General features: G+C 42.1%; 1 protein-coding gene, 2 long non-coding RNA genes and 1 pseudogene across 14 annotated transcripts in view, besides 1 other annotated feature; 2 read left to right on the top strand and 2 right to left on the bottom strand.

Moving 5' to 3' along the window:
* Gm46887 overlaps positions 1-5,587 on the top strand; it is an 8,145-nt gene extending 2,558 nt beyond the window's left edge. Inside the window, exons 2-3 of the long non-coding RNA XR_001784537.1 lie at positions 4,327-4,334; positions 5,512-5,587. This is a non-coding gene — a long non-coding RNA (predicted gene, 46887). The remainder of the gene's footprint in view (positions 1-4,326; positions 4,335-5,511) is intronic.
* A 99,771-nt stretch (positions 5,588-105,358) lies between these two features.
* On the bottom strand, positions 105,359-105,477 carry Gm24884 (annotated as a pseudogene).
* Positions 105,478-131,481: 26,004 nt separating this feature from the next.
* Positions 131,482-286,068, top strand: Frem1 (Fras1 related extracellular matrix protein 1). 12 transcript variants are annotated; one of them, XM_006538013.4, is made up of 38 exons: positions 131,598-132,087; positions 161,092-161,310; positions 162,886-163,396; positions 167,518-167,612; positions 169,873-170,174; positions 171,930-172,126; positions 178,114-178,437; positions 179,596-179,704; positions 182,153-182,284; positions 183,696-184,040; positions 185,040-185,182; positions 189,757-189,953; positions 191,096-191,186; positions 192,414-192,581; positions 194,725-194,933; positions 197,380-197,473; positions 200,414-200,666; positions 211,716-211,910; positions 213,168-213,353; positions 214,487-214,683; positions 217,821-218,025; positions 220,717-220,861; positions 224,546-224,687; positions 227,643-227,838; positions 233,480-233,744; positions 243,261-243,672; positions 247,815-248,016; positions 248,983-249,127; positions 259,097-259,226; positions 261,689-261,761; positions 267,208-267,357; positions 269,148-269,368; positions 269,974-270,021; positions 270,291-270,455; positions 270,656-270,784; positions 271,341-271,456; positions 280,409-280,494; positions 283,390-286,068. In XM_006538013.4, exons 3-38 carry the CDS (start codon positions 163,145-163,147, stop codon positions 283,587-283,589), a joined length of 6,519 nt encoding a protein of 2,172 aa, XP_006538076.1. In that variant the 5' UTR covers positions 131,598-132,087; positions 161,092-161,310; positions 162,886-163,144; the 3' UTR covers positions 283,590-286,068. The 12 variants fall into 12 exon arrangements, 8 of the variants coding, with proteins under 8 accessions (XP_006538076.1, XP_011248357.1, NP_001185740.1 ...); XM_011250055.3 differs by lacking the exon at positions 161,092-161,310 and adding an exon at positions 144,865-145,195; XR_390326.4 differs by lacking the exon at positions 161,092-161,310 and having other exon boundaries at positions 131,482-132,087; positions 243,208-243,672.
* Positions 246,719-260,307, bottom strand: Gm33260. Its single transcript, XR_390683.3, has 3 exons — positions 259,752-260,307; positions 251,902-252,004; positions 246,719-246,922 (listed from the first exon to the last, which is right to left on the bottom strand). It is a non-coding gene; the product is annotated as a predicted gene, 33260 (long non-coding RNA).
* Positions 265,717-268,615: an enhancer, noted in NCBI's record as "VISTA enhancer mm56". NCBI's record gives its function as "enhancer in: forebrain[4/5]" and the evidence as "EXISTENCE:transgenic organism evidence [ECO:0001131][PMID:17130149]".
* Positions 286,069-288,358: the final 2,290 nt, after the last annotated feature.

Below are 288,358 nucleotides of genomic sequence, written 5' to 3'. Positions count from 1 at the left end.
AAAGACCTCTCTGTGCCTCCCCCAGGGGCATCTTTACCTGCTCATTGATTCTTAATTGCCGGGCACTTCTGTCAGGCCTTGGTGAGTCTTCAACTTTTTTGGGGGGAGGGGGTGTCCTAATTTATCCTCGAAAAGCCCTCCGGGTCAAGTATCATTTAATACAAATTATTAGGGCAAATGGTCTTCTATGGCCAGTGCTGCCACCACCTGGGGTCTGCCATTATTTCCTTCCTTCGGTGTTTGAGTCCCCTGACTTCTGCTTCACACTCTCTCCTCAGCCCTTTGGAGAAGCTTCACGGAGCCCTGTAGGCTCAGGTAGACCTCTCCCACATGCAATTTCCCACCCGAACCCTCTCATAACCATGACTCTATGCTGTGTGCCATGTGGGCACCGTCCACCATGCCCCTGTGTATTATTGTCCTCACCCTGCCTTCTCCTTATCCTCTGCCCTTTCTTTCAGGCCGGGTGCAGTGTTGCAGGCTCCTCAGTAGGTGGCAACCTTCACAAACAGAAATCAGGCAATTTCTCAGCTGCCAGAATAGTTACCTCAGCTGCTCTTGCTCCCTAATTAGAGACACTTGCTTCCTCTGAGCTGCAGAAGCTGCTCCCAGTGTTATTGTTCTGGGAGGGGGCGGGGGCAATCTGAGTTGTTTGAGTGACCCCACTTTCTGTCATCTCATGCTTAGACCAGAAAATGGGGACTCATGCTCTTCACTGTTCGCTCTCAAGAACACGGAAGCACCTTCTCTCTCATGAAGTATTCCAGCTTTGGTACAGAATTTTTGTTTTGAAGGGGTGATAATGATCTTTATCATCAAAGTAATGGAAAGGAGAAAATATTTTTTGAAACACAAGGCTACACCATTAGATGTAAACAAAGGCATGAAAAAAAGAACAACCCACACACATTATTGGTGATTCTGTCTCCAGTTAACAAGAAGAGAGAGTTGAAATGGGAAAATCAGAGATTTTTGGTACTTGGGAATTTGCTGGAGCAATCAAAGGCATTATGGTTTAGGCCACTCTGAGGTCTCACTATCAGGTCTCTCTGAGTCTACACTATCAGGCCACTCTGAGATCACACCATCAGCTCAATATGAGGTCACTCCTACAGTCCACTCTGAGATCACACTTACAGTCCACCTGAGATCACACCTACAGGCCACACCTTCATGCTACCCTTTAGCTCTATATCTTCACCATCTGTTGACAGGCACTGAAGGAGTCTGGGTAGGCAAGTGGGTGTGCTTCCTTTCCTCACTGTGCCCTCCAGAACGTTGGGTCACTGGTATCAATTTTACCTCCAGGGATGAGTTTCCTGGGTCATCTGATGCCTAGGCCACTTTCCCTTCAGACAGTCTTCAGCAAGAGATCTGATCAGTGGAAAGGAACGAGACTGGCTTTCAGCCAAGGAAACGTCCACTTCTAAGCGTACACTGTGGTCTTCAAAGAACACTGTGGGAAGGCTTGTTCTCGTTTTAACAATGTTTTGATGACCTCAAGCAAGAAAGTTCCTTTCTTAGTCTTATTTCAGAGCCCTTGGCAATGGAGTGATAGCTATTCTGGGGCCACTCTGTGGATCCTTGGCTCTATGTGTTTTTGGCATTCCTGTGTTGTGCATGCACTGTTTAGCATGTGCGTATCGAATTACCTGGGTGTCATTCCAGGCAGGTTTAGTCTATCCTCTCATTTGTTCTTTGAATCAAAGGCAATTTATTCCTGAGAATACTTGTGTCCGATCTGAGAAGGGGTGATCCCAGTGGTCTCTGAATACCTAGTATATGCAGTGATGAATCTTTGGTTTCTGTTGAACTTACAGCATCAGACCTCAGGACTAGAAACCTAGTTTCTTCTTGTTAAGATAAAACTGATTGACCAATAGGAAGTAGTGTAACTGGACTTCTAGGGCACTGAAATGACTCTGTAATGTATATATCATTGCCAGTTGTAACTGATGTAGCGCCCTGGGTCAGAATTACCCTTCTGGGGAGACTGTGAGGGATTGCAGAGGGAAGATCTTTGCGCTTTCTTCTCAATTTCCTGTGGGAAGCCATTATAACCATTAAAACTGATGTGGAAAAAATAAGACTTAAAATTTTTTTTATATATTATGTATATATGTGTGGTTGTGTGTGTGTGAGTACAGTGCCCAGAGAAGCCAGAAGGGAGTGTTGGACAGCTGTTAACAACACATGTGGGTGCCAGGAACCAAATTCTGGTCCTCTGCATGAGGTACGTGGTTTCAACTCTGAGCCATCACTAGCCCAAATCTTTTTTTTTTTTTAAGTTAAGCAATAACCAAAATAAAAAGAAAGGAAAAGGAACAGCACATAGTCTAAAACAAAAGCCAGAAGATGTGTGTGTGTGTGTGTGTGTGTGTTTAAATCTGTCTTAAGAACATCCACACATATACTACTGTATGTGTGTGCTTTAATGATTAAAATAGTCCACATTAGTATTCTGAGAGGACCTTTTTCTTTCCGGCCCCTTGGTCCTGGCAAGTTGAGATTTATGATATGCTGAGAGGGCTCTCTACACTGGAATTTCCTTTTTTTTTTTTTTAAAAAAGATTTATTTATTTATTTATTTATTATATGTAAGTATACTGTAGCTATCTTCAGACACTCCAGAGGGGACATCAGATTTTGTTACAGATTGTTGTGAGCCACCATGTAGTTGCTGGGATTTGAACTCGGGACCTTCGGAAGAGCAGTTGGCGCTCTTAACCACTGATCTATCTCGCCAGCCCCCTACACTGGAATTTCTGGGGGCTGATGAACATATTTGTTGAGAAGGAACCATAAATATATTTCTATAGAAAACAACAAGGACAAGCCTTACAACACTATACAACTTTTATTAGTTTTAATACTGCCAAAGGAATGGCATCCTCTGTCACCTCTGTTTCATCTCTGCCTATCCTCATTGAGCTGCTCTGACACTGCCTACGTGATGAGGGATGGCAGTTTGTGTCCTAACCTTTACTGTCATTTGTGAACTCTCTTCTCATGTGTGTATTCTTGCCCAGAGTTCTCTAGCAAGTTAGACTCATTTGTACTTTAGGATTGCTTACATATCAAAACAATACAGACAGACAGACAGACAGACAGACAGACAAACACACCCTCAGTCAAAAAGGAATATAGAACTGACAGAAGATTCAGAGGTTAAGAACGAACACACACACACACACACACACACACACACACACTTTGTTCTTACATAGAACTCAAGTTTGGTTCCCAGCACAAATATTAGGTGCTTTACAATTACCTGCAACTCCAGCTCTGAGGCATCTGATGAACTCTTATGGCCTCCACAGGAACTACACACATGCGTACACACACACACACACACACACACACACACACACACACACACACACACAGTGTTCATAATTGAAAACAAAACAGTTGGTTAAATGAATACCTGTTGTGCTGGCTGGTCTTAAGTCAACTTGACACAAACTAGCACTATCTGAAAGGTGGGAACTTTAATTGAGAAAATGATTGCATATGATCCAGCAGTCAGGCATTTTCTTAATTAGTGATTGATTTGAGAATGCCCAGTCTATTGTGGGTGGTGCCATCCCTAGGCTGGTGTTCCTGGGTTCTATAAAAAAGTCATGGAAAGCAAGTTAGTAAGCAGCTCTCCTCCATGGCCTCTGCGTCAGCTCCTGCCTCTAGAAACAACCTGCTCGATTTGAATTCCTGTCTTGACTTTTGTCAATGATGAACAGTACTGTGGAAGTGCAAGCCCAATAAACCCTTTCCTCCTTAACTTACTTTTTGGTCATGGTGTTTCACTGCAGCAATAGAAACCCTAACAAAGACACCTAGTATTTACTAGATAATGAGAATATAGATAATTTACTATAGGCAGAAGGAATGGTTGAAAACTGTTATATTTATAAATGTTTTAATCTTGATGTTAATTTTTCCCTTTTCACCTCTAATTTTACTAATTTGGCTGTTCTCTGGTTTGTTTGCCTAAGAGCTTGATATGTATGTATATATAGGTATGTATGTATGTATGTGTGTATGTAATGTGTATATATCTATATCTACCCAGTCTATATCTATAGCTATCATGTCTTTGCTTCATTGAGTCTCTGTGTTACACATTGAGTCTCTGTTTCACTTATTGCTGCCCTGACCTTTATTAGTCTTTGTTATCTATTCCTTGAGGGTTTGAGTTGTTCTTGCTTTTCTAAGAGCTTGGGGTACGTCATTAGGTTATTCATTTGAGCTCTTTTAGAATATATTTTTTAATGAAAACATTTGTATTTATGAATTTCTCTTGGATCTTTATCTGCTGCACCCCAGAGGTCCAGGTAAGTTGTGCTTTTACTTTCATTTGATGATAGAAATTATTCCTGATTTCTTTAATGACTCATTGGCCATTCAAAAGATCATTGTTCAGCATCAGAATAGTACTGTAGTTTCTATGGTATCTCTGGCTATTGATTCTTACTTTTACTGTATTGTGATCTGATAAGATATAATAAATTACTTTTATCCTTTGATATATTGTTAAGAGTTACTTTGTGACCTAGAATGTGACCTATTTTAGAGAAAAAATTATGGGATGCAAAAAGAATATGCATTCCATATTTATTACATGGGATATTTTGTAGATATTTGTTAAGTGCATTTCATCTAGGCTATGGATTAACTCTGAAGTTTTTTTGTTGATGTTTCAGCTTGGATGATAATGGAATTGAGGTCACTTACTATTTATTATAACGATCTGACCTCTTATGACCATTAGTGTCCATTATATAAAATTAGAAACTCCAAGCTTACTGCATATATATTACAGTTATTATATATTTTTGAGGAATTTTTTCTTTTATCAACACATAATGGTTCTAATTATCTCTTTTGAGTGATTTTGGGTTGAAGTCTGTTTTAGCAGATATCAGAATAGTTACTCTAATTTGTCCTTGGGTTCCATTTGCTGGATAAATTGATTTCTGTATTTTTAAACTTTCAATCTGTGTCTTCGCCAGAAAAGCACATTTCTTGAATTCCATTTTCTTTGATCTGGTCTGCTGGGGACTAATATAAAGGCTCAATCTAAAGTAATGTCTGCCTGCCACTATCAGTACCATTTAGCAGTCATTTCCTAATGCTAACAATTTCTTTTTCTACTTGCTTAATGCCACAGTTAAGACTATTTAGCATATAATTCTGGGATGACTCCTTTGGGTGTCTGTGAAGGTTTTCGGTCTTAGCATCAATGCTAGCACCAAAGTAATTTCTATTTTTCCTGATATGAAGAGATAACATCTTAGGTGGGGGCCATTTTTCCACTAGCATGGATAACTTTGGAGCTGAACAGTTCGCAAGGATCCCTGCCCCTCATATGGTCAGAGCTTTGAGCATCGTGTGCCACATCAATTGGGAACTTCTGTTCCTCTGATATAAAAATTACCACAGGACTTTTGCAGTCACAGAAAAATCATTTCGATAGTCATCTCTAACAAATATATTCACATTTTTCTTCAGTCTATGCTGCTATAGCCCAGAAGATGAAGATCTTGGAATTCCAAATAGGACCTCTTTAAAGTCTAAAAAACCCTACACCCACCCAGATCATCTGTAAGTAGAGTTAAATTTAGTTTAGAGAAATCAGAAGAATAGAATTTAGTTGAAGTCAGAATTAGATTAAATTTGAATTGATTCACGTATTAAATCAGAAAGGGATTGAACTGAGTGGAGAAGAATCTGAGAATGAACTATGCAGAGGTTGAATTTTATAAAGACCGAGTTTTGCAGAGGATGTATTGAGTAGCTTGGTAGAGATTTGGCTTTACAAGGAACAGAGTCACCCGACACACATTAAACATTTCAGAGCCTTTATTAATTGCTCCAAAAGTCTTTTCAGCATGCCTATTTGGGTCATCTCTTGGCACTTTCTATATAGAAAGGGTGGAATGCTCATCTATGGGTATCCTTCTTGGTTATCCCTTTTCGCCTTTCAGTCCTTCCTTCTTCCATTCATTTTAAAACCACAAAGGAGTCAGCTTCCCCTTCTTGCTTAGAACAGAAGAGTGTTTAACTCTTCTTTGACAGTTGGGTTATTTTTTTCTTTTTCTTTCTCTGTTGTAATAAAATACGCAGATAAAATACAGGCTTACTTTGGTTCATAGTTCAAGAGCAGTCCACATGGCAGGGAAATCAAGGTAGCAGGCTCTCGAAGCAATTGGTTGTACTGCATGGACAGTCAGATCAGGAAACAGGGATAAAGGCATGGTCAACTAGCTTTCCACCATTTTATATCACCTAAGATCCTCTGCCCAGAGAATGGCACCACCCACAGGATGGTTAGTCTCAGATCAGTGAGCATAATCAAGATAGTCCATCACAGGCAAGCCCACAGATAGTTCTATAGCCTGCCAAGTTGACAATGAACACTCTCCAGGTCACAGACATTCTAACTCAGTGTTCAACATAAACCCCAGAAGCTCAGCAAGTGTGTTCTAGAAATGACTTTATCCTAGAAAGGCATGGGAAAATTGCTAAGACCATATGCCTTTCCCGATTGACTTACCTTAGTGGGACTAATGACTTACGAAATGCTTCTCTTTCTTCTCTTTGCTTGCCAGGTCACCAGGACTGTTGGCATGTGATGACATGAAGAATAAAGAGGAAAACTCATTGTTCACTCATTTTCCATTGCCAAGATATATTAATATGCCAAGACAATTGCCCATAGGCAATTTCATCTTCTGCAGTTGAGCTACTTGACGTCAACTGATATTTAATATTAAGTATTCAATGAAAAAATTCTATAAATAAATGTCATGATTAATTAATTTATTAATTAATTTATGGTGGTACTAGAGGTTGAGCCCAAGGCCTGTGCTAATACTTGTAAATTTTAAATAGCCTGCTGTCCTGTGGACTGTGTTGATGTCCTGGATCCCCTTTGCTTGGGACATGGGTTATCCCTTTATCTTGATTATATGCTGCTGTACTGTGCTTCAGTTGCATGCAGTGTATGCACAGTGGGTGGGGGCAGTACTTTCTATGGGACAATGGTATTTTGTGTGGTTCAGGCATGTGCTGAGAACATTGAACCATAAACCCCAAAGATAAGGGAGACTGTTGTAATTGAAAATCAGCATGCACTCTTGCAAAGTCTTATAACTCTTGATGCTATTTGATCAAAGTGGCAGTGACAGTTTACTTTAATAGAAGTGTGTCAAATCGACCTTGATGAGAACATACTGCTGTGTGAAACATGGCGGGTTAAAATCCCTACAAACAGACTTTAAAAATTATCAATTTATTTGGTGAACCTTCAAGTAGCCACAATGGCATTGGGTCTAATTTTCAAAGACAAATACGATGACAGACACTTGATTTGTATTAAGTACTGGGTGTAAAAGATGCAGAAGTCGTGGCCTTTTCCTTCAAGGAAGCTGAGGACCTTATTAGTGGAATTAATCTAAATGAAAACAGAAACATTTGTGCTACAAGAGTCTATTTGAGGACTGAATCGCGGGATAAAGCTCCACATTGCCAGCTTTGGGGAAGGCAGCTATGTTATGATTTGTTACACTTAAATGTGTAGAAGCAGCCTGAACTTCAACTGTGCTTGAGAAAGAAGTGTTGGATACAGCAGAGGAAGACAGGAGAAGGGTTTGGAAGGCTGAGAGTTATGGAAGTGGGTTGAATGGGGAGAGGACTAGCAAGATAAGATTCCATGTTAGAAGAGCTCCCTCTTTCTTCCTCCCTCAAGGCTGGCCCTGAACATGTAATCTTCCTCCCCAGTCCCTCTGATTGGGGGTGGTTATGGGCATGCATCACCCTATCTGTGCTGAGGAGTGATTCTTGATGCATTTGCTTTAGTGAGTTACAGTGTATTAGACTCGAGTTCTAGGGTTGAAAGACTAGTCTCCTCTTCCTAGATATGTTTATCCGCAGAGAACAGAGGATGGAATTATCTATGAATACATTTCAACTTATTGTAGAGTGACCATTTGCTCCCATGTGTTTGTCATTCTTTCTCAGCAGAAACAGAGTGGGGAGATGTTGTAGATGGATCTGCAGTATCCTCCAAAGTGCCATTTGTTGGATCTGTACTGCTATTCAGAGGCAATGGGGCCGTTAAGGTGTAGGGTTTAGTAGATGAAGTGAGCCATTGAGTTGCTATCTTGAAGGGGACATTGGACCCCTCCCCCCCCCAGTCTCTTTCTGTTTCCTGTCTTTGCTTCTTGGCTGCCATGCCTCCTGACATAGTATATTGTGTCACCACAGGACCACATCACACACAGCAACTTCTGAAACTGAGCCACAGTAAACTCTCCGCCTTTAAACTTGATTAAGTATTTTGTCACAGAGACCAAAAGCTCCCTAATGCAGGGAAAGTTCATACATTTTCGATGATACTGCTATAAAGGGAAAAAGTAAGTACTTGAGACTATTGTATTTTGTATAATAAAGATTAAAATTAAACTTGCTATTAATGCTGACATCATTTGTTTCTGCTGAGTTGCTAGTCTTTTATGAAACAAGGCTCATCTGGTGTATTTTGTCTTTAGGAAGAGACTTCTTATGTTCATCATCCATAGTGCTGTATTACTTAAGGCGTTTTAGGAGGAACAGAATTAGCGTGGTCGACTGTAGAAGTTGCAGGGAAGGTGCTGATGGCATCAGAGGCCACCGTCAATGTGAGGAAGGAAGCCTCTCGCGTGTATTGCTGTAGCAGAAGGACTGAATATGGTTCAGAAAACCCTGATGAATGAGAGGCAGCAGATGCTCAGGATACAGGCATGCCCGAGTTTGGCACCCCTGCCCCATCTCTTTCCATTCTTCTTTCCAGATCCTCCCTCATTTTGCAAAATCCTCAGTTCTCTCCGCAGTAAAACCCACTCCTGGTCTAATATTAGAGACACCGCCCTCTTCCCCATCTGCCTTTCACTTTTCTTCCTCGCCGTTATCTATTAGGCTTTCTTCTGGGCTGGAAATAGTTCCAGGATGTAGATGGTGGGTAAAGTAGAAAACAACCCTCTCCCCAAACCAGATTACTTCCGCTGACACTGACTTGAAAGCTACGGAAGGGAATACAAATTAGATTCTGTAAACTGGTGTTTAGAATTATTATAAGTTATTTTTATGTGTTTGATTCATACTATCTGTAGTGTGTTAAGAGACTTTAAATATATATATAGTCAAATAACAACTATGAAATGATCCGTTATTTAGAATTCACTGGGGGAGAGAAGGGTGGTGTGGAGTTGCCATAGGTGGATGGTGATGTGGCCGGGTGACAAAGAGGGATAGTCTGGTAGCTTTGTCATGTCTATACAAGTGGTCTTTTATTTTTAAAGGATTAGAGTGATCCTACAACTTAGTTTCAGTCTTTTACTAGAGACTTAGAAGGATAGGAGGCTGCATGCAGTCAGAGGAGCCAGGCTGCAGGAAGGATGTCTGGATTGTTTTGACCTTCAGAGCCTCTCAGCACTTTGTGCACACAGCATCCTGTGTCCTTCTAACAAATGAAAATGCATCCTTAAGGATCAGTGCTCTGAATATGGAAATACGGAGCTGATGCCATGTCGTGGTGGTATACGGGCTGGTGACTGAATACATACTTAGAATACTACAGGCCTTGTACTTACAGGTCAAAAAACAACCTTGGATGGATGGTGTCTGTGTGTGTTTCCTATGGAACAGGAAACTGGCCTTGGTTTCGACTCAGGACAATGTCCAGGTCCCCAAGCTGTCACCTGTACTTACGGTTTAGACTCATTAGAAGGGCTTCAAGTCCTGGGGCTGACCCTTGTGCCCACTTATCTCCACTACTGTTGAGCACTGTGATGGTTTTCTGATAGCCCACGTCATCTGTCTGACCCATGTGGTGACTCCCTCCTGCAGCCCAGATCCACTCCTAGAGCTGAATGGTCTAGAGTAGCCTGCGTCCCCTTTCTACCGCTCAGAGTGTGATCCCACGGCTTTGATATAGTTAGAGTAGAAAGCCTGAGGTTGGGCAAGTGTGCAGAGGTCTAGGCTGCACAAGTGTAGAGCTCAGGCTTACCAAAGACAAAGAAAAGTGGTGGTCAGCATTGACTGTGAGCTCACATGAGGAAAATGTCTAGCGAGATCTCTACGGCCTGGATGTGATAGGCCAGCTGCTCTCGCGTAAGCGGTCTAATGTGGGCGTTTCCATTGGTTGGTAACATCGGGACACATTCAGGTTTCGCCGCTGGCCTTGCTGCCTAACTATCATTTGCCTGTGACTACCTAGGACCCATTCACTCACCAAGTATCTCAACGATGTTAGAGGCAGAGCAGAAGAGTTCTGGGCTAAGCAGGGGACTGTGTGGGATCATGGCTCACAACATGGCCTGGGGAGAGTAAGTGGGGCCAAGGAAACTTCCGAAAGCAGTTCTGAGGTGAGTCTTGAAGTCAGGCTAGAAAGTCAGGCTAGGATGTAACAATTTCACAGGTGGGACAACACCTTTTGAGAAGTTTCCTTTCAACTGCAACTACATTAAAAAAAAAAAACAACAACAAAAAACAGCTGTAGAGATTTAATAGTATCTAGATTTTTTTTTTTCCCTAAACAGTTTAGACTTTAGAAGGTGCCTGGTTCATAAATGTCAAGTATTTTTTAGAACCTGCCTTAAATTTAGCTTTTTTTTTTTTAAACTATTGTATTTGGCTTAGCAGAGGCATTGCTTTGGTTGTCACCTGCCTATAGCATGGGTGGTGGTTTGAATGAAAATGGCCCCCATAGACTCACAGGGAGTGGCATTATTGGAGGTGTGGTCTTGTTGGAGGAAGTGTGTCACTAAGAGTGGGCTTTAAGGTTTCTTTCTTCCGGCTGCCTGCCAAGCCGGATGTAGAACTCTCAGCTATTTTAGACCATGGCTGCCTGGATGCTGCCATGCTTCCTGCCATGACAATAAAGAACTAAACCTCTGAAACTGCAAGCCAGCCCCAATTAAATGTTTTCTTTATAAGAGTTGCCTTGGTCATGGTGTCTCTTCATAGTAGTAGAAACCCTAAGACAGCATGTCATTTTATATCTCTTGGTTTTCACACACACACACACACACACACACACACACACACACACACCCCTGGAATTTATCAGTTATCATTTAGCCTGTTTCTGTTCTTTGGGTAACTGACCACACTCTCTTGACAAGACTCTTGAAAACCTAAAAATTTCACACATGTCTCTTACTTCTAATAAGACTACAAGTTTTTTGTTTGTTTGTTTTAGGCCTTGAAACCATTTTGTTCAATTGTGTCTAAAAATTATAGAGAAAAAGAATACGGTTTCTTTTATTTTTGAGTCAGAGAACAAAAACTTCACATCTTCCATGGTGGCCATGTGGTATACATCAAGTGCCCAGTTTACAAACTCTAATATAGAACATATTTGAAAAGACTCCCAGCTAATCCACACTGAGAATATTTATGCACTTTTGGGGGGTTTTGGCATGGGAGTTCCTTTTCCGGAACAGGTGGTGAAGCTAAATTTGTTTGGTGTGCTCGACACACTTGGAGCCCCACATTGGAGCCGGCAGTGGCTGTAATGAGCAGTTCTTCTTTGTGTTTACTGGGGGGAAGGGGAGGGGTTGGGACTTTCTCTGTGGTACTGAGTTTCTGTTTCTGCTCCCAGGCAGGCTGGAAACAGTCCCTGGCCAGCATCCTTCCATAGGGACAAAAAGCTGGAGTTGATGTGGTCTGGAGTCTACGGCTCAGCTGTGTTGTAGCCCTAGCCCCAGCTCCATCACTGGGTTAGAGTTGATTCCAGAATCCACTCAGGTCTGCAGAAATAGAAGCAATGCTTACAACCAGTTCATGTGTATTGAAAGGGTGTCCTCACAGTTTTGGGGTCTTACTAAGTGACAGAGAAGGGGTGGTTAAAGCATGTGGCAAAATGTAGCTTGAAAGCCTCGAGAACATGTGGTGAGCTTGCCTGTTTAACTTGAAAACATCTCAAGGATAAAGCCAAATGATACCGATTTTTTTTTCTTTTAATTATGCGTGCGTATACTGTAGAGAGCATTGTGTCAATGTGTCTTGTTGGCTTTGGCATGGCCGTGTCAAGGCCCCCAGTGCCTCAGTCCCATGGGAGTGACAAAGCCTTCCTGTGGTCCAAGTGTGAATGTTGATAGTGTGAGCAGAAAATGTCTACGTGCAACTTGCATTTACAGCCCCAAGACTGCACACCTATAGAGACTGCTTCTACTGAGAGTACCTAAACTTGCCTCATTGTCCGTCTGTAGGTGATATCCTGCCTCCTTGTCCACTTGTATGTAATAGCCCATGTCTTTGTTCAGCGGTACACAACAGCCTGGGCTTCCAGGATGTTATTGCTTTTCTCTATAAACCTCTCTGAGTCTGTGTGTCTGCTTTTTTTTTTTTTTCCCAGTCTGTCCTTTTTTTTTTTTTTTTCACTTCCTTAGCACCTGTAGTCAAGGTTTGCAAGAATTTGGCAATATATGTGTGTGCACATATGTATGTGCATGCACACAGAGGTCAGAGAAGAACACTGAGTGCCCTGCTATACTGAACCCTCTGCCTCCTTTACCTGAGTCAGATTTCTCACTGGATCTGAAGCTAGGTCAGCAAACCACAACAATTTTCTTGTCTACAGGCCCATCTGTACTATGGGTAGAGGTGTAGGCCTGTGTGGGCATGTCTAGCTTTTGATATGAGTGCTTGGGATTTGAACTTGGGCCCTCTGGGTTGCGAAGCAAACACACCTACCCACTGAGCTCTCACTCTTGCCCTCAGTTTTTGGTTGCTTCGCTGAAAGTAAGTGAATCTCCCTCAAGACGCTTTGTGCTGGAAAGTGAGGTATTCTTGCTGAGAGGAAGCAGCACTTGCTCAACTCCCCGAGGCTCCCAGGCCTTCCCAAAGCCTTTGATGAGCCAGGCGAGGAGTGTCCACAGTTCATAAGTTCGATGCCGGCCAGGGTCACTGGTTTTCGGTTATCACCACAGTTACTTATGGTTCTTGTTCCCACAGTGAATCTGAATCCAGCCCGCAGTAGTAGCTGTCAGGATTGCTTTCCTGCTGCCCAGTTCTGTGCGATGACCCCTGACCTTCCAGATGCTTTCTAGTGTTTCCATCCAGGATGAGGGGACCCAGGCTTTCAACATAATACAGCACAGGCTTCTTCTGCCTTAGAGTTAAAAATCAACGTACAAATCGTGCCTCTCCTGGTGACAGCCTAGCCTCTTTGTGTTATATTTTCTCTTTGAGGGTTGTAGACAATGGGAATGTCAGGAAGAGACTAGCCAGGGTTCACAGAGACTTGGCCTAAAAGAGCATACATTTTTATTTTCTTTTATCAGCAAAGAGAGCTGGATAATGAGTCAATTATGCTTTCGATTCAGCTGTCGTAAAAAAGGTCAGCTCCCAGTGGTTTCAATGGGATGGTTTCATTCTCCACTAGGAGACAGAGTGTACACTCAGGTGAGTGTGTCAACTTCACCTCATTTGGTTTACATTCTCTTAGCTTAATCCTGTAACTACTGTTTCATGGTCCAATCTGACTGCTCCAGCTTCTACAGGCAAGTTCACATCCCAGCTAGCGCCAGGTGAAGAAGGGAGGCCCGGACTGAACGGCTCCTGTGGATTGAATGCTGACCCCCTGCCCCAATCCCAATGTTGAGCCCTTCATATAGATGTGTGCTAATATGAAAGCAAGGGATAGTGGATCACACAGGGTCAAGACAGCACCAACTGACTTCCTTGTAAATGTGAGAAGGGCCAAGGAGGGCCCAAGAGGGTCTCTCATCTCAGATTGGCATGCAAACTGCTGGCCTTCAAGACGACCACTGAACTTCTGGATGACAATTATGACCCTGCTCTTCCGAAATGTTTCCCATTCCACATTTAGTGAAACGACTTAAGGAGAGATGGTGAGCCTCCCTGAAAAATTCAAACAGAAAGTACCAAACCAGGTTCTGTTGCTCACATCTTTAATCTCAGCACCCAGGAGGTGGAAGCAGGAGAATTGCTGTGAACCTGAAGCCAGCCTTGGCTAAAGAGTGTGTTGTGTTCTAAGCAGCATACAACAGTGTGAGATCTTGTCTCAAAAAAAAAAATATCAAACCAGATAAACAACAACCAGAGGGGAACACAAGGAGTAAAAGGTTTTAGTTACTTTAGCTGTGTCTGTTTGGAGGTTGGCAGGGAGCCCAATTGGTAGAGAATTTGGAAAGAGCCCTGGGTTCATCCCCAGCACCTTTTAAACTGGGGGTGCGCAACCTATAGTCCTACCAGGGAGGTTGAGGCAGGAGGGTCAAAAGTATAAGGTTATGCTCAACTACTAGTGTAAGATTATACTCAACTACTAGTGTAAGATTATACTCAACTACTAGTGTAAGATTATACTCAACTACTAGTTTGAAGCTGGGCTGAGCAGCATGGTATTCAGTTTTAATTTCTGCCCACGAGTGTGTGTGTGTGCGCGCATGTGTATGTGTGTGTGTGTGTGTGTGTGTGTGTGTTAATGTGGAATGATATAAGTGCTTTTCTTACTGTAGGTTATGGTCAAAAGAAGTTTGAAAGCTCATGGTCCAGAGTAAGTATCTCAATGTTATCACTTCAAATATGTTCGTCTGTGGTTTGCTTATGTTTGTCCTTGATTTGATAAAGGCTGTGATGATGAGGAGGCTGGGTTTTGTGATCTGCATTTCCCTTTATAAGATGGATTGGTTATCCCATCTCAGGTTGGATGGTGCAATTAGTTCTGCTCACAGGTAACTGCTGAACATGAATAGTAGGCCTGACACTGTGCAAGGTGATGTAGGGCCATGCTACTCTCCAGAGAACTTAGTGATAGGCTCTTGAGTATAAGCTAAAGGACACTTAAGTCCTACTACAGAGATACTTGCACATATGTGTTTACTGCAGGATTTTCATAATAGCTAGGAGATGCAACACTCCCATGAACAGAAAAGGGAAATATGGTGCATATACACAATAGAATTTTATTTAGCTGTAAAATGAATGAAATGAGGACATTTTCAGGAAAATGGAAATAAATATCTTAAGCAAAGTATTTTAGACTGATAAAGATAAATACCATGTTTTTATCACATATATAGATCCTAGATTTTAATTTTTACTTATTTGTTTACATAGGTATATGTATGGGAAACCATGATAGAGTAAGACAAGGTCTCAAGAATGTGTTGGAGGAGGGAAAATAAAGGAAAAAAGAAGACAGTCCATGAGTGTAACATGGAAACTGAAGGGTGGCTCATGAGAGGATAGTGGGTACCATGAGAAGGAGGCAGGTATGGAGGAAGAGATTCACCAAAAACAAGGAGTGTATGACAATCACATGGTGAAACTCATTACTTTGTATACTAATTTAAGAAGAAAACGAACGCAAAATTGTCAAGTAAACTAGTGCCGAGAGTCACATTTAACAGAGTCAGTTTGACTCCATTGGCTGACCATTCCGAAGACCAACTTTGATTCAATCATCACAAATTGATTTTCAAATTTTGATATACAAGCAGACAGGTAACAATCTTCTGTCCTGTTTTATTCTGTGGGAGGATTCTGATATGTGGCAGAGGAGAATCATTATGGGGTCAGAAACGATGTCGTTACTTGGTTTCTTTTCTAATATCAACTTTTAAAAACTGAGCAATGGTGTGTGCAGTACACATCTGCAATCTCAGCAATTGGTAGATACAGGAAGATCAAGGAGTTCTAGGCTAGTCTTTGCTGCAGAATTCAAGGCCAGACAGGACTGCATGAGACCTGGTCTCCAGGAAAGGAAAAAAAGAGAATGAGAGTTGGGGTGTATCGTTCAGTGATGGCGTTTCCTAACGGTAAGGCCCTAGGTTCAACCCCTAGCTCTGCAAACAAACAAATAAGAGTGAGACTTAGGACTCCATTGTGAAATGTTTGCCAAGTTGTTACCACTGGTATCACCACTTTACATTTCTGAAGAGTTTTAGACTCAGCTTGCAGTGTCTGGGCTAACATGAAGAACTTCACACTCCAACAAAGGACAAAGACAAGTACCTTGACCTGGCTGTGAATGTAGGCAGTTCATCCATATCATCCTCTGTTCCTGTCACTGGGACAAGATCCAAGGAAGACTAGCATGCACTTGAAAGATCTCTCTCTCTCTCTCTCTCTCTTTGTCTCTCTCTCTCTCTGTATGTGAGTGTGTGTATGTGTTCATGTGAGTGTGTGTATACTATTTATTTATTTAGGCAAACTTTTCAAGGACAGGACATTCAGCAACCATTTAAGTGTTTCCTGGTAACATGCTCACACAGCTCACTCTAATCGCCTGGCATCTCTGTTTTAACTCTGACAATAATTTTATTGTCCAGTTCCTGTTTTATACACAAGGCAGCTGCTATCCAAAGCCAGTGCTTAACTTGTCCAGATTCATCAAAGCCATTTCCAAGGTTGGATCCAGGCCACAGGAGGGCAAAGTCTCAGTATTTAAACTTTATCCCACTCAGCATTCCTGTGTGTCCCCTCTGTGGTCTGCTGGGAGGCTCTGTGACATTTGTGTATAGGCTAGGCAATCATTTTTCAGAATTCCAATGTCAAAAGAGACTTTCTATCATGAGACCGTTGGTGTAACGACTGAATTATTCTGAACTGATTCAGACGGCCAGCTGCCTCCAGGTTCATTCTATTAAAATTAGCTTTGCATATTTCTACCCTATCCTCAGGAAGACTCATATTTTAATCTCTTCAAAATTCCGGGGGAAAAAAAAACCCAGATCGTTTTCTTGCCAGTAAGAATCTTTTAGTTTAGTCAAAGCAAGTTGTGATTTCTGGGGCTCCTGCCTCATTAGCTCCTCCAGATGGTGCGTGTAAACATGGCAGGAGCTGCAAATTGTGTGAAGGCCGGAATATAAATTAAGAAATAAGTATTCATTACAATTTGTATGACAAATGGAAAGGCCATACAGCGAAACAGTGCACTGCTTGATTGATTTCACCCCATTACCCCTGGAATTCTCTAGAGACTATTTTCAGAAATGGACCTTCCTCCCGTTTTGAGAAGGTCGGTTATCAGGGCATTGTTTAAGGATTCTGTTGGGCAGCCTCGATGGCTGGGCTCATCTCTCCTACATCAACTCTGGCCTTGATGATCTGTGGGCTGAGCTCGGGTCTTCAAGAAGTATGAGATGCAAACAGAAAAACAGTATTTTAAGATTTGGGGTTTAGAGGCTGGAGAGATGGCTTTGTGGTTAAGAACATTGACTGTCCTTCCAGAGGTCCTGGGTTCGATTCCCAGAACCTACATGGCTGTTCAACTATAGTCTATAACTCCTGCTCCAGAGGATCTCATTCATGTCTTCTTCTGGCCTCCAAGGGCACCAGGCATGCAGGTAGTACACATAAAGGCAAGCCACTCTTACACGTACAAATGTTGGGGTGGGGGGGAGTTATTTGAGAGGAAATAAGAGATTGGTTAGAAGCATTACCACACCCCGCAAGGGAAACTGCATTTCCTTCTACCTGCTGGAAGGATAGCTGATGGTGGCTCTCTGCCCAGACCCTGAAGACATCTTGCCCAAGGTCACATACCTGAGCAGCTGCATCCATTGCAGGAGGATGAAGTTACATTCCTTTATTCTACCCTCCATGTTCTTCCCACTCAGGGCAGCTGGGAATGGCCATCCCAGCTCCAGAGCACCTCATGGGACTGACTGAGGCCCTTTTTGTAACCTAATTGCTGTTCAACTTTTTGCTCAGGTATTTATCCATTATTTTTGTGACGTCGGGGATTGAGCCCAGAGTTTCTCATACATGCTAGACAACCACTCTAGCACTGATCCCTCTTCCCAAACTTTAACAATAGTTGAGCTCTCAATATAAGAAACAACAACATAAAGAGGAAGAGAAGGCACTTATCCCTACCCCACCCCCAATCTAAAGATCTAAGCAAGCTTTGCTGGATTGAGTGTCAGAATTTTAGACATATTATTTATCTTTTCTGCTCTTTACTTTTCTCACCTATTGGCTCTCTTCCTAAAGGCATCCTTTAATGCAATGTCCATACCTTTTTCTGACAAGAGAGGCCACAGGTTTCATCAGTGTCTTAAAGGTGTTTATAGATACTTTTTCCAATAAAGATGGTTGGGTGTGAAATGATCTATGAGAGATAGTTACTGGCAACCACACTAGTGAAGTCGGTTAAGAGTATAAGACTTTAATAATGGCCCAACCAAGAGCAGATGCATGCCTTCAAAATGTCTCTTGGTCCTGAAGCTCAGGAGCGCAGCATTTTTTAAAGACAAAGGCCACAATCACATCAGTGTTAGGAATAGAGTAACCTTTCAGCATCTGTCATTTTACAAAGCTTAGCAGTATTTTCCAGACACAGCACGTTTGTTTGTTTACACTTCCTCCAGTTATCTTAGTTTTGTGCTTCAGCCTGCACAAACATTAATTATTTTGGTTAATATATCTGTACCATGGTGAGGGTCACGGATAGTCACCAAACCATTGCAAAGGTGGATATAAGTAAGTATTACAGGGTGGAAGTCTGAGAGCCATCTAGGCAGAAAAAAAAATGGAGTCTGGACAAGATGTGGTTATCTTAGTCACTTCAGTTGTTGAGGTGCACACCTGTAATTCTAGCACTTGACAAGCTGAGGCAGGAGGACCATCAGTTCAAAGCTAGCCTAGACTTTGTAGATAGGTCCAGGCTAGTCAGGACTTCATAAGGTGACTCCCATATCAAAAAGGAAGGTGCTATACTTACAGCAGTTATGCATATTTATGGGTACACAGAGACATTCAATCCATGTATCAGTAAATAATATCTGATCTATGTATATCCTTCAAACATTTATTATTTCTTGATGTTAGAGACATTGGAAAACCTCCTTCCTAACTATTTTGCTTTCCTTTGCTATTGTTTTGTTAAGTCTAAATCTCATGTAGCCCAGCCCAGCCTCAAACTTGACATATAGCTGAGGCCATCCTTGAACTCCCGATCTTCCTGATTGTACTACCCTGGTGCTAAGATTCCAGGGGTTCATGACTCTTGTGTGTTTTTTTGGGAGGAATGTGAACAAACACTTATTAACCCCATATAGGGAAGGGCAAAGTAACAGTTTTACAAGAGTCTAATGGCACATTAATGAATATGTTGGATTTATTTACAGAGGACGAATGACTCAAAGGTAGCTGCATGGTCCACATGCCTACCTCAGCATGATGTGCTCATGGAAACAGCATCTCTAGAGCTCCCTGTCTTGTGAAGCTGGGACTGAAAGAAAGATGAAATTTCAAGACCTGTAAGTCATATAAAGTACTCAGAAATTGCTGGTTGTTTGTGAGCCTAGAGGCTGCCTGGGGCTGAGAAAAAAAGAAAAACAAACCTGGGTATGCCCCGTAGTTAAAACATTCCTGGGAACATCTTGACCATAAGATAAAGAGGAATGTGAAGACATAACAGGGCTATCTAAACTGAGTCAACAACTCACAGAACTCTGACACCCTGCACGTACATGTAATTTTTCTGCTGATGTTTAAATAAGCCAATAGTGTGTCACTATGCTGAATTCTATACCCCTAAGCCCCTTACCCCATAAAAACCCCTAGCTTTCGAGCCTCGTGGCTGACATCTGTTATCTCCTGTGTGGGATGCATGTCGGTCAGGTGCTCCTTTATTAAATGACCTCATGTAATTACATCAAGATGGTCCTTCGTGATTTTTTGGGAGCACGCCGAATCAGGAATTGAGTGGGGGTTTCCCCCTAGGTTCTATCAGGACCTTTCTGTTTTCTGAGACCTGTAAGTTTCCTTTACTTCCTGAGTCTTAGGAGCCCCCTTCTCTCTACAGAAAGGAATGGTTTAATGAGAAGGAAATAGTTATGCACCAGCCATTATGCATAGCTTCTATTGGCTCTTTTGCAATATTCAGTTAATTGCTGTCAATCATAACTATCCCATGGTTTGATAGAATATTAGAAGTTCCTTGCTTTATCCAATGTTAACTCCTGTACTGCTTAGCCATCCTATTTCTTCATTTCTTCATTTTTCCCAGACTGTGCAATACATTGGTGAGACTCACTCTTTAGCTTCTACATAGAAGCAAGAATAGCTCTTTCTGTGACTGATAATTTCATGTGAAAACACAATGTCCTGCCGTCTCATCCACATCATTGCTAATGATTGAATTTCATCCTTTTTTATGGCTGAAAAATATTTCACTGTGTGTAGATGCCTAGGTTGATTTTTATATCTTGAGCACTGTAAATAGTGTTATGATAAATATGTGAGTGTAGCTGTCTCTCTGACATATCTCTGACATATAGAACATATGTCCTTGGGTCACATGGTAGTCCAACTTCTCCAGTTTGGAAGAGACTACCATGTTTCTATAATGGCCGAGTTATATTACATTTCTTTGAACAATTAGTGATGTTGAATATATTTTTCATGTGCTTTCTTGACAGTTGTGTATCTTCCTTTGAGAAATGCCTATTCAGGTTATTTGCTTATTTAAACATCAATTATTTTTCCTTGTGTCTTTGGATATTTATTCTTTGTCAGATCAAGTTTACATTTTTTTCTTGTCTGTAGGTTGTTTCTTCACTGTATCAACAATTGCTTTTTCTTTTTCACAGTGCTTGGGATTGAGTCCAGGGCTTTGCACAGATTAGGCAAATGGTTATCATGAAACTATAACCATTTTGTTTTCTTGAGACAGGGGCTTTCTACATAGGTCAAGCTGGCCCCAAATTCATGGTCTTCTCAAGTGGAAACTTCTAGTTTCTTTGGAAAGTTAGTTATATCAAATGAGGCACACAGGTGAAAGGATATCTTGCTAAAGCAGACATATGAAAGGATACTTTCCTGAAGCAGACACAGGTGAGAGGATGTTTTGATATAGCAAATACATGAAAAGACCCCAGATGAAGGAGTATAAATATGACCCCACAGATAGTGAGAGACGAGCACTGAGCATTGGTTTGGTTTGCTCTGCTTCACTACTCTTCAATAAAGACACACATATATTGGTTCACCTTGCATACTGTTGTTGAGTTCAGCTTGTGGTAATGCAGCCATTGAGAGAAATTTGCCCAAGAACTGCTCGTAAGGTTCCTGAGGCAGCTTGCCTCTTCTGAGGCCTCACTGCCAGTTCGTGCCTGGTGTATGTCTGCCTAGAGGTCTGGTTCTGCAGCTGCTGAGTTGTATTTGGTGTTTGCTACAGGACTGCCAAAAAAGATGGAGCTTACCTGTAGTGGCTATTCCTGGTTGTCAACTTGACAATATTTGGAATGAACTACAATTCGGAATTGGAAGGCTCACCAGTGACCCTTATCTGGAGGCTTGGAGATCCTTATCTGGATCTTGGTTTGAAGATCTTGAGCCATAGTGGCTATGGATTCCAGAAGATTGAATCTCCGAGTTAAGGAACACACCTTTAATCTGGGCTATGCCTTTCATCTGGGATTAAAGGTGTGGTGGAACACACCTTTAATCTGGGCTACACCTTTTGCTGGAGACAATATAAGGACATTGGAAGAAGGGAGTCTAGCTCTTGCTCTTGCTCCTGCTCCTTCGCCTGCTTGCTGTGTGAGACTGAGTAACTGCTAGATCCTTGGACTTCCATTCACAGCTGCGACTGAACAATTGTTGGGAATTGGTCTGCCAACTGTAAGTCATCAATAAATTCCTTTACTATCTAGAGACTATCCATAAGTTCTGTGACTCTAGAGAACCCTGACTAATACAGAAGTTGGTACCAGGAGTGGTTCTAGAGTAACAGAAGTACAAGGATGAATCTTTTAAAATACTGGAATTGGCTTGTTGATCCACCAGCACTTTCAACTATTGAAACCTCTCCAGACTCTCTCCCTCCTGGGAGCTCAGAGAATTTTGAAGACCCATGGTTGAAACTATATTCCGAACTTAAAGAAGCTAATGACCTTGATTTTCTTAATGAATTAGGTGATTCAGTGCACAAAGCTTTCTACAAGATGGGGAAAAAATCGGAAAATGATTTTACTGGCTGGCTGCTCTTAGTATCTGTGGAAAAAATGATGAATGAAAGGAAGGAGTTGTGTGATAAAATCGAAAGTCTCCAGACACAAGTAAAGGATCTAAAAGTTGCTAAGTGTGTCCTTGAGGAGAATCTTCTCTCTTGTAGCAATAGAGCTCAAGTTGCAGAAAATCAAACAGAAACTCTCATTGTAAGGTTGGCTGAACTACAGCGAAAATTCAAGTCTCAGCCTCAGAGTGTGTCGACAGTTAAAGTAAGGGCTCTAATTGGCAAAGAATGGGATCCTACAACATGGGACGGGGATGTGTGGGAAGACCATGTTGAAGCTGAGAATTTTGAATCCTCAGATTCTCAAGGGTTTGCCCCACCTGAGGAAGTAGTACCCTCAGCCCCACCTCTTGAAATAATGCCTTCCCCACATGAGGAAATTAATTTTGCAGAGTCTGATAAACCAGCAATGACTTTCACTACTGATGTTTCTCAAGGCCCACCAATAGTTTCTTCTAGACCTGTAACCAGACTCAAAGCAAAACAGGCTCCTAGAGGGGAGGTGGAAAGTGTAGTCCATGAGGAAATTCGCTACACTACTAAGGAGCTTAATGAGTTTGCTAATTTATTCAAGCAGAAACCTGGTGAATATGTGTGGGAATGGATTTTAAGGGTGTGGGATAAGGGTGGAAGGAACATAAAACTAGAGCAGGCTGAGTTTATTGACATGGGTCCTCTGAGTAGAGATTCTAGGTTTAATACGGAAGCTCGCATAGTTAAAAAAGGTGTCAAAAGTTTGTTTGAATGGTTGGCTGAGGTGTTTATCAAAAGATGGCCTACTGGAAATGACTTGGAGATGCCTGATATTCCGTGGCTTAGTGTTGATGAAGGGATTTTAAGACTTAGGGAAATTGCAATGCTAGAGTGGATATATTGTGTAAAGCATAATTGTCCACAATGGGAAGGTCCAGAAGATATGCCCTTCACCAGCTCTATAAGACGCAAATTGGTGAGAGGGGCACCAGCACATTTGAAGGGTTTTGTTCTTTCCCTTTTCCTTGTGCCAGATCTTAGCATTGGAGATGCTTCTGCTCAATTAGATGAATTAAATTCACTGGGTTTAGTTGGATTCCGAGGTAACAAGGGCCAGGTGGCAGCATTGAATCACCGGAGACAAGGTGATTCTAGTTATTATAATGGACAGCGTAGACAAAAGAATGTTTATAATAACATACCCAGTAATGGTCAGCACAGGAGAGGTGAAATTTATAATGGCATGACTCGGTTGGACCTTTGGTACTGGCTAACCAATCATGGTGTTTCCAGGAATGAAATACATAGGAAGCCTACTGCATATTTGTTTGATCTGTATAAGCAGAAAAATTCTCAAACAAATGAAAGAAAGGCTACATTAGATCGTGGTAAACAGCCAAATGAAAGAAAGGCTACATTAGATCGTGGTAAACAGCAATCTCGGCCAGTGAATCAATTTCCAGACTTGAGACAGTTTGCAGATCCAGAACCCCTTGAATGAAGGGGTGGCCAGGTTCCGCTGAGGAAGGATCTTGATAAGACACTCAAAGGTTTTGCTGTTACCCTTTCTCCAGTTCTTCCCCAGAGGGACCTACGGCCTTTTACAAGGGTAACTGTACACTGGGGAAAAGGAAATAATCAGACTTTTCGGGGTCTGCTGGATACTGGTTCTGAGTTGACACTGATCCCAGGGGATCCCAAGAAACATTGTGGCCCTCCAGTTAAAGTAGGGGCTTATGGAGGGCAGGTGATTAATGGAGTTTTGACTGATGTCCGACTCACAGTAGGTCCAGTAGGTCCCCGGACACATCCTGTGGTGATTTCCCCAGTTCCAGAATGTATAATTGGGATAGATATACTCAGAAATTGGCAGAATTCTCATATTGGTTCCCTGAACTGTAGAGTGAGGGCTATTATGGTTGGAAAGGCCAAATGGAAGCCTTTAGAGTTGCCTTTGCCAAAGAAAATAGTGAATCAAAAACAGTATCGTATTCCTGGAGGCATTGCAGAAATTACTGCCACTATCAAGGACTTGAAAGACGCAGGGGTGGTGGTTCCCACCACATCTCCGTTTAACTCTCCTATCTGGCCAGTGCAGAAAACAGATGGATCATGGAGAATGACAGTTGATTATCGAAAACTAAATCAGGTAGTAACTCCAATTGCAGCTGCTGTACCAGATGTAGTTTCGTTACTTGAGCAAATTAACACATCTCCTGGCACCTGGTATGCAGCTATTGACCTGGCAAATGCCTTCTTCTCAGTACCTGTCCATAAGGACCACCAGAAGCAATTTGCTTTCAGTTGGCAAGGCCAACAGTATACCTTCACAGTTTTGCCTCAAGGATATATTAACTCTCCTGCCCTGTGTCATAATTTAGTTAGAAGGGATCTTGATCGTTTGGATCTTCCACAAAATATCACATTGGTGCACTATATTGATGACATTATGCTGATTGGACCAAGTGAGCAGGAAGTAGCAACCACTTTGGACTCATTGGTAACACATATGCGTATCAGAGGATGGGAAATAAATCCAACCAAAATTCAAGGACCATCTACCTCAGTGAAATTCTTAGGAGTCCAGTGGTGTGGGGCATGCAGAGATATTCCTTCTAAGGTGAAAGATAAGTTATTGCACCTGGCCCCTCCTACAACCAAGAAAGAAGCACAACGTTTAGTGGGTCTATTTGGATTCTGGAGACAACACATCCCTCACTTGGGTGTGTTACTTAGGCCTATTTACCAAGTGACTCGGAAAGCTGCTAGCTTTGTGTGGGGCCTGGAACAGGAGAAGGCCCTTCAACAGGTCCAGGCTGCTGTGCAGGCTGCTCTACCACTTGGACCATATGACCCAGCAGATCCGATGGTACTTGAGGTGTCTGTGGCTGATAGAGATGCTGTTTGGAGCCTCTGGCAGGCCCCTGTAGGTGAATCACAGAAAAGGCCTTTGGGATTTTGGAGCAAAGCTCTACCATCATCTGCAGACAACTATTCTCCCTTTGAAAAACAGCTCTTGGCCTGCTATTGGGCCTTAGTGGAAACTGAACGTCTGACAATAGGACACCAAGTCACTATGCGACCTGAACTACCCATCATGAGCTGGGTACTATCAGACCCTGCAAGTCATAAAGTGGGACGTGCACAGCAGCAGTCTATTATCAAATGGAAGTGGTATATACGTGATCGGGCCAGAGCAGGTCCTGAAGGCACAAGCAAGTTACATGAAGAAGTTGCTCAAATGCCTATGGTTTCTACTCCTGTTACAATGCCATCTGCTGCCAAGCATGCACCTATAGCCTCATGGGGTGTTCCCTATGATCAACTGACCGAAGAGGAGAAGACTAGAGCCTGGTTTACTGATGGCTCTGCACGTTATGCAGGCACCACCCAGAAGTGGACAGCTGCAGCATTACAACCCCTTTCTGGGACAACCTTGAAAGACACAGGTGAAGGGAAATCTTCACAGTGGGCAGAACTTTGGGCAGTACACATGGTATTACAGTTTGTTTGCAAGAAGAAATGGCCAGATGTACGATTATACACTGACTCATGGGCTGTAGCCAATGGATTGGCTGGATGGTCAGGGACTTGGAAAGATCACAATTGGAAAATTGGTGAGAAAGACATCTGGGGAAGAAGTATGTGGATAGATCTCTCCAAATGGGCAAAGGATGTGAAGATATTTGTGTCCCATGTAAATGCTCACCAAAAGGTGACTTCAGCCGAGGAGGAGTTCAATAATCAAGTGGATAAGATGACCCGTTCTGTGGACAGTCAGCCTCTCTCCCCAGCCATCCCTGTCATTGCTCAATGGGCACATGAACAAAGTGGCCATGGTGGTCGAGATGGAGGTTATGCTTGGGCTCAGCAACACGGGCTTCCACTCACCAAAGCTGACCTGGCTACAGCTGCTGCTGATTGCCAGATCTGCCAACAGCAGAAACCAACACTGAGCCCCAGATATGGCACCATTCCTCGAGGTGACCAGCCAGCAACCTGGTGGCAGGTTGACTACATTGGACCACTTCCTTCGTGGAAAGGACAGCGTTTTGTTCTTACTGGAGTAGATACTTATTCTGGTTATGGATTTGCCTTTCCTGCACGTAATGCCTCTGCTAAAACCACCATTCACGGACTGACAGAATGCCTCATCTATCGTCATGGTATTCCACACAGTATTGCTTCTGACCAAGGAACTCATTTCACAGCCAGAGAAGTACGACAGTGGGCCCACGATCATGGAATTCACTGGTCTTACCACATTCCCCATCATCCTGAAGCAGCTGGGCTGATAGAAAGATGGAATGGCCTTTTGAAGATGCAGTTACAGCGCCAATTAGGTGGTAACAGCTTGGAAGGCTGGGGCAGAGTTCTTCAGAAGGCAGTATATGCTTTGAATCAGCGCTCGATATATGGTACAGTTTCACCCATAGCCAGGATTCATGGGTCCAGGAATCAAGGGGTGGAAAACGGAATAGTTCCACTTACTATCACTCCTAGTGACCCTCTAGGAAAATTTTTGCTTCCTGTCCCCATAACTCTAGGTTCTGCTGGCCTAGAAGTTTTGGCTCCAGAGAGGGGAGTGCTCCTACCAGGAGCTACAACAAACATTTCATTGAACTGGAAGCTCAGACTTCCCCCTGGTCATTTTGGGCTTCTAATGCCCTTAAACCAACAGGCTAAAAAAGGAATAACAGTGTTAGGAGGGGTGATAGATCCAGATTACCATGGGGAAATTGGATTACCTCTTCACAATGGTGGTAAGCAAGATTATGTCTGGAGTGCAGGAGATCCCTTAGGGCGTCTCTTAGTACTACCATGTCCTGTGATTAAAGTCAATGGGAAACTACAACAGCCTAATCCAAGCAGGATGACAAAGGACGCAGACCCATCAGGAATGAAGGTATGGGTCAATCCTCCAGGAAAAGAGCCAAGACCTGCTGAGGTGCTGGCTGAAGGTGAAGGAAATACAGAATGGGTAGTAGAGGAAGGTAGTTATAAATACCAATTAAGGCCACGTAACCAGTTGCAGAAACGAGGATTATAAAGTAATATGAATGCCCATTGTAAATTTACTAATGCGTTTGCGATTGTACGAGGGATAGTTATATCATGTTAGGCGTATTTACAACCTTGTTATTGTTTCATGTGAACATGAGATATTATTTGTGTCAAGTTGACAAGGGGTGGATTGTAGTGGCTATTCCTGGTTGTCAACTTGACAATATTTGGAATGAACTACAATTCGGAATTGGAAGGCTCACCAGTGACCCTTATCTGGAGGCTTGGAGATCCTTATCTGGATCTTGGTTTGAAGATCTTGAGCCATAGTGGCTATGGATTCCAGAAGATTGAATCTCCGAGTTAAGGAACACACCTTTAATCTGGGCTATGCCTTTCATCTGGGATTAAAGGTGTGGTGGAACACACCTTTAATCTGGGCTACACCTTTTGCTGGAGACAATATAAGGACATTGGAAGAAGGGAGTCTAGCTCTTGCTCTTGCTCCTGCTCCTTCGCCTGCTTGCTGTGTGAGACTGAGTAACTGCTAGATCCTTGGACTTCCATTCACAGCTGCGACTGAACAATTGTTGGGAATTGGTCTGCCAACTGTAAGTCATCAATAAATTCCTTTACTATCTAGAGACTATCCATAAGTTCTGTGACTCTAGAGAACCCTGACTAATACATTACCCAAAAGAACTATTGCTGAACAGGTCCACTTCCCCCATATCCTAATAACTTTCCTCTTCCACAACCTCTGCTGGGTGGTGGGCTAGAGGAGAGGGTGAACCCTTATTAAAATTAGGTTGTAAGAAATTTATATCTACAGTCCTCCTGCCTCTACTCCTGCATTCTGGCATTTCAGGCACATGCAGCCAAGCTCCAGTGCTTCTTTTGAGTGTGATGGAATTTAGCTTGCCAGTTGTCTGTTTTCTGTCCTGCTCTGTTGGAGTCACAGCCCAAATGCTTTTCTCCAGAGTAGTGTTCTAAAGTATTCCTTTTGTTTTCTTCTGGAAGTTTTCGTATCTTGTATTTAAGCTTTTACTCTACTTCTAGTTTTGTTGTTGTTGTTGTTTGTTTATTACTTAGATATCGTGGTAATTCTTGCAATAAATTTAATGAACACCAGTTACTGAACGCGTTCCTAGTGTGTGCTTTTCCCGCCTTTGTCAAGATGAGTGACTATAAACACACCCCCTGATTTCCCAGTTCTCTAGCATCCTCCATGGGCCTGGGCAATGTCTTAGTGCCTCTGATCTGTCATTTGGGCTAATGTGGTTTTATAGTGTGTTCTGAAATCAGTTATTATAATGCTTCTAGCTTTGTTCTTTTTTTCCCTCAGGGTTGCCCAGGCTACTCAGGGTCCTCTGTGGTTCCACACAAGTTTTAGGAATATTTTTCCTTTTTGTATTTCTGTATATATTGTCATTGGATTTTGGTAGAAATTGCACTGACTCTCTAGATCTTTTTGAGTAGGACAGCCAAGAAAACTGGTGAGTGTTAAAAATATTCTTTTGTGGCTAAACATCTTGAAGATGTAGTTAGGTCATTCTTGCTTTAAAGGAAGGAAGATGTAGGGAGGGTTTCTAAGTCTTGACATCATGTGCCTTGGAAAGATTGTATTTTCAAAAGACCAAATTTTGTCATACCCCATTAACAACCTCGGTTGTTGTTGGTTTTTTTCATTGTTGTTGTTTTTTTGCTTGTTTTGTTTGATTTTGAGAGTATCACAGACCAAGATTCCCTCAGAGGAAGCTCTGCCCACCACTGTTTGGGAGGAATAAGGGGACCACCAACTTTGTGGGTATCCACAGACCTCAGAAATATACATGAGAAGGTTTTATAGGAATAACAAGCTTGCTTGGAGAGATGTCTCAGAGGTTAAGAGCACTGACTGCTCTTCCAGAGGTCCTGGGTTCAATTCTCAGCAACCATATCTCACGACCATCTGTAATGGGATTTGATACCCTCTACTGGTGTGTCTGAAGATAGTCACTGTATACTCATATACATAAAATAAATAAAATCTAAAAAAAGAAAAAGAAAAAAACAAGCTCAAGTGCTGCCCGTACCTGGGGCTACTCACTGCCGACCCTACCTGCCCTTGGAGGTTGGAGGTAAGGTGGTGCGGAGTCCAGGAGCAGGTGAGCACACTGTAGCAAGCTCATCTAAACACTGCTGCAAGTTCCCTTGGTCCCAAGAAAGCATCTCTTCTAAACAGCAGTTCCCGATTGGCTTACATTGTCTGCGCCAGCAATCCTTGGTCTCTCAGGAAGTCTTCAATTAGGTCCTCCTGCTGGAGATGCTTTTGCAGCTGCGTGACACCCAGCATTTACACAGAGGTGACCCCGCCACTCCTGCTACCCTCAAGATTTCTTGGAGCTGCCAACTCTTGTGGGTTAGCCTACCCGGAGTCTTTGGAGGTTCTTTATTTTCTCTTGCTGCAATAAATCTCGCTCTTTGTGTCTCTTGCTGAACTCTTTCTTCTTCACCCAGAACCCACTGGGCCTCCTGCCTGAGGCCAATGTGAATATTTCATCAGTGTTAAACTGGGTAGCCATGAAGATCAACAGCTCTTCCAATTTTAATTGTAGATGTCATTTGCTCCTGTGGTTAAACTTATTTCAGTTATATAATTGTTTTGACTTTTGGTGGGGTAGCTATTGTGAATGTGATTGTTTCCAGAATTCCCTTTTCAGCAACTTATTGGGGCAATTGCTAAGTAATTTGGCCCAATTTGGTATTACACAACTTTCCATCTATGCTTCCATCTAGGATCCCAGCTTTAGGCCTTAGGTTTGTGTCTTTAGTCCACATTGAGTTAACTTTTGTATACAATGTCAGACAAGGGGTTACTGTACTTCTTTTGTATGTGGTTATCAGGTTTCCCAAATACTATCTGCTGAAATAGGCTCTTCTTTCTGTACTGAGTAGTCCTGGCTCCTTGTCAAAGATCATGTAAATATACACATGTGGATTCATTCCCGAGCCTATTTTAGTTCATACAGGGTTTTGTTGTCTGAGTATATATAATCTTTAAGAATTGTTTTACTTTATTTAGTGTATGTGCGATATGTTGCTTATATTTGTGTGGTACATTTGCATGTCTGTACATATGTGTGTGGAGGCCACTTTATATATTGGACCTAGAGCTTGCCAATATGTCTAATCTAGTCAGCCAGATTGCTCCAGGGATCTCTTGTCTCTGCTTCCTGTGTTTTACATGTAGGCCACTATGCCCTCCTACTATTGATGTGGGTACTGGAGGTCCAAACTCCAGCTTTCACGATGTATGCAGGCACCTTTACCCACTAAGCCATCTCCCAAGACATTTTAATTCTTTTCTCTTATGTAATATGCCATTAATGAATTGGGATAGTGAGTAGGAAACTTCTCACTCCTTCACTTCTAATTTAGGTGGCTTTTAATTGCCCAATTATTCCAACCTAGACTTCCTTTACTGAATACACATGGCAAGAATAGATGCCAGCCTTTTCTCTGATCTTAGAGTAAGACCTTTCAGTCTTCCATCCTTGAGTGTGATAATTACTGGGATGTTTAAAAAATGGTCTTTAAAATATTGAGGTACTTTAAAAAATTATTAGAGTTTTGAGTGATTCTCTATCATGAAAACACATTAAATATCATCAATACTTTTCTGCATTGAGATGATCTTGTCATTTTGTCCTCGTGTTTAAGTATCTCATTGATTAATTCTTTTATATTGAACCTTCTTGCTATCAGTTGCTTTTCTATATCTCTGAGAAAATACCAAGACCAAAAGGACTTACTGAAGAGAGCTTATTTGGCTTATGGCTACAGGAGAGTCTATACTTGTGGGGAGGGACGGCAGCAGGCACGTTCAACCACGAACGTGAACACTGACACCTGGGACCACAGCTTGAGATTCTTGAGCTTATAAGGACATTTCTTATTCAGACCACAGCACCTTCCTATGACTCAGTCTCGTTCTGTGGTGTAGCAAATTCCTTTGCAGTACTAGAGACAGAACCCAGGGTCTTATTCGTGATCTACCACTGAGCTACTATCTCCAGATATTCTTAGGATATGAGATAGGACCTTGGTCAGTTACGCAGCCTTGCCACTTAAACTTGTGATCCTCCTGCCTCAACATTCCAAGTCCTCGGTTAAAGACTTGGACCTTGCTAATTATCTTGATATGTAGGTAAGGCTGACCTTGAACTCCTTATGTATCTGTTTCCACACATCAAGTACAGGTAGGTACCACCTGACTGTAATCCTTTTTACGGACTTTTAAATTCTCCATGCTGTCTGTCTGTCTATCTATCTATCTATCTATCTATCTATCTATCTATCCATCCATCCATCCATCCATCCACCCACCCACCCACCCACCCACCCACCTACCTACCTACCTACCTACCTACCTACCTACCTACCTACCTACCTATTTTTTGAGACAGGGTCTTTTTACATTGCCCTGGCTGTACTGGAACTTACTATGTAGACAAGGCTGGTCTCAAACTTACAGAGATTGGCCTGCCTCTGCCTCCTAAGTGCTGGGATTAACGGCTTGCCCACCATGCCCAGTCCACTGAGCTAATTTTTTGTTGAGGTTTTTGTAATTGCTTACGGGGGATAATTGGTCTATTGTTTGCTTCTCTAGTGGTGTTTTGTGTGTGTGTGTGTGTGTGTGTGTGTGTGCTGGGAAAATTCTGGTCAGACAAAATGAGCTTGATAATTTTTTAATATTTTTAATTTTTAAAAAGCTCATCATTAAAAAAATGTTTAGTAAAATTCTCCAGTGAAACTATCTGGTCTTGGTATTTTTTCTACCTTATTACTGTGGGGTGTGTGTGTGTGTGTGTGTGTGTGTGTGTGTGTGCGCGCGCACAAGACAGTGCACATACTTTAGCATATGCGTGGAGGTCAGTGTACAACTTTTGGGAGTTGGTAATGTCTTTCTATCTTGAGATCTGGGGCTCTAACTCAGATGGTCATATGTGCATAGTAGGCAGGTTATCCACAGTAGGCAGGTTATTCACCGAGTTGTCTCCCTGGCCCCATCATAGTTTTCCTTTGTCTAGATGTTTTTTTTTCCTGTGCCAATTTTTATTTGTCTAGATGTTTTTTATTATTTATTTAATTGCTAACTAATGATTGACTTGTTCAGATGTTCTAGGTCTTCATCCTTCTGTGTTGATGGTCATGTTTCTAGGAATTTTATCCATTTCTTTTGCCCTGTCTAGCTTATTGACATATAACTTTAGAATCTCTGTTCAATTCTCATTAATAATATTCTCATTTATAAACATCATTTTCCCTGATTCACTTATTTCTCTGCCTCTTCTTTTTTTAGTGCATTGAACAGCTTTGTGATAGTTATTTAAAGTCCTATAGCAGGTAGCTCAGAGATTTGCCTTTACCAAGAGTTGCCTTGGTCATGGTGTCTATTCACAGCAGAAAAACCCTAACTATGACAATGTTAAAGAAAACGTTTCCAGCCAGTCAACTGTGGTGCATGCAGCCCAGCACTCGGGAGGCTGAGGCAGGCAGAGCTCTTGAGTTTGAGGCTAGCCTGTTTTACAGAGTGAGTTCCGGGGCTACACAGAGAACCCTGACTTTTTTTTTTTTTTTTTTTTTTTTTTTAATCCAAACCAAAAGAAAAAAAAAGCCTTTCCTACCAATAGATATCCTACTATGGATGTTGTCTGCCTTTGCCACCACTTTCCCTGAATGCTGTCTACTTCAAGGAATTTGTTAGTTAAAACCAGTCTTCATCTTTTGTGAGCCTCCCCTAATGATTATATTTGTTTTTCTAGCCATGTTTTGTGAGAATGAAATATTATAAAAATTATCTCTGTCATTCTAAGAGACTGGAACATTTGCTGGATCTCGCAGCTAGAGTGAGTTGTACACCTTGCCTTGAGGTCACTTAAGACACACGACTGTGGTGCCCTGTTGTTCATTTAAGCTGCTTTGAGAAAACGGTGCAATAGATACAGATTCAGCCTCACACAAAGACAGATGGAAGATGGAAGACACAGGAAGCATGAAATAGAGAATTCAAATCTGAACCTGCTCTTGATTAAATAACTCTGGGGGAAGTGCTTTTCTTTCTTTCTTTCTTTAGTGTGACACTGATGCAGTATTAGCAACACAAAATTTATCACTAAGGCTTAGAATTGGAACATTTTGGTGTCCCACGTGAAGAACATGTGAGGGGCATGAGAGACCATGTAAGGAACCTCTGAAGCCTTAGTGTTTGGAGCAGCCCGTGTGAGGAATGGAAACCTGAACTCGTTGAGCATATAGGGACCATCCCTTGTTGGAGATATATCCCTTATTAAGGATGTGAATTTTGGACATCTCAGTGGCCAAAAGCAACAGGAACTTGGGAATTTTGCAAAAGCTCCCATCTTGTCTGCCTATAGTGGTGGAGAGGTCTCAGGAAAGGGAGACTTGGGCAACTCAGGTTAGCTGAACCTGTAAGTCCATCTCAGGAGCTGGGGAATCTATGGCCTGAGAGCTCCTCTTGATGCTAACCTTTATGTCTTTGTTTTTCTCCATCAAATCCAGTGATTCTACTTCAACCTCTATCATAAGGAAAGAACATCATTTTCTCCAAAGCATGTCTGGGCAATGCTTGCCTTTCCACTTTGTCTCTTCTGTCTGCTTTCACTGTGGGAAATTCTCTGTCTCCTGCATCTCATGTGCACACACAACAGCTATGAATGGTACTTAAAGAAGCTGGAACCAAGACATTATTAAAACATAAGTGTTCATCTCTCGGCACACCATACATGTATATAATTCTTGGAGGGCCTCCTTGTTCCTGGTCCTATCTTTATCTGACAATTCAGTAGCCCTACCACCTGCTACTATAGCAACAAGAAGGCCTCCACTAGCTCCTCCTCAGACTGTCTGGCTGGTTCATCCATAGCTAAAAAGGCTGCTTTCACCTTAAAAATATTCTGGCTTTATAATACCTTTAGATACAAAAGATGGACATGTTGCATGTTGATGGCTCACATTAGAGGCCTTTAAAGGGAAGTTTCATTACCTGAGTCTTCAGCTAAGAAAACTAAAGCTTAATTATCTGCCAGCTCTCAGTTGGTTATTAAGCAAACCAAATGGACCCTCCCAACAGGCTCACAGCCTCTGCCACAAGGGCTTTAAGTAAGAAAGTAAATAAATAAAAAGCACCCCTTATCTAACTCACTCCAGGTTTTTGTTTTGTTTTGTTTTCTTCTATTAACAGATAAAAGCCTACTAAGACCTCTGTGGGCTTTGTTAATTATCTATAGTAAGCTTTATTATCTTTATAATAAAGGGATTGCCGCTACTTTCTTTCACTGACTTATGAAAAGACAAATTCTGACTAGGCCTCTAAAAGTTTCACCTGTAAAAAGCAGACCTTGCCTTTTCTCAGAGCCAACAGACTTCCTACTGGGTAGGTAAACTCACAAATGACGTTCTGTTGTTAATGACTTAAAAATTAATTTTTGCTAATCCTCTGATCATAAGAAAAAAAGACTTGCTTTTTCAGTGACTACTCTCAGTCAAACACCTAGGTGTCATGATGTTAAGGAAAAAACATTTTAAAAAGGTTAAATGGTAAGATGGAAAGATTTTTATAAAGGATTTATGTATGAAGGTTAAAATAGATAGATATGTTCAGATGAAAAAAAAAGGTAAAAGTGTTTATACAAGTTGTAATGAATGTTTAAGCAATTGAAAATTTTTAGATAGAAAGGAAAATAATAAAGGCTTTAAAAGCTCTATGCCATTTGAGAGGGTTATAAGGTGAAAGACGATACTTAATGATCATATGATATTAATACCATATGATATTAAGACCTCGAAGTTGGAAGTTGAGCACAGTGATATTAAAATTCTATTTACATCAGCCGGGTTCTCACAAGTTACTAATCCTGGTCACAGCTCTTATCATTGGCTGCTAAAGCTTAACATAAATAAAGTTATCATAATCACAGGCTTAATACATTTAAATTTCCTTTGGCTGTTTTAAATTTGTTCATGTGTATGCCAATAATTTTTCTTGCTTGACTTTTTCTGTGGCTCAAACACATGAGTCTGCTGGAGCTGTTTGCAGTCACTTAATGGCTTCTTTCTCTACAGCAGTGATTCCCAGCCTTCTTAATGCTGTGGCCCTTTAGTACAGTTCCTCAGGTTGTGGTGACCTCCAAACCATAAAATTATTTTGTTGCTACTTTATAACTGTAATTTTGCTATTTTTATGAATTATAACGTAATATCTGATATGCAGGATATCTGAATGTGTCCCCAAGGAAGTTGAGACCCATAGATTGAGAACCACTACTCTACATGAGAACTTCAATACAGATTAAAATCGACAATGATCCTGTTGATGTATCTAAAACATCATTTCATATACTTCCAAGAATAAGCCATAGTTGAATGAAATTATTTATTACTAAAAACCAAATATATAAGCAAAAAGGGGAATAAAGGATTAATTTATACTTTATTTTAGTTTTTAAGATTTATTTATTTTATTTATTGAGTACACTGTATCTGTCTTCAGACACACCAGAAGAGGGCATCGGATTCCATTACAGTTGATTGTGAGCTGCCATGTGGTTGCTAGGAGTTGAACTCAGGACCTCTGGAAGAGTAGTCATTTCGCTAGTCTCTAACTTATACTTTAAATCTTAAAAATTATTTCCCCAAATTTTACCCTGACACCTACAGAAACACACCAGATGAAAGAGGACATTTAACCCAAACTCGTGGTTTTGTATAAATTCTCTCGAAGGCCTGGTGACTCGGTCATGTTCTTTCATATCTTGGAGCCCAGGCTCTGCATCTGTGTTTTCTCCCACAGGCTTTGTCTGGATTCCAACAGGATTTGTGAAGCCACACCGTGAACTGGCACCAGAAGGTGTCAACCTGGTAACCAAAGAGGGCACTTTCCTGAATTTCAACAACATGGAAACAGCATGCCACTTCTAACCTCACTCCATTCGCCAGCCTTGCCATTACACTGTGGTCTTTGTCTCCTGACTTTAATTCTTTGATAAACAAGTTCTTGCCTGTTAACCAGACTCATCTATGGCGTAGAGGATCTGCTTCCGAACAACTTAATTATGCCCTGGCACGTAAGTACAAAAAGATTGATGGAGACGATTATTGCAGCTACCATAGCTGCCCTGGTTGTCACTGTCACTGCAGCAATGGCCTTGACTATCCAAACTACAACAACTGTAAATTCCTATTTTCAAAATGCACACCACACAATGGTGTTTAATAATGAATGGGCCAACACTTCTAATTGGTCTTCGGATTAAATCTTAAAATGTGGCCTTTTATAGAATTAGGGATTCTGTTTGTCTGCCTCCCCATCACAGTCCTATTGTGCCTTTGCCAACACTTGAAAGGAACCATCCAGAACGAGCTGATACTGACTCAGGCTACCCCTACAGTCCACCATGCCTTGAGCAGCTCTTCAACAGTGAGCACGTCTGTTGGCAATCAGGCACATCCATGGACAGCTAGAAGTGACTTCACAACAATTAAGCATCTTTACAGTCAGCTCTCCAGGGTCCCAGCAACAAAACACGCCACCCCTAGCGGCCCAAGAAGCAACAGGGTTGCTCTTATGTCTGTCCCTTTGCACTCGTGCCATGGCCCCTGTTTCATGTCCCTTTGCGCATGCACCACGGGCCCAATAAAACCTCAGTCTCCCTGCCCTCTCTCTCTTCTTTCCTCTCTTTCCCAGAGGCTGACTCGATTTTTTCTTCCCACTAAACCTCCCACGCGAGACCTGCTGTATGATGTGATTTTGTTGGGATCCGCAGCATAGTTCTAGCAACATGTTTTTCCTTTAATAAAACAAACAAACAAAAAAAAACCAAAAAACCAGGGAGGAACTGTGGCAATGAATCATTACGAAAATATCTCTGACATTCTAAGAGATTGGGACTTTTGCTGTACTTCTAATGTTAATACCACTTGAAGTCACATAGGACTTAGGGTTATTACCCTACGCTGTATCCAGTCTGTTTGTTTAACCCACCATAAAGAGGACTATGTAATAACTGTCCTTATTTGCCTTGAAGTTCCCATGTAAATCAACTTTTATGACCTCAGATAATGCATAACTGTAATATTAAGTCATGTGCTCATCCATGTCTGTGACCCAGAACAATATGTGCGTCATGTGATAAAAGCAAGAAATACAGAGGTTGAAAGCAGTCTCCTAAAATAAATGTTCACCCATTGAAAATAGCAACTTTTGAATATTGACTGATAAAAAATGATGCTTGTAATACTGTTAACTGGGTCAGTTGGGATAAGGTGTTGCTAATCCCTTGTAAGACTCTCTCTGTTAAGAAGTTCTGTGTGACGAATCCCATTCCTTCCTCATCGGATACTTTCTAGGTTGTTCAATAAGCACAAGTGAAGCCCTTTGTTAGGGAGTCTGTGAGGCGTCTACCTCACAGGAACAGATTCATAAGACAGCCATCAAACAGGCACATATTCAGACACAAGTATCAGATACACAGAATAAAAGACAGTGGAGCATGAATGCAAACACACACACACATACACACAGAGGAATATATGTACATAGACATACAAACAAACAAAAGAGAAGTACAAAATATTTTCTCTTTATTTTCATGAGAATCCCCCTTAGCTGCTTTGAACAACTCCACTGCTGTGGAAAGTGTTGAAGTTCTTCAATGACTGACTTTGCCTATGGCCCCCTCCCATGAACTCAGCCCAGTTTCTCAGGGTATGGGGCCAGGCTCCACAATGTGCCTGTGGGCCATTGATAATAATGTCTCCACAGCATGGCCAACAAGGCGCTTCCTCTTATGTTCCCATGTTGTGCTGTTGACATTCTGTGCATGTGTTTATGGTTCACACACAGGCTTGCCTTCCAGCTGGAAAGACTCTCCTTTCATCTCCGATGTTGCTTAAAGGAAATGCTCGACTTATCTCCAAGAATGGGAGGGTGGGTGGGAGGGAGGAGTTTGTTTGCTCACATCTTCAAACACACTGTGTTTTGGGGATGCCGGCGGGACTGTTTTAATTTGCTCCTCACAAAGGCAGACTCCTGTTGCTTTTCCTGAGATCCGGAGGGAAGAGTGTTTGTCTTTAATGTCAGGCAGGGATATAGTGCAGCTGTGTTTATGGTGGGAGGCACCTGTAATTTATCCTCTAACACAACGGTTTAGAAAGATTAGCAGTGTCCCCGATCCCCCACCCCCACCCCAGTCCAGATCTGTACAGGTTCTCTTTTCCCCCTTTGCTTTAAAGGTTCAACTCCTCCAAACTATTGAAGCATCAGGAAAGTGGTTGGAAAAAATAGTATATTTACCTGGAATCCCTACAAATGCTACGTCAGAATGTGAACATATACTAAATTCAACATAAAAAGCTTGGATAAATAAGGAAACCTGAAGCTACCCTGTTGTCTAAATGCTGGCTGGCAGGGCAGGCGAGTCGTAGGTTTGTGGGATCTGGTCATGGCCTGCATATTCCTGCCCCCTTATTCTTTCATTCTCTTGGTGTTTTTCTACAGTGAATCATGCTAAAGATATTATCATGGAAAGAAAAAAAAGGCTTCTAAGGACATTAGGGTATGAGGTTAGTTAAAACCACTTGGGCTTGGGGTTGAAGTAGGAGCATAGTGTGTGGACTGGCATGGACACTCTTTCTCTTCTCTGGAGTTTAGAAATGCTGAGACAGCCGGATGGAAGAACCATTTCCTGGCATGGTGGAAGTCCTGAGTTTAATTCCAAATGCTTAGAAAACAAAGATGAAAAAGCAAAACATCACCACCACCACCGCCGCCACCACACATACCTAACTAAGCACAAGAACAAACAACAGTAACTACAAAACTAAGTTTTACTATTAAAACTAAATAAGTAGTTTTTCTTTATTTCATGGAATCTAATGGAATGCTAAGGGTTTTCTTATAATTACCAGCAGATGGATCCCTTCTCTGTCTCTTAAGAGGAAACGTCGCTTGCCGGTCCGCGGCTATGAGAAATCAGGGCCCTTTGTTATCAGTAGGAACCTTTCTCTAAAAGTTAAGTTTACATCAAAAAGTTTTCTAGCATCTTAAAAAAAAAAGTCAAGGCGTAGCACCATCTATCCATTAATGCAAAGGAGATTTGTTATGTTCTTACTGTGTGGGGACCTTGTATAAAAAAGCTGAAGACGGCAGTAAGAGCTACGTGGATACAAATATATTTAATAGAAATTTAGTGTTTTCATGGGCACACGGATGGAACTGACGACAGACATCGAGGACTGCACCACATTCCTTCATGAGATCTGGATTTTGTGTGCCTGTGAGATTTCTTCTGTAGCTCTGGAGACTTTCTAGGAAAAGCAAAAGAATCTGTTCTTACTCATTTACTTTTTCAGGCTTTTACTCACATATGCTAATTATGATAATAATGGGTTTCACTGTAGCATTTTATACATGCATGTAACTGAGTTTTCTCATATTTACCTCTGTTACCCTCTTGTCCCCTTCTGGCCCCCACTGGTTCCCTTTCTCTTCCTCCTCCTCTTCCTCCTCTTCTTCCTCTTCCTCCTTCTCTTCTTCTTCTGGACATTTCATTTATTTACATTTCAAATGTTTTTTAATCCCCTTTCTCTTCTAAGCTAGGCTCCTCTCTATTTTCCCTCCCTCCCCTCTCTTCCCCTCCCCTCCCCTCTCCTCCCCTCCCTCCCTCCCTCCCTCCCTTCCTTCCTTCCTTCCTTCCTTCCTTCCTTTGTGCCATGTTTTATTAGTTTTCTTATAAGGTCTTGGGTGAGGGAGTATTTACAGGACTGCTTCCCCCAGGTGACCCAGTACCTGCCTGAGGATGATATTGTGAGTCCTTCCTTCCTCCTTCCCATGGCAACATGTTGACAAGCCCCATCTTGTGCAGTAAGCCAGTAAGCACGTGCCAGTAAGCAAATCCACTGTGAGGTCAAGACTAAAGGGCATTGCTGTGCTTTAAAGAGAGACAGCGGTCCTCCTCACTCCATCCTTTCCTCCAGTCTTTCTGCCTCCTCCTCCTCCACGATGCTCTCTGAGGCTCAGCAGATATGATACTGGTATCCTGCTTATGGCTGAGTATGCAGTAGTTCATTATTGTCGCCCCTTGGACTGTGAGTCTCTGCAGTTGGCATTACCTATTGTTAAAGGGAACCTCTCTGAGCCATGTCAGCAACAATCTATGCACATAAATATCAGGAGGCAATCTGATAGACCCACTATGTCCATTTAGTGAGGCTCCGGCATTAGCATCCTCATGATGGACTCTGACTTCTCCAGCCACTGACTTGTGATCAGGTTTATAGTACTCCCGTCTAGACCTCAGATCCAACCAGAAAGTGATTGGTTACATCAGTGAGTACTTCTTGCCTGGCTGGTTGGTAGTTTAGCATGTACGGTTCACAGCTTTAAGATGTTTGATGGCAGTTCTTCCCAGCAACATGCATGGCACACTCATGCAGTATGCAAGCTAGTCAACAAGGGAGAGTTTCCTCCCCATTCCTGCTTGCTCCTCCTGCTTCTGACCACAGCAATGCAAATCTCTTCTCCAAGCTCTTCTAAGTTTTGAGTAGTGGTCAGATTGAGAATTTCTCTATTCATTGATTGGGAAATTGACAGATCCACTGTCAGATCTCTGTGAACAATAGTTGATCATTTACATTTCTCTAGCTTTCTAGGTTCCAGTTGTGAGCCTAGCCTTTAATGGCTGAGCCATCTCTCCAGCCCACTTTCTAGGTTCTGTAAGTTCTGTCTGTCTGTATTCTAAACTTATTACAAAGTACATTTGCTAGTGATAAAATAATATTCTCCCCTTATCATTTTTTTCTAGGACAGTAACTCCAAGATTTCTCACAGAAAAGCACAGGATTCTCTAAGTTATTGTTGGTATTGGTTAATGCGTGGATTTCAGGGAGTGTTTCCTTGGACTATCCCTCTACTTCATGTTGAAGTACTTTGTCACACTATTTGGAGGGCTGTGCACATTGCTTGCTTTAAAATAACCTCCAGGGGCAAGGCTGGAGAAATGGCTTGGTGGCTAAGAGCATGGACTGCTCTTGTACAGGATCTGAGTTTGGCTCCCAGCATCCATGTTGCACTGTTCACAGTCATCTCTCCTCCATGCTCCAGGGGCAATCGAAAGCCTGCAGCTTCCTCAGGCATCAGCATTCTTGTGTTCCTATCCATCCATCCATACACAGATGCAGATGCACATGCAGATGCACACACACACAAACACACACAAATAAAAAATATAAAGAAAAAATTTTTTAGTATTCTAAAGGTAGAGAATGTGTATTTAATGGAAAAAATTTAGGATAAATTTTGTTTCTTATTTTATTATTAGAATGTGAGTAATTTTCTTTTTTTTTTTTTTTTTAAGATTTATTTATTTATTATATGTAAGTACACTGTAGCTGTCTTCAGACACTCCAGAAGAGGGCGTCAGATCTCGTTACGGATGGTTGTGAGCCACCATGTGGTTGCTGGGATTTGAACTCCTGACCTTCGGGAGAGCAGTCGGGTGCTCTTACCCACTGAGCCATCTCACCAGCCCTAATTTTCTTTTTTTATCCTTTCAATTTGTTGTTCTTATTGTGTGTGCATATGGTGTGTGTGCGTGTGTGCGTGTCATGAGTGAGCATGACAGAGCATGTGTGGAGGTCAGAAAGACAGCTTTCAGGAGGCATGACCCTCTTTCCACTGTGGGATATTGGGACTGAACTCATGTTGTTAGGTTTCCACCTACTGAGCCTTCTTGTTGGTCCAGAGCTTCATACCTTCTAATGATTTTCAGTGTGAGACTTAAACATTTTCAGATTAGATTAAAGTGAACCACATGGTTATTGGCTCAGTAAAGCATCCAAAAATTGCAAAGTCAGTTCCATTTATGACTCTTTGGAACATCTTAAAATAATAAAAAGTGATTAAAAAGTGAACGAGGCCACAGAGTGACGTGTTGACACTTAACAGATGGGGAACAGCTACCAGAAGGAGAAACTCGAGGGTCAACTGGAGCACATCTGCTCTCCCTACTGGGAGCGCCACTCAAGGAAGACAGTCTTCCCTTTATCTTCTGCCACATAGATAGTACAGGAAAGTCTAGTTCCTAGGGGTATCTGTGCAGAAAAGGAAAAGGGTGCCTTAAGAAAACACCACAAGCCTATAGCCAGAGAGCAATTTCTCACAGTTCTAGCGTCTGGAAAGCTTGAGATCTGGAAAGTGTTGGTAGATTGTGTGTATGGTGAGGCCCATTTCCTGGCTTTTTGGTTTTTGGCTGGTGCCTTCTGGTTATATATATATATATATATATATATATATATATATATATATACACATATATATATATATATATATATACATATATATATATATATATATATATATATATATATATATATATATATATATATATATATATATATATATGTCAGAAGGACTAGGGAGTGGCTGGGGTTTAATTCTAAAGACTGCAATACCTCTCAGAAGCTCTACTTTTCTTTTTTTTTAAAAATATTTTATTAGGTGTTTTCCTCATTTACATTTCCAATGTTATCCGAAAAGTCCCCCATACCCTCCCCCCCAACTCCCCTCCCCACCCACTCCCACTTTTTGGCCCTGGCGTTCCCCTGTACTGGGACATATAAAGTTTGCAAGTCCAATGGGCCTCTCTTTCCAGTGATGGCCGACTAGGCCATCTTTTGATACATATGCAGCTAGAGTCAAGAGCTCAGGGGTACTGGTTAGTTCATAATGTTGTTCCACCTATAGGGTTGCAGATCCCTTTAGCTCCTTGGGTACTTTTTCTAGCTCCTCCATTGGGAGCCCTGTGATCCATCCATTAGCTGACTGTGAGCATTCACTTCTGTGTTTGCTAGGCCCCGGCATAGTCTCACAAGAGAGAGCTCTATCTGGGTCCTTTCAGCAAAATCTTGCTAGTGTATGCAATGGTGTTAGCGCTTGGAAGCTGATTATGGTATGGATCCCCGGATATGGCAGTCTCTAGATGGTCTATCCTTTTGTCACAGCTCCAAACTTTGTCTCTGTAACTCCTTCCATGGGTGTTTTGTTCCCAATTCTAAGAAGGGGCAAAGTGTCCACACTTTGGTCTTCATTCTTCTTGAGTTTCATGTGTTTAGCAAATTGTATCTTATATCTTGGGTATCCTAAGTTTATGGGCTTATCAGTGAGCACATACTGTGTGAGTTCCTTTGTAATTGGGTTACCTCACTCAGGATGATGCCCTCTAGGTCCATCCATTTGCCTAGGAATTTCATAAATTCATTCTTTTTAATAGCTGAGTAGTACTCCATTGTGTAGATGTACCACATTATCTGTATCCATTCCTCTGTTGAGGGGCATCAGGGTTCTTTCCAGCTTCTGGCTATTATAAATAACACTGCTATGAACATAGTGGAGCATGTGTCCTTCTTACCAGTTGGGGCATCTTCTGGATATATGCCCAGGAGAGGTATTGCTGGATCCTCCGGTAGTACTATGTCCAATTTTCTGAGGAGTCGCCAGACTGATTTCCAGAGTGGTTGTACAAGCCTGCAATCCCACCAACAATGGAGGAGTGTTCCTCTTTCTCCACATCCTCGCCAGCATCTGCTGTCACCTGAATTTTTGATCTTAGCCATTCTGACTGGTGTGAGGTGGAATCTCAGGGTTGTTTTGATTTGCATTTCCCTGATGTTTAAGGATGTTGAACATTTTTTCAGGTGTTTCTCAGCCATTCGGTATTCCTCAGGTGAGAATTCTTTGTTCAGCTCTGAGCCCCATTTTTTAATGGGGTTATTTGATTTTCTGGAGCCCACCTTCTTGAGTTCTTTATATATATTGGATATTAGTCCCCTATATGATTAGGATAGGTAAAGATCCTTCCCCAATCTGTTGGTGGTCTTTTTGTCTTGTTGACGGTGTCTTTTGCCTTGCAGAAGCTTTGCAACTTTATGAGGTCCCATTTATCAATTCTCAATCTTACTGCACAAGCCATTGCTGTTCTATTCAGGAACTTTTCCCCTGTACCCATATCTTCAAGGTTTTCCCTACTTTCTCCTCTATAAGTTTCAGTGTCACTGGTTTTATGTGGAGTTCCTTAATCCACTTAGATTTGACCTTCATACAAGGAGATAGAAATGGATCAATTCGCATTCTTCTACATGATAACCACCAGTTGTGCCAGCACCATTTGTTGAAAATGCTGTCTTTTTTTCCACTGGATGGTTTTAGCTGCCTTGTCAAAGATCAAATGACCATAGGTGTGTGGGTTCATCTCTGGGTCTTCAATTCTGTTCCATTGGTCTACTTGTCTGTCGCTATACCAGAACTATGCAGTTTTTATCACAATTGCTCTGTAGTACAGCTTTAGGTCAGGCATGATGATTCCACCAGAGGTTCTTTTATCTTTGAGAAGAGTTATTCCAGATGAATTTGCAGATTGCTCTTTCTAATTCGTTGAAGAATTGAGTTGGAATTTTGATGGGGATTGCATTGAATCTGTAGATTGCTTTTGGCAAGATAGCCATTTTTACAATGTTGATCCTGCCAATCCATGAGCATGGGAGATCTTTCCATCTTCTGAGATCTTCTTTAATTTCTTTCTTCAGAGACTTGAAGTTCTTATCATATAGATCTTTCACTTCCTTAGTTAGAGTCACACCAAGGTATTTTATATTATTTGTGACTATTGAGAAGGGTGTTGTTTCCCTAATTTCTTTCTCAGCCTGTTTATCCTTTGTGTACAGAAAGGCCATTGACTTGTTTGAGTTAATTTTTTTTTTCCATTTTTTATTAGGTATTTAACTCATTTACATTTCCAATGCTATACCAAAAGTCCCCCATATCCACCCACCCCCACTCCCCTGCCCACCCACTCCCCCTTTTTGGCCCTGGTGTTCCCCTGTACTGGGGCATATAAAGTTTGCAAGTCCAATGAGCCTCTCTTTCCAGTGATGGCCGACTAGGCCATCTTTTGATATATATGCAGCTAGAGTCAAGAGCTCCGGGGTACTGGTTAGTTCATAATGTTGTTCCACCTATAGGGTTGCAGATCCCTTTAGCTCCTTGGGTACTTTCTCTAGCTCCTCCATTGGGAGCCCTATGATCCATCCATTAGCTGACTGTGAGCATCCACTTCTGTGTTTGCTAGGCCCCGGCATAGTCTCACAAGAGACAGCTACATCTGGGTCCTTTCAATAAAATCTTGCTAGTGTATGCAATGGTGTCAGCGTTTGGATGCTGATTATGGGGTGGATCCCTGGATATGGCAGTCTCTACATGGTCCATCCTTTTATCTCAGCTCCAAACTTTGTCTCTGTAACTCCTTCCATGGGTGTTTTGTTCCCAAATCTAAGGAGGGGCATAGTGTCCACACTTCAGTCTTCATTCTTCTTGAGTTTCATGTGTTTAGCAAATTGTATCTTATATCTTGGTTATCCTAGGTTTGGGGCTAATATCCACTTATCAGTGAATACATATTGTGTGAGTTTCTTTGTGAATGTGTTACCTCACTCAGGATGATGCCCTCCAGGTCCATCCATTTGGCTAGGAATTTCATAAATTCATTCTTTTTAATAGCTGAGTAGTACTCCATTATGTAGATGTACCACATTTTCTGTATCCATTCCTCTGTTGAGGGGCATCTAGGTTCTTTCCAGCTTCTGGCTATTATAAATAAGGCTGCTATGAACATAGTGGAGCATGTGTCCTTCTTACCAGTTGGGGCATCTTCTGGATATATGCCCAGGAGAGGTATTGCTGGATCCTCCGGTAGTACTATGTCCAGTTTTCTGAGGAACCGCCAGACTGATTTCCAGAGTGGTTGTACAAGCCTGCACTCCCACCAACAATGGAGGAGTGTTCCTCGTTCTCCACATCCACGCCAGCATCTGCTGTCACCCGAATTTTTGATCTTAGCCATTCTGACTGGTGTGAGGTGGAATCTCAGGGTTGTTTTGATTTGCATTTCCCTGATGATTAAGGATGTTGAACATTTTTTCAAGTGCTTCTCTGCCATTCGGTATTCCTCAGGTGAGAATTCTTTGTTCAGTTCTGAGCCCCATTTTTTAATGGGGTTATTAGATTTTCTGAAGTCCACCTTCTTGAGTTCTTTATATATGTTGGATATTAGTCCCCTATCTGATTTAGGATAGGTAAAGATCCTTTCCCAATCCGTTGGTGGTCTTTTTGTCTTATTGACAGTGTCTTTTGCCTTGCAGAAACTTTGGAGTTTCATTAGGTCCCATTTGTCAATTCTCGATCTTACAGCACAAGCCATTGCTGTTCTGTTCAGGAATTTTTCCCCTGTGCCCATATCTTCAAGGCTTTTCCCCACTTTCTCCTCTATAAGTTTCAGTGTCTCTGGTTTTATGTGAAGTTCCTTGATCCACTTAGATTTGACCTTAGTACAAGGAGATAAGTATGGATCGATTTGCATTCTTCTACACGATAACAACCAGTTGTGCCAGCACCAATTGTTGAAAATGCTGTCTTTCTTCCACTGGATGGTTTTAGCTCCCTTGTCGAAGATCAAGTGACCATAGGTGTGTGGGTTCATTTCTGGGTCTTCAATTCTATTCCATTGGTCTACTTGTCTGTCTCTATACCAGTACCATGCAGTTTTTATCACAATTGCTCTGTAGTAAAGCTTTAGGTCTGGCATGGTGATTCCGCCAGAAGTTCTTTTATCCTTGAGAAGACTTTTTGCTATCCTAGGTTTTTTTGTTATTCCAGACAAATTTGCAAATTGCTCCTTCCAATTCGTTGAAGAATTGAGTTGGAATTTTGATGGGGATTGCATTGAATCTGTAGATTGCTTTTGGCAAGATAGCCATTTTTACAATGTTGATCCTGCCAATCCATGAGCATGGGAGATCTTTCCATCTTCTGAGATCTTCCTTAATTTCTTTCTTCAGAGATTTGAAGTTTTTATCATACAGATCTTTCATTTCCTTAGTTAGAGTCACGCCAAGATATTTTATATTATTTGTGAATATTGAGAAGGGTGTTGTTTCCCTAATTTCTTTCTCAGTCCATTTATCATTTGCGTGAGTTAATTTTATATCCAGCTACTTCATTGAAGCTGTTTATCAGGCTTAGGAGTTCTCTCGGGAAATTTTAGGGTCACTTATATATACTATCATATCATCTGCAAAAAGTGATATTTTGACTTCTTCCTTTCCAATTTGTATCCCCTTGATCTCCTTTTGTTGTCGAATTGCTCTGGCTAGGACTTCAAGTACAACGTTGAATAGGTAGGGAGAAAGTGGGCAGCCTTGTCTAGTCCCTAATTTTAGTGCGATTGCTTCCAGCTTCTCACCATTTACTTTGATGTTGGCTACTGGTTTGCTGTAGATTGCTTTTATCATGTTTAGTTATGGGCCTTGAATTCCTGATCCTTCCAAGACTTTTATCATGAATGGGTGTTAGATTTTGTCAAATGCTTTCTCAGCATCTAATGAGATGATCATGTGGTTTTTGTTTTTGAGTTTGTTTATATTCCTGATTACGTTGATGGATTTCCGTATATTGAACCATCCCTGCATCCCTGGGATGAAACCTACTTGGTCAGGATGGATGATTGTTTTGATGTGTTCTTGGATTCGGTTAGCAAGAACTTTATTGAGGATTTTTGCATCAATATTCATAAGGGATATTGGTCTGAAGTTCTCTATCTTTGTGGGGTCTTTTTGTGGTTTAGGTATCAGAGTAATTGTGGCTTCATAGAATGAGTTGGGTAGAGTACCTTCTGTTTCTATTTTGTGGAATAGTTAGTGAAGAACTGGGATTAGATCTTCTTTGAAGGTCTGATAGAACTCTGCATTAAACCCATCTGGTCCTGGGCTTTTTTTGGTTGGGAGACTATTAATGACTGCTTCTATTTCTTTAGGGGATATCGGGTTGTTTAGATCATTAACCTGATCTTGATATAACTTTGGTACCTGGTATCTGTCTAGAAACTTGTCCATTTCATCCAGGTTCTCCAGTTTTGTTGAGTATAGCCTTTTGTAGAAGGATCTGGTGGTGTTTTGGATTTCTTCAGGATCTGTTGTTATGTCTCCCTTTTCATTTCTGATTTTGTTAATTAGAATGCTTTCCCTGTGCCCTTTAGTGAGTCTGGCTAAGGGTTTATCTATCTTGTTGATTTTCTCAAAGAACCAGCTCCTCGATTGGTTGATTCTTTAAATAGTTCTTCTTGTTTCCACTTGGTTGATTTCGCCCCTGAGTTTGATTATTTCCTGCCTTCTACTCCTCTTGGGTGAATTTGCTTCCTTTAGTTCTAGAGCTTCTAGGTGTGTTGTCAAGCTGCTAATGTGTGCTCTCTCTAGTTTCTTTTTGGAGGCACTCAGAGGTATGAGTTTTCCTCTTAGAAATGCTTTCATTGTGTCCCATAAGTTTGGGTATGTTGTGGCTTCATTTTCATTAAACTCCAAAAAGTCCTTAATTTCTTTCTTCATTCCTTCCTTGACCAAGGTATCATTGTCCATTTCATCCAGGTTCTCCAGTTTTGTTGAGTATAGCCTTTTGTAGAAGGATCTGATGGTGTTTTGGATTTCTTCAGGATCTGTTGTTATGTCTCCCTTTTCATTTCTTGTTCAGTTGTTCAGTTTCCACGTGAATGTTGGCTTTCTATTATTTATTTTGTTATTGAACATCAGCCTTAGTCCATGGTGATCTGATAGGATGCATGGGACAATTTCAATATTTTTGTATATGTTGAGGCTTGTTTTGTGACCAATTATGTGGTCAGTTTTGGAGAAGGTACCATGAGGTGCTGAGAAGAAGGTATATCCTTTTGTTTTAGGATAAAATGTTCTGTAGATATCTGTCAGATCCATTTGTTTCATCACTTCTGTTAGTTTCGCTGTGTCCCTGTTTAGTTTCTGTTTCAATGATCTGTCCATAGGTGAAAGTGGTGTGTTGAAGTCTCCCACTATTATTGTGTGAGGTGCAATGTGTGCTTTGAGCTTTACTAAAGTTTCTTTAATGAACGTGGCTGCCCTTGTATTTGGAGCATAGATATTCAGAATTGATAGTTCCTCTTGGAGGATTTTACCTTTGATGGGTATGAAGTGCCCCTCCTTGTCTTTTTTTGATGACTTTGGGTTGGAAGTCGATTTTATTAGATATTAGAATGGCTACTCCAGCTTGTTTCTTCATACCATTTACTTGGAAAATTGTTTTCCAGCCTTTCATTCTGAGGTAGTGTCTATCTTTTTCTCTGAGATGAGTTTCCTGTAAGCAGCAAAATGTTGGTTCCTGTTTGTGTAGCCAGTTTGTTAGTCTATGTCTTTTTATTGGGGAGTTGAGCCAATTGATATTCAAAGATATTAAGGAAAGGTAATTGTTGCTTCCTGTTATTTTTGTTGTTAAAGTTGGCCTTTTGTTCTTGTGGCTGTCTTCTTTTAGGTTTGTTGAGGGATTACCTTCTTGCTTTTTCTAGGATGTGGTTTCTGTCCTTGTATTGGGTTTTTTCTGTTATTATCCTTTGAAGGGCTGGATTCGTGGAAAGATAATGTGTGAATTTGGTTTTGTCGTGGAATACTTTGGTTTCTCCATCTATGGTAATTAAGAGTTTGGCTGGGTATAGTAGCCTGGGCTGGAATTTGTGTTCTCTTAGTGTCTGTATAACATCTGTCCAGGATCTTCTGGCTTTCATAGTCTCTGGTGAAAAATCTGGTGTAATTCTGATAGGCCTGCCTTTATATGTTACTTGACCTTTTTCCCTTACTGCTTTTATTTATTTATTTATTTTTCCATTTTTTATTAGGTATTTAGCTCATTTACATTTCCAATGCTATACCAAAAGTCCCCCATACCCACCCACCCTCCCTCCCCTACCCACCCACTCCCCCTTTTTGGCCCTGGCGTTCCCCTGTACTGGGGCATATAAAGTTTGCGTGTCCAATGGGCCTCTCTTTCCAGTGATGGCCGACTAGGCCATCTTTTGATACATATGCAGCTAGAGTCAAGAGCTCAGGGGTACTGGTTAGTTCATAATGTTGTTCCACCTATAGGGTTGCAGATCCCTTTAGCTCCTTGGGTATTTTTTCTAGCTCCTCCATTGGGAGCCCTGTGATCCATCCATTAGCTGACTGTGAGCATCCACTTCTGTGTTTGCTAGGCCCCGGCATAGTCTCACAAGAGACAGCTACATCTGGGTCCTTTCGATAAAATTTTGCTAGTATATGCAATGGTGTCAGCGTTTGGATGCTGATTATGGGGTGGATCCCTGGATATGGCAGTCTCTACATGGTCCATCCTTTCATCTCAGCTCCAAACTTTGTCTCTGTAACTCCTTCCATGGGTGTTTTGTTCCCAATTCTAAGGAGGGGCATAGTGTCCACACTTCAGTCTTCATTCTTCTTGAGTTTCATGTGTTTAGCAAATTGTATCTTATATCTTGGGTATCCTAGGTTTGGGGCTAATATCCACTTATCAGTGAGTACATATTTTGTGAGTTCCTTTGTGAATGTGTTACCTCACTCAGGATGATGCCCTCCAGGTCCATCCATTTGCCTAGGAATTTCATAAATTCATTCTACCACATTTTCTGTATCCATTCCTCTGTTGAGGGGCATCTGGGTTCTTTCCAGCTTCTGGCTATTATAAATAAGGCTTCTATGAACATAGTGGAGCATGTTTCCTTCTTACCAGTTGGGGCATCTTCTGTATGTATGCCCAGGAGAGGTATTGCTGGATCCTCCGGTAGTACTATGTCCAATTTTCTGAGGAACCGCCAGACTGATTTCCAGACTGCAATCCCACCAACAATGGAGGAGTGTTCCTCTTTCTCCACATCCATGCCAGCATCTGCTGTCACCTGAATTTTTGATCTTAGCCATTCTGACTGGTGTGAGGTGGAATCTCAGGGCTGTTTTGATTTGCATTTCCCTGATGATTAAGGATGTTGAACATTTTTTCAGGTGCTTCTCTGCCATTCGGTATTCCTCAGGTGAGAATTCTTTGTTCAGCTCTGAGCCCCATTTTTTAATGGGGTTATTTGATTTTCTGAAGTCCACCTTCTTGAGTTCTTTATATATGTTGGATATTAGTCCCCTATCTGATTTAGGATAGGTAAAGATCCTTTCCCAATCTGTTGGTGGTCTTTTTGTCTTATTGACGGTGTCTTTTGCCTTGCAGAAACTTTGGAGTTTCATTAGGTCCCATTTGTCAATTCTGGATCTTACAGCACAAGCCATTGCTGTTCTGTTCAGGAATTTTTCCCCTGTGCCCATATCTTCAAGGCTTTTCTCCACTTTCTCCTCTATAAGTTTCAGTGTCTCTGGTTTTATGTGAAGTTCCTTGATCCACTTAGATTTGACCTTAGTACAAGGAGATAAGTATGGATCGATTCGCATTCTTCTACACGATAACAACCAGTTGTGCCAGCACCAATTGTTGAAAATGCTGTCTTTCTTCCACTGGATGGTTTTAGCTCCCTTGTCGAAGATCAAGTGACCATAGGTGTGTGGGTTCATTTCTGGGTCTTCAATTCTATTCCATTGGTCTACTTGTCTGTCTCAATACCAGTACCATGCAGTTTTTATCACAATTGCTCTGTAGTAAAGCTTTAGGTCAGGCATGGTGATTCCACCAGAAGTTCTTTTATCCTTGAGAAGACTTTTTGCTATCCTAGGTTTTTTGTTATTCCAGATGAATTTGCAAATTGCTCCTTCTAATTTGTTGAAGAATTGAGTTGGAACCCTTACTGCTTTTAATAGTCTATCTTTATTTAGTGCATTTGTTGTTCTGATTATTTTGTGTCGGGAGGAATTTCTTTTCTGGTCCAGTCAATTTGGAGTTCTGTAGGCTTCTTGTATGTTCATGGGCATCTCTTTCTTTAGGTTTGGGAAGTTTTCTTCTATAATTTTGTTGAAGATAATTGTCGGCCCTTTGAGTTGAAAATCTTCATTCTCATCTACTCCTATAGGTTTGGTCTTCTCATTGTGTTCTGGATTTCCTGGATGTTTTGAGTTAGGATCTTTTTGCATTTTGTATTTTCTTTGATTGTTGTGCTGATGTTCTCTATTGAATCTTCTGCACCTGAGATTCCCTCTTCCATCTCTTGTATTCTGTTGCTGATGCTCACATCTATGGTTCCAGATTTCTTTCCTAGGGGTTCTATCTCCAGCATTGCCTCACTTTGGGTTTTCTTTATTGTGTCTATGTCCCTTTTTAGGTCTTGGATGGTTTTATTCAATTCCATCACCTGTTTGGTTGTGTTTTCCTGCAATTCTTTAAGGGATTTTTGTGATTCCTCTTTAATGTCTTCTACCTGTTTAGCAGTGTTCTCCTGTATTTCTTTAAGTGAGTTATTAAAGTCCTTCTTGATGTCCTCTACCATCATCATGAGATATGCTTTTAAATCCGGGTCTAGCTTGTCGGATGTGTTGGGGTGCCCTGGACTGGGTGAAGTGGGAGTGCTGCGTTCTGGTGATGGTGAGTGGTCTTGGTTTCTGTTAGTACGATTCTTATGTTTACCTTTTGCCATCTGGTAATCTCTGGAGTTAGTTGTTATAGTTGTCTCTGTTTAGAGATTGTTCCTCTGGTGATTCTTTTACCCTCTATCAGCAGACCTGGGAGACTAGCTCCCTCCTCTGAGTTTCAGTGGTCAGAGCACTCTCTGCAGGCAAGCTCTCCTCTTACATGGAAGGTGCACAGATATCTGGTGTTCGGACCTTCCTTCTGGCTGAAGATGAAGGCCCAAAACAGGACCTTTTCCAGAAGATGTGTTGCTTTGGCCTGCCACAGAAGCTGTTAGCTTCTGTGTGCACACTCTCACCTGTGCAGACTACTTTTCGGCTGAGTCCTGGAACGAAGATGGCTCCCGCCATTCCTGAGGCAAAAGCCTCCTGTGCCGGGTGGACAACTGTCCTCTGGCCGGGAAGGTGGTTGGATGTCTGGAGCCTGAAAAAGGGGCTGCTTCAGAAGCTCTGTGGCTCCTGCCTGTCCCAGAAGCTGTCAGCTTCTGTGTGCATACTGTCACCTGTGCAGACTACTTTTTGGCGGAGTCCCGGAACCCAAAGCTCTACTTTTCAATACCAGGATATTAATGACTAAACTTCAAGGGTTGGAGTAATACAAATGGTCAGACCAGAGCAAAGATTGACTAAATAGTGGGAAGATTCAATGCTGGGAATTAAAGCCAAATAGATGTTGGGATTGGATTGATTGTTTTTATGATGCTGTGACTTCAATGCTTTGAAAGATACAGTTTGATGGAGGAGTGGTTTATTTTGCCTTCCTGTTTCTGAAGGTTTCAGTCTGTCATGGTGGAGAAGGCATGGTGGGGTTCATGTCAGAGCAAGTCTATGGCACAGATCCCTCCCTCACATATTAGGAAGCAGAGTGTTCACAACAGGAACAGGGGCTGGGTATAGCCTTCAAATGCCCATCCTTAATGACATACTTCTGCCAGCTATGCCTTACTTTCAAAGACTCCACATCCTCCCAAGGACAGCACTCCTATCTGGGGACATTTCTGTGAGATATTTCTGTATCAAATTCTAACAAGGAAAGTTCTATTGAATGTTGGTGTTGGAGAATCCTGGGGGCCTTTGGCAATGTATCTTGAGAATGTTTGTTATGTTTTTTACCTTGTTCCAGTAGCTACACTTCTAAGAAAATATCATCAGAGGCCGACAGGATGGCTCAGTTGTAAGGGCACTTGTTAACGAGAGACTGCAAGCCTGACACCTGACTTGAATTCTCAGAACCATGTAAAGGTGGAAGAACAGAACCAACTCAACAAAGCCATATGCACAGAACAACAGCAATAAAGATAAAAATAAACATAAATATGTATAAGACTTAACATATAAATACTGTCATATCACTAAAAAGTTATAGGTATTGTGATTGATCATTCAACAGCAAAGGATGAATAGAATAAATAGTGTATGGCCTTACAATATAACATTATAATAAAAAAATCATTGGTTTTGAAGAAAACATTGTTTCATATTCAATGAAAATGTGCCAGCCGTGTTCAATCTTCTGTATTGTAATGTTTCATAACTTGGTTTTAAAATTTGTAAACGTCTGTCTATGAATATTCATCTACAAAATTGTTGTGGCTGCATAATTTCCTCTTAGAGGGATACATTACAGATTATTTCTGTTGCAATTTGGAGTGCTTCAGTCATGGAAAGCAGTGGTAATTTTCCATTTACTTAAAGTTTTGCTCCATGATTGAGGAGCTTTATTACTGGATCTTTGGAAAAATTAATGGAAACTTAAGTCTAAAAAAAGTGCTAATGATTTTGATATTTTAATTTTTATTTCATAAAACCTATAGTAAACCCAGATGCCCTTCAACAGAACACTACTGACAGGCTGTACAACAGAATACTACTCAGAAATAAGGAAGGAACTAATGATTCACAAGATGAATGAATCATAGATGCATTCTCCTAATTGAAAACAAGCCAGTTCCCAAAGGCCACATATTGTGTGGTTCCATTCCCATGATATTCTGAAAATAGCAATACTGTAAAGAGGAAAAATGAAAGTGCTATGAGAAGCCACTGGGTGAGAGCTGTCTCAAGTCGGGCAGCAGGGAAGAAGTGTCACAGTTACTGACAAGCTGCTCTGTAGCATAACAGATTGTGATTGATTCATAATTGTGCATCTGTCAAATCCACAGGCTTGCATACCCCTATGGGTGTAGCTTTTTACATGTATGTTTGTAACAAAACACCCAGAATGCAATGAGAACCCAACATAGAAGGCTGTCTTGAATCTGAAATATCCACCATGGCTTCATGTTTTGAATATTTGGCCCACAGATGTTGTTGATATTTTCAGAAACTACATAACTCGTATATGGTGGGATCTAGCTGAGGAAATTGGGTTGCTAGGAGCAGGCTTTGAAGGTTAAATCTGGGACCCTGTTTCTGGACCTTCTCTCTACTTTCTGGTGCACTGTGCTGTGGGGAACCTCACACTCCTTCTGCCATGAACTCTACAGGGCTTTTCCCTCCATGATGGACTGAGACCCTTTGAAACCATGAGCCAAAATAAATCTCGTAAGTTTGGTTAGCAATTCCACCAGAGTAGTGTAAAATTAATCAATACAGACGAGGACCAGTAACCGTTCAGTTCTATTAAAGAGTAAGAACACCAATAGCACAGGAAAGATCTGTATTGGTTATTTAACAGGATTCTTTGTTTGTTTGTTTGTTTGCTTTTTTTTTTGTTTTTGTTTTTTTTTTGAGACAGGGTTTCTCTGTATAGCTCTGGCTGACCTGGAACTCACTTTGTAGACCAGGCTGGCCTCAAACTCAGAAATCTGCCTGCCTCTGCCTCTCAAGTGCTGGGATTAAAGGCGTGTGCCACCACTGCCCGGCTGGATTCTTTTTTTTAAAAAAAATTTTTATCAGTAAGTATATTTAAAAATTTTCAAAATACAAAAACTCTATGAAGTTAAACATTAAGAAAATGCTAATTTCAAGCAATTATCAATAATATTTCCATGATATTTGTAGAACATGATTTTAATATTCTCAACTGTTAATATTCAACAAACAGAATAATTATTTTAATATATATTTCATTGTTATGTCTCCCTTTTCATTTCTGATTTTATTAATTTGGATACTATCTCTGTGTAGTCTGGCTAAAGGTTTAGCTATTTTGTTGATTTTCTTAAAGAACCAGCTCCTGGTTTTGCTGATTCTTTGTATAGTTCTCTTTGTTTCTACTTGGTTGATTTCAGCTCTGATTTTGTTTATTATTTGATTATTTCCTGTGTCTACTCCTCTAAAGTGTATTTGCCTCTTTTGTTCTAGAGCTTTCAGGTGTGCTGTCAAGCTGCTAGTGTAAGCTTTCTTCAGTTTCTTTTTCGAGGCACTTAGAACTATAAGTTTTCCTCTTACCATTGCTTTCATTGTGTCCCATAAGTTTGGTATGATGTAGTTTCATTTTCATTAAATTCTAAAAAGCTTTTAATTTCTTTCTTCCTTGACCACGTTATTATTGAGTAGAGCATTGTTCAGCTTCTATGTGTATGTGTGCTTTGTATTGTTTTTGTTGGTATTTAAGACCAGCCTAAGTGATCTGATAGGGTGCATGGGATTATTTCAATCTTCTTATATCTGTTGAGGCCTGTTTTGTGACCAATTATATGGTCAGTTTTGGAGAAGGTACTGTGAGGTGCTGAGAAGAAGGTATGTTCTTTTGCTTTAGAATGAAATGTTCTATAAATATCTGTTAAATCCATTTGTTTCATAACTTCTGTTAGTTTCACTGTGTTCCTGTTTAGTTTCTGTTTCCAGGATCTGTCCATTGATGAGAGTGTGGTGTTGAAGTCTCCCACTATGATTGTGTGTGGTACAATGTGTGCTTTGAGCTTTAGTAAAGTTTCTTTTATGAATGTGGGTGCCCTTGCATTTGGAGCATAGATGTTCAGAATTAAGAGTTCATCTTGTTAGATTTTTCCTTTGATGAGTATGAAGTGTCCTTCCTTATCTTTTTGATGACTTTTGGTTGAAAGTTGATTTTATTTGATATTAGAATGTCTATTCCAGCTTGTTTCTTGAGACCATTTGCTTGGAAAATTGTTTTCCAACCTTTTACTCTGAGGTAGTGTCTGTCTTTGTCACTGAGATGTGTTTCCTGTATGCAGCAAAATGCTGGGTCCTGGTTACATATCCAGTCTGTTAGTCTATGTCTTTTTTGGGGGGAACTGAGTCCAAGAGATATTAAGGAAAAGTGATTGCTAATTCCTGTTATTTTTGATGTTATTTTTATGTTTGTATGGCTAGCTTATTTTGGGTTTGTGGAAAGATTACTTTTTGCTTTTTCTAGGGTGTAGTTTCCCTCCTTGTGTTGGTGTTTTCCATCTATTATTCTTTGCAGGGCTGTATTTATGGAAAGATATTGTATAAATTTGGTTTTGTCATGAAATATCTTGGTTTCTTCATCTATGGTAATTGAGAGTTTTGCTGGATATAGTAGCCTGGATTGGCATCTGTGTTCTCTTAGGGTCTGTATGACATCTTCCCAGGATCTTCTAGCTTTCATAGTCTCTGGTGAGAAATCTGGTGTAATTCTGATAGGCCTGCCTTTAAGTGTTACTTGACCTTTTTCCCTTACTGCTTTTAATATTCTTTTTTTAAATACTTTTTATTAGGTATTTTCCTCATTTACTACTTTTAATATTCTTTGTTTTTTGCATTTAGTGTTTTGATTATTATGTGACAGGAGGAATTTCTTTTCTGGTCCAGTCTATTTGAAGTTCTGTAGGCTTCTTGTATGTTCATGGCATCTCTTTCTTTAGGTTAGAAAAGTTTTCTTCTATACTTTTGTTGAAGATATTTACTGGCCCTATTAGTTGGGAATCTTCATTCTCTTCTATACCTATTATCCTTAGGCTTGGTCTTCTCATTGTGTCCTGAATTTCCTGGATGTTTTGGGTTAGGAACATTTTGCTTTTTGCATTTTCTTTGACTGTTGTCAGTGTTTTCTAGGGTATCTTCTGCACCTGAGATTCTCTCTTCTAACTCTTTATTCTGTTGGTGATACTTGCATCTATGACTCCTGGTCTCTTTTCTAGGTTTTCTAACTCCAGGTTTATCTCCCTTTGTGATTTCTTTATTGTTTCTATTTCCAGTTTTAGTTTTGTGGATGGTTTTGTTCATTTCCTTCCTCTGTTTGATTGTGTTTTTCTGTAATTTTTAAGGGATTTTTGTGTTCCCTCATTAATGGCTTCTAGCTGTTTACCTATGTTCTCCAGTATTTCTTTAATGTGGTTATTTATGTCCTTCTTAAAGTTCTCTATCACCACCATGAGAAGTGGTTTTAGATCCAAATCTTGCTTTTCCCGTGTGATAATGTACCCAGGGCTTGCTATGGTGGGAGAATTGGGTTCTGATGATGCCAAGTAACCTTGGTTTCTGTTGCTTATGTTCTTACACTTGCCTCTTGCCCTCTGATTATCTTTAGTGCTACTTGCCCTCACTATATCTGACTGGAGCCTGTCCTTCTTGTGACCCTGCTTGTGACAGAACTCCTCAGAGTTCAGCTGTCTATGTGATCCTGTGATTCTGTGATCCTGTGATCCTGTGATCCTGAGATCCTGGGTGGGTCAGAACTCCTGGGAGTGAAGCTGCCTCTGGGACCCTGAGATCCCGGTGTGACCAAGTTCCTGTGATTCTGAGACCCTGTGCTCCTGTGGTTCTGGGTGTGTTAGAGCACCTGGTAGTGGAGCTTCTTCTGGGTGTTATCATTTAACAGGATTCTTAACAGTGCTGTGAGGTTAATAACAAAAGAACGGGGGATGAATAGTACACTTCAGTTAGTAAGTTCACTTCTTACTTATGGGTTAGAAATTCTTCTTACTGATGGGTTAGAAATTCTGTGTTTATTTCGTGTGGATATTAGCATTGAATAAGTATAAAATCCAGATAACAAAAATCATTTTTTTGAAAAAAAAAACTATTATTTTCATGCCAGCCATGTTTTTGATTATCTAAAAAAGAAGAATGGAATTTATAAGATGAAAATTGAGGCATCAATTTAAAATTTAACACATACACACACAGAGACAGGGGAAAGAGAGAGAGAGAGAACACAGGATAAGTAGGGGTTAATTTATCTGCCTACATTTCTCACCTCTGTTCAATGAGACAATCTAGCAACAATGAGCTCAGACAGCACATATTTGTCATCTAAATACCATTCCTTTTCCTGGGATGGGAATCAGAGTTCACTGGAGAAGTGATTTATTCCAGAGTTAGGAAATTACAGGATGAGCCTGGAGCATCTTGTCTCAGAACATAAACAAATTCAGGGAGGGAGAAAGGAGGCAGGAGGATGGAAGGGAGGAAGAGAAGGACACAGGAAGGAGGGAGATATAGGAACATTTTTTTTTTTTGAATTGCTGTGATAAGAATACTCCGACAAAAGCAGCCTATGGCAGAAGAGCATTATCCTGCTGCCCAGGGCAGCATGGCAGGGGAGCCTGGTTGCAGAGCCGAAGCTCAGATTGCCTTCTCACTCAGAATGTAGAGAATGATGAACACCCATCCCATTTACACAGTCTAGGGAACAGTGCCTAAGTCTTCCCATCTCCCTTAGTGCAATCAAGATAATCTCCAACAGGCTGCCTGCAGGCTCTTCTCTCAGGTGATTCTGTCAAGTGGATGACACTAACCTGTCATTGAGATAAGGGTCTGTGAATCCACACTGCTGTAAATAAAGAATTAAGGAAATAAACATAGGGAAGAAGGGACTCTTCAAAAGATAAAAATAACCCAATAAAGAAGAAACAAAGGTATCTAGAAAAGTCATTATTAGCGTACCATAGCAATGAGGGCTTCAAGCAAGTTCTACTAATGGATGCTTAAAGTTGGTGGGTTAAAGTTTGGGTATATCTCTGTGAAGTCCTCATCAGAGGATCACAGAGGGAAGAGAAGTAACTTTGTCATAGGAAAACCCAAACAGAGAGTACATTAGAGAAATTGAAGTTAACATCTGTAGTAAAGAAGGGGACATAGTGTTCCTCCTAGTGAGACTGTCTTGAATCTCATATTGCCATCACTGCCCAAAATATATAAAAGCCCATGTCCTGTAATGATGAGACATCAAGTAAATTCAAGTTAATGGACATTCTACAAATAAGACTCTTTATCAATGTCAGGGTCATTGGTGACAAATACTGAGGAATTGTCACAGAGATGTGAAAATTATCAAACAAGGAGTCCTGGGTTGGATTTTTGAATAGAAATAGGCTGTGAGTGGATGCACTGTTTAATTAATAGCAACATGCTAATATGAATTCGTTAGTTTTTCTTTTAATAATTCTACTGCACAAAATATTAATTAGCGCAGCTGGGTGGAGGGCTGTGGAAGGCAGCTGTTCCCCACCTCTCTGGGGACGTTCATGTTTTAGACCTACTCACAATTCAGAATAGCACACCAGTCAGCTACACAGCTCCACAGCAAACTGCCTGCACTCAACTCAAGTCTTGTTTATTTAGAAGTTATATAACTTTAAAAGTATAATAGGAGAGATGGCTCAGTGGTTAAGGACACTGAGTGCTCTTCCAGAGGACCCAGGTTCAAATCCCAGCACCCACATGGCAGCTCGCAACTGTTTGTAACTCCAAAATCTGACTGACACCCTCACACAGATATACATGCAAGCAAAGTACCAATGCACATAAAATAAAAGTAAATGATTTTTTAAAAAGGCATGATGACCTTCTGGTATCTTAAGTCCCACTCTACAAACTCTAAAGCAGGGTCACGGTGATATGAACCCCAAACTATGCAGAGCTGGAATGAGGATAAAATGGAATAATTTATATGAAGTCTAGAGAATAAAGCCTAAGGATGGTAAGCCTTCGGTGATTATTAGTTCATAAATGACTATCTACATTTTATAACAAAAATGTCATTCTACAATCTTCTTTGTAACTGTCTCTTCCACTTCTACATTGTGAATGTAATTTTTGGTAGCAAATGTATGTGCCATGTCACTTAGGAACATATGATATTTTGTTCTTTGGTATAACATAGATTATAGGAAGGTGGACACTTGCTGTAGCTGAGACTCCCTGTACTGAGAACAAAGTTAATACAAGGTAGGTGCTCAATAAACACTTACAGATGAAGGGAGAAGGAACATAATTGAAGTTACCTCCAATTTCTCACTACTGATATTTTTAGAAAAAAAAAAATGACTTTTAGGAAGTTTTGGAATTTGCATGAACAGTCATAAAGCCTGGCCATCCTTCAAAAACTGAAGCATAATTTCCATATAATATAGACATACTTTGCATCTAAGTACAACCATTTCTCATAAAAGAAAAATGTACCGTAGCTAAAGCAAAGGTGCATGGTTACATTTAAAATAATAACTTTAAAATGTCTCTCTCATGAAATTGTTTTCAAAGAGTGTTTACCACGAAGGTTTCTTTTAACAAAAATTGCTCAAATTATCTTGAAGTCCAGTGACACACATGTTTTGATTACACATACGAAATTCATTTAGTCAAAGAGACTCTGGGTAGGAAAACTGCAATTTCATAAGGAAAAAGGATCCCCATTACTGTAATGAGAGAGTAGTTCCCTAACGTTTAATCACATGCACGTTTAGCAAAGAGCACTGTATATTCTGTATACCAGCAACATCTGGTGGCTTTCTGGCTATGTCGCAGCAGCTTCTGTCTACTTTCAAAATACCGATCTGTACAGCTGCTTTCGAGACTTGGCGAGGTTAGAAGAATCTCGAATTGACTTGAAAGCTCCTCTTACTAGATTCCTGGAGGTAGGGTGGGAAATAGTAAGGAATGGAAAGCCAATACTGAATAGAAGCTGAGGCTGGGAGAGCCATTCATATACATGGGGTTATACAGGGGTTGAAGGAGGCTACAACACAGGCCCACAGAAACTCCTGACTAAAGTGCCGCTGCATGGAGGAATTGAGCAGCCCACAGTATTTCCACACAGCTGGCACGTCTAGACTCCTACTAAGACTGGCTTCTTCCACTGAGACTTTGAGTTTTAAGCAGAGTTTTTAAGTTTTAGATTGTGTGTTTGTTTTAAATCATTGAACTGAAATGTCAACTATATAGATGAAGACTATTTATTTATTTATTTATTTATTTTGAAGACTTTTTTTTTCTTTAAAATAGTTTTATTTCACTCCTTGTTTCTATCTGGTACCACCACCTGCTTGACACAACCAAGAAACATTGAGCAATACATGAGGTCGCTGCAAGAGGGAAAGCAGAACCTTCCTGACCCGTGGTTTCCCAGGGGTGTGGGAGGTGGGTGAACGGCAAGCTAGCTCCGTCTGAGAAGCCCCTGCCTTGTTTTTCTTTGTACAAACACTGTCACTTTTGCTCTTGGCCTCCTTGCATTCTCTTTTCAATTTAGACAGACATATCCCTGTAGTCTGCCCACTTAGCACCAGCTCTCATATCCCAACACTGAGGTGGGATCCTGGCTCCATTGGCAGTGACAGTTCACAAGATGTCCCAGGAGCTTCTCATGTGTCAACTACCCAAGAAATTGGCTTTAGGTCAGGCATTCACCCTGGACAGTGATGACAGCAAGTGAGTAGTGGGGCACTTGTTGTTCTGTTTCCTGGGGAGATGTGAAGGAACTTCTGTTCCTCGCAGATAGAGTGTGCTGAGAGACAGGAGATGGCTTCATCCAAGTATTGATGCAAGTGATGCATCAGTGGCTTTTCTTGTTGCTTCCATGACTTCTAGAACGTTGAAAAAGGTCTTCAATAGTATGTTCTTCCCAAATGTACCCTATAGCTGTGAGCTTGCTATAGGTCTCTTTCATCGCACATTTGTAGAGACTCTTCTGTGAAGTATCCAGCAAAGCCCACTCTTCCTGAGTGAAGGTCACATGCATGTCATCATAGGTCACTACATCCATGTCTGGAGTTCTGAGCTTGCCAAGATCCCTTCACATCACCAGCAGAGGCACTCAAACATATCACACAGAAACACAAAGGTTGGGTGACTTCAAGACTTTTTTTTTTAAAGGCAGAGTTTCTTGTATCTCAGGCTGATTTTGAATCTTGAAGTCACTGTTTAGCCAGGTATGACCTTGAACTTCTGAACTCTGTCTTTCTGTTTCCTATTTCCAAATGCTGGAATTGCTGGTTTTATGTTGTGCTGAAAGCCAGGACTTTATCTTTGTATGTGCTACATAAGAACTCAGCTTACTGAGCTACATCCCAGCCAGAGATGCCCAGCTTCTTAAGTTTTCCATTTACAACTCTTTTTGTGTGAAAAACATGTATGCAACTCTTGATATATATGTATATGTACGTGTATATATATATATATGTATGTAAAATGTATATATCATAAAACATATATGTGTGTGTATTTTATCCAGCTGTATTTTATCCTTTAACCCAAGCACTTAGGAGGCAGAAGTAAGTGGATCTCTATGAGTTTAAGGCCAACCTGGTCTATATACCAAGTTCTAGGCCAACCAGGGCTACACAGTGCGATTCTATCTCAATGAACAGACAAACAAACAAAACCAAAAAACACCCCTCAGACAACTTTATTTTTAAAAAAGCCTTTAACACATATACTTTTATTTATTAAAGTTGAAATCAGATTTGCATACTAAGAAGGTGGTGGGCTTGCTCATTTCTTTCATAGAGAATTAAGTTGTAGCTGAGTATTTATTTGATGTTATAGATCAGATAACATGCTCCACTTTTCTTGGCAATGATCAGTGTTCTCATGTTGTTACTGTCACTGCTGAGAATGCCACCTTATAAAGTATCAACGTAGAATGACAAACCTTTGTTTACAGCCGTTTCAGGAATTGTTGGAAATTCTGTCCTAATTCCCAGCCCAAACTCATTTAACAGTTTTTATTGCCGTTTTATCCATGTGCTTGCCACAGTGCATGTGTGGCATTGAGGTCATGGATAACTGCTGGGAGCTAGCTGATGCTCTCACTCTGCCATGTGGGTCCAGGCATTGAACTTGGCTTGTGAGGCCTGGGAGAGTTAGGGCCTTATCTGTAGAGCCAGCACTGTCTCAGCTCCACTTAATAATTTTTCTTTAAGTGAAACTCGAGTAATTCAGAAAGTAATCTTTTAAAATTGGCATCCCAGTTATAAAAATTATAAATTAAGTTTACTTTATTGTTTCTAAGTTTAACTTACACATATTGGTTTACTTATAAATTCAGCACAATGGCCTTTGATGTTCAGTTACTTAAAACGTAACAAATTCCCTCAAATAACTTTAAAGTTTTCTTCATTTGTGCTGATGTTACAGCCCATAAATTCATCTTAGGTTGAAAATATGGTCATTTGAAAATGCATAACCTACTGAACATTGCAGCTTAGCTGACTCTACAGTAAATGAAGAGACAATGCTTACATTGGTCTATCTTGGGAATACCAGAAGAATATTTTCCTATACATTGCCAGCTTAGGAAGCAACATTTAAAATTTAAAGTCTGGTTTCTACTTAGTGCACATCACTTTCTCAACATTATCACTGTAAAGTTGGAAAACCGGAAGTCAAATGACTTGAATTATTTGTTATATTTGTTTATTCTCTGCTCTCTGTCTCTCTGTCTCTCTGTCTCTGTCTGTCTGTCTGTCTGTCTGTCTGTCTGTCTGTCTGTCTGTCTGTTCTGTGTTGGGGACTGCATTGCAGCGGTTAGAGGTTAGAGTTCATGAAACAGGCAATAATTACTGCTGTGAACTCAGAACTGTAGTGGATATATTCAGAAGCCACTGGTGCCTGTCTTTTCCAACTCCTGGGTCTTACAATCTTCTGCCCTCTTTTTCAAGCCCAAGCCTTTGGGGAGGGGATGTGGCATAGCTGCTCCACTTATGGACGAGCACCCTACAGGTGCTTACTCTCTGTACTTTGATCAGTTATGAAGTTCTTCCTTAACCACAATCTACTGTTCAAAGAAACCTCTGTGATGGGGTCTGAGAGCTGCATCAGTCTATAGAGTTATGGATTTAGAGGACTCTGATCCTATGTCCATTTAGCAGATTTGGCAGAACAATAATAGTAGGTTTACCCCTGGCCACTACGAGACCCACAGCTATGGGTTCCTTGCTACCTTTGCAGTAGTAGGCATGCCTCTCCCCTCCCCCAGCCCCTGTGGACAGACCCACAAATCATTTGTGCCACTCTTGTAACCATGGGTGTGTCTCACCAGATGTCATTGTCGTTCACAGGGTTCACAGCTGGGCAGGTTAGTTGATTACTTTTCTCTGTGGCCATCCTGCATAGATGCTATGCTGAGAGCAGGCCAGGAGAGAAGAAGCTTGCCAGTATCAACTTGATTTTCTAATATCCTTTACCATAGTGTGTGTCTTCAGTGATAGGCCTGTATCCTCAAGTTCTGGTGAGAAACCAAGAGCAATGACGACAGCCAGTATTGTTTTGGGTTCTCCAGGACACCCCTGACCAACAACTTGTAGGTTGTTTTGTTCTTACTGGTCTAATTTTAATGTGGGCATACACATATGTATAATGTATTTATTTGTATACATAAAAAATATATAATATATAATGTGTGTGTATGTGTTTAGTGTATACAGATTAAAATTAGACCAGCCACAGAGCATTTGAATATGTGCAACAGGGGAAAGTGCTTCAGGAAGGGTAGGGCCAGTAGCAAAGGAACAGAGGGTAATGGGACGTGAATATGGTCAATAACTAATGATACACTTATTTGAAAGTATCAGTGAAACTCATTATTTTATATATTAATTAAAATGAATAAACAAAGAAAAAAGAGAGTATGTCATATGAAATACAGGATGACACAAAGAACATGTCACCCCTTTCATAGTTGACCTTCCCAATATAGAGCTAAGAGTAATAGTGAGTCTGTTGTTGGCCAAGTTAACATTTTTTCAGACCTTTGTACAAAAGGACCTGCCCTGGTGGCTACTCCACTCCCATCTTCCTCAAGATCTTGGTTAGTAGTGAAGTCTTTTAAATGTAAGAATTGCATAAGTTTACCTGTGTGCATGCAGATCTTTCAAATACGCTGATAGCAAACATCTCAATGAACCTGCAATTTAAAAAGAGGATGTATGTGAAGTGTGTGCGCACATACACACACACACATACATGCAGGTATCCACAGAGGCCAGAAGATGCCATTACAGTTGCGAGCTATACAATGCAGGTGCTGGGACCTGACCTCAGTCCTCTACAGGAGAGGAAAGTGCTCTCAACCACTGAATCATCTCTTCAGCTCTTGACCTTCAGCTGTAGACAGTTGAGTTTCACTTTGTTAGTACATTTTGTAGATTAACCTAAAGCTGTTGAGGTCATACATAAGAAATATATAATATATATTTATATATTATTGCTTATATTATTATATATTTATAATATTTATATATAAGTATATAAATATTATATGTTTATATATTATTTATATATAAATTGCTGACCCAATCAGCAATTTAAAAACAAACATACAAAAAACCAGCACTTTCAGTACTCTGTGGAGGATGACCTCAAATACAAGAACCTACTCTGCTTCTAGTCTGCCACATCCAGCAGGGAGCCTTTACTCTTGTTTGTGTTTTGCTGTTCTCCTTGAGACAAGGTCTTACTGTGTATCCTAGACTGACCTGGAATTTACTATGTATTCTAGGTTGGCCTCAAATTGCAATCCTCCTGCTTCAGCCTCTCAAGAACTGAGGTTACAACCATGGCTACCCTTGCATGAAACTGCTTGTATAACAGATTAAAATAGATGCATTTAGCTCATATTGATTCTAAGGAAAAAGCTATAAATATCAATGTAAGAGTCTGGACAGACTGGTAAAACAAAAGGAGTTTCACTTCCCAGATCTGTTGTCATTAAAAGACTATATATTTTTTTCAAATTTACTTAAAGTGTTATTTTATTTACTTATTTACTTATTTGTTTGTTTGTTTTGTGTGTATGGGTGCACACATGCCACAGTATGTGTGTAGAGGCGAGAAGACTTTCAGGAGTCACTTCTCTCTTTCTGTGATGTGGGTCCCAGGAATTAAATTATCATGCTTGGCAGCCAGCTCCTTTACTGGTGAGCAACATCCACATCCCATAAGCATACTTTTTAATACTGTAATAAGACAGTCGATTCTCTTAAGTCCTTGCCTTGCCCCTCCTCCAGGAATGAAGTGGGCGGTGGGAGAACACACAAGGACTTTTATTTGCTATACCGAAGAACAAGTAAAGAGAAGGCCAGCGGTGTCAAACAGGAAAGTAGCAAGGCTGAACTTTTGGTGACAGCTGGGTGCCAAACATGAGAAGTAACAAACATGAGAAGTACCAACAGAGAACAGTCTTCCAAAGCAGAAACCTATGGAGGGCAGGCCTCTGCAAGGCAAGAGTAAAAGGTTGGCCTGAGGTGGTAACAGGTCTCCCTCCTAGGTACCCATGGAGGAAGCCAGAAGGGATGGCAGCATTATTAGGGAGACCCTAAAAACAGCAGACATACTTCTGAATTGGGTTTTTTCCCCCCCCTCAGGCTCCAACACTCAGAGATGGGATGGTCTAGGCTGTGGGAGGGGTCTGCTCCATTCCTGGAATTTTCCCTCGTTGTGGCTTCAGGAGAGGAAGGGGAGTTAGGTCAGAGAATGGAATCATGAGAGAAAAGGGTCGGAGAGTCTTACATGGCGCACCTCCACAGTTGGTGTCCTGTGCCATATTCTTGACCACCTGTGCTTTATGCCCAGGGTGAACTTTCAAGGCTTACTTTGCAGTAGGCAAGTTTGTAGTATGTTTCTTTCTGAAACCTATATTTTCTATAAGATGATGAGTCTCCTGAGCTCAGTATCCCTCTCCTGGTGTGGGACCCTGGATGCAGGTATCCGTGTGACTCCTTTATGTTATGCCCATGGGTCTTGGAGAGCAAGCTGAGCTGAGGCTAACCTTGAAATAATTGTGCTGTGGGCAATGAGGGAAGCCTTCTGCCACAAAACCAAAATCCTAGGCCCACAAAACAAGAATAGCTGACTTATTGGACTTTTTAATTACAGAGAAAAGATATCTCTTAAAGGGAGGAAGACTAAATGTTATACTGAGCTGCTGAAGGAAGGTAGATAAACCTGCTTTTCAGAGATGTTTGGACACTGAGTATTGGCTTAGAGGCAGGAGTGGCATGCCGAGCTCTTCAGACTGCAGGGATCTGGTGCCAAGCAAAAGGTATCCATGTTCTCACAGCATCCCTCATGTCCCTATTGCAGAGGGCAACAAGTGTGCTCCGTGTCACCTGGCGATCCTGCAACCCCAGCTCATGTACTCCCGTGTGGATTAGCACACCTTCCTCTCACTCCATCTAAAGTCGCTCTCAATAACTTTGCAGAACCGTCATCAGTTGACACAGACCCTGCACCTCCATAAGAGAGCCCACACACTTTGCCTTTTAGAAATGCCATCTCTTGCCCTTTGACTCTTAACAGACCCACTACTATCCTGTAAATAAGAAACTCAGGCCAGAGGAGAGGTGTCCACCCGGAAGGGCTCTGCAGGAGCAGGTGGGGGAGCCATCTTGGGTCCCTGGTCCCTCAGAGACTAGACTGTGCAGGTGAGAGTGCTGGACTACAGAAGCTTCACAGCTTCTGAAACAGGCCCTGTTTCAGGCCTTCATCTTCAGCCAGGAGACAGGTCTGAATGCCAGATATCTGTGCACCTTCCCTGCAAGAGGAGAGCTTGCCTGCAGAGAGTACTCTGACCACTGGGACTCAGGAGAGAGCTAGACTCCCAGGTCTGCTGACAGAGACTAACAGAATCACAGGAGGAACAAGCTCCAACCAGAGACAACTATAACATCTAACTCCAGAGATTACCAGATGGCGAAAGGCAAATGTAAGAATCTTACTAACAGAAACCAAAACCACTCACCATCATCAGAACACAGCACTCCCACCTCAGCCAATCCTGGATACCCCAACACACCCGAAAAGCAAGACTCTGATTTAAAATCATATCTCATGATGCTGGTAGAGGACATCAAGAAGGGCTTTAATAACTCACTTAAAGAAATACAGGTGAACACTGCTAAAGAGGTAGAAGTCCTTAAAGAAATACAGGAAAACACAACCAAACAGTTAATGGAATTGAACAAAACCATCCAAGACCTAAAAGGGAAGTAGAAACAATAAAGAAAACCCAAAGTGAGGCAACGCTGAAGATAGAAACCCCAGGAAAGAAATCTGGAGCCACAGATTCGAGCATCAGCAACAGAATACAAGAGATGGAAGAGACTCTCAGGTGCGGAAGATCTGATAGAACATGGGCACAACAATCAAAGAAAATGCAAAATGCAAAAAGATCCTAACTCAAAACATCCAGGACATCCAGGACATCCAGGACACAATGAGAAGACGAAACCTATGGATAATAAGAGTAGATGAGAATGAAGATTTTCAACTTAAAGGGCCAGCAAATGTCTTCAACAAAATTATAGAAGAAAACTTCCCAAACATAAAGAAAGAGATGCCCATGAACATACAAGAAGCCTACAAAACTCCAAATAGACTGGACCAGAAAAGAAATTCCTCCTGACACATAATAATCAGAACAACAAATGCACTAAATAAAGATAAAATATTAAAAGCAGTAAGGGAAAAAGGTCAAGTAACATATAAAGGCAGGCCTATCAGAATTACACCAGATTTCTCACCAGAGACTATGAAAGCCAGAAAAGCCTGGACAGATGTTATACAGACCCTAAGAGAACACAAATGCCAGCCCAGGCTACTATACCCAGCCAAACTTTCAATTACCATAGATGGAGAAACCAAAGTATTCCATGACAAAACCAAATTCACACATTATCTTTCCACAAATCCAGCCCTTCAAAGGATAATAACAGAAAAAAACCAATACAAGGATGGAAACCACGTCCTAGAAAAAGCAAGAAAGTAATCCTTCAACAAACCTAAAAGAAGACAGCCGCAAGAACAGAATCCCAACTTTAACAACAAAAATAACAGGAAGCAACAATTACTTTTCTTTAATTTCTCTTAACATCAATGGACTCAATTCCCCAGTAAAAAGACATAGACTAATAGACTGGCTACACAAACAGGACCCAACATTTTGCTGCTTACAGGAAACCCACCTCAGGGAAAAAGACAGACACTATCTTAGAGTGAAAGGCTGGAAAACAATTTTCCAAGCAAATGGTCTGAAGAAACAAGCTGGAGTAGCCATTCTAATATCTAGTAAAATTGACTTCCAACCCAAAGTTATCAAAAAAGACAAGGAGGGGCACTTCATACTCATCAAAGGTAAAATCTTCCAAGAAGAACTCTCAATTCTGAATATCTATGCTCCAAATGCAAGGGCAGCCACATTCATTAAAGAAACTTTACTAAAGCTCAAAGCACACATTGCACTTCACACAATAATAGTGGGAGATTTCAACACCCCACTCTCACCATTGGACAGATCCTGGAAACAGAAACTAAACAGGAACACAGTGAAACTAACAGAAGTTATGAAACAAATGGACTTAATTGATATCGACAGAACATTTTATCCTAAAACAAAAGAATATACCTTCATCTCAGCACCATATGGTACTTCCTCCAAAATTGACCATATAATTGGTCACAAAACAGGCCTCAACAGATACAAAAATATTGAAATTATCCCATGCATCCTATCTGATCACCATGGACTAAGACTGATCTTCAATAACAACATAAATAATAGAAAGCCAACATTCGCCAACATTCACGTGGAAACTGAACAGCACTCTACTCAATGATTCCTTGGTCAAGGATGAAATAAAGAAAGAAACTAAAGACTTTTTAGAGTTTAATGAAAATGAAACCACAATATACCCAAACTTATGGGACAAAAGGAAGGTAGTCCTAAGAGGAAAACTCATAACCCTGAGTGCCTCCAAAAAGAATCTAGAGAGAGCACACATTAGCAGCCTGACAGCACACCTAGAAGCTCTAGAACTAAAGGAAGCAAATTCACCCAAGAGGAGTAGAAGGCAGGAAATAATCAAACTCAGGGCTGAAATCAACCAAGTGGAAACAAGAAGAACTATTCAAAGAATCAACCAAACCAGGAGCTGGTTCTTTGAGAAAATCAACAATATAGATAAACCCTTAGCCAGACTAACTAGTGGACACAGGGACAGTATCCTAATTAACCAAATCAAAAATGAAAAAGGAGACATACAAGAAAAGAACCTGAGGAAATCCAAAACATCATCAGATCCTTCTACAAAAGGCTATACTTAACAAAACTAGAAAACCTGGTTGAAATGGACAACTCCCTAGAATGATACCAGGTACTAAAGTTAAATCAGGATCAGATTAACGATCTAAACAGTCCAATTTCCCACAAAGAAATAGAAGCATTCGTTAATAGTCTCCCAACCAAAAAAATCCCAGTACCAGATGGCTTAGTGCAGACATCTATCAGACCTTCAAAGAAGACCTAATTCCAACTCTTCTCAAACTATTCCACAAAATAGACACAGAAGGTTTCTACCCAATTCATTCTATGAAGCCACAATTACTCTGATACCTAAACCACACAAAGATCCAACAAAGAAAGAGAACTTCAGAACAATTTTCCTTATGAATATCAATGCAAACCAGTAGCCAACATCAAACTAAATGGAGAGAAACTCGAAGCAATTCCACTAAAATCAGGGGCTAGACAAGGCTGTCCACTTTCTCCCTACCTATTCAATACAGTGCTTGAAGTCCTAGCCAGAGCAATTTGAAAACAAAAGGAGATCAAGGGGATACAAATTGGAAAGGAAGAAGTCAAAATTTCACTATTTGCAGATGATATGATAGTATATAAAAGTGACCCCAAAAATTCCACCAGAGAACTCCTAAACCTGATAAACAGCTTCAGTGCAGTAACTTGATATAAAATTAACTCATGCAAATGATAAATGGACTGAGAAAGAAATTAGGGAAACAACACCCTTCACAATAGTCACAAATAATACAAAATACCTTGGTGTGAATCTAACTAAGGAAGTGAAAGATCTGTATGATAAGAACTTCAAGTCTCTGAAGAAAGAAATTGAAGAAGATCTCAGAAGATGGAAAGATCTCCCATGCTCATAGATTGGCAGGTTTCATATAGTAAAAATAGCTATCCTGCTGAAAGCAATCTACAGATTCAATGCAATCCCCATCAAAATTCCAACTCAATTCTTCAACGAGAAAGGGCAATTTGCAAATTCATCTGGAAAAATAAAAAAACCTAGGATAAAAAAAACTATTCTCAACAATAAAAGAACCTCTGGTAGAATCACCATGCCTGACATTAAGCTGTACTACAGAGCAATTGTGATAGAAACTGCATGGTACTGGTACAATGACAGACAGGTAGATCAATGGAATAGAACTGAAGACCCAGAAATGAATCCACACAGCTATAGTCACTTGATCTTTGACAAGGGAGCTAAAACCATCCAGTGGAAAAAAGACAGCAAGTAATGGTGCTGTCACAACTGGTGGTTATCATATAGAAGAAGGAGAATTGATCCATTCTTATCTTCTTGTACAAAGCTCAAGTCTAAGTGGATCAAAGACCTCCACATAAGACCAGAGACACTGGAATTAATAGAAGAGAAAGTGGGGAAAATCCTCAAAGATATGAGCACAGGGGAAAAATTCCTAAACAGAACAGCAATGGCTTGTGCTGTAAGATCAAGAATTGACAAATGGGACCTCATAAAATTGCAAAGCTTCTGTAAGGCAAAAGACACCGTCAATATGACAAAAAGGCCACCAACAGATTGGGAAAGGATTTTTACCAATCCTAAATCTGATAGGGGACTAATATCCAATATATTCAAAGAGCTCAAGAAACTGGACTCCAGAAATTCAAATAACCCCAGAAGCTGGAAAGAACCCAGATGCCCCTCAACAGAGGAATGGATACAGAAAATGTGGTACATTTACACAATGGAGTACTACTCAGCTATTAAAAAGAATGAATTTATGACATTCCTAGCCAAATGGATGGACCTGGAGGGCATCATCCTGAGTGAGGTAACACAAGCACAAAGGAACTCACACAATATGTACTCACTGATAAGTGGATACTAGCCCAAAACTTAGGATACCCAAGATATAAGATACAATTTGCTAAACACATGAAACTCAAGAAGAATGAAGACTGAAATGTGGACACTATGCCCCTCATTAGAATTGGGAACAAAACACCCATGGAAGGAGTTACAGAGACAAAGTTTGGAGCTGTGATGAAAGGATGGACCATCTAGAGACTGCCATATCCAGGGATCCACCCCATAATCAGCTTCCAAACTCTGACACCATTGCATACACTAGCAAGATTTTGCTGAAAGAACCCAGATATAGCTGTCTCTTGTGAGACTATGCCAGAGCCTAGCAAACACAGAAGTGGATACTCACAGTCAGCTAGTGGATGGATCACAGGGCTCCCAACGGAGGAGCTAGAGAAAGTACCCAAGGAGCTAAAGGGATCTGCAACCCTATAGGTGGAACAACATTCTGAACTAACCAGTACCCCGGAGCTCTTGACTCTAGCTGCATATGTATCAAAAGATGGCCTAGTCGGCCATCACTGGAAAGAGAGGCCCATTGGACACGCAAACTTTATATGCCCCAGTACAAGGGAACGCCAGGGCCAAAAAATGGGAATGGGTGGGTAGGGAAGTGTGTGGGGGGGAGGGTATGGGGGACTTTTGGGATAGCATTGGAAATGTAGTTGAGGAAAATATGTAATAAAAAATGGGGTTCAGAGCTAAACAGAATTCTCAACTGAGAAATACCGAATAGCTGAGAAACGCCTGAAAAATTGTTCAGCATCCTTAATCATCAGGGAAATGCAAATCAAAACCCTGAGATTCCACCTCACACCAGTCAGAATGGCTAATATCAAAAATTCAGGTGACAACAAATGCTGGCGAGGATGTGGAGAGAGAGAAACACTCCTCCATTGCTGGTGGGATTGTAAGCTTGTACAACCACTTTGGAAGTCAGTCTGGAGGTTCCTCAGAAAATTGGACATAATACTACTGGAAGATCCAGCAATACCTCTCCTGTGCTTATAACCAGAAGAAGTTCCAACTAGTAATAAGAACACATGCTCCACTCTGTTCATAGCAGCCTTATTTATAATAGCCAGAATCTGGAAAGAACCCAGATGTCCCTCAACAGAAGAATGGATACAGAAAATGTGGTACATTTACACAATGGAGTACTACTCAGCTATTAAAAACAATGGATTTATGAAATTCTTGGATAAATGGATGGATCTGGAGGATATCATCCTTTGTGAAGTAACCCAATCACAAAAGAAGTCATTAGATATGCACTCACTGATAAGTGGATATTAGCCCAGAAACAAAGAACACCCAAGATACAATTTGCAAAACACAAGAAAATCAAGAAGAGGGAAGACCAATTGGTGGATACTTCATTCCTCCTTAGAAGAGGGAATAAAATACCCATGAAAGGAGTTACAGAGATAAAGTTTGGAACTAAGATGAAAGGATGAACTATCCAGAGACTACCCCACCCGGGGATCCATCCCATAATCAGCCACCAAACCCAGACACTATTGCATATACCAGAAAGATTTTGCTGAAGGGACCCTGTTATAGCTGTCTCGTATGAGGTTACGCCAGTGCCTGGCAAATACAGAAGTGGATGCTCACAGTCATCTATAAGATGGAACACAGGCCCCCAATGGAGAAGCTAGAGAAAGCACCCAAGGAGCTGAAGGGGTGTGCAACCCTATAGGTGGAACAACAATATGAACTAACGAGTACCCCCGGAGCTCGTATTTCTAGCTGTATATGTAGCAGAAGATGGCCTAGTTGACCATCACTGGGAAGAGATGCCCCTTGGTCTTGCAAATTTTATATGCTCCAGTACAGGGGAACGCCAGGTCCAAGAAGTGGGAGTGGGTGGGTGGGGGAGCAGGGCAGGAGGGAGGGTATAGGGAACTTTCAGGATAGCATTTGAAATGTATATAAAGAACATATCAAATAAAATAAATAAATAAACAAAGAAAGGAAGGAAGGAAGGAAGGAAGAAAGAAAGAAAGAAAGAAAGAAAGAGAGAAAGAAAGAAAGAAAGAAAGAAAGAAAGAAAGAAACAAAGAAAAGTAAGAAAGAGAGAACAAGAAAACTCAATCTATTTCACACTCAGAAAAGTACTATATACACATGGTCTCCTTTACAGTGATTTTTCCATCACTTTATAATAGAGAATAACTGAAATTCTCTGTCACATCCTGTTCCCATATAATATCAATGGAACAGTTCTGTTCCTTAAACCCACTTGTCCGCCTGAATCTCATCTCAAACCTAATCTTTTATATACATGTCTATCCAGCAGAATATTCCCATCCCTGGAGTTCCCAGGTCAAAAAGTTGACACCATTCTCAGATGTCTCTGCTGCCCTCACAGTTCATCAGCAAGGTCTGCTGAGTCTCCATCTTGAATTGCTGTTCCTCTTATTCTCCTCCCCCATCTTCGCTATCTCTTTCTTCATGTCATCAGTTTTCAATGTTGAGTGATTCAGCACCCTCCCAAATGTGCTCCCCATCTCTATCCCCTCCTCCTCCCTCCCCGAGGGGTTCCTAGGCTCCCCTGTGATTACATTCCTGTTTGAAAACTATCTTGAGTAAACCCATTGCTCTGAGGACAGAAGGAAGCCTTAGAAAAGCAGTCTCAAGTTGGACCTGCAGACAGCACAGCTGTCCCACTTCTTGAATGCATTTGGCTCGTCTTCAAGAGATAAACACATTTAGCATTATAACTGATTAGTGATCAAAAGCTGGTCCCTCGCATGAAAAAAGTTTATTTCAAAAATATCTTAAAGCAATCCAACAATCATGATGAGGTATCAAAACTAATTTACACTTGGCTAAACTGTGCCCTTTTCTTATGCCAGTGAAAGATGGTTACACCCGAACAGTCAATTAAGAGTTCAAAGCAGTTGGGAAGGTTCAATTGAATGGAAGGAGACTTTAAGCATCCCTGGAAAACTTTCCTAATTGCTTTTGTTCCCTCCCCCTCCCCCTTCCCATTTCCTCCCATTTTAAATGGTGAGTCCTCCATCTTGAGTATTGGTTCTTTAAATATGTTTAATAAACTTTGTGAAAGTCCTCTTTTTGCTATCTCTGTAAAAAAGTTTTCTTTTCCTTATAAATTAAAGCTAAACAGTTTTGATTCAAGTCTAAGTAAGGCAGGCATATGGATTCGATTTGGTTTCGAAATAAACATTGCTCCAAGGGCGTCTGCGGTAGTGGTAGCTGGGGGCGGTGCAGAAAAATCCATTTCAGAGCCTTCTAACATCAGAACAATTAGAAACATGCCCAAATCACTATAGCCCTGGGAGTACAGATGGCTTCGTTCTTGGAACAAACTTTCCACGCTATCAGATCCTTAAACGGTCCGGTTGGGACACTGGTGAAACCTCTTCCCTATTTTCCACCTAACCAGAATGGTGGCTCTTTGTGGTTGAGAGTGGAACAGACTAGGGAGCTGTCACACTCATAATCTAGATGGATTTTGCTACTGCCTTTAGGTCCATACTGACACAAATGCAGCTGGGCAGTAGGACCCTGGAAACCTTTACTGTGATGTTAAATTGCTGGGCTGTTAAATTGTTAGACCAGGATATCCCAGGCTTTCCCCAGGTACTAATGACTTAGTACTGCCTAATATTTAATTCAATTGCTAATTATGTAGCCCTCTTTAATGCTAGGGTATTTTATTTTATTTTATTTTTAATTTGGGAGTCTCACTATGAAGCCCAGGCTAGCCTAGAATTCACTATCTCCCTGCCAACAGCCTGTTGAGTACTGAGATCACAGGCACTTACCAAGGTAGCCAGTTTTGGAAGAGCACATTCCTACAGTTCTTATTATCATATAAATTATGAGAGATTACTAGTCCTCATGATTGTAATGTTAGCTAGTCAGGTTGGAAAATATTTTTAAGTACTTAACCATGTGGCACATTAGACAACTTTTTTTTGACTGAAAGAGGAGAACTAGTTCTCTCTGCTCTTGGTGTGGGCTCCGAGCCACATGAACCCAATGTTTATCATGTGTTGAGAGAAGCTTGGGCTAAAAGCCAAGGAAGATAAGTGGCTGAGGGTGGGAGAAGGCAAGGCTTCTAGACTACCCATGTCATTCTTTGAACTTGGTGTGGTCAACTGAAGACTGTCCTAAACTTCCTCCACACAGACCCCACTTCTTGATCAACAGTCTCCTGAGTTGTAATTGGGCACATGGACGTCATAAATGCCTAAAGGCCATTCTGCATCTCCCTTGGCAGAGTATGAGGTATTGCTCCTTCCTCCAGCAATGTTCTCCTGATGAGCCATCCAGACCTCTGCACAACAGATTTGTCTAACCAGCTCTACCTGGAGTGCCTCTGCCTCCGAATGCCCACAGCCTCTGCTCACTTCCAGGGGCCCCTCTTCACTTCTGTGCCCCTTCTGAGCACCCCACTTCCTTCCAGTGTTTTATTTTTTGGACCTGGCTGCAGCTGTAGTGTCTGCTGTTTCCTGCCCTTTCTTCTCCTTGAGTTAATGTGAGGCTGACCATAAGGATTTCCCTGTCTCGGAACCATCAGCTCTCATCAACAGTGAGCTACAGGCAAATCATCTTTTTATTCAGTTCCATCTGGTCTAAGTTTGAGATTCACCCAAGCGACCAAGTCTTAAATATTGAAAGTAAGTTCTAATAACTGAAGGTGATGAAGAGGTCACCGAGAGACCAGTTAGCAAGTGAGAATGGAGACTGGTCTAAAGAAGGCCACCTGTCCCAAGTAAAGCTAAGCTCTCTTAGAGAAACTGAACTGGGAAAAGTATGACCCAAACTTGAAAAGAGCTCGGAATTTGTTTATGCGTTGTCCTCCCCTAATCAGCCTATCTCTTAGTTCCTATTCCAGACTTGAATGACATTTATTCCTGTTTCCTAGAAGTCCTGTTCATTAATTCATTTAACAATAATGAGGTAATTACATATAACAATTGAATATCATTTAGTTTATATGTGACATAAGAAGAAATATATTTCATCTTTGTTTCAGGTTCCAGTCCTTGGCACAGAGCCTCTAAAACCCTTGGGATTTCTGGATTGGTAGGTATCTTTTGTTAATTTGATCAGACCCAAATTTATGCTAATGAGGTTCCCTGAGGTGGGGCTCCTCGATAGGCTCTGGATGGTTCTTTTTGAGAGAAAGCGGTCAGAGGATCAGAACTTTCAGTGACATCATCAGCCTCCCCTGAGAAGCAAGGTAGGCTGTGACCTGGGGATTAGGACCTATGAAATGCTTGAACTTCAGCTTTGGTGCACACAGGTGCTAGGAGGGAGACATGCTTAGAATGCCCATGGAACTTGGGCTCTCAGGCAGGCCTTGTACCTTGGCCTGTGCATCTTTCGTTTGTCTGTTCCTAAATTGTATTCTTTATGATATTTGTCAAATGGGACTAACATGTCTTTTGGAGTTCCATGGGCCATTATGGAACCTGAGCAGGGGTTTGTGGGAGCCTCTGATTTATAGCCAGTTGACTAGTGATGCTTTGAGATGAACAGTGACCTACAGTGGAGGTACACAGTGAAACCACCTTGCAGGAATGAAGTGACTGTGGTGGTTTGGATAGGAATGGGCCCCAATAGACTCACAGACTTGAATGCTGGTCATTTGGCAGTAGCACTGTAAGGAAGCGTGGTCTTGTTGGAGGCCTGGGGGTGGGCTTTGAGGTTTTAAATGTTCAAGCCAGACCCAGTGTCTTTCCTGTTGCCTGCCAATCCAGATGTAGAATGCTTGTCTCCTTCTCCATCACCATGTCTGCCTAGATGCTTCCATGCTTCCTGCCATGATGATAATGTACGAAACCTCTGACCCCGTGAGCCAGCCCTAGTTAAATGATTCCTTTGTAAGAGTTGCTGTGGAAAAAGGATCTCCTTCTGCCAGGGTTTGGAACAGAACCTGGAGGATCAGGGTTCAGTTGATGACACAGGTCAGTTGCCAGGCTACAGAGCAGGAGGGAAAAGGGGAAAGTGGGTTGGGGAAGGTGGATGAAGAAAATTTCCAGGCCTGTTCAGTATACTCATGTTCTCCCTCCCCCTCCCCCTCCCCCTCCCTCCCCCTCCTCCTCCCCTCCCCCTCCCTCTCCCTCTCCCTCTCCTTCCCCCTCTCCCTCCCCCACTTTACATTTGGACTAACATCCTCCATACTGAACCTGAGTAAAGAGAACTACCAACCCCACTTTTCTATATGTTTCTGAAGTTATTTTGCCTTTGAGGCAATCCGTGGAAGAGGAAAAGATTTCTGGAACTTAACCTTCTTATTTTATCTCAGTTCTAACCATGTTCTAAGTAGCCGTTGATACAGAAAAAGCAGATATTTTGTGCTCTCCTACCTATGTGGCTAGGACTTCTCCTCTGTCTTTTGTTCCATTTTCCAGCCCTATTGCTTATTTAGCCTTCATGGTAAAGGGAAATCAGTGTCAACCAGCTTCCATAAAGGAAAAACAATAGGGGGCACTGAACTCAGTATAACTGCAGTGTCGGGCATTCTGTTATGGGCTAAGAGGCTAAGTCTCCTGGTGGCGGAACATAAAGAATTTTTACCTTACTTCAAGTGGGGAAGAAATCTTGAGGGCTAGTGTATCTATGACCAAGAAAGGTGCATAGAATTTTCGGGAATAGAGTTACTACTTTTCTTAGTAAGATGCTGAGCTCAATCATACTGATCAAACCCTTCTTTCATCTTGAACGAAGACATGTCCCAGGACAGCCTTATTTGGTAATTTACTTAGGACAGTGTTTTCTTCTGAGCTGTTTCAGAATTCTGTTGTTTTCTATTTTTCTGGTATTTTCAGATAAGTAGAATTTTTTTTTTCATCCCTTGACATTCTTGTGATAAGAATTCTCTTCCTAAGACTGTGTTCCATTCTCTCTACAGCCTGGCCTGGCTTTTGTCTAAAAGTGACAGCCCACTGCAGCCTTTGCCAACTGAGAGAGAAGTGTGACTGATTTTATGCCCCTGGGAGGAAGCACAGTGAGAAACACTTGGATGCGATATCTTTCGTCTCTACATTTCTTTAAAACTATCAACGTCTCTGTTGGGGAACAGACACCATATACTTCCTGGACATGGAGACAGCCAGTGAATCGCATGACGTTCCAACAGAGAACACAAGCTCCCAGCAGTGATGGGAATGAGGAGGTGGGTGGAGGTCTGACCCCCAGCATTCCTGCTGCACACTAGTGAGCAAAGGCATCCTCCTCTTGAGTGAAGGTGAATGACACATTGCTTTGTGATGTGAAGGAGCAGGAACTCATCTTCATGGTGGACAGCAAAGGCCTAGTCTTCATGGTAAATATGACTGCCAGTCCAGGCTCTAATTTTGTGCATTGATTCCTCTCCTCTTCCTCCTCCTCCTCCTCCTCCTCCTCCTCCTCCTCCTCCTCCTCCTCCTCCTCCTTCCCCTCCCCCTCCCCCTCCCCCTCCCCCTCCCCCTCCTTCAGGAATACAAAGGCACCTTCGTACCTACCTCACAGGTTGGGATAGATGCTCATCTACCACCTGGTCTATAGAAAGGGCCAAGTGGGTCTCAAGTTCTCTTTTACTGCCAACTTTGGGTGTTGTATATGATATATATTTTTTTAAAGAAAATATCACCACCTCACAAATTTGGTGAAGACAACCATAAAATGATATGGGACTGTTTTAGAAACTACGAGACTAATTCTGGATACCTGCTCCTAAATACCCTCCAAGCTGCTTCTCGTTGAACTTGGTTATCCTGCCTTGAAAAAGATAGTATTAATGAGATGCTAGAAGTTCAGTATGTACTACAGGAAGGGAGAGGAGGGTGGATGTGGGCATGTACATAAAATGGCAGGTTTATTTTAAATTGACCCAAACAGGGTTCTTCTTAGAAAACCACAAATAACCAGACACTATACGAAAAGTCTATATATACCCACCTGCCTTCTTAAACACATTTTAAACACATATTTTAATTCATGTGTGTGTGTGTCTCAGAGGGTGGCATGTGCATGCCATGGCATACACGTGGAAGTCAGAGGACAACTTTCCGGAGTTGGTTTTCTCTTTTACAATGTGTCATATCTCTGGATACTTTCTATTGTGTGTGATCATTTTGTCACAATGTTGGTTAAAACTCAATTAACTGATGTCACAACTCCCTAAGGTGTAGTGGCTAATTGCATTTTGAAAAACAATACTGCTCTACATTTTCAAGTTTTCCCCAAGTGGATATAAAGATTCTAAGAGCATGCAAACACAGCCAGCATTACACACCCAGAAAGTACCCACGCGTAGATTCAATCTAGGGTGTGAATTCTTGCTCTCTATAACTGCCTTTCTTAGCACTTTTATACAAACTGTCTCAGAGTCCATGAAACTATTGGCCAGGCCAACCCTGAGACAATTAGAATAGCTACACTGGTGAGAAGCCCAAACTCTTGTGTGCCTCCCCTTTGTGGGTCCCTACAATAGAGTTCTTCCTGAGTGCTTGATATGCACAGAAAACTCTAGCATGAACTGGGAGGATGGCTCAGCAGTTAAGGGTACTTGCTGCTCTGCCAGAGGACCCAATTTTTGTCCCCAGCACCCACCTGGGATCACTTTAACATCGCTCCTGGCGACCTGATTTCCTCTTCTGGCTTCCATGAGTATACACACAGGTGGCATACATTACATACACACACATACACACAGACAAATAAAAATAAGAAAGACAAATCTTTACAGTAGGGAGAAACATTGCTTTTTTACTCATGTTTGAAAATACAATTTAATCTTTTCCTGAAAGAGGCACCAGTTCTTGCTTGAAATTACAGGGGAAGTACCTACTATAGTCAAGAGAACCCATTTGTTCTCTGACGGCTCATTTTGACATTCTGAATATGAATACCTTAAAGCAAGCCAGAAGGTACTCTATTCCACATTTGCTATGTGACATGTTTTTCTAATGATATGTTCTCTTCTGGAATTCGTTGAAACAATAAGCTTTGCAAATCTAATATAAAATATAGCTAGTATATTTATAAAACAAAACAACAAAAATAAATTTTTCTGAGAACAGTCTGGAAGGCGTATTATGTCTCCATGTAGAGTCAAATGGAGGCCCTGACCTTATCTGTGAGATCTCCCGCCAATGAGCTCTGAGAGTGTGACCAGCCCGGGCCCCCAGTGCCTCTCTGAGAGGGTCTCTCAGTTCACTCAGCTGTGTCCAGCTGTAGCTCAGCCTGGTTAAGCAAGGCTTCTTTCTGGACATTCAAATTTGAATCCTCCAACTCCACATTTCCTGAATGTACAGCTCATGGGAAACAGTTTAATTTGTTACACAAGAAAAGAAAGGGAGAGAGAGAGAGTGGAGAAGAAAAAAAGTAAAGAGATATTCCAGACCCTGATAAAGCACTACAGAAAATGGAACTCGGTTCCAGGTGGCAGCCAAGGCTCCCTAAGAACAGGGTGAAGACAGCCAACAGATACCCAGGCAGTATTTAACATGTGGAGGAGACTGGTGTGGGTCAGTGCTTACCCTGTCCCCATGGCGTGCACTTATTATGAAATTGTTTCTTTATGGCTTTTGGCTTCCCTGGAGCTAAGCTTCTGGTACTTGACCCATTGTCAGGGCAGCAGTGAAGTGGAGGTTGGCAGTGTTGGATGGGTTTGTCTCACTGGGATTCTTGAGGTTTGTAGACACCCATAGTTCCTCTGCTTGAGGCTGAGAAGAATGACCACTGGACATCGCGCCTCGCTCTGTAGGACAGCAGTTTAGAGTTCAGAGCAATGAGCAATAGTATTGTAATTACACCTGGCCTGTAGGGTCTGTGTGCATGTGCCCATGTGTGAGCATGAGTGTGAATATATGTTTTCATCCAACCACCTAGGAACCAAAGTGCATTATCCCTGTCACCAACGAGTATTCTAATAGTTCCTGACCCAGGTCCACATTCCTTGGAAAACTAACTGCTTCATTTCCTTTAGTCTTTCATTTTCTCTGGAATGGGTGGAGGGGGTGTCTGTAACCCCCCCCCCATACTATCCACCTAGCCCCAGGCACTTTTTAAAGGTTCTTGAACTAGCCATCAGCTTACAATTGCATTTTATATTAAGGAGTCAAGCATCTTTATTTTAAAGAAAGCATCTATTTTATCTGAAATAATTTCTACAGGGCACAGTGCTTAACAAGCATAGAAAGCCAATGCAGAAGTATGCTTTGGAAAGGGGAATAGAAATTCATTCTTGTGCCACGCTCACAGACAGTGTTGTGTTTATTCTACAGATATTTATAAAGTGCCCACAACTGTCAGATGCTGTCTTAGTGTTGCCATTGCTGTGTTGGGACACCATGACCAAAGCAACTTTGGGAGGAAAGGGTTTACTTATACTTTCCATCACTGTTTATCAGTGAAGGAAGTCAGGGCAGGAACTCAGACAGGGCAGGAACGGAGGCAGGAGCGGAGGAAGAGCCACGGAGGGGTGCTGCTTACTAGCTTGCTCTTTCTGGCTTGATCACCTTGCTTTCTTATAGAACCCAGGACCACCAACCAGGCACCACCAATGGTAGACAAAACCTCCTACATCAATCATGAATTAAGACAGTGCCCTGCAGCCTGATCTTAGGTAAAAGATTAAATATTGGCCCAATATTTGACAATATTTAACAGGATGTACAGTTCATCAACATTTTGATTTATTGTCACCAATGCTGAGAATATGGCTTCACACAACTATGATATAAATTGGAAAAAGTATGCATAAGGACATTTTAGAAATTACTGTAAATTCTGACCTAATTTCCCCAATTCATTTAACAATTTTTAAGAAAATGAACTCCGATCATCAACTCAAACAATTTAGTTTTACTCGTCTATTTTTCTTTTGTCTTTGAGACAGTGTCTCTCCCTGTAGCCCCGCTTGGTTTGGCACTTAATAGTCACTAAGTTGGCCTTGAACTTGTGCCATTTCTCCTGCCTCTGCTTCCTGAGTGCTAGGATTTCTGGAGTATGCTACCATGTCTGGTTCCCCAAGCCATTTTATAATTCCAACATTCAGTAAGATGCCACCAGTTCTGAGGCCCGAGTAGGATCCTCTGGACTGTGATAGAGTGGTTCTCTCTATAATGCCAGAACAAATACTGTACAATGTTCCTACAGCTCAGGAATGTTTGCACGTGGTCCCTGGGTGAGTGGCACTGCTTTGGAGGGCTGTAGAAGCTTTAGGAGGTGGGGCCTCACTAGAGTGCCATCTCTCTTCACCAGTCCATGTGTCTCACAAATATGTCTGTGTGCTTATGAGAGGCTGTAGAGACTGCGCAAAAGAAAGGGAGTGGGACTTGAGGTGGGACCTTTCGAGCACTCTGCTTCTCACTCCTTCCTGTCTTGTTCTCTGCTCCATGTCTGCCATGATGATGTCAGCTGACTCCTTTCATGACAGCCTAAACCCTCAAAACCCTTGAGCTCCAATAAGTTTTCCTTCTTTAAGTTGCTCTTGCAGGCATTTAGACACGTGATATAAAGTAACCAATAAAAGGTCAGATACCCCACTCCATCCCCCTTCCTGACCACACAGGGAGAGACTAGATGTGCTATGCGGTCCTGGGAAACAGGTACTAAGTATTTAGGTGTACGGAGGAAACCCAAAAGAAGCAGCAGAGCAAGAAAAATTCTAGATGAGGCAATTTGCTTCAGTTCTAAGCTGACCCCTAATGGAGGGATATCCATTTGGAGCTAGCTATCGTTGTCAGGTCCAAAAGAAACTCGATTTTCTCAATTTCCCAAAGGCAGAAGGGCCAAGTGGCTGTCTGTGGTGTTTGTTTGCACACGGAAATGCATGTTGGTCTCCAGGCTCCCTCAGTATCACAAGGGCCTGTTACTGGGTCAGAGTCCGTGCTAGCATCCCAGCCCTTCTCCCCTCTTCCCTCCCCCCACCCCCCACCCAAGCTCTTGGGCTCCCCTCTCACAGCTACTCCTCCTCCTTACAACCCTGCTACTTTTTATATGCGTGCTCTTGTTTCCTCTTCATCTCTGGTGCTTCCCACCCCATGTCTTTGCCCTGTTCCTGTTTCTCTCACCATCAGGTAATTCTCTGCCATGTTCAGCCTCCGGCTTTCTCCCTCTGCCCTGGACTCTTCCAGATGTCTCTGGCCGCTCCCTCTCCTATCTACAATTAAAACTTTCCCCGTGACCATGCCACGGCATGGTTATTTTGTCAGTTGATACAGTAGTGATCTTTGGACTAGGGGAACAAGTACAACTGTGCAGAGACAGTAAGCAGGCTTTGCAGTCGGGCTGGCCAGGTTTGACTTACCTTGTTAAGTACTCGTATAACTCAAAAAAGAAGAGGTGACAATGGTAGGACTGGTCTTACCTGGCCATGAAGTGAACTATGGTTTCCTGAAGACACGCCTGTCTTCCCAGAATAGATAATTTTATGACTACAACAAGAGATGAAGGAAGACTTCAAAGGTCGCATAAAGTTGTAAAAATCTGATTTTTTTGTCACTCCCAGCTTGTCCACAAATCAGTACCACCTCTCAGCAGCCTTTTTCCTGTGAGAAGTTTTTATGTGTTAGAGTGGAGGCAGGATGGCTGCCGCCCCTCTCCATTCATAATTTGTCAAACCTGAGACCTGCTGTTGCTGGTAGTCAGCATTCTGATTCCATCCAGGATTCAGCTTCCTTACAAACAGGAAACAATGTGGTCAGTTCATGGGATTAAAACCAGAGGTCCTTATTACTATGGATAGTCAGCATGTTGATGTCACGGCCCTGGGGGAGGACTTGGCCTTGCTCATCATTCCTTTGTCTGCATATGTATTTGAGGTTGCTGCAGATAGCATCGAGAGGGCGCCAACACCAGGGACCTCTACATTCACCCATCACATGGTCCCCTAATTATTGCCATATGTCCTTCTCACTTCCCCGTGATAGGGTCACACAGGCTCCATGATGGCCTGACCAGTCTGAGGTCGACATTTCCAGGACCGTCTTTGGAGGTGGTCTGGTGGCCTATGTCCCTGCTGACTTCCTCCACACTCAGGGCTATTTGGCTTCTTTCTGCTCTGAAAATGTTTTGAAAGGCTTGAAAGAGCAGTGAGCCAGGGCCTTTTGTTCTACTTTAGATTCCCCACACAGAATTCTTTTTGCAATTGAAGCAGAATTGGTTTCCTGGACCCCTTTGGACTTCCTGCCCAGGACTGTCTTTTCTCATTTATTACTCATCCGTTAATTAATATTCAAAACTATGTCTAGAGCACTCTAGAAAAGGAAGTTATGATTCCTGCCATCTCAGAGGGACAATCTTGTTGCAGATTGGAAAGGCAAAATGACACGAGGTCTGTACATCTTCATCTGATAGTGTGATAAGCTCTACCTAGGGTAGAGGAGTGATCCTGTGGGAAGGAAATTTTTTTGGTTTGGTTGTTTATTTCTTTGGTTTGATGTCTCTCTTTCTTTCTCACTCTCTCCCTCCCTTCCTCCTTCCCCTTCTCCCTCACTTTCTTCTTCTCCTTCTCCATCTCCTCCCCCCCCCACCCCCCCAGTGGTGAGCCACAAACTAAAGAAATGTCTCTAAGGGAGAAGGAGTTTCCTGGCTTGAAGTGTGAAGTGCCTTTTGAGTCTCTTACAAGGAACGAAGGAAGAAACAAAGGAGCTCAGGCTGGCATCTGGGTGGTGATAAGATGCTGGACAGCTTCTCTGTTATCTTGTTTTGTCCCAAAACCCGAGGCAGGGCTGTGCTGTGCATGAGTTGAGGGCATCTGTGCCGTTGTCTGCAGAGTCAGAGCTGGGGCCTGCTGCTTCCACGGACCCAGAACCTTGCAGGGCTCTTGCTTGCTCTCTGGGTAAGCCAAGGAATGTTGGGACTCCTGGCTTGGATGGAAGCAGTTCCATTCCCACACAAGTTATCCTTCCCACTAGTAGAAAACAGATCACCCAGCAAAACACAAACATTTGTTTCCATGATCTAAGTCAGGAATTTAGGTTTCTTTGCAGCAGACATGCATGCCAGTACACATTTATTATAGATCACCAAGCAACTGGGAGTTAGGCAAACTCCCTGGTAGGCAGGCAGACAGAGAGCGGGGCCATGACTAGGGAATAAAAGGGGCAAATTTCCAAGATGGCCAGCTTCTTCCTCATTCCCCTGACTTGAGACAAAAGTGGGGCAGTTTAAAACAAAAGCCTTATGGGCTGTTGTCTCCCACCATGCGCCCCCCTCCTCCCCCATGGATAGGCTCTACAAGTTCAAAGCCAGATCAGCACACGTTACAGAACAGTTGTGACAAACCAACTATCTAAGCTTTCTTCAAACTGTAGGGGAGGAAAGCTCTTCAGAGACTTAAAAAAAACCCACTCCTCAAAAGAAGACTGGATGTTTTGGACTTCCGGACTCCCCTCTCTGCTCAGCAGAGGCTGTTTTTCTGTTTTTCTGTGTGTCTGTGGCATGCGTGTGCTTTCTCACCCCCAACAAAGGCCTACCAACTATTGATTCTCTCTGCAGTGTTTGGGATTTCCCCCCCCCCCCCGCCTTTTCATTTTTTAGCTGTCAGAGAAAATGAGCCAGGTCAAGCCCCCTAGGTGTGCTATTATTTCCATTCTAGATTCTGTAACATTTAGTCATAAAACAGAAAGTGTGTGGTAGAGTGAAGGGGTGACTGTCTTAGGGTGCATAGATGTCTGCTGGCTAGTGTTGGTAAGCATGGCATACCTGGGAAACAGGACCCTCAATTGTGGAACTGGCCTGTGGCCTTATCTTTGGGGAGTTGCTGAGATTTACAGCTTTCTTGTATGCTTGTAAGCTCTCAAGAACTTTTTCTTTTAAACTATTATAAAAATTATCCTTGGATTTCAGTTAGAGTCCATTATGAAATTCTTTTATTGATGAAACTAAGAGCTACTAGAGGGGACCTTAACTTCCCCTTCATAATGGAAGTTCCATTCAGGCCATAAAATTCAACAGGTAAACAACATCATCTTCCAAAATGGAATCCAAGACCTCATCCATCAACATCCACAGGTCTGGCAAAGTCTCTAAATGTGCCAACCTTCCTTCATTTTGGCTTCCTTAGTTCTGCTTCTGGCAAAGTGTTCTTGCTGACCCAAATGTGCCAACACAGAATATGGCTTTTGTGCTCAAAAGCTCATCCTGAGAAATGGTTGCCACTACACTGGGATCCTGAACACCCAGTGTTGTCTCAAGCTGGCTAATAATGTCTTTCTATTGGCTTAAACCATGTCTGAGCATTCTTCTCTGGTGGAAACTCCCTAACAGAAAAATACAAAATTCTATTAAAGGGTCAGTTATTTTGCCTATCTCTTCAGCACACCTTAAGATGATCCAGCCTTTATGGGGGTGGTCCCTTCCCTAGCTGACAGTCTGCCCAACTAGAATGTTACCTAGGCCCAAGCTTCTATTCTCTTGGCCAGAAGGAGTGTTTTCCATTCTATCACAAGCAGCATCATGTGTCCATCATTGTAGCCAAGAGCGTCTCCAAGGTTATGTTCATGACATGATAAAGTTTGTCTTTAGACCACAAACCAAACCAACCGACCAACCAACCAAAACAAACAAAAAACCCAAACAAACAAAAACCATCACCACCACCACCACCACCAACAACAACAACAAAACAAAAACAAAATAAAAAAACCAAAATCCATCCTCCCTTAAGTTTCAGGGGTCTGGTCACAGGAACAATAGAAATAGTTCCTAAGTGATAAGGCTTTGTCCTTTTAATTTATTTTAATGGCCCTAACTGTTCTTTACTTTCATGTAACAATAAACATTTCTTTGAAGAGTTAGCTTTGGTTATCAAGAAGCTATCTGCTAATGCTGATAGTACCTTCTTTGAATCAAAGAATAATCTGGAGTCCTCTCAAAAGGTAATCAGGACTTTAACTTGTTACAATGCTGGGAGCTTTTGTTTGACTCTGTTGGGCATGACAAGACTGTCACTTCTCTCTGATCTCCAAGTTCAAAGATTCTTATAAAAGAAGAATGTGAAATTTATTCAACATATGTAAACACAACCAGAAATTACTCTCCTTAGGACTTGTTTTTGTAGGCTGGCACCTCTTTGTAAGAGATAAAAGGTGCTTCTTTAGGCTCCAAAGCTGGGTAAAGATCCTGTATTGGAGCCAAAATGACTGACATTTTTTCTCCATTTCCACTCCTCTAGGCTTGGAGACCGAGAAGGATATGTTGTGGATTTGGTAGCTCTTTCTTGTTCATTTTCAGTGGGATTCCCTGACAGTTTTCCTTCTTTCCTTGGCTACTCCACGTTTGTGGCTTGTTTCCCTTCCTAGGAGCCCTTCCACTCGGTCCTTCAATGGCAATGTCCTGGACTACATGGGTAGAAAAGGATGTGTAAACTTTGCCATGTTGATGGCTTCAATGGCTGAGTCATGGAGAGAGGAAAACCCAATACTATCCTTCAAGCTAGCATGGGGGAAGCACATATACCAGCTTCATCAAGAATGGCAAGGTTTGAGCAGGAAACTATTCTCCACCATGGATAAGGGAGATAAAGTCTTTTCTACTGGCCTTTCCTAGAAAGCTAGAGAAGGACTTTCTGCATGTGGCCCTCAATCCAGAGTTTAGACATTTATGCTCTGCTGATGAATGGGACACTCAGATTTTTCGAGATATCACTTCTTTGTTCTGTAGTGATCTGTTCCCTTAGTGCATAGAGTTAGATCTGTTCAGAGTCTTCTCAGCAACTCTGCATTGCTTTCCAGTTTGTCTTTAACAAGGCAAAAGGAAGAGTCTCATTCTAGAGACCCCTCAGAAGTGAAGACATCTAATGATCAGTATTGAGGGTCTGTGCTCCTTATGTGTCCTGAGCCTTTTAGTTGGCCCAGGAAAGCCAGTACCAGGAATCATGCTATTTGACATGTTTCTCAGTTCCACATCCAGAAAGATGGTCTGCAGGTTTGGGCAGAAGCCGCAGTCCCTTTAGCTGGCCACGCTGTTCTCCTGAACACATGGTCTACTTTTCTCTGGACTCCTTGCACTGTGACAGTTAAGCTTTGGTGTCAGCTTTAATTGGCTCTGAAATCAACTAAGAAAGATGCTTCTTCGTGGATTTGTGAGGGGATGTCTAGGAAGATGAGTGGGGCAGCAGCACCTTTTAGCAATAGCTCAGAAACAGACAGGTCTGAGGGAAAAGGCTCTGCTACTGCCTGTCACCTCTGCTTCTCACTGCTGTTCCTATTGTTGGAGCTGTCATCCTGTGACATCAGGGCTCAGCTTCCTCAGCCTTCAAGCCTGCCTTATCCCTTCTGCTGTGACTTAGTACCCATTGTCCAGCCCCCTTTTATTCTCCTCCTCACCCCTCCCAAGGCTCTAGAAACCACTATTCTACATTTGAATTGATTTAGCAGAGCTTTCATTCCTGAGAGAGAGAGCAGAAAGTATTTGCCTATTGGGGTCTGGATGCTTCCGTTTAACATGTTCTTTGGTTCTATTAGTTTCGCTGTAAATGACAGGATTTCATTCTCCTTTATGGCTAAATCAGTTCCCCCACCCCACCTATTTTTTTAAAAAGTTATTTATTAACGGTCAATTTGTTCAACTCCATATATCGTAGCTACTATGATAATTCTTACAAACTTCCCAATTTCTTCAAACACTTTCTTCAATTGTCAGCATTTCTAATACTTCTCACCTCTCCAACTTCTATGCACTTTCTTAAAAAGACAAATGTTTTCTTCCAAGTCAGTAAGTTTTAGAAGATGTAGGTATGGCTATTACAGCATCCTACGTTGGAAATGTAAGTAAATATTTTCAGGTTGTGAAAAGAACTAAAACAAAGTTGCTTTGTACAGATGGAGAAATGTCACGGATGCGTTGGATTCTTGCTGGAAGAGGATGGACATGCATATGCACATGCAAACATGCTTCCATACTGAGCGGGGAAGTGGGGATTTCTGGCAAGCCCACATTGTGTTTTCTGACTCACTTAGACAGTGCACAGACGCTGTTTTGTAATGAAAAGTATCCATCCAGACTCTATCAAGCTCAGTAAGGCCTGGGTGCCCAGATTCCTTTTATTAAATAAAACTGGGTAAGATGGAGAAGACAGTAGACACCTCTCTTTACAGTGTTTGGCTGGTGTGGTATTTATATATTATAAAGATGGATTCCCTTTTATTGAACAGCAAAACAGCTTGAAGAGTTGGAGGCCCTACAAACAATGAAACCCTGTATACTGTGATGGGGACCCTGAGCCCAGTTCACATCTACGATTGTTAGTGAAACATCTTTGGTATCATCTGATAATTTCCTTTCCAGCAATGACCTCAATGACTTTATCACATGTTGACATCAAATTATAGGTGTCAGCCGAATTGTGGTATTGCCTGCATCAGAAATGAAGTTTAAGGTTTGTGACTTGAAAACTGTATCTGTTGGACTCATAGTTAGTTCAGTCTGTTCAGGGATGAATAGATTGAGCAGGTGAAATTCATTTTTCCTCATATTTGTCAAGTAGTCAATTGCTAGTAATTTTAGGGAGAAATAATTTCATCTATACTGCAGGGACAACATTTGCTGCTTCACAATTTTGTCGAGACCTTATTTTTTAGTACAAAGCTACTAAAATATGTAGATGATGTTTGTCAGTGCTCATTCCACAGAGAGTAGTTATGGCTGTCATTAAGTGGGATGTCTTGGCTTGACTGAGCAGGTTTCTAAGCTGTATTACTAGACCTCTCTGTAAAGCCAGGATGTACCCACCACTATGGCACAAACAACATGAGGCAAGCAGAAGCAGGAGGTATGTTAAGGCAGAAGAGACAGTAGATTAAAGGAGAAATGAAAGTGGTGAAGTAGAATACTGGGCCAGAAAGGTTAAGCCCAAAGGGATGTAGGAATATAGGAGAAATCAGAGGGAGAAAGGGGTGGGGCATGTTAACCCAAAGAAATGTATTTGAGGAGCCATATGGAAGCCTAATACATCACAATTCAAGTTAAAGTTAGTTGACAGATAATAGAAAGCATTAGATGGAAGAAGGAAGATCAAGTGCTAAAGGATAAAACAGGCAGGGATTGGGGACAGGGGGATGGCAGAGAGGAGGGATAGTGGGTGGGTTGACCAGTGCTAAGGATCTATGGGAAAAGCTTTATCAGGACCCACAACTTAGTAAACTAATTTCAAAATACAAATAAAAAGAAAAGAGTTTCAATAGAATTACTCAGAATTGCTAGTGGGTAGTCATTGTCACTCCCAGGATACATGATTATCAAATGAAAATTGAAGTGCTATGCTAGGGTACCTCCCAGTGACTTTAGAGGCCCAGAGGTCTCCAGAATAACATAGGTTGTTGACATCACCCTTGGTTACCTACTATAACTCTGTGGTAAGATCCTACTGTTAAAAACATCACACACTTCGTCTACAGGACATAGAAAATGCAACCTCACACTGGCTAGAAAATGTCCTCCCTCCCTAATGGCTAGCCTCCAGTGTCCCAGGAAATGCTATGAGTCTGCTGAGGGGCAAGTTAAATGAAATAATCCAGATTCCAAAAGGAAAGAACTGTGTGTTTCTCTTGTGGATGAAAGCTTTCAAAAGTCAATTAGAATGTAGTGATCGACAGGTCTCCCATGCTCAGTGCAAGCTGCCCTGACCCCACATGTAGATATGGGCAGTGCTAGCTGGATTTAGCAAGTTATAAAAAGAAGAGCAAGCATGAAGTTGGTTGGGATGGGGCTTGTTAGAGGGGGCATAGGGAGAGAGGACATGGAATTCATATATGATTATATTTCATTGTCTACACATACAGAATTCTCAGATTTTTTTTTTTAAATCCATGATGTTATAACAAAGAACAAGAAAAAGTCAGAAACTTAGCAGGGCTTTGGGGAGTCCATAAAATTGTGTTTGCTCTTCCAGGGATTTTTCTGTGGGTGTTTTGAAAATATGTGGGCGCAGAGGGAAGTTCCTTAAAGAAAATACCCAAAACTAACAAAGCCCCCTATAACCTTGCTGCATACTTCTCCAGCCTCAAAGGGGATGAAACAACATTGGATCCTAGTATTTCTTTACATAAAGGGTGATTGCTGTATTAAGGACACCATTCAATGTACGTTACTGACCACAGCTTAAGCCCTGCTGGCTCCCAGCCTTCTGAGTTGGCAGTCCTGCCAAGGGATGACAGCGTGGTCATATCTGCAAGCCTGTTGTACTGGCTGCTGTTCAGCTATGGTTGATATCATTTAGCCTTGTGCTACAGTGGCCGGATGTGATTCTGGCTGGCAAGTCAGGTCCAGCTCGTTTGATTGACTCTGGTTGTATCTTCTGTATCTATCTGTTGTGTTGCTTTCTTTGTTTCTTCCCCTCAACTATAGTTCCCCAGCCTTCTCTTTTGAAAATTTACTTAGATGCCATACTTTGTCCTTCTAGCCTTCCTTCCCACTCATTATAGATGTGGTTATATCCTTATGTCTTAGCATTTGGGGACTCCAGCTGCACTGGAATTGGCAGAGAATAGTGAGGCCTGCAAGCTCTGCTTTGAGGCTCATCAGCAGGCAGGAGTCTGGGACGACTGTGTGGGCAGTTCTGTTTCCCTTGGCTGGTCATTCTCCCCAGGAAGAAATGTCTAGCGTCCCACATGGAAGTTCCCACTCCTGGTTCTGGTAAGTCAATTATCCTGTGTACATTTGTTTTCCTCTTCTAAATGTATTTATCTCTCATCTGCTGATAGGTTGTAAAAAGCTGAGATAAAATTTATATACTAGCAAATTAATCTTATAAAGTGCGATGCAGGTTTTTTTTTTCTACATTTACAGTGATGTATACACCACACTCCTGTTCAGTTTGATACTGTCTTTCATCACCCCATCATCAAGACTCCTGTGTGGGACCGTGAAAGGGAGCCTGTTTTTTGGTCCAGCAAGGCTTACTCCAGAGACCCAGTAGAAAACTCTACAAGGGACAGAACAGTGAGCCACATTCCCAGACATAGGCCCCTGACACCATGGAGCCCCCAACTCCATAATTCTGTGACTGTAAGTCACGCAGACAATGTCCCAAGCTCCTGGCATTCTGGCTAGACTCCACCCTCACAGTTACCTGACAGTAGCCAGGTATGCTCCTCTCCACAGTTACCTGGCAATAACAAGGTAGCCCAGCCCACTATAAAAGGAGCTGCTTGGCCCCTCCTAGGTGTCTTAAGCTCTTACCTCTCATTCTTATCTTTAGCCCTCCTTCTCTCTCTCCCTTCCCCCTTCTCTCCATGTGGCCATGGCCAACCTCTCCTTTCCTACCTTTTCTCTTTCTCTCTGCCTTTCTATAATAAAGCTCTAATAGGCCATCTCTGCTTATCAAGGTACACCTTACTTGAATGATGGAATAGGCTTTCCCCTAAAGAGCCTCCTCTAACCTCCTGCTGGAAGGCTTTCTTGTGCTTCAGCCATGGGCCAGAACAAAGAGTCTCGTCCACGTGGGAACCTCCCAATGTCCCCTCTCCCCCTGCCCTCTCCTCCCTTCAGCTCCGGGGCTGACAGAGCTGCCCCCAGGATCCCCACTTTGTTCTCAGCTCTTCTATAGTGTCCAGCAACGTTTGGGATACCTGAGGCTGGGAACCTGTTGTCTCTGGCCTCCATGAGGCCCAGAGACCTCAGACTGCTCCCTGTCCACCCCCCTCTGACTGGGGTCCGTGGCTTCCCACAGCCAGATGTCCATCCCGGGGGCGGCATGGAGAGCACGCACAGTCCTCTGCAACTGCCCCCCCCCCCAGAGCACCGGAGCTCTGGCGGGTTGCGGGTTCTCTCCCATCCCCTTTGTTACCCCACCCCCGCTGCCCCTGCACTCCTGGACTACAAGCATTCATTTTTCATATTCTTCCACCTGCATCTTGCTCCTAAAAACCATCTGTTTCGTCTCTTTATGAATTTGCCTGTCCTGGCTGTTTCCCTATAAGTGGATTCAGAAAACAGGACTGTCTTAGTTAGGGGTCCCTACTGCTCTGATAAAATACAACCAAAAGCAACTTGAGAAAGAATTTGTCAGCTTCCATCTCCAGGAAGCCAGGGCAAGGATCCTAGGCAGTAACCTGGAGGCATGCAGGAATGCACATGCCATGGAGGAGTGCTTCCTAATGGCTTGCTGATCAAGGCTTGCTCACCCACCTTCTCATACTAGGGCCACCTGTCCAGGGGTGGTACTGACAAGTGAGCTGGGCCATTCCAAATGAATCATCAAAGAAAAAAAGGTACCATAGGCTTGCCCATAGGCCAGTCTGGTGGGCAACTGATGTTCTTTCTTTCTGGATGACTCTAGCTTGAGTCAAGGTGACATAAACTGGCCAAAACAATGATCGCTGAGTGTTGCTTTTCTTTCAGTTCTCTTCAAAATCTGTTTGTGTTGTAGCATCTACTGGTATTTCATTTCCTTTCACGGCTGAGAGATGTTCTGTTACACAAACTTAAAATATGTATACATCCTTCAATTGAAGCTCATCTGCTGTCATCTTTCTATAGTTGTATTCCTTTATTTCCTTACGATTTGGGCAAGTAGGAAAGGGAAATGGCCATTCAATTGCTGTATTTAACACATAGTTTTAAAATTAATAATAGAAGTACATTGTATTTCTGCTTGACAAGTGAATACATACTTGAGCTTATACAATACAAAAAATTGACCTTGCCCTGTAACAGAGCACAATCCAAAACAATAAACAATGGCTTACACTGATATCATTTATTTAAATTGCATGTGTCTATCCAGTCTTTAATAACTGGAAATAGTACTTTAAACTATTTGATTTACCTTTTACTTATTAATTTGAAATAATAATCATATGCATTATTATTATTAGCAGAAATGAGAAAGAATTGTCTCTAAAATTCACCCCATCCAAGTGTTTCAGTCACTCGAGGTTGTGGGACTGTGGGTAAGCAGCTCACTTAGCCTCCAGCATATATCTAGGTGCTGTAATAAGAGTGGGTGCTAGATGGACCCAGCTTGGCCCATCTCATTGGAGTATCACCTGGGACGATTTTGAAGATGTCATATTTATTAAGTCCTTTCTAATTCACTAGGGACAAAATTGCAGTAAATACAAAATGTCATCTATACTCTCTTGACTATGACAAACTAGAAGTTTTTAATGGTCCTGTGAGTCCTTATGTACTTATATTTCTAATGCTTTCATAATTATAACCACTTAGCTAGGTACAATGTAACATTCTGCTTTATTTCACTTCTATTGTATCATAAACATTTAGTTTTATTGCTTTAAAAGCTTCATAATTACTATCTAGAGGCCAAGTTACATTTCATTGTGTGTACATACCATGATGTACTTAATAATCCTCTTAAGGTTGTTTTCAGCTATGTTGAGTAATTGTGATAATTGAATCAGGGCAATTAATACATATTTAGAGAAAATGTCCTTAATTATAAATCATAGAAATCATATGCTTTTATCTCAGACAAACCTAATTTTATTCTCAGTTGACCACTAGTTTTGTGGCCGTGGGTTAACTGCTTTAAATTTATTTACTAATTACAATACTTGATTGAGATCTCATTTACATATAAGATGCACAGATCTCAAAAGTACAACAATATGTTTTTATATGCTATATACCTCATGGGGAATTGCAGGCGGTATCCAGTCGAGCTGAGGTCTGAACCCTGATGGTCATAATTCACCTACATGACATGGTAGGCGTTCTGTCATGCTTCTGGAACTCCAGCCCCTGCCTAAGGTACCACCTCCCACAGCCCCCACAAGGAAAGCATGGTCAGTGGTCACGTAAGCAATGGCCCAAGCTTCTGACCTTCAGGCTAAACGCCTCCCAAGTTACCTAGCAATAGTGAAGACCATAAAAAGGGGTGCTCACCCCCCACCATGCTCTCTTACTCTATCTCTTACTCTTTTGTCCTCTCACTTCTCTCACTTCTCTCTCCTCTTCCCTTTCTCTTTGTCTTCTTCTTCCCTCTCCCTCTCCCCCTCCTTCCTTCCCTCCCTCTCCCTCTCCTTCCTTCCCTCTCCCTCTCCCCCTCCTTCCTCCCTCTCCTCCTCTTTCCTCCCTCTCCCCCTCTTCCTTCTCTCTTTCCCCTGCATTTCTATAATAAAGCTTTTAAACCATAGAGAGTCCCTGCTCCATCAAGGCCTGCTGTGCACTCTGGTCAGTGTTGGGAACTTCATCCCTTATTCCCTCTCTCCTGCAACCCTGGGGCTTTAGTAAGGTAGCTCAGGGGGGAAGTCCTGGGTCGGGGGCTGCCCCCCCCCTCCCCCGCCGCCGTGTGGGTCAGGCATGCTCACCTGGGCCGAGTGGAAAAGTGCCTGGCAGTCTCCCGGCCGGCATCTGCCTGCTCAGAGTACAGGAACTCTGGCCAGACGTGGCATATTTTTCCTCCCCCACTTTGCCCCAGGGCCCCCCTTTATTTTGTTTCCAACAATACCTGTATGGCCAAATACTCCCCTTCCAAGCACAATCAGCATTCCAAGCTCAAATCAGTGTGAACTAGTATTGTATTTTAAAATTGGTACAAATGGAATCATTCAGTAGATTCATTTTTGTCTGTCTTCTTTGGTTCAGTGAGATGCCCTTTAAACTTAGTGTATCAGTTTGGAAGCCTGTATGCTGTATGTCCGTGTAGCATTGTGCTGTACAATCTACTGCAATTGGCTTGCCCTTCCTACTGATAATGGGATCTGGTCAGTTTCTATTAGGGCTATAATGAGTATATTAGAGCTATATGAGGGCTGTTTTTGTACACGTCTTTTCTGTGGCTGAATATGTACTTCAGTTCTCTTGGTTGTGTATCTAGGAGTGGAATTGCTGTTTATAGAGTAAGTGCAACTGGAGAAGCGAACGAATGTGGAAAATCAACATTGTGAATGAAGTGGAAAATATGCCACTTATTGACTTGGATATTTTAATTGTTCTGAACTTTAGGTAGATAATGCATACCTTGCACATATGATGAATAACATGTATAAAGAGAAGGAACACAAAGGATATAAAGATCGTAGCATAGAAAGAGGGTAGGATCCGGGAGACAGAAACTCATTTACTGCACAGAAGCTGTGGTGGTGGAGATGAGAAGACAGCGATAGAATCTCGGAACGCACTACTGGGCAGACCTGTTCAGTTCTCTGTCATCTTTGAAAGGAAGTCCGAAAACGACCACAAGGGCCTCCTTTTTACCTTGTCTAGACTTGTGGTTCTGAACAGGATTTTAGATCTCACCCCTGAGATTTTGATTTAACTTTGTAAGGTGGGTCAGGGTATCTATTTTCTCTGATCTTTCCCATGGTGTTACCTGAGAGCCACCGCCCAGCAGAAGGGCTAGTTTACAGCTCGCCCCACAGATATCACCACCTGCCAGGGTTCCAAGGGGGTGAGTCTGCTGAGGGGCCTCTTGACCCTTCGCTGTGCTGATCATCCCATCAGCTGCACCTCAGACTCTGAGGATGTTGTGTTTTCTCAGCTCCTCTCTCCCCTTCCCGCTTGTCTCCTAAATCCTTGTCTGGTCGCTTAGTGAGGTGTCTACGCTGCCAAACTGTACCCGATTTCAGCACACGGAGTCAGGTCGTTTCAGCTGTCACCTTATTAGTCTTTTCTCCTTTGTTTTTACCCTTTTCATTTAAAATAAATACAAATGTGGCAAAATCCCCCAGCCTCTGGCAGCTGGTACCGGCGTTCTTGGCTGATCTTACCTTCAAGGTGTGGCTCATACTGGCAGACTGTTGAAAGTTGTGACTTAAGGATCATCTGGCTTTTCTTTGCCATCTCTTTCTCCAAATTTTATCTTCCCTATTAGCTATCAGTGTAAAATATGTAGACGGAGAGGGGAAGTTTGAAGAGGCGTATATAATGAATGACTCAAGATGGCAACAGTCATTTTCGTATGTGCGGTTCTCCCTTTACACAGCCCCATGTGCTTTCTCATCCCAGTCATCCCTACAAGAACAACCCTGGTTACCTTGCTTTTAACATCTGTTGCCTATATGTTAGAGGAGCATGGTCAAACCTATAGAAAAAAAATGGGCAAAAAGTAAAAGAAAAAAAAAAGGCCACTGGGCATATAGAATTGTTTGATTTTGTTTATTAGAAAAATGCAAATAAGTACTTAATAATGTCAATAAGCAATTCAAAAGCTTGGGAACATGCCTGCCCAGAGAGGCAGAGGAGTAACAAGCTGGCTCCACATTGCTAACGAAAGCATAAAGTGGCACACTGTACAGATGGAGTTGCAAGATGCCTAGACACACTACAGATGTGTTCATAGTTTAAGCAATAACCCACTGCAAGAAGTTTAAAGATTCATCTCAGCAGTGAGAAGACATGTGTGCACGAGGTTATTCATTGTGGCATTATTCACAAGAATGAAATATTGGAGATATTCAAACATCATAAGCCATGGAACATGGACTCACATCATTAATTCTCTCAATATGGAAAGTATCAAAATGAGTGATGTTCCGCTGAGTTTATTCTTCTGGAGAGTTTTGATTTTTGGTATCATGATAGAATTTTTATTTAGTTCTAAAAAATTTTTAAATCAACAAAGATGTGGGGAAGGCAAGGGCCAAGAGGGATAGTTTTGTTTGGAGTTGGGCTGCATATGGAGATATTGGTGTAGATATCAATACTAGTATACCACTACACACACTGTGTGTATACTTATTCATACTATATAAGCAGATACATAGACATACATGTACATTATATATATGGATACATCTTCATACAAATATGTGAATAGGTGCACCCACTGCTTTTTAAAAATAATTTATTTATTCACTTTACATCCCAATCACACCCTACCCTCTCTCCTCTCCTCCCAGTCCCGCCCTTACAAATCCCTTTCCCCATCTCCCCAGAGAAGAGAAAGTCCTCCTTAGGTACCATCCTACCCTGGGGCATCTAGTTGGAGCAGGACTAAGCACCTTCTCTCCCACCGAGGACCAACTATGCAGTCCAATTAGTGGAAGGGGACCCATGGTAGGCAACAGAGTAAGAGACAGCACCCCCTCCCAACTCCAATTGTTAGGGGACCCACACGAAGACCAAGCTGCGTATCTCCCACAAACATGCAGGGGCCCTAGGTCCAGCCCCTACATGCTTCCTGGTTGATGGTTCAGTCTCTGTCCCCATGGGCCCAGGTTCATTGACTCTGCAGGTCTCCCTGTGGTGTTCTTAACCCCTCTTTCTCACCCAATTCTCTCTTCCACTCTTCCACAAGACCCCCCCCCACCCCCGACCTCTGCCAGCTTTGGGGAAGATAAAGCCAATATGGTCCTGGAACATCTTCACTCAAAATAATGAGGTCACACTTATAGAGAATGGCAGCCAATATTAGGGCTCTCCAGATATAGAGGCTCAGGAGGATGGATGGAAACCTCTGAAGTGTGGAGCATACAGGAGTCATTTGTGGTGCCCATGTCAGTTTTCTATAGGAAACTATTTCAAAACAATCTCTATAGTTTTAAAATATAAATAACCTTACTCATAGTATTGCTGTTAAGACTAGAGGAAATAATCTTTTAAAAAGGTTTAGTACAGAGCTCTATATAGAAGGGATGATTTAATTGGTAGCCATCCATAACACTGATATTAATAGAAACATGTTAATAGTTGGTTAGTATGTCAGTTGATATCAACATAAATATATTAATATAAATATAGACATCAATTTTAATATCTGTCATATATAATATAGGTCTATGTTGATAATATCAATAGCATTGATATATTAAACCATAATATAAATATAGTAATATCTGTCACAAGCTATTTTTAAAAAACATACTATTTAATTTTTTTATTGTTTAAGAACTTCATACATGCATACAATATATTTTGATCAAATCCACCCTGTCTTAGTTAGGTTTGCTATAGCTGCAATGAGACACCATAACCCCGGTAACCTGGGGAGGGAAGAGTTTATTCAGCTTCCACATTACTGTTCATCGCTGAAGGAAGTCAGGACAGGACCTCACACGGGGAAGGAACCTGGAGGCATGGAAGATGCTGCTTCCTGGGTTGTTCCCTATGGTTTGCTCAGCCTGTTTTTTCATAGAACCCAAGACCAACAGCCTAGGGATGGCACCACCCACAGTGGTCTGGGCCTCCCCCTATCAATCACTAATTAAGAAAATGCTGTACAGATTTGCCTAAAACCTGATCTTATGGAAGGGTTTTCTTAATTGAGGTTCCGTTCTCTTAGATGATTTTAGCCTGTGTTAAGTTGACATAAAACTATCCCGCACAACCCTGTATCCTCCCTAGTTCTTCTATCCTTTACTAGCATTGCCCATGTGTGCATGAGTGTAGACCATCTACTGGAGCATGGAAAACCTCTTAGGGGCCACATCCCTGAAGAAAACTGACTGTCCCTACTCAACAACCGTTAGTTGCCAATAGCTCCTCAGGTAGGGGTGGGACTACACGAGGCCCTCCACATCCATGCTGTTAATTTGGCTGGCTTGGTATTGTATATGAAGTCACACCTGCTGTGAGTTTGTGTGAGCAAGGGCCATGTCATGCCTAGCACATACTGTTTTGCTATAATCTTCCACTACCTCAGTCTCTTATAATATTTCTGCTTCTTCTTCCACCATGATCCCTGAGGCCCAAGGGGAAGGAATAAGATATAGATGACCCATTTAAGGCATCTCTTACTCTCTGCACTTTGAAAGGTTGTCATAATCTCCATTAACCATCATCTACTATAAAATGAAGCTTTCTGATGAAAGTTGAAAGTGCACTAATCTATGGGGATTAAGATGAGAATGTGTGGGAGTAATTTATTACTAGGTCCATTTAGCAGAAGTATACTGTTTTTTCTCATCTAGGGCCTATGATTTAGCCAGCCTCAGTTTTTGGACTAGTAAATGGTACCACGTATGAGTTTTACCTTAGCAAGCAGAAGGTAGCTGGATTCCCCCATAACATTTGTCTCATCAAACCGCTTGAGATTTTATTTCTCGGTATTCATGGATGAGTAAGGGGTTGGTGACTTTTCTATCCCAGCAGTGTGCATAAAACTTCCTAGCATCATTAAAACTAGCCAGTAGATGAGGCTTCCAGTTGCTACCAGCTTGATTCCTCTATGTCCTATGACGCAAGTGTGTGCCTGTGCGCAACAAAAGGGTCTTGCCATTAAGTTTTTTAGAGTATCCAAGAGCAATGGCAACAGCCTATGTTTGAGGGCTTTAGGGGATCCCTAATGATAAGCCAACAACTCAAAAAGAGATAACGTATGCCTTGCATTGGGTTTTTAATTGAATATCCTACCAGTGTCTGGAAGAGGCATTGTTCTTGTATTGAAGGGTAACTCCATTTGAACTCCTTTTTCCTCCCACATGGCTGAGTTCTATGCCCCAAATCCTCATGGTACACAAGTTGCCTACTGACCTTCACATAACTGCCATGGTATGAATGCCCACACATCTACATATATGCAAACATAAATAAACATAATACCTTTATTTTTAGAAGTATGACAGTTTGTTATTTACGTATACATCACAATTTATTTTCCTTATTTTATCTGCTTATGTTATCTGTAATTTTGTTGTAATAAATGAATAATACTGTCATAGTAACACTATATGTAAAATTGTTTATACATTTTTTGCCCCCTTTTATATGGGTATAAGGCAGGGTCCTTGAATTGATGTGGATAGATCAGAGATACATATGATTTAAGAAGTCTGTAGTCTGTACTGGAGTCAAGCGTCTCCCCTGAGGGGTTCTGGTTTGTTCTTGTCTCTCAGGACAGGGTATGTCTGTTATCTTCCCACACCAACAGTGTGACTGTCACCCTACTCTTCTGAAGACTATGGTTTTCAGAGATTAAACAGTCCCTGAATAGAAAAACTTCATAAAATCCTAAAGCAAAGAAAAGCAGAATTTAAGTTAGGACAGTAAGCAGCAGCCAGCAAGCACCATCATGTAATGGGATCTTCCTAATGCCAGCCACAGCGACAAACTGTAACCCATCAAATGCTTGCTTCCTTTTCTTCTCCCATCCCCTCCACGAGCTCTTGTGTTTCTTCCCTTGAACTTGCCCGGTTGATGAATCACTGTTTTCTCAGGCAATCTCTTAAAAAAAACAAAACAAAATGAAAACCTTACCGTGGCTCAATTTATCTTTTAGGCGCACACGAAATTTGATATACTAAGTGCTTAAGAAATATAAGTTTAAATTTATCATTGCAACTAACAGTATTTCCCAAAGCAACAATTGTTTGATAAATAAAATGGTATGTGTCTGGTTACACATAGTGTCCCTTCATGTGAGTCAGGAGGGTATTGCCCATGTCGAGAAGGTCAGTTTCCTTGGAGGTTGTCCATTGCATGGGATGAGAATCCATGACCTCAGTGACAGCAGCTTCCTGAGGAACAGAAGGGAAGGTCTGCTTGCCACATGAATGCCTGCCGGATGCCTGACTTCTTTCCTACACGTGCCTGGAGGCTACCACAGAGCAGATCCTGCCTGTCAGAGTCAGAACTGAGACCGAAGGGGGTCATTGCTTAGATTCTGGAATAACAAGCGCATCGTTTCTGCTGTAAACCAGAACTTGGATGTTTGAAAAGATATGGCGGTTTCAAGTAAGTCAACTCTCCCTGGATTGGGCAAATGTCTAGTGCACCAAGCACGCAGGAGATCAGTAGTGCAGTTTACAGGCATTGTAATGGACAGTCATCTCCCCAACACTAGCTCCTCACTGTAAAGCTGGATCAGTCGTTGTAAAAGTTCTAGTGATGTAAAGTTTCAAAGACTAGCTATTGAAAAAAGTAAGTTTCTTTTGAAGGGGGAGGGGTATCTATTTATCTTTCCAGGAAGCAGTCACCATAAAATACTCTCTTGTCTTGATAGAGAGCAGATGCTACACTCCCCCAAAACACACTCCGGAAGCGTGAGCCTGTGGGGCAGACTCTGCCATAAACGTCTGCAGTGTTTATTCAGCCAAGATTTATGTTACAGTGAAATTAAGCCCGATTTTAAAGCACTCACCATTTAATCAGTATTTATGCATACCAGTAAATAACCCACAATTTCAAGTATGGAATGGAAGACTGTGTCATTTGCATGGATTCTGAGACAGAGATCAGGCATGGCTTAAAGGAAAAAAAAAATTCCAACCCTTGATAGTACCCTTAATTCTCAAGTTTTATTTTACAAACAGGGGAACATTCAACATGCATCGACACTGCTAACTTCTTTCTTGTTTCTTTCTCTCTTCTGTTATTTCTTTCCTTCCTTTTCTGTTCTTTTTAACTTTCTATTGGCTCTTTGTGAATTTCACATCATGCACCCCATCCCAATCACCTGCCCCTCCCCTCATATCCACCCTCCACCCATGCAGAGAAAAAAAAATCTTGTGGCATCTGAGGTGCATCACAGTGTGTTCCACAGGACACCCTTTTGACCATACTTTTTTCCTTGCAAATGTCCATTGCAGTGACTCTTTCGTTTGGCACTGGCCTCCGGCTTCTGCTACTCTCTCAATACTGGAACCTCACTGAGACTTCTCTCAGATATCCTGTTGTTGCCCTGTGTCATGGAGATCCTATAGTTTTGGATCTGTAGGACTGGCTTCTTCATGCACTCCATGATGGGGTAGATGTTGGGGTAGGCCAATTCAAAGCCCTGGATCTGGACTTGAGAAGTATCTGATCTGGTCAAACCACCTATTTTCCCTCTCTCACACCCTTGGTGGCTGACTAACCAGTAACCCTCCTTCTACCACAACCAGGGCCAGCTCTACCCTGCTGCCCAGGTGAGGTTCAGGGGCTGCTCTCCTGAGTGTTGTAGCTGGTGAGGGACATGCCAGTTGTCATGATCCTGGGTCCAGCTCTCCAGCTTGCTATAGATGGTGAAGGGGAAGGGAGCAGGGAAGGACAGTACCACTGCCCAGCAGGCAAGAGTCAAGGTCACTCTCCCCCACTTATGCCCTGGGGAGAATTGGCTCTCTATGGTCATATATTCAGGGCTGGCTCACCTGCAAGTCCCACAGTGTGCAGGCCCCTCCCCAGAGTACTACAGCTGGCTAGCATTAACATCAGCTCTCCCATCCTTATGTCCCCCAGAGATAGCTCTCTGATGATGCCAAGGTGAGGGCTGGGGCCAGTTCTGCATAGCCCTCAGCCGTCAACGTATCTTAGGGTAGCAGCCCAGACCAGGGACATCAGCCTGGCCTTTGGTGGTAACATATCCCTGCTGATGCAGGGCCATGAACCAGATGTGTCCCTTAGAGGTAGCACAGGCCAGGACTCCACCATGGTCTCAGGTGTTATTACCAGCTACTCACACCAGGCTGTTCTCATTACCTCTGAGTCTCTAGTTCTGCCTCTCTTCTATCTGCCCACATGCTTCTGTTTCTCTTCCATTTCTCTACCACTTATTTGCTTCTTTTAGTGGCACCCAGGGATTTTGAGTGTCTGGAGTCACCTCAAGAGTGGTCACAGGAGTGCTAGTGCACTATGGTGCCAAGCAGGGGTCTGTCCTTTCCAGGCCTGTGTAGCATCAGACTGGTTGTTACCTCAGGCTAGCTCCCTGTCCTTGTCTTATGGTGCCAGTCTGGTAGTCGTCTTGGACTTGTTCCACCTGAGTGGCCCTGTGCAAGGGTTGTCTTTTTCAGGCTTGCTCCTGACTGTGGGGCATGGTCCCAGATTTGGTCTCTAGCTTGCTCCCCATCCTGGAAGCCTGTCCATGTCTGTGCAGTGACAGACTGGTGCTGTGCCAGGCTAGCTCTCTTTCTGGGTTCCCTGAAAACAGAGTAGGGAACTGGTCGTCTCAGGATTGACTTTTTTTTCAGGGACTGTTAGACTGCTGATCATCCCAGTGTTCATAGGTCAGAACACTGAGCGTCATAACCTCTCTGGCACATACTGATGAACATGTGACAAAGCAGCTATCTGCATGCCTCTAGAGACAGTTCTTTTTTATCTTTGAGACAAGGTCTCACTCTGAAGTCCAGGCCATTCTGGAACTTAGTGAACGGCCCAGCTTGGTCTCAGTGTTGTACCAATCTCTCTCAGTTCCTTGAATATTGGGTTTATAAGCTTGGGGTGCTAGGCCCTGCTTGATGACGACCCTCTGCCACCCTGAAGACGTGATGTGGAGCATTAAGAACCCTTCTAGAAACCAGCTTCCCTGCACTCCACAACCATTCAGGAGTGGTTTATCGTGGTGCAGTCTGGGGACTGGCGTTATGTCCTAAGGATCTGGGTACCCCAGAGCCATATTGGTGATCATGGTGGCCAGGCCGAGTCAGGATAGAAAGGCAGGAAAAGTTTGGGGGCCATGAAAATGAAAAGGAGGGACTCATTCTGTTATGCCCCCCAACACAAGAGAGACAAGATTCTGACACAATTCGCAAATGCTTCAGGCCTTTCTCCTTTCCTGGCTGTAAACCTGCGGTTTTCTAGGAATCTTACCAGAAACCCACAGACAGGCCAAGAACACACACCAAACCCCTCTGCAACTCTAGTGGCTCCTGGCTATATGAGTATAACCCCCTCACTTATCAAAAGTGGGGTTTTCTTATCTATGACTTTAGAGTCACTGAAGTGCTATGTATGGCTAGTGCTGAGATCATTATGTGTGAGTCTTCTTTGAGCCTATCTACGGGGATGCCTATTCTCTGTGACTCTCCCTGGAGGAAGCCATGCCTTCACAGTCACTTGGGTATGCCTGAATTTTCCCGACTCCCCCTTGGACACTTCTTCATGGGTAAACTGTATTTTGTGGTGTGGTATCTCTCCTTCCATGTTTACCTGGGGTCTGATGGCCAGGCCAGTACTTTTACTCTCCCAGCCTTCTCACCAGACCCTGGGTATTTGGTTTTTCAGTCTTAGATGGTAAAATGCTTCCAGCATAACCATCTCTTAAGGTACTTTCAAACAGGTTTTCAAACTCCTAAAGATTGGCTAGCCTAGAGGCTGGAGTGCTGGGATTAAATGTATGTGCTAATCTTGACCAAAAAAAAAAAAAAAAATGCTGTCTTTTTTACACTGGATGCTTTTAGCTCCTTTGTCAAAGATCAAGTGACCATGTATGTCGGTTCATTTCTGGGTCTTCAATTCTATTCCATTGATCTACCTGTCTGTCACTGTTCCAGTACCATGCAGTTTTTATCACAATTGCTATGTAGTACAGCTTGAGGTCAAGGATGGTGATTCCACCAGAAGTTCTTTTATTGTTGAGAATAGTTTTTGATATCCTAGGTTTTCTGTTATTCCATATGAATTTTCAAATTGATCTTTCTAACTCTATGAACAATTGAGTTGGAATTTTGATGGGGGTTGCATTGAATCTGTAGGTTGCATTCCGCAAGATGGCCAGTTTTACTATATTACTTCTGTCAACCCATGAACATGGGAGATCTTTCCATCTTCTAAGGTCTTCTTCAATTTCTTTCTTCATAAGTTCTTGTCATAGAGATCTTTCACTTGTTTGGTTAGAGTCACACCAAGGTATTTTATATTGTTTGTGACTATTGTAAAGGGTGTCATTTTGCTAATTTCTTTCTCAGACTGTTTATCATTTGAGTAGAGGAAGGCTACTGATTTATTTGAGTTAATTATATATCTGTCCATTTTGCTGAAGTTGTTTATCAGCTGTAGGAGTTCCCTGATGGAGTTTTAGGGGCCACTATCATATCATCTGTAAATAGTGATATTTCGACTTCTTCCTTTCCAATTTGTATTACTTCGACCTCCTTTTGTTGTCTAATTGCTCTGGGTAGGACTTCAAGTACTATATTGAATAGTTAGGGAGAGAGTGGGCATTCTTGAGTTGACTAAAATCTAGTCCCTGATTTTAGTGGGATTGCTTCAAGTTTCTCCCCATTTAGTTTGATGTTGACTACTGGTTTGCTGTAGTTTGCTTTTTATCATGATTAGGTACAGGCCTTAAATTCCTGATCTTTCCAAGACTTTTATCATGGAGGAGTGCTGGATGATCATGAGGCTTTTTTTCTTTGAGTTTGTTTATATAATGGATTACGTTGATGGATTTCGGTATGTTGATTCATCCCTGCATCCCTGGTATGAAGCCTACTTGATCATGGTGGATGATCATTTGATGTGTTCTTGGATTCGGTTTTCAAGAATTTTATTGAATATTTTTACATGGATATTCATAAGGGAAATTGGTCTGAAGTCCTCTTTCTTTGTTGGGTCTTTGTGTGGTTTAGGTGTCAGAGTAATTGTGGCTTCATAGAATGAATTAGGTAGAGTACCTTCTGTTTCCATTTTGTAGAATAGTTTGAGGAGTATTGGTATTGAGTATTCTTTGAAGGTCTGATAGAACTCTGCACTAAACCCATCTGGTCCTGGGCTGTTTTTGGTTGGGAGACTATTAATGACTGCTTCTATTTCTTTAAGGGAAATGGAATTGTTTAGATCATTTATCTGATCCTTATGTAACTTTGGTACCTGGTATCTGTCTAGAAAATTGTTCATTTCATCCAGATTTTCCAGTTTTGTTGAGTTTATTTGTAGTAGGATCTGATGATTTTCTGGATTTCCTTGGTTTCTGTTGTTATGTCTTCTGTTTTCATTTCTGATTTTGTTAATTAGGATACTGTCTCTGTGATCTCTGGTTAGTCTGGCTAAAGGTTACCTATCTTGTTTATTTTCTCAAAGAACCAACTCATGATTTTGTTGATTCTTTGTATAGTTCTATTTGTTTCCACTTGGTTGTTTTCAGCTCTGAGTTTGATTATTTCCTCTGGTGTGTGGTTGATTTTTGTTTTAGAGCTTTCAGGTGTGATGTCAAGTAGCTAGTGTATGCTCTCTCCAGTTTCTTTTTGGAGGCACTCAGAGCTGATCCTTATGTAACTTTGGTACCTGGTATCTGTCTAGAAAATTGTTCATTTCATCCAGATTTTCCAGTTTTGTTGAGTTTATTTGTAGTAGGATCTGATGATTTTCTGGATTTCCTTGGTTTCTGTTGTTATGTCTTCTGTTTTCATTTCTGATTTTGTTAATTAGGATACTGTCTCTGTGATCTCTGGTTAGTCTGGCTAAAGGTTACCTATCTTGTTTATTTTCTCAAAGAACCAGCTCATGGTTTTGTTGATTCTTTGTATAGTTCTATTTGTTTCCACTTGGTTGTTTTCAGCTCTGAGTTTGATTATTTCCTCTGGTGTGTGGTTGATTTTTGTTTTAGAGCTTTCAGGTGTGATGTCAAGTAGCTAGTGTATGCTCTCTCCAGTTTCTTTTTGGAGGCACTCAGAGCTGATCCTTATGTAACTTTGGTACCTGGTATCTGTCTAGAAAATTGTTCATTTCATCCAGATTTTCCAGTTTTGTTGAGTTTATTTGTAGTAGGATCTGATGATTTTCTGGATTTCCTTGGTTTCTGTTGTTATGTCTTCTGTTTTCATTTCTGATTTTGTTAATTAGGATACTGTCTCTGTGATCTCTGGTTAGTCTGGCTAAAGGTTACCTATCTTGTTTATTTTCTCAAAGAACCAGCTCATGGTTTTGTTGATTCTTTGTATAGTTCTATTTGTTTCCACTTGGTTGTTTTCAGCTCTGAGTTTGATTATTTCCTCTGGTGTGTGGTTGATTTTTGTTTTAGAGCTTTCAGGTGTGATGTCAAGTAGCTAGTGTATGCTCTCTCCAGTTTCTTTTTGGAGGCACTCAGAGCTATGAGTTTTTTCTTAGTACGGATTTCACTGTGTCCCATAAGTTTAGGTATATTGTCGCTTCATTTTCATTAAACTCTAAAACGGCTTTAATTTCTTTCTTTATTTCTCCCTTGACTAAGTTATCATTGAGTAGAGTGTTGTTCAGCGTCTCCGTGTACGTGGAATTTCTATTGTTTATGTTGTTATTGAAGACCAGCCTTAGTCCATGGTGATCTGATAGGATGTATGGGATTATTTCAATCTTCCTGTATCTGTTGAGGCCTGTTTTGTGACTGATTATATGGCAAATTTTGGAGAAGGTAGCGTGAAGTACTGAGGAGAAGGTATACTCTTTTGTTTTAGGATAAAATGTTTTGTAGATATCTGTTAAATCCATTTGTTCCATAACTTCTGTTAGTTTCACTGTGTTCCTGTTTAGTATCTGTTTCCTGGATCTGTCCATTGATGAGAGTGTGGTGTTGAATTTTATCGAGTATTATTGTGTGTGGTGCAATGTGTGCTTTGTGCTTTAGTAAAGTTTCTTTTATGAATGTTGGTGCCCTTGCATTTGGAGCATAGATGTTCCGAATTGAGAGTTCTTCTTGGTAGATTTTTCCTTTGATGAGTATGAAGTGGTTTTCCTTATCTTTTTTGTTAACTTTACATTGAATGTCAATTTTATTTGATATTAGAATGGCTACTCCAGCTTGTTTCTTGGGACCATTGCTTGGAGAATTCTTTTCCAGCCTTTTCCTCTGAAGTAGTGCCTGTCTTTGTCACTGAGGTGGGTTTCCTATATGCAGCAAAATGTTGGTCCTGTTTATGTATCCAGTCTGTTAGTCTATGTCTTTTTATTGGGGAATTGAGCCCATTGGTATTAAGAGATATTAAAGAAAAATGATTGTTGCTTCCTGTTATTTTTGTTGTTAGAGGTAGAATTATGTTTTTGTGGCTATCTTCTTTTTGGTTTGTTAAAAGAAGATTATTTTCTTGCTTCTTCTAGGGTGTGGTTTCCCTCCTGTGTTGAAGTTTACCACTTATTACTCCTTGATTATTCTGATAGGTCTGCCTTTATATGTTTCTTGACCTTTTTCCCTTACTGCTTTTAATATTCTTTCTTTGTTTTTTTCATTTGGTGTTTTGATTATTATGTGATGGGAGGAATTTTTTTCTGGTCCAATCTATTTCGTGTTCTCTGGGCTTCTTGTATGTTCATGGGCATCTCTTTCTTTAGGTTAGGCAAGTTTTCTTCTATAATTTTGTTGAAGATATTTACTGGTCCTTTAAGTTGGGAATCTTCCCTCTCTTCTATACCTATTATCCTTAGGTTTGGTCTTCTCCTTGTGTCCTGGATTTCCTGGATGTTTTGCATTTTCTTTGATTGTTGTGTCAATGTTTTCTCTGGTATCTTCTCTGCCTGAGATTATCTCTTCTATTTTTCTTTGTATTCTGTTGGTGATGCTTGCATCTATGGCTCATGATCTCATTCCTAGGTTTTCTAATCTCCAGAGGTGTCTCCCTTTGTGATTTCTTTATTGTTTCTACTTCCAGTTTTACATCCTGGATGGTTTTGGTCAATTTCTTCACCTGTTTGGTTGTGTTTTCCTATAGTTCCTTAAGGGATTTTTGTGTTTCTTCTTTTTTTTTTTTTTTTTTTTATTTTTTTTTTTTCCATTTTTTATTAGGTATTTAACTCATTTACATTTCCAATGCTATACCAAAAGTCCCCCATATCCACCCACCCCCACTCCCCTGCCCACCCACTCCCCCTTTTTGGCCCTGGTATTCCCCTGTACTGGGGCATATAAAGTTTGCAAGTCCAATGGGCCTCTCTTTCCAGTGATGGCCGACTAGGCCATCTTTTGATATATATGCAGCTAGAGTCAAGAGCTCCGGGGTACTGGTTAGCTCATAATGTTGTTCCACCTATAGGGTTGCAGATCCCTTTAGCTCCTTGGCTACTTTCTCTAGCTCCTCCATTGGGAGCCCTATGATCCATCCATTAGCTGACTGTGAGCATCCACTTCTGTGTTTGCTGGGCCCCGGCATAGTCTCACAAGAGACAGCTACATCTGCGTCCTTTCAATAAAATCTTGCTAGTGTATGCAATGGTGTCAGCGTTTGGATGCTGATTATGGGGTGGATCCCTGGCTATGGCAGTCTCTACATGGTCCATCCTTTCATCTCAGCTCCAAACTCTGTCTCTGTAACTCCTTCCATGGGTGTTTTGTTCCCAAATCTAAGGAGGGGCATAGTGTCCACACTTCAGTCTTCATTCTCCTTGAGTTTCATGTGTTTAGCAAATTATATCTTATATCTTGGGTATCCTAGGTTTGGGGCTAATATCCACTTATCAGTGAATACATATTGTGTGAGTTTCTTTGTGAATGTGTTACCTCACTCAGGATGATGCCCTCCAGGTGCATCCATTTGGCTAGGAATGTCATAAATTCATTCTTTTTAATAGCTGAGTAGTACTCCATTGTGTAGATGTACCACATTTTCTGTATCCATTCCTCTGTTGAGGGGCATCTAGGTTCTTTCCAGCTTCTGGCTATTATAAATAAGGCTGCTATGAACATAGTGGAGCATGTGTCCTTCTTACCTGTTGGGGCATCTTCTGGATATATGCCCAGGAGAGGTATTGCTGGATCCTCCGGTAGTACTATGTCCAGTTTTCTGAGGAACCGCCAGACTGATTTCCAGAGTGGTTGTACAAGCCTGCACTCCCACCAACAATGGAGGAGTGTTCCTCTTTCTCCACATCCTCGCCAGCATCTGCTGTCACCTGAATTTTTGATCTTAGCCATTCTGACTGGTGTGAGGTGGAATCTCAGGGTTGTTTTGATTTGCATTTCCCTGATGATTAAGGATGTTGAACATTTTTTCAAGTGCTTCTCTGCCATTCGGTATTCCTCAGGTGAGAATTCTTTGTTCAGTTCTGAGCCCCATTTTTTAATGGGGTTATTTGATTTTCTGAAGTCCACCTTCTTGAGTTCTTTATATATGTTGGATATTAGTCCCCTATCTGATTTAGGATAGGTAAAGATCCTTTCCCAATCTGTTGGTGGTCTTTTTGTCTTATTGACGGTGTCTTTTGCCTTGCAGAAACTTTGGAGTTTCATTAGGTCCCATTTGTCGATTCTCGATCTTACAGCACAAGCCATTGCTGTTCTGTTCAGGAATTTTTCCCCTGTGCCCATATCTTCAAGGCTTTTCCCCACTTTCTCCTCTATAAGTTTCAGTGTCTCTGGTTTTATGTGAAGTTCCTTGATCCACTTAGATTTGACCTTAGTACAAGGAGATAAGTATGGATCGATTCGCATTCTTCTACACGATAACAACCAGTTGTGCCAGCACCAATTGTTGAAAATGCTGTCTTTCTTCCACTGGATGGTTTTAGCTCCCTTGTCGAAGATCAAGTGACCATAGGTGTGTGGGTTCATTTCTGGATCTTCAATTCTATTCCATTGGTCTACTTGTCTGTCTCTATACCAGTACCATGCAGTTTTTATCACAATTGCTCTGTAGTAAAGCTTTAGGTCTGGCATGGTGATTCCGCCAGAAGTTCTTTTATCCTTGAGAAGACTTTTTGCTATCCTAGGTTTTTTGTTATTCCAGACAAATTTGCAAAATGCTCCTTCCAATTCGTTGAAGAATTGAGTTGGAATTTTGATGGGGATTGCATTGAATCTGTAGATTGCTTTTGGCAAGATAGCCATTTTTACAATGTTGATCCTGCCAATCCATGAGCATGGGAGATCTTTCCATCTTCTGAGATCTTCTTTAATTTCTTTCTTCAGAGATTTGAAGTTTTTATCATACAGATCTTTCACCTCCTTAGTTAGAGTCACGCCAAGATATTTTATATTATTTGTGACTATTGAGAAGGGTGTTGTTTCCCTAATTTCTTTCTCAGCCTGTTTATTCTTTGTATAGAGAAAGGCCATTGACTTGTTTGAGTTTATTTTATATCCAGCTACTTCACCGAAGCTGTTTATCAGGTTTAGGAGTTCTCTGGTAGAATTTTTAGGGTCACTTATATATACTATCATATCATCTGCAAAAAGTGATATTTTGACTTCCTCTTTTCCAATTTGTATCCCCTTGATCTCCTTTTGTTGTCGAATTGCTCTGGCTAATACTTCAAGTACTATGTTGAAAAGGTAGGGAGAAAGTGGGCAGCCTTGTCTAGTCCCTGATTTTAGTGGGATTGCTTCCAGCTTCTCTCCATTTACTTTGATGTTGGCTACTGGTTTGCTGTAGATTGCTTTTATCATGTTTAGGTATGGGCCTTGAATTCCTGATCTTTCCAAAACTTTTATCATGAATGGGTGTTGGATCTTGTCAAATGCTTTTTCTGCATCTAACGAGATGATCATGTGGTTTTTGTCTTTGAGTTTGTTTATATAATGGATTACATTGATGGATTTTCGTATATTAAACCATCCCTGCATCCCTGGAATAAAACCTACTTGGTCAGGATGGATGATTGCTTTAATGTGTTCTTGGATTCGGTTAGCGAGAATTTTATTGAGGATTTTTGCATCGATATTCATAAGAGAAATTGGTCTGAAGTTCTCTATCTTTGTTGGATCTTTCTGTGGTTTAGGTATCAGAGTAATAGTGGCTTCATAAAATGAGTTGGGTAGAGTACCTTCTACTTCTATTTTGTGAAATAGTTTGTGCAGAATTGGAATTAGATCTTCTTTGAAGGTCTGATAGAACTCTGCACTAAACCCATCTGGTCCTGGGCTTTTTTTGGTTGGGAGACTATTAATAACTGCTTCTATTTCTTTAGGTGATATGGGACTGTTTAGATGGTCAACTTGATCCTGATTCAACTTTGGTACCTGGTATCTGTCCAGAAATTTGTCCATTTCGTCCAGGTTTTCCAGTTTTGTTGAGTATAGCCTTTTGTAGAAGGATCTGATGGTGTTTTGGATTTCTTCAGGATCTGTTGTTATGTCTCCCTTTTCATTTCTGATTTTGTTAATTAGGATTTTGTCCCTGTGCCCTTTAGTGAGTCTAGCTAAGGGTTTATCTATCTTGTTGATTTTCTCAAAGAACCAACTCCTCGTTTGGTTACTTCTTTGAATAGTTCTTCTTGTTTCCACTTGGTCGATTTCACCCCTGAGTTTGATTATTTCCTGCAGTCTACTCCTCTTGGGTGAATTTGCTTCCTTTTTTTCTAGGGCTTTTAGATGTGTTGTCAAACTGCTAGTATGTGCTGTCTCCCGTTTCTTCTTGGAGGCACTCAGCGCTATGAGTTTCCCTCTTAGAAATGCTTTCATTGTGTCCCATAGGTTTGGGTACGTTGTGGCTTCATTTTCATTAAACTCTAAAAAGTCTTTAATTTCTTTCTTTATTCCTTCCTTGACCAAGGTATCATTGAGAAGAGTGTTATTCAGTTTCCACGTGAATGTTGGCTTTCCATTATTTATGTTGTTATTGAAGATCAGTCTTAGGCCATGGTGGTCTGATAGGATACATGGGACAATTTCAATATTTTTGTATCTATTGAGACCTGTTTTGTGACCAATTATATGGTCAATTTTGGAGAAGGTCCCGTGAGGTGCTGAGAAGAAGGTATATCCTTTTGTTTTAGGATAAAATGTTCTGTAGATATCTGTCAGGTCCATTTGTTTCATAACTTCTGTTAGTTTCACTGTGTCCCTGTTTAGTTTCTGTTTCCACGATCTGTCCTTTGAAGAAAGTGGTGTGTTGAAGTCTCCCACTATTATTGTGTGAGGTGCAATGTATGCTTTGAGCTTTACTAAAGTGTCTCTAATGAATGTGGCTGCCCTTGCATTTGGTGCGTAGATATTCAGAATTGAGAGTTCCTCTTGGAGGATTTTACCTTTGATGAGTATGAAGTGTCCCTCCTTGTCTTTTTTGATAACTTTGGGTTGGAAGTCGATTTTATCCGATATTAAAATGGCTACTCCAGCTTGTTTCTTCAGTCCATTTGCTTGGAAAATTGTTTTCCAGCCTTTCACTCTGAGGTAGTGTCTGTCTTTTTCCCTGAGATGGGTTTCCTGTAAGCAGCAGAATGTTGGGTCCTGTTTGTGTAGCCAGTCTGTTAGTCTATGTCTTTTTATTGGGGAATTGAGTCCATTGATATTAAGAGATATTAAGGAAAAGTAATTGTTGCTCCCTTTTATTTTTGTTGTTAGAGTTGGCATTCTGTTCTTGTGGCTGTCTTCTTTTTGGTTTGTTGAATGATTACTTTCTTGGTTGTTCTAGGGCGTGATTTCCGTCCTTGTATTGCTTCTTTTCTGTTATTATCCTTTGAAGGGCTGGATTCGTGGAAAGATATTGTGTGAACTTGGTTTTGTCGTGGAATACTTTGGTTTCTCCATCTATGGTAATTGAGAGTTTGGCCGGGTATAGTAGCCTGGGCTGGCATTTGTGTTCTCTTAGTGTCTGTATAACATCTGTCCAGGCTCTTCTGGCTTTCATAGTCTCTGGTGAAAAGTCTGGTGTAATTCTGATAGGCCTTCCTTTATATGTTACTTGACCTTTCTCCCTTACTGCTTTTAATATTCTATCTTTATTTAGTGCATTTGTTGTTCTGATTATTATGTGTCGGGAGGAATTTCTTTTCTGGTCCAGTCTATTTGGAGTTCTGTATGCTTCTTGTATGATCATGGGCATCTCTTTTTTTATGTTTGGGAAGTTTTCTTCTATTATTTTGTTGAAGATATTAGCTGGCCCTTTAAGTTGAAAATCTTCATTCTCATCAATTCCTATTATCCGCAGGTTTGGTCTTCTCATTGTGTCTTGGATTACCTGGATGTTTTGAGTTAGGATCCTTTTGCATTTTGTATTTTCTTTGACTGTTGTGTCGATGTTCTCTATGGAATCTTCTGCACCTGAGATTCTCTCTTCCATTTCTTGTATTCTGTTGCTGATGCTCGCATCTATGGTTCCAGATCTCTTTCCTAGGGTTTCTATCTCCAGCGTTGCCTCGCTTTGGGTTTTCTTTATTGTGTCTACTTCCCCTTTTAGTTCTAGTATGGTTTTGTTCATTTCCATCACCTGTTTGGCTGTGTTTTCCTGCTTTTCTTTAAGAGCCTGTAACTCTTTAGCAGTGCTCTCCTGTAAATCTTTAAGTGACTTATGAAAGTCCTTCTTGATGTCCTCTATCATCATCATGAGAAATGTTTTTAAATCTGGGTCTAGATTTTCGGTTGTGTTGGGGTGCCCAGGACTAGGTGGGGTGGGAGTGCTGCGTTCTGATGATGGTGAGTGGTCTTGGTTTCTGTTAGTAGGATTCTTACGTTTGCCTTTCGCCATCTGGTAATCTCTGAAGCTAGCTGTTTTAGTTGTCACTGTTAAGAGCTTGTTCTTCAGGTGACTCTGTTAGCCTCTATGAGCAGACCTGGAGGGTAGCACTCTCCTTAGTTTCAGTGGGCAGAGTATTCTCTGCAGGCAAGCTCTCTTCTTGCAAGGCAGGTACCCAGATATCTGGTGTTCGAACCAGACTCCTGGCAGAAGTTGTGTTCCACTCACTAGAGGTCTTAGGATCACATGTGGAATCCTGTGTGGGCCCTTGCGGGTGTCAGGCGACTCAGCTGGCAAGGTCGCCGGGGCTCTAGTGGAGTGGAAGGGGTTTGTGCCCCAGATCAAGCCCGGGTAGCCTGCTTCCCTATGTACCGCAGTCTCAAGTTCCGTGCGATTGGATTGGGGCAGGCACTGTGATCCACTCACCAGAGGTCTTAGGGTCCCGTGGGGAGTCCCGTGTGGACCCTTGCGGGTGTTGGGCAAGACTCTGCTGGCAAGGTAGCCCGGGGCTCGAGTCTCGAGTCGAGCGGAAGGGACTTGTGCCCCAGATCAGGCCCGGGTAGCCTGCTTCCCTATGTACCGCAGTCTCGAGTTCCGCGCGATTGGATTGGGGCAGGCACTGTGATCCACTCACCAGAGGTCTTAGGGTCCCGTGGGGAGTCCCGTGTGGACCCTTGCGGGTGTTGGGCAAGACTCTGCTGGCAAGGTAGCCCGGGGCTCGAGTCACGAGTCGAGCGGAAGGGACTTGTGCCCCAGATCAGGCCCGGGTAGCCTGCTTCCCTATGTACCGCAGTCTCAAGTTCCGCGCGATTGGATTGGGGCAGGCACTGTGATCCACTCACCAGAGGTCTTAGGGTCCCGTGGGGAGTCCCGTGTGGACCCTTGCGGGTGTTGGGCAAGACTCTGCTGGCAAGGTAGCCCGGGGCTCGAGTCTCGAGTCGAGCGGAAGGGACTTGTGCCCCAGATCAGGCCCGGGTAGCCTGCTTCCCTATGTACCGCAGTCTCAAGTTCCGCGCGATTGGATTGGGGCAGGCACTGTGGTCCACTCACCAGAGGTCTTAGGGTCCCGTGGGGAGTCCCGTGTGGGCCCTTGCGGGTGTTGGGCAAGACTCTGCTGGCAAGGTAGCCCGGGGCTCGAGTCTCGAGTCGAGCGGAAGGGACTTGTGCCCCAGATCAGGCCCGGGTAGCCTGCTTCCCTATGTACCGCAGTCTCGAGTTCCGCGCGATTGGATTGGGGCAGGCACTGTGATCCACTCACCAGAGGTCTTAGGGTCCCGTGGGGAGTCCCGTGTGGACCCTTGCGGGTGTTGGGCAAGACTCTGCTGGCAAGGTAGCCCGGGGCTCGAGTCACGAGTCGAGCGGAAGGGACTTGTGCCCCAGATCAGGCCCGGGTAGCCTGCTTCCCTATGTACCGCAGTCTCAAGTTCCGCGCGATTGGATTGGGGCAGGCACTGTGGTCCACTCACCAGAGGTCTTAGGGTCCCGTGGGGAGTCCCGTGTGGACCCTTGCGGGTGTTGGGCAAGACTCTGCTGGCAAGGTAGCCCGGGGCTCGAGTCTCGAGTCGAGCGGAAGGGACTTGTGCCCCAGATCAGGCCCGGGTAGCCTGCTTCCCTATGTACCGCAGTCTCAAGTTCCGCGCGATTGGATTGGGGCAGGCACTGTGATCCACTCACCAGAGGTCTTAGGGTCCCGTGGGGAGTCCCGTGTGGGCCCTTGCGGGTGTTGGGCAAGACTCTGCTGGCAAGGTAGCCCGGGGCTCGAGTCTCGAGTTTGTGTTTCTTCTTTAAGGGTTTCTAGCTGTTTACCTGTGTTCTCCTATATTTCTTCAAGGGAATTATTTATATCCTTCTTAAAACCCTCTATCAGCACCATGAGATGTAATTTTAAATCCACATATTGCTTTTCAGGCGTGTTGGGGTATCCAGGACTTGTTGTGGTGAAAGAACTGGGTTCTGATGATGCCAAGTAACCCACCATCTGGTTATCTCTGGTGTTAAATGGTCTTGCTGTCTCTGGCTGGAGGTTGTCCCTCCTGTGGGTCTGTAAGCCTGTGTCAGCATTCCTGGGACACCAGTTCTCTTCTGGAGGAACTTGTACAGAGGGCACTGGAATAGCCCAAGCTCTGGGCGCAGATGGAGACGGAAGAATCCTGTCCCTGCTCCACTGTTCCTGTGCCTGTGTGCTCCTCACCACCATGCTCCAGACAGTTATTGGAGAGAAAGTGGAGATCTCACCTCTTGGCCCGGGAGTATGAGCACTCCTGGGAGACCAGCTCTCTCCTGGTGGGGACCTGTGCACAGTGCACTGTGGAACAGCCTCAGCTTCTGAGTGCAGATGGCAGACTGGCAAGTTAATATTTATGAAGTTCTGAAGTATTTAACTCCAAACCCAATGTGTAGCCCCATTTTGCTACACAGAGAGAACACTAGAAAGGAACATACAAATATCTACATCCCAATCTCAGTTGAGCCAGTTAGCTCTGTGGCCATAGCGCAATGTCCACTCAACTTTTCTAGGTCAGTTTTCTTATTTGTAAATATTAGAAAAAGAATGCCATTTCTGTCTGCCTTAGAGTTTTGAATTCAGAAAATTCATAAATACAAATACGAAATCATGACCTTTGTCACAATGTGTGAAATACAGTGAGTATATGCTCAATATTTCCCGAAGGAAAGTAATAATCCCTACTTCAACTCTTGGTGTCTACACGTTTTGTTTTTATTCTATCTTTCCTTACAGTTACAACCGAAGACAGACTGTTGATCCAGAAGCCGATGGCATGCGTGAACTGTAGGATACTTCCTCAGACCTTATCTGTTGACCCCAGTGTTGTTCTCTATGCCAAACAATTGTCCAAGACCCTGGAGAGCTTTGTTTATTCATGTATGCCTCATGATGTTGCTATCTTAGGAGACAAATCAATCATTACAGTATGTATTGATTTCAAAGGAGCAACACTTTGATTGCTTGTAAATATAAATGTTTTTAACAAACAGCAATGTTTTGAACGAAACTATTAAAAGTGGCATTTTTACATTTCTGCCAATCTCTTTAATGTTTGACTTAATTAGAAACAGCTGGATCTTCACATCTGCTTCTGCTTTCAATCTCTCATGGTATCAAATGACACGTAGACGCTGGAAAATCACATTCTATACTCCTGAGAGAATGGGAACAAGGGCGAGAATATCTTAGTTTTAAAATGAAAACAGCATTGTCCTCCTGGACCTCTGGACGGCCTTGCAGAACCCCGAGTGTGTGACAGTGTAGCAAATGTGCAGAACTCCAGTCACACTAAGCAGGGTTGAACTTGGAAGTGCTTATTAATCCTCTTTAAAGAGCTTTTAAAAATTATAACCAGCTTATGACCAAGCAGTTTTAGTCTCAAAAATGCACCTAGGAGAAATTAGTACATAAAGCTTAAAAAAAAGTGTTCATAATAAGCTTATTTACCATGGCTACAAACGGGAGCAACTCAAGTGTCCAGCAACAGAAAGTGCATAACTGATCTTCTTAGGTTTCTCAGTTATGAGCAAATGATAGTTTATGTTGAAGATAGACCCAAACATGAGCATCAACCTCAGCGATTCTGAGAGATTCCTAGCTGCCCTGTGGCTCAGCAGGTTGCTGCAGTAGAGATCCTTGACATCACTGCAGATGGGAATGCCAAGGCTGGACAGCTTCTTCCCTTGTCCTACCACAGGGGAACCAGAAACAGATCGCAAAGGTGCATTGCAGAACCGTCAGCTCAATGGGGCCCTGCTTCAGTGAAAGGGTGGGATTTACATTTCAATTCTGTCACCATTTCTGAGAAGGCCTGGATTTACATTTCAATTCTGTCACCATTTCTGAGAAGATGAGCATATTTCTGGGTTGAATTTCTGTCATTTAAAATGAAGATCTATGTGACCAGTTCATTGCTAATGGCCCCTAAAATTCTAAAATAAGTCTCAAAGGCAGCGCCTTGTAGAGATAGAGCTATGTCATTGATTATCCTGTTTGCAGTAAAACCAAGAACTAAAGTGTTCCATAAAAAGATCAAACAAGCCAATGCCAATGAAATGGCACTGGAAATGGGGACAGAAATGGAAAACTTTATATGTGCTATTTGCAACAAGCAGCATTATGTACAGTATTTGCAATAGTCTACATTATGTATACTATTTGCAATAAGCAACACTACATGTACTATTTGTAGCAAGCAGTTCGAGCAAGGACCCACCTGAGATGGGCCATACAGGTGCACTGAATCAATAGTATTGCTCATTGGATGCTGTGACTTGCACATCTAAAATGCCAAGTGAAAGGCAGGTGTGGTGACTTATACCTTTAATCTAGGTAGTTGGGAGGGTGTGGTAGTAGGATCAAATGTTTGAGGCTAGCTTGGAATGCCAACTCTCTCTCTCTCTCTCTCTCTCTCTCTATATATATATATATATATATATATATATATATATATATATATATATATACCAAGCCCTAAATCAGGGCCATTATAAGAACCAAGACTTAACAAAACATTTGCTATTCTATTAACAATAGTGAGGAATCAATTTTAGACATTTGGCTAAGAATACAAAAACACAGGACAAACCCTCATTTGTTCAAAGACACTGTAACAGAAATTGAGGGAAAGAATAATTTGACAGAAAAACGTGGGCCACACCAGTAACAAATCTTTATCCCATACACTATGGCAATGGGCATTAAAAAACAAACTAGGATGACAGTGTTCTAATGTGGCATAGAAAGAAAACTTTGTAAAGTTAATTTTTGTCTTGAAGTTTTAGGAGATGAAGTTTCTTGGATCCATTCCTGTCTTCTAGATCCCTGGTAATCCCATGGGTAATGATAGCTGATGGTGAAGAAGGGTCCACAGAATATTTTAGTCTAAGCAACTGACAGTGGAGATATGTAGGTAAAACTCCTGCTGGATCCAGTGCCAAGAATCCCAAAGAGGCTCTGATCCCTTCCTTGCAAATGAACGAGTCATGACTGGATACTGTCGTGACAGCACACTTCCCAGGCATCCGGAGAGCCCATCACCAACACCTGCTGAAATGCCCTGGAGGCACGAGAATAAGAGAAACAGAAGGAGTCAGGAGATCTCCGTCATTTTTCAGTGACAGTATCTGTTGGAGGAGGAAATTGAGTGCTAAGAAAATGCTGAGTTGGTTTGTCATTATCCTGACCGTAAAACTCCCTAAAGAAGAGATCAAGCTACTCAGGAAACAGTAGGCTCCATGAGATGCTGGAAGAAGCACCATCACGGTGCACTGTGGGAGACTGAGTCTGACGGTTAGAGTGAGTGTTTATCAGGGCTGAGAGAGCAGAGCACGCTCTAAGAATGAGCAGGAACTGGTATATAAGGATGGTTGACTGCAGCCACACTCATTACTGCAGAATACAGGAACCTGCTGCATCACATCAAAATCACCATGAACTAGGGCATGGGGTCTTACTCTAGATCGAGTGGTCTATACAATGAAGAACTGTCTATGGCCTATATACTCTAGCAGCTTTCTTATGCCAATAGGGCAAAGACTTAAGACTCTTTATGTTGTAGTTTGACTAAGAATGTTCTCCAGAGGCTCAGGTTTTTGAACACTTGTTTCCTAATTGGTGGCTCTGTTTGGGTTTAGGAGGTATGGCCTTGCTGGAGAAGTGTGTCACTTGGGGCTCGCATTCGGCTTTCAAAAGCCTCTTGGCCCTCCCAGTTCACAGTCTTCCTTCCTGATTGTGGTTTGAGATGTGAACTCTCAGCTGTTCCTGATGTCATGCCTGCTGCCACAATTCCACAATAGTTTCTCATCCCTCTGCAACCATGAGCCCAAATGACTCTCTTATCTCTAAGTAGCCTTGCTCATGGTGTTCTGTTACAACAATAGAAAAGTAGCTAATAGACTCCCAAAATCTAAATTTTGACTCTGTCTTTTTGCTTTGTGCTTCAGGGACACATAACTGCTTGAAGTTTTCTGCTGGGAGAAAACTGCAGGTACCAATTCTTTTGACATTGTAGACACTACTAATTAAAGAACCTATCTTCCTCTCTATATCTTCCTGGTCCTTCCTTCTGAATGAGTCCTGGCAATTGAGTCCTTTGGGAAGTCATCTCTGGATGCTCTCTTAGTGTTTTGGTTGCTCAGGAGTCTTTATTCTTCCTATGCTGCCTGTGCCCACACTATCATGTTATTCTTATATAAGGTTATATAACACCATTTTCTTGCAAGTGTAGGATATACTTTGAGCATACCATCCCCAATATTCCACTACATATCTCTTCATAATAACATATGGATAGATTCTATGACGAATCTCATTTTGCAGCAAAGGGAACAGAGAAGCAATTTGTCAAGCTAAAGGCTTGTGGTGTAGCTGGGATTCCAATCCCAGCAGAAAGGCCAACAGCCCAGAAGCCTGAAACCCTGGAACACAGTGATCTGCATGAGGAAGGGGGCCCTGAGGAGACTCCGGCATTCTCAGGAACAAGAAGCAGGCCCACTGTGTTATTCACTAAGTTCCCCTAGTTGTCCTTCTTCCTCAGAGACTTTCACTCTTGATGAAGACAAGGGATAGAAACTAAGCAAGGCCTTTAGGGATAAGGGCCTCAATTTTTATCCTAGGCCAGAAGCCCTGATCCTACTCTGGCTAAGGACCCAAAATGATAAAGATATTGGGGGCCCCCGATCCTTGATGTGGTTCCCAAATAATTTGAAGTTCTCAATTATTGAGAGGGGAGTGTTAGAGTAGCCGTAGATCCCACTGACACTTTAGACTATGCTTCCATTTCTCTGCTAATACTAAACAAGTAAACATCAGCTTTGCTGCCGCTTGGGCTTTCTGGTCAAGAGTCATGATTTGTTCCAAATATTAGAGCATTGTATATTATTGTTTCCTCCCTTAAGAGTTAATCCAGCGGGGCCTGGCAATCACCTAGTAAAGAGGACCACACTCAGGAAGGCTGACTATCTAATGACATGCTGTGGCTATGGGAGGAGTAATTATTCCTTTAATGAGATAATATATTCTTTTTTTCCAGAACCACCCCATCACATCTCCTACAGATGCCTATAGAAATTTCATCATGCAGAATCTCTTAGGTAGGGTCTCTATTGCTGCAGTGAAACATCATGACCAAAACGAAAGTTGGGGAAGAAAAGGTTTAATCAGCTTTCACTTTCATATTGCTGTTCATCACTAAAAGAAGTCGAGACAGGAACTCAAATAGAGCAGGTCATTTCTAGAGGCAGGGCCTGATGCAGAGGCCATGGAGGAGTGCTGCTTACTGGCTTGCTCTCCATGGCTTGCTTAGCCTGCTTTCTTATAGAACTCAGGACCACCAGCCCAGGGATGGCACCACTCACAACAGTCTGGGCCCTCCCTCATCAATCATAAATAAAGAAAATGCCTTACAGGCTTGCCTACATCATGGTCTTATGGAGGCATTTTCTGAATTGATGTTTCTTCCTTTCAGATAACTCATTTGTGTGTTAGGTTGACATAAGACTAGCCAGCAGAAGCACTACAGAGCCCAGCACTTCTGGATTACTTAGAGAAAAATCTTATTTTCCTTTTCTTTTTTAGTTCTGTTTTTCTTTTGGATACTGACCACATTCTAAGCATGCCTTCCCTGACACTCTGGGCTTTCTCACCCCTTTTCTAGACCACCCCAATGTCCACCAGTGGCTGTTCAACAGCCTCCACTGTTAAGCTTTCTGGAGTTCTTGGATGTACTGGCTAGTTTTGTGTCAACTTGACACAGCTGGAGTTATCACAGAGAAAGGAGCTTCAGTTGAGGAAATGCCTCCATGAGATCCAACTGTAAGGCATTTTCTCAATTAGTGATCAAGGGGGAAAGGCCCCTTGTGGGTGGGACCATCTCTGGGCTGGTAGTCTTGGGTTCTATAAGAGAGCAGGCTGAGCAAGCCAGGTGAGGCAAGCCAGTAAAGAACATCCCTCCATGGCCTCTGCATCAGCTCCTGCTCCCTGACCTGTTTGAGTTCCAGTCCTGACTTCCTTTGGTGATGAACAGCAGCATGGAAGTATAAGCCGAATAAACCCTTTCCTCCCCAACTTGCTTCTTGGTCATGATGTTTGTGCAGGAATAGAAACCCTGACTAAGACATTGGACAATAACCAGAAAGACATGGCTTTCTCTTTTCTGCTTAACTACCTTTCTCCTCCAGGCTGCCAAAAATTACATCTTGCCTACTCTGTTCTCTCAGACAAAAAAAAAAATGTATTCCTTTCCCTTGTGGATGCATTTCTAGATTACTTTATAAATAAGACTAAGAACCCCAAAATGTTTATCTATAAAGTGTAGGATCCACAAGTGAGAGAAACATGTTATATTTGTCATTCTGTGTCTGACATAATACACACTTAATGTATTGCATCCATTTTCCTGCAAATAATTATCTTCATTTTTTATGTCTAAAGGATTCCATCATGTACATATTCCAATATATATTCAATTACATATGTATATTTATCTCACAATTTATGTCTGCTTCTATCTGTCTAGTTGTTGAGCACTTGGGTTGGTTCCACAATGGCTATTGTGAGCAGTAAACCTTGGCCCGCAAGTATCTGTGGCCATGCTGACTGGAGTCTTGTGGGTACACAAGGAGTGACACAGCTGGGTCACACGGGAGATCTATTGTTAGTTTCTGTGCAGGGACATCATACTGATTTCCATATAGGCTGGCCTACTTTACATTCTCACCAGCCATGTGTCCCCTTTTGTCTGCCTGCTCACCAGCTATTGTCCTTAACTGTTTCCTTGATGTCTGCTAGTCTGGCTGGGGTGAGAAGGACCCTCCATGTTGTTTAAATTTACATTTTTCTGCCAGCTAATGAGGTTAACATTTTAAACATGTTTACTATCCACTTGCACTTCAGTCTTTGGGTCTTGTCTGACCCTTTATTTGGTCCAACTGTTGGGCATTTGTTTTGGGGTCTGGAGGGTAGGGTTTTTTTTTTTTTTTTAATTAAAGATTTATTTTTCATTTTAAGTTGTGTATGTGTGTGTAAATGTTTGTGTGCAGGCAAGTGCTTGTGAGTGCAGTCGACCATGGAGGCCAGAAGAGGGTAGAGTATCCGAATCACATGCTTTATCACCAACAACTCCTGCCCCTTCCCAGTCTGCTCTGTAGTCTCTTCTGAATTCTTGCCTGGTTTATAAGTTTCTTGAGAGCAGGCACTGGTCTCAATCATCCCTCCTGCTTCACCTACAGCAGTCTCTGGCTTAAAGGTCATCCAACCCCAGGGAGGGGGCCAGCACATTGTGTGTGTGTGTGTGGGGGGGGGATTTGAGGGGGTGGGAGCAGTGGCCAGCTCCAGTTCTTGGAAGGCAAGAACGTGGCTTCAGCCTCATTTTTTTCAGCTAAGTCTATGGTTTAGTCAATAGACTTGTACCGTTCATGTTTTAGATTAAAAAGAAAAAAAAAACATTAAAAAAGCACCAAGAGTCAGTAAGCAGATTGCCCACTTTAGAGGTATGCTAAGGTACACTGGGAAACACAACACAGCTCCTGGTTGTAAGCTCTGGGAAGACATGTCGCTTCCATGCCACACGAGCACGGTTAAAATGAAAGACACCTTCAAATTAAACGCTTCATGTTGCCTTTGGTACATTTTCCTGTAAAGATGGAGACTGAAAAAAGATTCCCAGTGGGGTTTTTAGATTTCTAAATAGAATCAGCTTAATGCTAGCATTTTAAGCTATGCTCAAGTTAATTACAAATGACAAAAACTCATGGCCTCCTGTTTAACCTGCAGTTTTGCTGGCACATATGGGTGAGAGTTGTCTGAGCTCTGCTACCCATTTTCTTTGCTATTTTCCTGCCAGCATCAATTCCATAATTTTTTATTTACTTAAAAATGCTACTATTTAAAATAGTGGTTCTCAATCTTTGGGGTCAAACAACCCTTTCACAGGGGTCATATATCAGATATTCCGAATATCAGATATTTACATTACATTTCATAACAGTAACAAAATTCCAGCTATGAGGTAGCAATGAAGTAATTTTGTGGTTGGGGTGGGGTCACCACAACATGAGGAACTGTGTTAAATAGTCTCAGCATTAACAAAGTTTAGAACCACTGATGTAAAACATTAATATTTAGTGTTATATCTCTAGGAGTTAGTAGTGATGGGTATATATTAGTACCATGGGCTTTTACATTTGATCTGATAGCTAATAAATTTGCTGAAATACTTTATTCAGTCAATCAGTGATTTTTGAGTATTTTACATAAACATTCACTTATTTGAGAAGTGACAAAAGATTTATTTTTTTCCTTGGTGCCCTTGGGCACCTTTTTTTCTTATGCTGTTAATTTTTCTAGCCTGTGTTGAGCTGTAGATATTGTGGCAATACCTTCTTCATAAGATATACAAACTTCTATACTCCTTTTAGTCTATGTTGGCTGATGGTTTTCTAGGCATTGTTGGCTTTCAGACGAAGAGCTGTTGTGTGTCTCTTCATTTTCAATGTGTGACAAGACACCCAGGATAAACAGCTTAACGGAAGAGGCTCCTAGACTCAGAGGCTGTTGGGCTCCATTGATTTTAGGCTGTGATGGCAGAGAGTATCATGGTGGGGCAGAAGAAGAAGGAGAAGGCAGAGACATACGTGGTCCCAATATCACCTTTGAGAGCATCCCCTCCTCCCCACAGCCTCCAGACCTAACATCCTCCAATTAGCATCCTCCCTGAGAGGTTCCAGTGCCTGCCAGTATTGCCATATGCTGGCCACCAAGCATTTAACACATGGGATCCTTGAGGTCAGCACACAGTCATGGTCTAGAAGGAGCCAAGGCTTCATCGCAAGCTGGCAGCTAAATTTAATGGTTTGTAAGACTCTCCCACATGGTGCCAATTCTATTGGCATGAAAGCTGGAGAATCGAAGAGTTCATGGAGAACGGCTGAGACTTGGTACCATGGGGCAGGGTCAGAGTCCCCAGAGAAAGCCCGGGAGAGGCTGTTGCCGAAGGTACAACCTCAGCTGCAGTACAGACGGCAGCATCTTGGAGGCGTTAGAGCTGTGGGGTGACCGTCAAGGATAGTAGCAGCTTTGGAGTGGAGCTTGCCACTTAAAAGCACACTGTACACAGTGGGTAGAGCCTGGGAAGTGGAGCTGCCGAGGCTCTTGGAAGCCCAGAAGATCGTTAGTCTGAGAAGCTGGACACTGAGTTACCTATAGTGATGGAGCTTGGGTTGGATTTGATTTCTCACAGGTTCTTCCTTCTTGGAGAAAGAAACATTTAACTTGGTTTTTATTTTATAGACGCTCACAGATTTGGGATTTTTAAAGAGACATTTTTTTAAGTGATTAATTTACATTTTTAAAAAATATTATTTATTTATTTACTTTACATCTCCATAGCAATCCCCCTCTCCCCCCAGCCCCCCCCCCCATCACATAGCCCCTCCACTCGTTCCCCCTTCACCTCTGAGAAGGAGGGTGTTCCTCCCTGGCAACCAACCCACCCTGGCACCTCAAGTCACTGCAGAACTAGACACATCCTCTCCTACTGAGGCCAGACAAGACAACCCAGTTAGAAGAACAGGGTCCACAGGCAGGTAACAGGGTAAGCCTCCGCTCCAGTTGTTATGGGACCTGCATGAAGACCAAGCTGCACATCTGCTACATATGTGCATGGGGCCTAGGTTCAGCCCTTGTTTGTTCTTTGGTTGGTGGTTCAGTCTCTGGGAATGGTCAAGGGTCCAGGTTAGTTGACTCTGCTGGTTTTCTTGTGGAGTCCCTGTCCCCTGTAGGTTTCTCAATTCTTCCGCCAACTCTGCCACAGGATTTCCTGAGCTCTGTCTAATGTTGGCTGTGGGTCTCTGCATCTGTTCTCTTCAGCTGCTGGATGGAGCCTCTCAGAGGAAAGTTCTGCTAGGCTCTTGTCTGTGAATACAGGCTGACAGAAACGAACATGGCCTGAGGCTCCAAGATAGTTGAAGGAGGAAGACAGGCTGAAATGTGTCTATATTGATTCTTTGAGGACAGCTTAGCACCACCCCCACCAACACAAATTGGCAGGGGTTGCTACTGCATTCATTTATGTCTGTCTCACACAAGTCACCTGTGTATCCAAGCAAGCAGTATCAACAATAGTTAGACTTTAACATGTTTAATGACTGTGGGACCTTAAAAATGTATCATATGTTTTATATTAATATTAGTGTAAGATCGTAAGAACAAACAAGAAAGGAAAGGCTATGACTAAATAGCGATGAGTTTGGCTATCAAGTTGACATCAGATCAGTTGCACTGTTGGGTGCTTTGTCAATTTGATGCAAGCTAGAATTGTCTGGGAAAAGGGAACTCAGTGGGAAAAAGCCTCCACCCATTGGCTTGTCTGGTTTGTAGGCAAGTCTGTGTGGCATTTCCTCCGTTAATGATTGGTGGGGAGGACCCAGCCCACTGTTGATGGTAACATGTCTGGTCAGGCGGTGTTTGGGCGATATAAGAAAGGCAGCTGAACATGAACCAAGGATAACCCTGAAGGCAGCACTCCTCCCTGGCTTCTGCTGCAGTCCCTGCCTCCCGGTTCCCATCCTGACTTTCCTTCATGGACTGACTGCAAGCTCTGAGATGAAATAAACCTTCTCCACCCCCCACCCCCAGGTTGCAATAGAATGCAAACTAGAATACCTGCACACCCTAAATTAAAATATTTTCAGCAAAAGACTCTTGTTTCATAAAGTGGCTAGTCCTAAAATTCTTTCAAGTACTGAAGTCAGGAGTCCTGGTAAGACCTGACTTGGACTTAAACATCTAGGATAATACCTCACAGTGCGGAGTGTGGCAGAGCAGAGCTGTGTCTCTGTCCCTCACCACTGATAGGCCACTCTCCTGTAAGGGACAGTTTATATATAGTCTTCTAGCCAAGGGTAGAAATAAAGTGTATTTGTTCTGACATTAAGTTAGCAGCTCCTCTTTGAGAGTAAGGAACTCTGTTTCTTTGGCTGTTTTAGTAAACATCTGGGTTTTGCATTTTAACTTGTTCAAAGAATACCAACTGATTAATATAGATGATGCTTTCTTTTCTGCAGGCCCCTATTCTTTTGTGGATGATATAAGAGAATTATTTAGATAAATAGTACTTCAGATTCCAGAATGTTTTAACCATCTCTACTGTCTGTTCTAGGCTACAGCAAGCCTGACTTGTGTAATTAGCTTTGCAAGGACTACTTTTACAGCAGGAGCCTTGATGATATATGCGATCTATGTTTGTTTTTTTACCTTAGGATACTAAAGGACTTTCCTCATGGAAATTTTAGGAAGTATTTGTGTTTCTAGGCTAATCCACAAGTCCTGTTTGGCCCCAGTGTTAGGAAAAGCACACACATACAAGCACATACAGGATAGCTACCCCTCCCCCCGCCCCCAAGTGGGTTCTGCATCTCAACCATTAGCATCTAAACCGGTCTTCATTTCTTCTGGTGGTGAGCTCTTCACAACCTGGAAACTTTCCAAGAGTAACCTGCCATGCTCCTTCTCCATCACCACGGTGGCCTGCCTTCCTGCCCTTTCCGTGAGCATACGTGTGCTACCTTGTTTCTGTGCTTGCATTTTTTCATGTTTATTATCTTGCATTTGTTTTTGTATTTATGTTTATTACAGTGTATTTGTCGTGGTATTTTGCATTGTTTTGTATTTGTTCATGTTTATTACCATGTTTTTGTATTGTATTTGTGTTTATTACCTTGTATTTGTATTTTTTTTTTGTATTGTGTTTAGGTATATTGCTTTGATTTTGTTTTTGTCTTGTTTTTGTTTACTACTTTGTATTTGTATTTCATATTAGATTTGTTTATATTTATTACCTTGTATTTGCTTTTGCATTGTACTTGTGTCTGTTCATAGCGCTAACCTTATGGCTTTCTTCTTCTTTTTTTTTTTTTCTGAGACAGGGTTTCTCTGTGTAGCCCTGGCTGTCCTGGTACTCACTGTAGACCAGGCTGGCCTCAAACTCAGAAATTCGCCTGCCTCTGCCTCCCGAGTGCTGGGATTAAAGGCCTGTGCCTGGCTAGCGCTCATTATAAGGAGCCTGCTTACTCCTCAAGTTCTCCCCACCCACACTCACCGCACTGCAGTGGAAGCAAAGGCGTCTTGAAGGATCTCAGCGACTTCCTGCCAAGTGTGCGCTGCACCTGCGTTAAGGAAGTCTCTACAAAGCATGGTTTACAAAGCAAAAGAATTGCTAAATTTTAAAATTCTTTTCCTCTTTATTGGCCTTCCCTATCCCTCCCTTGCCCTTCTGCTCTGTAATTTCCTCCTTCTTTTCTACCCTGCTTCCCAACTTGGGAAGACTGGTAGTGTTGTCAGAACATCCATGTGGAATTGGACCGATCTATTCTGTCATAATAAACAGCGCGGTTCATGATTGCCTTGTGGATCATATATCTCATGTGCCTCGTGTCCGTTCTTTCCCATACCCTCTCTTGTCTCCCTACCCCCATCCTCAAACCACCCCTTGTGTTGAGTCTTTTGGGTTTGCATTCCCCTGCGCTTTGGGCTAAGTTTTCAACAAGTCTCCTCATGCTGTTTCCCCTAGCGAGGTCCTGCTCCAACTTCTCAAGGATGGCTGCTTGAGACTGCTTTTCCTTCTGGTAGAAATAAAATAGAGGGAAGCAGTATCTTATACAGTTGTTAAGCAACTAGCCAAAAGAATCATTATCAAGAGGGTATCTCTTGATGCAGACCTGAACTGACAGACAGATGAAATACTTCATAAATGAAGAGCTAAGTGGTTTCTATTACAAGTTAGACTCGTAGAGTCTAGATTCATTCTTGCGTCTTTTCCTTTAAAGAGTATGAGAAAAGTTCAAGAGGGCCAGCCCCCTCCCCCACCCCTTCTCAAAGCTGAGTGTGACCTCTGAATGTGAATATGGACCTTTTGGAGCTGGGGCCGCTTCCATGAAAAAAGGGCGCAAGGAAAGGTGTGTTTGCAGAGTCGGTGTGTGTACGTGTTCGTGCAGCAAGAGGCTTTGTGCACGGGTGTCAGAGTGAATCCCTGCCTCTGTGTGTGTGTGTGTGTGTGTGTGTGTGTGTGTGTGTGTGTGTGTGTGTGTGCTGCTGTCGGGAGAGACTGCCTCAGCTCAGCCAGTGTTAATACTGAGGAAGGAAGCTGGGAAGAAAGCACCCGACCTATTAACAAAGGCTCAGTTTTGTCCCCGCTGACCAACCAGCAGAAGGGATGGGAGCTGAGGCTCCCCGCCAGGGAGGTCGGGCTCCCTGCAAACAGTTGCAGGCATCCTTGCCACGCCTTCCTTAACACGCCCTTCTCTGGGGGAGTCCAGAAACTTGGCACTGGGGAAGTTAAGTTTTCAGCGCCACAGCGGCATTGGAGGAGACCTGCAAACAGTGTGTTTGGGAACTCCAATTCTCTACCTATTTGTTTGTGCGGGTTAAAGGATTTTTAGCACAAACAAAGCCTAAACTCAGCTGACTAGAACGACTGGAATTTCAGCTCTCCTCCTTGGATGGGATGTTTTAGCTTCCTCTTCCTCTGACAACTCTTTAAGGCTGTTACCAGGTTAGCATCCAGCCCTCTACTTCCAAGGGTGGCCAGCCCTTGGCTCGGAAAGAAAACCAGGAACTGTAAGTACCTGCTTCCCGCGGTTGTTGGCTCTCAGCTGTGAAGGCTCTGTTAGCAAAGTGTCCCAGAGGTGGGCAGCTGTGAGCGGCAGTGAGAGAAGGCTGCCTGGCAGCTTGCAAAACTTTAAATCTGTTAACTCAGAAGGCCGGCGCTTGCATGTTACCAAACCAAATACCAGGGATGGAATTGGCCTCCCTGCCTCCACATAACTTCTGATTCCACCCGCAGGGGCACTCATCAAGGGAATAACCGCTTTACATTTCTGTGAAAATTTCCCTGAAGTTAGAATATTTATTTTCTCTTAGCTAAAGGAAATGGCAAAAAGAGAAGAGGTAAAATTAACAGGACAGATAATATCCCGAGGGTCTAAAGATCTAGAGCATGGGTGGTCTCTGGGAACCTTTGCAGGGCCTAATTACATTCGCTGTTTTAAAGTGTGAGCCTTGGTTTGTAGCGAGGAAAGGCAAAGAGTCATTGTTCTGAGGTTCGCTTGGTGTTTAGGCTGAGCTGTGGTCCAGAGGCTTCAGTGTTGCAGTAAGTAAATAATTGGGGGGCAGTTTCCTTTCGGGTCACAGAAATCGCTCTCAAGCCATTTAGCTTTAGTTTCTGGGTTCTGTTTTGTTTTGTTTACTCTAGCATTCGGTGCTGATGAATGATGGACGTTACACAGCTTAGAGCATCTCCAGGGCTAGTTAGTGTTTGTGGGTGGGAGGGAATGTTGCTGGAGAGATTAACCTTTTCAGGGCTGCTTTGCAGACCCAAGGGGAGACCCAGCTGCTCCTCAAGCTTCGGCTCTGCAAGATCACGACCTTCCTGGATCTTCCAAAGCTTGAGAAGTTTCCTGTTAGCATCTCCGTGTGCCTGTCCACGGGATAAAAGGACTTACTCTTCATTCTGGATCCTCAAAACTTAATGAAGATAGGATCTAGGCTAGTTGGGTCATTCGTCTGCAGGAGGATCACAAGTTCAAGGCTAGCTTGGGGAACATAGATAGCAACACTTTCTTAGGAGGAGAGAGAGAGAGAGAGAGAGAGAGAGAGAGAGAGAGAGAGAGAGAGAGAGAGAGGCTGACTTCTTTGAAACTTGGTGAGAAGACAGATTTTTAACTGCTACCATCAAAGGTTTTTAGACTCAATATGGGGCCAGGAATCTCCTCTGGTCAGGTCAATCTGATATAGGTGACACAGCACTTGAGTCAGCATTCTGCATACTGTTCCCGGCAGTTAAGTTCTTGTCAGGCACTTGGTTAATATCAGACTTCATGTCCAAGTACTAAGCCTGAGCTTAAGCTGATGCTGAACAGGCCTTGGGTGCAACCTAAACTTGCGTTCTTGCCTGTCAAGCCCGGGCTTTCTAACCAGATTTCTCACCTCCTTTCCCCTTGGTCTACCTCTCCGTTGCCATGAGTGAAGTGATTTGTGTGTGGGTCATGGGATACCACATTCTTAGGTGTTGGGCTGTACAGCCTGCCTGCAGCCTCACAGCTAAGCTAGGGTGGTCTTGGAAACTTTCCTTCTGGGGGTGCTATTCACCCCCTGGGGATGCTGTGATACTGTGAGGCTGTGACGCAAGCTGGGCTGAAGGAAGCTGGGTTTCTTGGAAGAGTGCTGGAGCCTATTCCTAGAAACTGAGTTTGTCTTAGGCCAACTCTCAGTGACTGAACATGAAGTGGCATGCTGCAGCCTTCATGTGACAACATATGAAAGCCAGCATAGCCTCCAACCCTATCCCTGCATTTTATGGCATTTATTAATGTTTATGGTAGAAAGTAAGCAGGGTGTGCTTACCAAGGCCCCTTTCCTGTTCGCTCCTCATGCCAGGCATAGCGCCTGCTCTGAAGCATTCCAAAATGAACAACATAAATGGCATGGTCATTGTCCTTGTCCACACAACGTTTCCAGTCTGAGCCTTAGACTAGCCACCTGAGTGCCCCAAACCTTCCTTCCTCTGTTAATAAAAGGAGGTAGGTCCACTGAGTTTTCTCCTTTCTCTTCCACACTGGGGTCAAAAGCCAACCCTACTTACAAGCTGTACACCCACCGCCAAGTCTGGATATTGTTCTAACATTAATTGACTCTGACTTCTAGATGAAGGCATGAAGTATGAAATCAGTTTGTGGGGTAGGCATGAAGATTTATTTCAGCACTTTTCTTTAAAAATCTTAAAGTTTTTATTTAAAGTTGCATCTAAATTTTATTTAAATTGTATCTCCTAAATTTTACTCTCACAAAGACCAAGGTCACTCGTGTGTATTGAGTTAGACAAATGCCACCATATCAGAGCACACATCCACTCCCTTCCAGGGGATCAAGTATCTCCCTAGAAAGGCTGTCTTTCTGAGCCAGGTCACGCAGGAGGGCACTCTCTTATCTTGTCTGAATCTGATGTAGCTCCCTCTTTCCAGAGCTGGGTGGTCTGAACAGGGCTTGTGACTTCCATGGCACACAGCTTGCAACCTGACCCTTCCATTCGAGTGACTCCATGGCTTTTGTGCAACTTGGTGAGAGACTCAAACAGAGGCCTTTGAGGTGCTGGTATGTGTGTGTGTGTGTGTGTGTGTGTGTGTGTGTGTGTGTGTATGTGTGTGTGTGTGTGTGTGTGTGTGTGTGTGTGTGTGTGTGTAGGCGACTAAAAGCAAACAAAACCCTCAGTCCCAGATGGAATCTCGGTTGTCTATATTTTGTCTGTGATGTGCCTCCTTTTACCTCTGCAACTGCAGCACTATTTCAAAGGGCTTTAAGACCTGCCCATCAAGATAGGAGAGAGCTGGGCACTAGACTACTGACTTCAGGCTGAGGACTGGGATTTTGCAAAGTAAGCACACACCTAACACAACATTCCTGCCCCTTGTTCGTAAGTTTTTGCAGAAGGCAAACATAGTTGGCCATTTCATTTTTTTGTTTTTTCCTTTAGGCTTGTAAGTTTTCATAGGGTTGGTGATATTTGGGAATGTGCATTAAAAGATCCATAGCAACGCTTCTTTTGGGCATCATCCTAAGGCTGCTCAGGTTGCATGCCATTTGCAATCCCAGCTTTATTCTCCTGCCTGGCCCCTAGAGACAGGGAGTAGATAAGCACTCTAGGGCTAACACTGGGCCAGCACCCTGGGGCTCAGCTCTGCTTTCTCTCAAGCATTATCTGCTGCTCAGTGCTTACTGATGCTGTGCTGTCTTCATTTAAAATAAGGAATCACACCTCTCTCTCCTGAGACCCACACCCTGGCATCTCATCGCAGGGTCTGCCTTCCTCTTTAGCACAGTTCTTCTGTTTGTCAGCAATAGGTCAGTAGCATTGTAAAATGAGGAGACTTCAGAAGTTTTGGCTCAAATGTGGAAAAGCTGTTGAACATGCACTGTTTCCTGTCAGAGCCCAGAAGCCTGGTTTGTCTTTCCTGTGAAAATAAGGGCCCTACTTCCTGAACAGTGCAATGGCAATGTTTTCATTCTGTCTTATGTATCTATGATAACATGGTAGATGTTTCTGCTTCATTCTATAAACCAAAAGCTAACACGGATACAACAGCCATCCCAACCTGTTACATGTAATTTGCAACCCAGGCTACAATGACATTTTAGTCAAGCCAGCCTGGAGAGTAGAATAAACTGAGGGCATTAACTCTTAACTTGCTGGACATTTGTACATGGTACATGGCATGCCCGTTTTCAGTGATGAATTCTTTGAGAGAGGGATCATACAGGTGTGAAGAAGGCTGGAAAGAAGCAAAACTGTGGCACATTGCATAACACAGTGGAAAACATGATGTCAGTTTCTTCAGATCCCCCCAGAAAGGAAGAGCAGACACTAGTCCACCACTGCACTGGGTACTGTCTCTGTCTGACAGCCTGGTTCTTTCTTGATTCTTCTCATGGTTTGAGTTGCCCGAAACAGGTCCATGAACGAATAAGACTGAAAGATATTGATATTGAAGATTAAAGGTAGTGGGACCTTCACAAAGACATCATTGTGACTCTTTTGGATTCCAGAATTCGAGAAGCGTATTACTAGTTTCTGAAAAATGTATAAGGGGATGAATAATTTTGTTACTTTGCATTTTGCTTTGTTGTAGCAACTGCTTCCATATCAGGGATACGAGATTGATTGAGAATTTGAAACTCTGGATTTACAGCTTCTTAAGTCTGAACTCTGAGTAAATGGAAAGACAAAGCCATTGAGCATGGTCTCCCTCCTCCCCTCCCCCACTGACACTGGTTTTCACAGCTCGGATGCTTCTAGGGGGTCATTTATGCAACTAATACTTGTTGAGTTTCTCTGTACAACACCCAGTGCCAGCCTTGGAAAAACTGAAGCGAGCAGATGAGTCCCGGCTTTTATCTTGAAGATGCTTGCAGGCCAGGGGAGAAGAGGGAAACTTTTAAAAACGTTTCCATAGTGATGAAAAGCCTGTAGTGGTGTTGCTGAATTCCACATGAGCAGGTAAACCTGCTCCTGAAGAGCGAGACCTGGGAGGAACCAGCAGGGTTAGCCAGTGAGTGGGGCAGTGGGGACTTGGGCAGTTGGAAAGAGGCTTCACAGACTAGAGAGACTCAGGAGCTGATGTGGGGAGTTTAAGGAAGGTCAGAAGTCATGCTTGGTCAGCTGGTCGGTGGCCAAGAGATGGGGGTACAAGAAGAGCCAAGAGAGGAGGGAAGGGAAAGCCAATCTCACACCCCAAAGGGAATCCAGAAAGCACACAATCTCGCTCCATCCCTCTGATAAAGACCTGAGCCCTTCTCATTGCTGTGGTGGGGGGGGAGGGGTTGGAGTGGGGGACTGATGGAAGTAGGTGGAGCCTTCCCCTGCTTTCCCCTGCTTCTCTGTCCCACAGCCATGGTAAGGTTGCCTTCCTCAAATAACTGAAGGCACCCCCCCCCCCCAATTACTACCCAAACGGGCTTGCTTTTCCTCATACACATGCAGTTAATTTGGGAGATATAGAGTTACACATTTTTGCATATTGAAAGCTAATGCACTGGCTTGAATCCATCATTCCAACCTCAGATTATCAAAGCTGTGAATCTAGATTATGTCCTCAGTGACAGCAGCCAGCCCTCAAGGATTTGTGCTGTCTGTGAGTTGGATAAGGTTGCCACCAGAGAAAGTGAACATGAGAGCTATGAGGCACGGGGATGATTTCTGTCTCTGTCTCTCTCTCTCTGTCTCTGACTCTCTGTCTCCCCCACCCCCACCACCGCTGTTTGTGTGTGTGTCCCTCCTCTCTTCTCTTTCTTTAAAGAAGAAACCAGTTACAGTGTCTGTGTAACCTGTAATCATGCCAATATCTAAGCTGTACCAGGTGCTTTCTTGTTCTGACAAAAATGTTAAAGACACAGCAACTGTTGATTTAATTATTCAGTCTACTCATTGAAAGCCCTCTATCTGCCACAGACAGCTTAGTGCCCCTGCCTTCAAAACTCATAGACAAATATATAGCACAGGGTGAATGCCTTGTGGTAGGTTTTTAAGTAAATTTATGGTCTTCTACAATGGCAGACAGAAAAGTCTTTCCAAGGGGGACAATCAGGTTTTAGAGCATCCCAGGGGAGCCATTTCACTGGTGTTAACACATGTGAAGGATTTCAGTGAGAGTAGAAGCAGTAATATCACAGGTGGTATAAAACCGGGCCCTTAACGAACTCAGCATCATTTAAGGCTGTGCAGCAGGAGGACCAGTCCCCCAGCAGCTAAAGCCTTAGCAACCCATTGCAGATTGCAGAGACAATAGCCTGTACCCCTGCTTTCTTTACCTTTGTTCACAGTCTTTGAATGTGTTCTCCATCTTATGGAATGGGACAACTGCTCACCACATGTCACAGAGTGTGACTTGGCTCCGCTGTCTGTGGCTTCTGCTGACTTAATGTCTGCGTTCGTACAATAGATCTGAATGAAACCACACAGTGTTTATTGAAATAATTCTACTTAAATATGAAAGTGGCTGGGGCTCTAAGCCTTTAGTCTTTGTGGGATGAGAAGAACAATTGTCGTGGGAGGTACTGACTGGAGATTCAAAGCTGACCGGAAGGCTCTGCATCAGTAGAAGGGTGGGAGTTGAGTGGCCCTTTGACAATTTTAGATAGCAAACAAGGAACCTGACATGACGTCACACCTCCTATTCACCCCCTGTTTGTCATGTAGCCAGGCCAGCACCACCACTTCTGGTGTTAGCTGGTCTTCCAGATTACTGAGACACTATGGAGAAATAACCTAAATGAAGCCCATACCTACTTGGAGCTCCGTTTGGATAATCAGCTCACAGTGTGTTCTGGACTTGGTGTTTGGCTGCAGGCTAGGGTCTCGGGGAAATTTCCTCAAGCAAGACTTCTGACTAGCTTTGTACTTTTTTTGTATTATCTTTCAAGAGCCCCAGATGGAACCCATTTCATCTTTCTCATTTGGCCATAAAACCCATGTGGTGCTGATTTGATGGCTCCAGCGAGGAGGAGGGAGCAGCGTGTGGTGCCACAGTGTGTGGCGCCCTGTGGACCATTGTGTTACAGATGGTCTGTGGCCTCATTCATTGACGGTTGATGAATTGCTTTATTAGGAACTGTGGTCTTCTTTTATTCTTCCAACGAAGAGACATTTCCTGATCTGGGGGTGTGTGAGCTCCTTTGGTGTTAGGTCCAGCAGAGCATGTGGAAACCACAGCCTGTGGGAAATATTGGTAGGAAGAGTCTGGGTCCCAACTCTCTGTCTTCCCTACTCCAAATATTTGCTGACAGTGAGCGTAGCGAATGACCACAACTGTGTGAGCCCAGGGCATGGAGCTGTGGCCATGCTGTTTTTATTGAAGGTTGGCTCTCACAGGCTACCCAGTCACCTCGGGCATGGCTGAATTGTGAGCCCTGTGGCCTGAGAGATCTGAAATTGGGACTTCAAGACATGAGGCTTTAGGACGGTGTGTTAGTGCAGAGTGCAGGTGCTGGAGTGTGAGCAGCTGAGACTCTCTGTTTATTAAAACAGTAAGAACTACCGAGGCTGAGAAAGCTCAGACAACACATTGCAGGTTGAAATTTCTTCTACAGACAGAAAGTGAGGAGCTTAGGCAATGGATTCACCCATGAAATGTCTACAGAGAGAGATGAGCTAAAGAGCATTTGTTCATATCACCATGATTTATATTAATATAAGAAACACACTTTATTAAAAATAGGAATTACCAGCACTCGGGAGGCAGAGGCAGGCAGATTTCTGAGTTCAAGGCCAGCCTGGTCTACAAAGTGAGTTCCAGGACAGCCAGGGCTACACAGAGAAACCCTGTCTCGAAAAACAACAACAACAACAACAACAACAAAATAGGAATTAACTCCTTTTTTCTTTCTTCAAAAGATTAACTTTTGCTGTTGTCTTTGAATAGGTTAGAACAGGTGAGTTTCCTCAAGCAGAGGCCTAGGGATCACAAGGGGAGGAAGACTGAGGTCCATAAGCAAGTTAAAGCATGTTCTAAGGGAGTGTAGGAAAATTTCAATATTCCACTGAAGAATCTTCAAGAAGTAATTAGGACCTAAGAAACACAGAGGGCAATTACACTTTGTGTGTGGTTTTTAATTCATAGACCCAGAGGTCTTAGGTTCATTTTTTGTGTGTAGCTGATAACAAAGCAAGTAGATTTTAGTTCCTAGACTTTTAAATAATTATTTTGTAAGAAATAATTATAAGGGCTGTCACTAAACCCAAATATACCCATTTCCATTTCATCTTGAAATTACAGGTTGAAATTCTTTCCACAGACAAAAAGTAAAGAACATGGCTAGTGCCTTGCCCTTAGTACATATTCATACACAGACTCTGTCTACAAAGACAGACAAGCTAAAGAGTGTGCTATGTTACACATTATCATCATGGTTTAGCATCCCATATACTGTGGGAAAAATAAGCAAGGAAAAGCAGCCTTGTGAGAAATTAAGCTTATTGTTTGTGTGTCTGTCTCTGTGTATGTCTGTATGTGTGTATATCTGTGTGTCTGAGCATGTGGATGTGTGTACACATACAGCCTTTGTCTTTCACATAAAATTCTAGTTAAACTTTAGGGTGATTTCTTTCATTTTAGATTTTTTTTTCTGTAAAACTGCTAATTCCAGAAGCTCTTAGTTTTTTTGTGAATATTTTCCACAGGGAATGGCTAGGCAGCATGCTCAGGGAAAGTTAACCCTGGTGACGTCACATCTGAGGCGTCCTGCCTTCTCTACCCTTTCTGTCTAAGCCTTTCATCTCCCTGTCTCTTCTGCACCAGTCCTGCCCAGTCATCTTGCACGGGGTCTGTTGCTGGTGCTGATGCTGGTGCTGATGCTGGTGCTGATGCTGACTGGTGCTGATGCAGGCAGGAGCATCCTCAGCTGCAGTTCTGCCCGCTTTCTTTACTCTGACCCAGAGACCCCCTAATTCTGAGGTTTTCTCAGACCCAAGAACCTTACTTCAGTCTTTGGATGCTAAAGCTTCTTTTACCTCTTATACTTACAGAAGAGGAAGATGATGTTTTCTGTCATTTGTAGCCATGGCTCTCCAGCCCAGTTTCTTCATTAGAGTCACCTGGAGGTCTTTTAAACTAAGGAGACAGAGCTCTACCCAGAGAAATTAAATCAGAAACACTGACAAATGATGCTCCAAAGCTAGTCAGGGTTGGGCAATTGCAGTGCTTTTTTATCTTAGTGTGTTCCTGCTGTCCTTTATAATGCAGGCTCACACAGGTCTTCACAGAACGGTCAGGTTCCTTCAGGCCTGAGGAGTGAGTGAGATTGAAACTCGGTGCCTCTGGTTCAAGATGCCGCGAAGGTTGTTGTGGCATTGGCTGAGCTGGACAAAGCAAAACCCAGGAAGAGAGCCTCAACTTCACTGGCCAGCTCTTGACAAGCCAAGTGTATCAGTGCAGTTTTCATGGGAGGGTCTTTCATCCAGTGCTCATCGGTAGCACAGTGTGAATTGAATTTTTGTATATTATACCTAGAGTGAATATGCTGTACTTTCTAGACAAACTGCAAGCAGGCCTACATTTATTGGATGATTTATTTCATTTTAAATTATGTATATGGATATGCATCTGTGTGGAGGTATGTACATATGGGTGCAGTTGTCTATGGAGACCAGAAGAAATCATTGAATCCTCTGGAACTGGTGTTACAGGTGACTGGGAGCATCAGCCCAGTGTTGGTTCTGGGAACTCAACTTGGGTCCTCTGGAAGAGAAGCCAATGCTCTTAACCACTGACCCAACTCTCAAGCTCCTGGTTTTATTTTATCTTACTGCGGTGTGTGTGTGTGTGTGTGTGTGTGTGTGTGTGTGTATGTGTGTGTGTATGGTGTGCATACACATGGCAGGCACATGTGTGGAGGTCAGAGGTCAACCTTAAGTGTTAGGTCTTACCTTCCATTGTATTTGAGAGAGTCTGACTCAGCCCTGGCTAGCTGGGCATTCTTCTCTCTCTGCCTGGTGTCTTGCTATAAGAGTGTTGGGACTACAGACATCACCATGCTAAGCTTTACATGGGTTCTGGGGATCAGAACTCGGGTCCTCATGCTTGCATGTCAGGTGCTCTACTCACTGAGCCATCTTTCCAGATCCAAACCAGCATTTTGAATATAAGCTAGTTATTTGGAGCTTTTGGACTAGTATCTGTTTGTCAGTGAGTGCACACCATGTGTTTTCTTTTGCCTTTGGATTATCTCACTCAGGATGATATTTTCTAGTTCTATCCATTTGCCTAAGAATTTCATGAATTCTTCATTTTTAATAGCTGAGTAGTACTCCATTGTGTAAATATACCTCATTTTCTGTATCCGTTCCTTTGTTGAAGGACATCTGGGTTCTTTCTAGCTCCAATTCACAGACCACATAAAACTCAATAAGAAGGAAGACCAAAGTGTGGGTGCTTTGGTCCTTAGAAGGAGAACAAAATACTCACAGGAGCAAATATGGAGATAAAGTGTTGAGCAGAGACTAAAGAAAAGGTCACCCAGAGACTGTCCCACCTGGGGAATCATCCCATATACATTTACCAAATCCAGACACTGTTGTGGGTGCCAAGAAGTGCATGCTGAAAGGAGCCTGATATGTCTGTCTCCTGAGAGGCCCTGCCAGAGCCTTACAAATACAGAGGCAGATGCTCACAGCCAACCATTGGACTGAGTGGCAGGTCCCCAATAAATGAGTTAGAGAAAGGACTGAAGGAGTTGAAGGGGTTTGCAACCCCATAGGAAGAACAATATCCACCAACCAGACCCCCTAGAACTTCCAGGGACTAATCCATCAACAAAGGAGTACACAAGACTCCAGCTGCATATGTAGCAGAGGATGGCCTTGTTATGCATCAATGGGAGGAGAGGTTCTTGGTCCTCTGAAGGCTCGATAGATGCCCCAGTATAGGAGAATCGAGGGCGGGGAGGTGGGAGTGGGTGGGTAGGTGTTGGAACACCTTCATAGAAGCAGGGGGAGGGGAGATGGGATAGGGGGTTTCTGGGAGGAAGGGAAACCAGAAAAGGGGATAATATTTGAAATGTAAATAAAGAAAACATCCAAAAAAAAAAAAAGAATATAAGCTGTTTGTATCTTGAAGATTCCCCAAATGTGTTGAGCCAAAAGTGCTCCATATTTCCTCTTAAACTCTTTCTGTCTGGTCCACAGTTATCATAATACACCATCCTCCTGCACGCCTTTATTCCATCAGACAACGAATCAGACATTTGGGTTATTTTAGGCTTGTGACATTTGGGAGATTGACATCGGAGATTTTGTTTTTTGATCAAGAAATTGAACCATTTTTAACTATGCTGCCCAACACACTGTACCCTGTGCTCTCCACAGCCAAACTGTGCAAGGAGGCAGATTAAGTTTCACATTTCCTAATGCCATTAGGCTCGGTGAGCCACACTGCGCACTGCGGCAGGGCCTGCATTAACCAACACTGGCACAGCTGTGCATTCCAATGGGGGTCAGCATGGGGGCACATCCTGGGGCCAGTGGGACCTGATGGTGCTTATCAGGCTGATCCTTGGGATGGGGGCAGCTGTAAAACCTGCTAAAGTCATAGCTGGCCCCCTCTCCCCAGGAATAAGATGGGCCAGCCTGCTCTATCTTGCCTTGTTTTTCTCTGTAGCTGAGGGCCCAGTGTTACTTGGTGACCAGAGGAGAATCCATTCAATCTAACTCATGAGACAGGTTAAAGGAGGACTTAATGGGTAACTGTTGTGGAAATATTGAATCCCAAATCCAGGGTTTCTACCCTCCCTTTAACCATTGAGTTCCTGGATAAAAGACACATGCAAACTTTATATCTACAATAAGCCTTAATCTGTACAAGAGCTGGGAAGATATCTGTCCTTTGTGCTATTATGTCTATTTCCTAGCACATAATCTCATTATATACTTTGTCACGTTTCATCTGGGCTGCTCTTAACTCCAATTAGCCCACCCACATGGCTATTATTTTTTGACTCATCCACCCACTTTCTCTACCTTCTTCTCACCTTTGTGGTTCTCTTCCAACCCCAAACCCAGGACCCCTAAACTCCACCTATGTTTTTTCTGCCCAGCTGTTGGCTGTCAGCATCTTTATTCACCAATCAGAAATGACATAGGGGGCAAGGTCACACAGTTTCACTTGGGTCTATGTATAGACTCTCTCGTCTCAGGGGCAACCAGATCTTGGGGGCCTTGCACTTAACATTACAATACATAGCAGCAGATAAGTTTTAACGTCTACTAAACTTTGAATGGCTAGATAGGTAGCTTAGTGGTTAAGAACATTTGTTGCTTTTGCAGTGCACCAGGGTTCAGTTCTCAGCACTACAAGGTAGCTCAGAACCATTCCTAACTCCAGTGCCAGGCGATCTGCTGCTCTCCACAGGCAGCAGGCACACACACGGTCTACATGCATCCAAGCAAGAAAAATACTCATACGCATAAATAAAAATCTCATAAAATAATAATATTTATATATCTATATATACTTTCCATATTATTAGCTTCTTGGGTTAGTGTGAACAGATGTTTCCCACAATGACAGAACCACTATTGTGAGCCTAGGCCCATGGTTTACATTTGGATTCATATTTAATGTACATTCTGTGAATGCTGACCAATGTTCAGTGACATGTGTCCCTCACAACACACTGTTGAATCAGAGTCTTATATATCCTAGGCTGGTTTCCTATTCACTATGCTACTGCAGACGGTGACTGTGAACTTCTGATCCCTTGGATCAACCTCCCAAATGCTGGAATTACAGGTGTGCTACCACATCGAGTGTATGGCCTGCTGCGAAGCAAACCCAGGGCTTCCTTCATGTGAAGCAAGCACTGTGCTAACTGAGCCACACTCCTAGCCCTACAGCACTAGTTTTAAAACTAACTTTTAGAAAAGCTTTCTTTAGGGGTTTGGGATAGGGAGGAGAAGAAAGAGAACTAATCTTGAGGGACCCTGGACTTATTTTCATGCACATGTGTATGTGGGTATGTGCACTTGTGTGCAGGAGACTAAGCAGGCTTTAATTGACATGTATAGATATTACCACACTTAACTGTTTTATACACATGAAAGTATCGACTGTGCCTTAATTTTATGAGAAACAAACTCCAAGGAAGAACAAGGCTTTGATTAAAGGAATGGTGACCTTAACACAGGCTCACAGGCCTTTGGCTGGCTCCGTGGGATCTTTCTCTTTGACTTGTTGCAACAGGGGTGTGTGTGTGTGCGAGGGGGGGGGGGGGAGTAAATCCTCTCGCATTCCTAGGTTTTAGTAATGTCAAATCAGAAATTTATTTACAGTTTTCTTAATTATTTTCAAACAGCTAGCAGTGCTAGGCGGCGCTCATCCTGCAGTCTCAGCTCTCAGGAGCCTATGGCATGGGAATCATCAATTTGAGGCCAGTTTGGGCTACATACTGAGGCTCTCAGGGGGAAAGAAAGAAGGAAAATGAATAAATGAATGAATGAATGAATAAATAAAGAAATAAATAGAATGATACAGCTGAAGACTTCTTCAAAACCTCCAGCCTTGTGAAGGAAAGAGCATCTCATTAGAGTTCTATTGAGTTTGTCAATTTAAGAACTGTGACTCCTTTGCTCTTCCCCACCATGCCACGGAGGGCGCTGGCTTCCCTTCCATACTTTATTGCACTGGTGAGTAACACAGTATACCTGCTTCTTCTTCTTGAGGATGTCCGAGTCTCCTCAGGCCCCACTTCCTCATGCAGATCACTGTGAGCTGGAGCACAAAGTCCCGGGGTTTCAGGCTTCTGGGCTGTTGGCCTTTCTGCTGGGATTGGAATCCCAGCTACACCACAAGCCTTTAGCTTGACAAATTGTGTCTCTGTTCCCTTAGCTGCAAAAACGGAATCCATCATAAACTCTATCTGTATGTTGTTATGAAGATTAAATGTGTTTACACAGTACCAGGTACAAGTAAACAACAATACATATTTATTTATGATGGTGATGTGTAAAATTTAGAGGAGTTTTTTTCTAGTCCTAGAATTCTGGTATGTTAAAAGTTTTAATTTTAGCATATGTTAATTACCACATTAATAGACTTCCTTATGTCATTTTTATATACACACATAGTTATTTCAATCATGTTCATCCCCCCATTACCCTGTCTTGTCCTCCTCCCTGCTTGTTGAACCTTCTCCCCTTTTTAATGAACCGCCTATGTTTTGGTTTGGCTGTTGTTGCCCCAATGAGCTTCATGAGATTTGCTTATAAGAGCGTGGAAGAGGGCTTGTTTACAGAAGCAAGGATACCTTACCAATGGCTACGCCCCTGAAGAAAAGTTCTCTCCGTCCCCCATCAATCATTAATACACAAATCCTCACGGAAGAACGGACCCTATGAATCTCTCCTCCTTTATTGACAGGATGTCGACAAGCCCAATATCCTGGTGAAGAAGCTAGGTTGGTAATCACAGCTGCCATGAACTTAAGCCTGAAAAGACACATCGTGATGTCGTGCTGGGAAGTTAGTGTCTGTCACGTCCCATTCGACCAGCAAGCAAGTTAGTGTCTGTCGTGTCCCAGTTGACCAGCAAGCAAAACACAACCACCGGTTCTTCTTAAAGCAGTTTACTCAGGCAGCTACTTACTTAAAATGCCCCAGCCTCTCTAGTTACAAGTGTTTTTCTCCAGCCACAACCATGCCCCCACCAATCACCACAGGTCACATCACCTCACCAGGCAGGCTTGCTCAGCTAATCAGGGATTAAGGGCGGGCCATCCACCAAACATGGGCTTGTTTACTGCCTGGAATAGATTTCCATCCGGCTGACCTGTTTACAGCCTGGGATGGCTCCCTACAAGTGTCCTACGACACTCCATCCTTTCCTCGGCCTCTTACATTCTTTCTATTTGGTTATATTCTAGGAGACTTGGTGGAAGTGATATGAAATGTCCCACTTACATCTGAGCATTCAGCCACATCTTATTTCATGTACTGTGATCAGTTATGAATTTCTAGATACCTCTGACTGTTACAAGAAGAAACTGTTCTGCCCAAAGCTGATGACAGCCTTTTAGAAGGCAGCTTGAGCCGGGCAGTGGTGGCAAACACCTTTAATCCCAGCACTTGGGAGGCAGATTTCTGAGTTTGAGGCCAGCCTGGTCTACAGAGTGAATTCTAGAACAGCTAGGGCTACACAGAGAAACCCTGTCTCAACTGCCCCTCCCCCACAAAGAAGGCAGCTTGACAGCCTTATCATGCCCATTAACAAAACAACTGTGATTTCCCCTGTAGGGCTGATGACTGTTCTAGCTTTGGGCTATTGATTGGGTTTATAGGGGGATGTGAGTTCCTTGCTGTAGAGCAGACCGAAAATCCAATCAACCTCTGTCATCCTGTCATATGACCACAGATCAAACCACACCACAGTTTCTGCCACCTATGAACAAGTTTCTTAAGTCACCGGAAGCATATCCTTTAGATCAGATCTTTTCGGGAAGGGATTTGCAGTGACATCTGAGTGTTATCAGATGAGAGTCTGAGTGTTATCACTGACGACATGAAAGTAAGATGCTGCAGGTTGCACAGCACAGCTGAGGAAGTGTTGGCTGCATATGTGAGCAAACCTTTTTCTAGTGAAGTAGAAGTTGTCTTAAATGTATTCTGATGGGTTTGGTGGAAACATGGGAGCAGTTTACTCTTACACTAGTACCACAAATGCCATTTTGTTGTGTCAAGTTCTTGATAATAAATCACCTCTCTTAAAGGCTTCGTCTCTCATGAAGCCAGGATAAGTCTTGTTTCTTGTGATTGCCTCACATCTCTGTACCCTTTCACACAAAGACATTTGCTTCAGACATAACATCTCCTTATGGATTCTTTAACTATATCTTATTCTTTATTTCAAGTGTAGCCTTCTGGTGGCGGGAGGATTCCATCTCTACAGTTCTAAGCTCACTGTTTTCTGGGGTGGGGTCCAGGAAGGCTATGATGAAAGGGACATTTCTGGACTAAGCACTTGTGATTTCTGGAAGCTCCTGAGGTGGTGGAGAGAGCATGGGCTCCACGTCAGAAGTCTCAGACCAAGATTGGAGTCAGGTAGCCTTGCAGTGTTGGTGGCTACTTATGTGCTGCAGGACTTCTGATCTTTGATAGCGTTAAGGGACTTCTAAGAGGGAAGATCCTGGTGACAACTCTTTGGAAAGGAAGTGGACTCTCCTAATGCAAGGCAGGAAATGTGAATTAAACAGCAATAAAAAAGGGATGATCCTGCCATCCATGAGAAGAGCTGGGGAGGGTGCCTGCTGGTCCTTGCAGAAAGCATGGGTATAATAGTGTCAATATGTTTACACCTCTTGACCATATAATCCCATCCCTAGAATCCACCAAAAGGAAAACCCCAGGAAAGGGCCTAATTTATAATTAAGGGATTTTCTTTTCCCCCAATTAGTTAATTAATTTACTATATATCTTGATTGCAGCTTCCCTCTTCTCAAGACCCCACCCTCATTATCCCCCTCCCATGGCCCCTCCGACATCACCCTCTTATTCACCTCTAAGAAGGGGTAGGTTCCCCTTGGGTACCCACCCACCCTGGCACCTCAAAATTGCAGGTCTAGGTACATCCTCTCTCATTGAGGCCAGACAAGACACTCCAGTTAGAGGAACAGGATCCACAGGCAGGTAACAGAGTCAGGGCAAGCCCTGTCCAAGTTGTTGGGTGACCTGTATGAAGACCAAGCTGCACATCTGCTACATATGTGCAGGGGTGCCTAGGTCTAGCCCGAGTTAGGCTTTTGTTGGTAGCCCCCAAGGACACAAGTAAGTTTACTACGTTGGTCTTCTTGTAAAGTTCCTATCCCTTCTGGATTCCTCAATCCTTCCTCCAATTCTTCTCCAAGACTTCCTGAGCTCAGTCTAATGTTTGACTGTGGGTCTTTGCATCTGTTTTGGTCAGCTTATGGGTAGAGCCTCTCAGCCTACAGTTATGCTAGACTCCTGTCTGCAAGCATGACAGAGTATCATTAATAGTGTCCGGGACTGGTTCTTCCCCATGGAATTGGTCTCAAGTTGGGTCAGTCATTGGTTGGCCATTCCCTCAGTTGCTGCTCCATCTTTGTTCCTGTATTTCTTGTAGCCCAAACAAATTTTGGGTCAAAGGTTTTGTGGGTGGTTGACATCTTTAACCCTCCACTGGGAGTCCTGCTTGGCTATAGGAGGTGGCCACTTCAGAGTATTTATCCCCCACTGCTAGGAGTCTCAGCTGTAGGGTCACCCTCATAGACTCCCTGGGGCCTTCTCCATCCCAGGTCTCTGGCAAGTTCTAGAAATGCACCCCATTCCCCATTTAATTCACTTTCCAGTCTCTCTCTCACCATCTCCCTCTATACCTTATCTTCTTCCCTAATCCCCTTCCCATTCCCTCTCCCACCTGGTTCCCTCCCTCCATTTATTTCCAATAGCATTTTTAATTCCCATTTGATGAATCCAAATAACTTCTTTGGGTCTGTGGATTGTAGCATGGGTATCCAGTACTTTATAGATAATATACACTTTTCAGTGAGTACATATCACGCATGTTCTTTTGGGTCTGGGTTACCTCACTCAGGATAATATTTTCTAGTTCCATCCATTTGCCTGTAAATTTCATGATGTCTTTGTTTTTAATCACTGAGTAGTAAGTATTCCATTATGTAAATGAACCACATTTTCTTTATCCATTCTTCATTTGAGGGCATCTGGGTTGTTTCCAGTTTCTGTCTATTACAAAAAAAAAAAAAAAAAAAAAACTGCTATGGACATAGTAGAGCAAGTATCCTTGTGGTATGGTAGAGCATCTTTTGGGTATGTGCCCAGGAGTAGCATAGCTGGATTTTGAGATAAATTATTTCCAATTTTCTGAGAAACTGCCAAATTAATTTCCACAGTGGTTGTGCAAGTTTGCACTCCCACCAATTTAAAGGATTTTTTATTACCTATTTTTAGAGCAACTAACAATACAGACAGAGTTTTAGGCAGAAGCCTGGCTCAGGGGCCCCTGATAAGCCAGATGTGGTCACCCATCCTATTACACCAACTGAAGGGATGAGGAACAGTAGAGAGCAGGGAAAGGAGACTTAATCAATACACTGGAAAGTGGATCAGATAAAGGAGTCCAGGAACACTGAGTTTGTGTATGAGGGTGGGTGTGGAGCTAACCTGAGCTTTAGACTTAAACAGAGGAACAGCAGGGGCAAAGGTCAAGAGGTTATGAGTAATCAGGCAGTCCTGGTCAAGACGTGGTCATCTTGATTATTATCTCACATCTGGTTCTGCAGCATGGTATTGGTGCAATTACTCTTATGAATGGTTGCTTCTACTCCAGGTTGAAGCTTAGCTGTCTCAGATAATCACCCTGAAGGGGTGGCAAGCCTGGGCTTCCAGGTCTTGTTCTGACTGTAGTGCTAAGAGAATGATACCTCTGTGCTTTCAGCCTTGAAGGGATTGATTAGGTATCACTAGGTTCTAGATAGCGACGCCTAGAGTGAGTACATACTTAATGTCAAGTCAAAGTGAAGGCAGAGATGGCATGTTTTTATTCTAGTTATGTGGGCCCAAGCCAGAAGCCAGTGCTTTGTAACCAACTCGGTTTCTCAGTGTTTGTATGGATAGTGTGGCTAGTCTGTGAGTGCTACAGGGAGGTGAATAGAGAAACTCCAGGTCTCCTTGTAGGGCACACAGTGCACAGGTTAAGACAGTAAGGGATGCTTAATATTAAAGAAAATGCTCTTGATAGAATGCCATGCTGATGAAAGACAGTGATAGCATTTCTTCAGAGTGTGGGTCCAGTTAAGAATAAAACAGTGTGTACACATGCGCGTGTATTCTCCCTCACATGCACACACACACACACACACACACACACACACACACACACACACATACACACACACAAACACACACACACACAAACACACACACACACACAAACACACACACACACAAACACACACACACACAAACACACACAAACACACACTCACATACACACACAAACACACACACACACAAACACACACACACACACACACACACACACACACACACACACACACACACACTACCAGCATCACCACCAAAGAAACTTGAGTATTTTCTACAGGTAGCAGGAAATGTATTTTTACCTTTTCTGCAGGTTCCTTATGTCCTTACTAAATGAGCATATACTTATTTTATATTTAAAACAAACAAACAAACAAAAACTATTTTCAGAGAAAGTAAATAAATGGATACATAAAGTGAGCTGTCTGGGCTGGTTGATTTCTAAGATCCTCAAATTGTATATTCTGTGTTTGTAATTAATTTAGTTAAAAAATTTCACAGAAGAAGCAATGCTACAGGATGAACCAACCTTTATTTTATTCATTTAAGGGGATGCAATTATGAAGGGGTTCACTGGCTTTGAGGTCTTTAAACATCACTCACAGTGTAAGGGGTCAGACACTAAGACGGGGTGGGCAGGCACTCTGTTAATTAGTGCTCTTAAATAACAGCTAGTTCCTTCCTCCATCACTGCCTCTGGTGAAACTGGCTGAGCCCAGTCATCCATTGCTGTTTGGAACCATAAAGGAGATCATTAAAGGTTTAAATATTGGAGATAAAAGACCCCTAGGGCTTGTGAAGCAAACTGAGGAGAGTAAAAAGATTTGTTTCAATGTGAATCAGTGGAACACAACAGCTAAGTGCCTGAGTCCTGTTGTGGACAAATGGGCTTCACTAGCAAGCACAAGGTCAGGCTGAAGACCTTGGGTCATTACCTACTCTTGAATTTCCCCCATACACAAAAAATCACCATCTACTTCCTGAAAGAGCTATAAAGAGAAAGCAAGGCAGTGGAGAGTTGTCTGGACAATTCTTGTCTTAAAACATATGCTTAGTAAGTGGTTTTTTTTTTTTGTTTTGTTTTTTTTAACTGGTAAATAAGTGTTCATTTTATTATAATTATTAGGTCACTTTTTGAAGTCATAGTTTATAAAATCAGGATAATAATAGGGGCTGTTTTATAGGTGTGTTAGGGGGAATAAATGAATAGATGCATATAAGCAATACAGCTCAGAGAGTTTAAAGGCCTCGAAGCCAGTGAGCCCCTTCATAATTGCAGCCTCTTAAACGAATAAAATACGGTTTAGTTCAACCTATAACACTGCTTCCTCTATAAAAAATTTTAAGTAAATTAATTAAAAATGCAGAGTATATAATTTAAGGATCTTAGCAATCAACATAGTAAAAACTGTTATTAGCAAAAAACACCCAAATATGTACATTGGCATTCTAAAAACATCTTTAAAGAAAAACTTTAGAATTTTCAGGATATTTCTTTCCCCATTATTGTAGTCTCTCTAAAAAAAAATCACTCTGTAAATCCTGTGTTTGGTGAGATGTAGGGTCTTGCTACCTCTGGGGTCACTGGAGCAGTGGGGGCTGCCCAGGAGCTTGAAGACCCTGTTTCCAGTTGTCTTTTTCCAATATGGCTCAAGGATGGGTGGACAGGAGAGGGCTGAGGTCCTCAGGATGAAAGAAGAAAGAACCCTGAGTTGGATGCTTCTCTCGTGGCTCTGCTGTGACCTTTAGACCTGTGGAGATTTAGACTGCTCATTCCTGGAGGCTTGTAACAAGGGGGCAATTAGCCTTCCCTACCTCAGGGAAAGGGGAGAGTGGATCCAAAGTGCTTGGCAAAGGTCTACTAACCTTTCATTTCCTCTGCTGCCATCAGATGACCAAATGGCCAGCTCTTCCCAGGACTCTTCCTGATTTACATTTCAATGCCCCGGGTGGCCAATTCATACCACATGTGATTTGAATTTAACTCAGTTGTCCGGTGGACAATTATATTCAGCCCTAGGTTTACACAACTTTAAGTTTTTATCTATATAAATTGTTTTTGAAAAATATTTACATGAAAAAATTCTGCTCATTTACAAAACACACCATAAAAACCCCAAGGCAGCTTTGAAGTTCTCTCTAATTGGAACTTGCAAGGTTTTAATGTGGAAAAGAGTAGAAAGTTTGTGTTGACTTCCTTCCCCGTTCTTACCAAGGATCTAAGACTCTCTGGATGTTTGGGTGGGTGGGATGGGCTGATCATGAGCTGGCTATTTATTTCTACACAAAATTCTATTTTTAAAATTGGTTTATTTTCTTCTTTAGTGGCTCTTAGAGCACATGTTATAACTTAGCTGTAAGTCAGAGCCAGGCATGGTGGCTCATGGTGGTGTGTGGTGGCCTATTGTGGTACATGGTGGCCTATGGTGTCACATAGTGGTGTATGGTTTTACATGGTGGCCCATGGTGGCACACAGTGGTCTATGGTGTTACCTGGTGTTCCACGGTGGCACATGGTCCTAATCTCAGTAATTGGGAAGCTGAGGCAGATGCTCACTGTGTGTTTGAAGATAGGCTACGCAGCATCACAATACTCTAAATCAAAGTAAGCAAGTAAACAGATAAGAGACCTAGGAAGATGAGAGATACGGATAGATGATAGGTTCACGATCGGTCAAGTTGTAAGCCAGGCAGACTCACCCATATGGAGGATAAAAAAGAACTACTTATCATCTTCAATCAAGAGGTAATAACTATGTGGCTTGCTGCTGAGAAGAATAGTAGACTAAATACAAATTCTGCAGATATAAACCAAATTAACAAGGCCATATATGGTTTGCTGTCTGTGCTGCGGCCAGGCAGAGGAGGGCCGTTGGTTGCTGTGCTTTGTGTAACTACCACTGTAAACTTTAGAGAGGAGATACAGTACTTGCTGTTGTGATCAGGGAGCATCGTTGGTATTGGCCACTGGGAATTTCCATCTCAATGAGAAGCTGCAGGACTCAGGGATCCATTGCTGTTCCATGTGCCAAAGTGATTGCAGAAGAGTTTACAGCAACGCAGAGAATACAGGCTCTTGGGGCTTAGCCACACAATTAGGAAAGAACTACAAGTGCATAGGTCTTCCCTATCAATGAAATGATCCTAAATTACTTTCTTCTGTTCGGGACGGCTTCCAAGAAAGAAAGTTTAGATAAAGAAACCCTTGTGGATTTTTATGAGAAAGAGCCCGACACAGGATGATTTTACACTTTCAGAACATTTTCACACATTGGAATCAGCTTGTATAGGAATATTTAGAATATGTGATTTTCACATGAAGGACAAGCGGTGGTGGGAATGGTCAGGGAAACAGAACTGGCTTGCAGGAGAGACAGGAGGAGTTTGAAATACTGTGTAACAGCTGAACCCTGAAAACAAGCTGACAGGATTTGCTTCTATTGCAAAAACAGAGTTAAGACTGACGTGGCTTTGAGCCATGTTCTAAGCTCCCATGAGGAATCTAGCCCGGTGCTCTTTCTGCTTCAACCTTCAAGGGACCCCAGTAACGCTCTGATCCATGGGTACCCATAATAGTGACCTAAGGGAGCCATTGGCAGGTGGATTCTGAGGAGCTGACTTCGTCCTATGTTGAGAGCAAGAAAACTAAATTCTCAAGAGGTGTTAGGCTTCCTCTCAGAGTGTTGGTGAGTACTGCTGGCTGCCATCAGATGCCGCACTGCTGCAGAGACAAGACGATCACTGTCATCTTGTCTGGGGAGATGAGAGACTCTTCATCACTCAGGAAATCTTACTCTTTGACAGTCTTTATTCTTTTCTACATTTCTTTTCTGTCCTGTTTCTGTCTTTTCTCTCCTCTGCTTTGCCATGTCTTGAAGTGGAAGAAAACCCAAACCAAACAAACAGAGAGTGTTTTCCATACAGAAGCTAATTAAAATATAAGTAAAACACAAAAGCATCCATTTGCTTCAATAGCTCCTGACTCTGCAGCCAGCTCACAGGTTCTGTTGATGGAGGGATGCACATTCTTCATTGTTGAATTTGTAAAGTGTTACTTTTAGGCTCTTTTTATACAATCTTTCAATTGCATAGCCCCTGGTTGATTCAATTTTTTATTCTGCATTCTACTTTAAGACTGTAAGGGGAAACAGAAATGTACCCCGACATTTATTGAACTTACTTTGCCACTTGGCTTTCCAGAGAAAGATTGACTTTCTCATCCTGCTCATACATATGGTATTGAAGCATTCGTTACAGTTTTTATTTTTGTCAACTTCATACAAGATGGGATCATCTGGGAAGATGATACCTTAATTAAGGAAAGTGCCACTATCAGACTGGCAAGGTTGTGGGGCATTTTCTTGATAATGAGTGATGTGAAAGAGCCCAGCTCACTGTGGGTGGGTCCACCCATGGGCAGGCAGTCCTGCCTCCAAATTATTGCCCTAATAATCCATCACGATGGATGGAAACTGTAATTGAAATAAACCTTTTTCTTCCCAAGTTGCTTTTGGTCACGTCATGGTTCTTATCACGGGAGTAGAAAGCAAACTAGGATAATTGATATCATATTCATGTGGGTTTATGACCAACATTCTTTCATGCCAACTGACATTTGGTCTCATGGGAAAACAAGAGTGGATGATCCCGTCTTCAAAAGAGGAAGCTGAGTCAGGTTTAGAATCCAGACCTTCAGAGCTCTGATCTGATACTTCCAGGACATTGGCAAAGGAGCTTCAGGAATGGGAACAGTTTTCTCTTTCTTCTCTTGGCTCTTCCTGGTAGATAGACATTAGGACTTAGGTTGTACCTTGTTGCCCATTTAAGGACCTACTATGATATAACTGGAGAATGAGCCACTGACCCATTCTCAGGCTCTGTGGTGTTGGTGTTTTTGAATAAAAATGGCCCTATTGGAACGTTAGGAGGTGTGTCCTTGTTGGAGTAGGTGTGGCTTTGTTGGAGGAAGTGTGTCACTGTTACTTCCTGCTGCTGTGGATTCAGAAGGAGAACTCTTGGCTCCTCCTGCACTGTGTATGCCTGTATGCCACCATGCTTCCTGCCATAAGGATAATCAACTAAACCTCTGAACTCTAAACCAACACCAGTTAAATGTTTATAAGAGTTGCCATGGTGGTTGTAGGGTCTCTTCACAGAAGTAAAGCCCTAACTAAGACAGGCTTTAGGTAAGAAGTTGTAATCTTTATCTGACTTTTCCTGTTAAGATTAAGAACTTAAAGAATGTTGTGATTAGTGTGTAAAAGTCAGCCTTAGTAACAACAAAAGGCAAAATAATAGCAACAAGCCAGGAAGTTTGTATTCTTGTCATATAAAATTCTGGGAAGGTGTATGGTGACTGTTTTGTAGATGCCCCAGGGGCCATCCATACTCACACAGTTCTGCCAGCCTGGGGCATTGTGTACTTGAGAATCTGCCCAAGTCTAGCCAGTAGGTCGGATGGAGGCAGGAATTAAAATGATAAGGGTCTATTACAACTAGCTTCAGCTGTTCAGCTGACACAACTCAGAGTTGTCTGGGAAGAGGAATTCTCAAATAGGGAACTGCTTCCATCAGACTGGCCTGGGAGCATGTCTGAGGGCCCAGCACACTGTGGTCAGGGGAGCCTGGGCAGAATAAGACGGGAATTTGAGCAAGTCAGGGAAATGAGCCATTCATCAGGGTTCCCCCCCACCCCCAGAGTCTGCTTCAGCTCCTGCCACTAGGTTCCTGCCCTGATTTTTCTTGATGACAACTTCAACCTGCAAGATAAAAATAAACCTTCCTACCCAAGCTGCAAACTCAGATAGGACCTCTTAAAGAAAACTTCTCAGGATACCATGGGATACTTCTTTTAGCCTATTAGAGTTTGGTCACATAACCATATCTAACCGCAAGACAGTCTATGTTCTAGTGACCAGCGCCTATCTAAAGTTTCTGTTTCTATAGAAGAAGATAGTGTTGGGTAGTATGAAGCAAATGGACTTAAATTTTTTTATTAATTTTCTTCAGAATTTTATACAATGTATTTTGATAACATTCATTTTAATCTCCCCTTAACTACTTTCAAATCTACTTCAACTTCTGTAACCCCCAACTTCATGTTTTGTTTTAATTTATATTACACACACACACACACACACACACACACACACACACACACACACACAGAGCCTGCATATATATGTGTGTGCTGTGGAGGCCAGCAGAGGGAACCAGACTTCTTGGAAGTGGAGTCACAGACAGTTGTGAGTTAGCCTGTGGGTGCTGAGACTTCAACTCTGATCCTCTGAAAGGACAGCTAGTGCTCTTAACCATTGACCATGGCTTTTCCTGCAAATACTCCCCCTCCCCCCCCAATTCAAGAACCCATTGACTTCAGTTTGTGTTGCCCATATACTTCCACTGGAGTGTGGTCAACCTACTAGACACACCCTTAAACAAAACTGACTCTCACTCCCCTAGAAACCATCAACTGCTCATAGCTTCTCAATTAGGGGATCATGAGCCCCTTTCCACTCCTTGCTAGAATGTTAACTGGCTTCATCTTGAACAGCTGTTGTTACTTCATAAGTGCAGTGGTCCAGCCATGTTCAGAGACACTGTTTTGCTTTAAGCCTCAACTTCTACCTCTTACAATCTTTCCACCCCATCTTCCATGATGGTCCCTGAGCTTTGGGGAAGAGTGTGCTATAGGTATCTCATTTGCGGCTGAGTCACCAATTCTCTGCACTTCCCAATGAGTTGTGAGTTTCTGCATTAACCATTGCCCACTATACAACCCCATGGGTATACAAGCACATGCACCTGCATGAACATGTATGCACACACACACACACACACACACACACACACACACCCCTCTTCTCTGATGAGGTCTGAGAGCTCCACTAATCCTGCTATAGGGCTGACCCACCTCCTGGGTTTGTAGCAATTGGTGGAGCTGCTGGGAGACATGGAACTTCCCAAGCCACAGATGACAGTCTAGTCACAGATAGATACTGAACACATCATGGTTAAGTTCTCATAAGAGAGCCGGGCGTGGTGGTGCACGCCTTTAATCCCAGCACTTGGGAGGCAGAGGCAGGCGGATTTCTGAGTTCGAGGCCAGCCTGGTCTACAAAGTGAGGTCCAGGACAGCCATGGCTATACAGAGAAACCCTGTCTCGAAAAACCAAAAAAAAAAAAAAAAAAAAAAAAAAAAGTTCTCATAAGAGAAATGAAGAGAGTATTTGCTGTATTCTCTTAAAATATATCATAAAATACAGCCATGTTTATTTGACTTTCTAAAGTTGTGGATATAAAATAAAACTTCAAGCAGTTTTGTTTTATTTTGGCCTATCTTGCCTTTCTTATTAAGACCTTGCTAGCCCAAATGTACTGTCATCAAACACAAGTTTGTGAAATATGGCAACACCCCTATGCTGGGGGAACATCAATTGAGAAAATGCCTTCATCAGATTGGCTTGTAGGCATGTCTCTGTGTTTATTTTCTTGATCACTGATTGATGTGGGAGGCTGAGTGCAGTGTGGTCCTGGGTGGTATATGAGAGCAAACTGGACAAACCAGAGGTAGCCAGCCAGTGCTAGCCAGTAAGCAACACTCTTGTACTTCAGTTCCTGCCTTGACTTCCTCTGATGATAGGCAGTGATTGAGAAGTAAGCCTAATAAACTCTTTCTTCCCCAAGTTGTTACCGGTCATGGTGTTTATGACAGCTATAGGCAGCAAACTAGTACAGGGCCTAAGAAAGCCTTATTTCTATATACAAGTGTGAATATATAGAGATGCAGCTTTTTTCTGTGTACGGCCACACAGCATCCATGGTTGACTCTGTTCAGTCACTTCCTTGATGATGGCATTAGCTTTGTCTGGATCTTTGCCACTATAAGAGTGCTACATCTAGCTGCTTTGATTTCTGGGGGAAAGATTCCCAATTTGCTTCGGTATCACAGGATAGAGAGATTTATAGTTCTTCATATATTTTCATGGGGAGCTGACTGGGAAAGGTTGGTTGTCTGCACAGTTACTTTTGCAAAGGTCTCAGAAAATGGCATTTTTCCAGAGCTAAAAATCCTAGTGTTGTAGATGTGTAGTTGGCCCCAAGATGATCTGACCTTTTCTGGTCACTTCTGGGAGCTGAATTTACTTGGTGTCTTGGGGTTTCTATCACTGATAAAACACCCTGACCTGAAGTAATCTGAGGAGGAAAGGTTTTGTTTCATCTTACAGCTTGTTGTTCATCATCCAAGGAAGTCAGGGCAGAAACTCAAGTCCATCGACCGTGGAAGAATGCTGCTTACTGGCTTGCTCCCTCTCGCTCGCTCAGCCTACTTTCTTATACAACCCAGGACCTCTTGCCCAGGGAATGGCACCGTGAGCTGTGCCCTCTCATGTCAACCATTAATTTAAAAAATGCCAGACAAGACTTGCCTAGGGGCCAGTCTGATGGAGGCACATTCGCAATTGAGAGTCCCTCTTTTCAAGTGACTCTAGATTGTGGCAGGTTGACAAGAAAATTAGCAAGCCCACTTGGCTCTTGACCCATGATTGATAGTATTTTTCATGACGGTGGCTCTTCCCTCATTTTTTTCCCCTTTAAACAATGTCGCGCTTTGTAGACCGGGCTGTCCTGCTTTTGCCACCTGAGTTAAGGCATTAAAGGCTTGTTCCACCACAGTCAGAAAAAAAGTTTACGTTTTTACCGATTAAACTATTGTTTGTATATAGGGAATTGCTTCTACAACTTATTTACTCATCTAAGAAACAGTTACGGATGTATCATATTTTGTTCTAGACACTGGGACAAACCTATAAACAACTTTCAAAAATTCACCTTTTTAATGAAGGAAATAGCAAGGTCTAACATACAAGTGAGTGGTTGGTTAGGTGGTCATTAGTTCTAAGGTTAAAAACAAATCAGAGAAACAGGGCGGGATTTTATGAGACAATTAAGTGTAGCCACGTTGCAATTTTGATGTTTGACAGAAAGCTTGAAAGTGAGGAGGGAGACAGGGGCTTGTGGGGGTGGGGGGGTGTGGGTAGGGGTGGTATTCACTACAGAGCAACCGGCAGGCAGTCGGAGAAGCCTTTGTGGGAGAGAAAGGAGAGAGACCGGTCGCAGAACAGCGGAATGTGGGGACCTAAAATGGCAGAGATCAGTAGGAATAATAGCAAGTGTTCTGCTTTTATTCAAGAAGCAAAACCATGGGACATTTTGAGCAGAGAAATTACATGGCATGCACAACTTTTTCTAGGAAGCTCAGCCATGATACCAAGACACGTTCAAAGGGAGAGGGGCTCGAACAGGAGGCTATCACCTTGTGTAGCAGAGCTGATGGGGACTGGACCAGGCTGATACACCGAAAGCAGGAAGCAGTGCTTGGCTTCTGGATATATTTTAAAGAAAGGCTATTGATTTTCTCTGAACAAATTACTGCAATCGTTGAAGCTTGAATTAATTCGTGTCTAGTGTCAGTTTCTGTTATTCTGGGTTCACTGGTGGTTTCACTGGCTTCTCTGCTATGGGTTCATCTCACTGGGCTCCTGTCGAGTGGGGAGACTGACTTAAGCAAATCCACTTTGATGCTCATTCTGATTGTCTGCAGAACTTGTTTCCTAGTGGCAGAAGAACTCATATAGGCCTGTGGCTTCGAGGTCAGCGGGAGAGCTTGAAGCTTTGCTTGAGATAGTCTTCGGTAACAGGCCACATAATCAATCGCCCATCACCTTCACCTGATCCTGTTCTTCTGGCACTCAGAAGAAAAGCCCTTTCAGTTACCGGAAGGCTAGAATTATCGCTTTTGCCCTGGGATCTGCCTAGCATGAAGAACAAACCGGAACCAGCAGGCTTTTGCTAGGATATTAAGAGTGACGCAACAGAGAAGCAGCCAAAACGTTGGAGTTGCCATTCATTAACTTAGCCAGAACTGAGACAACCAGGAGAATTATATGGCTACTTAGGGAAGGAGATGCCCGCTAGGTACTTAGGTGGGGATGACGCTGAGGGTAAGAATGGGGGGGTGGGGGTGGGGGCGGGGGAAGGGTACTCATTAACATGTAAATGGTATTCAGTTCCAAAAATAGGGGGATAGAGGAAAGACACAAATAGGACCAAGGAATGAATTGTAGTGTCCAATATTTCAACGTCAGATGGGGGCTGATGAGACAGCTCAGAGAGCAAAGGCTAGCCTGAGGACCTAAATTTGATCCAAGGCACTCCACGGTGGAAGGACAGAACCAAGCCCCAAGGGTGTGCTCTGACTACACACCCACACATATACAATAAAACATACAAATAAACTTAAGTGTGTTTTTTAAAAATGCAGAGTTGTGTAGAAAGAGGCAATGAAGGGGCCTGAGCAGGAGTGCTGTGTTGTTGTTGTTGTTGTTGTTGTTGTTGGGGAGGGGGGGGGGCGCCGCGGGCTTGCAGCTTTTACATGTTGACTGAGCTAGCCCAAATCCCGGAAAGTTGTCTTTCTCCTCCACCCCTCACTTCTCTCTCTCTGGCCGGTTTTCTTTTCTGTGAGATTTTGGAGGACAAATGGAAATGGTATAAAAGATTTGACTTTGTTGTGAAAAATTCCACAACCAAATTTGCATTTTTACACAAATAAGCCAATTCAGCTTGAGTGTGGACAGCACGGTCAGTGGGAGTCTGTGAACAGCTTTATTTTAGGACTGACATCATTAAAAGCAGGCTGATCTGTAAAGCTTCCACCCCCTCAGGTGACGCAGGACAGATGGCATCTGTGAAAGGTTTCAAACCATGATGTGGGACAGATTCCCTTGAATGCATCAGAGGTGGACCCTACAAGGCATTTGTAAAATCAGCACCAACACATTTCTTTATCAATCAAAGGCATGATCTAATCAATCAAAGGCATGATCTACTGAAGCTAATGCATTTCATTTAAAGCATCCGTGGTAAAGATGACGAGAAACGAGGTAATTTTTTAAAAGGGAAGAAAAAAACCTGCTGTTTGGAGAAACGCTCGCTCGTTGTGCCCAGCTTGCTCAGTGTCTTAGCAAATCCTGTCCCAAGATGAGGACGGGGCTTTCGTTCTGCCTTTCCACAACTCTACATACCTGAGGTATTACTGCCATGCTTCCTTCCAGCCCCCATGCTTCTCCCAGCTTCCTTGCCGTGCACGGACATCTCTCGCGTTCCTTATGCAGAACCCGTGGGCCATCTGCAACATTGTCAACAGGCTGAGTTCTTTCACCGTGGTTATGTCTCTTCAGACTTCTCTCACAGATTATAAGAAAACTACTTGTCAAAGCGTTCTGAGCTTTTACAACGAGGGTTTTTTCTTTCTTTCTTTTTTTTTTCCTGTCACAAGAGGTGACCTAAACTTTTTCGCCATTGCATCCATGTCTGTAAAATAGTATTTACCTCCACTTTCTTGAGGTGCTCATCAAAGCCTTCACTGCCACTAGGTGCTGGGCTTCTAGGGTGTCTGGGGGTGGCCATGGAGGGTATGAGCCGGTGTGCAAAGCATGCAGGACTGGGAGCGATACGGAGGGAAGGAGTGGCATGGACATTTTGTGTACACCTAGTGACAGGTCTTTCATGTCCACTTTCTTATTCCCCAGTTCTGCTGTAGGAAAAGATTGAAATTATAACGAGGTAAACTTTGCAGGCACGAGCTCCACCATTGAGCCACCATGCACTTGGCTTGGTGTGAAGCTTTTCCATGGCCGTAGAACATGGCCACTGATAATCTAAGCATACCCTGGATTTAGAGATAGGTTGTGACACATCGATTTTAAAGGCTTCTCAGTTCTTATAGAATAGAAAAAAAAATAACCATGATATTGTGGGGAAAAAAAACCCTCCATCAGAGTCAATCAAGTATGTTATGAAGAGTAAGCCTTGAAGATGAAGATATAATGTGTGCTCCTACAGTAGTGAGCTGTGCACTTTGAGCTGTACCACTCTCTCTTCACAGTTCCTTCTGTGTTTAAACAATACTTGGATGCTTATTTAGAAAAAAAAAAAGACTACTTCCACCAGTTTCCACTGAAGGGTCTGTTAGGTGACCTCGTTACCCATCTGAGTTCATTGGACCAAGTATTAGGCATACTTCTTAGCCGGGTTCTATTCATTCTTAATTACCCCGTGCTTTAAAAACAATGTACAAATAATGCTATCGGATTTCTGACCCAAGTTACAGTGTGGCCCTCACTTAGCAAATAGGGAAATGAAAGCAAGGAGCGCACCACTCGCACTGAGCAGGGAGGGCCTGCCTCTGCTGGAGCAATCAGGCAGAGAATCCTGCAGGACCACACAGTTGGCATCCCCGTTGAGGTTCACTGCATCCGGAAGCAACGGCTACAAGCAGAGTAATGAAATGGCTTCCTTGCCCTTTGGATGGGCCTGAAGGTCAAGTTCGTTTATTTGCTTTTAATTTAGCTGAAATTATAGGCCACCTGAAAGACCCCTTTGTTAGGAACTGTTCTTAAAATAGCTGCACAAACCTTTGGTCCCTCTCATTTTCCTCCAACCTTTTCTGTTTGCAGGATTAGGAAGGCACTTGGGAGGCACATTAATCTTGCCAGCGTTGTCAGGAATGATCAGCGAGTTTTATTAAAAAGCCCCGATTGCCTGAAAGGCCTCCTTGTCTGAATCTGAATGGAAGGAGCATGTTAAGGTCTTGGGGCACGCTGTCGGGACCCCTAGTATTGCCCCCTGGACCTCAAGCTGACACTTGGGGAAGAAGTGCAGGAAGCTTGCTTTGTTGAACAGACTGTGCCTGTGGACAGAGCTGGCCCTGGCATCATGCACTCTCCAGGCTGCACTGGGCCCAAGGCTCAGTGGTTCTTGCTGCTCCAGCTGCTTCTGCTGCACCTGGACCGGGTCAGTGCCACCTTCATCAGCATCAACCGGGGCCTGAGGGTGATGAAGGGTAGTTCTGCCTTCCTGTCTGGAGATCACCTGAGGGTTGCAGTCCCTAAAGAAAAGGACGCCTGCAGACTGGAGGTGGTGATGAACGAGCCCGTAACCCAGAGGGTTGGGAAACTCTCTCCACAGGTAGGTCGCGTTTTGTTTTTGTTCAGACATGTATGTGTGTGTCTGTACAGTGTGGGAAGGCAGAGGGGATAGGTAAAGGCTCTCTTAAGCCATCGTTACAAGTATGTAGCATATTTGAAACTAAGGCGTTGAAAGGCACAGGCATGGGATCCTATTGCTTTTGTCAAAGAGGTGGAACACGCTTTTGAATACTTTTAAAATTATATTTATTATGTGTGTCTGGACGTGGGCATGCCACAGCAGGCTTGTGGAGGCTAAAGAACAACGTTAGGCGTTGTTTCTCTCCTTGAACCATGGGGAGTGAACAGGTCATTGGTCTTGCTGGCAAATGCCTTTACCCTCTGAGTTATCTTGCTAGCCCTGTTTTTGAATATTCTTGACCGGATTCAGATACTAAGCCACTGACTTGGTTTAATCTGATTTATATTAACATATTACAGGAAGTAAGGGTAAAACTCATACAGGTGTGTACACATTTTCTTAACAATCACTGCTTTCAAGAAACCTTTCATTGCAGTGTCTTGTCTCATTCAGAGGATTTCCATGTCTTACCAGGTGTCCTGACCTACAAGAGTAGCCCTTAATCCAGTTAGGAAAAAAAGAGGATGTAAGAAAAATCACATGTTTCCTGGTCTCTCATTTTAGGGTAGGGGGAGAGAAAGGGGAGAGAGAAGTGGGGAAAAGAGGAAGATCGAGAAAGAGAAGGATATTGAGAGAGACAGACACAGGGACAGAGACAGAGAGACTTAGTGAGAGGTCCCTTGGAGGGCATGCTGTGCCCAGCCTTACAAAGTTATTCTCTCACACACTGCAAGAGAAGTATCTTAGAGAAGGTAGCAAGGCTACTAGGCTGATTTCATAATCGGGTTCTATTAGTTTTGAGACATTTTTAGGTCATATGCAGACCCCAGAATGACAAAGGTAAATCATGATGACATATGTGTGTGTGCATGTGCACATATATGCATGATGACATATATAAATACATATGAATGTGTGCATGCATATATGTATGTGGCTATACACACACACACACACACACACACACACACACACACATATATATGATTATCACAGACATAAGACCTCCAAGTCATCTCTGATTTTAAGGCAAAATTATAGTTATTAGGAAGATATTATGCAACAGAGACAACAAATACCCAACCAGATTGGGAGTTTTTTTGACTGTTTAGAAAACCTCCAAGTGTTCTTGTCTTCTGTTTGCTGATTATTTGAAAAAAACAAAACAAAACAAAACAAAATGTCCACTGTGGTACTGGATGTGTGTGTGTGTGTGTGTGTGTGTGTTTCTAGAGTAAATATGACAGAGAAAATGGATTTGCAGCATTTCAAGGGGACATGCTGTCAGTATATTCTAGAATTTATTTCTCTAAGCTTCATTCCTGGCTTACTGTGTGTCATAGATATGTTGATAGAAACATTATTTCTTTCTATTTTTTTTCTAATTTTAAATTCTGATAATTTTTAGCAAATAAATAAGATTCTCAGGTAAAGTCTGGTTTGAGGAGAATTTATGCTTGATTTTAGAGGTAGAGTGGTTCAGCCCTTCCCGGATTTCTCTATTAAGAATTTTTGAATTAAGCATGGTTAAGTGCATAAGTGTACAAGGATACCCCCCTCCACAGCTAAATAAACATTATTTCTTCCTAGAGCTTAACAGTAAGCTTCGAGCTAGGCTTATGTGAACCCATTCCTAGCAAAACTATTGTATTAGCAACACCCTGCTGTGTAATGAACAGTTTTGTGGGATTTGCACAGAAATGCTTTGTTTAACATCTGTTCAATTAGTGTTTTCATTTCATTACTGAAGTTTGTCTTAGAACCAACAGGTTCATTCCCATCGCATATCTGGAAAGCCACTTGCGTGGGTTCATGCTAGTGCCTTCTGTCTCTATAGTCTCCTGGATAGCCATTTAGCCATTTAGGTCAATGGCAGTGTGCTGTCTCAGATTCCAGGGCAAGACTTCCCCACTCCCCAGCACTCCACACCTGGACCAAGGCAAAACATTTTCAGGGTGGAAAATCACCTTGGTTTAGTGCTGAGCTTGCTGTTTTTGAATCTGAAATACAGCATTAAGAAAACATCTCTAGTTTGAACCACTTCGTTGTCATTAAAGTGAGTAATGAGTCAGGAATGTGTGACAATTTAATTATAAATTGTAATTGAAAAGCAGTTGAAGTGGAAAAAACCAAAGCTAGACAGTAATTAGAAAAGGATTTAGCTCTCCTTTGTTTTAGTTAGTAAATTTATGGTCAATCATGGTTGTCGCCTTTTATAAAAGGAAAACATATTAGGAAACACGGAACAGATGTTTCTTTTAACAAAGCAGATTGTCTCTTTATTGCCACGGCTATTTGTCAGTGATATGGGAAGGGCTTCCCTTTATCTTCTCTCTGCTTGTCAATTCAAAAGAGGAATAGAAATTCATTCTTACTAGTGAGAATGTTGTCCCAGGGTGGTTATATCGTCTGGAAATCTTTGAGGCTGTAAAAGGTACTAAGAACACCATTGCAGTAATGCAATGGATGTGTGGAGGCACGGATGCATGGATGTATGGATGGATGCATGGATGCAGGCAAGGATGTTTCTCTGGACTTTGCCACTTCCACCAAGGCAGTGGGAGGATCGGAAGTTTTAAAAACACAACACAATGAAACAGAAACCCAGGGTCCTAATATAAAATAGTCGTTTCTTCAATGATTCTTTATGAGGTGATAAGGTTAATTGTTACTGCATTTAAGGAGAGCAAATTTTCTTTGACCCTTATCTGCCATTTGTTTTTTTCCCCCCATAACCATCAAAGTTGTCATTTGCAAGCATGTGAGAGACAATTGCATATCTTCTTTGGCGCTCATCAACTCAACAGCACACACCCACTGTGTCTCCATCTTTGAACATAAAGAATTTATTTGAAAAAGAAAGACAGAACAAAACCACACAGAACAATGTGTTTGTGTGTGGGTAAATGTGTTGTCCAGACACCCAGAAAGACCTCTTTAATTCAATTGCTATATGCTCCTGAAAAGGATAAATAGTCTTTTTGATAAATAGCAGATTTTTATAAAGCATTATAATTTATAGACATCTATTTATTTAGAGATGTAGCATTCATTAATTTGCTTGTTTGGATTGTTATTATTTAGACATCAACCAAACAAGATACAACTATAAACAAGATGGCGCATGGGTAGGAAAGAAGGGGTCGATGGTGGCAGAAAGATACTTGTACCCACATCACTAATAGAACATCGGCACCTCCCACCCGACTCCCACTCGCCATGCTTTTCTTTTTGAGACAGAGTCTCAATAAACAGCCCAGGCTGGTGGTATGAACAAGAGTCTTGGAAAGAAGCTGTATCTGTGAAGACTGATATAAACAGCCCAGGCTGGTGGTATGAACAAGAGTCTTGGAAAGAAGCTGTATCTGTGAAGACTGATTGACTAATTAAAGCTTCAGTGGTGTGGAGGGGTTGGATGTTGTCAGTCCAGAGATTAAATCGCCATTCCTTGCCTGCCTCCCTGTGGGAACTAGCAACCTGTGACTAATAGAAAAAAAATCTTTCGAAATCTGTCGACTTAGCAGACCACTGGCTTTACCAACCCCAAAGCTATGGCTGTCGTCAGATAACATCTGAGGCTAAAACCAAGCAAACAGCCTTCTGCCATCTTGCTATAACCAACCCTCTGATGTAGCACCAATGTATTTTAAACCTGTCTTGACTGAGTGGCTTTTTTGTTCTGTAAAATGACGAAACTCCATAAAACTGCTTCCGTGGAGGAACATGGGCTTTAGAATAACTCAATTCTGTGTTACCAAGCCACAATCACTCACAATGGCTCCAGAATAAAAGATCCTCATTCCCTTTAATGAGTTCTGGTTTGTTTCTTCTGTATTGACACTTTCCTTGAACTCACTATGTAGTTCAAGCTGAGTTTGAACTCTTGAAGATCTTCCTGCATCTTCTTTCCAAGTGCTGGGATTGCACGTGTGTGTCACCACCAGCAGCTAGCACATTATGTTTTGGAAGGGCTAGAAAGCTGGAGGAATAAAACTTTGCCCTGGCTTTTTCATAGACATGTTTTTGTTCCTGTGAACTAGGTCTTTGATTGCCATTTTCTTCCCAACGAAGTGAAGTATGTTCACAATGGATGCCCAATTCTGGATGAAGACTCTGTGAAGCTTAGACTTTACAGGTGAGTGGCATAGAACCCTTTCTTATAATTTATTTTATTTCTGCCAGATAGTTATGCTGTGTACTCCGTGGGCATTTCCTACCACTACATGCTTTCCTGTAGGAGTCACTATAATCTAGTAAAAAAGTACTCAGCAGCAGTTGGAGATCCGAGTGGGTGAGGCAGCCATTGCAGCCAGAGTCGGATTCTTTCGTCTCTTCCTCCTTGGAGCCTTTCTACAGATTATTAACTACATTATGTTTTCCTCCGCTTATATGCAGAGGTTTCTCTTACTGTAACCCATTACTTAACCTTGAAAGTTCAACCCATTCATGTGGCAAAAGTCACAAATACAAGTTCCTTATGAAAATCTGATGGACACTTATTACAAGATTGGATGAATTTTTTCAGTTTGATTGCCAGATGCTTAGTTATAGGAAGCACGATATTTTTCACTTCTAGATGTCAAATAATACAAGTATGTTTAAAGTTGATTATGAAATTAAACATAGATTCATAATATAATCCTATAAAACACATCCCATCTATATACACAAGTGAAAACCTATGCTTATATAAAAGCTTGCACAAAATGCTAACCCTGAAACCTTATTCATAATAGATAAAATGCTGAATTAATTGAATTGATCAATGGTATAACCATGCAATGGGATATTATTCAGTCACAAAAACTAATGATGTCCTGACTTGTGCAACGTAAACTAACTCTAAAAGCATTACATCAAATGAGAGCAGCCAGCCACAAAAAGAACTAGTATTATATGGTTCCACTTATATGAAATATCTTAATAGGTAGATTCATAGACACAGAAAGTAGATTAGTGGTTGCCAGAATCTGGAGGATGGGCAGCTGGGGAATGATTACAGTTGCAATCACCAAACAAAAGTCACAAACAAAACGCTGTGCTCAAATAGTGGCATGACACCAAGGGATTTCCTAAGAAACTACAACATCAATGTGAAGGTGGGTTTCATCTTTCCAAACTTTAGAGCCAAACCCAAATAAAGTTCAAAGAACTTGCCAGGAAAGGCTAGGGAAACTGACGAGTCCTGTCAGCTTCCAGACACTTTGACTTTCTAGCATGTAGGAAGGTTGGGAAGGGGCCTGTGCAAGGGAGGGCTAAAGGGTCTGGCATGCACTTGGTTTTAAGGACATTTGTAATAGAGCATTCAGAAAGACTAGAGGCAAGGGACCAGGGAGCAGTTTGTTTTCCTTGAATCTCCTCTTCAGCTTCTTTGTCAAGCTATCCAACTGTTCTGCGCCTCAGTCTCCTCATTGGTGAGAGGGGTGGGCAATGCCTATTGCAGGGTCCAATGATTTGGTGAAGGCCTTATTAACACAGCTGGACTACATTACAAACTCATCAGTTCAGAGTTGTGTTGTCAGGGCACACTCATTATTATCACCTTTCTCGCTTCTACAGCGTGATAACACTTCACCAGTTGCCTGTGAAAATGCCCAGAACATAAGTATTATGGCAATAACAAGTATTTATTCAGTTTACATAGCAAGTGCTGAGCTGGACACCCCAATAGGCATTTCTGAAGGAGAAAAGATCATGACACTCAGTACTTCTTCAGTCCTAAGTTGAAACTCATCTCAGCCTTCATGCTCTTAAATTATGCATGTGCTAGAAGGGAGGTTCTGAGGTCTCAGCAGTCATTAGATATTAGGATGGATGGTGAATTTGAGAGCAGGGTTTGTAAGAGAGACGGGTAAGGAGGGAGTGGCAAAACAAAACAAAATAAAACAAAACACAAATCATTGGCACAAAACTGAAGATGAAGCCACGGGAACAAGGAGAGGCCAAAAATAGAGGAGAAAATGGAGCCAAATTCCATCTGAAGTACACAGTTTGTCAAGGACAATTTTTGTTGTTATTCTATTTTGGTTTTGATTTTCTTTGAAATAAGGTCTTGCTAAGTTGCCTGGGCTAGCCTCAAATGTATCCCAGTCTTTTCTCAAACTGGTAATAAAACTGATCAGTGAGTTTTATTAAAAATCCAGGATTCCCTGAAAGTCCTCCTTTGTCTGAGCCTGAATGGAAGGGGCATGGTAAGGCCGTGGTGGTATGCTGTTAAGATCCTGGCTCTCGCCTCCCAGACTTTGAGCTAACACTCTGGGAAAAAGTGCTTCAGGTGGGATTAGAAGTATACATCACCACATCTGGCTCACGAGGGCAACTTTTTCAATAAGTGTACAAGTCTCTGAAGAATCTGAGCACCAATAAACATGACCTTTATCCTGTTCTCTCTCCAGGTTTACTGAAACAGACACCTTCATGGAAACCTTTCTCTTGCGGGTTTATCTTGTGGAACCAGACTGTAACATCATCCGTATGAGCAGTAATGTGTTGGAAGTGACTGAATTCTATGGCTTATCGCAAGCCATTGATAAGAACCTGCTCCAGTTTGATTATGATAGGACTGCCAGCCTGGATTGCACCATCAGACTAGACCCACTGAGGACTCAGCTGCCAGCTCACGGCAAGCTGGTCGTGGTGAATCGTAAGTCAGAGGGGCCTCGTGGAGATCAGCCACACAGCTTCTTCTCTGAGACAGGTAGGTATAGGTAACCTCTTAGTAGTTGACGTTACTAAAACTGAACAAAATGTCTAAATTCTCATCTTTCTATTGACAAAGACAGAGTTCTGCTTAACAAATATAGTTTTTAGCTTGTTGAAAACTCTAAGCTATAGGGTTAGTGAGGTAGCTCAGTGGTAAGGCACTCGTTACCACGCCTGACCTGAGTTCAATGCCTGTAACCTACATGGTATAAGAAGTGAACCTACTCCTTCAAATTGTCCTCTGACCTCCAAACTCATACTGAGGCACAAGTTCTTTTGGACACATGCACACACAGAGACACAGATGCACCCGCACATGCACACACACAGGCTAGTGGGATGGCTCACTTGGTGGGGGCACTGGCCTCCAAACTGGATGGCCTGAATTTGATCACCAGGCCTACATGGTGGAGGGGAAAAAATACCCTAACTTCCAAAAAAACCAAATAAAATGAAAATGAAACTAAAAACACATTAAAAAAACAAAACAAAAGAAAAATATAGATTAGTTAAGGCTGTGGATTTGGAATCAGAATCAGAAACATCTGGGGTTGAGGTTTGTATTTTCCTTTAGTAGTTTGGCCCGTTATGGTGCTCATGGGTTTCCATCTATGATTATAGCAATGGACAGCAGTGGGGGCAGTAGTGTGCTCTTTTCTGAGTAGTATTGGGTTGTATTCTAGTAAAGACTGTAGGTAGCAGCCAGGCTTGACATCCAGAACGTTGGCTGAAATGCCCCTTGTAGTATCCATTCGGTTACTATATTCTACAGCACTCCCCGTGGTAGACATATAAACTGTACATTTCGAACACTTGCTATCTGAGTAAGTAGTGTTCTAGTGATCATGGGAAGACCTAGAAATAGCCACAGTATTACCTTGAATTTTGAACAAAAGCTTCCAGCTAAAGACAGCTGAAGTTGAACATCAGTCCATTTTGTTAGCCTAGCCATTGGGTTAAGGAGTAGAGTACCTGTTTCTTGTAGTAGGGAAATGAGACTCCCTGAGCACCACTCCTCAGCAACAGTGAAAATACAGCTGGGAGAGACAGGAGACAGACAGTCTTTTTTTTTTTTTTTTTTTTTTTTTTTTTTTCCAAGACAGGGTTTCTCTGTGCATCCCTGGCTGTCCTGGAATTCACTCTGTACTGTAGACCAGGCTGGCCTCGAACTCAGAAATCCACCTGCCTCTACCTCCCAAGTGCTGGGATTAAAGGTGTGTGCCACCACTGCCCAGCCAGAGTCTTTTAAGGATAGCTCTGTGTTCAAAATGTCAGAACCGGTTTGTTTAAGGGGCAAGAGAAGGATTAAGGAAGCATTTGCTAAAAAGACCAACCAGGGGCAAGGAGGTGGGATTACTGTGGGTGGATAATCCACATGAGGCTGTATAATGTAAACAGAAGCAGTGGCTGAGCTGTGAGTGCCCACAATGAGCCACTGACATGTTTGTCAGAGGTATTCAAATACCACAGAGCCCCTCTTTAACTTTTTTCCCCTCAGCCTAACTTTTGGTAGGTGAACCCTGATGAGACAACTGGTCAAATGGGTTTTGTTTTGTTTTTTTTTTTTTTTAGTAAAGAAGTTTATGACCTTTCAGAACAATGACAGTCTAGTGGGTGAATAATTGGATGGTGCATGTGCAAGTGCCCTGGGGCAGTGAGTGAAGACGAGTCCAAGGCAGGAAGATGCATTCTGAGTTAGTACAATCATTGTGTTCAAGTAGATGTCTTGACACAGTGCTGTGCTCTCTAGAGCTAGGGGCTGGACTGAAGTGTCCAGATGGAAGCTGTGCCCTGGAATTGAAGCAAGTGGCAAGTCTGAAAGTGAGCTGTGAGGAGTTTCTGCTGACGGGGTTTCACTACCAACACATGCAGCCCCCTTCACCCAACATTGATTACATCCCCATTCAGTTGGATCTCACCGACAGAAGGAGCAAAACCGTATACAAGGTAAAGTTTGGAGTTGTGTGTTGGTGTCCTTACCTGGCTCATTGTCAGAAAGTAGTTCTCTTGGGTGTCCATGCTGGTGTCTATGAAGAAGAGTATCTGTGCTGATGATGGCATAACTTCTGGCTTGTAGGTTGTGCCTAAACGTAGTGTGTAGTTTTACAAAACAAAAACAAAACCAAAAACAACCCAAAAACCAAGACAATAACCATGATCCACGCTGACTCCAGCTAGGCACTGGCAACTGTGGTCTTGACAACCCCCGGGGCCAGCTTGCTGCCAAGTTGCTCTCACTTCCCAGGCCATCCCTTTGGGTAGCCTGCAGAAAGTCGACCACAGATCCCCCTTAGCCCTTTAAAATGATAACACTAGATACTTGTAATATACCAATCAGGTTTATAACGGTAAATCTACAACCCCCCAAAAGTGCCCTCGCAAAGACCACAAAACCCAACTGATAATAAATACAAGCTGCATGCCTAGATTGGGCAAATGTACCCTACACTGCTCTATTGCTCATCTATGAAATCCCTGGCTACTTACGGCTCCTTCAGGCCACGTGGCCTCAGCTCATCTTCTTCTCCTTCTCCCATCTTCTTCTGTCCTCTGTCTTCTCTCTCTCTGTCTCTCCTTTTTCCTCTTTTCCCTCTAAAACTTTCAGCTCTGCCCTTTTCTAGTGTTCCCCCTTTCCTCCCTGACATGAAGGCATCTGCTCTGTAAGGCCGCAGGGGACAGAGGGCAAGGCAGCCTAGTGTGTTGACTGCAGCAGACCAAGTCTCATTTGTGCTCATTCAGACTTTAGGACAGAAGGCCGAGGGGATGGTTTCCCAAAGGCTCCATCTGTCTTTGTCTTCATTTTCCTCACCCTCCTCCTCTGTGTCTTTTCCCATTGAACCAATGATCAAAAGTAGATGAAACTTTATGAACTATTTTGAATGTTACTCCAGTGTTCACATATTCTACAGTTGGTTTGGGAGGCTGGGGAAACAGTGACCCTGCTGACACATCCCATATTTATGCCAGTATGATACAATGCAGGGGACGGTGGGTAAGACCTCCAGTGCTCTCTGCCTTCCCACTAGCATTTCTCCTAATAAACCCAGGAATCGGTGATTCCCTAGAAATGATGAAAATGATGAAACAAGACCACAGAAGTTTGTAGTTGAGGTCTGGAAATGAAACTTGGAGGGAATCTTGCCTAATTGATCAGCTAAATGAGCCAGGAAGCTTTTCAAAGCTCAGGTTTCCCATCTGCCGTTAATAGTTACGGGAGCTGGTACCCAGGTTACCTGGGTTCGTATATATGCTTTACTAGCCATCTGATTTTGGATTTGATGCCTCACTTTCTTCATCTTAAATGAGGCCACTGGAACCTAACTCTAAGTAGCTGAGGGGATTAAATGAGACACTCCTTATAAAGTTCTTGCTACAGAGCTTGGTACATGCTAAGCATGTGTAAATAGCTATGAATGAAAAGAACCTGTGGTCAACTAGGTGTGACATAATAGTAGGGGCCAGCCTCTTGTTTCACAGTGATGGCCTTGCTGTTTATACATGCTTGTTTCATGGTTGACACACTCAAAACTGGTTTGTAGTTACTAGCACATATTATCTGGTTGGTTTGTCATGAAACCCTTTTATTATCAATGCCTTCGTACTTCCACTTAAACATCTGATATTTTTCTTTCTGATTGATTTTTCATAATTGTCCCCTCACTGTGTCAAAGGCTTTATTTTTGTTTCTAGGTCAGTTTCATTGTCTGTGTAAATTAGCCTTTTCGTTTTCTAAGCCTTAACCTACTACATAGTCATTTGACAAGCTACAAAACAGATTCACTTATAGATAGGAAGACAGTGTGTTCATTGAGGAAAATATTAAAAACATGGGAATAGAGGAAGTAAATAAAACTGATTTTATTGATTACCATTTGTCTTATACAGAGACACACATTGGGGATGTGTGCCCCAGAGCTCATTTTGTTTCATGGCATCAATTCATCTGTGAAGTTTTCATTAATTAATTAATTAGTTATAAGTCCTGGGTATTGCATGGAGACTCTCATGTATGCTAGGCAAGTGCTCTACCCACTGAGCAACACCCCCAGGCCAATTTCTTCTATGCCTTTAAATGGCATTCTCTTCATCTTTGTCTTTGTAACACCTAAGGTTAAGTTATATTTCGCAGTGAAGTGCAAGAAATAGTTTTTCTCCATATAGCCAAAATTTGCAGAACTATTTGATAAAAATATGAACTTGTTTTGTTGAAAATCCTCCTGTTGTGTAAAAAGACCAATAGGCCAACCTTCTGCTCTCTGGTTTCCTATTCTTCTTTCTTTGCTGGTACAGTCCCATTCTAAATCCCGCCCCAACCCCCTTGCTTCGTGACCTGATTCATGGCCTTCACACTCTTCATCCTTACAATTGTCTTGGCCATTCTTGACTAATTTGGGGTTCCAGATAAATAGTCAAATAGGTGATTTTTAAATCCTCTAGATTGTTTTAAACCAATGCTAGCTTCAAACTGAACATTCTTTGAGGAGGAGAGGGAGGAGCTGGCATGTCAAAACTTTGCCATGCTGAGTCTTCTTATTCAGAGTGAGCACCTCACTTCCCTACGACAAATGCCATTGTACATGTGTACGGAAAGGAAACTTACTCCGTGTGAGTTGAGCGCTTACTAAATCCAGTCCCTAGAAGTTCTTGTGGAACTACCAGGAACAGAATGATGTCTTTTCATTGGTTATTGATGATAAATAGGAGAGCAACTTTTTGGTGCAATTTTCTTTTATCTGGCTTCTTTCCTAAATTCAATTATTTTAAGAAATTTTCAATTCTCTGGGCTTCAAAGACCATAATTATATCTTCACTAATGATGATAATTTGGGCCTTTCTTTTTTCTGTAATTATTCTCTTTACTTCTGCTCTCCTCCACACTGGTTTGACCAGAACAATACTAAATATAATGTTGCTTGTAGGCATTTTTTGTCTCGGGTAGTCTATCTATTTCAGCTGTACACATTGTCCTTTTCAAAGCTTCTCGCCTTGGTTCCAAAGATATGAAATGAATGTGGCCACTCTGGTCCCATTCTCCATCATAAACTTGGGCTACACTTTTACTTTCAATCTTCCTATGACTCCCAAGTCTCTTCTGTGAGGTCCATATTACTAGGCATTTCCTCAAAATTTTAGGATTCTTCTTTTTTAATTAAGAAAATATAAATTATTTTATGGTAATAATGGATACATGTGGATTTTTCCCCATCGTCTTATTCATGTGTTAATGTCAGTTACAAAGGAAATGTCTTCCTAGTATGCGCAAAGCCATGGATTTGATTCTCAGTAACACAGACACACACACACACACACACACACACACACACACACACCCCACATACATGTCTTACAGAATACTGTACAGTACAGTATATTTCATGAACTTGTTTTTGCCTATCTGAAAGTCCTTTCTTCTACTTCATGTTTTATTTAATTTTACAACGTATTCCACAAGCTGGAAATAATCGCCTAGTGCCCTGGTGCTTTTCTAGCTCGCACACGGTGTGGATCTGATCCCCAGCTCTGCAGGAAAGCAAGCCAATGTTCTTTAACCTATGTTAATATTATTTAAAGTCCAGAATTGTAAGGGGCTCTTTGGAGTCCTTCATATGTTTGATGAAGATTGGTCTGATCTATCTTTTCTTCTGGCTCCTATCAACACCATTTCTAACATAAAGCTATTGTGTTTTATTATTTCTTACATCATCTATCTTTTAAGTAAGTAAGTACTATATACATTTGTATCTCTTTTTTTTACATTTCAAAGAATACTTTTATTAAGATTTAGTTCTACACTTAATTGCTTTCAATGTTCAGTTCTAGCCCTTAAAAACCACAATTTGTCTTTTCTGTTGTTTTCCAGTAACACATCATGGGCAGATACTTTGATCCCTGGGGTACCTCAGAATATTGCTCGTCTTTGGCGCTATAGAGGAAAAGAGGGCTGTCTCCTTTGATTCGATTTTAAATGGCTCTTCTTCCAGATGTTGCTGGCTAGTTTGTGAACCTTTGGGCTGGTGCTTTGGCTGGGGCATTGAGAGGGGTGGGGTAGTGGGGAGAGAGGTCTTACTTGCTCAGGAATGGATAGAATATGATTTCATGCTCTCTGAGCATGGCAGATGTTTTAAGCTGCTTTGTTGTCTCAGGGGCAGTTTCCTGGAAATTTCTCTGGAAAGTTCCAGCTCAGAGCCTATCCCTCTGTCTTAGAAGGGAGGGTTCACCCCTACCTAACTTGAGCCACCACCTGCAATAATTCTGCAGCCAGTAGAATATGATTTATCTCTCCAGTTTAGTCAAGAATGGTCCTCTTAGGTCAGGATCCAGGATGACCCCACAGCAGTCCTCTGCACCATGTGGCATGGGAACACTCATGTGTCTCTTGCCAAAATACAGAAGGACAAGTAGAATCTAAGAATGTTCCTAACTCCTCAACCTCAGGGTATTCCAACATTGAAGTAGAAATTCTGGAATCCCAAATATTAAATGAGGATTAGCCACCATTTTTCTACTTCTGACGATTTAGATTTCTTGGGGGTTGGCCCTAAAGCAGCCCTGTGCATGCCCCACCTGTAAGGCTCTACCAGGAACATTCTTTCCTGATACCTGAGACAAGGGGGCATGGCGTTACCCCAGCCTCAGCCTTCATAGGTTTGGGGGGGGCCTTAGCTGGAGAGTCAGCATAGCACCCTACTCTCCAGATAAGTCATCTCTTATCTCTCTTATTATATCTACATTCCTCTAATGAATGAGAGTATTCCAGAGTCTGGAACCAACAGATTCACATACATGTTTCTTACTTTTGAAATCTTCCTTCCTTCCTTCCTTCCTTCCTTCCTTCCTTCCTTCCTTCCTTCCTTCCTTTCTCTCTTTCTCTCTTAACTTTAATTCGGACTGGTGTAGGATATCATCTGTCAGTCGTTCACCTAGATAAAATGAAGAACTTGCATGAACATTCCTTTCTAACACCAGGTTAGAAATATTCAGGTGTGTGGGATAAATGTGACTTGGCTCACTGAACCTGTTTCTCTCAACAGTGGGTCACATCAGTCCCATAATAGCAAAGATCAATGCTCTCCGCTTCTTCTTCCCATACCCTCACTGAGGCCTCACATGCCATGGTGTCCTTTTATGAATGTAGAAGATCTCACACTTCTGGCTTCCTCACTTGCTGTTTCCTTGTTCTGTTGGCCAAATGGACAATCCTCCTCAGTTGCACAAGTTCAGAGTGAAGACCCTTCTTCCCTATCCTTTCCCTGGCTTCTTTGAAACTGCATGGCCTGAGATTAGTAGTGTCTGTGCCAGGCATTGCCTGCTGCTTTATTTTCATGGTTTTATTTAATACATACGTGTCTAGAATTTTCTTTTATAGGAGAGAGAAACGTGGCATTTAGGAATTATAGAACTTGTCTAACAGCACACAAGTAGCAGTCTCTGAAGAAGCAATCACGGGGCTGGAACAATAGTTAGCAGTTAAGAACACTCTGTTCTTGTAGATAACCAGCACTCACACCGTGGCTCAAAACCAGTTCCTCCCTCCTGTTCCAGGGGATCCAATGCCCTTTTCTGACCTCTATGGGCTCTTGCATGAATGTGATGCATCTATCTAGATGCACACCAAAACAAGTACATAAAATTTAAAGATACAATCACACACAGCTCTTCCTGACATTAAAGTAGGAGCTCCCATTCCTTTTGTGTGCAATGGACTCACTGGGAGCTCTAAGTAGCAGTTTTCTGATTCCCTCCTTGGAATAGTTAAGTGAACACTTGGGGGTAGTTCCTGGTGGTCAGCAGGTGATTCTAACATGTAGCTTGGTGGTCTCAGATGGAGCGCCCTCCAGTCTGCAGCTTCGGTACATGCCATGACATTAACCATGCATACCACAACTTCATTCACACTATTCTCTCTCTTTTATATTTTTTCTCTCCTTCAAAAGTCAGAGAGTGCGTGGTTGCCTGTCTATATCAGAGTTGGCATTCCTAACCAGGTCCCAAGGGCTGCATTTATGGCCATGTTTGTTCTGGAGGTGGACCAGTTCATACTGACCCCTCTGACAACCTCCGTTCTGGACTGTGAGGAGGATGAGACTCCGAAACCCTTGTTGGTGTTCAACATCACTAAAGCCCCACTCCAGGGCTATGTGACCCACCTGCTGGATCATACCAGACCCATCTCTTCATTCACCTGGAAGGATCTCAGTGACATGCAAGTTGCCTACCAGCCACCAAACAGCAGCCACCCTGAGAGGAGACATTACACGGTAAGAAGGAAGGGAAGAGAAGTGTCCAGCCTGGTGGGTTTCAAAAAAGTATTTGAAAGTAAATAGTCACTTTCTCAGAGGAGACTTGATTTCTGCAAGTCACAATGTAATACCCTTCAGGGCTTCCTGAAGAGGCACTGGTGTGGCCGATTAAAAGAAGGTGTTTTATCTTGAGAAATGGCTTCAGTTCCAGCCCACGGCTGCCATGTTGAGATCTAGGTGGACTACATGTGGCTGTAGCTCTCTGTTGTCCAGAGAAATCAGAAATCTACACAGGGGTTATAGTCCTGCGGGGCATGGAAAAAGGATGAAGACAGGAGATTGCTGGCTGATAGCTTAGCTTCAGGTTCAGTAAGAAATCCTAGCCCAAGAACATAAGGCAGATAGAGCAGAACACAAACCATCCTCCTCTGACCTTGTGCACACTCAGACTTGTGCCTTTGAAGTGTAGATATTATATATATCTATATATCTATATATATATAGATGTGTGTATATATATATGTATATGTATGTATATGTATATAATGTATATATGTGTATGTATGTGTGTGTATATATGTATATACATGTATACATATACATATATATACACATATATATGTGTGTGTGATATATTTAATGTGTGATATATATGTGTGTATATATATCTATATATATATATATATATATATATATACACACACATATATATACCATGCTCTTACATACATATACACATGGAATAATAAATAAATAATACTAAAGTATATGTTTCAAAATAGCTAGTATAGAGGATTTTTATGTTCCTAACGTTGGGAAAAGATACATACAAGAGATAATGGTACAGATATGACACTTCCCTGATCTGATTAGGGCACAGTGTGTAGGCATGAGTGTCTATGTGATACTATACCCTAAATATATACAATCATGATCAATTAAAGAATTAAAAACACCAAAAAGTAATACCTAGGAATGAAATGAGTGACCTCACAAAATAAGTTACTTCCTATAATAAAATAACAGCCCGTTCACATGGAGGTTTTGATGAGTCAGTGTGTGCATGTGTGTATATGTGTGTATGTGTGTGTGAGTGTGTGTCTGTATATTTGTGGGTAAATATGTGTCTGTGTGTGTATGTCTATGTGTGGCTCATATGAATCTGTTTGTTTCCAGATGGAGCTGGAGGTGTACGACTTCTTCTTTGAGAGGAGTGCCCCCATCACTGTCCACATCTCCATCAGAACAGCAGACACGAATGCACCACGGGTGTCTTGGAATACAGGTGTGGGTGTGGTCCGAAGGGAAATGCAAGGAAGTGGGTGGGTCAGAAAACTCCTTTTATTCCATTTCATCCATGAGGCAGTAGAAACAGCGACAGACCAAGAACAGCAGACTGTTAGCTCTGTTCTTTTTCCTGGTAGCTGGTGAGAAACTGAAATCCAGCATCCTTGGGTCTTCAGGCTATATTTCTTCTTTGGGAGAGAGGCCGGAACAGTGACCCCTTTGAACTGAATGAAGAGAGAAAGTGGCTCTTGTGATATTGACTGAAAGTAAGACAGAAAGTCAAGGTCTCCAATTCAGATTTTGCAGAGGGATGGGAGCAAGGAGCAGCCTGGAATCCACTGTCCTGTTTTGGTTGGGTTGCATGGAAACCAAAAGAAGTAAATAAGAACTTAAGCAGCTTTATAGAGGGGGCTTTACACTGCCATTCAATTCTAAGTAGACCGGGAATGTGATTTGTACATTTAGATGAGATGCAAATGTGGAATGCAAATGAATTTTCCTTTTCACTAATAACATTAATGACATTTAAAATGTACTTCCAAGCAGTGCTGGGGTTGTGCTAGGAGGAGGGACTCATTCACGTCCGATTTCAAGTCTCTGCTTCAGCTTATGATCCTGGCTGTTCGAGAGATAATGAGAGAAATGAAGGGCCTGGTCAACCAAAGTTGAGTAGCAAGGCTACTTTGTGCAGCTACTGTGTTCTAGTGAGGAGACAGAATCAACTGTATGTATGATACATGATGCTCAGATAAACCAAGGGAGCTGCAGGTCTGGCTCTGGCTGCTGCAAAAATTACAATCCCTTTTAAAATGAAGTTTTACATATTATGAGTTTGGTATCTGCTATTATTGAAAAGTTAGAGAATATGCTAAATAGGATAACTCTTCATTTTTTTTTCCACTACATATAATATAGATAGAATTTCTGTTAGCATTTTGATGTGTTGATTGTCCTCTAGTCTTCTTGGATGCTCTTGTGATATATCCATGATGCCTTACATATGCTGTGTTGTGTGTACACATGTCCCCAGCACCACTTCAAGAACCCAGCAGGCTTCCTGGAACTCATTTGCATATGCTTGCCTTTCTTTTATCTTCAGCCTCCCCTTTGCCCCCTTCCCTCCCTTTCTGGCTCCCCCTTTCTCTCTTCCTCTCCCCCTCCCTCTTCTCACTTCTGTCTGTTTCTTGTTGCTGTTGGGTTTTTTTTTTTTTTTTTTTACAGCTATAGATGTCTTAGCCCAATTTACTCAGGAAACAGACCTTAAGGTAGATCATCTATGGATCTTGTCCTGAAAAGGAAGAGCAGCGGGCATTAGTCTGATGTCTCTGTAACAAATACCCAAGGCAACTGACTTATAAAGAAGAAGGTTAGCACAGCTAGAGCATCTGGCCCATGGTTAGTTGCCTCTGTCACTCTGGGGCTCTGATGAGAGAGCACGTGCTGGCAGGAGCTTGTGGAGAAGTGAAGCTTCATGGGCAAGAAGCAGCAAGACAGAGGAAGAGGAAGAGGCTGCACTCCACAGTCCCCTTCAAGGGCTCATGGTGACTTAAAGATCTGCCCCAAGGCCTTGTAAAACCATGATCACCTCTCTCATACTGCTACCCTGGAGAGCAGGCCTAAAATATGTGGGCCTTTAGGTGATGAATCATAGTCCAAGCTACAGCAGGTGATACGGCTGAGCTGGTCACAACTTTTCAGTAAGATATGTGGGTTCTCAGTTGTTCTGGTGTCTCTATGAAGCAGACGTGACCACTGTATTTGAGAAGAGTTTGAGGTGGACCAGGAAAGGGTGAAGTTTCTGTCCAGTCCCAGTTCTACTGAGAGCTAAGAATGCTTGATGATACAGGGTGTCATCCAGAGTCTCTGTTTTTCCTATTACCAGTGTGAATGAAACTCTACAATTTTCCTCTGGCATACTGAGTCTGAGGAGAGGTTTCAGTGCATAGATCCATCTCTAATTAAAGTTGAAACTAATGTATGTTCAATTTTGCAAAGCATCAAGCATTCTACATTTAGCATCCTTAAGCATTGCCAGGTACAGTCGTTCTTTATCAGGATATTGAAACACTATGCATTCCCTCCCCTATGGGAATCTAATTGCTCCATAAGTCATTTGCAAAACCCCTCCTGACTCTTGTCCACTTAAACCATATAGAGTCGTTGACAAATTCCCTGTGGATTCATTCAAACTAGGGACCCCCGTGGTCTAACTTCTGCTCTTTCCTTCAGTATTTAGTCTCAGGTAGTTAAGGATGCATCTTAAGGAATCAATTGTCAGACTGAAATTAGAGCAAAGTTTACTAAAATCACAAGTAATATTCAATTTTCATGAAAAGTGTTTAAAAATATAACTTGTAGATAAGTTCACGAGTGAAAAATTATTAGCCTTAAACAGATATGCTGGATGGACAGAACTTCATAGGACTTGTGTCTGTGTTTCTTACAGGTTTGAATCTCCTAGAGGGGCAGTCTCGGGCCATCACTTGGGAACAATTTCAGATCGTTGACAATGATGACATTGGTGCTGTGCAGTTGGTCACCATTGGTGGCCTGCAGCATGGACGGCTTACAGTACGAGGTAAATGATTGACCTGTCCAATTCAAAATTGAGCCCAGGGCCTCTTCAAAAGCAAATCATGGGACTAGGGATAATGCAGTTGGTAATGTGCTTACTGCTTAAGCCTCAGAACTGCCCAGAAGTCCCGTGTGGTGGTGCATGCTTTAAATCCCAGCACCAAGGCTTCCTAGTCAACCAGCTTAGCCAAATCCATGCGGTCCAGATATCAGTGACAGACTCTTCTCAAAAAAAAAAACAGAGTGGGAGGAGCTAGAGAGATGCCTTTCAAACTTTAGCATGCGCTCACCCTGGGGTAAAGCATGGGTTGCAGAGTCCCATCTCCAGAATTTCCAACTAAGTAGGCTCAGGCCAGAGCCCAAGAGATTACTCTTCTAATAGTTTCCGATTTGGTACCGATGCTGCTAGTTGGAAAGATTGCTTCCCTATGCTTGATGCCACAATGGCCATGACCTAAGTAACAAAGAAAAAACAATAGCATGCACACAAATATATAAGGATGACTTTCTCTCTCTCTCTCTCTCTCTCTCTCTCTCTCTCTGTGTGTGTGTGTGTGTGTGTGTGTGTGTGTGTGTGTGTCTATGGTGACTGGGAAACCCTATGATCTGTTTCTGGAAAGAATTACTCTTTATGTACAGAAAAGCCCATTGAGTAATTCAGTCCTGCTCCAGGGCTTGAGAACTAGGATAGCTGATGAAATAATTCTCGGTCCTATCAAAGCCCTGGGAAACAAGGTGGGTGAGAGTCCAAAGGCCCACATAGTCTGGGCGTGGAGAGAAGGTGACTCAGAGAGAGAGAAAGAGAGAAAGAGAGAGAGAGAGAGAGAGAGAGAGAGAGAGAGAGAGAGAGAGAGAGAGAGAGAGAGAGAGAATTTAAGTAGATGGATGGATAATAGATAGATAGATAGATAGATAGATAGATAGATAGATAGATAGATAGATAGATAGATGACATAGAGTGCTCACTGTGCCTCTGCATTTTTGTCTTACATCCATAACTGTCTGGTATCTCTTAGTTGACACCTAAAATAAGCTATAACTCTATTATTTTCCCGGTTTCACAGGGTATCAAATACTTGTCTCAAGTCTACACAGGTAGTATCCAACACTAAATGCAGCACCCTAGTGCTCATTAAACTGCACAGGCTACAGACTCTCCTTGACTTATGGTTTTGTTTTTGCTTGTTTATTTTGTTTTTATATTTTGAGGATGTCATAAGGACTATTGTATATGTGTTTGACTTAGAACATTTCCAGTTTATGATGGCTTACGGTGCATAACCCCGTGGTGAGTGTAGGGGCATCTGTATTGCCAGTGTTTCCCATAGCCTGCTGTCATGCAGCGATTCCTTTCTCAGAGGCTGCCTCTGCTCCCTGCCTTGACCACTCAGTACCCTCTCTGCTCTCTCCATCAGAGGGGAAAGGATTTCTCTTCACCGTGACTGACCTTCAAGCTGGAGTTGTCCGCTATCATCACGATGACAGTGATACCACCAAAGACTTTGTGGCTTTCAGGATATTCGATGGCCACCACAGCAGCCACCACAAGTTTCCTATCAACATCTTGCCTAAAGATGACAGCCCCCCATTCCTCATCACCAATGTCGTGATTGAACTAGAAGAGGGGAAGACCATCTTGATCCAAGGGTCTATGTTGAGAGCTTCAGATATGGACTCCAGTGATGACTACATCTTCTTTAATATCACAAAGTTTCCACAGGCTGGGGAGATCATGAAGAAGCCAGGGCCAAGACTGATAGGTAAGATCTAGGCAGGTACAACAGTTTGAATGGAATTGAATCTTTTTTTTAAAAAAATATTTATTTATTTTATGTATATAAGTATACTGTAGCAGTCTTCCGACACACCAGAAGAGGGCATTGGATTCCATTACAGATGGTTGTGAGCCACTATGTGGTTGTTGGGAATTGAGCTCAGGACCCCTGGAAGAGCAGTCAATGCTCTTAAACACTAAGCCATCTCTCCAGCCCCCGATTTTAATGTTTTTGTTGTTGTTTTTGTTGTTGTTGTTGTTGTTGTTTTTTGAGACAGGGTTTCTCTGTATAGCTCTGGCTGTCCTGGAACTCACTCTGTAGACCAGGCTGGCCTCGAACTCAGAAATCCACCTGCCTCTGCCTCCCAAGTGCTAGGATTAAAGGTGTGTGCCACCACGCCCGGTGAATTTAATGTTTTTAAAAGAACTTTGTAATGTGGTCAAATTTGTGTAAGGGTAGACATCACATTTATGAAGCAAAGTTATATATATGTATGTACATATGTATAATTAATTTTATAAATTCCCATTAAAGAAGCTTAAGACATATATTGAATATGTATTGACCAAGGTTCCGGTGCTAAACCTCAAGATAACCATCATGCTATTAAAAGTTAAGTTAGCCAAGGACAGCAATAGAATAAATAAGTCTGAAGAAAAATATTTGGTTTATTCTAGATAGTTACTCAAATAATTTTATTAATATACTTGCTTACATTTTGGTGTCAAGAGTTTGATAGTGTGTATCAAATAAAAAGTGTTCCCCAGCATTTTTTTTTGAAATGAAAACTATTCCTTAAAAATATTTTCCATGGTTAATCTCCACATTGAGATAGGGCAATTTTAATTACTGCTCTAAGTTCTGTTATTTAATGCAAATCTTTAACTATATGCAACACACTAGGCAGAGAAGACATTGAGAAGTGAGTAGAATTTCACTGTGCGTCAACACCTTAAGTTGTATGGTACTTTGTGGTCTCCTTAGGGTATCCTGTCCCTGGCTTCCTGCAGAGAGACCTGTTCAGTGGAATCATTTACTATCGTCACTTTGGTGGAGAAATCTTTGAAGATTCCTTTGAATTCGTACTGTGGGACAGCCATGAGCCTCCAAATCTCTCAGTGCCACAGGTGAGAGACCAGTTCAGAACATCTTGCTCAAGTTGTACACAGCAGTGTTAGCTCTAAGAGATGTTATTTAGCAGTATGTGAAAATGGGTTTCAAGATTCAAAGTTTGAGAAGCAATGGACTAAGCAAAAATAAGCATGCCCTGCCCCCACCCCCACCCCTACCCCTCACGACTATGCCTGCACTTTTCTAAAGCACTTTTCAAGTCTTTACATAGTAACTGTTTCTAAGGTTACTTAGCTATGGAATTCTTACATAGACAACCTCACAAATTTACTTGCTTCTCAACACCCAAGAAAGCATTTTTTTTTTAAAGCCAGTGTTTAAATTACAGAGCCAAGGGTGAGACTTCTTGAGTTTTCCTCCTGTTCCCAATGATACAGATAAACCTCTGGTCCTCTCTACTTATTCCAAGCACACTATAGAAGGAAGCCTCCTAAGAGTCACTGTGGGAAAGTGACATGTGACTTGGAGAGTACTGAGCACCTGGAAACTACTCAAAAAAAGAAAAGGATTCATTTCTTGTTTTTAAGATCTCAGATCTGCCTGGCTGTAGAGGATATAGTTTAAGTCTACAGTAAGCAGAAATAAGATGAAGCAAACATCACAAAGAAATTCTAAGAGATGGGAATCAGTGTAGCATATGGACAGCTGTGACTGTGTGCACTCTGCGAGGAAACGGTGGTGAGGAGGAACGGTCAAATTTCAAAAGAAGCGATTGAAATGAAGTGATCATGAACTTCGTACAATATTGTGACCAGTCATTTTATATCTGTTACCTTCAAAGGTTGCATATATGTGGGCTCTGGCAGTTCTCGACCCTAGCAAAGACCGCTTAAAGCTTGTGTTCTATTGCTATAGTGGGTTCCTAGAAAGCTACAGCCACAGATATTAGCCAGTGTGCAAAAGACCAAGCTGTACGCCTGTTTGCTAATGTGGACATACTGAAGGGAAGGATCTGAAAGGATGGCGTCACAAGGCTGGGAACCTAGTGAAGTCAGTGACGCCTTTGCGCGGACTGCATTAGAAAGAAAGCTGTGAATTCGTCTGATTCTTCTTTGTTTTTTCTAACAAGCCAAATCGTTTTAAAGTAGTCAGCCCTTGTTTCATCAGTATATCATACCTGGTGTTTCCGGGTTAAGCTTTTACAGGAGATGGTGGTTGATTTAGTAGCTCAGAATGGTAGCGGACAGCAGGACCTATTTCTAAATCTCCCGTGCATCTGTTGAAGCTGTTGCTAGGACATCACGCCATGGTTAGAAGACTGTCTTTACAGAAGTTAAGATCTCAAGGCTTCTTTTTTTTTTCTCGTTAAACATTTAAGAGATCATGTTATTCATATACAAGAAGAGAAGTATCACACCTCTCTATAAGAGAGACCAAGCTAATGAAAACTCTTGGGACAATTATTTTTCAATCTGAGCAGGCAAATCAGTTTAAACTATAGATCTGGCACTACATTTATTCTGCATAATGGATGGGTTCTTTTATTATGATTTACTTTTATTTATTTGTGTGAGGTGCACACAAAACTATGCACGTGTATGTTCAAGTGCTTGGGGGGGGGGGCAGAAGAGAGCACCAGATCTCTTAGATCTGGAGATATAGACAGTTGTGAGCTGTCATGTAGATGCTGGGAATGGAATCTCAGACTTCTATAAGAACAGTAAGTGCTCTTAGGAGCCTAGGTCCTCTGTAAGAATAGTAAGTGCTCTTAACCAGGGAACCATCTCTCCGGTCCCAGGATGTTTTTATTTGTTGTGAAGGAACATATTTAACACTTTGCCCTGCTTTGCTGGTCTTATATTTCTGGACTAGGGAAAAGTCTGAGTGGGAAGGCTACAGAGTTGTCTTGTGTTCATGCAGCACGTGGTTTAGATTTTTGTTGTTGTTTTTTCCCCTTAAACACATTTGACCCACCCCCTCTGTATATTGTGTTTTCCATCAATGATTCAACAGACTGATGGTAGATAATATTTTAAAATTACTTCTGTTTTGAACCTGTCCTTATTCCCCAAGCCATATGAACCATAAGTATTTACATTACAGTTGCATTATATTAGATATTGCAAACAATGTGGAGGAGATTTGAAGTGTACAAAAGGGAAACAGGTAGGCTTTATGCAGATACAGCAGATTTTATATTAGGGACTGGAACATCCGCAGAGTTCAAGATCCATAGTGGGGCAGTGGAACTCCTGGAGCCTATTTCCTGCCGACACCAAGGGGTGACTTTTTCTAGCTCAGATTGTGTGTTCATCCCACCTCTTCACCCAGCATCTCCACTTCTCCCTGACATCAGCATTTAAAAGGCATCCTGTCAAACAAACATTTAGTGTCTTTTCCTAAAAGCTTGCGCAAAACTATTGTACTTCGTAAAGTGGCCAGCCCTAACAATGCAATTAATTCTTGGTACTGAGAAATGACACTGGGTATTCTCAAAGAAAGAAAAATGAAGACTAAGCTAAAATCTGAGATCAGGGCATATGAAGGATCAAGAATTCAGGCCATAAGGAAGTCAGATGTCACCTGGTGAAGTGTGATTACAGAGCCTGAATCCTAGGGTTAGGTTTTGACGGAGTCATTTGGCATGCAGACCTTTTTCTTGTTATTCTGATTCTTTGTACATCTGTCTGTGTGTGCTGCAGCCACAAGGACACTGGAGGACTTTAGGGAAGCTGGAATACAGTGACTGGTGACTGTTTTGAAAACTGGTTCCCATTCTGTCTGGGAATGGGTTCTTAATAATATCTTTGTTATGAACAGATTTCAGCACAATGAGAATGCTTTTATTTCTCTGTGGAGTTTGCTAAAATGGAATTTCTCTTGCCCACAGACACATACACTAATTGTTTGAGCATGCATAAATATGTAAAGACACATCAACTTAGGCGATCATAAAGCATGTTGAAAAATGCGCCCACCAAGAATTACTACAGGGGATAAAAAGCACGCTCTTCCATTCTTCCTTCATAAAGAACACATTGGAGAATAAATTAGCATGGAAAATGGTCTCTTTGAAGGCACAATAACTATTGTTTCCTTATTAAATCCAGTTTTTCAATTAAGGAGAACCTCACCGATCCACACTATCGCTGTGAGGGTCCATAGAGAATTTCTGAACTTTGTAGATTAGAAAAATACTGTAGGTGGGGAAAATCATGATACAGATTTGGGAGACTAGAATTATCATTGTCTTTGTAGTCTTTTATTTTGATAACCGGCCTTAGTTTTTAATCACTCTAATATTATAACTGGATAATTTATAGACAACAGAAACATTTCTTACCTTCAGAAGACTGGAAAGTCCAGGGTCAAGGTAGCATCCAGGTTGTTGTCTGTCTGGTGAGAGTAGCTCTTTGTTTCCAAGGTGGTACCTTGTCACCATGTCCTCCTAAGAGGACACATGCAAGGCATAAAAGGATGGAAGGACAAGCTTTCCCCTTCAAATGCATCCAACCTGTTCATGGGTGCATATCCCCTCTGATCTAATCATCTCCATACTGTTGCATTGCTGGCAAAGTTCCGAGATGGACCTTGGAGGTGAACACAAACCCTCAGTGGAATTGCAAGGGATAAACCAGGTTCAGTAACAGTTCCAGCTGAGAAACTGGAAGATGAATCCAGAAGATCCTATAAGAGCAAAAATAACTGGCTTCTTAGAGACCGTGAGAGGCGAGCATGAGATTGAAGAGACAATACGATATAATCTGAGGGAGGGGGAGGGAGTCCATCCACCAAGTGCCACCAGAGTGTTGTATTTATATTGAGAGGCGATAAAAAATAAAGTTGAAGAACAATCTTTGATATTCTGCTAAGGAGTTAGAGGAATGTTACCTCTAGATCACTGTTTTATGGGTTCAGAGGAAGTGAATTAACTAATTTGACTTGTGTGTTTTTAAGTTAATGCAAGTTAATAAAAAGTGTAGAATAGCAAGTATAGGAGGACAAGGAGTTAGAGTTGTTGCAACCACATAAGGAAGAAACTATAAGAGTGGTTCAGGAATTTTGGCAATAGGTGGGATGCGGGTGGGGAAGGAACCAAGAGTGACAACAAAGGGTCCAGGATTAATGATGGAGTAGAGGGGGAAACAGACGCATAGGTTATTACTAGAAAGGAGGTGGGAAAATAAAATCAAGATTGTACTTTGTTGTCTTCATGTCAATTTTCTAATGGATTAGAAATTAGGAACACTTCTAATAGATTAGGTTGAGTTGTGAATATATATATGTGTGTGTGTGTATGTGTGTGTGTGTGTGTATGTATGTGTGTGTGTGTTCCTGGCTATCCTAGGACTATATTAGCCTTGAACTCACAGAGATCCTCCGCCCTCCGCTTCTGCTTCTTGAGTGCCAGGATTAAAGTTGAGTGTCACCATGTCTGATGTGATGATTATATTTTTAAAACATAAAACCAAATGAACGAAGCCTTAGTAGTTTCTACATCACTCAACAGAAGTATTTTATTAATGACAGTTTGGAGAAGTCATCTTAACTGTTCCAGGGTGATCCTGGGGCACTCTCTTTGGTGCTTTGCTGTATTTCAATTTAATAGAGCTGTGCGTTTTCATTCCAGGTGGTGACAATTCATATCACTCCAGTAGATGACCAGCTTCCTAAAGAAGCTCCTGGCATTTCCCGGCATTTGGTTGTCAAGGAAACAGAGGTGGCCTACATCACTAAAAAGCACCTACATTTCCTAGACATGGAATCCCGTGATGGGGAACTCATCTACACAGTAACACGCCCTCCATGTTTCTCCTTCAGCCACAGGTGTCCTTGTAAAGCTACTATATGACCCGCTGGTTTAGCAGTGTGATTCAACTGCTTCATTGGGTAGACTTGAACTTACATCTGATTTAGCATTCACTTTTATCATAAATTCATCTTTACCATAACCGAGTGAGTGACAATTAGTGACTGCCATGCACTTTGTAGTTTTCAGCACAGTGTGAAACAGTCTAAATACTATTTTTCTAAAGTAAATCCTTTTTTCTTCCTTTTTATTTTAAAGAAAAGCATTATTATGTCTGCAATGTAATATTTTTAGATATGGCAGGCCATTCGGTGTTTGCGTTTTATGATCTCAGTTCAAAATGGTAGCATAAATATTCCTTAGGCTCATGTCCTATACTCAAGTGAGGAAACACTCAGGAGGAGATTAAGGATTCTTTTTAACCATGAGACAGCAAAAAACTTTGTTCTGTCATGATGAGGGTGGCATAGATAATGCTGAACTTAACGCTATAAGCTCCCAATATAAAGAGACTAAAAGTCTCTGTTTTCTTCCCACAATGAAGTGGTTTTTTTTAAAAAAATGGATTCCTATGCAAGGGTCGTTGCAAGCATCATGGTGGGCAGGGTCATGAACCGTGAAGAGGTGAGCCTGACTTAGTTTGGATCAAACTAATAGAGTCTGACACTAGGTGGTTTATTGCCAGCATATTTAAAACATAGTAGAATTTTGGAAAAAGTTTCCTGGTGTAGTACAATCTCTGGAGCACAAGGAGGCGGAATTAGATTGTAACTCAATGGGTTCTAGAGATAGGCTACCTGTATTAGCTGAAGGGCCTAGGAAAGGATCTGGCGTGATCTTGGTCACACAGATAGTGTAGAGGTTATTTGAGATATTAGCTACCCGTGGTTCTGGTTGTGAGAGCTTCATATGGCCTGGCCCCACAGATAACACAGATCAATAAGCTGTTAATCATCTCCGATTCCCAGCCTTCTGGATGGAAGGACCGGTTACACATCCTTTCCTTTGAGAGGATAATCCCGTATGCTTAACATTTCTGGTTTCCTTGGTGATCTTTGGGCACAAGGATCTTTATGCTCCCAGCAATGGTGGGTGATTTGATTTCATTTTTCTTAGCTGAAAAAAAAAAATAAGCTCATGTGGTCTGCATTTTTCTTAGACACTTGGATGCTGGGAAGCTATTCATGGTGGACAGCATACCAAAGCTAACCAAAAATCCGACAGCCCCAGGGCTAAGTTCATTTACTCAGGTATGAAAATTTGTAAAAATATTGGCTAACACGATATGTAATTTACCTTCTGAGTAGGTGTGTGGTACGCAGTGCTGTGTCTGAGCTGCTACCCAGTCACTTCTGCCACAGTTTCTCCTGTCTTTATCCTTGTGCTTGAGCACATCTGATAAATATATAACATCTGTTTGAAAGGTGTCATCAAGTTGAATGTAATTTAAAAATTTCTTGTAAATCCATAAGCTTTGCATCATTTTGCCAGTGACAGGACACTGACTTCAGGACCCATGGGTATGTCTAGTGTCTTATGCAGGCCATGCTTTTGTCTACTGTGTTAGTTTCCCACTGTGGCCATAACAAAATACCATACACTTTGTAGTTCAGAATAGAGGCCCTGTTTTCCCTGTACCTCTGGAAGATGGAGGTGTGGAGATTGTCGCATTGGCTGGTTGTATTCTTCTGAGCCCTGTAGACATCTCTCCCTCCGTGTGTTTTAGCATCTAGTGCTTCGTTAGCAGTTTTTTTTTAATATATTCCCAGGCTTGTAGCTACATCATGTTCAGCTTTGCCTTCTGTCAGTCAAGGCTCCCCCATCTGTCTCTTCCTCTTACAAGGGGTCCAGTTGTATTGGATTGAGGACCCACATTACTCAAAAATTCCCCCCTACATGCATCTGTAATGGCCCTATGTCTAAATACATTCACAATTCCAAGTTTAGTATGTCATTTTCTGGGGATGCAGCTCATTCCATAATACTTAACCACTCTCCCAAATCCTTCAGCATCCCCCTGCTTCGTCCAGTGAGCTCTCCTCCTCTGCACACCCAATACGAGTCTGGTATATGAATGTTCAGGCATCAGACATCTGTGGTTTGGGGCTAATTACGTCTGGTTTCTTCACAATTACAAGTTGTAAATGTGCTAAGTGCTACTGTTTCACCAACTTTAGTAATATGCAAACAGGGGCATAGCAGGCGCACACAGCTTGTATTAGTATAGAACTGCAGGGCAGAATAGGGTAAAGTCTGAGCTTACATTTGCAGAGGTTCTTGGACTCCATCATTTGATATACTTTCTGACTTCATCCATTTCCTCTTATGTGTAGGCAATGTGCCTTACAGAATAGAGCCTTGGGAATCTTTCCATCTACAGTGATGTTTATCATGTTCCATATCAATTAACATTGTTGGAGGGCTTGATTCTGATCTCTGCAAATCAGCACACGTGTTCATCTCAATTTGCTTCACAGCATGCCGTGAACCATATGAAAGTGGCCTACATGCCACCCATGCAAGATATAGGCCCCTCCCCTCGACATGTGCAGTTCACAGTGTCTGTCAGTAACCAGCATGGAGGTGCTTTGCATGGAATCTGCTTCAACATCACAGTTCTCCCAGTGGACAACCAGGTTCCCGAGGTATGCGGTGTTTGACATGGTGGGCCAGAAGCAGTGAGAGAGAAAGAGTAATGTTTTCATTCTCTAGCTGCAGTATAGATTAAAAAGGGGTGGGTGTGGGTGGGAGACTCTTTTTCTCGTGGGACTTCCTATCTGAAAGGTGAGAATTTTTCAGTGTTGAATTTGGCATTGTTTTCAAAGCCTGTCAAAACCTCTTTCATTCTGCTGAGCTCCGGCTGTTGATCAGGAGAAGGAGATTAAATGATGAGTCTCTTAGCAACCAGAAGAACCTATTTGCTCTCACTGCAGGCCAGCTATGCTGCTGTGTGTTCCAAAGAAGCTTTTTAATTTCCCAAAATGAAGTAGGATGGCTACCCTTTCTTCTTACCCAGTGCCACTGCTCAGTGTTCATGGAAGTCTTAAGAAGCCTTGGTTTTTCTTACAACCAAACTATAAAAACCTTGCTACCTACTATGTCTTCTCTGAGGCTGTTTTACTTTGAGAGATCTTTTTTTGAACACCCACCCCCTAATGTGAGACACACACACACACACACACACACACACACACACACTTCAGACTACTATACTTGATTAGTATGACTGTTATTGGAATTTTCCCCCTTAAAAGTGGAAAGACAAAGGGCCACTATCCCCCATTTGTTACAGACCAGGGGACTAGAGGCACTCCTAGCTTTTTTCCAAGGAAAAGGGTGAATTTCCCTGTTATCTACCTATGAGAATATAGCCAACCCTGACGCTCTCTCTCCTGGTTGTCCAGCACTGCTGTACCTGCCTCGGGTCAGCCAACATACTGCTTCTTGTAAGGCCCAAGGGAAGGTACTTATTTAATGTGCAAAAATCGCTTGATGGGTCTAAATAATATTATTATATTTATAATATAATATCATAAATAATATAATAACAAGTATAAATAATATTTCTTAAGTTGTGAACCTTGAAGAGTCAGGAGGTTTCTTAAGAAGGCTGACTTGGGGTTTCTCTGGAAAATATAGAGCTCTCCCAGCACTTAGCCACAGGTACCATGGATACAAGGCAGGTTGCACTGTTAAGTTGCAGAGTCCCCACCAAGGCACTACACTCACTGTGACAACAGCCCAATCTCTCAAGATTTCAAGCTTGCAATCTGTGTTTGAAGAAGTGTTGACGAGCTGCAGCTATGACATCTACATTAACTCCATCTGGGGCTCCTTCCCTGCTGGGGACCTGACCTAACTCTTGTGAAAATAAGTCAGAGTAGCTGTGGAATGAACGTGGTTAGATTTCAGTTAGACCTTCCTTTTCCATTCACACGTTTTAGATCCTGAACCAAACCAAAGCTTTCCCTATAACACTTGCTGAGAAAACAAAACAGCCTAACCTCAAAGAAATATGCTCTTTGTGAGGAAATTATGAGGCAGATTGAAGAGTTACCTTCATTTGAGAGAAGATGGAGGTCTTCGGGCTATGGTGGACACTCACTTCTCGTTTACAGGCGAGGGACGAATGAAATAGTGCTTCAAAGAACCGAGAGTATTAGAAACTGAGTTAGTACAATATGAAACCGCGTTGACAGCAATCATTAGGGCATGTTGACACCATGCAAACCTGGAGACTCCAAAGTGCTCCTTATGAAGCCTCAGACTTTTAATATTTGAACTTACTGTAAAAGAAATAGTCTCATGGATGTAACTCTCTTGCCGTCAGTTTCCCAGTTCTCACTGCAAAACAGAGTGGAGTCCTCATCAATTTCCCAAGTTCTAAAGAATTTTTAGGGTTAAAAATCGAGAGAGGTGGATCCTTTCCTTTAGAGGCACTTGGCAAAGGTTGAGTGAATGAAGCTGGGCGTTATTCCCTCAGTTCCTCGTGGCTCTGTCCCCTTTGCTGATTCTGCTACAGAGGCTCCGAGACACTTGAAGCACGTGCACTTCCAAGTTAGGGGTCTGTCTTGGTGTCTGTATGTGTCAACACTTGGAATGGAAAATGAAATTCAATTAAAATGATTTTAGACAATTTATGCAGCTGTGGATCAATCTCCTTAGAAACATGCTTAAGTTACTTGGCCCTTGAAGATGGTACCGGATGCTTTCTAGGGATCCAATGACCTCTGTGTTCAGGGATACCTCATGGAACAAGGTCTTGAATGTCTCCTTCCTTCTTTCTAGGTATTCACCAACACCCTGAGAGTGGTCGAGGGCGGTCAGTGCACCATCAGCACAGAGCACATTTTGGTTTCTGATGTGGACACCCCGCTAGACAGCATCAGCCTCTCTCTTAAGGAGAGGCCTCTGCATGGCGGGGTAGAGCTGGACGGATTTCCTCTAAACCCAAGAGGCACATTTTCTTGGCGAGACCTCAATACCTTAAAAGTTTGGTTAGAAGATTTTGTGTTTCCCTTCTATGCTTTCTATCTGGATCAACCATGAAACACAGTGAAGGGAAAGAAGCTGTCTAATTCTTTCTAGAACAATATGCCATATTGTTAAGGGTCAGTTGAAAATCAAAGAAGTAAAAAAGAAAACTTCATTTTCCACCAGTCATTTTTTTCCCTTTCTGGCTTACTATAGCAGAGGGAATGGGTTTATGAATATTTGTGCAATAAAAATTAATTGCCATGAATATTAATTTTGCTACAATGGCACATATCACGAACTCTGTAGAGACTAAAATAATCTGTGCAGCTAATTGAAGTTGGCTCTTAGCAAAGGCAATTTTGTAACCTTGGAATCTCAGGGCTAGAACGCTATTGATCAGCCAGATATGGTAGTCTATCCTTTTAATCCCAGCACTTGATACTGAACCAGGACGACTGTGAGTTCAATGCCAGCCTAGTGCAGCTCTGCCTCTTGGCCTCACAGTAGCTCCCATTTGAAAGCTTCACTTCCTCTACCTAATGCAGTTGTAAGAGCTCTTTTTCACAACATCACGTGAAACATCTCCTAAAACCAATGCTAACTATTTAAAAGTAACAGCCAGTCAGCCAGACATGCTATCGTTTCACTTACCAACTCTGACAAAGGGGCATCTCATCCTTTCTTAGTGACATGTGGGAGGAAGTGTTTCTTGTCAAATGTTTGGTTTTGAGCCTGGAAGTTCACTAGGGACTGGAGGCTTCATATAAGATTACATAAACTCAGTGGCTCAGTTACATCACAGAGATATAATTCTTCATGATTTCTGTCACTACTCACCCATTCTGTTAAAAATGTCCCTGTTTTGTTTATAGTTTGGATTTTGAAATCTCAGCTCCTCCCTACATGTTAGAAAAGTAACATGTAAAAGTTTAGGTAGTGCCAAGATGAACAACAACATCAACAAAGTATTAGCTAGAATTCTATGTATACTCACTTTCCTAGAGAATTGCAAGTAAGTATTTATTAACATCATTTAACCTCAGTCATTGGGTCTGATGAGGTGCATCATTCTGTTCTCAGGGTGGCAGAACTGAGCACAAAGATGCTGAGGCATTTGCTAATATTCAGGAGTGAGGTTTTAAAGACCTGCTGCCTCCACTAATACCCTTTACATGTGCCCACTCAGATATACTTAGCTGTCTTAGGGATGGCAACGTTGTGAAATGGATTAGCACATTATAATTCATGATCATTTTTGACAAAAGTAGTAAGAAGCATGGAAAAACAGATCAGAGAAGGCAGTAATATGTGTGGTAGACAAAGGTGTGACAATGTAGGCTTCCTGCCACTGGCATTAAATCCATTATCACTATACTGGTGACCCATTTTGAATAAGATACAGTCTCCTTTTATTCATATAAGAATAATCATATAATTTCAATATACGATACTGTTTTGTTAAAACTTTTGTTTTCAATTCATAGGGCATAATTCCATTTGTTACTATGAACAAATCAATGGCCCAGTTAAATTCAGGAGCTACTTATACCTAACTGAGTATCACGTAGTGGGCTAGAGAGTGTGTGAAAAGCCTGGAACTATACAATTTCTTTTTAAATGTGGCTAAGAATTAAGAGAAAGACATGGCCAAGGTTAGACCAAACAAATGTGTTGTAATTTGGGGAGATGTGAGACTCGTTAACAGCTGATATAGAGAGCTTATAAATGGAACATGGGGTATGATGGAGGGATATGATACCTAATTCATAGATGAAGGCTGCAGAGAGGAATGGACAGCTACAGGGCGCAGGAGGAAAGATGGGTGCTACAGGGATCACAGTCCTTAAAGTGTTCCACTTTATCTTGGAGTACTCCTGCCGCCACTCAGTGTGTTTCAGCATTACAAAGATCCCAGGCCAAATACTTACCGTTGTCAGAGGCCATTGAAAGACTGCCTTCTAAGAATTATTTTTCAAGATTATTTTTAATTACACATGTCTCTGTTATTGTGCATGCATGTGCATACATATGCAAATATGTGGATATGTTCATGTGAGTCCAGGCACCGATGAAGGCCAGAGACATCAGAGCCCTCCTGAGCTGGAATGGTGGTTGTGAGCTGCTGGTCACTGACCTCAGGTCTTCTGTAAGAGCCCTCAGAGTTTTAACTGTTAAGCTCTCTTTCCAGCTCCAAAAAGGCCATTTTGTGTTTTGGGGACAAATTACCAATGTATGCACAATGTTTTCCCAGGTAGAGTAAGTTTACAGTTAGGGATCTTGAGTGGTACTATATCTTTGCATTTAGAGTTTTAAGCTGCTTCTTTTCATATGAGTATGTGTGTGTGTGTGTGTGTGTGTTACACTGAAGGTCACTGCCATGGTTAAGGAGGGGTGTTTGTGTTGCAGGGCTCTATTTACACCCATGCATTTTTTTTTGAGAGATTAGCTTCCATACTCTACCTGCAGGTATCAACATGATGGATCTGAGGTTCTTCAGGATGAGATATTTTTGGAGGTCACAGATGGCACAAATTCAGCAGCATTTGTTCTCCACATTGAGGTAGGTCTTTCCTCCCTGAGTCATTTGAATGTAAAGTCTCTATTCTGGGGACCTCTCAGGATCTCAAAACAACTCAAAATACGCAGACTCCAAAGTTAATGGTTGCCAGCTACACCTGTGTGTGTGTGGACCCAGACAATGGAGGCAAAGATCATACTAGTGAAACAGACATATTCGTTTTTCTCTCTCCCTACCTCTACCCTAGTTTATCTAAAGTTAGAACCATTCTAAGCTTAAATCCAGATGCTTAATTGAAAAAGTGGTCCATTCCATATATAAAGATGTCTAATATCTTTGGACTGTGACACGCAAGCTTACTTAGCAGTTGGGAAGACTGTTCAGAACCATTGGGGTTCTCCTTGCTTATGGAAGAAGCCATGCCTGTGGGGTTCCATTAGGAACGTCTATACCACAAGCCTGGTATGTGATCTGTTTGAAGTCATTTTTCCCTTTCCTTTGACAAAGTCTGCTGACAAAGTTGAGGCATGTTCAAAGGACTTCTAAGACCATTGGTGCTTCTCTGCCGAGTGGGTACCTGGATGGATGAGCATTGTGTGTGTGATGTACAAGTGTTCATAGCTGCTCATCAAGAAGCTTATCATGTTCCCTGAAGACCACTTAGTATTCTCATCATGCTAGCTGCCATCTTTGCCTGAATATGGTCTACATTTTTAATGATATAAAATTGCTATGTATTTGTAAGATATTTTATAGCTGGCCAGTAATAAAGAGTGTTACTATCTATATAGATTGTTTTTTTAAAAAAATATTCAGGGAAGGCATTATCTCTCTTTAGTTAGTACACTGGACTCCAAAACTGCTGTTCAGAGTTATAAACTCAATGGCATATTCTGAGATGTTCTTTCTCGTCATGCGGCCATGCTTCTTCTTGGCTGGTTTTGATTGCTTTCTGTGGCAGGCTGTCTCTCACCTTCTCCTCGGTCCTCACAACAGCCTGAGATGCCTCTGTTAGAAGCAGGAGGCCATTTTCAGCTTCCAGGAGGAATATTTTCTTTCTGGGAAACTTTCACATACAAAGAAAGCCTCCCTGCTCCTTTTATACTTTTGTTTTTAAAGGAAAGATCCCAGTCCTGTCTGTTATCCGTCATATATATGACCATCCTATTATGTATGGTGATCAGCAGTGCGTCTTGGTGAAAGAAACTGAATATTTCTACTTTTTAAGTTAAAGGGCACGGTTCCTGAAAGCCAGACCAAACCATTTTGGAAAGTATTGTTTGTGATTTCTTTTTTTCTTTTTCTCACAATGATCATTTACATTTACCATTCATGTAAATGGATTGATAACATTTCTTACAGTCAGGAAAGAATGATGTAAGTCTTCAATGGGTTCTCACTGGAGACATGAACAATGATAATTATTGTTCTCCATAGGCCAAAAGGAAAGCAGACAATTATATTTTTTAAACCTTTGATGAAGGAGCTAAGCTGGAACACCTAGGCACTCATCCCTGTGCCCTTGACAGGAAAGCATCGTCATGGTGCACTGGGTACCTGTCTTACAGTCATCACCCCTTGAATGCATAGAAACCATGCAACTCATTTATTTCTTCAACAAACATTTAATAAGCGCATTCTGTAATATACGTGGGGTCTTAGATGCTTGTAGAACAATTATGAGCAAGATAAATGAGGTTCCTATTCTTGAAGTTACAGACCACAGATGCTGACAGATACTAACTGGATAATCACAAAGATAATTGATTAAAATGTATATGTGTTTTATGAACAGGAGCGTACGTAATTGAAGCTTCTTAATTAAACTGAGTGATCGGGAAGCATTCCCTGAAAAACACACATGGGATCCAAGGCAGAAATTAGCTGCACAAAGAGAGGGAGATGCAATGTCCTGGGCAGGCGCAAGGGGTGAAGCAGAGGCCATAGGAGATGGTGAGAGGGAGTATGTGCTCCAGTAAGAGTGGGGTAGGGAAGTGGAGGCAGCCACACCAGAGACTGCTCAGAGAAGCATGGCGGGGGTGCGGGGGTGGTTGGGGTGGGTAGGGGCACGCAAGGTTCCTGCAGGCCAACAGCTTGATGTTTTATGAAGATCGCTTTGGCTGAAGTATGTGGAAGGATGTGTAGGATTGGAAGGGTACACAGGCTCAAAGGCCAGATTTGACCAAACCAACCAAGAAAACAACCAGCCAAACAGCCATAAAATTAAACCAAGCAAGCAAGCAAGCAAACAAACAAATAACCAACCAACCAACCAACCAGAAACTCTTGCATCAGATTGTGGCTGTGAACCCTCCATTCCTACCGCACAGATGCACATTTTATGATTTTACATATTCTTTTTTAAATCTCGAGACCCAGTACACCCTCGTGTTGCTTTCCATGAATGGGAGAGAAAAATACTTTTTTCAAGATAAAACCTGGAGCTGATTGAATGGTCATGGAATGTAGCCTGTCACTCAAGGTGTTTGACATGAGGCTGTGGCTTAATGTGGACCCAAGGAAAATCCGTGGGTGGCCAGAAACTGAAGGTGGCAGAAAGCTGAGGCACCAAGTGATTTAGAATAAAAATAACTTTGATGTTGTGGATGTACATGCATCAGAATTCTTCTGGAGTGTGTGTGAATTTAATGAAAGAGTCCCTGTGTTAAAGGGATGAGTGATTTATATTGCGTTTCTCCTTTGTCTTCTGAAAATAATGGGTTCTCTGAGTTCCCAGCTATAACAGCAGATTCCCATTTCTGTCTAAGATGTCTCTCATGTGGAGCACCCCTCAACCAATGGAGAAAGTAAAAAAGAAAAAAAAAATGCTCAGGCTGCTTTGGCCAAATTCCATGGCTATTGTTCCATGCGTCCAGAAGATGAAAAATGCCTGTCACTGTGACTGTGAGCTATGGTTTACCAGTGGGGACATTTGTCACTTCTTTCTTTTCCTTGAACGTGTAATCTTTTGTTCCTGCTTAGGTGTTCCCTGTGAATGATGAGCCACCCATTCTGAAGGCTGACCTCATCCCCATGATGCACTGCTCTGAGGGTGGAGAGGTGACCATCACCCCTGAATACATTTCCGCTACTGATGCAGACAGCGATGACTTAGAACTGCTGTTTCTGATTGCCCGAGAGCCTCAGCATGGAGTGGTGAGAAAGGCTGGACTTCACGTGGACAGGTTCTCTCAGGGAGATGTCATCTCAGGGGCTGTGACATACAAACATACAGGTATGTGACCACCTGTGACTGGTGAAGGCATTCAAGTCAACGCCACCCCTTGTCATGGGCTCACATAAAATTACAATCTTAATTTTTTTTGCAATGAAAGATAAAGCAGATTGCAGCCTGCACCACGCTTAGTAAGCACGGCCATCATGGGCAGAGGTACTTCTGACCTGAGCTTGATAGTGAATTTCAGAACGTGTAGAAAGAGCATCTGCACTTGGTCATTGCCCCCACCCCCACCTCCACCCAAGTCCTTTTTTAGTCAACTAGAAGAATTTGGCCATTTTACTTACAGATTTACCAAAGCAAGCCACCTAAAGCAATGACGTCATTACATCTAATGACCACGATCCAACTCCCTATAAGTAACTAGTCTCCTTTCTAAGTTCCTTGAAAGCAAGATGATGTCTTGTTCATGACAGCCAGAGCACAAATGCATGTTTGTAAGACTGGGTTCCCATTGATTTTATCTCAATGCATTGTTACTATGTTGGCATTTCTTCCCACCTTGTGAAGTGTTCAGTTAAAGAAAATACTTACTCTAAGCTGGGGGTGGTAGTGCATTCTTTTTAATCCAGCACTTGGAAGGCAGAAGGACATAGATCTTTGTGAGTTCGAGGCCAGATTGGTTTACAGAGTGAGTTCCAGGACAGCCAGGGCTGTTACACAGAGAAACTTGGTCTTGAAAAGCAAAAACAAAACAAAAACAAAAAAAGAAAGAAAATATTAATTCAGCGTCTGATATTTGCAAGGCACAGCACTGAGTCCCATGGGCCATAGTGGAGTATAGTCTAGACTGTGTCAAAGAACTGTTAGCTTAAGTGTACAGATGGAAGAACTCTTCCACATGAAAGGCCACATCATGGCCTAGTGACACTTCACAATGTCCTTCTCTGCATATTTTCTTTCCTGCTTAATTCTGTGTCATTTTGACACAAGCTAGAGTCATTTGGGAAAGGGGACCTTATATTGAGAAAATCCTCCATCAGATCAGCCAGTATGCAAGCCTGTAGAGCATTTTCTTAATTATTTATTGATGTGGATGGTGTCACCTCTGGGCTGGTGGTCCTGGGTTCTATACGAAAGCAGACTGAGCAAGCCTTGAGGAGCAAGCCATTAGCAGCATCGCTCCATGGCCTCTGCATCTGCCCCTGCCTCTAGGTTCCTGATGTGTTCGAGTTATTGTCTTGACTGCTTTTGATGATGGACTCTTATATGGGAGGGTAATAGAAATCAACCCTTTCTTCCTCAAGTTGCTTTTGGTCATGGTGTTTCATCACAGCAACTGAAACCGAAAGTCATCTACTTAGACCTAAGTAACATTTGCCTGGAAATGGTATCATGCATTATTTCCTCTTGCTGGAGTTAAATCAAACACTATCACAATTTTCCTGTTTATAGTCTCTTTAGTCTGAAATTTCTATGGAGGAAGCAAGAGGGCATGGAAAGGCTGACTGAGTAGGACACTGTATTACTTACTGTTGAGTCACTGGGACAGATACCTGACAGAAACAGTTGGTGGGAAGGGAGACATTGTGTGCATTGATTTCTGAGGGTTTTTCAGCTATTCACAGCCACAAAGGCATGGCAGAGAATCTCATTTGGTGGCAGGGGCTTGAGGCAGAGTGTCATCTCTTCACATGACAGCTCAAGACGCAAAGAACAAGCCTGGAGCCAGGATCTGAGCTGTGACCTCCAAAGTCCACCTATTGATACTTTCCTACTTCTCCCAGCTAGCTTCAGCCCTGTAAGGTCCCACTGACTCCCAAACACTGCCTCCAACTGGGAGACATGTCTCACAAGCTTTCCTTTGAAATCAGAGTGCATGCCTCCACGATCTCTTTACACATGAATTGGGTGTGCCAGTAAAACCAGCACTACACAGACAGAGCCAAGGCTGGCTGCCATCTTAAGTAGCCTGGTGGTCCTGGACCATAATGAAAGCAGCCTCTGAATGCCTGTGTGGCAGAATCTTGAAAAATGTCTTCCTAGGCCATTATGGTCAAGCATGCATGGCGCTCCCATGGTTTTCTCTTCAAACAAACAAACAAACAAACAAACAAAGGCTTTTAAATGAGTTTGCAGTTTTATGCTCTAGATCCTTCCACCCATGAGGTTTTGTTGCTTCCTGAAATGTAATGTCATTCAGCCACATGGCATTATTTCCTCATCAAAGTATGCTGCTACCTTTTAAACCTGCAGCCATGTACTGAGACTTGTTTTGTTCACAGTTTACAGCATATTCTATTCCTTGACGAACTGCACATTTCACATCTTCCTCCTCTTCATTTAGCTCCTAATTCTCCCTGTAAAGTTGAATAAGAACAGCCAGCAAAAATCATGCCAGAGCCTGAATGCTACGCTGTCTTCAACTCCTCCCACCAATGATATTAGTCCCCTATTTTTTAATTCAGTCTCACACAGGTTTTTAGGACATGGTGTCTTACAGTTTTACTGCTGTGAACAGATGCCATGACCAAGGCAACTCTTATAAAAACAACATTTAGTTGGGGCTGGCTTACAGGTTCAGAGATTCAGTCCAGTAGCATCAAGGCAGGAGCATGACAGTGTCCAGGTAGGCATGGTGTAGGAGGAGCTGAGAGGTCTACATCTTTATCTGAAGACTGCTAGCAGAATACTGGCTTCCAGGCAGCTAGGCTGAGGGTCTTAAAGCCCACACCACAGTGACACACCTACTCCAACAGGGCCACATTTTCTAATAGTGCCACTCCCTGGGCCGAGCATATACAAACCATCACACATGGCAAAATGTAGACAAATTTGCTGTGTAACCTAGACCAGCCTCAAGCTTGTGTACTGCCCCCTACCTCCACTGTAATCTCAAATAGTCTTACAGGGAAGGGATTCAAAGACCAATGTTACTGTTTATTGAATAATTGAAATATCTTCGGCAGGCTCATAAAGCAAGGTAAATCACAGTAGGATGAACCATGTTCTCTTACACTGCCTTCCAAATGCTAAAAGGCAGGTTTACAAACATTTGCATCTCTTCCAGTGTGATGTCCATACAAGGAACTATTAAGTAATAAGGCTGAGAAGGACACTATGGAAATGATTTCACATAGATTTCTTAGTTAGATTAGAAAGAACACTAGACTCAAAGGGTGTTTTGAATGTTACATCTCCTCAGATGTCACTTCTTTGCTCCACTGGTACTCATTTAGCATTATTCAGATTGATACCAAGAGCCCTGGCATTAAACATCTGATGTCTTACTGACTTATCTATTCCAACCCTTGCTTCAGCGTTTTGATTAATTTTTATCACTTGTACTGATTACCTTTAACTGGCAACGTGACACAACTTAAAACCACCCAGAAAAGAGTCTCAGTGAAGAATTATCTATATTGGGTTGGCGTGCAGGCATGACTGTGGGGAATTGTTCACCCTCATAGGTAGAAGTGAAGTCCCTATGGCTAAAGAAACCATGCACTTCAGACTCAGGGCCCAGAGGGCCATGAACTGGAGCTTACCTTAAGGCCTCCTCCCAGAGGGCTATCTTTCATGGTACCCACCAAGAAGGTGCCATGCAAGCTTCCAAAGGATGGAAGTCAACAATGGTTCTACCCCACAGTGACTCCTGTAAACCTGAACAATCACCAATATGACATAATAACCATAGGGTCAAGTAGTGGTACACATACCTTGGTGGTAACCAACAGCTCTCTAACTCAACTCAAGACCCTTTCAACAACAAAGAAATCGTGCCTGGTACTGGTGACCCAGCCAACTACCTAGGACTACTGAAGCCATGAATCTTGGAGGAGAAACTGCAACCACTCCTTCGCTAAACCAGTACAATCCCTAACAACAATCTAAACATTTATGCTCATGCCCACAAATAAGTGTTGTCCTCACCCCTCATTGAGGAAACTTCTCTTTGCTATAGATGGAGACAATTACAGAAAGCAGCAACCAATTAAAATGCAGAGTCGTGGAGCCCAGCCCTAACTAACTACATCTACAACACAACTCTGGCACAGAAGATTCAGGGATCATTGTGGAAGAAGAGCCTGAAAGATTATAGCAAGGAACAGAAAGTCAGCTGTGAAATGTTAGAGAAGCTACAACTCTGAAGACTCATCCACAAGATTACAGAAACTTGACCCGAACAAGGATCATTCCTGTAGACGAGCTAAATTAGAAGGGAGAGGGCTCATGTGGCCTTAATCTTAGACACGGGAAGCCTCAATCCTAGGCAAATAACTACAGACTATTAATGATGCTGAGAGTGTGAGAAAGGGTCTTGCCCAGGGAAGAGTACACCAAATTGATTAACCATTTCTAAAATGGTCATTCTTGAGAACATATGTATACAAGTAATATTATAGAGATGAGCAGATTGTATTTATGTAGTTAGGAACACACGCACACACACTGGAAGAGATTGAAAGAGAGCAGGCGTGGGGGGTGATCTAGAGGTGAGTTTAGATTGAGGAAGAGAAGGTGGCAGTGCCATGATTGTATTATAGTCATTCATTGGTTACGTCCGTTTACCCTCTTCCACAAAGGACCCTTCTCTCATCCTCTACACTTCTGCCACAACACACTTCTCTGGCTGTAAAAGTCTCTCTTCATTTCTTTTTCTTTCCCTTCTCTGGATACTGTCCACAATTCCTTCTTCTACTTCTGAGTTATTGCTTCCCACATCTGGCTTGTTTCACTTAACATAAATGTTTTTGAGCTCTAACCGTGTTGCTGTGGCTGGCATAGCATAAACATATATTTTCTTTATGTATGCATCTATTGAAGGGTATCTGGAGTGGTCCCACATTTTGACTATCATGATTAATGCTGCAATAAACATGAAGATATATGGGTCTTTTTGCTATAAAAATTTCATCTCCTTTGGGTAGCCAATGAAGAGTAGGATTGTTGGATCATATATAATTTTTGAGGAATCTGCATAACATTTCCCATAAAACTCCTATTATTTTACATTCCTTTTAGCAGTGTTTGTGTTTCTCTGCCTCTGTTATTTATTGTCCTTTTGGTGATGGATGTTCAGCTGAGTAAGGTAATAACTCACTGTGGTCTTGATGAACATTTTTCTGATGATTAATTGCACATTTTGTGGTGGGATTAAATCTCTCCATCACTTTGGGTAGTGTGAGTATGAAATATATCTATTTTTTGTGTTCCTATCACTTCTTTTTTTAAATTGGGTATTTATTTCATTTACATTTCCAATGCTATCCCAAAAGTCCCCCACACGCTCCCCCACCCACCCACTCCCACTTCTTGGCACTGGCATTCCCCTGTACTGAGGCATATAAAGTTTGCACCACCAATGGGCCTCTCTTTTGACTGATGGCCGACTAGGCCATCTTCTGATTCATATGCAGCTAAAGACACGAGCTCGGGGGGTGGGGGGGGTATTGGTTAGTTCATATTGTTGTTCCTCCTATTGCAGATTCCTTCAGCTCCTTGGGTACATTCTCTAGCTTCTCCATTGGGGGCCCTGTGATCCATCCAATAGCTGACTATGAGCATCCACTTCTGTGTTTGCTAGGCCCCGGCATAGTCTCACAGGAGACAGCCATATCTGGGTCCTTTCAGCAAAATCTTGCTAGTGTATGCAATGGTGTCAGCGTTTGGAAGCTGATTATGCGATGGATCCCTGGATATGGCAGTCTCTAGTTGGTCCATCCTTTCGTCTCAGCTCCAAATTTTGTCTCTGTAACTCCTTCCATGGGTGTTTTGTTTCCAATTCTAAGAAGGGGCAAAGTGTCCACACTTTGGTCTTCATTCTTCTTGAGTTTCATGCGTTTAGCAAATTGTATCTTATATCTTGGGTATTCTAAGTTTGTGGGCTAATATCCACTTATCAGTGAGTACATATTGTGTGAGTTCTTTTGTGATTGTGTTACCTCACTCAGGATGATGCCCTCCAGGTCCATCTATTTGCCTAGGAATTTCATAAATTCATTCTTTTTAATAGCTGAGTAGTACTCCATTGTATAAATGTACCATATTTTCTGTCTTCATTCCTCTGTTGAGGGGCATTTGGGTTCTTTCCAGCTTCTGGCTATTATAAATAAGGCTGCTATAAACATAGGGGAGCATGTGTCCTTCTTATCGGTTGGAACATCTTCTGGATATATGCCCAGAATATATGGAATATATCCAGAAGATGTTCCTATCACTTCTTTTATCAGTGTTTTATCATTTTGCTGCAGAGTTCTTTATTTTTTTTTTTAATATCTTGAGGGTGGTTGCTTCCTTCATTTTCTTTTCACCATGCTTACTATTTGTGTTTAGAAACACTACTTTTTTTTTTTGGCTCACACAGAAATATAATGGTTTAATTACCAGAAACTCTTTCTTTCTTTCATTCTTTTAAAATATTTTTTATTATTACGTATTTTCCTCAATTATATTTAGAATGCTATTCCAAAAGTCCCCCATACCCTCTCCCCACATCCCTACCCACCCATTCCCATTTTTTGGCCCTGGCATTCCCCTGTACTGGAGCATATAAAGTTTGCGTGTCCAATGGGCCTCTCTTTCCAGTGATGGCCGACTAGGCCATCTTTTGATACATATGCAGCTAGAGTCAAGAGCTCCGGGGTACTGGTTAGTTCATAATGTTGTTGCACCTACAGGGTTGCAGATCTCTTTAGCTCCTTGGATACTTTCTCTAGCTCCTCCATTGGGGGCCCTGTGCTCCATCCAATAGCTGACTGTGAGCATCTACTTATGTGTTTGCTAGGCTCCGGCCTAGTCTCACAAGAGACAGCTACATCAGGGTCCTTTCGCAAAATCTTGCTAGTGTATGCAATGGTGTCATCGTTTGGAGGCTAATTATGGGATGGATCTCTGGATATGGCAGTCTCTAGATGGTCCATCCTTTCGTCTCACCTCCAAACCTTGTTTCTGTAACTCCTTCCATGGGTGATTGTTTCCAATTCTAAGAAGGGGCAAAGTGTCCACACTTTGGTCTTCGTTCTTGTTCAGTTTCATGTGTTTTGCAAATTGTATCTTATATCTCGGGTATACTAAGTTTCTGGGCTAATATCCACTTATCAGTGAGTACATATCATTTGAGTTCTTTTGTGATTGTGTTACCTCACTCAGGATGATACCCTCCAGGTCCATCCATTTGCCTAGGAATTTCATAAATTCATTCTTTTTAATAGCTGAGTAGTACTCCATTGTGTAAATGTACCACATTTTTTGTATCCATTCCTCTGTTGAGGGGCATCTGGGTTCTTTCCAGCTTCTGGCTAGTATAAATAAGGCTGCTATGAACATAGTGGAGCATGTGTCCTTCTTACCGGTTGGAACATCTTCTGGATATATGCCCAGGAGAGGTATTGTGGGATCCTCCGGTAGTACTATGTCCAATTTTCTGAGGAACCGCCATACTGATTTCCAGAGTGGTTGTACAAGCTTGCAATCCCACCAACAATGGAGGAGTGTTCCTCTTTCTCCACATCCTCGCCAGCATCTGCTGTCACCTGAATTTTTGATCTTAGCCATTCTGACTGGTGTGAGATGGAATCTCAGGGTTGTTTTGATTTGCATTTCTCTGATGAATAAGGATGCTGAGCATTTTTTCAGGTGCTTCTCTGCCATTCAGTATTCCCCAGGTGAGAATTCTTTATTTAGCTCTGAGCCCCATTTTTTAATAGGGTTATTTGATTTTCTGGAGTCCACCTTCTTGAGTTCTTTATATATATTGGAGATTAGTCCCCTATCTGATTTAGGATAGGTAAAGATCCTTTCCCAATCTGTTTGTGGCCTTTTTGTCTTATTGACGGTGTCTTTTGCCTTACAGAAGCTTTGCAGTTTCATGAGGTCCCATTTGTCAATTCTCGATCTTACAGCACAAGCCATTGCTGTTCTATTTAGGGATTTTTCCCCTGTGCCCATATCTTTGAGGCTTTCCCCACTTTCTCCTCTATAAGTTTCAGTGTCTCTGGTTTTATGTGAAGATCCTTGATCCACTTAGATTTGACCTTAGTACAAGGAGATAGGAATGGATCGATTCGCATTCTTCTGCATGTTAACAACCAGTTGTGCCAGCACCATTTGTTGAAAATGCTGTCTTTCTTCCACTTGATGGTTTTTGGTTCCTTGTCGAAGATCAAGTGACCATAGGTGTGTGGGTTCATCTCTGGGTCTTCAATTCTATTCCATCGGTCTACTTGTCCTTCATTATACCAGTACTTTAAAAAGAAAATGAAAGAAAAGAATTGTGTGTGTGTGTTTGTGTGTCTGTGTATGCGTTGGTTTTGTTTCTGTCTAATTTACTGAACTGATTTATTAAACATTCTAAAAATATTTAATAGAGTCTGCTATGATATTTATAAATGGGAATAATTTAACATTTATCTCTCTCTTTCTTCCTTCCTTCCTTCCTTCCTTCCTTCCTTTCTTTCTTTCTTTCTTTTTTTCTTTCTTTCTTCCCTTCCCCTTCTTCCCCTTCCCCTCCCTCTCTCTCTCTCTCTCTCTCTCTCTCTCTCTCTCTCTCTCTTTTTGAGACAGGGTTTCTTTGTGTAGCCCTGGCTGTCCTGGAACTCACTCTGTAGACCAGGCTGGCCTTGAACTCAAAAATCCACCTGCCTCTCCCTCCTGAGTGCTGGGATTAAAGGCGTGCACCACCACCGCCCACGCCCAACTATCCTTTTCATTTTTGATGCCCTTTCTTTCTGTTGCATGATTTCTTTTGCTAAGATTTCTAGTTTCTAGTACTATAGCAAATAAGAATGGAGAAAGTTCCTATGTTCCTAAGTCCTTAGATTATATTCCACTTGAAGGGGCCTTCTTAGTGACCGGCACCTTGGCCCATTGTCCAATGCTGTAAATAAAACCTGTCTTGTATGGAGAAATCAGTTACTAAGTGCTATACTTGCTTTTTCTACTAAGTACTCTTTCTCTCAGGACATTTTTCTCAGTGCTTCTTTCTCTGACTTCCCTTTCCTGCAGCTCCGACCTGTACCTCCCAGGAATTTGCTTGGCAGGTTTATGCCTCCTTCAGGGCATAGCACAAAGTCAGAAAAAGCATAGGAAGGACCTACTAGGCACTGGCACAAACAATTGCCCAGGGTTCTGTCATCAGGCGCTTGTATCTTTTCCCCAACCATAAAACCTTGTCCATTATCCAAGTGAATGGAGTTGTCACTGAGTGTACTTAGGGGATGCGTCTCAGGAACACTGCATAACAAATTCCAGCGTGTTCAAACCTCTTCCAGGAAACGGTGTAGTATTTCCCTATAACCTATGAAAAGCCCCACATTATTTCAATAGTCCTGGCATCACTTACAACTCAGGCAACTTGTGGTATTCTTTTATTAGGGAATAAGAAAATCTACATATTCGGTACAGATAAACTTTTTTTTTTCAAGTATTTTAAATGTGTGGTTGGTTGGGTTTGCAGATGTGTCCTGTGAGGATAGAAAAGTCTCTCCCTGTGAATGAAATTGCCATTTAGTGGGTTAAAATGTTTGAAGAGTAGCAATTCTACAAGGCTCAACCTAATGGATGCATACCTCTGTGGTACTTTGAACACATTGCCTTTGTTTTTCTCTTATTACACAGTAAATAACACACAGTAGGTCTTTTGACATTTAGCATTTTTTAAACATGCCTTTCAGAAGTGTGAAATGTCTGTGTTTTCTCTGTTGAAATGCCCAGAGGACTAATTATCTCATAGCAGGAATTGAGTAAATGTTTATCAAATTAATAACTAGTGGGTAAATGTTTTAAGTCAACTTTCTCTTTTACCATCAGTATGAACAATTAAGAGGTCTATTTTTATTCCTGCAAAATTTGAAGGATAATGCTTTTACTGAATAATATTTTAATTGATTCTTTCAAAATCTTATATAGTGTATTTGAAGCATTTTTACCTTCTCTCCTCACCTTCTCCCAGACCACTCCTCCCTTTTACTCACCTATCTCTATCTATATATGCATCTGGGTACCCATCTACCAGTGTGTTTGTGTGTGTGTGTGTGTGTGTGTGTGTGTGTGTGTGTGTGTGTGTGTGTGTATGTATGTGTATGTATCAATCAATCATCTATTTATATCATCTATCTATCTATCTATCTATCTATCTATCTATCTATCTATCTATCATCTACTTATCCATGTAAATCCATCAAGTCAAATTTGTGTTGTCCAAATATTTCTGGATGTGGCACCTGAACCCTCTTCAATCTCACAGAGGTCATACTCTTAAAGGAAACTAACTCTCCCTCTATCAGCAGCTATCAAGCTAATGGTTTCTATTGAACTCTATAAACTTCAACTTGGATTTTTCCTCCCATCCCCTCCTATTCCTTTCCCTTCCCTCTTTTCCCTTCACTCCCCTCCTCTTCCCTTCTCCCCTTTCTCCTCCCCTCCTCTGACCTCTCTTCCCCCCTCCTGTTCTTCAGAGTTCTCAGTATTGTTTCCCATTTCCCACTTTAAGAATTGCCAAGAGCACACATTCAGGGCTTTTTTGTTGCCTGAAGAACATAGACCGTCCTGTTTGCTGATCAGGGACTGGCTAGTGTGTAGTCAAGGAAACACTGAAAGACAAGGCCAGGATGTGGATTCCTTTTCTTTACACTTATCCAGTGTCCTGCCCTGTGTCTCAGGACTGCTGTGTGGTTGGTGCTTATTCATTTTTGGTGGTTAACGCACATGGAGCGATGATTATCAAGGGGACACAGGAACCCTCTGCCGTTCCCTGAGGTTGTTGCTAACATCAAAGGATTAAGAGGGAAGAATGAAATCATCCCCAGTCAAGCTCCTTGCCTCCCCCTTGTTCATTTGTGAACTGTCAGACCCTTGTTAGCCCTGCTTTGCTCCTCCATATGGTCTGTGGCTGGCAGGGATTTCACAAGAGGCAACAGATGGACAAGCATTTTTGTATTATTTTCCTGACTATATTTAATTTTATAGTGATAAAATCGAGTTTCATGTTTTTATCCCCTTAAATTCCTTTCCCTTCCATGCAGTGCTTGCAGAAAAAGTATGAAGGACGTTGTTCATGCTGCCCTGTTTCCAAAAGTCAGGACTCAGCACGGTTATGTTTTCTAGGTGGCGAGATTGGCCTTGAACCTTGTTCTGACACTGTTGTATTGGTGGTTTCGGATGGTGAAGCTGACCCTTTGATGAACGGCTGTTGCTACGATGGACCTGATTCATCTGTTCCTCTTCATAAGTCCTTCCCCACATACCAGCTCAACATCACAGTACATCCAGTCGACAACCAGCCACCTTCAATTATAATAGGTGACTGTGTTCTTCTTTTCAGTATAATTGTCTTAGTGTCATACCAAAAGAGTCAGTGAAATAGTTCTCTTTGCTTAGATTAGAAAGCTACCAAATGCAGTCATCACCCAGTAATCATCTCAACAGAAATACATAATAAACCCAAGATCTGTAATAAAATATCACAGCACCGAAGAACATACGTGCTTAAAAATTTATATATTTCCATATATACAGAGATCACAACAGCACATGTGTCTTTGTGTGTGCATTCTACAACAAGGACGTTGAGATCCTCAAATATGCTGGTTTATTTCACATGGGAAAATATCATTTGCCTGCTGGAGGGAGAATAATTTATTTTATCCATAATAATTTCTATTCAGACAGAATCTGCTTACCACAGAGACCATTTATATACATTTAAGCTTACGTGCTTCTCAGAAAGTCATCTCTTCATGGGCATTATGTATATGTTCTCTCTCACAGAAAAAAAAATAAGCATATGTATGAATGTTCTTGTTGTAATTTGCAAAGTATCTCCCAAGCAATGTTCTGGAAAGGAAGCGTTATCCCAGCAGAGTAATTAAGCACCAAGGCATGAAAAGATGTTCGTTATGAGCAATTCATAATCGCTCTCAGGCAATTAACGCTGTGACAAACAGAGGTAACGACTGATCTTGAGGAGTACATAAACTACATTTAGTGGCTTATCATTAAAACAGTTTGGCAATTCTTATTTTCATTTGTCACTTCTATAGAGACACAAGGGAAATCAGAGTTTCTTGAGAATGACTGGAGGGGCTGTAGCAGAGCATTTAGCCTTGCTGCCGTCTTTCCACTATCATCTGGCTGGCTTGGATACGAAAGAGTATACAATGCTGTAAGTCCCAATTAAATCACACTCATGTCCCCGGAATATTCTTACCACAAGGAGAATTTATGCCCGAGAAAATGAGTCTCTCCCACGGAAGCATGTTTGCCTGTAGGATTTTTGCATATTTGCTCTGGCTGGGGTTGCAATCACGCCCTCTGCTTCTTACTATTCTGATGGAGGAGTTCAGGCTAAGATGCAAGTGTATGGTTTTAAATTTTGTTACATTTTGACTTACTGGTTTTGTGAGCCAATGTGCTCATGTAGATCTGAGAGCAGAAACTGGTTCTCCCTACCCCTACGTTGGTTCTCAGGATTGAACTCAGCTCATTGGACCAGACATTTGGCACCTCCACCCACTGAACTATCACCCTGGCCTCTGACTGGTGTTTTTTTGTATGCAGGTAGGATGCTCACAGTGGATGAAGGCTTCTCAGCAGCCCTTACTACTCATCACTTGACTGTTGTTGATTGGGACACTGCCCCGGATGACTTAAAATTCATGTTGGCTTCTCAGCCCCAGTTTGGCTACTTAGAAAACGCACTGCCTTCTGCAGGCTTTGAGAAAAGTAACATCGGCATAAGGATAGGTAAGTCAGGGTTTCCTGACCCACAATGTCTTGCCAGTGTTCACGGATGTGAGTGGCTAGATCAGGCTTAGGACATGCGTGAGGATTTAAAAATATTCAAGGCACCACATGCGTTCAAGAGATTGTTATAATTATTCTAGCTGATACACTGAATCTTAATTGTTTCTCAGTTGGACTTTTATCTGGACTTTTCCCATGTATGAACATTTACAAGTGAAATAAGTGGAAAACTTCGTGTATGAAAAATGTATGAATATATGCTAAAGTGCCCACCTATTCCAAGGCCTTCCTAGCCACTCAGCCCTGGGATATAATTAATATGATGGGAACCACAGAGACTCATACTTGTCTTTCAGCACATTTAATAGATATTATTGAAAAATATTAAGAAATATTGCTGTAAGTGCTACTGAAAGAGAAACCGGAAATGTTTGAGTAGATTACATTAATTTTGAAAGCAAAATGTTCCTCAGCAACCAGAAGAGTCTTTAATAAAATGAAACAGAGATAAAAAGCAAGACATAAATCTTCCAAAAAGAACTCTTTATATGTAAGTTACTTTTTCAATCGTAAGACATTTCTATTTTAAAATACAAGTGAGATTAGATTTAAGATTAACCAAATTAAAGGTTATTCATTTTGTTTCATGATTTAATTCATAACATAGGACATTTTTCATCTTCTGATTTAAGGCTAGCTGATTATCAAATTCATTAATTAATTCTATTCAATGCAGTGAGCTTCTTGATGTATGTTATGGGGACAAGTCATTGGTTTCCAGGCATTCTGCCTAATGTTAAAGAGATGGTATCCTTCTTAACCCAGTATGACAAAAGCCACGTGTCAGAAGGACAGTTTAGCCAAGGGTTCTTCTCCCTGACTTTCAGTCCAAGTGTCTGGAGACTGATTATGAAGTCCCTGCCTCCCGATTAGTGGTTATCACAAGTCTGTTATTTGGGCAAATTTTTGTCCTTTCTTAAGATCTGTGATCCCCGCCTTTATATGGCTGGTAGGCATCACACCTGTCCCGGCTATGATCATGTATCTACTTCGCAGAGAAGCAGCTGTTACAAACTGCAGGTCCCTGGGAAGTGCTCTTTATCATTTCCCTGTTCTGTCTTGGTGTGTGCTAGCCTCATTCCAGTGGACAGACATGAAGGCTTCACACATTAACTATGTGCAGTCCAGGCACCTGAGAGTGGAACCAACTGCTGACCAGTTCACAGTATATGCCACAGACGGGAAGCATCGCTCCTTGGAGACAACATTTCACGTTATCATCAACCCCACAAACGATGAAGCTCCTGACCTTGCAGTACAGAACATCACTGTAAGAAACACTAGAATATTCCTCTTTACCTCAACATTTTCTGGCTTTTAACCCCTTTATGTTGGTCCAGGGACCCCCAATGTTAGTTTGGTGAGGAGTGAGGAAGTCAGAATCTTTTTTTTTTTTAAAGATTTATTTATTTTATGTATGTGAGTACAATGTCACTCTCTTAAGACATACCAGAAGAGGGCATCAGATCACATTGCAGATGGTTGTGAGCCACCATGTGGTTGCTGGGAATTGAACTCAGGACCTCTGCAAGAGCAGTCAGTGCTCTTAAATGCTGAGCCATCTCTCCAGCCCCGAAAATCAGAATCTTATGTCACATAATTAATCACTTGTGGACTATTAGCCTAATAATAATGGTCATGGCAAAGATAATGTGAGTGTGTGTGCATGCATGTGTGTGTGAGTGAGTGAGATTGTATGTCTGTGACTGTCTATGTGTCTGTGTAATAAAGTACCTACTGGGTTATAGGTTCCAAGTATTCATAGTTGGGATGCATTCATAGATGTCCTCACAACAGGCTTTTAGGTTCTATATTGTTGCTTTTTATTTCATTACCGAAGAAAGTGAGCATAAACAAGCTAAGTAACCCAAGAGATTCATGAACATGTCAGAATTATGTCTGTATACTATAATTTTTTCTGTATGTTTTTACTTACAAATAAGAGAATGATACCCTACGACTTTATGCTTTACTCTCTAAAGTATAAGACCACACACACACACACACACACACACACACACACACAATCACTGTGTAGTTCCTTTTAAATATTATGCACCTATATATGGTTAGTTCATACATTATATTCATGCATTAACATGTCAAATGAACACAGGCTTTGGCCTCAAAGGAACTTGGGGATTGCTTTGAATTTTTTTTTTGTATTTGGGCAGGTTATTTCTCTTCAAGTTTCTGTTTCCCCATCTTTGAAAATGTATGTAAATTTTCTTTTGAAAGTCAGCCATGATGATTTAGTTGGCCAAGCACAGTGTGACCGTAATGAATGAATGTTTGCAGTACAGTTAGTGCGCCATTGTTTTACTAATATTGACCAAACTCATTATTTCCCCTCATTTTTTTTTGCTAAAAATAATCACATTCTGAATGTGAATGTCTTTATTTGATTTTAATTTTCTACTGAATCTTAATGGCACATGAGTGTCACCTCAGCATGAGATTTAAGAGCCAACTCCTGCCTCTCCTCTTCTTTTGGCTCGTGGCTTACTCTGGAGAGCCCTTCAGTGATTATATGAGGGAAAAAAAATCTATAAATGATCCTTTCCACACCTATTTTCACTGTCTTTTCTGCCTGAGGCAAGGGCTTTTGGAATAATTCGTCCTCTGGGAAGTTGTCCCTCATCCCTTTGTGGGAGTGATCATGTCTTTCACCCAAGCCTTCTCATCTACGCAAATCATGCACAGGCCCTTGGAGCATTGGCAGAGACAACTTTTAAGCATCAAGCATCCTTTTTCTTTCTTTTCTTTCTTTTTTTCATATAACTGCATTTATCTTTCCTCTTAGGAAATTTCCTTATTGTATAGATAGCTGGGCTTCCATCAGAATATTTCAGTGCATTTTAATCATGTGCAAACCTGTGTCTTAGTAGTTATCTGCTTTCTGAGTATGTTAATTCAAACTTTTTTATTCTGGTAAAAAAATTTTTAACAGCCTGGAGAAATGGCTGAGAGGACACTGGTTGCTCTTCCAGAGAACCTAAGGTTAAATTCCCAGCACCCATATGGCAGCTTACAACTGTCTGTCTGTAACTTCAGTTCCAGGGGATCTGACATATTCACCCAGATAGATATACATGCAGGCAAAACACCATTGCACATAAAAATAAAAATTTTTATTTTCATAATGTCAAGAAACAATTTCATTTCCAAAAAAGAATCCTGTAGGTTTTTTGTTTGTTTGTTTGTTTTGTTTTGTTTTTAGAAAATTCCTTGGCGATCTTGTGGGTGAATTTAGTATTTTTTGTAAATGAGATCCATTACCACACAGTCTAGGGGGAAGCTTCCTAGTTAAGCTTAGTAAAAATGGAGAATTACATGCTTTTGAGTTGCTTTATTAGAGTTCTTAGGGAGAGTGAGACACTGACAGAAGTTTTTAAATAGCTACATCATTATGAACTAATCTGTGATGTGATTTCGGTCTTTAATACAAAAAGGTCAGCTAGGAGCAGCACTGGTTTTGGCCAAATATCAGTGTGGCTGCAGGAAGGTCCCTTCGGAGCCACTGGAAGACACTGGAGAGAAAGCATAGGTTCTCATGATGTGACCGCTCCGCGGTGAAGACAGCCTGCTGGCCTCCACTCTTTTATGCGTCTTGTTTCTGGATGTCTAGCGGCTCTTGGTATTCCTTCCCCAGCTACACTGTTGATAGGCAGGCCTTCCCAGTCCTTCCTCCTGACTTTGACTCCTGAGAACATTTATATTACCTTCAGAATGTAGCACAGTGGCCGGGCAGATCCCCAGGGAGCATGCGTAGGATTTATACTCTTTGAGTATTTAGATCTTGCTGTATTTCAGAACAGAAAACAAATATTTTCTTGTTCTAGCCTCTCTCTAAGGAAGAACAGGGACGTGGGCAAGTCAACTGAGTACCAAATGGCTAGTGGCTTTCTTGATCCAATAAGCACTCCAGTGTGTGTGGACAAGTGTATGTGTGTGTATGTGTGTGTGTGTGTGTGTGTGTGTGTGTGTGTGTATGTGTGTGTGCGTGCGCGCGTGAGTGTGTGTGCGAGTGTGTGTGCCTATGCCTGTGCCTGGGTGTCTGTGTGTGAACTTGGGTTGTCTCGGCTTGTGTGGCAAGCACCTTTACCTACTGCACCTTCTCACCAGCCCCACGTTGATGTTTTAATCATTCCTCCTATGCTGTGCATGGAACTAAGAAGAACTTTAAAATCTTTAGAAAAGACATGAGGGAAATGATAGATCTCTTTTTACATTCCTGTTAACTAGAAGTTTCTTTTTCTAGAACTCAGTATCTGAAAATGCCATGGAAAATTTGAAATGGGATATCTTCATATAACTGGGTGGGTTTTAAAGTAGCTTTTTCAAAAGAAGTAGATAGAGGAAAGGTTCTATTTTCTACTGCTCACTGTGCCGGCTTGCTCCGCTCAGGTGTATGAGGGGCACATGGTAGAACTGGATTCTTCCATCATCAGTGCTACTGACAGGGATATTCCCAAGGACCCCTTGCTCTTCAGCATCGCTCTCAAGCCCCAGCACGGCCTGCTCGTCGATGCTGCCATCAGCAAGGACTCCCATCAGATCAAGCAGCTGCAACACGAAATCCACAGCTTCTCCGTGGACCTTCTCAAGAATGGTAGATCGTGAGCCGCTTCTGCTTACCTGATGCAGTGACTTAGCTCACCTCCGTGGGGACTCTAAACAAGTCGTAATAGTAGAAACAGAAATTAAATTGGTGGTTACCAGAGAGGTTAGGGGGAGAGGAGAGAAATGAGAAGCTGTTGGTCAAAGGGTAGGAAATTTCAGTCCGTCAAGAAAATTTAAAACCACAAATATTGGACTCAGGAGATAATAACAATAAAAAAAAAGGCACGAGGTTGTAAAGGAGAGGGAAGGGCAATATTTGAGGCATATGTTTGTACACAGTGATGATTATAGTAAATAGTGTATAGGGTAGCTGAACATTAAAGAGTACACACATTCACATATAAGGGAAAGCAAAGTGTGATTCCAGCACGTCACATATATCAAAATGCCATGTTGTGCTTGCAAATTTTTGTTAATTAATACATAAATTTAAGAACTGCTTTACTCCACTAAAGATACAAACAAATCATAGAAATGTGGGGCAAGGAAGCATATATACTTATCTCTTCAGTCTGAATTATGGGCTCATGACTAACAAGGGGCAGACAGCCCTAGCCAGACACTGTAGGCAGTTGAAGATGTAATGATGTGTTTTCTATGACTCTTAGAATACCATTAACAATTATATTTGTGATTTTCGGTATTTTAACATAGAATTTTAATCATAATTTAAATTTTCCTTCTCAAACGATTCAGATCATGGCTTGTCTGCCAAAATTTTTACAGTTGAAACAAATATAGATCCACATATAATAACCATTCATTAGTCTCTGTGGAGATAATGCCTTCTTTAGGGAAAAGACACACTGGAGCAGGCTGAATTGTTTTTTAATTACTTTTTAAAAAGGCCTTGTCCCAGTTTCGATGTTTAAAAATACTTTTAAAGACATGAGCAAATATGCAGTTCTAGAATCAGTACCTAACCTCACACTCCTCTCTTCCGTGTTTCCTTTCCCCGACCCGGAAGGTCTTCCGTCACCCTGACCAGGATGGCACCAGGATGGCTCTGCTCTCCTCCCACAGGAAGCCTGCTACTCTCCAGGCCTCTCTCCTCTGTGCCTCCTTTGCACTCGTACTTTTTGGCCTGTTTCCTACTGTCTTCTAAGTATTTATTTCTCTAATTAGAATGTAGTCTCTTTGTCCCAAAGGTTATTTTGTAATAATTGCAGATGACATCTCATGTTTGAATATGAAAAGCCAATTCATCATCTCAGTTGTGAATTGTAAAGAAATGGATTCTGGAACTTTGAGGTTGATCTGACCAAATCTGTCCTTATGTGCAGCAAATAACATTGTTACAAACACTGGGGAAGGGAATAATAGCTTAAAATGTACTCTCATTCATTCATTTTTGTTTGCTGAGCTATATGCATACCTGTAATACCAGCACCTAAGGAGTCTGAGATAGGAGGGCCAAGAGCTCAAGGCTTTCAAGGACAGCCTTAGCTACACAGGGAATCTGTTTCTAAAGGGGAAAGAATACAGTTTAAAATATTTTTTTACATTTATTTATTTATTTATTTGTCTTGTGCTTTTGGGGGAAGTTGTGGGGTGCCATTTGAAGGCCCAAAAAGAGGGTTTTTAAAAAATTAATTATTTATTTTATATATGTGAGTTCACTGTAGCTGTCTTCATACACACCAGAAGAGAGCATCAAATCCCATTACAGATGGTTGTGAGCCACCCTGTGGTTTGCTGGGAATTGAACTCATGACCTCTGGAAGAACAGTCAGTGCTCTTAACTGCTGAGCCATCTCTCCAGCCCGAGAGTTTTTTTTTTTTTTTTAAGTTATATTATTGGTTATTCTTATCAGATTAAATAAGTACCATGCACTCATCATGTAAGTTTGGATAGCATGGTTAATTTGAACAAAAAAAAAATAAAATTTCTTAAATAAATGTATATTTTGATGACATTTTCAAAAGTTAGGTTTTATTTGTATTTTGGTTTTTGGTTCATTTATGAACATATTAAAAGTAACCCATACAATGTAAATATATTCTCACAAATATTCCACCCTTAAACATACAGAATTTATCAATTGCCTGACATATTAGATAACTCATATTATAATCATTTCATGTACATTCTCAATAGTACCTTGAATAGTTTTGGTAACTATGGTGTTTTATTATATGGATATACTATGCTATAGATTTTCATAACTTATTTATTTTAAATAATTATTTTTTATTTCTTGGCATTAATAGTCACATGTCAGTAAACATTTTGCATAAATCCATTGGTGTTTCTAAAGATTTGTAGTTAGTTTTGAAAACAGTAAATTAATGTTTTCAACTGAATATCTATCTAAAGGACCATTAGGAAGTTTTTTTTAAAAATGACTAAAGGTAGTTTGCATGGTGATGTTTAGAACTACTTATAATTCATTTTGATGACTGGCCCAAGATAGATTTTACTTTAATTTCCTACAAGAATTCATTTCTTATATTCATTTAAACACTGTAATAACTTTGTTCTTTTATGGTTTATGCGGTTTCCTTATTTAAATAAGAAAATTTAATGAGCTTTTGAATGACTCCACAAAACAGAGCTCATGTCCCTATAATACATTTATTAGTGAGTTTTCTGAACACCAAAACCAGGTATTAAAATGGAGTATCTGGGGCATGAGGACAGTCAACAAGAAGGAAGACCCTTTCCTCTTTTCTCTTCCAGGAATGAAGCTGGTCTATGCCCACGACGACTCAGAGAGCTCTGCTGATAACTTCGTGATCCAGTTGTCAGACGGGAAACATAAAATCCTTAAAACCATCTCAGTAAACATTACCCCAGTGAATGACGAGACACCAACGCTAAGCAAGTGAGCTGCCTGAGAGAGTTCATTTCTGATGTCCACAAAGTTTTGTGACACTAGGTCCACAGAAAGATGCCAGGCTCCCACAGATCCCATCTTCTATGACTGCCCTGCCTCTCAGGCATCAGGAGTAGCCAGAGCAGAGGCTAGGAAGATAGCTGAAACAGTCAGTCCTTAAAAGACACATAATCATACATATACCATAACATACACACACACATGCGCACGCGCATGGCGTGCAAGGTGCAATCTATAACTTGAGTTACGATGTTAACTGCTAACAATCATCAAACTTTTAAACATTTTATTTTATTTTATTTTATTTTATTTATTTATTTATTTTGTTTGTTTTGTTTTGTTTTTCGAGATGGAGTTTCTCTGTATAGCCCTGGCTGTCCTGAAACTCACTTTGTAGACCAGACTGGCCTCGAACTCAGAAATCCGCCTGCCTCTGCCTCCCAAGTACTGGGATTAAAGGCGTGTGCCACCACGCCTGGCTAACCATCAAACTTTTAACTAAAAGCGATCAAGGGAGACGCTCAGTCCCACTTTGTTATCCTGCTTCACTGTCTGCCCATCTGGACTATGTCCCTGACGGATCACCACCCCACTACTGCATATCACAATACGACCCAGAATTCTAGTAACATGAACTGCAAAACTTACATACCATTGCATTTCTCTAATACTAGCAATTTCTTCTGCAGTTGTCAAGTGTCACACTTCAGACTGCAAAGATCTTCACGAGGTCTAGCAGGTCTTTAGAACTAGCTGCAGACATGTGTCTGGCTCTTGGGGTTCCACTGAGACCCCTCTTATTTAATGATGTAGCCATTAAGCCTTAAATAGACTGAGTTTTTCTGGGATGGGAACACCTTCCTGCGAATCTCTAAACCTCCCAAAGTCTCCTGGACTATGTAGGGAAGAGAGACCAGGCAAATCCCCACCTTATGCTGTCAGATCAACATCATCCTTTATTGGCTGCAAATGCTCTGAAGAAAGAAAGTGTTATGGGAAATGCTGATAATAGTATTTTGGAAGACTGATTCTCAGGTATCAGTTCATCCAAGAATATATATGAAATGTCTGTATCCTTATTTCAATGATGAGGTGTCAGATTGGTTTGACATTGATTTATGGATGTGAAAGATGCTGTCATTCTGGAACCCAAGAGGAAGCAAGGATGAATTCGAGGCTAGCCTGTGGTGACACAGTGAGTTTGAGGCCAGCCTTGACTCTATTGGAAGATCTGTGACAGTAGGATGGGAGGATATTAAACTGTTACAAACCTCTTTGTCGTCAACACGTGAAGAAGGGAGAAAGATAAAAGCCAGTGTTTATTCAGTACTTACTAAGTGTCAGACATTTTACTAAACCATTCCTACACATGATTTTATGAATCCATCTGCCACTCACTGGCCAGGAGCAGAGAAGAAAAGGAGTCTGTCCTCTGAAGAGCCACCGCCTTGCTGCTGGCCTCCCAGCGACAGCGACAGCTGCAGAATCCCCAATCTCTTTCAACTCTGCTTCTGAATCCATCCTCTGTGAGGAAAGTGTTCTATTAGCAGAACTGTTGAGCATACCTGTGGGCCACGGGGTGACATTTCAGTTCCTGTGCATGGAGTGCAACGGTCGGATCTGGTCGACTGGTCTGCTGTAGTTCAGACAGTTGCCTTTTTCCTTTCTCTTCCTCCTTCCCTTTCTCCCTAGGAAGGAAGCAGCAGTTGCCCTTTTTCTTTTACCCTTTTGGTTTTTAGTAGAACTCCTTTCCCTTTCTCCCAGAACACCCTCCATTCTTTGTCTCCTTCTACATCTCCATCTTCTCCCTTCTTTCCTTTTGTTATTAAGACCTTGGGCATAGCTAATGGTTCAGAAATCTTGAGTGAGACAGAGTGACAGAGACAGCTGCTTATCAGAGGTGTGGCCTTAAACACACACTCTCTATCTTTCTCTTTGCCTCTCAGTGGATGGGGATGATGCTAGCACTCTTTCCATATGATTGTTACAAGAAAGACATGTAAAAATGCTCCAGAGATTGTACACAGAGAGTGATCACAAATATCCTTCATTGTCATTATTACAAGCGGTTCTCTCTGTTCTGGAAACACAAAGACAGTCTGACCCTCTGTTCACTTCCTTTTGTTATTAAGACCTTGGCCATAGCTAGTGGTTCAGAAATCTTGAGTGAGACAGAGTGACAGAGACAGCTCCATTCACAGAGGAAAAGACACGGGATCATCCTGGATATTCACAAGCTATATGCTCGATGAAAATATATGTATGTATGTAAAGAAAAATGATCCTGAGATGTAAAGGAACATGGTACAGGATTAGAAAATATTGTAGTAAGAGCAGCAACTTGGGCTGGAAAGACAAACACCACGGCTTCTTCCTCCTATCCGGACCCTAGCTTCTAATTTTGAAGTATGTATGAAAGTGGATGGGGATGATGCTATCACTCTTTTCATATGATTGTTACAAGAAAGACATGTAAAAATGCTCCAGAGTAAAACAGTCACTGCTACGCCTTTCCCTTCTCACTGGCTCCCATCTTTCTACTTCTGGGATCCCTTTCTATATAAATTACTTGTAACACAGTCTTTTATCCCAGCATCCCCTTTAAGGCAACCCAGACTGTGGTACTTCTTCGCTGTCATGTAATCCTGACACTGCTCCTACCAACCTTATCAAGTAGTGATTTGAGGCTATCTTTCATCTTATAGAAGATAGCAATGATCTTGAAAAGCCTCAATCACCTGACTCATTAGTCCTCTAGAATGCTGTGATTCATCTTCCCCACTCTTATCAGGGAAGTTGCCAGTCCTGGGCTAACAAGAATTCCTCTTTGAATGAGAGAGGTTAGAATGACGTGTCAGGCATGGGCTTCTCTGGAGAAGACCTGATGGTTGCTAATATCAGTTGTGAGACTCGGTGTCTTTGGTCCCAAGGCCATGGACTTCAAGATTCCCCATGTTTCTCAAAAACAAAACTTGTGAGGCAGATAGAGTCGTCATAGGTGAGCTCACTGTGACCACAGTGGAGAGCTGGAAGGCTGGTAGGAAGAGACCCCCTTCCTCACTTGGGTGGAGCTGGGGAAAGGTTGCAGTGGTCACATGGAAGCAGCACATGGCTGCCCTGTCTGTTCATGCTCTCAGTTAGCCATCCAGATGCCAGGGGCCAGCCTGGAGGGTCCACTTCTTCAGGAAGATGAGCTGCTATAAAGACTACATGCACCAGGGGCCTTTTCAGAAGGAGGGAGGAGATTAGAGGACCAGAGATAGTGCAAGAGTATCAACCTCAGGAGGGCCTTCAGGAAGAGCTTTGGAACATTATATAAATTGCTTTCAGTAGGGTTCTGGCCATATGGTTAGATCTATAACACCTGACCTGCTTTCTTCATGGAGACGTTGTAAACGTTAGAAGAGAGAACAGAAACAAAATTGTTGTATAAACTACGTTTAACATAAAGGCATAATGTTGCACTCATGTAAATAATGAGAAGCATCTCTCACTTAGGCCACACTCCTTTTCCAGACTTTGGTATACGACTGTTTCCAGCGCTTTGGCTGTTGCTTATTACTTATATCTTGAGGGTGGGATCTGTGATAGCCCATGATAACCAGTATGAGTGTCCCCTGATGGCCTATGCCTTCCATTTTCATATGAACACCCATCCTTTCCTTTCTCTAGGAAGGCTGAAATCTCAATGGCTGTGGGCGATACTCGCGTCCTGTCTAGTGCTGTTCTTTCAGCCACAGATAAAGACTCGCCCAGAGAGAAGATTCACTATGTATTTGAAAGACTTCCCCAAAATGGACAACTTCAACTTAAGGTAAGTGGCCCTTTAAAGCAATTATTTAATTAATTATTACCTTTTTCATGTACGTGTGCCTGTGTGAGATTATATGTGCCACATGTGTGCAGATGCCCATGAAGTTTAGATCCCGAGGAGCTGGAATTATAGGTGCTTATGAGCTGCCTGACGTGAGGGCTGGAAACCAAACCCCCGTCCTCTGCAAGACCAGTTTGTGTTCTCAATCACTGAGCAATCTATCTAGCCCTAGACTTGCTGGGGACTAGGGGTGGATGACCCACACAAAAGCCCTTTAACCTTCATTTCCCAAAGCAGGTGTACATGTTATCAACACACATTTGTACCATTGACTTTATTCTAGTATAAGCATAGTTTTCACTCAAATGTAGAATATTTACTTTTCCTGTTTAGAAAACTTTTAAATCTGTTGCCACTTCTTTTCCTCTCTCCCCCATGCCTCCCCTCCCTCTTTTCCTTCTATTCTCTCACTCCTTAATGCCTGTGTCTTCCTTTCCCGTTCCTGCACCCCTCCCTTTGCCTCTCTCATTTTCTCTGCCATACTCTAAGCCGTCTCGGGAGCATGGAAGCATTTAAAATCTGCACCTATTAGTGTCTTTTTTTTAATGAAGCCTCCTCCCAGCCTCATGCGAATCTGTGAGAGGACAAAATCTTGAATCCAAAGCTACACTAGGGACACTCCGTGTGGCAATCCTCCTACCCCACTCAGTGATGGCTCTCCTATCTTACTAACTGCTGTATTAGAATCTGGCAAAACACCGGTGTGACAGTAAATCTACACACCTGTATTTGTACGTGTTCCCAAACTTAACCCTTTAATAGAAAGCAACAATCATGGAAATGTGAGGGTACATGAAGGGTTAAGTCACTGGAGCTCTGGTGCTAACTGTTCCCGGAGCTTGAGGAGTCCTTGTGATTCCTCTTAGTCCTGTGAGAGTGAACGGTCTGATCTATTCAGGTTGCAGGCATGATGCTTAGTAGCCGGTCCAACACGAATCATAGATCAGCCACTTGAGGAGGTCGGCTGACCCACGGGTCCAAAACCTTGATCTGAATGGTGGCTAGAGACTAGCAACAATGTCTAGCCAGCCGCGATGTCATTACCTGAATGCGTGAGTCTTAATCTAACACAGGCTAGGCTTAGAGTTGAAAAGCAGAGGGGATTCATCCTGTGGGGAACAGCTTGGTTGTCACAGAGCGTGGGTACCACAGAGAGTCAGAGAGAAGAGCAATCGCTGATTTAAATTGAGGTACAGCTGTGTCCTGATTTCATTTCAAAGCGTAATGAAGCAGAAACACAGTGAGAGTGTACACGTTTGGGTGGCTTGGGGCCTGACTTGCTTTGGATATGAGAGGATCCAGATGGGTCCAGAGTCCCAGCAGGCTGTGCACCATCTTCTCACACCTCCCTAGGGCTCACTGAGGCTGGCTAACTGAGGCTAGGGACTGGGCCTCTGGGCCCCCTAGCTTCTTACAGCTTCTTGTTTTCTTGTTAGCTCCCCTTCATTTTTGTTTGTTTATTTTGTTTTTGTTTTTTTCATTTTGAGTTTCTCTTTCTTTCTTCTTTCTGGCATCAGATGATTCTGTCAAGTCAAACTCATATTTGGGAATGCAAATGAAGAATTAGAAACAAGAGGGCAAATGATGCCTTCCCCTATATTTTATTTCTAGGAGAATATTATCCAGAGGAAAAGTTAAATAGGAGCCCCTGCTGCCTAGTTTAAAAAGAGTCTGAAAATCTCTATTCGCAAATAGACCTCATTTTTTTTTTAAAAAAAAAAAAAAAGCAGCCTAACTACTGTACTCTAAGTAGCTTTACCCAGTGGACCTGTAGTATAACATAGGTCTGCAAATGTCAGGTGGGCAAAATAATAAAGAAGAAGAAATCCCACCAGGTAGAGGAACTCAGGAGAAGGGAGGCTTGTGTGTGAGCAGGGCTAAGACTCTCTGGGAACTAAGGCGGATGACCAAGAGAAGAGAAAACAGAAATGACTTACGGGTGTCTTAGTCTGTTGACCAGACAGGCAAACTGACGAGTCCTGTGCATGGTGAGTCACTGGAAATGACATTTTCCTTCAGTTGTGTGGAATGACTTCTGCGAGCTCTTCTTAAGAAAAGCTGTGCTTGGGACTGAAGAGAATTAAAGTGGGGTTATTAATGCAATATAGGTTTAGTATTCTATCCCCTAATACTTCCCCAGTTGTTAGCCACTCTGCCAGCATAAAAGCCTCTTCTAACAAAAATGCCGCAGTTCTGCCCCAAACACTTACTTATGGTTGACTTGGGCTTTGAAGATCCTGATGGAAAATGGATGGTTTATACTTTCTTCTTACTGTGTGTATGCACGTGTGCCTGTGTGTACGTGTGTATGTGTATGTGTATGTGTGTGTGCATGTATGTGTAGGGGGGTTGATGGGAATCTGAAAGCTTTCTTTAGTTTTTAGTAAGGATAGATAGTGACTGGGGGGTGGGGTGGGGGAGATATCAGTATATTCTGGCTTTGTTTTACCCAGTGAGCTTGGATACACAAGCCATGTTGAAGAAAAGGTGTTTTATTAGATACACAAAATTAAAAAATAAAGTAAAATTTGAAAAGGGAATTTTGAAAGAAACACATTTCATTTCTAAGCAACCCGTTTCAGCAATCGATTGCCCACCTGCTCTCGTTAATTGGGTTATTTAATCAGCCAGGATTGGTGAGGATGAATACCTCGGAAATACCAGGGCTGTTGAACGAATTTGTCAAAATTCCTCTGGTTGGAGCTGTTTCTCACCCAAGGTCTTTAATTATTTTAATATATTTTGTCGAAAGGAAAAAAATATGAGGTCCCATGGCAAAAATTAGTGTAGAATTTCCCCCAAGTGTTCCTATCAGAGGTTTTCAGGATGTGGGAAGCATATCCGTTAGCTGAGCTGGGGACGCCAGGGTGCCTGCCTAACTGTGACACCTTTCAGATAGGGAGGGACTGGGTCCCTCTCTCCACTGGCATGCAGTGCACCCAGGAGGATGTGGACCTGAACTTGCTAAGATACACGCATGCTGGTAAAACGGACTCCCAGGATGGAGACAGCTTCACCTTCTACCTCTGGGATGAGGACAACAGGTCACCTGCATTTGACTGTCACATCATCATTGAAGACATGGGCAAAGGTAAGAGTGTGTTTGTCCATGCTTAGAGAGACCAGTAGTTGTCAGTAGAAATGAGCTAGTGTAAATACACACATTTGTGTGCTATGGGCCTAGAAAACTTCCTGACTTCCATAGGGATCAGGCACACACATGTTGCGTGCGCTCGTGCTCTCTCTCTCTCTCTCTCTCTCTCTGTCTCTCACACACACACAACTCAAAATAAAAGGACAAAAACAAAGAAATGAAGGAAAAATATAAGTTCTTGATACTTTATTGCCACTATTCTATAATTTATGATGTAACTTACACCAGGATGTTAAGAATCATATCTTGTTCACAATCCCAGAGTCCAAACATTTTCAGATCAAATCGTCTTTGTCCTTGATCCATGCTTTGTTGACTAAATGCTTCCTTGTTCAGCCTCGTTTTCCAGGATGCTCAGGATTAAATTCTGTGATTTACATGCAATTAAAAAAAACAACTTTATTTTATGTGCGTGCAATAATTATAATTGTCCTGAAATAATTTTTCTTCATATGAGTTATTCTTGTCTTTGGGGGTGCTTATATTATATTTCACTTATTTGTTTTCCAGTTATAAAATGTATTCTATAACTAAGAACAGTCAGACAGATCCGAGGTAGATGACGCTGAGCATATTTATTCTTCTCTGCAAAAATATGACTGTGCTGGTTGGGTTTTGACAACATGACATCAGGGAAGATGGAGTCTCCGCTGTGAAATTATTTCCATCAGATTGGACTGTAGACAGTTCTGGGGGCATTTTCTTGACTAATGATTGATGTGGGCGGGCCCATTCTCCTGTGGGTGGTACAACCTGGCCCTGGTTCCTGGAACCTATATCCCCTGGTTCTGGGATGTAGAAGAAAGCTGGCTGAGCATGCCATGAGAGCAAGCAAGTAAGCAGTGTCCCTCCATGGTGTCTGCTTCAGTTCCTACCTTGGGTTCCCTTGGTGATGGAGTGTGTAACCTGTAAGCTGAATCCCTTTCCTTACTCAAGTTGGTTTGGGCCAGAGTTTTTATTACCACAGCAGAAACTTAAGTTAAGTAGGACACTTATGTCCAGGTCAAGGTGTCCAGGCGAATGGAATACACTAGCATTTTGACACATGGCAAGTAACATGTTAGTGCAGGCTATCTTCTCACTTCCTTCGCTTTACAGAATGGGAGAAACCATGCCACAAGCACCTGGGAGTTCCTCTTGCTCTTTTGTATGGTGTTTTATCACTGCACAACATTGTGTTCTGTTTTTCTGTTGTTTTAATTTATGTTCCTTAACAAGGTATTTATCAGTTGCTTATTATATTTCTCATGACTTCACAAGTATAACTTTTTAAGAGATCTAAAAATTTTTTTATTATTATTTGAACATTTTCTTTTTTTTCCATTTTTATTAGGTATTTAGCTCATTTACATTTCTTTTTTTTCCCATTTTTTATTAGGTATTTAGCTCATTTACATTTCCAATGCTATACCAAAAGTCCCCCATACCCACCCACCCCCAGAGATCTAAATTTTTAATGTAAATTCTTTTTGTGTGTGTATGAGCTTTGTTTGCATGCATGTCTGTGTCTACTGTGTGCCTGGTGTCTGTGGAGACCAGAGGGTGTCAGATACCCTGGAACCAGAGTTCCAGATGGTTTTGGGCTGCTGAGAACTAAATCTAGGTCCTCTATAAAAAGCAGCCAGTGCTCTTAACTGTTGCGATATCTCCCCAGCCCAGCACAACTTATTTCAAAGAGAGTGATATGGAGTAGCTGGTTGTACCATCTCTTCTCTTAGGAATATGGGCTTAGCTCTGTCTAGGACATATTACATACAACCTTTCACCTTCCAGCTGTGATGTGATATGCTGTGATTACCATAACGGCAGAGAGGATGCCTTTAGGAGACATTTAGGATGCACAGGTCTGTAGTTTATCTGGAGCAGCAGCAGGGGGAGCTGGGTGCTCTTCCTCCCCCGAGAGGTGGCTGTGCTCCTGGCAAAAGTGCCCCACAACATTTCATTTCCCCTGCCTTCTTTGTTCCTCTTACTGCCTCCCTGTGTTTATTGCGGTTATCTCAGAGCGTCTGCAGCTTAGATTTTCATTTGAATTTAGAATGGTCTTTGATTCTTGCATTTCAATTGGAGAGAAAAAAAGCACAGTATGCCCCCAAATACCAGTTAGGTCATTTGAAACAAAATTCCACAATCTTGCCATGCCTGGCAACCAAGGATACCTCCAGATTTTGCTTGGACAGAAGATACAATGGTTAAGAGCACTTGCTGCTTCTGCAGAGGATCTGCATTTGGTTTCCAGTACTCATACGATGACTTAGAGCCATCTGTAACTCAAGTTCCATGCACACACGCAAGCACACACACTCATGCACATGCGCGTGCATGTAAAACACTCATATAACAAACAAACAAAGAAGATATCTCCAGGCTTTGGCAAATATCCTGAAAGACAGAGAAAGGGTTTGGGTGTGGGTGGGAGTGGGAGTAAGGGGGGTGTTGTGTGTTGTATGAGTTTATGTGTATAGTGGGGGGGGGAGGGTTGGTATGGTGTATGTACGAGTGTGTGTGTGTCATGTCATGTGGTATGTGTGTGCACTAGTGGCTCTTGTTAAAAACACTCATGTAAAATTGCACCATTTCAGGCCAACAAGATATTTCACTGGGTAAGGGAACTTGTCACCAAGCCTGACAACTTGATTTCAATCCACCAAACCCATATGGTAGAAGCAGAGAAGCAATTCCTGCAGATCAAATTGTCCTGACCTACATGCTCATACACGCGTGCTCGCGCGCGCGCGCGCGCGCACACACACACACACACACACAATGAATAAATGTAAAATAAATGACACCATCTTGATGTTTTCTTTTCACTTTTGTTTTCTTAAGAGATTTGTCTGAGTTACTTATCTATTGCTGTGAAGAGATACTGTGACCAAGGCAGTAGTGGGACATTCAGTTTGGACAGGGTTAGTCCATAGCCATCCGAGTGGGGAACCTGGCAGGAGACAAGCAGGCATGGCTCCAGAGCAGTAGCTGAGAACTTAACCGCCATAAGCAGGTAGCAGAAAGCTAACTGGAGATGGCCTGTATTTTTGAAACCTCAGGGCCCACCCCCAGTGACACAGCCCCTTCAACGGGCCACACCTCTGAATCCTTCCTAATCACTTTTACCAACTAGGGACCACGTGTTAAAACACATGAACATATAGGGCCATTCATATTCCCCAGCGAATCTTACTGGCTTTTATGTTTCTAATCTATTTTCACATGATATTCGCCCATTTAGTTCTGATTATTGAAGAGGGGGTGGTACAGCACAGTGGTTGTGAGTTGTGCCTTGTGAGTGACTTACAGCCAGTTCTGTCTCCAGCTTTCATTAAGAGATAGCCTCCAGCAGTAAGTAGCTCCTTCACATCCCAATCTCTCTATCTGTAGTCTGGGGGTTGGGATAAAGCTCCTCCCGGCAGAAGATCCCCCATTCCTGTGCCTGACTTGAAGGGGACTCTGTTCATTTTTATTATTTACTTATTTTGTGGTGATGAGAGTTGAGCTTTGGTCCTTGTGTATGCTAGGCGAGCACTTTATAACTGAGCTATATTTTAGAGATGATCGTTTTTAATGGCTCTCTGGTAAATGAAACTGGAGTATTGCCCCTGGTTTGTGAAGTATCACCAGCCTATCTGCTAATCCCTTTATCTTGCTAATTCTCACACCCATCTCTGTATTTCCTTTAACACTATAGAATAGGCGTATTCTAAAATGAGTCCCTGCTTCTTCTGGGAAGTATCTGCTTAGTCCTTGTGACTTGTTCTTTCCTTGTTAGTTAGGCCTTGCCGGGCAGTGGTGGTACACCCATTTAATCCCAGCACTTGGGAGGCAGAGGCAGGCAGATCTCCAAGTTTGAGGCCAGCCTGCTCTACAGAGCAAGTTCTAGGACAGCCAGGGCTATACAGAGAAATCCTGCCTCCAAATCAAAGGCAGGTTAGTTTTGAGTACAGTTTGACCTCTGTCTTTAATATTTACTTTGGACATTGTATTAGTTACAGTACCCATTCCTGCAATTGAATACTTAATAACAGGAAACTTGGGGGCGGGGGGAAGAGGGCTTACCTTGGCTTTTATCGCTAAGGGGTCATACGGTCCCTATGTTGGGAAGGCATAGTGGTGGACCTGAGGCAGCTAGCTGTCCATTTGCATCCACAGTCGGGAAGCAGGAAAAGGAAGCTGGTGCTCAGCTTGCTTTCTCGGTTCATTTGTTCTGGCCCCTCCCACTAATGGCACTGTCTATATTCAGGGAGAGTCCTTAGCAGTTAAAATTTCTGGAAACACTGTAATAGACACAGCCAAAGTTGTGTTTTCATGATGATTCTAAATCCAAACAAGTTGATGATGAGCATTCACCATCACAGAGATTTTTTTAATTTAAAAAAAATTTTGCCAATGTCATACATGAATATTGTATTTGCACATTTCCACCCTTACCTCTTCTCTCCAACTCCTCCCATTTCTTCAGTGGACCTCCTACCACTCTCAAGTTATTGGCCCCTTCTTCTTTTATTACTATTGCTGCATACACACACACACACACACACACACATACACACACATACACACACACACACACATACACACACACACACACACCCTGCTGAATCCATTTAGTGGCGCTCATACGTATGTGTGTTTAGGGCTGACCCCTTGGGGTTGGATAACATATCAGCTCGTTCCTGGAGAACACTCGTTCTGCCTCTTTCAGCAGCCAATGATTGTCTATAGTTCTCCTTCCAAGGGTTGGTCGAGCCTTGTGAGATTTCCCCTATATACACTGGCATGTCTCCTGGTACTGTCATTTCACAAGTCCTGTTTAGGTAACCATATTGCTAAGTTTTCATGTGTGCAACTTCCCTCATATATAGAAGACGCCATCTCAGCAGACATCCTAGTCTTTCGGCTCCCAGGCTTTCTGGCCCCTCTTCTACTATGCTCCCTGTTCGCTGAGCAATGTTAGGTTGCAGTGTTAATATATCAGTTGGGGCTTGGGGCCCCACGGTCAGCTGTTCTCTGCATTTTGACCAGTGGTGGAGTTCTGTAATGGCCCCACCTCCTGCAAAAAGAAGCTTCTTTGATAGAGGGCGAGAGGTTTTATAGTTGAGTGGGAACAATGGGTTGCTTTCTTCCCGTGGCAGCTCGCACGGTGCCTTCAATACTTGGAGAATACAGAAGTTTCCAGATCAGACCCTGCTCACTTTCTCCAAGTCCTGTGTCTGAAGCCTGTGGTGTCTTCACCAATATGGGCACTGAGGTTTTTTTGTTTTTTGGGTATTTTTTTTTAAATTGGATATTTTCTTTGTTTACATTTCAAATGTTTTCCCCTTTCCAGGTCTCCTCTTCAGAAACCCCCTCTCTCATCACCCCTCCTCCTGCCTCCATGAGGGTGCTCCCCACCCACCCACTCCCATCCTCCCACCCTGGCATTACACTGGGGCGTCGAACACCCTTGATTTATATTTTAAATTGATTTATTATGTTAATAAGTATATTTAATATATTAATACGTATTAATAATATTACAGATTTATATATTACATTGATTTATATTTTAAATATAAATCTTAACTAAAATTTCCTTGCCACACAGGTGATATTGTCATTCATGCAAAACCACTCGTGGTAGTCAAAGGTGACAGAGGTCTCTTGACGACTGCCACCCTTCTGGCTGTGGATGGAGCAGACAAGCCTGAGGAACTGCTCTACCTCATCACCTCCCCACCACGGCATGGCCAAGTGGAGTACGTCCACTCTCCTGGAGTCCCCATTGCCAGCTTCAGCCAAATGGACATAGCAGGACAGACAGTGTGCTACATACACAAGAGCAGGACAGCTGTCCCCACTGACAGCTTCAGGTGAGCCCAAGACATTTTTTTCTGCCCCCCCCCCCTTTAAATCAATGCTTAGGAAGAGAAAAGGAGTGAGGTCAGTGTGCCCCACTCACTGCATTAGCCACTCATTATGTGTTTCTGACATGAGACGTTGCTTATGGATACACAGAACAGTGTGATCTTTTAGAGGAAGGAACATGAAGTCCTTTCCCAGCTCTCCTAAAGCTGTGTTTTCTTGTGTTTCCCAACAGTAGGAAAGGCAAAAACACGCTATTAAAATGGCAGAGGCAAGGCAAACAACCACGGCTGTGGTTAAAAGCTAAGTGTCATACGCAGATGACACTGCGTCCAAGCCCTTCTCTGAAAGGAACACAAAGAACGGAGAAGACCCTGGCTCCAGAAAGACAGAAATGTAATTTCCCTTCTCTGAGTGCATTTTTCTATCGGAGGCAAAGGCACATATTAGCATAATAAATTTGGCATGAGCAGACACTGCCTTTTGACACAACATGTTCCTGTAACTATATCATAAATCACGTTGTCACAAAGTGGATCATATTTCCCCATAGAACCCATGCTATAATTGGGGACTGTGCACCTGCTCAAGGATTCGGTATCAAATAAATCACGGGGATGAATAACGATCTGGGGTGAAAAGGCAAAGATACAACGTCAATGCAAATCTGCATCTGTTTAAAATGTGGAGATTTGGTATTAGTCTCGCAAAAACAGGAGGCATTCTGAGGGCTCTAATAACTGGAGGCTAGCTAGCTAAGCATGTAGTTCTTCATAAAAGCAGAGACCCGGGCCAGGGGCAAGGATCAGCCAAGCTTGGATTAGCCATTGGGTATTGATCCAGCCTTTACTTTTACCAGTTAGAGAGCATCAGTTTGTCTGCCATAGACAGAGGACAATCCTTTTAACTTCTGGAGTGCCCTGCAAAATAACGTAAGCATAGCAGATGCCTGTATTATCCAGTGGCCTTCCATGAACTTACATGGACTATAAGGGCACCCACATTTAAATGTTTTCTCTGTATATTTCACCTACTTAAATTCCTGCTGTGATGAGCTGTCTGTCAGCAAGGATGATATTCCTTGCCATTTGAACTTTTGAAGGTATTTCTGAGGGATGGTTTTGATTGAGTCTAGTCTTAAACAACAACAACAACAAAATACAGACCGATATGAACAAATATTTCCTCTGTCTCTTGTATGTGTGCTCATGTGGGGGTGGTGCACATGTGTGTGCAAGTACATGCAAGAATGGAAGATAGAGCACAACCTGGGTGTCGGTCTTCAAACACCACCCACCTTGGTTTTGAGATAAGGCCTCTTCTTAACCTTGATCTTACACAGCAGGCCAGGCTGGACGATCAGTGAGCCCAGGAAGTGTCCTCCCTCTGCCTCCAGCATTTGGATAACGTGCCAGTGCACTCAGGGTTTGGTTTGGTTTGGTTTGGTTTGGTTTGGTTTGGTTTGGTTTTGTTTTGTTTTGTTTTGTTTTCAAATATGGGTTCTAGGACTCAAATCCAAGTCCTCATGCTTTCAAATCAAGCCCTTTACTAACTGATCCATTCCTTCTGCACCCTCCTTCTCTTTATAGATGTCCTAAAACAGGAAGATAATTATTTAATTGAGCCATACCTTTACTAAGTTTGTGCTTGAGTACTGTTGCGCATTAATGAAAACATCAGAAGGGAGAGGTCCCTCTTCTCATCGGCTTTGTCGTTTAAGTTGTATATTGCCATGGTGAAAACACAGGTTCAGGGTCATTTATTGCCTTTGTGATTCACTGCGCCATAAATGTCATCAAGTTACACGGCCACTTGTATTACTGGTCCTTCTATGGGACTGGAGAGTGCTCATTGTATTTGCCAGTTAGGGCCATAGGGAGTTTCAAATGAATTAGGCACGTGGCATGCACACAGCATTGGGCACTTAGGGCGAACGGAGTTGTTCTTACCCTGGTGTTGCCCTCAGTGTGACACTGTTTCCTTGGCTGCCGTCTCACCTTCAATCTTTGCAGTAGCAAGCGTGATCATGGAGGAGTAAGGACATTCAGACAGGAGTAGAGCTTACTCTTTCCGGTTTGCTAAGGAAACGGGTGCTCCTTAGTCTAACGCATGTTTATCGGAAGGAGGGTGTTTGATTTTATACCCATTTCTGGGGCCTTTTGCTTCTCTCCATTCCTGTTTCTCTAGTTAATGCCCACAGGTCTGTCAGCTCCAGACAGTAATGGCTGCTGGAGGAACACTGCAATGAGCTGGCTGAAGAAGCCAGTGAATGAATTTAAACTGATGTAGGCAAGTGAAGGTGAGATACTGAGATGGCAGAAAACCTAAACCCAAATCCCTTACTACGTATGGGAGCACCACATGTGGGAGCAGTACACATGGGAGCACCACACATGGGAACACTACACATGGGAGCACCACATGTGGGAGCAGTACACATGGGAACACTACACATGGGAACACTACACATGGGAGCACCACATGTGGGAGCACCACACGTGGGAGCACCACACGTGGGAGCAGTACACATGGGAACACTACACATGAGAACACTACACATGGGAGCACCACACGTGGGAGCACCACATGTGGGAGCATTACATATCCCAAATTCTTGGACCTCATGCCAGTTTTGGCAACTCCAATCTCAGCTGGAAATCTGTCTTTTGAAAGGCACTCCCCAAGAATCTGATCACGGATGCCTCAGGACCAGCATCAGTGAGCTGGCCTAATCCACTGCTCTGAGTGTGTCTTCTTGAGCCTGCATGAAAATTTCCAGAAGCCCTGCCAGGCCCTCCTGTAGACAAAGGGAACTAGGGGGCTCATGGGTCCTCACCTCAACGTACTAACTGGACCTTCACTTCATTTTGTTTCTTGATATTCTGTTTTCTGTTTGATTTTACATACTGGGTTTCTTCAGCAGAAGTTTGTGGGGAAGCTCCTCTTGTCCAAATATCCACGTTGTTACCTTGGTCAGGGCACTAGACACTCTGTATGTCTTTCTTCCAAGCCTCTAGCCACCATTTTGAGAGAGATGCGATTGTTACCAGTTTGTGCACAGAATCCTAAATTTGAGAGACAAAGGCATTGCCCAATTGACGTAACAACTGTGCATCAGGACTTCCTTGGGAACTGAGAGTTTATTACAAAAGAAGTATTCTTTGCACTATACCTTTATCTTAGCAAAAATTAGTGGAGACTCTGTTTGTGCGAAGGAAGCCCTTCAATGTGTCATTCTGATCTGGGGCCAGCAGTTTTACATATTTATAATGGAAGAGCCTCGCATCTGCCCGAGATCCACATTTTAATCTTGTCATTTCGCTCACCCAATCAAGAGCTGCCGTGTTGTTTGTCAGGTGGCTCTAAACCAAAGCCGAGTGCCTGTTTTAATGAAAGTGTGATCATGGTGCGTTTTAAAAATTAAATATATGCAACCAATCTAATCACCCAAATTTATGTTGCTTGCTGTTAAATTTGGCACGGAATTTGGCTGGGTAAAAGAGATGAATTCTATGGTAGAGAATTTTCCCTCTTTCTCTTTTTTAATGTAGGATGTGGCAGCATTAATTAAATAGGGTTTAATGGTTGAATTTTACCTTCTGCAAAAATATTTTGTGAATCATAAATTTCCCCCGCATTGTTTGGTGCTGCTGGCCTGGAAGAGAGATTTGGCAGCCCACTCTAGGACAGATGACATGGAGCGATTAGCAAGCTGACTTCAGCTGCTGGCGGCTGGGTTCTGAAAGAACATGTTAATATCCTCCATTTTGACATGCCGGCTGGACTTTTTTTTTTTTTTTTCCTGAGGAGCTGGCACTATTTATGACTCCATTTTTATCTTTTAAATGCCATGACAGATGGTAGATTCTTCAGCCAACTCTATTGCCAGGAAATGCAGAAAGCTTGACAGCATTGTGGTAATGGTAAAATCAGACCAGGCAGACACCCCTAGACAAACCTGAAGTCATCCCCCAAATTTTCTGAGAGTGCTGGTCATTCTGGCTGCATCCTTTTTCAGGGGGCTGGGAGGGAATGGAAGGAGGGAGTAACAAGGGAAATCAAACAAAATGGACCTGCGAACAGAGCTAATGCTCCGCACGGCAGCCCTCCTCACCTCAGGGTGGACACCACTGACTTTCAGAATATGTTTGCAGGGTTGTGAAGGCAGGCACACGGGTGAGTCTCTCTCTTTGCTTCCATTTTGCGGGCAGGAGTTCTGCTGACCTTGTTTTGTGACTGTGCTAGCTTTATTCTGATGGGAATCCAAGCAGAACCATTCGCTCTGTCTCTCACCCTAGTGGAGGCTTCTCTGCCAGTGAGTAGCTTTCATCATTACTCACAAAAGTGGGATGGTGCATTTGATCCAGTCATGTTTAGAAATCACATCTTTTTTCATCCCTGACTTATTAGCTTTAGGTCAATGCAGACAGCTGCTTCAGTGTCCCAGCTGGGAGCACTGGCCTCAGTAAATGTATTTCTTACTCTTCCATGGTCCCTGGCCTGATCACCCTCATTCCCATCTGTCACATGGCACATTGCCTATTTCCCAGGTGGTCAGATTCCCCAGCATCAGGCGGGGAGGGGTGTGGGAAGGACAGGATGGGTCAGGAGACGATTTCAGTGTCCTCTAAGAGGTCGTGTGTGGCCCTGACACTGAGCTTGAAAGACCTGTTTTCAAAGGACTGAGTCTCCGGTCAGATATTAAAAATGGCCACCTTGGAACATCCAGCTAGTCACCTGGGCTCACACTAGCTCTTGATTTGTCTCACTTCCTTTTAATTTCTTCTTCCTTGTTAGCTGATATTTGACAGCCTTTTAATAGAGGCACAAATTCTTTAACTCTACAAGTAAGGCTAATATTAAAAATGCAGATCATGAGGGTGAGGAGATGGCTTAGCTGGTAGAATGCTTGCCATGCAAGGGTGTTGGCACACATCCGTAACCCCAGAACCAAGAACCAAGGAGGTAGACACAGGCACATTCCTAGGGCTCACTCTTTGCCCACTGCTGCCGAACTCATGAGGTCCAGATTCAGTAAAAGACCACATCAACAAACAAACAAACAACCATAAGAGCAATCAAGGGAGACACCTGATGTCAACCCCTGGCCTACACACATGTACACACACATACACATGCACACACAAACACACACATGCACCTGCATACACAAGGGTGCACACTCCACAGGGACACACACGTACACATGAAATAAAGTTTAAGAAAATTATAAAATTATAAATTATAAAATTATAAAATGGCATGCCTTTTAGCCTACATGGCTGCTGAGTTCCTGATAACTAATTTAAACTCCCCCAGAAAGCACATTTGATGTTGGGATGTGGTAGGGGACAGAGAGTCACTTCATTTGAGAAGAGGTTTGGGCAGGATGGACAGTGTGAAGCGTATGTCAGAGATGTAAATGGGAGAAGAGGCCTTGGAGATGTGTGTGTGTGTGTGTGTGTGTGTGTGTGTGTGTGTGTGTGTTCGTGAGCACACACGAGCGTCTCACTTCTTTCATGTGTCACTTCGGGTCACTAGATAGAGCTACAAGAGGGGAGCCTGTGCTGATATCACAGGGAAGAAGAGAATGAAGTCAGTCCTGTGAAGATCCTTGCCAGAGACAGAGCCAAGTGCTGCCCCTCAGAGTGCTTCCCCACTCTGAGGTCACTTCGACGCTGTCCACAAAGTCTGAAGAACACACACATAGCTCTTTAAGTGCACTTGATTTTTTTCATCAAAATTATCTGATGATACTTCATGTTCAGCCAAAGAAAATTTCCAATTTGTATAGAACTTATACATCAGAGAAAATATGATTGCTGATTTTATATATATATATATATATATATATATATATATATATATAATTTCCAGAACAATTCAGTATCTTTCTTCAAACTGTGCATACCAATGCTCCCGGGAAAATCACATTGTTTACAAACTTAGATTAGGGATATGTGAAAGTTTTAAACTTTATTCCATTTAGCTATTTCAACGTTGGGAACACCAATTGCTATTCTATGTGTCACATCTTATTTTCCTTGAAGACAGTCTTTGTGGCTAGCTAATTAAAACCTCAAAATCTTTAGGATTCCCTGAACTTGAGAGCTATAATAACACCTGGCCTGGAAAGATCTGTCCATGGGCACAACAGTGGCACTAATGTCATGGTAGTAACCAGCTGCTTTCTGGTTGGATTTAAGTCCCACTTCATAAGATAGAATTAGTGCTCAGTACAATTAGTGGAGTCCAAAATCATGGCTAGCAGGGTCATAGGCCCTAGGGAAAAACTTAATACTAAATGGACATAGTAGTAAATTGTACCCTAAGTTCTCATCTTATTACTGACAACTGATTTAAACTTCCTCAAAAAGCACATTTTATATGGGATCTGTTAGGAAACAGGAAACCATTTCACTTAAGAAGTGGCAGAAGAGACAATGAGTGTATCTTTCAGTCCTCATCAGAGACCCCCACCCAGCCTAGTAAACGGTGATTCCCACAGATCCACAACTGATCCATGTGTAGCAAACAAAGGACCATAGAGTGCTCAATTCCGAGTGATATCTGGATATTGATATCATCCCCCTCACCCTATGGCTTAGGCCTCATCATCACAGCATGGGGCAGAAAGATGGTGAGAGCCAGCAGTGGTGGGAAGACAGCAGGAAAACATTATTTGCCAGACACGACAGGTCCATTGCAGAGATGCACTCACAGCAGCTGTGACTGAATGCGTTAAGACCAAACCAGCCGTAATAGCAGCATGGGTGGGGAGGGTCCCATGGCTAGCTAAGGAGCTATTAGTCACTGATGGCTGCTGAAGTATAGACAGTCACTTTCCATTAGGGATGGGACCTAAGGAGCTTCCCGTTCTTCACTTGATTGCCCCACACTTGTGAACATAAAGGTAGCATTAAGTGAACCTAGTTTTAAAAAAGTAGCACAAGAAGTTAGGAGAGAAAAGTAGTAGAGAGAGATAGTGGGAAAATTGGGGGAGAAAGAGGAGAAGGGAATAGATTTGAGCATGTATGAAATCATCAAACAAAACCTTTTAGCATAATCTTCAAAGCAAAATCTGCACTCAGCCAAGTCTATCTCCCTGGACTGTTAGTCAAGTATGCTTTTCCCTGAGTCCTTTGCCCCAGGAAGGCTGGTTTCACAGCCTGTCTTCAGGTCCTTCTTGGTCAGAAACAACTCATCTCCTCTCAAATCCTGGAGCACAAGAGCCAATTCAGGGGATAAAGAATTTCCTGGTCAAATATGCCAGATTTGTAAACTAAATGCCATGCTTTCCCTAGTTAAAGGAGGGTTTTGTGTGATTTAATGTTATATTCCAGTAAAATATGCTATTGCAAATTTTTACATCAATATAAACGTATTCCATATATTGTTACTCCAGTGGAGTTTGCAGCCTGCATATATATATATATATATATATATATATATATATATATATATATATATATATTCCAGCACCCATGAGTGATGAGTGGAGAGAAGCTGCTAAGAACCAACTCTGAGTAGCTCTTAGTACATCCATCCCTTTGCTCTGTGGTAAATTTGTCCATCTCATTTGATAGTAGTAAACTTCTAACTTTTCGGAGTTCTAATATTGTGTCTTATTTACAGACATAAGTTCATATGCTCCTTTTCCTTCAAACACCACGATTAAAAGCAGGTTAGGGGAAGAAAGGTTTTATTTGATTTATACTCCATGATTGAGGGAAATCAGGGCAGAAACTCAACCAGAAACTTGAAGCATGCTACTCACTTTACTGGCTTGCTCTGACAGACTCATGGTTATCTGGCTTTATTATATAGCTTAGGATAGCTTAGGGAATGGTGCTGCCCATAGTTGGCTAAACTCTCCTCCATCAGTTTAAAATCAAGCCAATCTCCAACAAACATGCTCACCATCCAGTCTGATTTAGATAATCTATTGATGGAGAGTCCCTTCTCAGGTGACTTTAGGCTCTGCCAAGTTGACAGTTAATGCTAACTAGGACAGTTCATGATATCATTAAGTTTACTTGCAGTGGAAACAAAATGTTGAAACATTATCAAAAACCAGTGTTACTGGGTGACTGGCTGCAGTGAATGGAATAGCCCTAGTTTTTGACGTAAGGAAAACATATACTAAAGATTGTAAGAGAGGTCTACTGACCCCAAACTTGTGTCATTTCTACTTTCTCTTCAAAGTTCGACATTGGTACTTGGGGACTGCAACTCTTGATTTTTTTGTGTGTAGGGGGGATAGAGGGGTTAAGCTATAGATTGAAAAGTCTGTAAGAAGAGAGGATGCAGAGACAAATAATCTGAGTTCTGGTACTAACTCTTATCTACATGTTCATGCCCTCTACTAGGTTTCTAAATTTCTCTTTTCAGCAGGGAAAGATCCTTGTCCATCATCAATACCTACATATCTCAAATGAAGCAGGTGCAGAAGAACACATGTAGGCCCTAAGAGGTTAGAGTCTCACATAATACCGCGGAGCTGGGTGGCATCTAGTATTCATCTGGCCTATCCTCTCATCATTTTACAAATTTAGGATAAGAAGTCCCAGAAAGGAGAGTGAGCTAGATAAGTTAACATGACTAAATAATGTGATCTGCCCTTTACAAATGTTCTTACAAACACTGCTGCCAGACACAGTGGTGCACATCTGCAATCTCAGCGTTCCCGTGGTGGCATGGGAGCTGGTGACACAAGAATCTCTGCAATCTCGGGGGTGGGTGTGGGGGCACAGCTAGCCTGTCGTATACAGCTGCAAACAACAGAACTTGTTTCAAATAAGGTGGAAGGTAAGACCTGACACTGATAGGCAGATTGTCCAATGACTCTGCACATGTGCTGTGGCAAGCATACACACTCTCACAACCCCTCTCCCACAGAGGGAGACAGAGACAGAGAGACAGAGAGACAAAGAGACACAGAGACAGAGAGACAGAGAGACAGAGAGACAGATAGAAACGGAATTTTTTTTCAGAAATAAAAAGGATGTTTGAGACAGTGGTAGAGCCCTAGACTAGCACGTGTAAAGCTCTGGGTTCAATACCCGGTACTGAGAAAAGCATGAAAATATACAAATTAGACTAAATTATCCTATTCAGTGTCTCATTATACCATGGTCTTTAAAGTTCTGTTTTCTACATTCCATGAAAAAATATTACTGCAATATTAAAATATATGAGCACACAGTAGCTACCCGTACAATGGGTCCAGTGCGACAGGAAATTCTTGCTTGGGACTAAAGATTACACTGAGTTTGCCTGCTTCATCGTAGGAGGGGTATCAGTGATGCTAGGAAAATACTCTTGGATGTAGTATGACCAATGTGTATGTTGCTTAGCAACTGGTTTACTAACAGAAGGATGCTCCTCAGGAATCCCCTCCCTGCTTTCCCCTTTGAGTCTCAATGTGGTGTGTCCTGTAGTAAAGGTGTGTGTGTTATCATTTCATTCCAGTCGATGGGGACACAAGAGCCCATGCTGAAGGCTGCCTTGCCTCTCTTTGCCAGATTTACCATCAGCAATGGACTGCAGACCCAGCGTGGGGTGTTTGAAATCACACTGCAGACTGTGGACAGCGCCTTGCCTGTGCTGACCAAGAACAAAAGGCTGAGGCTAGCCGAAGGGGCCATGGGCCTCCTGTCCGCTGATCACCTTCAGCTGACTGACCCCGACACACCTCCAGAGAACCTGACCTTCTTTCTGGCTCAGCTCCCACGCCACGGGTACCTCTTCCTGAGAGGGAAAGCACTCCAACACAACTTCACCCAGCGAGATGTGGACAGCGGGGGCGTGGCCTACCAGCACTCAGGAGGCGGCGCCCGGGAGGACTATTTTACTTTTCTAGCCACAGACAGGAAGAACCAAGGCTTTGTTGTGGATGGGAAAGTTCAGAAAGAGCCTGTTCGCTTCACAATCCAGGCAAGTATGGCAGGCACGTAGTTTGTGCCCTCATGGTGGAAAGCATGGTAGCTGGCAGGCATATCCTGAAGCAGTAGCTGAGAGCTTACATCCTGACCCACAAGCCCATGGCTGAGAGAGTAAGACAGGGTCTGGCATAGACGTTTGAAACCTCAAAGCCCACAGTGCCAACAAGCACACACCATCTAATCTTTCCTAAGCAGTTCACCAACTGGGGTCTAAGTGTTCCAATACATGAGCTATGGGGCCTATCCCATTCAAACTACCATGCCTCCTCATATTTGAAAAGCATGCCTGCAGAATGTGGTGGCAATAAAATAAGATTAGGTTATCCAAGGCACTCACACATTGCCTGAAACGTATTTGAGGTATGTATTAGACTTTTGAAATTATAATTGTGCCTTTAGGATTCTGCCTAGTCAGGCAGGTCGTTTACTGGCATTGTAAGTATAGAAACTTACAAGGATCCATCAGTATCACCCAGGAGCTGATGATGGCGATAACAGTAGCAGCAGCTACAAACACCCTTTTCTCACTTTTAATTCTTAGATAGTTCCATGGACCTATATCATTCTCATTTTCCCATTCCCCCACTCATCCCCCTACCCTACCCATTGAAACTATTCTCCAACATCTTGTGTGTGTGTATGTGTGTGTGTGTGTGTGTGTGTGTGTGTGTGTGTGTGAGTGTGTGCGCGCGCGCGTGTGACCCACTGAGTTTGATTAGTGTTGCTCCCATGAGCGTGGGTAGATTATTCGCTGGAGCACGAGGAACATCTCAACAGCGACATCACTGAAGAAAACAATGCTCTCTCCTCCAGCAACCATTAGCCAATAGGACTTCAGGGGGCAGTGGTGAAGCTTTGTGGTCCCTCCCATACCCATGATGAAATGTGGGTGGACCCCGTCTTGTGCAAATCATCAGCGGAGCAGCATCCTTGAGTGCTATGGCCTTGTCATATCTACATGTCGTTTTTACAGTCCATCTCCCCATCCTCTGGCTCTTCCATGCTCTGCATGCTTTTAAAATGGTTATCTAAAGAGCAGGGCTACTTTGCATAAATCTCATTTGATTCTCATAAACATTGTATGTGCTAGGTTTTATTGTCTACATTTCTATACACGAAGAAGCTGAGTATCAGAAGTTAAATAATTTGATCAAAGACGTCAAGTCTGTTTGATTCCAAATTCTGTGTCCCTCCTATGGCTCCATACGGCCACATTTGTAGACTCTCAACAATTCTTGGAGGGCAGAGTGTTTTTCGTCTTTTAGTCAAAACACATCAAGTATGTTCTGGCTCTCAAAACTCTTACACGTACTCTTCTTGGATGGGGTTCACACTGCTCCACACACTTCAACCAACAGCAACAAAGATGGGATTTTGTCTCTACTTCAGGGTACCCTCTGACTAGTGGGATACTATTTTCTCCTTGTTTTTTAGCCTCTGTGTACAGTATCCATATATCTGTGTAGATACACAATACAGATCAATAGGATGTGAGGGACAAAGTGTGTGTCTGAATGACAGAGAGGCACACAGGCACAAGTTGATTTAGGAATTGCCTTATGCTCAAGATGTATTGTGCAAGCAGGCCAGTAGACTAAAACTGGCAGTCAAGGTGATATGGTGGCCTTGGATCTAAAAAGGGTAGAGAGACAAAGCTCTTACTTCTTTGGGGGAATCTCGGTCTTCTCTCTTTGGACTGGCAGTGGATAATTCTCACTCAGTCTACATTACCCAGTCAATCCAGGCCTATGGCCTAGAAGACTTGTCACAGAATTAACCTTCAGGGTCTCTGGGTGTGGATGAGTCTTTGGCACTATGAAGACTGTAGATACTTGGGGAGATGGTGTTGATGTCATCAATACACAGGCACTATGGTGTCTACTGAAAAATGTTTTTCTGGATTTGTTTCCTGAAAGTTTTGAAGAGTTACAAATTCTATATGCAGACACAACTGCTTTCTGTATTCCAGAGATGGAAATGGGGGAATAGGGAGAATGTGCTAGAACTAAAACAGATCTCTCCACCAGAGCGTTCCTCTAACTGTAAAGCTAGTCTAAGAGTTTGTTCCCTGTCTGAAGTTGTGGCAGCTCTCTGTTGGGTTTGGTAAAGCTTATTTTTCATCACAAATGTAAGATGTCCCTTGTGCAAACAAACAAACAAAAAAAACTTGTGTTAAACACTTACGGGGAAAGCATGTGGTTTTTGTCTTCAAATTTCCTTGACCCTTGGTCCCTCAGAGCAGAGAGGACAAGGAGGGTTTTATGAAGCAGCTGGCCCTGCCAGCAATGGAGAAGAGAAAACATGCCCAGTGTCTGGCTTCCAAGAGTTGTTTTGTGAAGACAATACAGTACTTACTGACTGCCACCAAATGATACACTGACCCAGATAAGTAACTCAAGCATGGATCAACAGGTTCTGTGTGGTTCTAAGAGTAACTATGAGTAACCAAGGGAAAAGCTGCTGGATGGAAGAATTAAAAATAACAGATAGACAGATGGATGGATGGATGGATAGATAGATAGATAGATAGATAGATAGATAGATAGATAGATAGACAGACAGATAGATATGGTGTGGCTGACTAATAGCAGGAGGCACACATGACCTTCATTCTGTGGGAAACCACACATGCTCAAGACTGTCACAATCTATAGTCCTCCTGTGAAGGGGACAAGGAGTGTATGTAGACAAAAGGACCTGCCATTACTCTCTATGGGGACTGACATGTCTGGGAAGAGTCTTACTAAATATACCTTAAGTTATCGTAAAATACGCAGAGCCTTCCTTAAAAATAAAATGTCTTCCCCTGTAATGTTTCAAAGCCTTCTGGTCTACCAAGTCAAAGACCTGCTTTTGATGATGCAAAATGTTTAATATATATGAACAAACCAGTATGGCCAGAGGCACAACAGGGGAACCAAAGTGCCCAGCGCTTGTGTAGCAAGACATTTTTAAAAACATTGACCACAACAAATCTTTATTGCTTTTGTAACTTTTGGGTTTATAAACATAACAACAAAATAAAAGCCACAACCCCACCTTCAGCCACCTGGGTTTGGGAGGATCCTAATATGGCTTAGTATGTTTCATGTTTCCTCTTTCATGCCACCGTGACTACGGGAGCTGCTCTTCCCAGGAGATCATCACGAAATTCACAGCCCGAATTCCACCAGCCTTGAAGTGCTGAAAGTCTCAGCATACAATTTTCAGATCCGAATTCGTTAAAATGCTTTTATAGTCATCTACAACAAATCCAGAAAACATAAACACGCTTTTTTTTGCATGCATATGCGTGTAGGGTGTGTGTGCATGCTTATTTACAAATGTGAGAGCATGTTTGTGTGCTCATGTGTGTATGTATGTCCATCTGGTGGCTAGAGGGTGACTTTGAGTGTCTTCCTTGATTACTCTATTTTCCAATGGCAAGGGCTCCCTTGTTGAACACGGAGCTAGCTAGTTCAGCTAATCTGGCTAGCCAGCTTGCCCCAGGGATATCATCTCTGACACAGCCTTACCCAATCCACCACCCTTAAGTATCTAGTCCACTTATTGAGTCTGGTGGTCTTCAGCCTTAGTGGAACAATATACAGGCTAAAGATAATCACTTGCATAATTTTTATAGTGAACTATTTCAGCTTTTCTTCTCAACACTTTGGCATTTGGGCAAAGGCATGTGGGAAAGGTCTTTGGCATTTGTAAAAACCTAGGATTCTGTTTATGTAGTTCATTAAACACAGCAAATCTTTCCGTGGTGCTGACGTTAAATTTGCCATGTAATTTTGGGGTCATTTTTAGTGTTTTCCTTGTGCTTCTGTCATGGTTCATGCATAGTGCTGTGTGCAAGAATGGGCATTGGGTGGGAAGGTGTGGTATGTCCCTTCATAAAGCTAATATTGTAAGGAAATTCAGACAGGGGACATCATAAAGCTGGGTGGAGGTTTGTGATGGAAAGGAAACCTTGGCCCTTGTCTCTGTATTTGTTAGGATAGGGTGAACAAGACAGGCTTCGGCAGAAATCAACAGATAAGGACTCCAAGCGATCTCTGGGTTGAGGAGTTCACTATTGTTGAGCCAGGAAAGCCCTGTGTAGCATAGGGAGAGAAGTCCTTGTGTAACGCTACGTTGGTGATTCAGGTGGATCAGCTGGACAAGGCAGCGCCCCGTATCACACACTTGCACTCCCCTACTCAAGTGGGGCTCTTGAAAAATGGCTGCTATGGGATTTACATCACTTCCCGTGTGCTGAAGGCATCAGACCCTGACACAGAGGATGACCAGATCATCTTTAAGATTTTACGAGGCCCATTGTACGGACGTCTGGAGAACACAACAACAGGTACTTTCCATCTTTTTTGGGGGGGCGGGTGTACTTTCCATCTCAGTCCTTGTAAGTCCTCATTTTAAACTACTAGTTGCTGGCAGAGCTAAAGAGGAACTCAGGTAAGTGTAGGTAGGCCCGTTTGGTGAGTGCTCCCTAGGGCTTGCTGATAGACTCAGTTTATAAATCAATGTTGTTGCTAATAGGGGTTTGAAGCTGAATCTTCTAAATTCATCTTCATAAGGAGAAACAGCTCCTGACACACAGTAGCTGAACTCTTCACTGACTTGTTATTTTGTTTTATTTTCATGTTGTGTTTTATTCAGAACACAGTGCCAGGGTGAGATTGATATTTGAGATTAATTTCTTTCTCCTAGTATGAATCCCCAATTATATCATCTGCTTTTTTAAAAATATGGTTTTTCCCCTAATAGCTTTGCTAAATTTTATATTAGCTCTGCTTCAGGAAGGCAATGATCACAACAACTCATTAAACAGGATGGCAGAGGCGACAGGTTTTATTAACTCCCCATTCCCTTTCTCTTTAGTTTAGGATTATAAGGCAAGTATCTCCAAAGCAAAGCAAACTTAAAGAGGAATTTGAGTCAATCTTATTTGTATCTGAGCATGGGTGCAACAATGCTAATTTTCTTTAAATGGACTTTGGCTTTTTTTTCTCTCTCTTTAAAACAAGGTCTCAGGTAGCGGCTGGCCTCAAATTTGATATGTAGTAGAACACAGCCTTTAACTTTGGATCATCCTTTCTCTTTATTTCAAGTGTTAGCGTTCCAGGTGTATGCCTCCATACAGGGTTTTGGGTGTGTTCTATGCATGCTAGGCAAGTACTACCGCCTGAATAGAACCCCCAGCCCGGCACTCTATTCCTTAAATCTGTTTGAAACAAAACAGCTGTGTGGTTTTTTAATTCTCAAGTGATGTTTGATTTGATTATCCATGAGAGATCCATCTATTTCTTGCTTGTAGGTGAATTCATCCACGAGCGATTTAGCCAGAAGGACTTAAGCCATAAGACCATCCTTTACATCATAAACCCTTCTTTGCAAGTGACTTCCGATATCCTGGAATTTCAGGCCATGGACCCCACAGGGAACACTGCCACTCCCCAGAGGTAACTTTCCATTATTCACTGGCTCTGCATGTCACGTTTATCCGATTAAGAACGTGAAATAATCTTTTCCATACCAGGTCTTTCACTGTTTATAGGGTAAATGTTTACAGGGTAAACCTTTACAATTAATAGGGTAAATTGATGGACTATTTCATAGGCTCATGCAATTTATTTTGGAGAGGGGATTTCTGTTGTATCATTTCTAGATGATGGAGAAACCAGTAGTTCCCAGATTATAAAGGCACTAAAAGGCTCAGCAAACAGCACCCTTTTTATCACGGTTGTAAATGCATCGCCTTTCACACCCTGGGAAGTGACTGTTGGAGGCCTTTCAGGACTGAGCTCAAAGCCTGTGTGTGTTCGTATTGCAGCCAGAGGTCACTCTAGGACTGTGTTAGTCACGACTGGCTTCTGAGCCATGGTGGGTGGGGACGGAGGTGGGGGTGGGATGAAGTAGAAAGAAGCAGCCAAATATATTCTTTCTTACAAAAAAGAAAGAAAGAAAACACTTGCCTCTGTAAGTTAACAAGCCTTATAGGCAAGAAGAAGATAGTATAAACAAAAATAGAGTAGAGGGGATATTAAGTGATATTTATAAACACAAATATATATGATGTAGGATAGTGGCCATAACAAGAACAAATCTGTGATATTAACAAGATTAACAGAGCAGGATAATTTCAGTGACTGTGCCTCCTTCCCAGATGCTTCTGGATATAGACCTTGAATAATTTACTGGCTGACAGATGGTCACAATGAGGTCCATCCGTCCATTTCTCCTGCTGCATTCGTTTTCGTTATTTACTGCCTTTCCCAGACGCCTCAGAGAACATTTAATTCGTTCTAAATTTTGTGTTCACCATATCCAAGACATAAATAATAGCATAAACGAGCACAGCCCTACTATGCTCCCTCTATGTCGAATTGTGAACGGGAAGAGAAACTGAGAAAATGTTCTCAGGGCTGGATTTTCCGTGTCCTCATTCTGTAGTGTAGTTTCACCACTCGCCACCAGAGAGTGCTACAGCCATTGCTAGCAAACCCAGACATCCTGTCTCAGAAATGCGTTCTGATGCGGCTTCTTTTGCCTGTTCAAGTGCAGTCCCTCAGCCTGGTTTATTAAATAACCCCACAGACGATGTTGGTCCCGTGGTTACCATATGCCAGGCGCACAGCACTGGGTGTTAGGGATCAGGTACGAACAAGGAAGACCAGGTATCTGGACTTAAAATCCTGAAGCTATAAACACCCATTAAACTGCCTCTGCCTAAGGGAACTGATTCCTGGAGATCACGGGCTAAAGATTAGATAGCGATAACTTACCTTAAGAGAAAAGAAGAAGAAGGAGAAGGAGAAGAAGAAGAAGAAGAGAAGAAGAAGAAGAAGAAGAAGAAGAAGAAGAAGAAGAAGAAGAAGAAGAAGAAGAAGGAAGAAGGAAGAAGGAAGAAGGAAGAAGGAAGAAGGAAGAAGGAAGAGGAAGAGGAAGAAGAAGAAGAAGAAGAAGGAAAGAAAGGAAGAAAAGAAAAGAAAAGAAAAGACGTTATTTTCAAGAAAAATAGTTGACTACATTCTAAAACTGTTAACAAATTGACTTCACTCAGCCTTATAGTCGTTTAAAAATGGTTCTACTGAAATGCAGTGTTGCTCAGTTCTGCCCCTGAGTGAGTACAAACCTTTGGCCCTCCGCAAGCCAGCCAGCATGGTGTGAGTGACAGAATTTACCCCCAGCAATGATACTAGCTTTCGCCACACTTGAACCCTTTACAAGCCTTGTTGTTAGTCACAGTCGAGTCATTATCACGTGGTTAACAGCGCTATGGCTTCTGAGGAGACTGGTTGAGATTGGCATAGGCATCCTTGTACAGAGATCTCTTTCCATAGGCTCATGCTGGAGATGACGCTATCATCTGGAGATGGCTCAAACCCGTGAAGAAAGATGCCCGCGGACAGATAATTCAAAAATAACTCAGATTTGGGCCCAGCATCCTGTCTGTTACTTCCTTTTGAGGGGGCTCATGGAAGTAAACATTGCTCTGCGTTGTCTCGGTATTTGAGCGGAATAGTTGTGCCCAAGCAGACACGGATTTTGGTTTGGTTTTCTTTCCTGAAACTAAACACACATTTTTCTGATAACAAACAGGGTGCGGGTTTAGCCCGGAACACCTGAGTTTACTTCCCTATCCAACTCTTTTTTATTTTTTTTTAATTTAAATTTTTTTTTCCCAGAGTTGAGGATTGAACCCAGAGCCTTGCGCTTGCTAGGCAAATGCTTTATCACTGAGCTAAATCCCCAACATACACCCCCTGCCCCCGTATCCAACTCTTAAGAGCTGTCTTCTGAACACACACACGCACACGCACACTAAGGGGACAAGAGAGGGAGGCTTTAAAACAAATAAACAAACAAAATTCTAAATAGTGTTTTGTCGTCACAAAACAACCAGTCAGAGCCTACTTACACACACAATATGAACCATAGGCATTTAGAATTTCATGATTTTTAGCTCTACTTAATGTTATTTATTCACTAAAACCGTCATAATTTAGAACTTGCAGGCAAGGAAACAGAGGCACAGAGCTGGAGGAGGCTTACACACGCGTGCAGCTGGTTAGTATGGTAGCTGGGACTCGGCCCTTATTAGCCCATGTGGCCTGCCACCCTGCTCTGCCCCCTTCATCCTTCCTTAATGCTAGCTAAGCCTTTCTTTCCCAGTAGGTATTGGCCACCCAAGCTACAAGAGACATATTTTCCCATGAAGAACTTTAAGGCTTACCCGTTTTTGTGTGTGTGTGGAATCGTGAAAAGCAACTGTCAACGTTCGTGTGGTCTCCATATCTCCTTCCCGGGGGATATAGTGGGGATAATTATCCTTGGATCTGGAGTTGAACAGGCCTGCACTTAGTGATTGCTCACAACAGCTTTCTCATATGTACAATAGGGAACTATTATAGTTACTTTAGATAAATACATGAGGTCCCACAAATGGAAGCATCTTGGGGTCCTTACTACTAGTAGTAATTCCCCTGAGTATCTATGTTAATTCAATTGACCGTTTGAAGAAGTATCCTGAACCATTTGGTAGATGAAAGCCTATCTGTAATTAGATATTGATTTTAGGGTTATTCACAAAGCAAACAATCCATGTGGTTATTCGCAGTAAGCTAAACAGTGTGCTTTCTTTTTGTGCTTTCTGTGCATTCTTAGTTCTGAGGGATTGATAGATGCTCTATTTCATCAAACATAGGAAAGTTTGGTCTGGGTGAGATTAATCAAGTTAGCAGCAGCTAGCTAGTTGGTGAGTGTGTTTAAGTATATCATATCTAGAGGGCTTTGAACCTATTGAATTGTGAGCTAAATAAACATCTTTCTAAAGGTTAAAAAAAAAGTATATCATATCAAAATCCATCAAGCTGATCTTGTTATTGAGACTCTGTGAAAGGGCTCATTAAGTAGCTCACCTCACCTCAACAGGCCAGAGTCCCCCACCCCCGCCCTCCATGTTAGTGCAGGTGACAATTTGTCACAGAACGCATTCAGAAGACACTGCCATAAATAGAAGTTATTTTATAACACTGAAATCCATGGATGCTTGCCTCAAGATTTAGATTTGGCTAAGTGCCTAAATTCTAGGCAGCATGCTAGGTGCTTAAAAACACAATCCTCCAAAGATAATAAGGAAATTAGACTCCAAACACTGAGGTAACTATCTCTGTGCCAGGGGAAGAGTGGCCTCCGAATGTGAACCCTGACATCCAGATCTCAGAGAGCATAGCATAGCTCTTCCTGGCTCTGGCCTTGGCACTGCTCATTCACAAGCTTGCTCTGCTCGCTGGCTCAGCTCGACTGTCCAAACGATCTACGGAGCCCAAGCAAGGCACACAGGGCCCATAGAACTCACTGAGAGCATCCCTGTAGACCAGAGAATGGAACCAATGTACACCAATGTAATGTTCTTAGTACACGGTTCATGTGGACTTCCTTCTGTGTGTGTATGTGTGTGTGTGCGTGTGTGTGAGAGAGAGAGAGAGAGGGAGAGAGGGAGAGAGAGAGAGAGAGAGAGTTAACTTCAAAATAAAAGTTATCCCCTTGGCCCTTCTCATCCAATGCTTTCTCTGATCACTGATTCTTGTCCTCTCGAACAACTGCCCCAGCTGTTCTGTTACTCAGTCTTGGCCTCAGAAGAGAAAAGTTGAAAGAAATGTAAAAGGAGAGGAATTTCTATCAGGCGAACTTTTAAACATTTAAACTGCTTTTATGAAACACCTTGTAAGGGGAGAGGTTGAAGCCATTTCCTCGCTAATGCCTGAGCATTGTCTCCAGCCCAGAGTCAACACGCTTATCCCCAGTCTCGAGCTCCGGAAAGCACAGAGGAAGGGAGAGAAAATGGCACTTATTAAGCACCCACTGTGTACAGGTGCTTTGTACACATTAACTAATTTTAATGTTAATGATTTGACGTGAGTGTAATTCTCCTCATTTTAAGATAATGAAAGCAGAAGCCCAGAGAGCGGGAAGAACTGACCGCATTCCCACACTAATGAATGCTTGCAAGGTGTGCTTGACTCCAAAGGGCGTGTTTGTTCCACTCTCTGTGTTGCCTCTTGGCTAACCACTCCCCATTATCAAGAGAAAATGAAAACTGGGAAGCACAGGTGTTCAAAGTATGAGGTTGTCAGGCTTAATAGCTCCGTCTCTGAATTGATAAACCTTGGAATGCTTAGGAAAATATATTTTAGCATTTCAGTTTTCTGAAGTCAGATGCTGCTGGATTTTAAGTGACCGTCTGGTTATAGGAGTAATGACCTAATCGCGATTCTAGCTTCTCTGAAACCCGTTACTAAGACGCTTGCCACACTTAATGGGCACTCCTGGATGCTCATTAGCTCCTTTGAAGTGTGACTTGCCCTTAGTGTACTTTAAGGAAACTGAGGTATGGAGAGGGTAAAGCACTGTTATTAACCTAGATTGATGTCCCAGATCCAAACCTGACCTTCTAACCCAGAATGCTTCTTTCCATTTGTTCGTATACACGAGTCAGGTAGCTACAAAATAAAATACCAAAAGCACAATTTTTTTAAATTGTAGAACAAGCTCTCTCACTGTGGACAACACTTTTGGAGTGTGGGAAAGCATAACTCTTCGCCATAGGCTAATGACTTGTGCATGGTTGCTAGGTAGCATCCCTTGCTGGCTCCACCTACCAAGTGCCTGGACCACCCTTGTGCTGCTTGTGACAGTCAACAGTGTCTCCAGACATGCCTAGTGCTAAGAATTACAATATGCCTCAGAGAATTGCATACATGCCCAGTTAAGAAACCATGCTTTAGAGCACACATGGGCTGATCCGTGGCCCCGTTACATATGTAGCAGAGGACTGCCTTGTCTGGCCTCAGTGGGAGAGGATGCTCTTAATCCTGTAGAAACTTGATGCCCCAGGGAAGAGGGATGCTAGCAGGGTGAAGTGGGAGTGTGTGGGTGGGTGGGGGAGCTCTCTCTCAGAAGCAAAGGGGAGGCAGGATGGGGTGAAGAATTCATGGAGGGGGAATGAGGAAGGGGACAGCATTTGGAATATAAATAAATAAAATAATTAATATTTTTTTAAAAGAAAGGAATCACATACTAGAAGATCAGAAAAAAAAAAAAAAGAAAGAGTGTTTTGCTGATGACCACTTCTATCATCGTCTTTCTCTCTAACGAGGTCAGAATAAGCTTAAAGAGGTTCAGAGTAAGCTGGGGTTATGAAGAGCATGTGAGAGTTATTTTCAGGGTGTGGAAAAGATGCTAACGATGCTCAGCAAACAGCAGAGTGAGCAGGTAGTTTCTGGGTACCCTTTGGTACTTTTTGTCTTCCATACTCCTCAAGTTGAGTTGCCATACATGGAGAAGCAAAGGCTGCTCCCATGGAACGTGCTTAGAATCAGAAAGTCCAGATACTGTGCTATGCAGGAAACCCTAAACCAGGATAAGGATGACTAAAGAAAATGAAACTTTGGCAAAGAATCTGCAATGTTAAATGAGGTGTCCAAACACCGTGTGTGTGTGTGTGTGTGTGTGTGTGTGTGTGTGTGTGTGTGTGTGTGTGTGAGACTACTTCAAGTTACTGAATGGCAAGAGGGCTCAGCGTAATCCAGCATCATTGCCTTCTGTTTCCAAATGTGGTTCTCGAAGACCAAAATTTAGCTTTCACTTAGAGCAGACCCTCTGCAGTGCTGAGCATCTCCAAACGGGTGGCTCTCAGCTGAAGGTGTCTTTCCTCCCAGGGGTCATCTGAAAAGTCTGGACATAGTTTTGTTGGTCGTTATTGGGGTAAAGTACAAATCTATGTCCACCGGGGTGGTGCTGCTGGACCTTTCAGAGTCCAAGCTATCAGCCTGCAGCAAAGAATGCTTGACTCTGACATCCACAGTGTGAGGTGGGGAAGCCCTGACCTGGGGGCTCCTGCCCATCAACTTAAAAGGTTCACTAGATATGTCTAACACATGGTAGGTATCTTATTAACCATCATCTCCGCCCACAGAATGCACTCTACTCAGTACTAAGAAGAGGGTCCCTTAGATGTGACTATATCAATCCAGCCTTATCTACACAATGCCTACATACCCAGCACTTGAAGATTGTTCTTATAGGTCCCTACATCTGAATGTCTACCTAATACCAAGCCTACAGTCATGTGGATTCTTACAGGGAGGATTACAAAGCAGTTGGCTATATCATTTCTTCTCTCCCCCACCCCATGTATTTGCAGAGAGTTTAAGAATAGAAGGAGCTTTGCAAATACATTACTGCAAAAATGGATTCACAGTCAGAGCACACTGCACGTACCCTGTGGGTATAGGAGGCCTTATTTTTAAAAATAGTTTTTCTGGAAAATCTATAGCCTGGGTTAAGTTTCATGGCTTTTCAACAGATTATTATTACTTATAGTGATTTAGTTTTGGGAAAAATAAATATAGGACATTGTCTGGGGAGTCTTAACCTACAGGCATCGTGCTAAGTCAGAAGGTTCGTCTTGAAAATACACATACACACTCGCGAACACTGAGACTCTGTGCCTTAGAGTGAACAGTCCTCTGGATTGTTCCCTTCTTTATCCAGATCAGAGCCACGCTGCACTGAGTGTTAGACAGTAAGGCTATGGGTCTGTATGGTGGCATTGATTTCTGCTTATTCTGCTCAGTATAAGCGACGGGTGGAACTTCAGAACTCAGCCTTGAAGCTCACCTGACTTTTAGGAGACTTAGCTCAAATCTGGCCACATATATCAGGTCCCCAATTTATTCTGCTGTCTTCTCCCTGAATCACGTTTTTTGTTTTCTTGTTTACCTGGATCCTCTGGGAATTCTTTGCAATTTGTCATTTCTATTGGCTTTTGAATTGACCTTATTGACTACTATTTTGTTGTGCTTTAAGCATAGAGACATTTTTATCTCTTGATCTATTTCATGGTAGGCTTAGATTCTGTTGCATCTCCTTAATCATCAGGGAAATGCAAATCAAAACAACCCTAAGATTCCACCTCACACCAGTCAGAATGTCTAAGATCAAAAATTCAGGTGACAGCAGATGCTGGCGAGGATGTGGAGAAAGAGGAACACTCCTCCATTGTTGGTGGGATTGCAGGCTTGTACAACCACTCTGGAAATCCGTCTGGCGGTTCCTCAGAAAATTGGACATAGTACTACCGGAGGATCCAGCAATACCTCTCCTGGGCATATATCCAGAAGATGCCCCAACTGGTAAGAAGGACACATGCTCCACTATGTTCATAGCAGCCTTATTTATAATAGCCAGAAGCTGGAAAGAACCCAGATGCCCCTCAACAGAGGAATGGATACAGAAAATGTGGTACATCTACACAATGGAGTACTACTCAGCTATTAAAAAGAATGAATTTATGAAATTCCTAGCCAAATGGATGGACCTGGAGGGCATCATCCTGAGTGAGGTAACACATTCACAAAGGAACTCACACAATATGTACTCACTGATAAGTGGATATTAGCCCAAAACCTAGGATACCCAAGATATAAGTTACAATTTCCTAAAGACATGAAACTCAAGAAAAATGAAGACTGAAGTGTGGACACTATGCCCCTCCTTAGAAGTGGGAACAAATCACCCTTGGAAGGAGTTACAGAGACAAAGTTTGGAGCTGAGATTAAAGGGTGGACCATGTAGAGACTGCCTTATCCAGGGATCCACCCCATAATCAGCATCCAAACGCTGACACCATTGCATACACTAGCAAGATTTTATCGAAAGGACCCAGATGTAGCTGTCTCTTGTGAGACTATGCCGGGGCCTAGCAAACACAGAAGTGGATGCCCACAGTCAGCTAATGGATGGATCACAGGGCTCCCAATGGATGAGCTAGAGAAAGTACCCAAGGAGCTAAAGGGATCTGCAACCCTATAGGTGGATCAACATTATGAACTAACCAGTACCCCGGAGCTCTTGACTCTAGCTGCATATGTATCAAAAGATGGCCTAGTCGGCCATCACTGGAAAGAGAGGCCCATTGGACACACAAACTTTATATGCCCCAGAACAGGGGAACGCCAGGGCCAAAAAGGGGGAGTGGGCAGGTAGGGGAGTGGGGGTGGGTGGGTATGGGGGACTTTTGGTATAGCATTGGAAATGTAAATGAGCTAAATACCTAATAAAAAATGGAAAAAAAAAAAGATTCTGTTGCATCAAATGCCAATGAATGAACCAATGTTTCTTAACATAATAATGCATCTTGGGTCATTTTTATGATATCCATCATGCAGTAACCTAATGTTTAATAAGTATTGAATAAACATGTATATGTACAACAAGCATATCTTTATCATGGGCCCCTGTAGTAAGTCTATGCTGGGGTGTCAGTCCACCCCAGACCATTATTCTTAGGCAGACCAGTACTACTGGATTTATTTTGTTGGTGAGCTTCGCATATTGTGGTAGTGACCTATGACCCCTACAAGGCTGGAAAACTAGTTGTTGAACCTTTCTGACCTTAGTCTTTCTAAGTTCTTTAGATGACAACCACTAAATAGGGCAATTTCCATCAAATGTCAGATTTATTCATGGTATATCAGAACTATTTATGAATCATACTCAGCTGTATACAGTTGGCCCTCTGTGTCATGAGTTTTGTAGATATAACCAATCATAATTCAAAGTTATTTATTACAGAATTATGTCATGTTGAATGCACAGACCCTCTTTCTTGTCATTATTAACCTCTAAGCAATATAGTAAATCAGCTCCTTACAGAGGAGCTACACTGTATTTGGTATTGTCTGTCATCTATAGATGAAGTAACGCATACAGAAGGATGTGTGCAGGCTGTATGCTGTACTCAGGCTGTGTGCTATGTGCAGGCTGTGTGAGACTTGAACTTGTACACATGCCGGCATTAGCAGTGGGTCCTACTTTTCTGTGGACGCTGAGGGATGGCCAGGATTGCACCCGAGCTGCATACTATTGTGTCTCTTTCACACGCACAGAGAGGAACAGGAGTTAGGAACAAAGCACGTAGACACTAATTCCTAAGCAGGTCCTGGGGAGAACTTTTCCTTAAAGTGAACCCAGGGTCAGAGATCTTCCTAGAATGAATAGACTCTTGAGCTTCATGCCTGCTGGTTTCTTTCCCTCCACACACACTCAAATTTGAACCTCTGCCTCATCACAAACAACTGTGGGATTTGGAAATTCTTTTAATCTTGTTTCATTTATGAAATAGAATTTCGAACATTTTATTTGTTCCCTCACAAGGTCATTATAATTATCAAAGAAGAAAATGTGAGAGTTTGTCATGAACAAATATTCCAAATAACTGTGAAAGGTTTCTGTGATTGGCATGGATTAATCAAACTGCCATTGGATGGAACTCAGTGCTCAGCTCTCATCGATCTGACCATACTGAGGGACATTCTCATGGGTCCTAATGATGTCCTTTCTCTCTTTTTTTTAAAAATTCACAGCTTGGACTTGAGATGGTCGTATATTGAATGGGCCCAGACTGCATATGAGGTTTGTGAGAATGTGGGCTTATTGCCCTTGGAAGTTACCAGAAGGGGATATCCCATGGACTCAGCCTTTGTGGGTGTAGAGGTAACAACTCTAAACTGCAAATTGTCAAGATAGAACTTAATGTTGCGCCTTTGATGATCTTCTTGGAAAATTTGCAATGGGCAAGGATCACAGACTGCAGGGGCGGGGAGAGTTACTATATGCCAGAGAGTCCAAGTATACAACATCTTTGTTCTCCAGTCTTTCAGGGAATTCCTAGTTTAAATTCCTAATTTAAAATCCACTGGTTTTGAAATCCAGCTACTTCTACACTTTCTTTAGCTTTCAAGTTTGATTTCACAGAAATATCTGACTTAGCGACTCTGTCTTAAATTCCACCTTGGAAGGTATATGCAGCTCCTATGAGATGCCTGAAGCAGTCACCAGCAAATGGAGACCTAACAGGTGATCCCTTCTTCAGCAAGATGCTTCTAGACAGACTCATTGACCTATTAGCATCTTGTGCTGGAACTAGAGGCGAGGTCTGAGACCACAGGAATAGACATAAGCCTAGTGTGAAATGTATCCACATCACGCAGGAGTAGAAGAGCACTTTGGGACAGTTACCTGCAGTGTGGAGTCCTCACATGGTTAGGATTTGCTGTCCTTTCCTTGGGATGGAGCACAACCTGAAGCTTGTAGAGCTGAAGTGGTTTTCGAAGTCATTGTAACAGCAGCCCTTCCAGAAAGTGGGCTTGTAGAGTAAGTTTCTTTGCTTTGATGGGGACTGAAAGAGACTCCTACTCAGTCTAACAGGACGAGCCTCTGGGTGAGGTGGCATCTCTGTTAGTAGAAGTTATATTGAGTGTTACAATTAAAACCCCTTGGACCTAAACCTGCGCACATCCAGACTGGCTGTTTATCTTTCTAGTGGACATAGGTCTCTGTCTCATTGTGGGGAGCAGGTATGGCTGCAGTCCCGGGTGCCATCTTGGAGGTGTTTTATCATTGAAGTAGAAAAGCTGGCACTTCCCATAACTCCAGGGAATGTCTATGGGAGAGAAGAGAATTAATCTGGTGTGGTTTTGTGAACAATCCCCTGGTCCTTTACAGTGAGTTCTACATATCTGAGTAAAGCGCTTAGGGCTACATTACCACTCACCTTGACACGTAGAAAGAACGTATATGGGACTTTAGTCTACATAAAAAGTTGTATGATCCTGACAGTCAAGGGTGCAGGCCTTCATCAAGTGTAGTGCCTGAAGCTTTGGGGACTGTTTGATATGGGGCGTATAAAACCTGCCATCTTACATGAGATTGTATGGGCTACTTGACTGAGAAGAGAGAGAAGGCATGCTTTTGCCCTGTGCTGTCTGCCAGCGCTGCATTTGTCCCTTCACCTGATATGTCTTTCCAAACACCTTGCATCAGACATGCTTTTCCCACCTAGGATTCTGTAAACCCGGTGGTGGTAAATACTAGGTAATTGTGTATGTGAGAACCATGCAGACAAATGTAACTTCCAGCATATGGTGGATGCAGGTGTACAATGGGCTGCCTTTTCCCAGCAAAAGCTGGTTCAGGGGGAGCCTTGGCACTGAACACTGAAGACAAAGAGTAAATGGACGCCTAAGAGGTAATTTCTTCTTCAGCAAGATGCTTCCAGACAGACTCATTGACCTATTAGCATCTTGGCTGGAACTAGAGACGATGTCAGAGACCACAGGAATAGATGGGCATTTCATAGCTTCAAGTTGTACCTTTCGTTCCTCTCACCATCTTAACCATCTTCAACATCTTAAATATGTGTGAATTAACGACTACCTGGGTCTCACTCAATGACCCTTTACAAGCTCACCACAGACTTTTATTTTTTAGCAGACATGTAGACTCTCCTTGGGCATCTAAGACCATGACTTTGGATGCCTCCTTGGATTTTAGACCTGGATCAGGGACTGAATGGGGCAGTCAGTAGTTGAGTTAGACCAGAATAATTTTCCCTCTGTACGGCTTTCATAACAAGGCCTCTAGAACTGGGGGGTCCTAGGTGTGGATTGCCTGCACATAACTTCTTAGCACGACTCTCAGTCCCAGAAGGCTGGTGCTGAGTGAGGGATCCATTGAGGCAGTGCTCAGGTGGTTAGTCTGGCCTGAGGGATCTCTGTGTGCTGGAGCTCACGGGCCCTCAGAGATGGTGCACAGGCTCGCTGGGCTCCCTGGGTTTCCTTCTCCCTTGCCCTCTTCCTTCTCCATTTATGACCAAGGGAGGAGATGGAATAAAATGGCTCTCATAACAAAGAGAACAATAAGGTTGTAAACTTTGTATTCCAATAACTGGGTACTTTTAAAGGGAGAAAGGATCTTAAGGGGGAGGGAAGCATACCACAGGGCCTGGACCCAAAATGGTTTATTATAATTTAAAAGAAAAAAAAAAACCTACCTAGCATTAAAAACAGATTTGAGACCATGAATTTAGTCTGGTATGGGGGTGGGGAGAGTAACCATTTCTCTAGTGGAGAATACTTACTTTTATTTTTTTAAATGGCTTTTTCTTTCCTACTAAGGTTAACCAAGTGTCAGCTACAGTTGGAAAAGATTTTACTGTCACTCCATCCAAACTGCTTCAATTTGACCCAGGTACGTTTTGTGTATCTGGTTTGTTTCATTTTCCATAAGCGATCTGGAGACTTCTGAGAACACAGGATATTATGCAATTTCAGCCAACTAGAAGATCGCCAGGGAGCCTTACCACCCTTTGCCCAACAGACGGGTTTGGTCTGAAGTTCTGCTCTTATATATAGTCTTCTTACAAGTGAATATTTATTTAAACTGAGAAAAAAGATCATAGCAAATGATAAACATAAAATTATCAAAAGTAAATATTCAAAACAATCCAGAAAGATAAAAAGTAACCTAAACATCATTATAATATAATGTTAATTTATCCATATATTTTGGTAGGAATTTTTCAAATGTTATGATTCTACAGATTGCTCAAAGGAGTTTCTAAATGATTTCTTTTGAAATAAGTTTTCATAACAGGCTTCCAGGGCAAAGCATTATTTCATTGAATAGTACTTACTTTGATTTAAATCCGTGGATTTAAATAAAAATTTGCTGAAAATTTTGCTGAGTACCAAAACGTACAATATCAAAGTGTGTTTTTTTTTCTCCTGAAGTTGTTCTACTGTATGCAACATATAGACATGAAAATATTTGCCAACAGAACTTTGGAAGCCAAAGTGAAAGCCATTGTTCTAGGGGAGGCAACATTCTAGTGGGGGGGGGGGGAGGAAGAAGAAGAGGAGGAAGCCTGAAGCACTAATACTGAAGCACCACTTACTTCTGGAGAAGACTGCCTTAAAGCCAGGAGGCTGGACACCACCCTTCTAGGCTTCCCTGTGGGTGGATTTAACTCTCTCCTTCCCTATGGTCTATAATGGACCTGGGTCACTCACCTAAGAACAAATGGACAAATGCTAGAGAAGTGGCCAGGGCTTGCAGCTTTGTACTGTAGAGATGTTCTGTACCTGGACCGCATTCTGCCCAGTGTAAGGTCACTAAAATGACTGAATGTCACCACCATCCCCAAACTGATGATCTTAGTATTTAGGGATGTCTTTGTGCTGTTCACAACCAGAAGCATAGCATATGAAGATGATATGGTTTTTCTATATCAGAGTACCACAAGCTGAGTAGTTTTAAACATAGACATTGCCTTGCAGTTTTCGAGGCTGTTCAGTCTTAGACCGATGTGTGTCAGTCTGTGAGGAAGAATCTCTCCTGTCTCTTTCTTGTGCGCCTTTTGAGGTTTGCTGGCGATCTGTGGTGGTCCTGGCTCTGCCTCTGTCTCCCTAGTCCTTGTCTTCCCCTTCACACGATGCTCTCCCTATGGATTGAGTCTCCCTCATCATAAGGACCCAAATGAGCTTACGTTCAGGAGCTACCCTGTTCCACCATGACATCATGCTAATTAATGACCATGCCATCACCCCATTTATAAATGATGTCACATTGTGAGGTCCTGGCAGTTAGTTAGGAAGACCTCACAATATAAGCGGTGGGGGATACAATTCAGCCTCTAACAATGAGCCTTGAATTTGACATGCAACAGCTCAGATATTCTTGCTAGCCTCCTTCCCATGTTATTTGGCTTTCTGATATGGAGTGGGTTTTCTAGGCTGACCATGTTATTGCTGATCTGTATTCAACGTTTAGCCTTAGGTTTCTGCAGGTTCCTTAGTCCTCTGCTCTACCAAGAAAGAGTTAATGTTCTTTTGTCCTGGTGTTTTAAAGGACTTGTTTGAAAGTCAATCATTTTTGTCACATGCCCTTTTTATTACCCATGGCTGTTTGTTGCAAGTTAGGTTTTCAGCAGCTCACCAGGCACTCTGTTTGGGTTTGGAAGAGCTGGAATGTATCACACTAGGGGAGACTCAGAAATTTATCTGTTGGAGATTCCGCTACATAAGATAAATGCCCGTTTGTCTAGAAGAGTTTACATGCTGTTTTGATAGCTACTAATGACTTCTGGGGCCCCCAAATGGTCTCAGGATTTTAAGGATTGTTTATACATTGAGGAATAATACAAGCACATTTTATACATTTTTTTAAAAAGCCACACGCTTGGCTGCCCATGAGTTTGGAATTTATTAAGCCAGAAATAATTTCATATCATGAAGCCTTACTTTAGAGAATTAAAAAAAGTCCCCCACATCCACAGGTCCTATAAATGTTTATATACTTTCATATTGTAAATCCTCGTCTCTTTTAGATGTCCCCAGCTCCATCCTATCACTTTTGCCAGGAGCAATCTATTCATTTCTCTGGAAATATCAGCTTCCCTGATACCAGAGAAACAGAATGGATCATCCAGTATGTGTGTTACTGTGAGACTGAAGAGCTCTTCCTGGGGAGGGATGAAGGCTTGCCTGTAGCACTTCACCAAACCTTGCAAACCAGGGTCCTGAGACTGGCATTCAGCTGCTCTGACCTGAAGTACTGCAGTGCCTGTGCAAACACTCTAAGGAAAACGAGTGCTTTCCTTTAAAACATGTCCCTGAAAGATTTGATGCATTCTTAATCAAATCGTCATCATTCTGAAAAGTCAAAATGTTTTCCAAAGGAACAGCTCTCTAATTTGGCATTTACTGAAAAATATTGAGAAAATGTCTCTCAACAGAGAAATCTGCTTTGTAGGAAAATATCCAGGAACTCGGCTTCTTTATAAAATGGGTGTGTTTTTATGACAGGATACCCCTTCTGCACTCCAACACCTTTTGTTTTCTGGAAATGGGAAGAGGCAGTTCAAGCCCCCTAGAAACCCAGAGACATCTCAGGGAGTTAAGGGACACTTTGCACCTGGGAAGTGAAGGAAGCAGGGGACCAAACAACAGCAATGAAAAATCCCATTCACAACCTGAGGCAGTGACCCCCACACCTGGGAGGCTAGAAACCAAGTTAAAATGGAGGTCAGCAAGTCAGATGCTCTTGAAAAGACTCAGAGAAGATCTCTTTAAACTCTTAATTTCATAAAGATCTAGTGAAAACTTTAAAGGCCTTTTTGTTGTTTTGTTGGTTGGTTTGTTTAAAAAGTGATACTATCATTTCTTTCTGAAATAAATTTTCAAATAGGAGGACAACTGTTTGAGATGTGGAAATATGTCTCTGTGTGTTGGATTTTTATTTAAATTGTACCTAACCTTATGATGCTTGGTGGTCAGAACAGTTCTCTGAATATTAACAATCTCAGCCTTCATCCCTCTTCATTGCCCATCTCATTTTATTTCCACGGCTGCCTCTAACGTCCCAGAGTCTCTGGGTACCCAACCTTCACACAGACACTCAAATTCACTTTGCTAAAGTGTTTGCTTTCAGAATGTCAGTGATGTCCTCCCTCATTAACCATTGTCTAAAGCCCAAACCTAGCCACTTGGTGTAACACAGCTATAGAATAGAATCTCCCTGCAACCCGTGGCCTCTTTTCCCCAGATGCAACTTCCCCATCCAGCTGATCTATTTACCACTGCCCTGACCCAAACCTCAACTTTGCTAACTTCCTTAGATTGCTTCTCATTTCTTCCCTCCAAATCTGTGTATGTGGATCTACAGGCATCTAGTGCACACACTGCATTCTGATCTGTACATGTGGATCCTATAGGCATCTAGTTAGTGCACACACTGCATTCTGTATATTTTTTCAGCTAATCACACGTAGCTTTTAATAGTTACTTGACTTTTCTGGTAAGAAGAAGAGCTGCAGAATCCCTGGGTCCCATATCCACCTAGTCAACCAAACACAAATCAAAAAATAATCAGAAAAAAAAAACATTCTTTCTGTAATGACTGTGAACCCTTTGGTTTTCTTGTCATTAACTGGGTCAAGGTACAAGATTCGCAAAGTGTTCATTATATTGCTATTATAAACAATCTACAGATGGTCTAAAGTTTACAAGAGAATTGCACAGGGTATGTATACAAGGGACTTAAGCAACTGCTGCAGATGTTGGCATTCAGTGGGAGTCCTGAGACCAATCTTCTTGGGTACCCAAAGACAATTTGTCTCCTCCAAAAAGTTTCAAACTCCTTTAGGTCAGAGCTTGGCTTATGCTGCATGTCTGGTGTTCTCCATAGCGTCTAGTGCAGAGGGAAGCACTTAGGGATAAAACACACATTTTGGCAGACCCACTCGTCCATCAGTGAGTTGGGAATTAGTTAATGTCTTATATTAGATAGTTCAACTTCTGATTTTGCAAAGACTGTAAAAAGAGATCATCTGAGACCACAGAAGATGCTGAAAGCATCATAAATCGGACACCAGCTTGTTCTTTACCAAAATGACTGCAGATGCCCCCATTTTCCCTATAAAGGCAGCCCAGTTCAGAAGTGAACAATTTATCCTTTCTAATGAATGCTGCAGGGATCCATGATATGCTGAATGGGCCATAAGAACTCTATGAGACATACTTTTGAGAAGGTGGCTGTCATGTAGGTGACAGAGTAACAGACATATCAGCATGCAAGCAAAAAAGTCAGTTTTCAGAAGAGAAGGCTGGGAAAGAGTGTTTAGCCACTGTATAGAGAAAGACTTATGGATATGGAAGCACCCATAGGCAGGGGAGGCAGGACAGACTTCCAAGCTTTGCTCTAGAGCCTAAACTGTAAACTTACTGTCCTTTGTCCCTGTCTCTGCCTCTTATGCCACCAAGCAGCCTTCAGCTTGCTTACCTCTGCCTTCACCTTCCCTTCTAAGTAAGTCAGGAAGATGTTTCACAGTTCCCATCATGCACACTGCTGGAGATTGAGACTGTTTCAGAAGTGTCTTCTAGCCTGAGTACTTTGTGTCTCCGATTTGAATTTGCCTTCCATCCTGATGGGACAGATTGGCTGGGATATCTTAGCGAATGAAGAGTTATGTTAAGTTCAGAAGGTTATGTGGAATAAACTTGTTTGTACTCCATGTTAGACACAAAGAGGGGACATGGAGGCTGGACCAGTCTATGGGTACAATCCTCAGCCCATACATTCTCTCTAGGAGAGTATGCAACTATTGAACATTGCATCAATCAGAAAAATCATCCATGGGCTAGAAGATCTGGGGGTGGGGGTGATAGCAGCCGATGCAGGCAGCAGTTGGAGTACATGAATCACGTCAAGGATTCTGTGAGGTGCCTGAAGTACCATCCAAAAATCACTTCTGTCTGCTGCACCCTCTTAAGATTTTTGCAACTATTAAGATTTTCAAATCGTAGTAACTATTTATTCTAAGGCACAGAGGGGGTGGGGTTGGAAGAAAAATTATGTCTGGGATTTTGTCTACTAACCTTTTATCCTCCCCCTGTGTAATGCTGCTTACTTTTTGTTACAGTGTTTGCATTGAAGGCCGGTCATCATTGTCCAGGAACAAATGCACTCTTTTTATATTATTTGGGAGAACAGCAGGGCCTCAGTGAGTTGGTGGCAGTACAATAGCTCACTCGGGCTACTGCAGTCTAGCGGTAGACATGTTAATTAATATATTTCTCTGACACCTAGGTGATTGAAATAGCAATTAAAGAGTAATTAAAATGTTTACTTCTTGTAGGAATGTCAACTAAGATGTGGAATATAGCAATTACCTATGACGGATTAGAGGAAGATGATGAGGTCTTTGAAGTAATTCTGAACTCCCCTGTGAATGCGGTTCTTGGCACGCAGACAAAAGCGGCGGTGAAAATTTTGGACTCAAAAGGAGGTATTCTTTTGATCCTCGTCTTGAAATCAGGAGCAGTCCTGGCGCCATGGCTGCTGGCTTGCAGCAGCCAACATGCTTGATAACGCCTTCAAATCAAAATGCGTAATTTCTTGTCAAGAAAGCCGCCTGCACCATGACTCCCGGGTTCTTTATTCTGGTGTGTGCTTCATGTGGTTTTTCCTCCTGCTAAGAGCAATGGCTGCAGCGAAGCAACAAGTCAGAGCCCTGGTTGCTTTTTTCTAACCATTTGTTGTTCTCACCAAGGGGGAAACAATGTTGGTGAGAATCTATGGACAATTATTTCCCCCCTGAGTTTGCAGGGCTGTAATTATCTTTCCTCTGTTAAGGAGAGCTCTCAGTGCCCAAAACAGGAGCCCCCACTGTAGTGTGACCAGGAAAATTCTAAGAAGGGAAGGAATTGGAGGAAAACAGACGTGAAGATGCAGCTGGCTGGGGATTCAGGGGGCAGCTGGAGAATACTAATGAATGACTTGGTGAGGCAGAGCCAAACGGTTCTGGGAAGAGCCTGCTAGAGAGCAACCTACAAATAAAACGAAAAGCAAAGCCCTTGGCGCTCTGAGGGTTTGTTCTGCCAAAGTCCTTCTGCTTCCAGTTCCTTATCTATGTGACACTTTATGTGTCCAGCGTGACACTCGATTTCAAGCCTTTTTTAAATGCTTGTCATGCCCCGTGATCTGCAGTTTTCTTCCTTACCTATAATCTGGTGTCCCCTTGCTTACCTTATAATAAAAGTGGGTGTTGTCTCCTTTGCTCTGTACACCCACATTTCCATGACATCTCTCATCCCCCTTTTCTCCACACCACGTGTACTTCTTGGCCAGCAGGAATTTCCACTCACATTGAGTGTGGGAAATATACACAAACAAAAATGCTCTGGACTTGGAACGTAGCTCAGTGGCAGAGTGCTTGCTTAGCCTGCAAAAGGCTCCGTGGTTGAATCTCCGTGCTGCTAAAAATAAAATAAATATTCAGCCAGGTTCTTTCGGCAGGTCGTTTTGTTTTCTTGTTAATTGAGGTTTTGTAATTGTTCTTTAATCTTTAATTCCTTTTTACTTATGGTTTGGTGGGGAGGTCAGAGGACAACCTGTGGGGATCTGTTCTCTCCTCTTATGTGTGTTCCCAGGATCAAACTCTGGTAGCCAGGGTTAGTGGTCAACATCCCCACCTGCTGAGCCACTTCACTGGCTAGTTTGTTTGTATTTGGTGGGCTGTTTTCTGCACCTTCCCAGAAATATTCATTGTTGAAGTTTCTAGTAGAGACTCTCTTAAGATTCACTAGGGTTTTGTCCCTTTAGAGTTGATTGCAAATATTTTACAGCTGCTGCTTGTTCACCGCTCCCTTTAAACAATCCTAGTTTGTACCTCTAAAAGACTGGAGGAAAACTCGATTCCTTTCCCAGTGTTGGGAGGGGGTGGCACTTGATCGGTGAATAAACCTTCCATGTTGGGGAGGATCACAGGAGGGAAGTGAGCCGGTTTCCTAAGCGTCTGGAATGATTATCAAGCCATGACAATGATTTTCATCTATGATTTGTGGGATGGATTTCATGAGTTTATAATCACCCCATCCATGTGCAGAAGGGATACCGCTTTCCCAGGTGGAAACTGATGACGAGAGAGGGAGTTTCTGGCAAATGGGAAAAAGGCAACATCTGGTGGGAAATTCATCCGTCTAGGTTTAATGACAAGCTGTTCCAGGAACTGTGTCAACGCCATTGCTTATGTGTTTGTGTAGTGTACTGATTGCCTGCCATCTTGCATGCCTCCAGGACGGTGCCATCCTTCAAATTCCTTCAACCAAAGCAAGCACAGCACGTGGGGGAAGGGCCCTTGGCATCCGCTGCCCTCAGGCTCATCCTCGCTCACCACTTCAGGTTCTCCTCTTCTGGAAAGGCCTCCTCCATCTTTCACCAGTGGAGATGCTCTTCAGGGTTTTGGTCTCACCGACCTCACTCAAAGGAAGACAATGACCCAGGGGAATGGCAAATCAGTAAGGATGAAGACTGGGAGTGGGTGTGTGGGGATGTGTGATAAGTGGCTGATACAGTGCAGAACGGTTTGGATTCTCATAGTGAGTGCTTTGTGGAGTCATGCAGTGCCTTTTATGTGCAAATATCATTATGCTGACCCACTCCACTAACTGTGCCAACTGAAGCGGTAGGCACATTCATTCAGCCGTGTGAATCCTGCTTTGGTTCCTTTTTATGATCAAGATAGATAGGGAACAATCAGTGGTCCTAGAACAGAAGCACGGTTAAGTGACCCCCTTGGGTGTGGAAGCTATGATGCCCACCAGGCACACTCTCACATGTGTGTGCATGCACGTGTGTACCTGTGTGCTTTCCTGAATCTCTCTGTGCTACAGATGCACTGAAAACGAAAGCCACCTCTCTGTCCTGCTTGTCAGGAATCAGCATGATCATGAGCTGTGGTTAGACATGATGGTTTACAAAATTCTATTGAACCTGGCATGAAAAAAAAAAGTCTCGGGAAATATTCTTTTTAAGTTTTCAGTTATTTCAGAACCTTACTAAAATATACTGCTACTTGCTTTTAAAGTCGGTTTTGCGCACATACGTCTTTTGTTGCTTTCAGGTTCTCCCATCCTCTGTTTGTAGAAATGGGACAGACACCATCTACAATGTAAGCACAAAGAATTGCCAAATGTCTTAAGTTCATAGATGTCTTCATAGAAGTGATACTATTATATTTTTCTCTTTCTCTATTTTCCCGAAGTTTTTTTTTCTGAAAAAGTTTTTTTTTTTAAAGAAGATTGGGTGATTGAGAAAAATCCTTTTTGTCTCTTTGCCTTGATGCTGTCTTTTAAATGCTTATTATCATTATTAAAAGGTTTGTGTACTTTCTCAGTGTTTATTTTTCTCTCATTGTTTTTGTTTGCTGTTTTCCTCAAGTACCATGGTATAGTTTCCTTGAAACTAGAGGGCGACAGATTCTCAGCTCACAAACGGAAGGCCAAAATATCCATTGTTAGTCAGCCACAGAGGACAATCAAGGTGGCAGAGCTGCCTCTAGCTGATAAGGTGGAATCCACAACTGATTTGCACTTTCTCAGACAGGTATGGAAATCTTCCTTCCTTCCTGTTTGCCTTCCAGCAAGCTGTTCCCTGGGCCACAAACACACTTCATTCACAAAATGGACCCCAAGTTGGGGGACAGTTTACTTGACACAGATGTTGTACTGTAGATGAAGACCCAAGGAAGGAAACTGCTATCAGCTTGCGTGAAATCAATTCTAATCTGCCACTCTTGCCTACAGGGTCTGCGGCCCTTGTTTCCAAAGAATTGTTCTGTGGACTTAAAGGGACTCTTTCATTTTGAAGAAAGCACCCACAGATTGTATCAATGTGATGGGATCTCCTGGAAAGCCTGGAGCCCCCAAACCAAGGTGGGACATTGGCTATAGCTAAGCACCTTTAATGAGCAATATGCCATTTAATGAGCTTACAGCGTGATTCAATGTGTGATTCTCAAATCGCACATGTCTTTTCTTATTATACCTAGAAAGCCATGAGGGAAACATGGTACGAAGTGACTTTTTAAGATCCAAAGTATAAAGCCAGGTGGTGGTGGTACCTGCTTTGAATTCCTGCAGAGACAGGTAGATCTCTGAGTTTGAAGTCAGCCTGATCTATAGAGTGAGTTTCAGGACAGCCTGAACTACACAGAGTCTGGGGGAATAAACAACAGCAACAACAAGATCCACAATATAGTATTAGACCAGTCGATTTTGTTTAGTTATCAGAATGTCAGTGGTATAACATTGAACCATTTCTGACTGAGGTAGTCCTTTCAGTAAGAAGTCATTTATTTCTTAAGATGAGAAATTACAGCGAGGGCTTCCTCTGCTTCGCTGAAGTGAGAAGGCTCACAGGCTTGTACTATGAGGCCGACTTCAGATGATCAAGTCCATTCCGGGGTGAACACGCACAACTGTCTTGCAGGGGCTGGAGGACAGATCCTGCCCAGGTGGATGGCTCCTTCATTCTGGCTACTGTCACATCTTGGTCACAAGACAGAAAGGCACCTGGACCACAGCTACCCGAGCTTGCAGAGAACAGTAAGGAACCCGACATCACACGTGCCTGCCGTTTTCCTTATTTTCACATGGAAATGTAGGCCTGCATAAGTCATTGAATAAGTATTGAACGTCTACTGTCTGTCCAGCTTTGTCTAAGGAGCCTAAAGGGAGTTTGTAGTTTGGAATGGATTTGTGGCTGACTTTGATACTTCTGTCTGCTAAGGTCTTTGCTGTTATGGCTATACTGGTGTCACACTCTTTTCTGTTTCCTTTTATTTCCACGTTTTAAAGAAAAAGTCTAACAACTTTCCTGAGTTAGCAGCATGGTGGCTTCTGATATTTTCTCATCTCTCTTTGTTCCCCCTTCAAATGACAGACATCCATGCCTATTGATTTTAAAGTACCTGGTAATAAAAGGCCTTGGCATCCAGCCTCTGGCAGTGCAGGAGGCACGGATGCCCATAAAGCCAGGCGAGTAGGACAAAGGCTCACTGGGTAACAGTCAATAAAAGATGACTTGTGGTCAGATAATGACAACAAAATCCATCTGATCCAGAAGGAGTTTGAAAATGCATATGTAGCAGTCCTTGACCAACCTTTTTATTTGATAACCTGGATATTATCCAAACAATGCAATTACACTAATATGCATGCATTCTTGTTGAAATTGAGACTTCAGTAATTTCTAGTTAATATTGATCATATCCTATACTTTATCAAATTTAAAAGGGTTGTGCTCATCAAAGGACACCATTAAGAAAATGAAAGGTAAACCATATTCAGAAAAAAAAAATCTGTTCTTAAATCACGTAAATGACCAAGTTCTAGAATAAAGCTCCTATAAATTAATAACAATGTAGCTGAAATAAGAGCAAATGGGCTGACGAGGTGGCTCGGCAGGAAGAACCTGATGACTCGTGAAAAGGTAGAGAGAACCGACTCCACAAACTTGTCCTCTGCCCTTTACATACATGAGGTAGCATGTGGGCATCAGTGAACACAGAACATATGTACAACTACAACAAAATTTTATAAGTGACTTAGCAACCTCACAAGAAAAGGAAACAAAAGGTTCCTACATAATTAAAAAGATCCTCAACATCATTAGAGACAAGTCAAGTGAAAATGAAAGCAATTTATACTTATAAATGATTTTAAAAAATCACAAAATTACAAGTCCAGTGTTGACAAGGGTATAGAGCAAAGATAATTCTCATGGATTGTTATACTTGGAACCACACAATGGGGTGTCTACTTTGTGGGACTGTCTGATAGTTTTTAAATAAAACTGTATGTCCTATATAACTTAGTTATTCTATACCTAGCTACTTCACCAAAACACATTTATATTCACATAAGACTGAACCTCTGGAGCGTCCAACATTGTGAGTAAATTATGGATAAATAGCATACAGAGAGTATACAGCTTTACACAAGAGAATACACATTACACAGTTCCAGGTATATGTGTAGGAGAATCTAGTCTGTGCTGCTTCAGTAATAAAGGGTTTTACCCACAGATTGTCAGAGAACTAGAAACAACCCCAAAATTGTCCTTGTGGAAGGGATGGTAAGGGTCTTTGTCTTCATCTGCACTGTTATTATGTGGATGTAACACCTTTGTCAAAATCCACCAGATTAAATATTTAATGACCTCTGCATTATTTGTAAACTTCCCTAGTTGGTTTTTTGTTCTGTTTCATTTTTTTGAGACAGAGTCTCACTGTGTTGCCCAGGCTAGCCTCTACATCATGGGCTCAACACACAGCTTCTCATATAGACTTTGTTTCAAGGAGAAATAAAGTGTTTAAAACCCAGGAAGGTCAACCACATTTTTCTTGTCACTGGTGTATTTTATATTTTAACTGTAAATAGAGTCATGACAGGTTAATCAGTACTTTTGGGGCAGTTGTTTGTAAGTTGGTAATGTCATATAAATCCAGACATTTAGAACTCTTAAAATTAGTATTGTTTCACTTTATCTGTTGCCACAATGCTGCATGCTGGAGAATAAATGAAACATTCTTTTACTAAAACAACCAGATAGACCACATCTATTTGAAGTTCATCTAGGACAGTGAGACAAACTTACCAATGTTTTGGACCTTAACACAATTCCTTATGTTGTGATGACCCCAACCACAAAATTATTTTTGTTGCTACTTCCTAACTCTAACTTTGCTATAATTATTAATCATAATGTGAATATCTGATATGCAGATGTTCTTAGTCAACCCCTAAGAAAGGATCATTTGGTCCCCAAAAGGGTCGCAACCCACAGGTTGAGAACAATTGATCTAGGGTATGGCAGGCTGGGGCAATGATAGTTTGGGGTTTTTTGGGTTTTGTTTTGTTTTGTTTTGTTTTGTTTTGTTTGCCTTTCACTCCTTGAGAGATCTGGGTGTTAACCCGAAAGCTGTCTGGCCAGGAGAAAAATGCTTTGTAAAGGAGAGGGTCATTACTGGCAAAGGGAGGACGGTGGACGTACCCAGTAGTGGTGGTTGTCATGGTCATAGTGTGGGGATTTCTGGGTAAAATGTGTACAAACAGAACTTCCCAACTTCGAACTCGAAGGCAGCTTTCTTGGTTCATCTTCCATTTGATGTGGCTGGCTCTCAGTGGTTAGTTAGAGCCTGATCAGTGACATCAGTCACTCCCTTCTGCGATTCCCAAAGGATGCTCAAGTCCACAGTAAATCAGTCCTCGGTAAGCTTTCAGGGTTAGTTGTAAAGAAAATTGGTTTCTTTATTTGTGGGGGTGGGGCTTGGGGTGAGAGTCGGGGCTGTTTAGGGTTGGCTCTGGAGGCTGGAAGTGAGGCCAGGGTTCTTCCTCAGTCACTATATTAGTTCTTTTAAAAAATCCTTTTAGATATGGCTTATCACTGAGCCCTGAGGTCACCGATTCAGACTTGCTGGCCAGTGAATGCCCAGTCCTCACTGATTTCTCTGTCTTCCTAGCATGGGATTAGAGGCATGCTCTACTGTGCCCAGCCTGTGTGTGGATCCTGGGAATCCAAACTCAAGTCCCTGTACTTGTATATCTATCACTTTATTGATTGTGCTTCTCCCAAACACTCATGATTTCCTTTCCTTTTTCTTTTTGAACGTTCATTTATTCATTTTTGTTGTGTTGGAGAGGAAATTTAGAGCTTGATAAATTATAGCCATATATCCACTGTTTACTGAGCTATACCCTAGACTCTCCTTAATTGTTAATGCTGTGAGAAAATGAAGGAGCCGTGCACTGGAAATTGTCTCTGCATTCATACAGAGATCTTGGTGAAAGGAAGCCAGTTGTTTTATTTATTTTTTTTTTTTCTATTTCAATGTCTGTTTCTGTTCTTGATTCTGAAATCTTGATCTTCTAATTTCTTAGTGTTACAAATTCTTGTTATAAAATCCTGCCCCTTTGGAGTAACCCTGCTGATACTTTCCTGTTGATAATTCTGTCAGGCTTCCAATACCTTTAAATTTTTTTATTATATTGACAGATTTTATTACAGCTGAGTTTTAATGGTTAGCAGCCTTCTAGTTATGGGGAGTTCCTTCATAGTTCTATTAGTACTGTCTGGTTTACTCATGGTCATCATGAACACAAGGCTGAAATTAAAGGCCTGCCTCCTTTGTCACAAATTTAACCTAAGACTTCTCCTGCAATTTGGGTTAAACATTGTCACCCTGACCTAGCTAGCCTGAGCCAGCTCTGTGCTGCCTTTCCAATGACACATTACATATTATACTTTGTCGTTTTCAGAATCTTGTCACAATCCATCACTTCTGCGAGGGAAGCCAGTATCAATACTCACAGTTTATAGATTGTAAGACAGGTCTAAGGAAGAAAAATCCATTGCTCGTTGTCCTCTAAAAAAAGGAAATACAAAGGGCTTTTCCATACCCTTCCCAAGGAGCTCAATGCGTAGGGTATTTCTCACTACATATGCACCAAGAAGTGTGGCTATTTTAAATTTGTGATAGGCAAATCTATCGCAAGCCTTCAAAATCATGTGTTTTAAAGTCTTGTATCACTCTCACAGCAAAGAAATAAAAATTTAAAATCGAGTGTGGCTAGCTCTTTCAGGGAAAATCAAAAGTGTAATCAGGTTTTGAGTTTATGGATTCATGTTTTAACTTTTTGCTGTAGAATAAAGTGAGTCTAGACTAGACCATACCTTTAAACACTGTTCTTTAGTATTGGTCTCATAATCCAATAACTAAACTACTCATAGCTCAATATAATTGTCTTTCATGGTAAGATGCATTTTACATTGGTGATGTCATAGACTTTCAGATCATTTCTTTCCCACATCTCTTTCTCATAAAGCTCTATTAAGAATGTAGATGTTTTTTAATTTGAAAGTCTAGACTTAGAACTTACTAAGTTCATGTCTTACTATAAGTCCAGTTAAGAATTCCTCTGGCAGTAAATATGAGTTTCCAGCAATATCTGTTGACTACATATAGCAGAACATGATTGACATTTAGAAATTCTGCAAATGGAAGATTTTTGTCCTGAAATATGTTCATCTTCCGTGGTGCTTCGAGGGTGGGGGTGCATCAGAGTGGGCACAGCTCTCAGATCAAATGTGGAAAAAAAAACTCTAGAACCACTGTCGTTCAAATTATTTCCAAGCTTTTTAGTACACTTTTTTCGGGGAATTGTTTTAGGGAACGTACTTTAAGAAAACAACTAACTAGCAGTAAAACAAACCCAAGTTGCACATTATTTATTTACCTTATTGACTGGGAAATTAAACAGCTTACCAAATACCCTCTTTGATCATATTCTAGGGTATGTAAGGTCATGTGCTATGTCAGGCATCACTAGAAATGTCTGTTTTAGTTGACATGTTAAATATTTTATTGGACTGCACTTGCATGGTCCCTGAGCATGCATCTGGTTCTAGAAGGACGAGGAGAATGATTAAAGAGGTACACACTGGTGGAAGTCACTTTTTCAAAGGCCACGGGGAGATTTCAACAACTTGTATAAGCCCAGGAGGAACGTTTGTGGGTAGTAAGACCCCTCTCGAGCACAACTTGTCTCCGAATGCTGACCACTGCTCTGCCATTCAGCATGCTTCAGTCACGCCCCGGTCTCCTGCTTATATCACCCAATACTTTCTGGATCATTTTTATCGTGTTCACTGGTCTTGTTGGCTTGAAAACGAGTATTTCTCTAGGGATTGTCAATCCTTGTCGTGAAGTTAAAGTCACGCATTTTACATTTTGAAACTTGAAGCTCTGCCTTATCATTAGATATTTTAGTAGATGGCTTTAGATTCCACGGTTAGAATTAGAACACATACAGACTGTGTTTTGATTGGGCTGGAGGGACTGTTATTTTATACTGTGCTGTTTCTTCGAGTTCCCCACGGTATGTGTCTGATTCTTTTCTTTTTCTTTATTTCCAGAGGGTCATTTACAATGCCCGTGCTTCAATGAGAACAGTAAATTGTATGTTATCCCTTGTCCCTAATCAGATTACTCACTCAGCTCAACCGTTATCTCCCATCTCTGGGCCTCCCCATTGGTGTTTTATTATTTTTCTAACCCAAAGGAGCCAGACTGCTAGATTAAGCATTTCTTGAATTTACATATTGTAATCTCATCTGCTCATTTCCTAAGGCAGTCATTGTACATTTGGTAATTCTATTATTATAGATCATTATCTATGATGCCATTTCTCCATCCCACAGGAGCGTCTGGAACCCCTGCTGGCCTATCCTTAAAGAGTTGCCCTAAAATACCAGTACTTATGCAAAACCTTTTGAAGAAATAGATGTTTGTTTTTATAGCCAGAAAAAGTAACGCGTCCGTTCCTGATCCTGGACTTCGAAAGCCATCATAGTTTAGAGTTTTTGAAGGGGTTCTATTCGTATGTGTTACCTATAGATTTCAATTTTATATCTATAAACACACATGTCTAAAAAGATAGTAGCTACCATATTTTATAAGTCTTTGAGCAAAGTGAACAGGAATTTTTCTTTTTACTTAAAACCACACATGCCAAAACATTTGTTTTGTGAATTATTGCTTTGATATTTTGCCTAGGTAAGAAACAGCTATTTTTCTGCCTGGTCTTCTTATTTTTTAACATTATTATTAATTATTAATTATTATTATTTTGTTAGGGGTAATTCTTGTTTTTTATAGAGTTAAACAAACAAACAAAAAAACCTAGAACTGTTTTTAAGCAGTTAAAATACATTTTACAAAGTCTGTTTTAAAGATAGTTTCAAAAACTTTCAAGCAGGGGAGAAGCTAAACACCCAGGAATGAGCTCCTATATCCATCCTGGTGATGGCTGTGAGGTTGGTGGTGATAAGTAAGAAAATTACCAGGGAAGGGACAGAGGGAATAGGCAGGAAATCTGCCATTCACATTCTTAGTCCAGCACTCCACAGGGATGGGATAGCCCAGGCCATTTAATACAAGTTAAATATTATGTGTCCCAAGCCCAGAGAACATAGGATGCCCACACTGGATATGAGGAGATGTCTCTTGTAGCCGCTGTGACTGTCAACCATGAGCCAGCAGTAAATAATAGGTTCAAAACCAAGTCGTAAAGCCCAAATCCAGCAGCTTGAAGCTCTCCAGCAGCCTCACAGATCTCAGGAGACCTATAAAGCACTGCTGAATTATAGAGCAGCAAAAATCCTGCGTTAGTGGAGGGAAAAATCATTAAGAAACAAATTATAGTTACTATAGATGATAAGTTGGAGAAATCTATGTGGATTTTGGGAAGACATAGGCAAAATGAATGAAGTTTCACTCAGCAATGGCTTAACTTTGTGTCGCCGTTTTCTTCCCCACTTGTTTTCATGTCAATAAATGTTGACCTGACAGGACAGTCGTCATGGTTTTGTTTTCTTGCCATTTGGCTTAATGTTTATTTTTGTTGTTGTAGTTTTTTTTTTTTTGAATTGCATTTCTTCTCCGGTCACTTATGTGGCACATGGTCCATGAATGCCATGGTGCATGTGTGGAAGTGAGAAGGTGACTCAGAAGACATCCTGCTTCATTCTATTCATTGGAACAACTGGACATCCACAGGGCACACCGTGCTGCTGTGAGAGAGGCAGATTTAGCCATTGCTTCCTCCTTGAGTCCATTTCTTTTCAAGAAGAAAATAACCTACTGGCTTTTATCAGAGTGCTTTTAGAGAGCTTTAAGTGTGCTCCACTAGGGAAGTCAGATAACGGAACGCTGCTTACAGAGAGAATTCAGATGGCTTCAGTGAGATTCGCAGAGAGCTCTATTTTGAGGAAAAATGGCAAGTGCTGGCAGGAAGAGAGTCTCTGACTTGTATTAAATGGGTGAGGTTTGACAATGGAGCTAGTTCCATTTCACTGAGACATGGAAAGGCTCCTGCTTATGGGATTAAGTAAACACACCAACCTCAAAATTTAGACTTTGAGTCATATTATCTGGGAGGAAAATCAAGGTAACTTACTGACCAAATTAAGTGGACGACTGTCAAATTCATACCAGCTTTAAAAAAAAAAAAAAAAAAAAAAAACTCTGTAGGAGGATCAGCAGTTCAAGCTACTGCGGAGTTTGGGGCTAGCCTGGGTTACATGAGACCCTGTCTCTAAGAAGGAGGAGAAACAGGATAAGGTTCTTCAGAATATTTGATATGAAGTAATTGATCTAAATAATCTTCCCAAGTTGACAGTTGTTAATTTCCAAGAAACTATTCTAATCCCACTGAACTATGGTGTAAATAGAACCCAGGTATAAGATAACACTTTCCTTGCTGTCGCCCATGCCCATCAAAGCTAAGCCAGAGTGTTAAAAATCTTGAAAAGCTCTTTCTTTTTTTTTAATTGGGTATTTATTTCGTTTACATTTCCAATGCTATCCCAAAAGTCCCCCACACGCTCTCCCCTCCCCAGTCCTCCCCCACTCCCACTTCTTGACCCTGGCATTCCCCTGTACTGAGGCATATAAAGTTTACAGAACCAATGGGCCTCCCTTTCCACTGATGGCTGACTAGGCCATCTTCTGATACATATGCAGCTAGAGACAAGAGCTCCGGGGTACTGGTTAGTTCATATTGTTTTTCCACCTATAGGGTTGCAGACCTCTTTAGCTCCTTGGTTACTTTCTCTAGCTCCTCCATTGGGAGCCCTGTGATCCATCCAATAGCTGACTGTGAGCATCCACTTCTGTGTTTGCTAGGCCCCTGCATAGTCTCACAAGAGACAGCTATATCTGGGTCCTTTCAGCAAAATCTTGCTAGTGTATGCAATGGTGTCAGCGTTTGGAAGCTGATTATGGGATGGATCCCCGGATATGGCGGTTTCTAGATGGTCCATCCTTTCGTCTCAGCTCCAAACTTTGTCTCTGTAACTCCTTCCATGGGTGTTTTGTTCCCAATTCTAAGGGGCAAAGTGTCCACACTTTAGTCTTCATTCTTCTTGAGTTTCCTGTGTTTTGCAAATTGTATCTTATATCTTGGGTATTCTAAGTTTGTGGGCTAATATCCACTTATCAGTGAGTACCTTTTGTGTGAGTTCTTTTGTGATTGGGTTACCTCACTCAGGATGATGCCCTCCAGGTCCATCCATTTGCCTAGGAATTTCATAAATTCATTCTTTTTAATAGCTGAGTAGTATTCCATTGTGTAAATGTACCACATTTTCTGTATCCATTCCTCTGTTGAGGGGCATCTGAGTTCTTTCCAGCTTCTGGCTATTATAAATAAGGCTGCTATGAACATAGTGGAGCATGTGTCCTTCTTACCGGTTGGAACATCTGGATATATGCCCAGGAGAGGTATTGCGGGATCCTCCGGTAGTACTATGTCCAATTTTCTGAGGAACTGCCAGAGTGATTTCCAGAGTAGTTGTACAAGCTTGCAATCCCTCCAACAGAAAAGTTCTTTCTACATATTTACTAATTTTCTTTGTATTTCCATTATGCACATCATGTGAACAGCAATGTAACCACCATATCACTGAGACTCCTGTTTTCATTTGTGTATGTGCAGGCACCAGGGCGACCTTGTGACCGTACTCTCCAGAAGGCATATGCAGTGGCTATGGGCGATGAGTGGAAGAAAACCCTTCTGGATAGGCAAGTATCTGCACTCCTCTGAGCAAGAAGCAGGCTCACAAGCAGCCAAGGAGCCGATGCCCACCACTCCCTTCCGTTGGCCAAGTGATTGTAACTTATGGTAACATGTAACAGTTAGACAGTCAGTCAGTTAGAATCATCCTAAGTCCTGGAGTGTGGCTCAGTGACAGGGCATATACTGTGCAAGTGCAAGACCCCTGGCTTCAATCCCTAGCAGCCTGAGGGGGGAAAAGGACCATTTTTTTGGCTTTTTGGCAGGGTACTTTCATTTAGACATTTATTTTGAAGACATAGGGATCTGGACAGACTGACATAAAAATTCAACACATGACATTTCTAAAATTCAAATATTTAGAAATAGCTATAGAGCAAATTAGATTACAACATGCCTATGTAAAGGCAAAGTTATTATTTATTCTTAAATTATCTAGTAAAGCTGTAACAAAATGTCTTGTGTATATATTAATTGACTAAACAATTATATATCATAGTATTAATAAGCATACTGCTTTCCTCCGCTGCCATTTCAGGAAGGCAGTATTCATTTGTGACCAGGTACTAAGTGAAAAGGAAGAATTCATAGCCATATAAAGCATGGAATAATTTGGAATAAAAAAATTTATGTGCAAGTTGGAGAGATAGATTATAGAATTACATGCTAAAGTTGGAAATTATTTGTCTCTAACCAACAATACAGGTACTTTGAATTTTATTCCTTGATTTTTCAAATTTTTAATATTTTCTCTAATTTTGACAGTTATAACAATCTTTACAAGTTACTTCTGAGACAGAATTCTCAAGGCATATCTGAGTTAGTGTTTCCACTGCTGCCTTTGAGAGACCCTGTATTTGGGGTAACAATTACAAAGCCAGTCTTTGGTTCTCAATTATTTTTTTCTGTAAACTTCATTGGGTCTTTAAGTCCAGACATGGTCTAAGAGTATTGAGTTAGTCTGGAGCATAATTTCCCTATATGTCCATAATGGTTCTAAGGCTTTGTGTTCACAAAAGCACATGTGATCTGGTCAATAATCCATGGAAATAGCCCAGTGCAGGTCAGGGTGTTTCAGACTGAAATGGCAGTGGAGGAAGGCCGCATGCTGGTGGCTAGAATGGTTGTCACAGTTAAATCTGAGTGACAAGATGTCAGACCACTCTGTGATCACAGAGGAGTTCTCTCGCATGGTTTTCTTTTTAGAAACTCTATTATGAGAAGTAGGGGAGTGCTTCTTTAAGCAAATGTTACAGATACTTACAACATTCGAGTCTAATTTTCAGAAATTGCCAGTGGGCGTAGAGCAGCAACGAGAAAAAAAAAAGGCTGAGTTTTATTGGCATTGTAGCAAAGTGAAACGTGTTAAGCTCCTGACAAGAAATGATATGTCATCAGCTACTTCTGGATATGAAAATGAAGGCTTTTAAAGTACGGGAACAAGGAATAATAATGGGTGGCAAAATGTCTGTTTTCCCGTGGTAGGAGCTTTGTGGGTAGGTGACAGAGATGACAATAATAGCTAGAGAGGTGACCCAACTGGTTAAGACCACCACTGTCCTTACAGACAACCTAGGTTCGGTTCATAGAACCTATGTGGCAGCTCACAACCATCTGTAACTCTCATTCCAGAGAATCTCATGCCTTCTTCTGGCCACTTCTGGCACCACACATACATGATACACCGACCTACACGTAGGCAAAAATACTTATACACATAAAAATAACATACCCATATACATAAAATAATAATAAATTGAAAAAATAATATCAGCCATTAAGTAAACACCAAAATATCTTAAAAGGGGTTTTTTAAATCTTAAATTCAAATATAATTACATAATTCCCCCCCATCCCTTTCTTCCCTCTAACACAGTGGCTCTCAACCTGTGGGTTGCAACCCCTTTTTGGGGTTGAATAACCCTTTCACAGGAACACTGGAAAACACCGATGTTTACATTGTAATTCATAACAGTAGCAGAATTACAGTTATGAAATAATAACAAAATAATTTTGTGGTTGGAGGTCACCACGGCATGAGAAACTGTGTTACGGAGTAGCAGAATTAGGAATGTTGAGAACCACTGCATAACATTTCCTGTTCCCCACTTGCTCATTCTCAAAGTCTTGCCCTCTCTTTCTTTAATTGTATATATTATTATAAATATGTACATATGTATGTATATTCTTGCGTACATAAATACAACCTGTTCAGCCCATACACTGTTACTTGTATGTATATGAATTCAGGTTATGACTAGTTGGTTATAGGACTAGTTGGTATTGAAGAACCAGTTGGGGGGCTCTTCCATGAAAGACTATCTCTCCCACTCTCAGTGTTCCTTAGTTGCCTACAGTTCTTTGCCTATGGTAAGAGTTTTACATAAGCTATCATCGTTAATCTTCAACAAATCAATATATACTGTTTTTATGCTCATTCTTTAGATGTAAAAACTAAAACTCAGAAAGGTTGAGTAACCTACCCAAAGAGGGCAGATGCTTCTTGGCTCCAAAGTCTAATACACCAAATTGTGTCATATTTTGTCCTCAGATCTTCTTGGTTCAAGAACAGGAACTCATTTTCACTTAAAACTCTGCTTAGTACCGTAGACCAAGGCTGGTCTGGTGGTTTGCACCTGTAATTACAACTATTTGGAGGTTTGAGGTAGGAGACCGATGTGTTCAAGACTAACTGGGGAATTTAGTGAGACCATACCCAAAAAGCAAAAAGTAACACAGCAGAGGACTCTAGCCCAGTAGTAGAGCACTTGCCTAGCTGGTATAAAGAAATCAGCTTCATACTAGCTCTGAGAGAAATAGCAGGAAGAAGGAAATAGGAGAGCCATGGTGCCTGAGTTTAAATGTAATCAAAATATCCGGCATGTTCTCTTGGCTCACACTAGGCTTGAAGAACCAACCGAGGACTGGCCACTGGGAGTGGATCGGAGGTGAACCTGTTGCTTTTACCAACTGGAGGAGAGGGGCCCCTCTGCACCCAAAACCTGGAAAGAACTGTGCTTTGGTTCAGAAAAGAGGACAATGGCAGACAAAGAACTGTAGCAAAGGCAAGGCTCACAATTTTGTGTGCTCAAGGAAACTCTGAACACAACCTAGCCTTTCTCATTCATCTATTTACAAGATCTATGTGTATTGCCCAGTGAAGATGCGTTGTTGTGGCTGGCTGGGCATGTCTTTGTGAGTCTGTCAAGCAAACCTGGAAGCTAAATCAACAGTCCCAGGGAGATGACTGTATGAATGTGCCTTTCAAGATGAGATACAACTTCTGTATCTCAATATTTTTCTAGATAAATGTCTACAGTATTATAGGCTAAAATATTTGCTTCTTCTAGAAGATTCAGACTCTTTCCTATGCCTACTCTCAGGCAATACAAATATCCATGGACCTTAAATGCTTTTGTCTGTAGACCTCCAATGAGTCCACCTAGAAAGGTCGGTATTGCAGGTGCTTCTACCACAGAGTTTGAGTGGATATAGTTCTGTAGATCCATTAAACCAAGGTTGAATGCCAAAGGTTGGTTTATTTCCTTAGGCCCTTTAAATGTGAACTTAAAACCAGAGGCTATGTGTAGACAAAGGGGCTCTGTTTTGAATGGAAGAGTCTTTCAAGAGGATGCTCAACTATATAGGTTTAGTGAGGTAGGGTCAGAGGCCTGCCTCTATTGGAGAGCTCAGATTCAGGCAAGGCTCTGACTCTACTAGGGAGATCAACCCATTCCACTCGTGAGACATGTTACATTCCAATACAATTATGGCATTGTGCCATTCCTTGACTAACTATTGGGTTTTCACACCTTCCAAGGTCGTATAAACTTTGAAGTAGCAATATCTTCATCTCTATTTACTATGTTGACAAGTCTTTTTAAAGGATATGTGGAATAAGGAGTGTATATGAGTATGGTTGACATACAGAGGAAAAGTGCCACTCCCTTGGAAGTACCTTCATGAACTGTTCTGATGACCAAAGAAAAGTAATACTGGAAACAGACCTTTTGAAAGGCCAGACTCACTCTTGGAAAGGATTTTGATGTGACTTTGAGCCTTTAAATCTGTAATATTTGCAGAGACACTCTTCTAATTAGATTCTCCAATAGAGGGTAGCTTATTAATTTATAAACTCAGTTGAGTGAGACATTTTTGTAGCATTCAAGCATGCTGTGCTTCTCCCAACAATCCCTTCTGGAGCCCAGGGTTAATTATAGGAAGTCAGAACGTCCTTTTTGAAATGTTTATTAAAATTTTTCTTTTCATAATCTCTAAAAAATACAGCTGTGCCAAATATAACCTGTCATATGAGCACCCGTGTAACTTTAGAATTAAATGAGGTGTTCAAGTAGACTAGAGCTTTAGGGCAGACTTTTTAAATAGAATAATAATATCTCGAGTGTTATAGACACTAAAAATGGCTTAAGAAAGTCGTTCCAGTTTCTGGATATAAAACATGACAGGCTTGCTTCATTTCTGCTCATTTATCAAAGTTTCGGTTCATAGAAATTTTTACCTAAGGTTAGGATAAGACTCAGACATTCTGTCTCTTGCTGAAATCCAGATGTAATTGCAGAGCCGGGTGCTCTTAGCTTGGAGGTTTGGAGAAGTTTGTAGACCGTAAGTGCAAAGGCCTGTGGAACATAAGGAACCTTTAGTGTTTAACCCAAACAGGTCAAATCCTTCCTCCACTCGGGCTCCAGCCAAGCTCCTTGTAACCTACTGGCTTCTACACTGTGCAAAGTTGGGATTCAGCGTGCAGGAAAGAGGGTGGAGTTCTCCAGTTCGGATACTGAGGAATTCATTCTATAGCTGTGTGCTCCGTTAAAGCTGGAAATACAGAACTAGGCCAACCGTGCTCAACCTGCGCGGCACAGCTAGTTTATTACACTTTCCTGCACTGAAAATGGCATGGCTGTAATTGCAAGTGGTTAGTTAGTATAGGGAATGGTTTGGGAAGAGACCCAATTAGTTTCTTCCAATTAGGAAAAGACCATTTTGAAATTTTCTTGATCATGAAAGCTTTACCAAAATGTGGAATCGGGTCTAAGTGATTGGCAGAACACACAAGGTCAGGCAAGCTTAGCTGATGGACATGGCTGTCAGGGTTGAGGAGGCAAGGCTGGAGATGCCAGTAGCCAAGAAGAACATACAGCAGAGGGCTGATTATTGCCCTTCCCCCTCTAACTTGAATGCCCACTCAGGAGCTTCTTATGTGCAAGGACATACATGAAGCTCAATGGTATAGAACTTTTAAATTTTGTTCTGATAGTTGATCCTTAAAGAATACATAGTATATGTTTACTGAAGATAAATCTTAAAAGCTGGCGCCAATCATTTCCTCCTCTTCCCTGGAGTGATACAAAGAAACTGAGCAACCTTTATTTGTATTTCTAGTTTAGTTTATTTTTAATACAACCCAAATATGCACGTATTTTAATGAACACTGTGGTTCTATGTAATTTAAATCATCAACTGGTGCTGACTAATTTCTGTAAGGAAGTAGCATATTAACTGTACTATATCTAGTGTTGTGTCAAAGCCAATAAAATAAACATGTCTAATTCTCAGACACTGTACCTTTAGTTTGTCGTCCTTTACATTTTTCATGGGGCCTCACTGGTATCGTTTAATTTATGTCACTTTGCTTTTTCAAGACAGTCTTTCACTGTGTAGCTGAGACTCTCCTTGAGATGTCATGGTCCTCCTGTCTCCCAAGTACTGTGATTAAAGGCATGTGCCACCATTGGTTTTTATCTTAAGCAGGCTTTTTTTTTTTTTTTTTTGGTTACACTAGCTATTAGTTACTAGCTTCCATGCATTCATACAGTATTTGCTCAGTGGTATTGAATATGCAGCAGACACCGGGCGTTGTTAAAAATCTAGAGACACAGGACCGAGTAAAAAACTAAAATCACAAAGAATAGATGCAGATTTCCGAAAGCTTTAAAACCTGGAGAACTTTTTTTATTTGTTTGTTTTTGTTTTTTTCAAGACAGGGTTTCTCTGTGTAGCCCTGGCTGTCCTGGAACTCACTCTGTAGACCAGGCTGGCCTTGAATTCAGAAATCCACCTCCCCTGCCTCCAGAGAGCTGTGATTAAAGGTGCGCACCACCATTGCCCAGTTGGCCTGGAGCTTTGGACCAGAGAGGACATTGCTGTGGAGCTTGGTGGCTACGTCACCTCTTTCCAGGCTAGGAGAGACGCACACTCAGGCTAACTGCTCAGGCTCATTGCTGTAGTACTCTCTCCAGATTAAGGAATGGGTCTCCACTCCTGAAGCTTACCATAAAGGCCAGGTATCAATAATCCCAGTATTTCTGAATCCATGCCTCCACGAAGGAGATGGGGATGAAGATTTTTTTAATTTAGTTCATTTGTTCTAGCTTTTCTCCCTAAACAATAAAAAGTTTGTGTCTGTACCATAGATTCCTAGAGCAACAGAAATTAAAGAGAGATCATTGACATAATCTTATTCATTACTCCCGTTTTACAGAGGAGAGCACTGAGGGCCTCTGAAGTAAAAATTTCTTCCTCTGATCTACAGGGTGAAGAAAGCAGCATCAGGACTGACATCTGAGAAATGATGTCAGCAGGGTGGGGACATAGTTCAATGAGTAACATGCGTGCTATGTTTATCTAGAACATGCTAAGAACATGCATGTTCTTCACCAGCACTCATGTAACAAGCTCATGTTGGGGTTTGTGCTTGTAATCCCAGAGCTGGGGTGGGGGAGTGGCAACTGGGATGTCCCTAGGGCATTCTCACCAACCTAGTCTAAAGGATAAGATCAGCTCCAAGTGAAAGGTCAACTCTGGCAATTATGCACTCACCCCACCACGCCCCCACATGCATAACAGCTTCTATAGCCATACACCACAGATACACAGACACACACATACACACACACACACACACACACACACACTGGCCTCTATTCACAAACATACACATACACAATGGTAGGCTAAATCTCTTTCAATAGTAATATTCAGGTGGCTTTATTGTATTCTAGCACAATATTTTTGAATAGTGTTATAAAATTTATGAAAGACACACCCTAAACCATATGTTGTATGATCCTATTTATATGAAATGCTGAGACTAGGCAAATTTATAAATCCAAAGTGGACCCGAAGTTTTCAAGATGTTGAGAAATTGAGGGCTTGAAACTGACTGGCCATAGGGATTGAATTTCCTTTTGAGGAGTTGAAAATACTCTGGGATTAGGTTGTGGTGATGGCTACACCATCCAGTGAATGCACTCAAAACTATTGCAGTGAATACTTGATTTTAGAATTTGTTGAGGTGCTGGAAATTAAAGCCAGCATGTATTAAATAAACATTCTGCCACTGACCTATATCCCCAGCCCCAAAGAGAATACTTTATGTTGATGAATTTCAAACTGAGAAGTGCTATTCAAAGTCTCCAGATAAAATTCATTTCCAAAAGCTGGAAATGGGCTGTTGGCTCTGCTGTGTGTTTATCTGGCTTACTCAGATACACCTTCCCTTTTATGCCTGATGCTCACCCACATTTTGTTTGCTTGTTTGTGTCGTTGGCTCACGGGCAAGGGATGCTCAATTTGACATAGTTTTTTTTTTAAAGATTTATTATTTATTATATGTAAGTACACTGTAGCTGTCTTCAGACACTCCAGAAGAGGGAGTCAGATCTCGTAACGGATGGTTGTGAGCCACCATGTGGTTGCTGGGATTTGAACTCCGGACCTTCGGAAGAGCAGTCGGGTGCTCTTACCCGCTGAGCCATCTCGCCAGCCCCTTGACATAGTTTTAAATTGGCAACATGGCCTGACTGGTGTTCTCCTTCCTCCCCATCAATCATGGCAAAGAACGGCCACTAACAG

Source organism: Mus musculus, chromosome 4, assembly GCF_000001635.26.
Source record: "Mus musculus strain C57BL/6J chromosome 4, GRCm38.p6 C57BL/6J".
NCBI lineage: Eukaryota > Metazoa > Chordata > Mammalia > Rodentia > Muridae > Mus > Mus musculus.
This window is presented reverse-complemented; position numbering and strand designations above follow the sequence as displayed.

Coding starts and splice junctions, on each gene's coding strand:
- Frem1 (NM_177863.5), top strand. CDS start 163,145: ATGCACTCTCCAGGCTGCACTGGGCCCAAGGCTCAGTGGTTCTTGCTG. Junction 178,438..179,595: donor CTGAGAGGAGACATTACACG/GTAAGAAGGAAG, acceptor GTTTGTTTCCAG/ATGGAGCTGGAGGTGTACGA. Junction 224,688..227,642: donor ATGGACAACTTCAACTTAAG/GTAAGTGGCCCT, acceptor GACACCTTTCAG/ATAGGGAGGGACTGGGTCCC.